This window comes from Aptenodytes patagonicus, chromosome 1, assembly GCF_965638725.1.
Source record: "Aptenodytes patagonicus chromosome 1, bAptPat1.pri.cur, whole genome shotgun sequence".
Taxonomy (NCBI): Eukaryota; Metazoa; Chordata; class Aves; order Sphenisciformes; family Spheniscidae; genus Aptenodytes; species Aptenodytes patagonicus.
Genome location: NC_134949.1, coordinates 219,428,088 through 219,689,957, shown reverse-complemented (window position 1 = coordinate 219,689,957; position 261,870 = coordinate 219,428,088). Strand labels below are relative to the sequence as shown.

The 261,870-nt window shown below is 44.9% G+C and overlaps 3 protein-coding genes across 3 annotated transcripts; 2 read left to right on the top strand and 1 right to left on the bottom strand.

Annotated features, from left to right (window-relative positions):
* Positions 1-33,883: 33,883 nt before the first annotated feature.
* On the top strand, positions 33,884-35,914 carry FAM181B (family with sequence similarity 181 member B). The gene has a single exon (XM_076328347.1). It carries the CDS (start codon positions 33,904-33,906, stop codon positions 35,008-35,010), a length of 1,107 nt encoding a protein of 368 aa, XP_076184462.1. The 5' UTR covers positions 33,884-33,903; the 3' UTR covers positions 35,011-35,914.
* A 21,346-nt stretch (positions 35,915-57,260) lies between these two features.
* Positions 57,261-189,738, bottom strand: ME3 (malic enzyme 3). Its single transcript, XM_076328346.1, has 14 exons — positions 189,510-189,738; positions 118,895-119,028; positions 117,160-117,309; positions 99,824-99,899; positions 94,505-94,666; positions 91,427-91,530; positions 75,558-75,667; positions 62,846-62,943; positions 61,530-61,643; positions 60,748-60,853; positions 60,008-60,150; positions 58,908-59,081; positions 58,374-58,472; positions 57,261-57,544 (listed from the first exon to the last, which is right to left on the bottom strand). The coding sequence occupies exons 1-14, from the start codon at positions 189,696-189,698 to the stop codon at positions 57,383-57,385; spliced, it is 1,821 nt and encodes a 606-aa protein (XP_076184461.1). The 5' UTR covers positions 189,699-189,738; the 3' UTR covers positions 57,261-57,382.
* Positions 189,739-247,679: 57,941 nt separating this feature from the next.
* PRSS23 (serine protease 23) lies at positions 247,680-256,161 on the top strand. Its single transcript, XM_076328345.1, has 2 exons — positions 247,680-247,827; positions 252,968-256,161. The coding sequence occupies exon 2, from the start codon at positions 252,983-252,985 to the stop codon at positions 254,099-254,101; it is 1,119 nt and encodes a 372-aa protein (XP_076184460.1). The 5' UTR covers positions 247,680-247,827; positions 252,968-252,982; the 3' UTR covers positions 254,102-256,161.
* The last annotated feature ends 5,709 nt before the right edge of the window (positions 256,162-261,870 follow it).

Below are 261,870 nucleotides of genomic sequence, written 5' to 3'. Positions count from 1 at the left end.
AGAAGGACGTCAGGATATCCATGCAATGGGCTGTGAATGGTCCAAATTAACAGCCACTGTATATAGTAATATATAGTAATCAGCTTGTCTCCTTCTCTCTCTCCCCTGCTAGCTAACTTACTCTCAGGAAACAGCTGCTTCTTTGTTGTTTGGATAACATTTTGTGGTTTAGAAACTTTCATTCCTCTTTTTTTTTTTTTTTTCCCCCTCCCTCCTTTCATAAGCAGGAAAAAAATTGCCTTTAATGAAACTTAAAAAAAACCCAAACCCTGCCATTTTTGATTTTGAGAAATTGCATTTAAAAACAAATCATTCAGTGGTTTGGGGTTTGTTGGGGTGTTTTTGTTTGGTGTGTTTTTGTTTTGGTTTTGTTGGTGTTTGGGTTTTTTTTTTTTAATTTTACTATTCCGTTCAGTTTCTGTCTGTGAGACTGATTCTAGTGCACTTTGGATCAGGTTCTTACTGCTTGGACCAGCTTATGAATTAGGTGGTTGCCTTTCCGTTATTTTTAATTGTTCTTCCTTTTTCCTTTTTTCCCCCTCAAGTTGAGTAGTTGAAAATTCAGTTCTTATTTACCTTAAGCATTCAGACTTCATCTTAAAATCGACGTACACATCTCTGTACGCTACCGAGGGACTGTCTGTGGTGTTTGGCTACCTCATCTAAATGGTACCTCTCCTGCTTGTTTCATGCAAGTGAGAACAAAATGGGCCATGGGAAATGGCTGATTTCTCTTTCCAGGTACATGATGATGGGCCATGCTTCATCTAAGGCTTATGTATGTCCTTGGCATGTGTCATGAATAATTGGAATTTAAAAATGTATGTTTCCTACTCATTGGGGAAAATGCAGAAGGAAAAAGAATGAATGATTTGCCCAAAGCATGAATCTTACTGGTGAAACTGCAGTTTGTATCAATAAAAATGCATTAAAATAATGAGATGTGAGTTTGTGGAACTGGATTTTGTTTTGCAAGGACGTGGGTTTTTATCCCTTGTAGGGATACCTATCCCTTGGTAGATTTGGACTTTTGCAAATAACATTGTCTTGTTTGTGCTCAACTCTGGTGGAGTGGGAGGAAAACTAGTTAAGATAATCCTCAAGTTCCACACACAGCAGTCAAGATGTCAGATGATGAGTCTGCACGCACTTGGTAGTTTCTCGTTTCATAGGTTTAGCTGCCTGGTGAGCAGGTGTATGAACTGGTTGTTCTCCACAGGTGATCACGTTGAATGCAATCAAGCTAGCTATAATGGGAAAAAATCCATTTTGCTTTTGAAAGCTTATTCCAGTCCCAAGCAAACACGCACTTCCTGCATGTCAGTGATGATGAAGGTTGCGTGGACGGATCCGTAACGCTCCCCGACCTGGCAAGTGGGTGTTTTAGCAGGGCTGTGTAGCCCAAAGAGTTAATTGGGCAGGGCTAAGGCTGCAGAGTCTTGGGAGGGAGCTAAATAGCTTCTGCAACTTGTGTTTGTAAGTAATTTTAACTTTGACGATCATCAAATATTGTATCATCAAATGAGACTATAGAAAGGAAAGCCCCTCCAGGAACATGGGACATGGTTTCTAAATCACAGGAGGAGTGTATGCAAAGTGAGAATCAAGTTTTGTCTCTCATACTGTCTGCCCACCAAATAAGTTGCAGACAAATGTCAGTAGGCTTTCAATAAAGGGATTCTTTTTTTTTTCTACCTCTGCTATTAAAAAGGGTATTTAGCTGTTGTGAATCTATTGTCTAAGGAGTGGGAAAGAATCATGAATGACCTAAAGAGCTTTCTGTACGTTAAAGACTTTGCACATTGACACTGATATTTTAGCTCCCTCCAGGACTAATGGTGGAATCACTGCGTCTTTCTGACAGTCAGGAGGATGCTATGAAACCCAGAGACTTGGGTTTGAAAGAACCCAAGAGATCGTATACTCCAAGCTCACATTTTTTGCTCTCCTCTGTTGATTCAGGAGAACATCACTGCCGTGCTGTAACTGGGGGTGTGCGTTCATGAAACCATGTGTTAGAGGGAAAAAATGAAAGATTTTTATGGTAGTTTGAGTTAAAAATAACATGTCTTAAACTGCTTAGACTTGTCACCCAATGATACTTGCACTCACAGCCTTGAGCAGCCTGAAGGAATTACCTGTACTAAAAGACCACCATGGGGACAGACTTGTGCTTGTGTTGGAACAATAAAATAGGTCCTCGCAGAGCTGGGTGAGTAACACATTCGTCTCATCCTTCTGAAATATGCTGCTGCTCCTTAAAATAGAAATCTTTCTGAAGTTGAAACCATGTATGTGATTTTTACTCCCTAGGAACAATTTATAAATGATCACTTGGAGGGGTTGGTTTGAATCCCATTACACTTCTGTCTCTGTCATTTGCCGTGATAGCGTCATCGGTGTTATAGAATTATAGAATCATTAAGGTTGGAAAAGACCTCTAAGATCATCAAGTCCAACCGTCAACCCAACACCACCATGCCCACTAAACCATGTCCCTAAGCGCCTCATCTACACGTCTTTTAAATACCTCCAGGGATGGGGACTCCACCACTTCCCTGGGAAGCCTGGTCCAATGTTTAACCACTCTTTCAGTAAAGAAATTTTTCCTCATGTCCAATCTAAACCTCCCCTGGTGCAACTTGAGGCCATTTCCTCTCATCCTATCGCTTGTTACTTGGGAGAAGAGACCGACACCCACCTCGCTACAACCTCCTTTCAGGTAGACGATAAGGTCTCCCCTGAGCCTCCTTTTCTCCAGGCCAAACAACCCCAGTTCCCTCAGCTGCTCCTCATCAGACTTGTTCTCCAGACCCCTCACCAGCCTCGTTGCCCTTCTCTGGACATGCCCCAGCACCTCGACGTCCTTCTTGTAGTGAGGGGCCCAAAACTGAACACAGTATTCAAGGTGCGGCCTCACCAGGGCCGAGTACAGGGGCACGATCACTTCCCTACTCCTGCTGGCCACACTATTTCTGATCCAGGCCAGGATGCCATTGGCCTTCTTGGCCGCCTGGGCACACTGCCGGCTCATGTTCAGCCGGCTGTCGACCAGCACCCCCAGGTCCTTCTCTGCTGGGCAGCTTTCCAGCCACTCTTCCCCAAGCCTGTAGCGCTGCATGGGGTTGTTGTGGCCGAAGTGCAGGACCCGGCACTTGGCCTTGTTGAACCTCATACAATTGGTCTCGGCCCATCGATCCAGCCTGTCCAGGTCCCTCTGCAGAGCCTTCCTACCCTCGAGCAGATCAACACTCCTGCCCAACTTGGTGTCGTCTGCAAACTGACTGAGGGTGCACTCGATCCCCTCATCCAGATCATCGATAAAGATATTGAACAAGACCGGCCCCAAAACTGAGCCCTGGGCAACACCGCTTGTGACCGGCCACCAGCTGGATTGAACTCCATTCACCACAACTCTCTGGGCCTGGCCGTCCAGCCAGTTTTTGACCCAGCGCAGAGTCCACCTGTCTAAGCCGTGAGCCGCCAGCTTCTCTAGGAGAATGCTGTGGGAGACGGTGTCAAAGGCCTTACTGAAGTCCAGGTAGACCACATCCACAGCCTTTCCCTCATCCACTAGGCGGGTCACCTGGTCATAGAAGGAGATCAGCTTGGTCAAGCAGGACCTGCCTCTCACGAATCCGTGCTGGCTGGGCCTGATCCCCTGGTTGTCCTGCTCATGCCTTGTGGGCGCCCTCAAGATGAACCGCTCCATCATCTTCCCCGGCACCAAGGTCAGGCTGACAGGCCTGTAGTTCCCTGGATTCTCCTTCTGGCCCTTCTTGTAGATGGGCATCACATTGGCAAGCCTCCAGTCGTCCGGGACCTCCCTCGTTAACCAGGACTGCTGATAAATGATGGAGAGTGGCTTGGCGAGCTCCTCCGCCAGCTCCCTCAGCACTCTCGGGTGGATCCCATCCGGCCCCATAGACTTGTGAGCGTCCAGGTGGCGTAGCAGGTCGTTAGCTGCTTCCTCTTGGATTATGGGGGGGTTCATCCTGCTCGCCGTCCCTGTCTTCCAGCTCAGGGGGCTGAGTACCCTGAGGATAACTGGTCTGCAATGTTGATGTTTAGCGCGTTACTAGGTGTTACTACTGTAGCCCTTACATTTTTTATAGTCTAGCCTCTTTGTGTGTTTTTAAACCAAAGCCTTGGTCTTACAAAAACGACTTCACAAATCCAGCTGCTTTAAGACTGTCCATGTTAAGAAACTAAAATGGTCTGTTTTGGCAGTACAGGTTAGTAGAAAATGTATGTTACCGTGTGTTACCCTGAGCAGTGAAGTAATGGCAAAAGATCTGAACTGAGGATGATATCTGGGATAAATTCACAGTACTTAAGTGCTTTTCAAAATTCCCTTTCTATTGTTAAAAAACCCCTTATTTTATCATTTTAAAGATGCTGGGCTTCTGATTGCAGCTTCCACTGACATCAGTAGACGTTCTCCTATATTATTTTGATTCCTTGATTTCACAGTGCTGCCTCCAGGTGCTGAGACATGAGCATTGAAGCCCCAAGTCAGCCTTTCATTTTTTTCCCCCCAGCCCAACTCATTTTCACCAGCAAATCTGAAACTATTTGATCCATGTGCTTTAGGGCAGTTTGCTTCTCTGTGTCCTTTCAATAATACAAGCCCAACGAAGGAATTGTTTTAGTTATAATGCTAACAGCTAATTGTATTGCTATTCTGAGCCTCGCCAGGGTGGGACCTGCTCTGTCCCCTCTGCAGCCCCACGCTGGAGGTTCCTCCGCTCCTGGAGCACGATGCAGAGACAGCAAATGCCCACAGCAGCGCAGAGCGAGAACGTGCCCCTTTAGCATGGAGCACCCCGTATTTGTGCTCTCCAAGGCAGTAATAAACTACGCCAGCCGTTGCTTATCTTGCAGTTGGGTTTTGGGTGCCAGATGTGAACATTTGGGTGCTAGCTGGCTGTTGGGGTGCTTTAGGTGTAACATGTGCGCATCTCCATACTGGAAAATGTATTTTCCGTAGTCCTCAGTGCTATATCCAAGTGTTTCCTCAGTGGGGAGCAAGGGCTCCTCGGGGTGGGCGGGGGCGGCTGCTGCCCAGCTCTCCGGGGCTTTCCCCTCTGCTGGTGATTTGCAAAATCTTTTAGTTCAATCCCCCAGTTTAGAAAGTAGGGGCAGCGAAACACTGAGACCGGGAATAGCAAATCCCTTCCGTTTGTCTTGTTGTTTTCTAATGTATGCGACCTCTCTGGGTGGTTTAAGCGGTTTAGATACTTTCTATAAAAGGGATCTTTTAATGACAAAACTAATGTGATTATCTTACCGAGTGTGAGAGGCGTATTCAAGGTTTAAAGAAAATCTGTTAGAATAGCTGAATGTATCTGCTTAATCCTTTCTCTAATGTGGGTGGACAATGCTCTGGGAAGCAATTGGTCTTTCTTTCTTAGAGTAAATGCCTGGTCTCCAGAGGTAGGAACTTGTTTGCAGCTTTTTATACCCTTACGCTTCACCTTCTAGAGAATACAAAGGCGCAGGAGAGAGGCAGAGAGCTTTGAGAGGCCAAGTTTTTCCTCAAATAGCTGGGGGTGTAACCAATACGGGGCCAATTCCGGCAGGCGGCCGAGCACCCTCCGCTCCCTTTGACTGCAACCTGAATAGAGGGTCCTCCTTTTGCCCTCCTGCAAAACCACATCCCCCGCAAAATGAAATACAGAAACGCTTTTTCTTTTCTGAGTGTGCGGGGAAGCTGCTCGCGCTTGCTTGGATGACAGGACCCTGCCTGGTTTTGTGCGTTGGGTGAGCAGCCCTTCCCATGCGGATCCACAGCTTTGGGAAATTCTCCAAAGGTCACGTTTTCCATATCAACCCTTTGGAAAGGTTTAGACCTGCTGACAAGTTATTGCAGGGCGACGCCTGAGCAGGGGTGAACATGGCCGTGCTTGGACAGGGAGGACAACACCAAGGGGTGACGCTGTGGGATGCAGCCATAGCTGGACGTCGGCTGGTACCAGCCTGGCATTGCTCAGCTCCTCCACTGTTCATAGGTCTCTGCTTCTGAATCTTTGATTTCCCCGTGTCCATCTGGATACACAGATCTTAGAAACATTAGGAAATCCTATTGTCCACAACAGTTAGCAAGATGGGTAGAACCCCCCACCTTGCCGAAGTATTTAACAAAGCAAGTAGCGGCTCTGGGACTCTTTAGCACGTGGATTTGCCTTTATAGCAGAGGCAAACAGGTTGCATTTTATAATTTGTTATCCAAACATCCTCAAAACAGCACATAAGGAAGACAAGGATATTGAGGTGCTGCCTTTCCCAGTTTGAGTGAAACGCACTGTCTCCTCTCACCACCCAGTAGAGTAACACAGGGAAAAGAGGTACCTCAATATCAGTGTACCCTCTTCATGGAGACAGGCACTGAGCTATAGCCCTACATGCTCGTGTGGCTACCCCGGCCGTGGGGTTGGGTTCTCTGTTGTGGAGAGACAGTATTCAAGGACTTCGTGCACAACCTAAAAACCAGTCCCAGATTGTATCAGACTGAATTTTCTGAAGGAGGGGAAAGCAATTTGTACAGATGAGGCCTTGGCACCTCCCCAGCTGGCTGCTGTATGGTCAGTAATTGTAGGATGATTTGGGTTGAAGGGACCTCAGGACGTCTCTGGTTCAACCTCCTACTCACAGCAGGGTCAGCTACGGGGTCAGACCAGGATGCTCAGTGATGTATCCAGTTGGGTCCTGAGAACCTCCAAGGACGGAGCCTGCACAGCCTCTCTGGCATCGTGCTTGACTGCATGGTGGAAAAGTTTCATATCTAGTCTGAACCTCTTGTTTCAGTTTATGTGTGTTTTATTTTATCCTCCCACCATCCACCACCATGAAGAGCCCTGCTCTATCTTCTTGATGACACCCACAGGCACTGGGGACTGATGTTAGGTGCTCCCAAAGCTGTTCCTTTTCCAGGCTGAACAAGTCCAGCTCCCCCATCCTCTCCTCACAGGCCAAGTGCTCCAGCCCCAACCATCCTAGTGGTCCTCCCCTGAACTTGCTCCAGATGATCAATGCCTTCCACTGGGAGGCCCCAAGCTAGATGTAGCATTTGATTTGTGGCCACCAAGCACCAACTAGAGGAGGATGATCCCTTCTCTGGATCTCCTGGCTCTGTTCCTGTTCATAAGGCCCAGGAGGCTGTTGGTCTCTTTGCTGCCAGGACACACAGCTGGCTCATGCCTAGCTTGATGTCCACCAGGACCCCCAGGACCTTTTCTGTAGAGCTGCTCCCCAGGCTGTCAATGCCCAGACTGCACCACTACAATGAGTCCTTCCTTCCCAAAGGGGCAGGACTTTGTGCTTGCCTTTTGTTGAATTTCATGACGTTCTTGTTGTCTCCTTCCTTCAGCATGTCTGTCCGAATGGCCACCCTTCCTTGAGTGTATTAACTCTTCCCTCCAACTTGGTGTCATCTGCAAGGGTAAGAAATGCCAAAGAACTTGAAACCTGAGAACAACATGACTTCGTTTTTATCTCTGAGTAGAAGATACGCTTGGACTAGTCTTGAAAGCACTTGTTCTCTAAAGTATTTGCAGCATTGAAAGGATGACTTCATTCCTGACCACCTTCTTGCTGTCTGCATCCCTACATCACTTCTGCCGTGGATTCTGCAGAGATCTGACCAGCTGCCAGGACAGGGGAGGAAAGCCCCACGCCGCTCTGCCCTCAGAGCCCTGACGTACAGCAGGGCTTTTAGATGTGCCTTGCTGCAATGTCTGATGTCATACGAATGAGCTTTAGAAGTGACATTCAGTCATCACAGCCTCCATGCTGCAATGAAAACAGAACCCAGTCATTTCTGCGAGGGACTGTGGAACAGCTTTAACAGTTAAGCACTGTCCAAAAAAATGGGATGGGGGAAGAAGAGCTGCCTGAGCTACCTCCTTGTAAGCAGCAAAGGATTTCTTTTGGAGGGTGGTTCATATGATCAAACGAGTCTGAGAGGACTATGCATTGGATCACCATTATTAAATCATAGGTATTTTGTCACCATTTCATAAGTGAGGAGTTTGGACCTGAATAAGACCAGAGAGGTCTTGACTGTTTTTCTTCAGGATGAATTATAAAACTTTTTATGTCATATCACTGCCCAAATCTTGAGCGGTGCTCCAGGACTGGCCACCACTCCCAGGGAAGTTATCCAGTACGTCTGGGCAGATGCTGGGGGGCGTTCAGGAATGACGGCAGGCACAGTCCAATGGGTCACTATTTCCAACACTGGGCTTCCATGAGCATCCAGAGCTCTGCTTCCACACCTGCACATGCATCAGTTTGATAGGAAGCAACTCAACACCTTGCTGTGTTTAACACCTGTTGGTGTTTCTCCAAACATCCCACAGATCCACTGCCTGCCTTTAGCTTCCTGGCTGAGGCAGGCTCTGGTGATGTGGAGCCCCATTCCTTTGGTTCAAGCGGAGAACGGTGGTCCCCTCTCCATGAAATGTGTACATACGTGTGAGCATGCATGGGGAAAAAATAGTGTTCCTCTGCCAGAAAGAAAGGAAAGACCTTCTCCTCCCTGCTTGCAGCCTGCTGATGCGTCCAACCATGCAAACTGGCCTCTTCAGCTGCTCCTTAACATTTCACCATGTGCCAGAGAGGATGGCAGAGGAAGCGAAGGATGTTATTTCCTTGCAAAGACCAGTCCCCCATTCTCGATCACCATGAACGGGGCCACTGAAAGAGGCCAGGCCCTCCCAGGTCACACTGGAGGAGTGCGGAGGCTCCCACCTTTCCTCCCAACAGATGAAGTCAGTACTTGCTACGCAAACTAGACTAATAAATGTCGGGACAGCGGGAGGTGAGTGCAATCAAGTGGAGAGCCTGAGTTATAGCCGTAACCTGCTGAATTCCTGGGTCACAAAGTAATTTACAGAACAACCCGAATGTCATTCAATAATTATTCAGACAGCCCGGGCCCTGGGGGGCACAGCCTCCTGCTGGGTGTATTATTAATACTATCAACAAGCAGCAGGATGTTGGTGTGAAGAAAAGAATCACAACACAAACGTGTGAACCTAAGGAACAAATGGAAAATGGTATTAATAGGATATTTTACTGGTCTCTAACGAGTAAAAAAATCTGTCTATCTTGTCCTAGCAAGTCGTTCAGCAAAATATGAATGTGTCCCCTTCGACAGTGAAAATTGCTCATGACGGTTTGCAGCAGAAGGGGAGGAAGATCGGTGTGTCAGTGGCTGCCCATTGATACCTCACAGCCTCTGCGATAGTCCCCATGGAGACTGAATGGGGGGGGAGATGGTTTCCAAGCGCCCCAGAATAATTTAAATTAATATCCAGTGAACAATGTAAACCTTCTCTTTGACGTGGCGTGGGAATAGGCAGTCACAGTGCTCGAACTGGGTCAGCTGAAAAGGAAGGTAATGCCACAGCCCAGGATTTGATCAGTGGAGTAAGCCAGGGGCTCGACCTCTGCTATCTCAGTCCCTCCTTTCTCCTCCCAACCCCCACCCTCCAAAACATCTAGAAATGGCAGCAAATTCCCTTTGGAAGCTTCTTTTTGTGAATGGAGACTTCCTGGATGAAGACGACGTATATAAAACCTGAGAGTGGGTGTAGAAGGCAACGTTTTCTGCAATGTGTATGGACCCCGGCACATGGGTGCCAGGAGATGCAAGTGTCGACAGGGTAGTGTTGCCACAGCTGCAATTTTAAATCATTTTACATCACCACTTTGGGTTTTGTGACCCTTCCTCACCCAGCTGAAGCTCTACATGGCCTAAGGGTTGCTGCAAAGGTGCAATAAGGAATTACGTGGGCAAAGCCTGAAGTCCATCACGCCTGAAGTAACGCGTGAGTTGTTTCTCAGCTGGGAAATGACAGCGGAGGGCTACTGACTACGTTGCTTTGATCTGGTACACACCGCTAACAAACAGACAGGCAAAACCTCCCTGGTTTTGACCCTTCCTGATGCAGAGGATCACATCATTTATTTAAACATGGGAGTAAATGTTTCTCAAGGGCATTTAAAGGATCAGAGAAGGCTTCCTGGCCATTATCTCAGGGATAAATAGCAGATGTTGGTTTATAGCAGAAGAGATTTTGCCTCAGGGCTGTTCCTGTAACGCGGTAATAGAGCCAGGCGGTTGCCTCAGGCACTACCTGAGGTGGTAGACCTATGTCCTCATTTGATCCACGACATGCGTGGGAGATAGGTCACCACCAGTGACCGGGAAGTGACTGTTGCACCTGGAGTGCCCTGCTCTGCATCGAACCCTCCTGTAGCATCACTGGCCAGAGGCTGAGGTTGTTACAGGAGTAGTAGCATCAACAATTTGACTTGGGGCATGAGATGAACTCAATGGTTCTCTTTGGTCCTTAAAAGTGCAAAATGAGTATATGTCCACAAAATTGTGCAGCAAAAAGAAGCTGGCCATGTGGAGCTGCCCAGTGGTGGGCAATGTCCTAGACCAGTGCCCTGGTGGACCAGGTCATGCTCCACTGGGAGTGCCTGGCATGCGAGGAGTGAACACGGGTGTATCTGCAGAGCTGTCTGGGTGCACGATCCAGCAAAGCACTTACAGGTGTAACAAGACTGGCTGGCTCCAGTGTCGAATAAATTATAACTGTGTTACTGGATCGGGAGCTGCCAGAGCACAGTCTGGAAGGCTGTCACCTCCCCAGTGGAGACAGAGCGGAGCAACGCCTGTGACCGGTCTTCACATTTCCTATCAAAAAACAAAGCGTGCAGGGTGGCTCCCCTTTCCCATCTGTCACAACTTTGGCCAGTTCACTGCTTTTTCACAGCTTAGGTAGAATTCAGATGGCTGCTTAACTAAAGCGGAATTAGAGCAGAGGTCCAGCAGCTAATAGATGTCCATCTGCCCAGGAGAGGTGCCCCTGAACTGCAAAGTCACCAGAGCAGAGACCCCCAGAAGTCCAGTGGGAAGGCATTTAATGTGTTTAGGGGATACAGGGATAGACAGTTCTGAGACTGGATGGATAACCCATCACTGGAAGTGTTCAAGGTCAGGTTGGAGAGCATTTTGCACAATCTCATCTAGTGAAAGATGTCCCTGTCCGTGGCAGGGGGGTTGGACTAGATGATCTTTAAGGGTCCCTTCCAACCCAAACCATTCTATGGTTCTGTGAAACACATGCAGATGGGCTCTCCAGCTGGCAACCAGGGGGATCTAGGATTGATGAGTGTATCTTACACCCACACTGAGCAGCCACAGCCTGAGGTTTGAGAAGAAGAAAATGTTTCAGTGGCCACAAATGACTCCTCTTTCCGTGGTGTTTTTCAATGTTTGGCTAGTGCTCTTTTTCAATTTTTGGTTTTGCTTTGCTTTTACACTACCAGTGCCCAGCAGGCGGACAGGAGGGCCACAGAGCACCACGAGCATCAGTGGCAGGAGGTACGGAGGGCTCTGATGATAGTTTTAGACTCCCGGCCCTTCCTCTTGCTAACAGTTTAGCAATAAATTGCTAGGGACATCCACTGCCATCTAATCCCCCTCCTTGACTTCTCCAACACGCACCACCGCCAGAAGTAACTGTAATGTTGTGCCTGTGCTGCTTTTCTTGGCAGGACCCATGAAAAAGGGGTGAGAGATGCGTTATTCTGATGTTATCACTGTCGCTGCCTAAGAACAGGATCACCAAAATACTTCTATTTTCCCTTTTGTGCTTATGCACAGATGTTGCTGCTGATATTCCCTGAATTCCCCTGAAAAATAAAGAATGTTTTATCCGTATTCCCCAAGTGCCTAATACAAATGCAAATCAGCTCTGGGCAGTAAATGTTGGTTTGGTGTTTTTTCCTGGCTGCCCAACGTCACTTGGCGGGTCTTTTCTCACTTGTTTCTTTTCCTCCCTTTCCTTTAGCCGGTGTGTCCGAAGCGAGGTCCCCAGGAGGGTCAGAGACCTGCTCCATTCCCACACCTCTGCCCTCCTCCTCCTCTTCCTGTTGCCCGACTTGTTTAAAGCCTGTTTGTTTATTAACCCCTTGAGCAGAAAGAGCTGAAGGGCTAAAAATAAACCAGGACTCACTCAAATTCCCTAAAATAATGGTTGGGTGGGCCACACCGGTCCTGGATGAGAACATTTGGGCACTTTATGTTCCTGCTTTGCTGCTGCAGAGTTCATCTCTTGGATAACATCAAGTAGAAGACCACGGCTGCAGGGAATCCAGATCAGAGGGAGGAAGGTGACTCTGAACTTTCCCATCACTTTGAATAGGTCAGTGCTTTTTAGGTAATAAAATACCTAAATGAGGGACTCCTAAATCCCCCACGAGTGGGATTTGAACAAGTGGGATTTTAACCAGCAAGGCTGGTATGAGTAACTGGTGCTCTAAACCCTTAGGCCAAAGCAGGTGTCTATTCACTTAGAAAATTCATGTACTACTTTTTAAAAAGTACAAATAGTCAGTAGACTAGGCTGCCAGGTCAAAGCCATGCCTGCCATTTCTTCTTCTGGAGTTGGCACATTTTCTTCCGTGCCCAGATTTCAGACTGATGCAGACTCTTTGCGCCCTCAGGGTCTCTTGACTTTTTTAAAATAAATGATTTTTAATTGTATTTACAGCTACAGCCGAACAGATCTGCAGGTTATGTCAAATGCACACAGGATTACTGCAAGGAGAAGTTAGAAATGAGACACAAACATCAAAATTCAGCTCCAGTGATCCAGTAAAAGGCAGCCTGCAGGTCCTGCAAGCCCAGGCTGAGCATTGCTGCCAGGCACAGCTGCCGGCTCGGTCAGGATCCATTTCTTCCTCCCATGGGTTTCAGATCAATCAGGCACTTAAATATACACTTAACTTCAAGTGCATGAGCAGCTCCCACTTACTGAAATGTTCTTGCGATGGGCTTAGCGTTTAGGATGTCCTTAAATCCAAGCGAAGGGCTGGCGAAGCCCGCGTGGGGCCGAGGGATGCCGCTTCCTTCCCTGCTTGGGTCCACCAAGGTGCTCGAGGTCCCGTGAATCTGCTGAGCCCGTGGGCCTGGCTGCATATTGCGGTGTTTGGGCCCACGAGGTGGCCTGAGCTGTCCGCTGGGAGTGACCGAATTTGGGTGGGAGACACATGGCGCCCGATCCACCACCCGCATTGCTTCATTGCCATCTCCCATCTGCCCGGCACTGATACTGAGCAGCTTGTTCTGCCCTGAATGCTGCAGCTGAGCTGGTTTCTAAAAAAAGACCTCAGAGTTAAAAAAATCATTTGTATGGGTTTCCTCCCCCCCCCCCCCTTTCATCTTCTTTCCTGCTGCTATTCATTTAGCATGAAATAACCTTCCAGATCAATCCGGAATAGATCATTTGAAACTGTTGCTGTTTTCCCATTGCTAATTGCTGGGTTGAAATCCCATTCTAATCGCCCTGAATACACAGTCTGATGTTCCTAAGCTAAGTGTCTACCAGGTATTTTCCCCGACGGGCTTTTATTTCCCTGCAAAAAACCCTCAGTCCTGGCTCGCTGGTTAGCTTTTAATGGGACAATAACGTCTCCATAGTACGTCTTGTTTCCGAAGCAGAGCCGTGTTTTGGCAGGAACCTGCTGCTGCTGAGTTTCACAGGGCTGGCGGGGTGGTTTGGTACTTGTGGACCCAGAACTGAAGCAGTTAATTGCCCTACTGGGAAGGAGGAAATTTCTTGTAAAAATCCAGAATCTGGTTGAACAATGTGGCCTTTTATTTTTCAGCCTTGGAATCAAGCCTGGCTGCCCTTGTAAACAAAGAAAGGAAAGAATCACTGAACCAACCCAACACATAAAAACCGACCATGTCTGTCTTTGAAGTTCCCTTTATGTTGTTTGGAAAACTTGGGATTATAGAGGTTTCTTTTTTTTTTTCTTTTTTTTTTTTTTTAAGAAAAAGAGGGATGGGAGTTAAGGGAAACTTTTTCTTAAACAGAGCAGAAGTCATTAATTAAGTATCCCATTCATCCCTGAGGCACCGGCTCATCAATCAGATTTCTTATTAGCATTCTGATGACCCGCCTGACCTCCCGTCTCTGTACTGTCTGCATGACGACATGGAAAACCAGACCACACACCGAACGGAGGAGGATTATTCGATGCTCTTCCTTACTCCAGGGGGGCACCAAGCCGGGAAGAGGAATGATGACTGACGTTGTTGTTTTGGGTTGAGGCAAGTCAATAAGTGGCTCCTGGAGAAACAGCCCTGAGAGCTTGGGAGGGTGACATAAGTGATGTCGTGGTGGGTTTGCTGATGCATGCACAGGGCTGCTCCGGGGCTGGGACCTACGGCTTGGTGCCATCACAGGGTCTCTCTGCTCCCGTCGTGGTCATGGTAGGCTCAAATCGAGAGCAAAGAACAGGATTTTAGTGCAGTGACCACCGTGCTCTTACCCTTGGGTAGCCCTAGTCAGGAAAAGATTGGCTCCTGAAAAGGTGCTGGCAGGTTCGGGCCCCCTAAGTAGGCTGTGTCCTCAAGGCGGGTAAGGATCCCACATTACCAGTCCTCCAGCCTTTCTCCTTCCAGGTTATTCCAGTTACAAGTAATTAGCTGATTACATCTTTACACAACTGCTTCTGGGCAAGTTTTTGCATTGAAAAAAAAGAGGACAGTGACAGCAGCAAGCTACGAGGTGTGCACATCTTTTGAGAGAAAGTCAGACTACAGCAGCCGCTTGCTTAGCATGGGAATTTGCACATGCACACACACGTGCACGTGCACACACATGCACAGAGCACGCAGCCAAGGGTGACCCTGACCGACACCAGGGAAAGCGGTGGCCAGCGGAGGGAGGCAGCAGTGGGAGATCACGAGCTGCTCTCCTTACGTTTGCGTGATGTTATGTGAAGCCGCGTGTCAGGGAGGAAGAAAGGCAGTGTGAATGATGTGCCTGTGCGACTGCCATGGTGATGGACGCAGGAATATAGCGCTGCTCTCAGGGCAGCTTGTTACCAAGAGCTGGCTGAGATTTCTAAATCAGATTGTTTTCACCAAAAGCGTTCTCAAAATAAAAACTTCTGACTTTTTTTTAAACTGGGGAGGCTGTTTCCTGATGAAATAGAAAATTATTTGTTTTACTGTTTCCTACTTCTTCATTTTCCTTTCTCTCCTTTTCTCTCTCTGTCTTTTTTAAAAGCAGAAGTATAATAATGTGTGTGGCAGATGGAAAAAGGAAAACTGGAAAATGTGGATAAAATTGTAAAAAGTTTCTAAAGTATTTGGTCTGTTTGTTTGGTTTTAATGATTTATTTCTTCTTTTTTATTTGCTTTAGTTGGAAGGGTTTGCCCCCGAATAAGTGTGACGTTCTCCTTTAAGTCTCACAGCCCTGGATACTGTTACCAACACGGCTCATCTCTGAATTTAGGCACTATTCCTCAAGTCACACAAGAAACTGGTAGGGATTAGGCACCTTCAGGGGTGTGAGCCTCAAAGTTTGGCTGAACATTAAAGAAGAAACATCCTCTCGGCAAGGAATTATATATGATCTCCAGCTAAAACCCCAATGGATAAAATGTCCTTGTCTTTGGGGCTCATCCTCAAGGCAGAGGGTTGCTGTCACAACTGGAGGGGACACCAGGGAACGTCCTGGGGATGCAAGGATGTCCATCAGGCATTGCTGATGGAGAAGGAGATGGGGAGGATGGAAGTGAGGGGGGGCAGCTTGGTCTTTCATGTTAAATATGAAAGCAGCACCGGGAGCAGATATCTGAACCCAGGGCTTTCCCATGCAGGTGCCTTTGGCACGAAGCTGCAGGAACACTTTTGCTCTCTGTCCCAATGGATCCTGAATTATTGGACATCAGTGTGAGGGGTGCAAGTCAACTGCTGCTGCACTGTGTTCTTAAATTAGCATTTTATTTTCCTTCTGCTGTAGAGTGAAGCTTGGGGCACTTCATAGCATCATCTGAGATTTTACTCTCTGAATTCCCTGCTATTGTAGAAGCCCAGACACCAACATTGCAGGTCTCCCCTCCTCTCTTCCTGAGGCACATTACAGTTCCTGATTTGGTCTTTTGCTGGCGTTTATTTCCTATGGCCCAGGGTGCATAGTGGCAAGCAGAATGGGTACTCTATAGATCCTTCTGAACTGCATGTCTGCTACAGCAGCTTCATGTCCTCTCCCTGACAGAGGCGAGAGGAGACCCTTGGGAAGAGCTCTAAGAATGGGGATGAGCACAGAGCAACACTCCCCCTAGACTGTCCCCATCCTCCTCCCATTTGTGGCTTGGGGACCTCTGCATAACTGTCTGGGCTCCATGACCCAGATGGTGTCTTCTGGTCCTGTATAAGCCTAAACACATACCACCCAGGCTGCCCCTGTGGCCCCAGGTGCCCACATTTGACTAATGTCGTAGGGGCATAACCAACCCCTCCTTGGCCAACAACTATGGACTAGGGCCAGCAGGATCAGCGGGGGCAAGCATTAGGGCAAGCCAGAAATCAGACTATTAGTCAAAGTGGCTGGAAACCAGCTGCCTGGGCTACCAGCACAGACACGTCCTCCACATCCTCAGAAAGGGATCTGTGTATCCCACGCACTTTAAAAAGGTCATATTTTTGCTTGGTGATGGGAAGAGCTGGGGTACTCAGACAGGCAGCCCTTAATGTCATGCTGAGGATGCCTGGCCCAAGGCATCCTCACAAAGTCACCTCTGGTCTCAGCTCCCTTCTCCCCATAATCCTGAGGAGTCCTAAGGAAGTGTTACCCTTTGGGTTATTGCTGGACCTTTCTACACGGCCCTTCATGTCAGTCCTGGTTTCGGCTGGGATAGAGTTAATTTTCCTCCTAGTAGCTGGTACTGCTGTGCCAGACATGCTAGAACTTCAATACGAACTGGGGTCAAAGGCAGCCAAGTGGCATGCCACAGTTGATATTGCTAATGCATTTTTCTCAATCCCTTTGGCAGCAGAGTGCAGGCCACAGTTTGCTTTCACTTGGAGGGGCGTTCAGTACACCTGGAACCGACTGCCCCAGGGGTGGAAACACAGCCCCACCATTTTCCATGGACTGATCCAGACTGCACTGGAGCAGGGTGAGGCTCCGGAACACCTGCAACACATTGATGACATCATCGTGTGGGGCAACACAGCAGGAGAAGCTTTTGAGAAAGGGAAGAAAATCCTTCCAAATCCTTCTGAAGGCCGGCTTTGCCATAACACAAAGTAAGGTCAAGGGACCTGCACAGGAGATCCAGTTTTTAGGAATAAAATGGCAAGATGGACGTTGTCAGATCCCAATGGATGTGATCAACAAAATAACAGCCATGTCTCCACCAACTAGCAAAAGGAAACACAAGCTTTCTTAGGCGTCGTGGGTTTTTGGAGAATGCACAGTCCAAATTACAGTCTGATTGTAAACCCTCTCTATCAAGTGACCCAAAAGAAGAACGATTTCAAATGGGGCCCTGAGCAACGACAAGCCTTTGAACAAATTAAAGAGGAGACAGTTCACGCAGTAGCCCTGGGGCCAGTCCGGGCAGGACAAGATGTAAAAAATGTGCCCTACACCGCAGCCGGGGGGAACGGCCCTACCTGGAGCCTCTGGCAGAAAGCACCAGGGGAGACTCGAGGTCGACCCCTAGGGTTTTGGAGTCGGGGATACAGAGGATCCGAGGCCCGCTATACTCCAACTGAAAAAGAGATATTGGCAGCATATGAAGGGGTTCGAGCCGCTTCGGAATTGATCGGCACTGAAGCACAGCTCCTCCTGGCACCCCGACTGCCGGTGCTGGGCTGGATGTTCAGAGGGAGGGTCCCCTGTACACATCATGCAACTGATGCTACATGGAGTAAGTGGGTCGCACTGATCACACAACGGGCTCGAATAGGAAACCCCAGTCGCCCAGGAATCCTGGAAGTGATCATGGACTGGCCAGAAGGCAAAGATTTCGGGATATGGCCAGAGGAGGAGGTGACACGTGCTGAGGAGGCCCCAGTGTATAATGAACTACCAGAAAATGAGAAGCAATATGCCCTGTTCACTGATGGGTCCTGTCGTCTTGTGGGAAAGCATCAGAGGTGGAAGGCTGCTGTGTGGAGTCCTGCACGACAAGTCGCAGAAACTGCTGAAGGAGAAGGTGAATCGAGTCAGTTTGCAGCGGTGAAAGCCATCCAGCTGGCTTTGGTTATTGCTGAACGAGAAAAGTGGCCAGTGCTCTATCTCTATACTGACTCATGGATGGTGGCAAATGCCCTGTGGGGGTGGTTGCAGCAATGGAAGCAGAGCAACTGGCAGCACAGAGGCAAACCCATCCGGGCTGCCGCACTGTGGCAAGACATTGCTGCCTGGGTAGAGAACCTGGCTGTAAAAGTCCGTCACGTAGATGCTCACGTACCCAAGAGTCGGGCCACTGAAGAACATCAAAACAACCAGCAGGTGGATCAGGCTGCTAAGATTGAAGTGGCTCAGGTGGATCTGGACTGGCAACATAAGGGTGAATTATTTATAGCTCGGTGGGCCCATGACACCTCAGGTCACCAAGGAAGAGATGCAACATACAGATGGGCTCGTGATCGAGGGGTGGACTTGACCATGGACACTATTGCACAGGTTATCCATGAATGCGAAACATGCGCTGCAATCAAGCAAGCCAAGCGGTTAAAGCCTCTCTGGTATGGAGGACGATGGCTGAAATATAAATATGGGGAGGCCTGGCAGATTGATCATATCACACTCCCACAAACCCGCCAAGGCAAACGCCACGTGCTGACAATGGTGGAGGCAACCACCGGATGGCTGGAAACATGTCCCGTGCCCCATGCCACCGCCCAGAACACTATCCTGGGCCTTGAAAAGCAAGTCCTATGGCGACATGGCACCCCAGAAAGAATTGAGTCAGACAATGGGACTCATTTCCGAAACAACCTCATAGACACCTGGGCCAAAGAGCACGGCATTGAGTGGGTGTATCACATCCCCTGTCATGCACCAGCCTCTGGGAAAATTGAACGATACAATGGACTGTTAAAGACTGCACTGAGAGCAATGGGTGGCGGGACGTTCAAACATTGGGACACACATTTAGCAAAGGCCACCTGGTTAGTCAACACTCGGGGATCTGCCAATCGAGCAGGCCCTGCCCAGTCAAAACTTTTACGTACTGTAGAAGGGGATAAAGTTCCTGTAGTGCACATAAAAAATATGCTGGGGAAGACAGTCTGGGTTATTCCTGCCTCGGGCAGAGGCAAATCCATCCGTGGGATTGCTTTTGCTCAAGGACCTGGGTACACTTGGTGGGTGATGCGGGAGGATGGGCAAGTCCAATGTGTACCTCAAGGGGATTTGATTTTGCGTGAGAATAGCCAATAAATTACATTGTATGATGTTAATTGCTATGTAACATTGTATATCATCACTTCTGTGGTGGCTATATGCCATATCAATGGTATCACAGTAAGAATCACCCAGATTAATGAAGAATGAATTTTGATGAAAACCGAGCAAAGTGCAGCGATGATAGAACCAGACAAGTGCAGCGGTCATGGGACCAAAACTGGCTTCAGCATGCAACAATCCAACACCACGCACCATCTCTCCTGCCCTGAAGGACTGTTATGACAGATGGAGCCCAAAGTCGTGGACTAAATGAACTCAACGGACATTTTAGAGGGATGGCCCATAGACTAAGGGAATGATACCTGTGTGTGTATATATCAAAAGGCAGGAAAAGTGGTGGTGATTAATTGGAATGTATTGGAAAGTGTGGGACCTGGGCATGACGTAGACGGTAGAGAATAAGGGGTGGATACTGTCCTGGTGTCAGCTGGGATAGAGTTAATTTTCCTCCTAGTAGCTGGTACAGTGCTGCGGTTTGGATTTAGGATGAGAATAATGTTGATAACGCACCGATGTTTTAGTTGTTGCTAAGCAGTGCTTATACTAAGTCATGGACTTTTCAGCTTCCCATGCTCTGCCGACTGAGAAGGCTGGAGGGGCACAAGAAGCTGGGAGGGGGCACAGCCAGGACAGCTGACCCCAACTGGCCCAAGGGACATTCCATACCATGGGACATCATGCTCAGTACAGAAACTGGGGGGAGTTGGCCAGGGAGCAGCGACCATTGCTCAGGGACTGGCCGGGCATCTGTTGGCGGGTGGTGAGCAGTTCCATCACTTGTTTTTCCTGGGTTTTGTTTCTCTCTCTCTTTTTTTGTTGTTTTCCTTTTCATTACAATTTATTATTATCATTTATTTTACTTTATTTTATTGTATTTCAATCATTAAACTGTTCTTATCTCAACCCACAAGTTTTCTTACTTTTGCCCTTCCGATTCTCTACCCCATCCCACTTGGGGGCAGAGGATGAACGACCGGCTGTGTGGTGCTTGGTTGCCGTGGGGTTAAACCACGACAATGTCATGGGGCAAATCATGGACCGTGGATAGCAGACTGCAAGGCGCACCTCCACGCCTCCATCACAGCAGATTACCGGTGTGTATTTTGCATCTGGGAAACACAGAAAGGAATGAAACCTATTACATATTGAAAAGATAAGGGTGTGGTTTAGGTATCGACAATTAAGTCTAGTTTTCATGGTCCTTGTGAACCAAAGTAGCACTTGATCTAGTTCCTCCCTGAGGTATCTGTTATGGCCTGTGACTGTCAGTGGTCTTTGTGTGCTGTGCCATGCTATTCAATACTCAGTGTATTTTGAATTTAGATCAGCTGAAATGTCAGATATTTCTCTGATGATGTCATTTCTTCCAACAGAGTGGCCTGGGAAGCAGCAAGTCAAAAAAAAAACAGGGAGGGAAGAATGTGTATTGGGTAGATACTGTCACAAAAGAGATCAGATGGGGAGAGACTTGCTATGTGGAAGACCTAAAAAATGCACAAAGGGTTGTGAGGAGGCTCAAACCCCTTCCATCTCTCTCCAGTGCAGCAAATGAGGAGGTGACTTCAATTGGGTACAAGTTCGGTGGCTGCTGATCTGGTGCTGGACCATCTGACAGAGTGATCAGATGTTGTTTGCAAAGCCTGCATAAATTAAATTCCATGTACACGGAAAAAATTTAAACAGGATCCCTGGTGCCAGCAGCTCCTCTTATCGCTTTGTAGCCTGTTCACATTCCCTGGCAGATAATCACCATGACTAACATTTATCCGACACAGCCAATTTTGCTACCAGAATCTGTTTTCCGACCTTAACCGACTATTCACAGAAATACCCACCCACCCCCCCCCCCCCAATAGTATAAATGCTAACAAAGCTCTCCTAGGAAATAGATGAGTTTTGGGGACACTTTATAAAGTCAAAATAAGATGCAATGAGTGTTCCAGAGAGCTGGATTGAGGGGCTGAGTGCTTTTTATTTCTCCATCTTCGTATTTGTGTTGCATCTTCAAAAATAGAAAGACTGTGCAGTTGGATGGCCACGCTGGAGAAAGAGCTACCTGCCACGCCCTCCATGCCAACTTGACTTCTGCTTTTTCTTTCTGTGCTGTATTTTCAAGAGGTCTGTAAGGTAGGAAAAGCTAGTACAAGTGTTTGGTGGTGCAGTGAAGGGCACTGGGGAATTGATCAGGTTCGGATGAATCTGGCAAGATCAAAAAAGGAGAGGTTTAACTTTGAGCAGCTCCTCAGGCTGTTCACCATGGAGCTGGGGCTGAGACAGGAGAAGAAGGAAGGACCAGGGCAGATGCACACAGGTCTGCCTGTGGCTCGTTAGGAGATTTCAAATCTAACAGGGCTCTGCTGCCCAAACCAATACCCTTTACTGACCCATGTTTCCACAGATCTCCACTCAAGTCCTGTGCACTATGAATCCCCAGTTTATCCTCTTAGGACACAGACTGGGCAGGAGGGCAAGAAACACTTGCTGGCTAGATAGAGGAACCTTCATCCACCACGAATTTTTTAAGCACTTGAAAGTTAACATATCTTTCTCAAGAACTGAATTCTTCAAGTGGATCTGCCCATCCTTTCTAAAAGTCTGTTGTTTGTTTTCTTCTTTGAGTATTTCTGCCCTCTTTCTCCTTCTGATTCTTCCTCCATGAAGCCCATACCATCCCATGAACCCATACCACTCTTCTAAGGAAAATCCACCTTTAAATAGTACATCTGGGCCGTGTGTTCACTCTGCAGCAGTCCAGACCTAGTGGTCCTCGCCTGAAGATGAGAGCTGAAGGTGCCAGACTGCAGAAGGATGGCTTAAAGATGGTCCCTTGCAAAAAAAAATCACCAGATTTCCTCCATGCAGGGCTAAATAAACTGCCTCTGGGCAAAATTGAGTGCACAAAGTTTGAATTTCCACATCTTGCATGTCTGGCTGTTTGTGAGGGGTACCAGACTCAGAACTGGCTCAAGCCTTTGACAAAAGTGCCCATCCAGCCTGTGTCTGAGGATGTAGCCTGAATCCCCTCATCCCAGTGGTTTCTCTTCTTCCTCCTTGTGCTGCCACCACAAGGCTGAATTTTGCCTATATTGATGACTCCCCACTCAAATTGAATTAGTTCTCCATATTGCTATTCAGATCCTTCTTAAAAGTCCCTTCAGTAGGCCCAAAAGAAATAATTCAAAGCCCTACCCCAGAGAAGATACTGCCCTTCCTTACCTTCATTTTTCTAGAGCATCCAGCCGTACGGACAGGGCTTACCACATCTGGCAACTATTTGCTGCAGCGTCTGTACATTCTTGGCTAATTATGGATATTTTAACATCTTATTAAGCTTGTTAAGCTTAATAGGAGGGATTAGATGACTTGGAGAATTTGTAGAGAGATGCTCTGCATTTTCTCTTTCCAATTTTGGTCCCAGTCTGGTCTAAATCTGTAATGAGCAGAAACAGTTACTGGCTGGGAGTTTTCCCCCTCAAGAAGGAGGGTGGTGACCTCCGAGTGGCTAAAAAGCATTTTCAGGACATTTTGGGCAATTGTCCTGCACTGGTTTGACACCTGTAGCTCCAAAGGACATTGGGCCAAGTTGGCAGGTGCCCTGAGTTTTTAAGATCTGGTGGGATTAGTTTGATTAGGTTGATCATGGGGGCAAGGCAGGATCACTAAAATAGGGCAGAAAAGTTACTCTGGAGCTGCCCATTTCTCTCCACCAAGAAGAAGAGAGTTGAGGGTGAGAAGGTCATGTGGGGTCCTCTTTGACAATTACAATCAGTGGCTTTTGGGGGTTTTTTAATTGCTTGTCAGTGTCTGTATTTGGCAATGTGGTGGGCAGCATGTCACGGTCCTTACTGACGTCCTTATTGAGGTGAATTATGGCTGTGGGGATGGCTGTGCCCGGGTGCAGGCTGCAATAGCCGGGCTCCTCCTGCGGCTCCCCACGGAGGGAGCACCGAGACCCTCGTACGGGTCGCCCGAGGGAGGGTGGGCAGTGTAGAAACCCTCCATCCTCCAGCTGGGAACCCCCTGGGAGCACCAAAAGGAAGACAAGAGGGTTAACACACAAAAAGGGCAAAGTTTGAATGTCTTGACCAAAATCCAAGCCCCCAAGAAGGGCGCTACCAAAATTCACCTCGCACGAACTCAGCAGCCCCCAACACGTGTGGCAGTTCGGACACGCTAAGCAGGAGCGGCCGCGTTCCCACCGCCGGGCGCGCAGCGATATGACGGCGTGCCAAAGGATCTTTAGGGGCTGAAGAGGGGGGGGAAAAATCCTGGCATAGAATTTAAAATGTGCTCTAACCTTTTCTGCAAACTGAAAGCAAGAAAAATGCTCATAAAACTACTCTTTGTGCACAGAAAGAAGTCCGTTTTTATACTGTTGCTAAGTTCCTTATTGTTTTCTGGCTGTTTTTTGTGTTTCTGTGGCAGCCTTTTCTGTGGGCCTCTTTCAGTGACTTAGCTATATTGGCCTGCAGATAATTAGATCAGTGCTATCATTTTCACTGTCCTTTTTCCTCTGGGGCTATTTGCATGATAATGGCAGTTTGTGAGACTCTCTCCCTCCGTCTCCCTCTCTCTTTTAACAAGACACCATTTCTAAACATGAAATAATTGAGGGAACAATCTGCGAGTGGCTCTGTTAAGAAAAGACTGAAAACATCTGGTTAAAAAAAAATTCTGGTAACCAAAAATCCAACATTTTTGTTAGCTATAGCTTTCAAAAAAAAATTTCTTTTTTTTTTTTTACAGTATTTTTAGTCTATATGTATTTGCTGTATGCAAAGCTCCTAATCACAGTGTGCTCCCACTCCGCGTATATATGTGTATATAATGATTTATTACGTGTTTATCTAGATAATTTATAGACAAGTAAGATATTAGGATTTAAACTCTTAATGAACCCTATGAACATTTAAAAGGTAGCTGTGCGTCACAGAATGGTTTTGAACCCCTCTTGCTGCGAACAAAGTCTTCCGTTCAGCAAGATATGCCCAAATCTAAGCATGAGAGTAACCCCATTGAAATCCAGGGGCTGACTTGGGTGGCTGACGCTTGTATTGTGCTGATTTAGGGTCTGGGGCTTTCCACGTGAGAAGGCATCGGGGCCAAGGGTGGGCCAAAGAAGCGCTTTGTGTGGGAGCAGGGACTCCTGCCGTCCCCAAGTCCTGCAGACCGGTGGCCGTCTCAGCCTGCAGACTGTGCTGCACCAACGAGAAGGTTATTTTTGCTGTATGAAAGGGGTCTTGGGACCCATTCCTGCTCCTGATGAGATTAAACTCCCTGCAGACACACCTCAGCAGGGGAGAAAATAAATGGTGAAAAAGTAAAGCGAGTTAATAAAATTGGTGCTGGTATCAGGAAATCATGATATTCTTATTTGAGATAAGACCTGGGTTTGCCTCCCAGAAAGGACATCTGCGGAGAGGATCCAGGAGGGAATTAATGCGGAGCCTGGATTTCCCCAAGGCAGCCGGGCAAGGGGCATTGGTTGTCCAGCTCCCAGCATTTTTTGACATGGATCAGTCAGATCTTCATGTCACCCTGTCAAAAACATATTCCTGGTCCAGAACTCAGAGGCCTCCTCGGAGCAGCCCAGCCCTGCAGTGGATGGGCGAGACTGGGAATAGAAAATCGTATTTGCCTGTTTAGTTAAGCTGTTAAAAAGTGTTTGGATGAGGGTGTTTTGCTGAAGGAAATTACCTTTCTAATGGGCCATTTTCAACAAGCAAAACTGGTCACAGTTTTGATAGCATTTTCAATTAAAAATAGAGCAATTAAAAATTCCACAATTGTCCTTTTTTAGGGGAAAAAAAAATCTTGGAAAGAAACAGTTTAACCATTTAAATACTGGGACACAGTGTTGACCAACATTTAAAGACCGTCCTGTGATGCAAATATCTCCCAACAATTGTAACACACCAGAAAAAAAAATTTCCTTTAGGTAAGTACCTGGGCTCTGTTGTTGTCTGCCATGGGGTCATACAGCTCCCACCATTTCAGCACCTGAGTCCCAGCTCTCTCCCTGGAGCTGACGCAGACGAGGCAGCGCCAGAGCAGCTCCATAGGCAGAGGCCACCTTTTTGCCAGTGTCGTCACGTTACAGATCCATCAGCTGAGCTGCACCAGGTTTATTTAAGAGACATAAAGGAATAAGAAGAGTTACGACAGCATTGCTGTAGTTGTAGGTGAAGTCACCACCTGAAGCCACCTCCATGTCAGGGGCTCTCCAGCATGGTTGAAGCATCATTTGAGAGCTGCCTGGAGTGAGAGAGAGGGCTGAGCCCAGGCCATGGGAGGGCTGGAAGGAAAAGCTGAGTTTAGCTCATAGGTACACAGAGGGAAGATGCCACATGTCATATGAAGATTTTGGCATGGGGTTTCCCGGCTCAAGAAAATTGGTTATTCCTAAATGGAGGGCAAAGATACAGGGACTGGCTCACCAGAGTCATGGGAGTCACTGGTGCTCAGCAATTCCGAAAGTTAGGTCCATTTATTGGGGTTATTCATCACCCAGTAAAAGTCAGTGGAAATGGCTTCACTGGAGGTCGAACACAGTCCTTATTTCAGAGTATAAATAATGAATGAGAAGACTTCTTTCTGAAACACTGGTGCCAGGCTGTGTATGACCATGGACCACACACCAAGCAGCACCCAGCCCTCCTATGCTCTCCCCATGATGTGGCTGGCACATGGCCGGACCTCTGAGAAACACCTCAGTGCCTTCGGTTTCAGTGACTAGTTTGAGATAGATGAAGACTATTTTGCACCATTTGCTAAACCCTCACTGTTTGCATCAAGTAAGATTTGAGGAGCTCCTGTCCTCCCCAAAACCATGCAGCACCTCCTGTCAAAGTCTGTCAGGAACCATGAGATCAAATAAACCGGTTCCTGCCAAGCAAACAGAGATTAGTGGACGGATAGTGTGCGGCAAACAAGACGGTGCTTGACGCTAGTTGCTATTTGTTTGCATTTCACATTTTATTTCCACCCAACAAAGCATTTCCAAGCAGCACCCTGCATGACTAGCGAAAATAAAGGAATGAGTTTGATCTCAAAACCCACGTTTATCTGCAGAAATGTCTCCGAGTGAAGATAAAACCCTCCAAATTTCAAGGAATACACAAGGACTAAGGAAAAAAAATTATGAAAAAGTATTTCTCAATAATATGAAAAGTAATTCCCTTTCCTATTCTTTTCAAGTATCTGTAAATGCTTCCTCAATGCATATTTCTGCCAGTAGCCAAGTACCGGACTATAAGCGGGATTTAAAGAAATGAAATTACAATTTCAACCCCCAAAACTCTTTTCTGAAGAGGCAAGTGGTGGTTTTGCACAGCTCTTGTAGTGGTGACAGAGAGCCACCACCAATACACCCAAGTTCTGCATTCAGGAAAGCAACCCACAAAAGTTATCAAAAGCATTATTTTTGCAGCAAGGTTCATGGTTTTGCAGCTTTTGTGGGATTTTGATCTATACCAGGACACTTTTAATCAAGTCATAAATAATTATGCAAAATTTAGGTGGAAGACTGATATATTACAGCTAATAATCTTCCTGAATGCTCATGTTTTCAGAGAGTATGAAAAAATATTTAACCTACTAAAGGCAACTTCAGTGAAGGGCTGAAAGCCTGCTGCCATCACCTTTAAAATTGTACAGAAGATTTGAACAAAAGTTGCAATACTATGAAGAAGATGAGTGTTTCTCCAACCGTGAAGTTTATATAATGAAAAACCAACTACAATCTGAAACAGTGAAAGCAACACAAAGGTTTTTAAAGCTGGTGCTGAGGTTTGTTTTCAGATGATCTGCCCCAGAATTAGATTTGGACATGGTCCCTTCCCCATTGCATGCTTCTTCTTGTCCTTAAACTTCCAGTCTACGTTTGCATAGATAGATTTCCTTCACAATATATCATATATAAAGTGCATAACACAGCTGTGGAACAGTATTTACGACTGCTCAGATGAAGGAGAACAAGATGGCTATGATGGAAGAACTGATTCACCGCTATGCAACCCCAGTTTTATGCTGAAGTAACCGCACTGAAATAAGGAATTCCACTCATAAAACCATGAGGTGGGTCAGGCTCAGCTGAACGATGGATGTTCCTATTCATCCAGAAGATTAAATATAGTCCCCCCATGTGTGGGCCATGTTTCAGCTGAGTCCTGCACTCCTCACGTGGGTGAAACAACCATTGCCTTATGAGCAACATGATCCCAGACCAGGGCGCTACAGGACTGGGCTGCATAAATCCCCAAGATTTCACAAAATACTGGCAAACGGAAAATAAAGTCCCTCCCTGATGAATTTGTGAACTTGGTTCCAGTGGAAACTTTGGATATATGAAGTTGATTGGATGAGGGCCTGAAGTGACCCACTATTTCTTTTCTAGTTCTAAACCATATCTGTTTTTTTTCCCTGCTTTCTTAAAATAAGTGTATAAAAAAATCTCAGGTTAAATGTCTAAAGTCCACCTCAGACTCCTGTGCGTAGCTCAGCAATACTTTGCTGAAATCATAGAATCATAGAATCATTGAGGTTGGAAAAGACCTCTAAGATCATCAAGTCCAACCGTCAACCCAACACCACCATGCCCACTAAACCATGTCCCTAAGCGCCTCATCTACACGTCTTTTAAATACCTCCAGGGATGGGGACTCCACCACTTCCCTGGGCAGCCTGTTCCAATGTTTCACCACTCTTTCAGTAAAGAAATTTTTCCTTACATCCAATCTAAACCTCCCCTGGTGCAACTTGAGGCCGTTTCCTCTCGTCCTATCGCTTGTTACTTGGGAGAAGAGACCGACCCCCACCTCGCTACAACCTCCTTTCAGGGAGATGGAGAGAGCGATGAGGTCTCCCCTCAGCCTCCTTTTCTCCAGGCTAAACAACCCCAGTTCCCTCAGCCGCTCCTCAGCAGACTTGTTCTCCAGACCCCTCACCAGCCTCGTTGCCCTTCTCTGGACACGCTCCAGCACCTCAATGTCCTTCTTGGAGTGAGGGGCCCAAAACTGAACACAGTATTCGAGGTGCGGCCTCACCAGTGCCGAGTACAGGGGCACGATCACTTCCCTACTCCTGCTGGCCACACTATTGCTGATCCAGGCCAGGATGCCATTGGCCTTCTTGGCCACCTGGGCACACTGCCGGCTCATGTTCAGCCGGCTGTCGACCAACACCCCCAGGTCCTTTTCTGACAGGCAGCTTTCCAGCCACTCTTCCCCAAGCCTGTAGCGCTGCATGGAGCTGTTGTGGCCCAAGTGCAGGACCCGGCACTTGTCCTTGTTGAACCTCATACAGTTGGCCTTGGCCCATCGATCCAGCCTGTCCAGGTCCCTCTGCAGAGCCTTCCTACCCTCGAGCAGATCAACACTCCCGCCCAACTTGGTGTCGTCTGCTAACTGACTGAGGGTGCACTCTATCCCCTCATCCAGATCATCAATAAAGATATTAAACAAGACCGGCCCCAGTACTGAGCCCTGGGGAACACCGCTCGTGACCGGCCGCCAACTGGATGTAACTCCATTCACCACAACTCTCTGGGCCCGGCCGTCCAGCCAGTTTTTGACCCAGCGCAGAGTCCACCTGTCTAAGCCGTGAGCCGCCAGCTTCTCGAGGAGAATGCTGTGGGAGATGGTGTCAAAGGCCTTCCTGAAGTCCAGGTAGACCACATCCACAGCCTTTCCCTCATCCACTAGGCGGGTCACCTGGTCATAGAAGGAGATCAGGTTGGTCAAGCAGGACCTGCCTCTCATGAAACCCAGAAGTCTCCAGTGGCATCTCAGAGCTCAGCCCAGCCCAGCCTGGGCAAGGACCAGGAGAGCCTTTATGGGATGTCCTGAGAGAGTGATGATCCCCTAAACACAGACAACACAGCTTTGTGCTTTATCTTTGCACAGCTCTTTCCAGTGTGATGCAGTTCTTACAAACACACGTCACCCACTCACCGGTGCCAGCAGAGCCACCAAAACCTGTTTTGCCCTTTCTTCTGGGGGGAATATATCCCAGGAGAACATGAAATGCACACCGAGATTGAAAGAGGGGAAGGGAAACTGAGACAACGGCATCCAGAGGCTGCAAGAGGAAAACTGGGCTTCGTTTGCAGGGTGCCAGCTCTGCAGTCCCGTGTCCGCTAACAATTTCATTCGAGAAAAATAGCATCTCTGAGAAGCTAGGACTGTAAAGGAAGAAACTGTGCATATGCACATGTATCAACATGCATCATTTGAACTGGTCTATAGTGATTTAAGGCAGGCGAGGACTGGATCTACATAAGCCACACAATCTTATATCTACACACATATACTAAATTTAGGTTAACTGGCTTAAATTTGGCTTAAGTGGAATATGCCTTTCATCCCTCCTTCTGATTTTACTGAATATTTTATTGTCAATTTTTCTTTCTTTATTAGTGGGGAAGTAGACCGGTATGTTTTAAAATTCTTCCCACTGTTGCGAGTATAAACTTCCTGACGATTTTAGCCTGTTTGCAAGAGATTCAGTAAAATGAAGATTTTTTTTTTAGGTCAACATTTTCTTCTGGCAGACTGAGCCTGAAGTGCACTTTATTTCCCTTTAATTTAACAGCTCCAGCAGCTTTTCCAGTTAAATCGACTGTTCATTATTGAGCCCATTTATGAAGGGCTGTGCAGTGCAGTTTAATGAATCCCTGGCACAAAGCTCCCTTTCAGCGTAGGGAAAGAATAGCAGCCTATTTAGGTCCTGTAGGGCTGTATGTCAAAGGCTGCCTATAATACTTGTCAGGGAAGGGCAGAAATTCCCACTGATATAAGAATGTGCAAGAAATCAACTTTCACAACCAACTCGCCGATTAAGACGCGATCAGGAAATGAGACTGTAGGTTGCGAGCGGTGACACCTGTTTGGGCAGCCAGATTTTCCCATAACTCGATAACCATATGGGCCATACAACTGGCCAGGGGAAAAAAAAGTCGTCCCTCCCCTGTCGTAGAGATTTTCTTACTTTCACGCTGCCTTCCCAATGCTGCGGTGAAAGGAAAACGGGTGTTGTGAATTGTGAGGGCTGGGCTCAGTGCTGGATTTGGTTTGCCTTCCCCAAGGGAAGGTTTTGCTAGTAATCATAGAATCATGGAATGGTTTGGGTTGGAGGGGACCTCTAAAGGTCATCTAGTCCAACCCCCCTGCAACGAGCAGGGACATCTTCAACTAGAGCAGGTTGCTCAGAGCCCCGTCCAACCTCACCTGGAATGTTTCCAGGGACGGGACATCTACAGCCTCTCTGGGCAACCTGGGCCAGCGTTTCACCACCCCCATTGTAAAAAATGTCTTCTTTATATCTCGTCTGAATCTACCCTCTTTTAGTGATGGGGCACAGCATGAGATGTTTCCTTCAGGCTGGATCCCACTACCTGTCCCTGCATTGCAGAGGATTTACCCCGGTGTTGGACACTGAGACGGGCGGTCCCGCAAGCATCAGGAGGGCAGATTCAGCTTCTGCAGCCACCTCCGGTGAGGAGCTGCTCCACAAAAGTGGAGCACGGTACCACGTCATGGTCCTCAGCTGTGCAAGGCTTTCTTGTTTGTGTAAGGCGCTCTCTCCTTTCTGGGCCACTCCATCCGTAACGATAACAAATTGATCTTCTTGCAAAGGGCTTGATCGTGTGGCTATGAGCTCAATTTGTGGCCGGTGCAAAGCATTAGCGAGCACGGTGTGTCCCTGCTCCCTTCGTTTCACAGGGTGACCGTGCTGCGGTTCCCTCTAAAACAGCCAAACTTGACACCAAGGGCATCATTCTGGAGAGCCTTGGTTTAATCCCCAGAGCTGGTCGAGATGCTGCTGCCTGCAATGAGCAAGAAAATAAACAAAACCAGATATATTTCCTACACAAAAGTGGGCAAGAAAATAGCAGCAGAGCCCCTGGAGCCCCTTAGTGAGCACTGAACGCTATCCTGCGGGATGGAGGTTTGGGTTGGGGGAAGCGCTTCTGCAGCTACTTCACTCACCTGGGTCTGATGGGGGGAGAGAGTGGAGGGACCAGGACATCTGGTCCAAGCATTTGCCTGGGCTGGGGGTTATTTTGTAGGCCTAACCCCAGCACTTCCCGGACATTAGACCTTGCCAGCGAGCCGAGGTGGATCGCTGGTGGGGCATGAGAGCCACCCTGCGCGGGCTGAGCATCATCATCCTGAAAGAACACAGGCAGAAGACAAGTGTTGGCTCGTAGAGCTGCTGGGAGAGAGAGACGTTTTGCAGGAATATCCAAACCGCTATTTCCTTGGAAAAAAATAAGTTTCTTTGCAAGTTGTTGACATCATATGGCTTAGCAAATTTCCCTCCAGGCATTGCGCAGGGTACCCCAACTTGGGGTAATCAGCTCTACTTGAGAGAACACAGAGAATAAGCATGTTTAATGCAATTATGAAGGCTTTCTAAATCTCCAAATCTGGTTGAGAATATGTAAATTTGGCTGCTTAGCACAACCGAATGCAAACTTTCCTTTGCACGCCTGACAATTGTTTTAATACTCTCCAATTTTTAGGAGGTAATAGTCTCCCGCTAAACCATAGCTGAGCTCTCAGAGCTGTTTAATTGAATGAATTCAGCCTTACAGAAGAGAAGCCAGGGCTTTCAGCTTTTTTTTCTCTAAGCCACCGGATATTTAGCCACTCTGCATATAATACCACCCAGACTCATTAACAACCCCCTTTCGACAGGCTATGAAATATTGCTGCTATAACGCTGAAGCAGATACTAACTTGAGGACAACTTAGTTGCTGCCCTATTACAGAGTCATTTCACGTTGCTCAGATAAGAAATGGTCCCAAACAGGCTGCACATCCAGCGACAGATAGTCGTCCCCATTTTCTAAACCCGTGTGCAGTTTGAAGTGGCCTCAAAGGATGCAAATCTAGTGGAGCACACAGGGGATATATATGTTGTTCTTCACATTTCCCCATCGATAAGGGAGCTTGGAGCAGGCTGCAAAGCTTGACAGGGCTTGACAGGACCTCAGGGTAAAAGCTCGGGTAGCTAATCATTGTCAGTTGTACTTGAGCTAAGTAGTTTAAACCCACCTCCTATGTATACATACTCATTCTGATACGGAGAGATATATACATTTCCCGTAGCCCTCTGCCTACCGGTATTTTTTGCTTCAATTACACAGTCGCACTCAGAGGAACTCCCCAGATAAGAGACTCTGGGAGGCTCCAGCAGAGCAGGTTTTGCAAGGAGACCCAGTCCAGATGTGCCGGCACCAGAGCCAAGGCTGTGCCTGGGACCGCGAGGCTCTGCCTGCCGATGGGACCCTGCTGAGCCCTGCTGAGATGCAGGTGAGAAACCAAGAAAATCAGCATTTTTGTTTTGTAGAGGATTTTGAGCCTTTTTTGCCTCTCATGAAATACGTGCTTTCTCCTCTTTTCTCCTTGCAATACTTGTTTTGCATTCAACAAGTGTTTGAAACCACAGTGAGGTGAATTTGGCTGATTTTTCCTTGTTTTACCACTAAGTACAGTCTTAGGAGCCTGTTTCCCTTTTCTTCTGCAGAGTTTTGTTTTCTGTTTTTTCCTTCCAATACGGAACTGCTGCATTTCTAATGAATCGATGCAGACCAAGAAAACTCACTTTATTTCAGTCAAAATCAGATATGCATCTTTATTCATATTTAGACATATAGAATCACTGAAAATAAATCTGGAGCTCAAAGGGTTGGGGTTGTTCTGCATCAGAGTGGAAGTTTTCTAAGGGAAAATCAATCAAATACCTTTTCCCCCCAGAAAAGACATGATAGTTCCTTCAGGAGCTGTTATCAATACTTTCAGTAGCCGCTTCACAAATTTTTCTGCCTTCCGTATGGAAGATTTATACTGCTGCTTCACTAAACCCATGCAAGTAAAAATCTTCGGTTTTAACTGAATGCAACCCGGTCATTTCAGATCTCTACTGGATCACAGCGCTGGATTTTCTCAGGACTTGACCTGACTAGGAAAATACAGTATGCTGGGTAATGTGCATAGCAACGAGCTTGGAAAAAAAACCAAACACCTTTGCAAATTAATTTAGGCTTTTTCATCCTGGCGGGTGTCAGAGCAAGAGCGCGTCTCCGTGCCCTCGCACTTAGAGCCGTGCAGGTGATCCAGCACCACCGGCTCTGGCCTCGGGGAGAGGAACACATTTTGTGCCAGCTGAGCAGCTGCAGGCGGGGGGCGGGGGGGGCAGCGCTGGGGGTGGCTGCACGCTAGTGATGGGGATCACACTGATGGGGGCCGGGGGATGCTGTGTACCTGGTCCAGAGCGGGGGCGTGTATCTGGTCGGGGGATGTCTGTGTATCTGGCTCCGGGGGGGGCTGTCCACCGGTCCCGGGGGGTGTGTGTACCTGTCCCGGTGGCGATGCTCGTCCCGCCCCTCCGCCGCTGCCGGTGTCCCCGGCCGGGGGGGCTGGGTGCGGCCGGCCCGGCCCGGCCCCCGGGCGCCCGGCGGGGAGGCGGGGAGGGCCGGGGCCAGCCCCGCTCCTGAGCCCTCCTCCTCCCCCGCCCGCCGCCTTTTCCCCGCCGCCGCCGCCGCCCGCCCGCCCCGCGCAGCCCTGCGGAGCTCGGGGCGGCGGCGCCCCGCCGCCGGCCATGGCCGTGCCAGCCGCGCTGCTCAGCCCCCACCACCTCCTCTCCTTCTGCTTCCCCGCCGCCGCCGGCGGCCTCCTGGGCTATGCTGACCTGGAGAAGGGCTACGAGGGCGGCGGCGGGGGCGACGCGGGGGACTTTAAAGAAGCCACCAGGGACCTGCTGAGCTTCATCGACTCGGCCTCCAGCAACATCAAGCTGGCGCTGGACAAGCCGGTGAAGTCCAAGCGGAAGGTGAACCATAGGAAGTACCTGCAGAAGCAGATCAAGCGCTGCACCGGCATCATCGCCGCCGCCCCGCCGCCGCCGCCCGCTCCGCCACCGCCCGCCGCCGCCTCCTCCCCGCCCGCCGCCTGCCCCGCCAAGCCCCCGCCGCGCCGGGAGGCCTCGCAGGCGGCCAGCAGCCTCCAGAGCAAGAGCCTGGCGGCCCTCTTCGGCTCCCTGCAGCAGGGCCGGGGGGCGGCGGGCGGCGGCGGCGGAGAGGCGGCGGGCGGCGGCGGGGCGGCGGGCGGCGGCGGGGCGGCGGGCGGCCCGCGGAAGGTACCGCTGCGGGACCGCAACCTGCCGCCCTCCTTCTTCACGGAGCCGGCGCTGCCCGCCGCCGCCGCCCGCGGGCCGCCGCCGGGCGCCAAGGAGCTGGAGAAGGGCGGCGGTGGAGGCGGCGCGGAGGCGGCCGAGTTCTTCGAGCTGCTGGGCCCCGAGTACGGCGCGCTGCTGCCCGAGCACGCCGCCCCGCCGGACGCCTTCCCCGGCGGCGGCGCCGCCGCCCGCCTGCCCGCCGAGCTGGGCCTGGAGCACGGCCTCTACGAAGCGCCGCTAACGCTGCCCGCCGCCCACCACCCGCTGCTGGGCGGGCTGCTCTACCCCGAGCCGCCCTGGAGCCCGGCCGGGCCCTGCAGCCCGCCCAAGAAGGCGCCGTCCGAGGCGCTGCGCCCGCTCTACCCCGGCGGCGGGGAGCCGGCCCCCGCCGGCGGCGGCGGCAGCGAGGAGCCCGGCGGGCACCTCTCGGCGGGGTTCGCCCCCTTCTTCCCCGAGTGCCCGCTGCCCCCGCCGCAGGTGCCCTACGACTACAGCGCCGGCTACCACCGCGCCGCCTACTCCGGCCTGTAGGGCAGCGCCGGAGGGCTCGGCCCCCCGCCCCGAACCGCTCCGCCCGGGCCGGTGCCGGGGGGGGGGGGAAGAGGGGAGCGGCCGAGCCCACCCGCGGGGACCTGACGGACGCTCGGGGGAGAGTGGGGGCCTCCCGCCGCTGGCGCGTGGGGCTGGGGGCTCCGCTCGCCCCGCCACCTGCGTGTCCCCCCCACCCGAAAGCACGGCCGCGGCTCCCGCAGGAGTCAGCCTTGTGCTCTGCGAGTCGCCTCCTCCAGCGGCTTGGGAGGCGCTGCAAATAAAATGTGAAATACTGGGTTCCTTCAGGTGTTTTTCTAGCGGGCGGTGACTACCTTTCCTTAGCCTTCCTTAGGGGTCAGGTTTTGTCTTGCTGTAGGCAGACGCGGCGTGGTGTACCTGTCTCATGCGACGTTGCGACGGGGGCTGCTCTTCCCGAAGGCAGCCATGGCCACTTGTAAATGATTTCAGTCTAAAAGTAAAACTCGGACAACTCTTGCGGTGCATTTAAAATCGTTCCCAGGCTCGCGAGCATCGCAAGGGCTGGTGGATGTTCAGCTGAGGACACAAAGGCGAGAAAAAAAATTTCAAGTGAAGCAAAATTAAAAATGCTGCTACCAAAACTTAGTACCCTGAAATTTAACAATGTCTTGCAGGATCTTGCAAACAGCAATTTACAGCGATACGTAAGTTAATTGATGGCGTAAGCTCGGGACAAAAATGTACTGTAGCCACTGTGGCGATGTGATTCCTACAGACCGTTGGATTTCTTCCAGGAATGTGTCAAAGCTCGGAAAGCAATGCGGCTCAGTCTCATTGTGTACAGGAGATTATTTGATAATCATTTAAGTTATGTAAAAGAGTCTATGATAGGTCCTATAAAAATAAAGCTACACAATAGATCTAAGATCTGTGGTTGTTACTGCCGTTGAAATGCAGCGTTCAAGGGGCTTTCACTGCGCCTCCATCCTCTGTAATGGTTTCTTGGCAGGAGTTAAGACAGGCAGTGGTTTTTGTCTTTCCTAAATCTTTTGAAATGCCGTATTTTATCCACAGCGACCCGTGCTTGTTTTGCCTTCATTTGTACCGGCTGTTTCTTTAACTTAGTAGAAAGAAGGGAACGATAATACACTACAAAGCCAAGGGATGAAAATTGTTACAGTTATGAAAACAGATCAAAATACTCGGAGGTTTCCTATTGAGATGCGAGTCCTAAAAGGCAATCCCGCAGCCTGGCTCCCCGCCAGTCCCAAGTGGATTGTTTGTTTTTGAAACGGGATCCACATACGGATCAGCCTGAGGTTTTACCCTCGGTGGTGACAAATCCTTGTGCCTTCTATCTTTTAAAAGATAATATGAAAGGTAAAACAGTTTTCTTCATTCATCAACCCAGATTTAACTTTTCAGAGACTTGGGATCACGATGCTGGGATGTGTGGAGAGGTGAAGCAAGATCTTTTGGAAGCAAACCATGAGATAGTTTGTTTCGGAAATTGGCTTAATTTTACTTTTAAACAGCAAGAGCTGTAACTCACGCTGCCTCTTTCCTCCCCAAAAGCTGCCCAAGGTCTCCCCAAGCTGCATGGAAAGGAACCACCGGGGATGAATGGCCACAGCACTCCAGTGTCTAATAGCTGAGCCCTGCTAAGGAGATGCACTTTTCAAGTATAATTTTGCGGTAGTTTATTTAACTAAGCTTCACGAGAGCGTGTATGAGGAACAATGGGCGGCCGGTCCAGCCGAGGTAGCTACAAATTAGGTTAATCCTGCCCCACTGCTGGTTTCGATGGCGGGACAATGTCCTACTCTGTGAACTCAGTCCTGCCCTCTTCACTTTGGCAAACCTCCCAGTGAAGAGAGCGCGCCTTTGCATTCGCAAGCAGCGCGCTGCCAGGTCCAAGCCCTGCTTGCGTAAAACTACATTTTAGATTAGCTAGACAAGACCAACTCGGGGGTTATTTCGGTTGGAGAGGTGTTTCCTCTGTTTAGCAACTGCTTCAGGCATGTGAATTTGTAGCATATATCGGCAGCTGCTTGGAGTATTTCAGCTTCATGGCGCTGCGCTAATATGTATCTCACTGCCCAGCTTTCTCACCCAAACCGTGCGCCCGAGATCTGTGCTTTTGGCAGGCCAAGCAAATGAAGGGGAAGCTGATAATGCAATGGTCTCTGCTAAGGAAAGATAACACCTTTTTTCACTGAGGATTTCACTGAGCAATTTATTTATTTCACAAGCTCGATATGCAAATGTGTATTAACCAGGGATCTAACCCTGAAGACCTTACAGCCATCCTATTTGTCAGCTGTCTCGCAGACTTCAGTGAGATTTTGCTTGAAAAGAGTCTAGAAGAGGTCTTCAGGGATAGGCTCTGGGATATGCTGTGTAGACACTGCAAACCTGAATTGTTTGGTTGCCCACAGGCCTCACCCTTTTATGCCAAGTAGCTGTGAAGTGCCACAAATCTGACCTGCCGGTGGCTTTCACTCATTTGGTGCTCTGCTCCCTTGTAGATGGTGACCTGTGGTGCTCAGAAGCAGAGCATCATCAGCCTTTCTGGGTTAGATGTTGTCCCAAACCAGTGGGAGAAGCGGCTCTGTGGGTGTCAGCAGAGCTGGGCTGGTATAAAACTGCCGTGGCAGCCCGCTCCAGATGCTGCCAGGTTGGGGGAGTTCTTCGTGGGCTTGCGAGAAGTTGGGGGCAGGCTCCAGGAGCCAGCCTGACTGAGCAGCAGCTGCAGATGTTGCTTCAGCTTAGCCTCTATTCTGCAATAGTTCCTTAAAGGGGGATTTTCAGTTTATAGGGGCTTACACTGGAAAAAAAAAAAAAAGAAAAAAAAAATTTGGCATCGGTATTCTTCGAAGTACCGCTGCATTTCTGCCAGAGGATGTATTTGAGGAGTACCTGGTATGGGAAGTCTGATAAGGCTGGAAAGGAGCTAACAATAGCTGGGTTGATCCCGGCAGCTTTCCCCACAACACAGGCCAGACAAAGGACGTCTGTGCAACTCCTGAGAAAGGCTGGAGCTCCGCTCCGTGCTGCGGAGGAGGCGAGGGCACTGCTACCAGACCAAGGGTTGCCATCTAGCGGAGCTGCATCTTTTATTTTCTTTGTGCATGTGTGGGCTCTTTTTGTTGTGGTTGTTTCCCCCAGCTTGAATAGTGCAGGCACTGAAAATGTCACATAAGAGTCTTGCTTAGAAACACCCTTGGGAAACTGCTTTCTCTGCTGAAACACTGAAGAGCAGCATCTTAAGCATCTGTAAGAATAAAACCTTTTGTAATCGAGCAAGATATTTTGGTTTAGCTGGTGCACTTTTACAAGGAGTCTGTCCCTAAGAACTAAAGCTGATCCTTTTTAGCTTTTCTGTCTTAAAAGAGGTGTGTCCCTTTGAATGGAAGCGGGTTCTGTTTGGTTGGATCAAGGTCAGACTATCAAACTATTTCATTTTACAAAGTCTGCACTGAGTTCCTCAGATATACTAAATTCCATTTTGTTGCTGGTGTATTTTACACCTATTATCTGATTTTACTGGAGATTTTGGTGGAAAACCATACACATCTTAGTAATTTTTTATATGCAGTCAAAGATGATAAAGGGGAATAACAAGAACCCTTCGTTATCTGTTTAAGTGAGGGAATCTTACCTTTCCTTAATGGTGATTTACTGAAGAATAACAAAGGGTTCACCATGAATAGTTATTACTGCGTCTCAGTATTTTGTGACTTAAATGGCCTGGGTCTTTTCCAAAGCCACTTCAAGAAAGCAGAAAGATTCCTTTACTTTCTTGGCCGGGCTTTTGAAACAGGCTCTCTAACTATGTAATGACCTGAGCTTGGGATTGCTCTAATACAGCCTGACCATCAATGATGAGTCATCTTTGATGAGCTTACATAGTTGTTCAAACAATGTTAGGAAAAAAGATACAGAAGTTTATTGTAAACTCTTTTTGTTTTCTGACTTTTTGAATAAACTGCTTTTGGCAACAGTGCAAAAACTGAAGGTCATTCTGCAGTTATTGGCAAAAGGAGGAAAAAAGGTGGTGGAGCAACTCTGTAGTGACGTGCAAGCAATTAAGATGGAAATGTGAGAGTTCAAGTCTACAAACCTGACTGTATGAGAGGAGAGTTGGGAATGCTTTTAGGATAGCTTTATGTCAACCAGAGAGACTGCAGCCTGCCTTCTCTGCAATAAACTCATCTCTCATTTTTAAGATTGGTAAACACTTGTTTGAAATCCAATGTTTTTTGTAACACACCCACATAAGAGAGTGAAAAAAGAGTGTATTATAGTGACCCCCCTCTCCCAAAATCTGTGTGGGTAAAGATTGACAGATGATTGCTGAAAGGTGATGTTATGACAGGTGAGGGGAGAATTTCTATTTTCTGTGTTTTATAATATTTTTCGATACCTCACTGTAACCTCGATTATCCTTGGTGACTCCCCTCCCTCACTGGCAGAGAGCTACTTCACTAGACTGGAGGTTTTTAGTCTTTTATGCTTTTTGGACCCCCTCCATATCAAATGTAAATGTACTGTCAAAACCTTATTTTTCGTGGTTATTTTGGTTGTAGTCCACAGACCCACAGTTGTCCAGAGATCACAGACTCAACATCACTGCATTGCTGTCCACAGAAAATATTTTTAATTGCTTGAATTGGCCAGTGTAGGATTTGGGGAATATGCAGCATTTCTCAAATGATGCTTCATCTCTCCTTCTCTGAGATGGGGGCATCGTGTCTTACTCACGAAATCTCTGTGACCCTCCCAGAGGCAGCTAAAACTGCATGCTTTACCCTGTGCTCCCTCCAGGTATTCCCTGACAATGTTGGACATGTAAGAAAATGTGGATTTGTCCATAATAAGGGAGGGAGGGAGGACAGGATTCAAGCTTTGAAGTAATGGGCTCTGGTGCTCCTGTTTGTGCATGTTTTGTGTGCTAGGATGTCTCCTGTTGGGCATTTTGGACTGCCTCAGTCTTAGCAGCTAATTGTTATTCAGTCTGCAGGCTCTGCTGAACAAATTCTGGCAAATGCTGCTGTGCCAGATGAAGAGATGACTGTCCCCATTTGCTACCCTGCCTCTTTACCATAGATGCCATCCCTTAGTGGTGTGGACTGCAGGGAACTGTACCTGTGCCTCCGTTACTCCAGCCTGTGATCAGTGCCCAAGACCATCTTCAGGGATGGTTTGAAGTAAACTGGGGGTCGTACAGATTAGCCTGGGAATGGCTGGAGTTCAGCTCAGTCATTTCAGCCACAGCTCAGCTAAGCAAATCTGCTTGCAGACTGGGAATGAGTTAAACCTGAGATACTGGGTGACAACAGTATTACTTTACTAGTAGCTGTAGATAGGGAATACAGACTGCTTTCTGTTTCTTGAGTAGAAGCTGGGCATAATAGTTACTGAGGTTTTTTTTGTTCAGCTTTATAAAAGATACAGGCCCACTGCTTAAACCTCTGTGTGCCTCCACAGTGGTGAAAACTCAGTGAATGATTTTTAATTCGATGTTGCCAAGACACTATTCAAATGTAAAGAATCCTGCCTGAGACAGGCTGCTGGACCAGGGATGGTGGCACAGGAGCGGCAGTGGCCCAGATTCTGTCTCTTCTCATTTTCTTAATTGCAGACTGTGATACAGGCTCTTCTACACTACAAGGTAAAGAACGAGTTTATAGGGACTGATCCCCATGACCTGTTTCAATGACATGTAGCGGACATGGCCCTTTCTGCAGGCAGTCATCTAAACCTCACAGCGAAGAGCTCGAGCCTGTGCCATGTGTGCTCAGGTCTCTACTGTGGGTTCAGGCTGAGACAATGCTCCGGGGTGGCCTTGAGAGCTATCCTGGACCCTCCCTTAGTACGACATACATATTTCCTGCTCCTCCCATGTCTCTCTGATGCATTCAGCCCCTAAGCTAGCTGGAGTGCTTCTTTGGGTATTGAGGCTGAGCACCCTGAAAGGTGCTCTTTCCTTCCAACAGTTAAAAATGAGGTTCACAGTGAATTTGTGAGATCTCTGGAAATCTCAGCCATTTTCTGAACCAGCCTGCAGGAGTTACAGATTAAAATACCATTTATTGTTCTGACTGCTGACTATATGAATACAGCCAGGGTGACTGTGAGTTGAGCTGGACTCTGACAGATCTCTTGTTTGAATAATACCAGTCAGTGTTACAATTCTGTGATCAAATCCCCTCCCAGTTCCAGCAGTCTCTTCCCTGTCAGTGGTTTGTCAGCTAGATTCATTAGGTCTGGAATAAACAGCCCTGTTGTTCTCAATATACAAAAAAGAGATCAGATGATAGGTAAAATTGGGTGTGAATTCTAAATAAAAGTGAAATTCCATCCTCCTACCACCATCTTTCATCAGCGGGTAACTAATAAGGAATCATTTTTTGCATAGTAACGCTCCACAGTAGAACTGGGCTTTAAAGATTAGCTATAATTGCTTCTGTGCACTCAAATAATTGAATATAAATCAATTACCACCGTTTTAGCTATTTGAACAGCCAAGCTCGCTCTATGAAGAAAACCCTTTCTTTCCTGTTTAATAGCCAGACCTTTAGCTTCTTTGTTTATCCACATATCTGGGACAAATGATTCAAACTCAGTCATTAATTAGTGATTTTTATCAAGATTTTCCTTTCAGGACTGAAAGGTCAGCACACCCTTGAAGCGCTAGCAAAACAAATGTCTCCGATTTGCACATGAAGTCAAGGCTTGTGAGGAAGAAGCCGCAGAAAATGACTTAAAGGGTAGAGTTTTAATTCGGGGTGGCTGCTTGTAAGAGCACGCCCGGTCTGCTAAGCACAAATGTGATGACCAGGTAGCCTGAATTTTATCCAAAAGTCTGTGATTAATATTTTTTATGGATTAGATGACCCTTCAGGCCTAGAGCCAGCTGACAGAAACAGCAGGCACAAGGGCTGAAGTAAAAGTCGGGCCAGAGGAGCATGGCCCTGACCTCGATATAATTTATTTTGATCGTATTGTTCAGAGACCCTTTGGTTGTCAGAGCCACACGCTGGCTCCTGGATGCTGGGGATGAGCCAGTGCTGCAGCCTGCGGCAGAGCGCTCCGAGCAAGCGCTGCCTTGGCAGATAGATGGGCCCTGCCGGGGAAGGAAGAACACACTTTACTATGGGACAAACGCTACCTGACTAATCCAGACCAGCTGGGATTATAAATAGGATGCAATTTTGTTAAACAAGAGGAGACACATGAGTGACTAAGCAAAGAGAAGTGAAGGGTTTTTTTCTGGCAGAGGTAATTCAGGTATCAGTCAATTGCTAGGCTTAGCATCATGTTAGGATGCCACAGTGATCCATTCTGGGCTTGAAATAGGTATCAGTATTGCCACATTATTATCTGTATTGATATCTTTTTCTTGTACGTATGCTATTTTTATCACTGGTTCCAAATCACCTCATTTTTCAAAGGAAGAGAAGAACAACAACTTAGGAATAAAGGACTTGTTCTGCTGCTGAGAGAAAAAGTGGGAACAAACAGAGAAATCAAAATTGATCTGCTATAAACATCCTTGCTTTCAATTAGAAAACAAAACACAAACAGGCAGCAGCTAAAAGTCCCACAATATTCAACTTGTGTTTTTCCTACGCTGATTCAATCTCCTTTACTAGTTAATGTGTCTTGTAGGGCAGCCACACAGCAATTTCTGATTTCAGTAGAGTCCCTCAACAGGAGGTTTTTTTTCTTGTACAAGATTGGACACGAAAAAAAATATTGTCACTGCTTAAGTCTCTGATAAAATGTGATGTACCACTGACAGGACCTTTTCAGCCAGGCAAAAGCTACGGATAGAAGTCCTCTACAGCCCTCAAGTGGTTCGCTTCGAATCCTACACGTTGGGAACACAACACCCCAGCCTTGGCAAGGAAGCTCCCAGGGCGGGCATGGTCTTCCCTCCCAGAAAAGGCACTTGCCGAACTCGCTGTGCCCTCGCCAGCCTTCCCCTTCCTTTCCAGCTCCACGGGCCGCAGGGAGGATGCGCTGCCTTCCAGCAGCTTCAGCTGCATTTTCAGCTACGGGGCAAGCAAAAGCACAGAACACGTTTTAGGTGGAGGTGCCCAGCCAGGAGATGCCACTCGACGGCGTGGCAGGTCTCCCAGCGGGGATTGCCCAAGCTCAGGACAGTTTCCCCTGCAGCTTGCTGTCTCCAAGAAAGTCAGCAGGAAAGGCTTCAAACCTCCCCTGGCGCAACTTGAGGCCGTTTCCTCTCGTCCTATCGTTTGTTACTTGGGAGAAGAGACCGACACCCACCTCGCTACAACCTCCTTTCAGGGAGTTGTAGAGAGCGATGAGGTCTCCCCTCAGCCTCCTTTTCTCCAGGCTAAACAACCCCAGTTCCCTCAGCCGCTCCTCATCAGACTTGTTCTCCAGACCCCTCACCAGCCTCGCTGCCCTTCTCTGGACACGCTCCAGCACCTCAACGTCCTTCTTGTAGTGAGGGGCCCAAAACTGAACACAGGATTCGAGGTGCAGCCTCACCAGTGCCGAGTACAGGGGCATGATCACTTCCCTGCTCCTGCTGGCCACACTATTTCTGATCCAGGCCAGGATGCCATTGGCCTTCTTGGCCACCTGGGCACACTGCCGGCTCATGTTCAGCCGGCTGTCGACCAGCACCCCCAGGTCCTTTTCCGACAGGCAGCTTTCCAGCCCCTCTTCCCCAAGCCTGTAGCGCTGCATGGGGTTGTTGTGGCCGAAGTGCAGGACCTGGCACTTGGCCTTGTTGAACCTCATACAGTTGGCCTGGGCCCATCGATCCAGCCTGTCCAGGTCCCTCTGCAGAGCCTTCCTACCCTCGAGCAGATCAACACTCCTGCCCAACTTGGTGTCATCTGCAAAGTCACTGAAGGTGCACTCGATCCCCTCATCCAGATCATTGATAAAGATATTAAACAGAACTGGCCCCAGTACTGAGCCCTGGGGAACACCACTTGTGACCGGCCACCAACTGGATGTAACTCCATTCACCACAACTCTCTGGGCCCGGCCATCCAGCCAGTTTTTTACCCAGCGAAGAGTACGCCCATCCAAGCCATGAGCAGCCAGTTTCTCCAGGAGAATGCTGTGGGAAATGGTGACAAAGACTTTACTAAAATCTAGGTAGACAACATCCACAGCCTTTCCCTCATCCACTAAGCGGGTCACCTTGTCATAGAAGGGGATCAGGTTAGTCATGCAGGACCTGCCTTTCATAAACCCCTTCTGCAGTTGGGCCTTCTTGCCCTCCGTGCCAGATCATTCCTCGGTCACAGATTATCACTGCTGAGCAGTTACAATTTGAATTTCCCCTTCACTGAGTACGAGACCTCCTTTCCGTGGCTTCTGGAAAAAAATGCCTGTCACAGAGTCACAAAATCACAGAATGGTTGAGGTTGGAAGGGACCTCTGCAGGTCATCTGCTCCAACCCTCTGCTCAAGCAGGGCCACCTAGAGCTGGCTCCAATTTCTTTGCTGCAAAAGCTTGCCTATGCAGTGAATAAATTTCATGGGCCGTGCTATCTCTGTTACCTTACCCCTCAGTCCATGGGGTTATTTTAATTCCAGTCCAAGCAGCCTCTCCATCAGTGGTTACACATGCACAGTTTTTCCGTGAAACATTCTTTTTATTAAAGAAGTCATTTACTGTTGAGAATATACCTTCTCTGGTACATCTGTCCTTTAGTAGCTCACAAAAAAGTTGTTCTTTGTGTATTTTATTATTGAAACAGCATCTAACAAATACCATAAGCTGAGACATGCCAGAAACACCCGGACTTTCATCCAACTGCACAGCAACCCTCCCACACGGCATAAATTCTTTTAATACTTGTGTCTTCAAATCTTCAGTGATGTTTGCTGCGTCATCCAACAGTATTTGCTGACAAGGGAATGCATGTTAGTTTGTTGCCATACTGTTTCCATGTATTATTTCAGCCATTTTTACCAGGGCAAGAAGAACAAAAGCTTCACTCAACAGTATGTGGCTTTTTGTCTTTTGCTGTTAAGTAAGAAACCTCAGAGGGGGCTTCTCTATGTTTATCATTAAGTTTAGTGAAATTTTGTAACTGGATTGACTATTGCCTGAGTTTAAGCCTCACTGAAAAATTGTAGAGGTTTGTCTTCATGCTCTGGATGCTTAGTTATTAACTGTCATGCTAATGGTGATGGCTTTATCCTACCAATTGCTAATATCTCAGGTCACAACGTATGCTTAGGGTGAGGTTCATGGTTAACGACAGTGGATGTAAATGCTTATTTGAAAGAGTCAAATAGAGCGAGTGAATGAGGGAGGGTGCCACCATGAACCCTTCTGGGATGTGGAGCACCCACTCTTCCCTCAGGACACTTCGCGGACCATGCGTGACATGACCATCTGACATAGGGACCAACTGAGTGAGGGTACCAGTGTCAAGCCGTATATTGAGACCCCACCTGCAGTACTGTGTCCAGCTCTGGAGCCCTCAGCAGAAGAAAGACACGGACCTGTTGGAGCGGGTCCAGAGGAGGGCCACGAAAATGATCAGGGGGACGGAACACCTCTCCTGTGAAGAAAGGCTGAGAGAGTTGGGGTTGTTCAGCCTAGAGAAGAGAAGGCTTTGGGGAGACCTTATTGCAGCCTCTCAGTACTCAAAGGGGGCTTATAAAAAAGATGGCGGCAAACTTTTTAGCAGGGCCTGTAGCGACAGGACAAGGGGGAATGGCTTTAAACTAAAGGGGGGTAGATTTAGACTAGATATAAGGAAGATATTTTTTATGCTGAGGGTGGTGAAGCACTGGAACAGGTTGCCCAGAGAGGTGGTGGATGCCCCATCCCTGGAAACATTCCAGGTCGTGTTGGACGGGGCTCTGAGCAACCTGCTCGAGTTGAAGATGTCCCTGCCCATGGCAGGGGGTTGGACTAGATGACCTTTAAAGGTCCCTTCCAACCCAAACTATTCTATGATTCTATGATTAAATATGAGTGAATCATTCTTTCTTTCTTATTTTTTTAGATAAAAATAAATATAGATAGGAGTTCTAGTACTTTCTTCCCACACCTCCATGGATCATCTTGCTCACCCCCCGGCATGTGCATGAGGGTTGTAAGGCATAGAAATGAGATAGTTTCATTCTCAATCCCAGGCTGTTCAGATTATTTGTAGCAACAGAAAAGCTTTTTTATTTCTGTAAAAGTGGCTCAGAGCACTCCCAGCAGAAGGGCTGAAATCCAGGCCCAGCAGAAAGGGTGTGGTGGTGGGAAACCAGGAATACAAAGTAATGAAAATGAAGAAATCCCCTCCAAAGACAGGTGAGACTCATACTGTCTGTCTGTAAGACTCATGTGGTACGTTCTTGCCATTCTCAGGCCCCACAGCAAATATGCTCCCTCTGTATACAGAGAAACAGAGGACAGCTCTTGGAAGCAAGGTCATCTCAAGACTCCTTTGACAGCCCTGGTGGCCATTTTCCAGGTCTGGTTCCCACCCATGCCTCAAGCTTGGGAAGGCCTTCGCCTGTCCCTGAGAGAGCTGTCGGTGACAGCAGGCGGCATCTAAATTCCTGAATGGCCATTCTTTTCCTTCGTCCTGAAGGAAACCTTTCCACGGCTCAGCAGGAGAGGACCTGAGCCTGCGCAGAGGTGCAGCAGGACAGCGCTGCGGTCTGGCAGGCGCAGACCTTGGCCGTCCCTGCCTTGGCGCTGGGGAGTCACCGTGCTCCTCTCTGGCTGTTTCTTGGTGCTCTGCAAGTCGTTCTGCTGAGCTGGGCCCCGCTGTCAGTCCCTCGTGAACGGACGGGGTGTTGGTTTCCTGTTCAAGGACACCGGCCTTCTGCTTGTTTGTGAAAAGCGAGGCAGCAAGCACTTCTTCAGAGTTGGTTCACACCCTGGGTAGCACCAGCCACCTGGTGAAGGTGTGTACCCTTGCGCCAGAGTCGGCAAGGTTCGACTAACCCAGAGACCCTGGGGTTTGGACGAGCGCTGCTGTAGAGAGGGCTTGCTCTGGCTGTCACAGCCTTGGGATGAGAGCCGTCGTACCAAAGGTGTCGGTGGAGCTCCTGCAGCGTTCCAGGGAGTGGGCCCCAGCTGGAGATCTTTCCAAGGAGTCACTTTGCCTCCTGTTCAGGGCCACCACTCTGACAAAAGGTCATCTGGTCCAACGCCCCCTGCTCAAGCTGGGTCACCTAGAGCTGGCTGCCCAGGACCATGTCCAGGTGGCTTTTGAGTATCTCCAAGGATAGAGACTACACAAGCTCCCTGGGCAACCTGTGCCAGTGCTCAGTGACCCTCACAGGAAAAAAAGGTGTTTCCTGATGTTCAATAGCACTTCCCCTGGCTGAACTTCATGAGGTTCCTCTCAACCCATTTCTCCAGCCTGTCGAGTCCCTCTGGATAGCAGCACAGCTCTCTGGTTTATCAGCCACTCCTCCCAAATTTGTGTCATCAGCAAACTTGTGGAGGGTATACTCTGCCCCATCATCCAGACCATTAATGAAGATGCTGAACTGGGCTGGAGCCTTGGGATACACTGCTGGTTACTGGCCTCCAAGATGACTTTGTCTGGCTGATCACCACCTTCTGGGCCCAGCTGTTCACCCAGTTTTCAATCTGTCTGCTCATCCAGCCAATACTTCCTCAACTTCTCTAGGAGGATCATAGGGGAGACTGTTGAAGGCTTTACTGAAGTCGCAGTAGACAATACCCACTGCTCTCCCCCTGGGCTTAGAGCCAGTGATCCTGGAATATTAACTAGCTTTCCCAGCCCCCTCTTCCCTCCAGGGCCTTACCCCATGCTACTTTTCCAAGCAGACCTTTGAAGAGGCCACGGTATGCTGTCCTGAAGTCCAGGGTTGTGAGCTTGCTTTTTGCAGTCCACCACGCCATTCCACAAGTACTTGTATGGAATGAAGCCAATTGTGGGAAGCACCATGGCATAAATATTTGCTTGAATGGCCTCTCCTTGTCTAAAGGAAGCCCAGGCGTAACAAGGGCTGGGGCTTCTTTTTGTGTGCAAGGACGGCACTGGGGGTGTCATTCCCACCCTGCCCTCGCCCAACACTCCTCTTGGCCAAGCTACACTGACAGCCTCAAGGGAAAAGGTGAGTGTGGTGGGTTAACCGTGGCTAGCTGCCAGGTGCCCACCAAGCCGCTCTATCACTCCCCCTCCTCAACAGGACAGGGGAGAGAAAAATACGACGAAAGGCTTGTGAGTTGAGATAAGGACAGGGAGATCACTCAGCAATTACCATCACGGGAAAAACAGACTTGACTTGGGGAAATTGATTTAATTTATTACCAGTTAATAAGAGAGTAAGATAATAAGAAATAAGAACAACTCTAAAAGCACCTTCCCCCCCAACCCTCCCTTCATCCCTGGCTCAACTTCACTCCCAACTTCTCTACCTTCTCTACCCCGAGTGGCGCAGGGGGATGGGGAATGGGGATTGCGATCAGTTCGTAACACTTCATCTCTGCCGCTCCTCCCTCCTCACACTCTTCCCTTGCTGCAGCGTGGGGTCCCTCCCATGGGAAACAATCTTTCACAAACTTCTCCAACGTGGGTCCTTCCCACAGGCTGCAGTTCTTCACGAACTGCTCCAGCGTGGGTCCTTTCCACAGGTGCAGTCCTTCAGAAATGGACTGCTCCAGCGTGGGTCCCCTGTGGGGCCACAGGTCCTGACAGAAAATGTGCTCTTGCATGGGCTCCTCTCCGCAGGCCACAGGTCCTGTCAGGAGCCTGCTTCAGCGCAGGCGCTCCACAGGGTCACAGCTTCCTTCAGGGCACATCCACCTGCTCCGGTGGGGTCCTCCATGGGCTGCAGGGGGATATCTGCTCCACTATGGACCTCCATGGGCTGCAGGGGGGCAGCCTGCCTCACCATGGTCTTCACCAGGGGCTGCAGGGGAATCTCTGCTCTGGCACCTGGAGCACCTCCTCCCCCTCCTTCTTCGCTGACCTTGGTGTCTGCAGAGTTGTTTCTCTCACATATTCTCATTCCTCTCTCCCAGCTGCTGTAGCGCAGCCGTTTTTACCCCTTCTTAAATATGTTATCCCAGAGGCGCTACCACTGTCACTGACTGGCTCAGCCTTGGTCAGTGGCGGGTCCATCTTGGAGCCAGCTAGAACTGTCTCCGCCTGACGTGGGGGTAGCTTCTGGCATCTTCTCATAGAAGCCGCCCCTGCAGCTCCCCCGCTACCAAAATCTTGCCACATAAACCCAATACAGTGAGTGTGGAGGTTTCTACCTCTTCCCCACTCTGTCCTGCACCAAGCACCTCTTTGTCCGGGCTTGCCAGGCGCTCTTCTTCCTAAACTAATCATTGACTCCCCCCTGCAGCTTGGCATTGCTCCCCCAGTTGGTTCTCTTGCCCAAGGCCAGGGAGATCTTGGGGCTTTTAGGGAAAGAGCGTTTGTTTTCGAGGAAAAGATGTCTTTGTGGCATGCACAAGAGAAGCACCAATGGCAAGACCGCTTCCCACACTAGATCGCTTTCTCTCTTACCCTCTCTCTTAACAAGAATCCCCCTCAGGAACCCACGCCAGCATTTTGGACACCCAGCGGTGTCTCATGGAAGTGGCAGGACAGGAGGGATGGCCACACCCCCGGGTGTCTGTCCTGTGGAGTGTCAATACGGGCCTCTCTGTCCCGAGGGGAAGGCCTGCATCTGAGCACCCCGGCATGAGGCCACAGCTGAGCAGCACAGCTCGGGGCTACTGCTCTGTGCCATGCACCGTTCTTTGGCAGCTGTGCCTTCTGCTGCGCATGTGGGTAACCTTGTGGTGAGCACAAGCTGAGGAGCACACTCTTCCTGTTACGTGTCTGCAGACTGCTGCCAGCATGGGAGGGCAGCTCCTGCGGGACACCAGGAGAAGGACAGCAAGAGCCGGAGCCTGGATGGAGACCTTTGTCTGAGACGGACATAAGGGAGCCAGAAAGGCACTTTCCACGTGTCTGTCATTAGTGTTCATATTTCATGAACACTTGTCCTGGTTTTGGCTGGGTTAGTTAATTTCCTTCCTAGTAGCTGGTACAGTGCTGTGTTTTGGATTTAGGGTGAGAACAATGTTGATAACACACCGATGTTTTAGTTGTTGCTAGGTAATGCTTACACTAGCCAAGGACTTTTCAGCTTCCCATGCTCTACCGACTGAGAAGGCTGGAGGTGCACAAGAAGCTGGGAGGGGGCACAGCCAGGACAGCTGACCCCAACTGGCCAAAGGGACATTCCATACCATGGGACGTCATGCTCAGTACATAAACTGGGGAAAGCTGGCCGGGGGGGCCGCTGCTCGGGGACTGGCTGGGCATCGGTCGGCGGGTGGTGAGCAATTGCATCGTGCATCACTTGCTTTGTGTATTCTTTCATCATTATTATTCTTATTTTCCCTTCCTTTTCTGTCCTATTAAACTGTCTTTATCTCAACCCACAGATACTTTTTTTTTCCCCCGATTCTCTCCCTCGTCCCACTGTGGGGGGGAGTGAGCAAACGGCTGTGTGGTGTTTAGCTGCCTGCCAGGTTAAACCACAACAGTCCTTTTGGTGCCCAACGTGGGGCACGAAGGGTTGAGATAACAACGGATCTGACCAGCGTGTTAAGGCAAATTTGTTATAGGCATTCATTATATTGGTTTAACAGTTGCAGGTCACAATGTTGATTAATTTACTCAAAGTTGTCGTGCTTGCTCTCAAAGTTGTGTTACGTAACACCTTACTTGCTGTGTATGTTCCCTGTTGTGCTGTCTATCACCTCTGGGAGCTGGGTCAAGGTTATCATTTTGCTGCACTGTGTAGCACTGGTCTATGATATGATAAAATTATTGGTTGTGAGACTAATCTGGTATTTGTATTCGGCATTGCTGTCATCTCCGTACCTCGGGAGCCACCTCTCAGAAACTATTAATAATTACACTCTCTACCTTTTCTCCTCAGAGAACCAATCTACAGGGGAGACAAGGGGGGACACTTCCCTCTGCTCCTTCACCTTCCCTTTCTCCTTCAGGCTAGTTACAACAGCTCTTGAGAATTTGGAATATCCTTGGGATGTTCAAACCAGCATGTTCCTATTGCTCTGTCTCCTGAATGTGGTTCAGGTCTTGTTTAGGGTTAAACAACTGTTTAAGAATACCATCCAGAGATCTATCTCCGTGACAGGCACTGCGGTTACTCAAACTCTGGCGACAGGCACTGTGGCTGACCCAGACAACCAACCCATGCTGGTATCAGTCGCCCCTATACACAAGAAGAAATACACGAGAAAATCAGCTCATTTAGTAAGGGATGAAGATGAACCAGAGCAATCACAAGAACAGAAGGAGGAAGAGGCAGAACCCATAAATGAGATGGTAACCACCCGATCCCTACCCCTGAGTGAGCTGTGAGATATGCAAAAAGATTTCAGCTGTCATCCAGGTGAGCATGTTGTCACCTGGCTGCTCCGATGCTGGGATAACAGGGCCAGTAGCCTGGAATTAGAGGGTAGGGAAGCCAAGCAGCTGGGATCCCTTTCCAGGGAAGGGGGCATTGACAAAGCAATTGGAGGCATAAGCCCTCAGCCTTTGGAGGCGACTCCTGTCAGGCGTGAAGGAAAGGTATCCCTTCAAGGAAGATGTTATATGTCACGCAGGCAAGTGGACCACCATGGAGAGAGGTTTCCAGTACCCAAGGGAATGAGCCGTGCTGGAGGTGATTTATGGTGACCTGGACAACGAGCAGTTATTCAAAGATCCAGATGAAGTCAGGTGCACATGACCCATGTGGCAGAAGTTTGTATGGAGCACACCATTGTTGTATGCCAAATCATTGGCAGTAATGACCTGGAAAGATGGAGAGGGACCAACTGTGGATGAATTGGCTGGCCAACTCCGGCAATATGAAGTATCTCTTCCTCCCTTGTCTTGGCTATGGAGAAACTGTCCCGGGAGGTCCAGCAACTCAAAGAGGATAGGTCCTACTCCCCACCTGTACGGACCAGTATCTTGGCTATTAGGAGTCAGCATTCCTCTGCTCAAGAGAGAGGATATAGTGCGTACACACCACGGGCCACCCTGTGGTTTTACCTGCATGACCACGGAGAGGACATGAGGAAGTGGGATGGAAAATCTACCTCAACCCTAGAGGCACGGGTATGTGAGTTGCAAGGAAAAACAATCACAAAAGGGGGTTCTTCCAGGAAAACTGCTGCTCCAGTTTCCAGTGAGCAGTTCCCCAGACAGAATAGAAGGGCTGATCCTACTTCCGATCTTAATAAAGGGACTTCTGACTCATATCTACAAGAAGTGAGTAACAGATACTATGACCAGGACTAGAGGGGCCCTGCCTCCAGCCAGGTGGAGGAAAGGGACAACCAGGTTTACTGGACTGTGTGGATTCGGTGGCCTGGCACATTGGACCCACAGGAGTATAAGGCTTTAGTGGACACCGGTGCACAGTGTACCCTAATGCCGTCAAGCTACAAAGGGGCAGAACCCATCTGTATTTCTGGAGTGACGGGGGGATCCCAACAGCTAACTGTATTGGAAGCTGAAGTAAGTCCAACTGGGAATGGGTGGCAGAAGCACCCCACTATGACTGGCCCAGATGCTCCGTGCATCCTTGGCATAGACTACCTCAGGAGAGGGTATTTCAAGGACCCAAAAGGGTACCGGTGGGCTTTTGGTATAGCTGCCTTGGAGATGGAAGAAATTAAACAGCTGTCCACCTTGCCTGGTCTCTCGGAGGACCCTTCTGTTGTGGGGCTGCTGAAGGTCGAAGACCAACAGGTGCCAATCGCCACCACAACGGTGCACCAGCGGCAATATCGCACCAACCGAGACTCCCTGATTCCCATTCATGAGCTGATTCGTCGACTGGAGAGCCAAGGAGTGATCAGCAAGACCCGCTCACCCTTTAACAGTCCCATATGGCCAGTGTGAAAGTCTAATGGAGAGTGGAGACTAACAGTAGACTATCACGGCCTGAACGAAGTCACGCTGCCACTGAGTGCTGCCGTGCTGGACATGCTAGAACTTCAATACGAACTGGAGTCAAAGGCAGCCAAGTGGCATGCCACAGCTGATATTGCTAATGCGTTTTTCTCAATCCCTTTGGCAGCAGAGTGCAGGCCACAGTTTGCTTTCACTTGGAGGGGCGTCCAGTACACCTGGAACCGACTGCCCCAGGGGTGGAAACACAGCCCCACCATTTTCCATGGACTGATCCAGACTGCACTGGAGCAGGGTGAGGCTCCGGAACACCTGCAACACATTGATGACATCATCGTGTGGGGCAACACAGCAGGAGAAGCTTTTGAGAAAGGGAAGAAAATCCTTCCAAATCCTTCTGAAGGCCGGCTTTGCCATAAAACAAAGTAAGGTCAAGGGACCTGCACAGGAGATCCAATTTTTAGGAATAAAATGGCAAGATGGACGTTGTCAGATCCCAATGGATGTGATCAACAAAATAACAGCCATGTCTCCACCAACTAGCAAAAAGGAAACACAAGCTTTCTTAGGCGTCGTGGGTTTTTGGAGAATGCACAGTCCAAATTACAGTCTGATTGTAAACCCTCTCTATCAAGTGACCCGAAAGAAGAACGATTTCAAATGGGGCCCTGAGCAACGACAAGCTTTTGAACAAATTAAAGAGGAGACAGTTCACGCAGTAGCCCTGGGGCCAGTCCGGGCAGGGCAAGAGGTAAAAAATGTGCTCTATACCGCAGCCAGGGGGAACGGCCCTACCTGGAGCCTCTGGCAGAAAGCACCAGGGGAGACTCGAGGTCGACCCCTAGGGTTTTGGAGTCGGGGATACAGAGGATCCGAGGCCCACTATACTCCAACTGAAAAAGAGATATTGGCAGCGTATGAAGGGATTCAAGTCGCTACGGAACTGATCGGCACTGAAGCACAGCTCCTCCTGGCACCCTGACTGCTGGTGCTGGGCTGGATGTTCAGAGGGAGGGTCCCCTGTACACATCATGCAACTGATGCTACGTGGAGTAAGTGGGTCGCACTGATCACACAATGGGCTCGAATAGGAAACCCCAGTCGCCCAGGAATCTTGGAAGTGATCATGGACTGGCCAGAGGGCAAAGATTTTGGGATATCACCAGAGGAGGTGACACGTGCTGAGGAGGCCCCAATGTATAATGAACTACCAGAAAATGAGAAGCAATATGCCCTGTTCACTGATGGGTCCTGTTGTCTTGTGGGAAAGCATCGGAGGTGGAAGGCTGCTGTGTGGAGTCCTGCACGACAAGTCGCAGAAACTGCTGAAGGAGAAGGTGAATCGAGTCAGTTTGCAGAGGTGAAAGCCATCCAGCTGGCTTTGGATATTGCTGAACGAGAAAAGTGGCCAGTGCTCTGTCTCTGTACTGACTCATGGATGGTGGCAAATGCCCTGTGGGGGTGGTTGCAGCAATGGAAGCAGAACTGGCTTCAGCATGCAACAATCCAACACCACGCACCATCTCTCCTGCCCTGAAGGACTGTTATGACAGATGGAGCCCAAAGTCGTGGACTAAATGAACTCAACGAATATTTTAGAGAGATGGCCCATAGACTAAGGGAATGATACCTGTGTGTATATATCAAAAGGCAGGAAAAGTGGTGGTGATTAATTGGAATGTATTGGAAAGTGTGGGACCTGGGCATGACGTAGATGGTAGAGAATAAGGGGTGGATACTGTCCTGGTTTCAGCTGGGATAGAGTTAATTTTCCTTCTAGTAGTATAGGTACTGGTACAGTGCTGTGGTTTGGATTTAGGATGAGAACAATGTTGATAACACACCGATGTTTTAGTTGTTGCTAGGTAATGCTTACACTAGCCAAGGACTTTTCAGCTCCCCATGCTCTACCGACTGAGAAGGCTGGAGGGGCACAAGAAGCTGGGAGGGGGCACAGCCAGGACAGCTGACCCCAACTGGCCAAAGGGACATTCCATGCCATGGGACGTCATGCTCAGTACATAAACTGGGGAAAGCTGGCCGGGGGGGCCGCTGCTCGGGGACTGGCTGGGCATTGGTCGGCGGGTAGTGAGCAATTGCATTGTGCATCACTTGCTTTGTATATTCTTTTTATTATTATTATTATTATTATTATTATTATTATTTTATTATTATTATAATTTTCCGTTCCTTTTCTGTCCTATTAAACTGTGTTTATCACAACCTATGAATTTTACTCTTTTTTTCCCGATTCTTTCCCCCATCCCACTGCGGGGGGGGGTGGAACTGAGTGAATGGCTGTGTGGTGTTTAGCTGGCTGCTGGGATAAACCACACCACCACTGAGGAACACCAGCAGAGAGCAGAAGAGGAGCAGTGTCTCTAGGCTGATTTCCAGGCCCACAGGGAACAGTTTTACCAGGAGAGGGCCCAGGCATGGGAGGCACTTTTAGGCATCTCCCAAAACAGCCGTTGCCTCTGCCATGGGAGCAGGGGGCTGAAGGTACCCAGGTCCCAGGGGTTTCGTTGTCCTCAGAGAGCCAGGCAGGGGTCACTGTCTCTCTGGCGGGCCTCGTCCCTACACGGCATGACAGATACCAGACAAACCCAGAGGATAAAAAGAGGCCCCTGCTGTGGCAAGGGCACGGCTTGACCCTCCCTCGCCTGGACTCGCTGTTTGGCTGGCTGAGACGAGCTAGACCAGAAACAGTATTCTGAAGAATAAACCATGTTTCTGGAAGTCTCATTTCTGGAATAGTGAAGAATTAAGACTTTCAAGCCGCATGTCAAAAAAGATCTTGTCTTTGTCTTCACTGGCAGAAGCACGAAGCCCATCTTGCTGGCAGTGGTTGAAGAGGAGGACTGTCAGGTGACTGTCATGAGACCGACTGAGCACTCCCTGATGCTCCCAGGCTATTCAGGAAAATTTCCTCTCTTCGTGGCTCCACCTATGAGGCATTCTCTTTTTTTTTTTCTTTTTTTTTTTCATTCTTGCCTAATATTTGAGAAGTCAGGCCCAGAACCTGAACACACAGAAAGGTCAAGCCTTTAACTGAGCAGTGGGGAGGTGCACAGGAAGGAGAAGAGGGAAGAAACTAAAAGAAGCTGTGTAGGCACCTTTCTGAAACAAAAAAAGTAATTGCCACCCTGCTACCTCCCTTCTCAAAAGCAGACAGTTTTTCCCAGAAGCCATGGAAAAGGCAAGAAAACTTCAGTTTCAGGGTCTATTGCTCAGGAAATTAGAGTATTTCTCAGTGTCTCTCCCTGAAACTGAAACTTGACAGCTTTCTCTTTCCTTCCTTAGCCTAGGTGAGAAGACCTACCTGTGCGAGGACCATGAAAGGTGCTGGCATTACAAGCACACGGACACCGAAGAGACTGTGGCTCATCAGCAAAGGGATGAGATGCTTTTCCTGGTGCTAAAAGCCACTTAAAGATACTAAATAAAGACTGTGGTAACCAGCCTCAGCCTTGCTGTGTGTGAGTGGCAAGAACTGGGAAGGGAAGAGCTGCCAGCAAGCCCCTCTGTGCTTTCCCAGTTACGGTCAGGAACAGTGTCATCCCACTGGGATTGTATTTGGCGGGGCGTGACAATTTTGCAGGGCTAGGGGAGGCCTCCCTGGGACTCTGTGACACAGAGAGACCCCCAGGAGGGCCTTTGGCTGGTGGCAGTGTTTCCTTAGCAGTGCCCAGCAGAAGATGCAGTGATGCAGTGGGGTGGCCGTGTGTGGGTTCGGGGGTGCCCTGGTCTCCAGCTCGTCTCCCTGTGCATCCCTTGGCTCCTGTGCCCTTGGAGAGCAGCCTGGACTGCAGAGGGGAGGGAGTCTGTTGTCCCCATGGGGCTGAGGGAGGTTTTGGGGTTTGTTTCCAAGGGGATGGGGCACAGGACAGTGCCAGGCTGTGTGGCCCATACACCAGCTTGGGTTGGATGAGACTCCTGAAACATTGGGGACTTTTGAAGCAGGAAAGGGTAGCGCTGCCCAAGTGTGCACTTCTCCCAGGGCAATGCACACACTTCCCATCACATCCAGAGAGCCACAGGCAAAGTGTGGCTGTTGTGTGTGAGGGATGATCACACATACAGCTGCCACCATGGAAGTGGGGCTCCGAGCTTCCCACAGGCACTCCCACTAGGAACGAGACTCTTTGCTTCCGAGGTGGCCCAGGTTGCTTCTCCCGAGGCAGCTGAGCTGAGAGCCAGGCAGTACCTTAAGCAAGCAGCAATATGCAGTGCTGATTGGGACGGGCTGCAGCCACAGTCTGTCTCTCCCCTTGGAGTACTGACTGCCCAGCTTGGACTCTTTTATCCCCTACTGATATGCTCCCACAGAGAAAAAGCAGCGGCAAATAAAGAACTACTTGGATTCATTTACTTTTATCATTCTGCAAGCCTGGAGGTGCATTTATATCAGCAATGATATGAACCATGGGAACTGATGGAAAAAATGAGAAAACAGTTCTCACAAAAACTTATACATCTTGCGTTTGCATGGCTGCGGGGGGCCACCTGTAATCATCAATAACAAATGAATCGTAATCAGGACTGTAAACGAGCCGTTTCACAAAGGCTTCCTTGTCTGCTGGCTCGGGGTACCAAGAAGCAAGACCGTGCTTGTAGGCCCAGTCAACAATCTGCAAACAGATAAGGAAAATGAGCTGATGAAATAAAGTTGGCACGTTATGAAGTTGAAACCAACTGCAGTTTGGCCCTGGCTGTATTTTCTCTCTTTCCTCCCTCTTCCCCCTCAAAATTGTATCCTTTTTTGCTTTTTCCTTTGTGCAATTCCCTGAGTCAGCTGCACTTCATCCCTTGGGTGAGGGAATGCAAGCTGCCTGCAATTACTGGCTGCTTAGAAATGCACACTCCTGCCCTGGCAAAATGGTTGGAGTGTGCAACTGAAGGAGAGCAGCCCTTTAACCACCTCCGCTCACGCCCTTAAGCACCTCAGCTACACTGTTCATCCATCAGTAACTTCTAGCAGGCCAGTGTGATTCTCAGTGGGTGTCCCCTGAATGGGAATTACAAATTTGATGTATACAGGGCACCAATCCCACAATTAGACAACAAGCCCAGATCTGGAATAGTATTTAGGTACTTAGGCCCCTATTAAATACAGGAGGAGAGGTTCCAAAATAGCAATTCGGAACCTAAAACCTTTTGGCAACTTGCATTGTTTGAATTTGACCCTAAACCTGATTTTTTGAAGTGCTGAGCACTCACAGCTCCAAGCAATAAAGCAGAGCTTTATGAGCTGCGAGGCACCCAGAATCAGGAGTTATTTTTCACATTTGGGCTTTAATGATGGGAGAAATCAAAGCAGCAATTCTGGCTGGAAGGATTCCTGAGAATCATTGCTTTAGGCTGTAGAAAAAGTTGAATTAAAGAGCCACAAAGCAAGAATGATGCCAAAGCAATTCCTGCCCTCCCTACCATGGAAAGTGGAAATAAATGAACACTCACTTTCACAGCAATTTTGAGAGACACCTCTCTGATGCTGTCCAAGGGGGGATAGAGTCTTCCTTCTGCAAGATTCTGCTCTGTCACCTCGGCAGCAATAGACTAGAAAGAAGAAAAAGGTAGTTTATAGAGATAGGCTCAAGCACGTACCACATTCACCAGCATTACATGACACATGGCTGAAACCTCAGCAGCGGCAGAGCTGGGACTAGTTCTCAATGGGAACTGCTGAACTATTCAAAATACATGTGTGTATATGGTTCATTACAGACTTAAAACTGGAGCCAGACTGATGGAGTGCTGTGCCAGGGCATCAGTTGTGGAGAATGAGGAGAACCCGGTCATGGCTCCTGCACCTTTGTGGGCGCAATGGAAGCTTGAGCTGTCCCTGAGACTGGGAAAGGCTGCGGCTTTTTGCTGAGGCCGTGCCATTTCCACTCAATGCATTGCCCCAGGCCAGGTTCTTGGAAATACCTGAAGTAGGTGCATGTGCCTCTTATCATCTTTTTAAAAACAAGTTAAATGCCAGTTGGAAACCTCTGCTGTGATGAGGAAGATATCGTCAGAGATGTGCCGGACTCCGCAGGCGATGACTCCCAGTGCCACTCCTGGGAAGACGTAGGCGTTGTTTCCTTGGCCAGGGAAGAAGGTCTGTCCATTGGGCAGGGTTACCTTTGAGAATGGACTCCCACTTGCAAATATTCCCCGTCCCTGACAAGAGAGAGAGAGGCATCCAAATTCAGAAGAGACATCTTACATTGCTGCTGCTTGCCATGATCTGCGCTCAGGGGACTCTGGTGACCAAGTGGATGAATCTCCAGCCAGTCAGTGAGAGGCACCTCCACCAGAGCCCTCTCCAGTTGATACTTCTGGAGGGCCTGGTCCCCAGAGCCCCAGAACAGGGCCATGGACAGGGCCATGGACAGGGCCACTGAGCACTGAGTGGGTGTTTGCACTGCCCAACTGCAAGTGCTCTGAACTTGCTGAGAAGGAGTCTCTCTTCCTCTCTACCAACCATCTATTGAGTGTGAAGAGGGACCCATGTGGGATAAAGGTCTGAGGGCTGTCTGATTGCCCTAGCCAGAAGAAGGTGGGGAGGGGGGCAAAGGGGAGAGTGAGACAAGGCCTCTTCTCTCACCCCAAGTCAATCCACATGACAATAATTCTTCAGTGTCATTGAGCCCAAGTTGGGCGATGAAACTGTTACACAAACAACTAGGGTGGCAAAACACAGGGGACAGTAACCTGGGAGGATGGGACACCTCAGACAGCTGTGGGTAAAGGAGACAAGTGCTTTCTTTAGAGGATCACAAAGTAATTCAGGCTGGTAGGGACCCAAACTCCTGCTCACAGCAAGGTCAGCTATGAAATCAGACCAGGTTGCTCAGGGCTTTATCCAGCTTGGTCTTGAAAACCTGCAAGGACAGAGACTGCATGAGCAGTCTGGGCCCCTGTTCCACCTCCTGACTCTCCTCACAGCATGCAAGTTTTTCTTTATGATCAGCTTGAACCTCTTTTGTTTCAACTTATGCCCACTGTCACTTGTCCGCCCACCATGCACCACTGTGGTTTCCTTGGTACAGTCATGGCCACAGCGTACCCGGAGCACCCAGCTTCCCTACGCTGAGCTCCAGTACCTCAGTGAGGCGGTAGCACTGCTCCGCTGTGCACTCTGCTTTACTTGTGGGGTTGCTCAGGGCAAACACGATGGGCCTCTCATTGAAGGCTGCCATGTCCTTCAAAATCTTCTCAGTGAAAGCTCCTGCAATGGCTGCGACACCTAAAACAACAACAGCAGAGTGAGATGGTGCTTTCCAACTGTCTGACTTCAGTGCTTTGGGCTGATCCCTCTTGAATGCCTCTATTGGTAAACGAACTGTGGAAGGGAACAGGATCCATCTTTGGAGATGCAGGTGGGAATGTTTCTTTTTCATATTATGGCGAGATTAAAAGCCTGGCTCAAAATAAAGCCCTCTGCTCCTCTGCGCAGCGTGGGGATCAGTGTTTAGGCCAGTCTGGCTGCGGCACTTTGCCTCCCAAAGGCTCAGCACTTCTTCTCCCAAAGACCTGCCTGAGCTGCCTGTTGTCATCCTTGCCCTGCCCAGCCTTCCATGTTTGCTGCTGCGAACCCCAGATCCTGCCTCCCGCAGCACCTCCCTCTGCAGCCCTGTCTGGGAGCGCTCCTTCAGCTCCAAAGGAGAGGAAGCCTGTGCCCCACGGTCGAAGGGGAAAGGATGTGGAGAACTCAACTGACAAAATGGGGGTAAAAAAACTCATTTCATTTTGACTGGGAGAACAAAAGGAGCCCCTGGAAGAAAGACGGAAACTCTCCTAAGAACTGAATTGACGTGAAAAGGTCGTGCTAAGGGAACTCCACCTATAATTGCTGTAGGCTTCACTTTCTGCACAACCTCTTCCAGCGTGTTCACACTGGGGTGGTCCTGGGCAAACATTTCTTTCTCATGGTTCAAGTGGCTCCTGCCCTGTGAGGAAAAAGAAGGACTCAAACTTTGGCCTGTTGGCAAAAGGTGGAGACATAACGTAGTAACTCATCAGTTCATTTCATCTCTTGGCCCTCTACTTAAACCAGATTCCTCAGAGCAGGTCCTCAGCATCAGCCAGTCAGGCATTGAGCTGTTGGTGTAATGTCACATGGGGCTGGTCTCTGCTCCTCTCACCCTCCAAAATACACTGATTGTGTGGAGGAAGGATCTGGCTGACAGGGCAGAGAAATTGTACACGTAGCACAAGCCTCCTCAAGTCTGAGGAGGGACAAGGGCAGAGGTCTTGAGGACCCAGGGAGTGCAGAGTAGAGCTGGGCCAGGCTGGATCACCAAGCAGGGCACAATGTTGCTGTTGTAATAGCCCATATGACATGCAAGACTTCCAGCACTGCTTGAGACCATGGCCAGCAGTGTATCCTACCACTTTAGAGGCCCAGCCCAGAGCGTTGCCTTTAGGGCAGTCAGTGCTGCTGGTACACTGTTGTCACCATGAGACCTAGTCCTCTGAAAGCAGGAACAGCTCTGCTGACACCAATAAAACTGCAGCCCTTACTCCAGGGTTGAGCAGGGGTCCAAGGTATCTGCCTGCTCTGGCCTCTCTCTAGCCTGCAGGAGGTAGTGGGGGAGTGGAGCTCAGCTCTGGAGATAAATTTACCTTCACAATCAGTCCCTTGGAGTCCACCATCCAAATTTTTTTGATGGCATCCTCTCGTGAAATTCCTTCCTTTTCCATGGCCATGAGGATGAGATGAGCTATGCCCATTGCAGCCTGGAACACATTACATAAACACTTCATTGGGATATCAACATCTGTTGGGGGGGAAGATTTTAAATGAGAGATGTGTTGGGTCACCCCCAGCACTGCACAAAGCCGGGAGGCTTTCTGCTCCGTGGCTGTACAGTGTCATGGCATGGGGCTGATTTTAACATTGTTGGTGCTGCCACGAATAAAAAAAACCCAATCGTCCAGCAGAGCAGGCTGCCCATGAGGCTGGAGCAGTGGAGGTGGTACCTTGACACACAGAGGCTGTCTCCATCATTTAAACCAGCTGCTGCAGGGGAGGAAAAGGGGCAGACACTGAACAAATGTTGGTGACGATGCCAGTACAGAGGAACTCAAAGGAAAGTGGGATTGCTGCATCTGAAGTACTGCCAAGAGGAAAGTCCTCTTCTCCCACTCCTGCCTGAGGAAGCAGCCCTGGACATGCTGTGTGTGTTAGCGGTCCTACAGCTGTGCCCAGCCCTCCTGCCCAGACGGGGACTAACAAGGCAGGATGGTCTCTGTGCCACAGCACAGACATGTCTGTCAGGAGGGGTGGAGAAAGAGAAGAAGCAATCTTTGCTTCACAGAGGGTCAGACAAACAGTGAGTAACAGGCCTTGCCCAAAGTCCCACAGGTGGGCGAAAGCTGAGCCAAGACCTGGACCAACGCCTTTAGTCCACAGTTCAGGCTTTAGAAACTTTTTCTTCCTGCTCTCTCTTTGAGCAAGGCACCTTACAGGCTACCTGACTTCTGCCATGGGGGCAATATGACTGACTCCAAAAAGTGAGGTTATGTTCTTACAGTTCTTTGAGTCTGAGTCCTTTTGACTCTATTGCTAAAGAGGCTCTGGTTTACCCTAACTACCAACACTGAGGACTCAAACCAGCCTCCTTAATGTTCCTGCAGCACCCTGCCTCATAAGGGACTTCCCTCAAGGTACTTAAAGCCCCACTGACACATGGGCAGCCTCGTAGCATCCAGGAAGTCTGCCCAGGACTCATGGGCCAACAGGTCACCGAAAGACTGTTGGCAACTTCTACGCAGCAGCAAGATCCACCTGTGGGGCCCACTCCTGCCCAGTGACAAGGAACCTGCTTCTGTGCTTTCTTTTCATGAAGCCAAGCCTTGCAGGAAGTTTCATGGTTACTTTTCTCTCTCTACATTTGAATTTACATCACATTTAGGAACAAACTCAAGAACATTCCTACCTCTCCAGCTCCCTGGAAAACAAACTTATGGTCAGAGAGCTTGTTCTTTGTGATCCGTAAGGCTGCAAAGATGCCAGCGACTGCAACAGACGCAGTGCCTGAAAAGAGAGAAACACCATGAGATGGGCATCCTGGCAAATGGATTGTCTATCCTACTGATACGCTGTTAGAAACCCTTGTGGTAGGAACCATTCTCTTAGATCCTGTCACTAAAGGATCAGAGTGCCTTCCCTACTCTGAAATATTAATCCTCAGAAGATTCCTGCAAGGCAGGAGAACACCAATTTCCCTCCATATAGACTCAAAGGGACACTGAGTCCCAGAATGCCAGAAGAAGTTAAAACCTAACTCCCAAGGGTTTAAGATGCATGTGATTTGTCTAAGGTCACATAAGACATCTGTAGCAGAGCGGTGGTCTGAACTTGGGCACCCTTGTCACAAAATCCTCTATGATCATGGAATTACCATCCTCTTCTCCTCATTTACCTTCACAGCCCAGCACCACCTTCTCTTTTTTTACTTCCCTGATACTCTGATACCCTGACTCAGAGCCATCATGCCTCACTGCCAAGCTGTGCTGGTTGTGGCTGGGATAGAGTTAATTTTCTTCACAGTAGCTGGTATGTGGCTGTGTTTTGGATTTGTGCTGGAAACAGTGTTGATAACACCGGGATGTTTTCGTTATTGCTGAGCAGTGCTTACACAGAGTCAAGGCCTTTGCTGCTTCTCACCCCACCCCACGAGCAAGGAGGCTGGGGGTGCACAAGAAGCTGGGAGGGGACACAGCCGGGACAGCTGACCCCAACGGACCAAAGGGATATTCCACACCATATGGCGTCATGCTCAGCATATAGAGCTGGGGGAAGAAGAAGGAAGGGGGGGACATTCGGAGCGATGGCGTTTGTCTTCCCAAGTAACTGTTACGCGTGATGGAGCCCTGCTTTCCTGGAGATGGCTGAACACCTGCCTGCTGATGGGGACTTGTGAATGAATTCTTTGTCTTGCTTTGCTTGCATGTGGGGCTTTTGCTTTCCTTATTAAACTGTCTTTATCTCAACCCATGAGTTTTCTCACTTTTACTCTTCCAATTCTCTCCCTCATCCCACCAGGGGGGGAGTGAGTGAGCGGCTGTGTGGTGCTGAGTTGCCGGCTGGGGTTAAACCATGACACAAGTATTAAGGAGTCACTGAGAACATGAGTTGGTCCCAGATTAGTGAGAAAGAATCCAGTATATGGAGAGCAGAGTCCTGCTGTTACAGCCACCACAATATGTACAGCTTTCCATCCATCAACGGAGGCAGACGCCTAGACTGAATAAACCTGCCTTCACCCCACATCAATCACATATAGTATTCACCTAATGTCCTATCCCAGGTGAAGGAACATGGTGGGAAGAAATCAAGTAAGGTACAGACTAATGAGGGTTCAGGCACTGGTGGTATCTCAGGTCACCTGGGCAAGCTGGATACAAGTGTTAAAGGTGAGCTAGGAATGAAGGAGGCAGTTTTATCATAGAATATCTGAAGTTGGAAGGGACCCATAAAGATCACCAAGTCCATTAGTTTTATTCTGCAGCCTTATAAAGGATGCCAGTTTGGATGTGCTCCCAGCTCTGATGCTGTCCCCAGCTCTAATGCTGGTCTCTCCATTCTCATCCTCAGAAGCTTTGTGAGAAATCAGGGAGTCCACAAGTAACAAGTCTTGTGTGGGTGGTTATGGGTGGGGCGGACAACGAACCCTTTTAGGCTAATAAACTTGATTTCACCAAATTTCCAGCATCTCCTATTTTCCTGCCCTTTTAATCAGCCAGTGCATCAGGGTTTCAATCAGCCAGTGCTTCAGTGAGACCCTTTGCAGGGTCCTTAGGGCCCGGGGTGCTGCCAGGCATCAGCGAACAGCCCGGTTGGGAAACGAGAGCAGTTCATGAGCAAAGCAAGACCATGAGCAGTGAAACCAGCAGATGGTGCTGCCTCATCTGTCAAGGACCGAGAAAATAAATTCAGCTTTACCTGCTCCTTTTCTTTAGTGCAAAAGCCACAGCTAAACTAAAAATCTACTGGTATATCATGGCATCGGGGAATGATTTACTCTCTCATTATTTCCATGCAAGCAGAAATCCTAGTGGGAGCAGAGTTACTCTGGCAGATAAGTAACTTTTATTGATATGGCTTATCTTGCTTAGAGAACCTATATAAGCTACTCTGACAAAGAAAATCTTTATTGGCCAGATCAGAAGTGTTTATCAGTACCACTAGCTCACCAACATTTTGCTTTTATAACTCAGATGAGTTTAGTTCTCCAAAAATGAATAATTAGTGCCACTTAAGAATGATTCTGGTTTAGCAGAGGTGGCAGCGGCCACATTTCTGCAGCAAATGTTAATGCCATGGTGTCCATGCACAGGCACACCAGTACAGAATGGCAGCAGCATCATTTCTTACTCATGAGGACACTGCAAGCATCCGTGTCTTAAACACAAAGTGGACTAGACTAACGGTTGGTGGCTTCTTAAGCTTCTTTCTTTCAAAGAATGACTTGAGACACTCGCTTCAGCACCAAGGATGAATTCCCTTCATTAGCTCAGAAAACAGTCTGTACCAGTTTATTTCCAGACCCAGACCATCTGAGTTGTCAGTTTAAAAGGGAATTGATGGGGAGGGAACCAGCTACTGAGTGCTCTGCTGCTTCAGTATTAACATGTCAACTCAGACAACTGAAGGATGTATATGAAGGATTTCCTCTTGCTTCTCCTGCACTAAATCTCTGCCTTTTTAAGCTGTATTTAGAGTAATGTATTTACCTGATGAAATGCCATGCCGTTGGACTAGAAAAATTATAGAGGAAGATAATGAACATCCAAGGAATTTAAAGGAACACCAGATAATTGCCTAGTTTTCGGATTTTGCTTTTTATGGGTGTCACTTAGCTAACCCATGCTCATTCTCCATGTTTCAGTAAGTCTGTAATCAGCAGGACTGCTTGGCTCGCTGCCATGCCAGATGCTAAGGATGGGACTCTTCTAAACAAACATGTATGATCCTGCGCATGCTAAAGCAGACACCTGAACTGTATCAAGTGAAATGCACCCTAAAAGTGTCACTACCACCACAGTTTTTTAAGAGAGACAAGATAACTGGAATACATGTAGACACTTCTATTGCAGACATCTAAAGTTTGGAGGAAGGGATCCCACCCTGGCAGTCTGAACTGCAAAGAAGTGGGCAGAGACCAGGGTCCCATAATTGTCAGCAATGCCAAGCTTGTGACATGCAGTAGAATATGAACACCTAATATGCCCACACGCTATCTCCCAGGCTTACTTTGCACAGAAATCCCCAAATCCCCATGTGGGTGGGAGTGGGGAACTGATCAGAGGAAAAAATCCAAAAGTGGAACAATTACAGTGTGACAGTCTAAGTGTCAGGTCACAGCATTAGCAGCAATAGATGCCTGGAAAGTATTTAAAAGAAAGAAATGTAACTGGAGAAATATCTTGTTTCTCTTGGTCCTGACCCAGGCAAAATTGCTTTATACCCTGTGATTGTGAAGAAGTCTGATGGGACAAATGCTGGTATCTGCAAACCCATTTAAATGGAAAATGCTCGTGGGACATTCAGCAGAGGGACTCGAGGTCTTTTTAAAGATATTACTAGCAAGAATTTGAGAAGTGGGGCATATGGAAAGAAAGGGTGCATGGATTCAGTCTGCAGAGCAGCATGCATTTTGCAGAGCGGAGACCTGTGGGACTGGGTGTGCCGTTACTCATCCCCCTGCACTTGCACTGCAGCTCTGACTAACAACAGGACTCTGTTCAGCTCTGCCATTCCTAATCCTCCTCCTTTCTCTCCAATGTGTTTCTAATCCCTCCACGTCTCCCAAACTGCATCTCACCCCCATTACTCAAGTAACAAAGTTACTGTACCTTGGCCTCAGCTCAATATTTTTCTTTGATAATTACAATTTCTGAGCATGGAACAATAGAGCATCTCTATGGATGACAGTTCACAGCTGGTTCCTATAAGGAATTGGCTAATCATTGTGCTTCAATTTCCAAAAAGACCACAAAATGAGATGGCGGGGGGAACCCCTCACCATGAGTTGTGGCAAGAAAAAAAACACCCTTCGACATGTTGATCTATCTGTTTTCCAAAGAGATTGAATGCTGCTATCGCAGATTACTACTTCCTTAAGTAATTAGCAAGAGCCAGCTTGGCTGGTCTGTATCTGAGGTGAGATACGGAGGAGCACAGAGAGAAGAAAGCAAAATGCTTGCAAATCATCTGGTCTGTGCAAGACTCAAAGTGAATGCTTAACATAATATCACAAAATAGCAAGCAGACCTCAGGAGCCTCTCTGGCGAGTCCTGAGCAACAGGACCAGCAAAGAAAAGAGACATTTAAAACTAAGGTACTCTCAGGCCATCCCTGTAGGAATTATCTCTGACACTCAGGCACATTCAGAATACTGTAAAACATTAAGGAAACCCCGTCGGAGGTTGATTTTTCCACTGGCATTAGTGTAAGTCAGAACGAGCCCCAGTAGGTGTCAGTGGAGCTACACTGGAGCAGAACCAGGGGAAAAGGATCTGCTCCACAGCTTCAAGACACTGCACAGATGGAAAAGGCTGCAGCCCAGAGGCACCCACGCCCGGGGGCCTTATCCTTCCTTCAGAGTGGGGAGAACAGAGAGGCAAACAGCTTCGCATATGGAGTTACGGGCAGCGCTGGCATGACTGCAACAGGGAAAGTGCTGCCCAGTGCTGATGTCAAGGCTGTACCGTGTGTGACAGCACCCAGTGGCTAAGCAGGGGACATGGACGAAAGTGGGGACCCTGCGGATGCTTGGGGGCAGGAGTCCCCCCATGCTGAGGGCTGGCGCTGTCCTGTCACCTGGCCCAGGCGCCGGCTGAGCAGAGCAGAGCAGAGCATCACCACCATGCCAAATGCTTCCAACAGCAGCAGCGATGGGAGAACACAGCCACACCACTGCCCGTTTCTTCATACAGTGCCCGTGTGGGTGATTCCACCTTCTCCACAGCACTGGTGGAAGAAATGGCCAAATTTCTACCCTTGCCCCACCTGCTTACGCTTACGATTTGCCCCATCAAAACCATGCCAAGATGAGGGCTCGGAGAACAGCAAACAACAGTTTAACAGCTCCAGCAAAGGGCAGCCAAGAAAATATAGCTGAATTTATGGATGCAGAGGAAGCACAGGGCTTTTCCAAATTCTGGTTCACATTAACTCCCTGAAGCAGTCCGCCTGTTACTGGAAAGCAGAGTGGAGTCTGTCCAGATCCATTCCAAATACATAATCAAAAGTCAAACACAACAAAGCTGAAGCAAAAAGCTGCCGAAGCGATTGCAGCTCAAGGTCTTCACCTCCATGGCTGTGAGCTATTGTTATCCTTCCCCCAAAGGGCCTCTGTAAGACATTAAGAAAATAAACCTAGAAATGGTGTGGAGCAAGTCATTGAGAACAGCAGTAAAATGCAAAGCATTGATGCTCAGGGAAGGAACTAACAGATTTAGGGACACTGGTGACCCAGAGGAAGCGGTGATATGGTGAAGAGCTGTCTGACAGTGGAGATGCAGAGCTCATCTTAAAGTAGATGCCTCATGTAGGTCATCTCTAGGTGCCTATTTTTAATCCTTTCACTGCAAAGTGCTTGGACTATACAGTGCAGTGCCTTAAAAATGCGTCGCAGTGCTGGCCTGCAGCATTGCCCTCACTCCTGCCTGCGCAGAGTGCCAGCCAGCACACAGGCTGTGCCAACGGGCAGACCGAACCCCCCTCGTCCACAAAGGCAGAGGCTACCAGGCAGCTGCCAGCACTTTGCAAGAAAGCATCCCCATTGCAGCAGTGGAGACCCTGTGGATGCTGTTTTATACCAAGGAGCTAAACCAGTTCAGAGCACAGCCCTGTTCTTCTGTTCGTTTTGCCTCCTTAGCCTGGACTTCACTTAAAGATCACAGGCAGCTTAATACTGAGGTGATGTATGCTGTTCTTTACTGCAAAGGAGGAGATTGCAATGGCATCCAGTGAACAAGAGAAAGAGTGAACAAGAAAAGCAGGAGAGGAAAGGGGACCAAATGTTACAATCCCAAAAATGACAGAAGATACAGGCCAGATCTTTAGGGCCCTGCACCACTAAGCCCAAGACACGGAGGCCCATTTACACCCAGGAGTCCATACTGTTCTGACCTGGCTTGTTTAGCAGTCAATGTGTGATTCAGACGCAAGTCTAGGAGCGGGCCCTTAAATAGTTAATGTAGTAGCATCAAGAGAAAATGCAGGAGCCTCTTCTGCTGCAGGGCACAGCAGATCCAAAAGGGCCTGGTAATGGCGAACCCCTACAGGATTGAGAACATCTCCAGATCTATCTTCAGGCCGGGTAAATCCCCACAGGGAAAGTGTGCTGCTCAGGAGCTGCCTGGCAGGACACAGCCTGCTTTGTTCTGCAGCAGGGTATCGTCCAGCGCTCCCTTCCTATTGTGCTTCCCCCCCTCCTTAGTTTCCTGTGGTAATTACTGATGCATTTTCCACGCCAGCTGAAACAACAAAGTAAGATACTGTACCATTTTAATCCGCTGAAATTAGTTAATACCAAGCCAAAAACTAGCTTCGCCTGCTTCACACAGCACATGGAAACGTGCCTGCAAATTAGGCCATGTTTGCACATGATTGATTTCTACCTTGCCCAAATGTTTGAAGCCGCTCAGATTTGTGGCACTGGAGTCAGCCTGTTCCCAACATCAGCTGCGACCTGGGAGCAGATCTCCTCCAGGCTGAGACACTGCTTCCTGAAGTGTCCTGGAAAGGTTATGGAAAGGTTATCTGCTAGGATAATGAGAAAAGGTGGTTGGTGGGTCAAGAGATATTTTGAGGCTCATCAGCAGTCACACATCCAACAACAAAGGGGAATCACTGCTCTAACGAGTGGGAAAAGACCCAGAGAGGTTCTGCGAAAGTGATCTAGACTACTTCAGTTGTGGAGGGACTATGAAAATACAAAAGGCTGAGTGTTTTTAAAGTGGCTAGCGATCCGGGGTTTCCCATCTTGAAATGCCTTGAAGAAGTCTCATTTGCACGGTGTAGGTGTTCAGCCTATTTTAGAAATCCTATCTGTTCACAGTGTCTCAAACTGGATATGGATATATCTGAAACACTCAGATTGGTGGTTCTCTGAGAAGCTATCAATGTTACACTTACATCAGGTCTAGTCTTAAAAGACTGCTAAAGATGCCCAGAGTCAGGAGATAGTAGGCTTTATGCTTCTGTGCACTATTCTCTCTGCCCTGCCCATATGTGTGAAAGGCTTTTGAATTACATGATCAGATACAATCAATTAAGTAACACGTTAGAGATTTCTCTAACTCTGACTAAACTTGCAGAACAACTTCTGCTGTTCAGTACTGAGTAAGCAATCTAAGCCTGAAGAATTCATGTTTGATATGTGAACATGGAGGGTAACACGCTTATCAACCAGGAGAATGAACTTTTCATAGAAAAAATAAGGTTGGAAGAGATGCCTGGAGGTCACCTAGCCCAGTATCTGCTTAAAGCAGGGCTAGCTTCCAAATTAGATTAGGTTGCTTAGGGCCTTCTCAAAGGATAAAAGTCCCAAAGCCTCTCTGCACAACTTGTCCCAGTGTTCAACCACTCTCATGGTGAATAATGTTTTTGTTTTGTCTGATCAGATAACTGAATAACGACACTGAAGGATCTCTGTTGGAGCATAAAGATTTCAGTTCAGCAAGCCCAATAGCCTAACTCAATTCTCAGGTTGATGGGTCTGATCCCATTTCTGCTTAGCCCAGGCACAAACTCCTGCTGATTCTTGTGGGTATTCAGTGCACCTCTTTGAAGGCTGTGTTGGAATTAGACAGGCTCTTTACCACAAAGATAGTGAGGCACGCGCACACAGAGCCCTAGTCCCACGCTGAGAACCTTAGGTGTGCAAATTTACAGGGTTTCTATGGACTCCTGCCTATTTAGCAGGGATCATTCAACAGACCATTCAAAGTCCATGAGACCTGATGAGATGCATCTGAGGACGCTGAGGTATGTGGCCAATGGCACTACAAAATAATTCTTTGAAAGGTTTTGGTAATCGGGGAGGTTCCCAATGCCTGAAAAAAGACAAATGCCACACCCATCTTCAAGAAGCGCCAGAAGAAGTATCCAGGGAATTTTAGCTCAGTCAACCTAACCTCAGTACCTGGGGATTACAAAGCAAATTTTCCTGGAAGGCATGTCTACGAACATGAAGGTGATGGAGAACAGCATGGGTTTCCCAAGGCAAATCATGCCTGACCAACCTGGCTGCCTTCTATGATGAGATAACTGGCTATGTGGACAAGGAGAGGGAAGTGGGTGTTGCTTTCTCTGACCTGCATGAGGCCGTTGAAACAATCTCCCAAAGCATCCTTGTAGCCAAACTGAAGAGATAGAGACTGAACAAGTGGACTATCAGGTGGGTGAAAAAGTGGCTGGGCTGCTGGGCTCAAAGGCTTGTGGTCAGCGGTACAAAGTGGTACAAAGAGGCCAGTACTATTTAGGTTCTGTTAACAACCTGGATGATAAGGCAGAGTACACGCGCAGCAAGTTCATGGATGATTACAAACTGGGGATAGTGATCGATGACTGTCACTCACAGGGATCTCAGCAGGCTGGAGAAATGGGCTCAGGGAAACCTCATGAAGGTCAGCCAAGGCAAATGCAAAGTCCTGCACCTCAGAAGAAGGAATAACCTCATGCAACAGCCCATGGTAGGGGCTGATGGCTGAAAAGCAGCTTTGCAGAAGAGTACTTGGGGGTAATGGTGGACAACAAGTTGAAGATGAGCCAGCAATATGCCCCTGTGGCACAAAGGCCAACAGCCTGTTAGACTGTGTCAACAGAAGTCTAGGCAGCAGGTCAAGGAAAGTGATCATTTCTTTCTATTTCAGCACTTTTGAGGTCATATCTAGACCAGCATCTCCAGTATGGGGTTCTCAGCACAAGGAATATATTGACGAACTGGAGCAAGTCCAGAGGAGAGCCATCAACATGACCAGGGTATACAAGGAGGACTGAAGAACCTGGGTTTGGTTAGGTTGGAGAAAGCTAAGAGGGCATCTAATTTCTGTCTACAACTACTTACGGAGTGTTTGTAAAGGAGCCAGATTCTTCTCAGAGGTGCACAGCAAAGGGTGAGGGGCAACGAACACAACTTGCATCTAGGGAAATTAGATGTTAGGGGAAAAAAAAGACAAGGAAGATGAAAAAACTTTGGAACAGGTAACATAAAGAGGTTGTGAATATCCATCCTTGTAGATATGGAAAAATATTTGGCTGGACAAGGCTCTGAGGAACCTATTCTAATGTCAGAATTGGATCTATCTTTGAAATCATCTTTTAATTGAGTGAGGGGTTGGACTGGGTGATGTCCAGAGGTCCCTTCCAAACTAACCTCTTCAATGATTTTATATATTTTCTTGTATGAAGCACGAAGCCAGAGAAGCCAGTCTTAGGGATTTACAAGACTTGACACCTTTGTAGGACTTTTCAGTTGTCTACTTTCTGTTTATGCACAATTAAGTGGAGCAAAGTTACAGTAGGAAGAGAAAGAGCAGTATCTAAAGCATTCTCATGTCCCTCCAATTTCATATGTGCTTCATCGCCTGCCCTGGTACTTTACTGGGAAAAAGGAAGAAGTGACAATCAATTTTCTCCCGTAGAGCTGAAATTGAAGCTGTTGCCCCTTGCATGAACCCAGACAGAGCTGGGAAAGGACTGATGTCATCACCCCACAGAGGAAGGAGAAGCACTCCCTAAATGGGGAGCTCCCACGCGCGGGCACTGTGAGCCAGCTCCTGCTAGCTCCCAGGCTAATGGCTTTCAGAATAAGAGCAATCACCTTGTCCCAGTTTGTGGTACCTGGCAGGCATCCCACTCAGCATCAGCAGGCTGGCTCAAACTGGAAGGGGTCTGAGTAATTTTAATTCTGTGGGGTTAGGATGGATTTGGCAATACAGTAATTTGTGTAACAAAAAAACCCTAGGCGTTAATATTTTCAGCTGCTTTCTGTTTGTGTAGGCCCTGGGGCAGCAAGAGGGAGGCCCAAGGAAGATTAAGTGGAGCAATTTATACTTTCTTCCCACACCTCATCTGTGTGTATGTGTCTGTGTGTGTGTAGGCATACTGCATTCAGAGTCCCACTAACCAGTGGGCAATGAGTTTAAATTAGTAAAGCTCAGGCCTGATCTGACTTGTGCTGTTTGTGCCTAATGTGTGTTTTTAAATCAATATACTTAAAACAATGCTGGCTCGGAAGCCGGGATAATTCTGGCTTCAGGAGGTCTGCTCCTGCCTGACTTGAGTAAAATGAGTCAGGACTGCTTAAACAAGGCTTTGTATAATTCTCATTAATGATTTAAAACACAATTTGCATTGAACTCTCCCACTTTTTTAAGTAGGCAAGTGGTGAAACAGCAGCATGTTAGAAAAGAGAGAGCCTGAGGCAAAAACAAAGAACAGGAGGGTGTAAGTGAGAAAATGGCACTTCCTACCTTTCTCATATCATATGGGGATACAGAGGGGTATGTTAGGGTGGGTAAATCAGACTACTCATCCCAGCTTCAGCTCCATTAATCTCTGACATGACTCCAAGACAGAGTTAACTGAGCAGATGCAAGTTACTTCAGCTTCCCAAAGGTCCCGAAAACTCATTCCTGACTATGACCCTGGCTTGGAATCCCTTTTTCTTTCTGACAACTATATGAAAAAGCCTGAAACAGTGGCTTGCTTCCCTTGATTCATCACTTGTCTGCACAAAAGATCAGCAGGATTTCTTTCCTTATCTACTACTGTGAAATCAGTGCCAGCTAGATGCTTTATTTGAGAATATAAGGGAGTTTTACCAGTAAGAGGTAAAATCCTGCGGTTTTAACAGGTGGGACTCCAGAGAGTTTTCAAGGGACTAGACATCTCCCATGCACCGTGACACACATCTAACTGGGGAGAAGCAGATGAGATCCATTTTATGGCAATGCCGTTTTACAGCATCCTCCTGGATGTGGTTTGCCCCTCCGGGGTAGTCATTTCCAGGAACTGTCTGAGGCATTCAGCTATGACCTACGGCCAAAAAGAAACTATAAAAAATACAGTCTCCTCCCTCCCACTCAGAATCTTCAGTTTTGCTTTAATATCCTCTTTCTCTTCTCTCTGTCAATTGAAGAAACTATTCCAATTCACCAAGAAACCTTTCCAATTCACTCTAGTTCCCCCAAGAACACCTAGATCCAGGCCCATGGACCTGCCACATCGCCTGGTCTCTTTTCCTTTCAACTGCTGAGTCCCCTTCCACTTGCAGAGAGAGCAACTAATCCAAAATAAATCTTTACATCATCGGCTTCTTATTATGGGCTTCGTCTGTCCATCTCCAGAAAAGTTTTGAGTTCTTGGTTCCTCCATTCAAGACTTCCATTCAAAAATGTATCATCTCCTGTGTTCTCTTCTTCTGTGCTCCGCTCTCCACTGAGAGCTTTTCTGGGTGGCAAGAACACCTAACGAGTCTTCTTGTACGGGAATATCTATCTCACCTTGTCTGAAATGCCTTTAAGCTCCTCTGCTTCTAAACCCTCTTCGTGAAAGTGTCTTTGAGCAGGACCAGGCATCCCATCACACCAACCATATTCCCACAAGCCAGGGTCTTACTCCCTCTTGTGCCGTGACAGATATGAACAAGCTGTTAGACACACTGCCAAATATTGCTAGACGGGTAGCAGATGCAGAAATAGCTCACAAGTCTGCTCACAAAAGAACCAGCATTGTGTGAAAAATGACACTGGCATTTCTTTCAGTCTCTTTCAAGTACAAGTGAGGATAAGCCCAACTGACTTCAAATAATTAAATCAACAAACCTTGGAAATTTGTTGCAAGCAGGACTAGATAAAAGAAGAAAAGATGAAGGGACCCACAGGAGAAGAACTGGTTATTTGTAATCACTTGGGAAGATCCTGTCCCTGTTGGATGGGCAAACAGCCCTTCTGACGGTTTAAAGCAAAGGCAGCACCAGATCAGGATGCCATCAATATGTAGCTTGCATCCCTCTGTGCATTTGAGCAATCCTGCTGACCGCTGAGCCTCACAGGGCCCAGGAGATGTGCTGGTTATTAGCTCCAGGTTTGCTGCTCTCATTTCTCTCTGGCACTGGAAGAGTTATGTTAACCACTCTAGGGGAGACCACATCTGTTCTCAGATTCCCCTGGAGTTAGCATCCATGGAGAGGAAAGAAGCTGGTTTACCTTTTCATTTGTGCATGTAATAAGAAGGATAACAATAGAGGGACAATGCCAGGATCAGCTAATGACCACCTGGCTCATGGAAACCGAAAGCCTTGCGTAACTGTTAAAACATCATCATTGTTTTAGCTAAATTATAGAAAATTAATGGAACTCTCAAAATTACCTTAATAATCTAAAGCACATGATCCATTTTCTCCCTTGAACAACATTGCTGCAGTGAACGACTAAATTACTAAAAACAATGGGAACTCCCTTTTCTACTTAGACTGCTGTGCTTTTGTTTATATTTTTAAATGCTTATGTGTAAACTCTAAAATTTATCTCACATCTGAGTATTGTATCTGAGTAACAGTCTTGTGATCTTAATCGCCTTTCCTCATGGGAAGGTGAAGGTTAAATTTGCATTTTCCTAACTGTACTTACCCTGAATATCATCATTGAATGTACAGTATCTGTTGCGGTATTTATTGAGGAGACGAAAAGCGTTAGCATTGGCAAAATCTTCAAACTGGATCAGACAATTCATGCCATACCTGCAAGTTAAAGGGTAATTAAAAATGGATAGAAATATTTCCACAACATAGGACGACATATACATCTTTTACCAGGACAACGCAGCTACAGTCTCTAGCACAGAGATAAAAGTATCATAAGAGAAATGCATCACAGTAACAGCCAACAGGATCACACCCTTCCCAAGGTCCTTACACTCAGAAATGTGGAGTCTCTAAGAATAAACTGTATTCATAAAATGTCTATTGCAGAGGTACAAGGGGCTTCTTAATATGCATACCTATATACCTATATATACATATATGCATCTTCGGACGATGGGTACAACAAATTTTCAGTGGCGTATTTACCAAGGAGCTTCTCAAAGTGAAGGAGATGCTCTTTTGCAATGGGTATTGCAACTGCCACGTTGCAACACAGCAAATCTGACTGCAAAGGGAACGTCAGTTAAAGGGACACCACCAAGTGCCCACTTCAACTGTAGGTGACCAAGAGATGAGAAAAAACTTGCGTGTAGGATCACATGGACCTGAGTGCTTCACGGTGTGATTTCATAGCCACGTTTTTGTGCTTTGGAAACATGTTTCTCTCCCCTGAGTTGCTTTGCAGGAAACCAGCACGCAATGACAGCTAGTGACCCGTAGAGTCAAAAGGCAGGAAATAATTGCAAACTTTCCCTAATTATCCAGTAATATCAGGGCAAGTGTGCAATTTCTAAAAATTGGGTAATATTCAGACTGTTCCATATCTGTACACTTTCAGCACTCTGTATGACACCAGGCTGCATTAAAGCTTTGCTAACAAAATCTAAAAGGGCCATAAGTACTCTTGTCTCTCACTTAAATGTGATGGGGCAGTGGGAGAAGCTCAGAGAATAAGTAATGCAACTATCGGCAACCTCTGGGCTGCAGGCAGGTGAAAGGGCTCTAAATAGCTGCACTGTGTTAGAGACCTGAACTCCTCTGGGACTATAAGCAGTGCAGAGGCAGCGTCACCTTACATACCTCCCATTCAGACGTTCCTCCTTTGCCACTGAAATCTGAGGTAGGGGACACCCCTGCTTTAAACTAGAAATTGATATTGGATAAAACATGCTCCATTTGAGAACCGTGGCTCCTGTCGTGAAAAGCTCTTTTCACGGCACTCGCAGTGCGGGGAGTCAGGCTCTCCTGGGAGAGCCTCGAATTTTTTATTATTTTCCATTTGAAGTATGTCTGTCAGCAAGGAGACAGTGATAAGCACATGCATTGTGCTCCTTTATTTGTCTGTCATGAGAAACTCTCGCTTCATAAGCCTTCTGGTCCCGAAAAGGGAAAAGGGTTGACTCTTACACTTGCTTCACATTGTGCTTGCTTTTAGAAAAGGACCACAATGATTTTAGAGCTGTGTATGACTCTTTCAGATACAAAAAGCTCAGTTTCAACTCAATGCTTCGCTCTAGTTAATATCCTACTAAGCTTAATATTTGCAAAATAGTATTAATATTTGCAAAATTTCAATGAAAAATTAAGTGCTTGGAGTCTTTGTTGAATCAGGGACACAGAAGCTGTGGAAACTTTTCTATGGGGTCTGCAATGCAGTGTCATCCCCCGAGGGAAGTGTCATTGCTCCTGTCACCAAAGAATGGGCATGTCCACATTACAGAGCTGAGTGTGCAGAGATCCCTGACTGAGTACAGCACAGCTCCGTGCCAGAACGTGGTGCTGTTTCCTTGCTCCTGGGCACCTTTCAGCTTCTCCTTTGGTGATGTTGGGAAAGGATACGGCACACCTGCAAGGGAGGACGTGCCACGGTGGGTGGTTTTCTTCCTTGCTAATGTGGAATCCAATGACTGAGGGCATCTTCAATTTATCTCATGTGCAGTCTGGGTACTTTCTACCACCTGGGTACCATCAGAGACGGACTACCATGCCCAGTCCCCACTGTATGTGTTCTCCGTATCTCTCCTGAAAGAGAATGCAGCGCAGAGGGATTAAAAATTGCTTTCAAAATTAGTCCGTATTTATTGTGTGCCATCTGATAGCTCCTACTTTATAAAGTATACTTACTCCCCACTCTGCAATGCCAGAGGCCAGTGAGCCCTCTCTAGGTAGGCAGATGCAAGCATGAGTGGTCATACTGGCCAGAATGGCAGCAACTTCTTGTCTTGTTTACTGTGCTGAAAGGAGCAACAAAAGAGCCCTGTGCAATATCCCTGTCGTAGCTGCACCACAACTCTCACCCTGGATATGGAGGTTTAGGCATGGATTTCCCAGGGGACCAACAGGCTTTGAAATTCCACAGGATCTAGATGCTCAGGTGGGGAAATTCCAGCTTGCCATACTTCAAGGGGAAAAAAGCCCTACAAAAGGGACTGGACAACTGCTCCCATTGGTTTTGTGACTTCGAACAGGACAAATTCTTTCCTGCACCCTGTATGACAGGCCATGTTCCCTGGCTCAACAGCAACTGGAGCCTATTGAAATTTTGCATTTCTTTTTATAAGATACTCTTAAATTGTCCCCAGTGTGCTGCTAACTACAAGTTACACCCAGTGTTTGAGGGACAGACTGCTTATGCAGTCTCCCCACTGCAGATTCTGGCAGCTATCAAGGAGACATCCGGTATCAGAATATCTTCTGAAATGCTGAGCAACACTCTGAAGAGCAATAGATGAAGATTCCCAAGTCTCTTGCTCTCTGTAAAGTCTTGGAAGTCAACACGAACATTGTGGATATCCAAGGAATTTGTGCAAATAAACAATACAAAAAGTGCCTGCGAAAATCAGTTTTCTAATGGACGATCCTCTTATCCATCGTTTGAATGCGTAAGGAAAACATGGCTAAGAGGGAGATGACACACCATCCAGAACATCTGCTAACATCTCACAGCAAAGAATTAGCAAATCTTTGAGCAACTTTGGTTGCTATGGAAACTATTTTTCTAACACCAGTCTTATTATTTATTTGTATCACTGAGGAAGTAACATTACTGGCTTGCTTAATAACATCAGTGATCTCAGCCAGCATTAATGTATGGGTGGCCAGCTCCCCAAAGAGCATAAGGGTACGTGGGTGGGTTTCCCTAACTACAGAGTCAAATTTGCAAGAGTATTAACCTGGACATTTTTTTTTCTCTTTTGAGCACAGAATTCTTTCCTCACTTCACATTCCTGGTCTGCAGCATGAGACAGTGCACAGTTACTTCTATTTTCGTCTGTGATCATTTTTTATTAAGCAGAGCACAAGGAAGGTATGGTGGCCCATAAACACTTCATTTCTCTTCCTGCCCCTCAGTATGACAGGACAGTGCTGGAATGCAAACTCTTTTCACTGAGCTATTGTTTTGAAGATTGCTTTGTTTTTCTCTGCAATGTGTCCACTGAGCATTTTAAAGTATAAACCACATTTCTGAGCCTATGTGAGCCTTTGCATAATGTGAGAACTAAAGTTTTCATTAATAAAGACCACAAATTGGTCATGGCAAGACCCTAAGACCGGATGCTTTAAATGAAAGAACCAAATATTTCAGTCTCACAGTTAAAGATGGGAATCTCGGGATGATGATCCTAGTCCTCAAGGACTACCCACCTTACTAGGGTTTTGAGAGGACTTTAAAAAACTTGTGCTGCTCAAAGTCACTGAAATTAAACACAGATTAGGCAGCTGACTTACTGAGCCATCTTAGAAATCCACCAGTTAATGCTTACTGCTCTTTCCCAATGGTACTTTGGTGGCTGTGTGCAATGCTCCATCTTAGGATGACCTGATCAACCTAAGGATGAACTTAGCAAGGGGTATGAACAAAACAACGGCTGGGGCCACTTGCAGTAACATCCTTGTGAGTATCAACATGATGAGTCAATTCTGCTGTCTTTCCTCCACAGCACAGTAACTCAAGATTTGTGTAAACTGTTTCATCCCAAAGGAATTCAGAGCTCTCTACAAAGTATTTGGGTAGCATCCAAAAGCAAAACGTAGCCAACGTGGGACTGGAGCACAGAAGTGCTTTAATATGCAACAATGCGAAAAAAAATCCAGTTTAGGAGAGAAGGTGGAGAATATCTGTTATTGCAAAGGGAAACGGTGGTCAAAGAGCTGCTACTTGTACTGGAATTCAGCCAACAAAATGCAGCACAAACTAGGATTTCTTCCACTACCTTTACATATCTAAAAGTTGGCTGTGTAATGCTGAGCTAGAAAACTCTGGCTGCTTTCTCAGACAACGAAGAGAAAGAGGCATGTCCAATAGCAACTTCTGTGAACTAGTCTAAATGGAAAATGGAAATAGGTAACATCTCTGGAGATGCTTCTTTCTCCACAGTCTCTGTGAAGACAGTCTAAGATGACCAACTTAAATTTAGATGTCTAACTTCAGACACCTAAATTAGGAGAGATAATCTAATGCTATCTAATTATCACAGCTGGTTAGGAAGATCTTAAATATATGTCATGCACCCTAGGCCACTGGCTTATCACCCTTTTAACTGCAATGCTCTGCTGTCCTTCAAAGCCTGTAATTTCTTTGTTGGTCTTCTCTATAGAAATTGCCCTGCTCCATCCCTTGTGTATGGTATCCACATAAATACCATAGGTTATATGGAAATACTTCAGGATGAAATGAAATATACTGGCCAGTCTCCCCCCATCATAACATTTTTTAAATGAAAACTGGATTTTGACAAAACTGATTTTGCAAAATTGTTCTGCTTCATTGGAAACATTGTAGTTTCCATCGAGAAACCAAAATTAACGATTTCTTGTTGGAGGAATCATTTTTAGTGAGGTATGCTTTTGTCTAACCAGATAAGAAATTCTGCTCTGTTTAACTTGTGACATCTGATACGAATGCAGTTCTGAGTTAGTACACACCGAAGCACTTAGAACATGCTTGCTGTCTACAGGTGCAGGATCCCTCTTACAGAGTAAGTGATTGTAAAGTGAGCATTTGAATAAGGATTTCTGAAGACCCCCTCCAAGACATTTAAATACCCTTAAATTTGTTGCTAGAATTTAGGGTCGCCCTACAGAGAGATCTTGCAAACTGCGGTGGTAGGAAGAGGCTCCTGAGGTCAGTCTGCTTGGCTTGTTGCCAGTTCTCATAGATTCTTCCATGCTTCTACCGATCCATGGGACTCATCTCCTAACTTTCAGCTCAGAGCCTGAAGGAGAGTTTGAAGCCAAGAGCAGCAGGTCACATCAGGACTGAATGTTTCCCAGTCCAGGAAAGGCATGGCCAGCTAGGGTTGGCTCCCTCCAGTAATCTCATCCTGACTGTGACTCATCTTCTCTACAGCATTCTATCATCTTCTTGGCATCTGGGACGTTAGTAGTTAAACACCCAGCATCTAATTGCCTTTATCTAAAAGGAAAGCTCAAATGTAGACTATCAGGATTTCAGACTGACAAGGTACACTGAAACAGAGCAAGTGCCAACCTCCAGTTTGGTTTCTTCCATCCCCCAGTTCTTTCCCCCCCTTTCAAAAAAGGAAGGCTTTGGGTTTTGACCTGATTTTGGATTCAAAGCTGTTCCCATTCCTCTTGGGCACACTGAAGTGTGCATTTCTTGGGATCTCTGCAGTTTTATGTCTCCTTGTGGAACTGGACCTTTCCCCTTATCGTGAGTAATTCTTACATTTGCAGGCTGTGGAGAAGGATGCTTGGACAGTTCATTTCTGTACCTTTCTGACAGGTGGTTTTGAAAGAAGTCAGACATGCTGGATAGAAATGGAGAGAGACTATAACAACAAAGTCTTTTATGGTCACTAAATATTATCCATGTTGATGTCTTAACACCAATGCCCCCTCAACCACCACAACACATACACACTTTTCAGCAAAAATGAGACCTTTTGGAGTTACAAACCAAACTCTGCTATACTGGTTTGTTGTATGGTGGGTTAATGTCAGGTGCAAACTCTGATATCCTTTGCTGAAGGCTCTGTGTGTTTTTTTCAGATAAAACACTGAATCTAATTTTTCTCTAAAAACAGTTCTTCACTTCTGTCTTTGTCCTGGTTTCGGCAGGGATAGAGTTAATTTCCTTCCTAGTAGCTGGTACAGTGCTGTGTTTTGGATTTAGGGTGAGAACAATGTTGATAACGCACCAATGTTTTAGTTGTTGCTAGGTAGTGCTTACACCAGCCAAGGACTTTTCAGCTTCCCGTGCTCTACCGACTGAGAAGGCTGGAGGTGCACAAGAAGCTGGGAGGGGGCACAGCCAGGACAGCTGACCCCAACTGGCCAAAGGGACATTCCATACCATGGGACGTCATGCTCAGTATATAAAGCTGGGGGAAGAAGAAGGAAGGGGGAGACGTTTGAAGTGACGGCATTTGTCTTCCCAAGTAACCGTTACCCGTGATGGAGCCCTGCTGTCCTGGAGATGGCTGAACACCTGCCTGCCGATGGGAAGGAGTGAATGAATCCCTTGTTTTGCTTTGCTTGCGTGTGCAGCTTTTGCTTTACCTATTAAACCGTCTTTATCTCATCCCACGAGTTTTCTCACTTTTACCCTTCCGATTCTCTCCCCCATCCCACTGCGGGGGGAGTGAGCGAGCGGCTGGGTGGTGCTTAGTTGCCGGCTGAGGTTAAACCATGACAGTCTTTTAACTGGTGACACTACAAGAGTCATTATTTAATACCATCACCATGTCTCCCGGTTCACTGTTGGCTGCCAGACCACTATCTGGGCACCCTGTTCTTTACCATCTCTAGAATGAATTTAGCCATTTCATAGAGTTAGAAACAAAAAGATGTACTTTGTCAGTGCTTCCTCATCAAAAAAATCACTTGGCTTTCATGGCAAAGATTATATTGCTGTCTCAGTCTGCATATTTGGCAGTTTTGTGCCATAACTATGACCCAAAGTCTGGCTTTCTCTCCCATACCTTGCAAAAGTCTTCCTGTAAAAATAGCCTCACTGAGAAAAGCTTTACAGAATGGTCCCATACACTCATTTGGGTCCAATCTCCAGACCTTGCCTAGCAAATCTTGCACAAACAGGGTTTTTAATGAAATAATATACTATTGATCAAAATAGTATATCAAAATATATCAATAAATGTCGCCCTAATGAAGGATGACTCTAGGAGCTAAACACATACAATAGTACAATGCTGTTGTAAAAATTACCACCCAAAAATCTTTATTAAGAAATGATTCTGTTTCCTGGAAAACAAACAAGTGTAGGATTCATGCTTTGTTTATCACTGTACTGTTATTCTGGTGCTGTTACTATCAACCTAGAGCTACACTGAATCTCTGGGCTATGTTAACAGGAAAGATGCTGTTAGTAAAGTCTGTATCCCCTGTAGAGGATGATACACATCTCTCTTGGATGAGCACTAAGTGTGGAACAACAGAGCGTGAATCCCAGAAGAGAGAGGCAGATGTTTTCCTGATGACATTGCTTTTAGCTTCTTTATTCAAGACACTTCTCAATTGCCTGAACAATCTCATTATGCAACTTGGTTCTTTCATCCTCATTTGTATGTACCTCTTCAAGTTCATCCAGCCTCATTATAAGCCACGAGGTCAGAGAGGAAAAAATTCATGAGGCAGCAGTTACTATTTGAGAAGCATCTGAACAAAACTGCACAAGTCAGAACTTCAAAGGTGGCCCGAGGACCTGTGCAGTGCCTTTGCTGACCAGTATCAAAAGGACGTTTTTGTTCACCATGAGCAGGGAGTATAAAACATTCCTACATGTATGAAAAAAAAAAATATTTATAAGAAGGTCCAGTTCCTTTATGGAAAGAATCACAGGCAGCAGGTTCCAATCCTTGTCTGAATTTAGCATTTTATAGTACTGCTCAGTCATTCATGACGTAAGGGGTCTGCTTTGATGCACTGCAACTCCTACTCATAGTCTTAGATAAAACCAGGCAGAGAAGAGCCAAATTGTCCTTGCCCTTGTCCTTGAGACTTTCTTACTGCTGCTTGATACACCAGTAACCAAAGTTCTGATTTCCAAGAAAAATGAAATTTTCAGTAAAGGAGCCCGTCATTAGAAAAAAATCATGCTTGGCAAGCGATCAGCATTCAGGATTGGAAAACCAAAGTCCACGCTAGCAAGTTAAACAACACTAGCACCTAACCCTGGCCAGTGTCCTGAGGCCATTCTTACGGTTAAATTGTTAACATGATCCTTGGCAGGCTTTTGGTCAGACCAGCAGTACTCTGCCACACAATTCCTGGCCACAGTTTAGGGGTCAGTTTGGTCAGGCACCACCTCAAGAGATCGTTTGCCTGTGGCTTTATAGCGGTAAGAGAGCTAAGCAGTATGGATAAGGCTAAGCAGCATGGATGTGAGCAGCAACCACAATGCCATTTGGCCTTAGGACCAGAAAATGGGCTCTGGCATCTCTTGTTTACTAGTACAGATGTAGCTAGAAAAGAAGTAGCTTAGAAATGGGCAAAATACTTCCCTCATTCCGCTGCAGCCAGGATCTCACTTTGCCCCTGGAGAGGATGAGGGGCAGTGACTTAAGAATCTGCATTTTCCTTGTCTGTGAAGGGGAAGCAGCCCTGTGCCTCTGCAGTGTTACGGGGTCCTGCCTGAGTGTGCCTCAGGTGGGTCCAGGGCCAGCTGGGGCATTCAGAGAGAGGAAAGGCAAGTTGTTCCTACAAGGTCTTTGCAAACTAAGTTTTCACAAACGAGTGGAAGAAAACTAGACTGTTCTCCCATCTGACACCAAGGTTGACTCAAGGCACAGAACAAGATACGCTTTCATCTACATTAGAAATAGAGACAGAACCAGCAATCTTAAATAAGCAAACACTGGTACCAAGCTAAGAAGAGGCCTAGAGGGAAGAAGTACCTTTGTTCATCCCATGTAAAAAGGGCATGAGGCCCAAGCTCATTCTTGTTATTGGGGACCCAGTTCCTTCACACCTCTGAGTCTGCTGATAGCCCCTTAATGGCAGCTCTGGTGTGGCTGTTGGGCTCTTTGCAATAGGCAGGTTACACAAAAGCATGAGCATGTCCCAGAAGGCTAAGGCTTTTCTACTGTCATTCATGTTTGGGAAATCTCACATCAGGATTGCACTGTTTGCATATTTGTATATGTTTCTGGCCAAGAAGAGGAAACCCGGATAGGTAAAGAGACAACAGCGAGATGGGTTTACTACTAGGAGGCATGGGGCAAGTGCACTATTGTTTGCAGGGAGAGCTTGCAACATATGTTTGCTTACAGGGTGCAAACAGATTTTACACTTACTTAACATCAGAAAAAGCCTTTACTTTTTAATACTTCCACACAGCTAAGAGGAAGGCAAGTTTTCCCTTAAAAAACTGACAATGAAAACTAAAATTTTGGTAAATTAAAATAAAAGTTGACCTTCCAGTGCTGAAACCACTGAAAAAACCCTTCAAAGCCTCACTCAGTACTGTGATGTGATTTAATAGCACTATGTATATCACTCATTAAATAGTTCTACTAGTGTTAAAAGGAGAGATGAAGAGATAAGTTAGAAGACATGATCATATCTGTTACTTTGTTTTGAAATGGAAATGTCATGGGTAAGGTTCATTGATTGTCAGATAATGATAGCACGATGAAAGCTGGACCCAAGGAGCCACAATAGAAGTCATGACTGTTACAGCAGATGTAGCAGTTATGATGGTTGCCATGAGTGAGACAAAACCACAATTGCTTTTATGCTAGAACGTTCGGTTTCGAGCCAACAGATGGGAGTTTTGCAAAAACTTGTCGCCTTTTATATTATAGCTAATACAAAATATAGAGCTCTAGGTCCTGGGTTTAGAAATCCCATGCCAGGGAGCTGCATCATGAACCCAGCAGGAACTGCTGCCTGCCTCACCATCTTCTTAGACTGCACACTATTTCTAACGTTGGGTAGGAGTCTCACTAGGTTTCTGCCAACATAAACACAGCCACCACGCTCTGAGGCATAGAGCCTGCTGCGAATTCAGTGAGTACTAAATGAAAGTGATCCTTGAAGCACAAAGATAGCAGGAAATCCCTGAATCTCGGATTACTGGAAGCTGGGGGTATGCCAAGGATTGTTTGCTGCTTGTTCCTAGTCATATGCCAGGGCATCTGCTATGAGCTACTGTTAGAGACAGGATACAGGGCAAGATCAAGCCAAGATCAATCACAAAGCTCTAGGGAAAAAAAATCTTGAAAAATCATAGTCAACCTTCATTATAGTCCTTACAGCAGCAACCCCCCCCCCCCCCCCCGCCCCAAAACACAGCATGTCTCATGACTTCCAAGCACTACGACCAGCACTAATGGCTGCTATGGCCATTCTTGTGGTTTTATGCAAAATGACATCATCCTCCTTGCAGTGGGTCTGAGGAACAACTGCAGCTGGAGGTACAAGGCTTCTTGGGAGCCGGGCATAAGCAGGAGATGCAACTGTGCTAGTGCTGACCCTCAAATGTAGCCTTGAGCTACCCTCTGATAGACAACAAGGAATGGAGCCTCACCACCTTCCATCCAAACAGATCTTCTCCAGCTACATCTTTCTAAACCAGCTGTGGTAAATGTGGCTTAGGTGGAAAGCACAGACAGAAAGCCTCGGGCAGAAGGCTTTTTGACATCTGTAAATGTCTTATCCCAAAGGATTTGATGGCAAGGTAATAAAAGTCCATTACCACAAAGATCCTGTAGCAGCACATCTGGAGCTCAATCATTCCTCAGTAGCAGAAAATCAAGCTAATAAAACCTAAATATTGTTCTTTGACTTTAAATTTCATCCAGTGGCTAAAAGCAGATCATAGGAGCTGGCTTATGAGCTCATTCCACATCAAGCCAGGATAATGGACAGCCGGGGTGGCTCTTCCCATTACCATCACTTCTCCCTTCTGGGTGGTGTCAGAGTCCCTCTGGCCATGGTAACTGGGGTAGATGGGCAAGGAGAATATCCACCTTGTATTCCCATGAAGGCTGGAGTCGGTCTATACCATCAGCCCTGCCAGGGCACTGGTGATGGTGTGCAGGTCTCCTAACAGACACATAGAAGCTGAGGAGGGACTTTAGGTGTTAGCAGTATTACGCGAGGGCTTTGTGGAGGCCAGTGGTGCCTAGAGACTTAAGTCTAGTCTTTCAGGATCAATCAGCCAAGTTAGCTAGAGCATCTGAAGAAATAACATGGGGGCACCTGTATTGGTAATTTTGTTTCTGAAAGGGGCTGGTGAATTTGTGATCCACAGCCCTGGAGAACTGCTGAAACAGAAGCAGCTTGTTTTCGAGCAGGCTCTGCTTGTTGGAGAGCTCATGGGACCTGACTTGGTATGTTTGTGGGTAAAAGTACTGGGATGGGATTAGGCAAAGAGAAATCACGTATAAAACAGGCACAAGGAAAAACAAACTCAGCAGAGCTACTTTCCTCCTTCTCCCATTTTGAGAAACTGAGTGCTTGATCTCCTTGATGTCTTCTGGACATCGTCCATCGTCCTTTAGGATGAGAGGAAATGGCCTCAAGTTGCGCCAGGGGAGGTTTAGATTGGATGTAAGGAAAAATTTCGTTACTGAAAGAGTGGTGAAACATTGGAACAGGCTGCCCAGGGAAGTGGTTGAGTCCCCATCCCTGGAGGTATTTAAAAGACGAGTAGATGAGGCACTTAGGGACATGGTTTAGTGGGTGGTGGTGCTGGGTCGACGGTTGGACTCGATGATCTTAGAGGTCTTTTCCAACCTCAATGATTCTATGATTCTATGATTCTATAATTCTGTGCTCTGCCATATGGCACAGGCTGATAGAAAGCTTATGTTTCCCTGGTCACCCTGTTAACAAGCACTGATGGGAAAGGAAAGGGGAGTGAAGTTATAACAGCTTAATGAGGCTTCTGCGACATGGTTTGCTGGCGTGTGGAACTGCATCTTGTAGAGTCCCAGGCTGAATGCTCAGCACGTGCCGGCAAACGACTGAGGCCAGCATTCAAAATGGAGGCTGGAGCTTGGGGACAGGCCATCCGTCAACACCTCTGGCCACTTGGAGCCACGAAGCTGCACTGTTACTGTATGATGAAACTGCAGAAGGAGCGAACGGAATAGGACAGATAAGGAACTGGTCTCCAGTTTCTACACCAGTTTAGGAGAAAAGGAGAAGGAGGAAAAAAATTTCCAGTGGCAGTTTGCTTTAAGAGAGAGTCTGAGGGTTAACACGTATTGTTACTGTAGAGCCCAGAGAACATGCCCCAGCACAACACAGCTCCCGTGGCGTTTTGATTTCAACCTTAATTTGCTCATATAGGCAAGCCCCAGACATTCTGTGGGTTACTGCGATTATGATCCTTGGACACTTTAGGTGAATATTTATTCCAGCCTACAAAAATGTACCAGTTCAAGAATAAGACTGACTTGCCCTTTGCCATGGTAACCGAGGAGAGGGAAAACTGAAGCAGTGTATTTTCCCATACAAAGCACATTACTCATTGTGAGAAAACAGCAATTTGTCAGGCTGCTTCATTCAGTCATAGGCTAGGCTCAATGGGCCAAATTTTGCACGTAGTTGCCTCCCAAGAGGAGCAAAATGCTCCAAATGGTTTGGAGCTCTTGTTAAAGAGCTCAGTCATTTCATGTGTTTTAGGTGAGAGAGTAATGAATGGAGGTTTAGGCAGCAGAAAAACGCAGAAATTTATCCAGCTGTTCCAGAAAGGGCTTTTCTTTCTGAAATTGCCCAGAAGTCACACTTTATTTCAAAATACTGTAAGTGCTAACTCTGAAGCCTCTGACACACTTCCTCGTTTCATTACTAGGTGGCTATTATGAGACCAGGAGCCCTTTCTGCCGACTGTAGGGGTCTCCAGCTATAGAAATTTGACATCTGTTTGATATTATTATTCCATTAGAGGAGTAAATCTTCACTCCCCTGGCTTTCTTGTGGGCTCTGACACATTCCACTTCAGTGACAAATGTCTCTTGAGCCAGCAGAGATTTGACAGGGTGGCAGGTACTCCTGCAGAGGAACTGACAAATGGTTTCCATGAGAAGATGAAGTACCCTCAGGAAGTAGCCAGAATTTCTGCATGAACATCAAGCTGAAAAGGAAACCCCCAAATTGCAAGAGATTTGTGGCAACCCAAAAAGTTCCTCACCGCATAACTGAATTTGTATGTGACATTATAGACTTGCGTAAGAACTTACAGCAGACTGAAGATCACAGCAGTTTGTACTCACAGGTTTCCTCACACGTGGAAGCAGGCTACAATAAAGCAGCATATTCTTGACCTTCTGAACAATTTCTGCTTCCTTTCGTTACAGAAGTGAGAGCTCCTACTGGGTTGCATCCAGTCATTCCAGTGGAAACTTGAGACCAAATGAATCTATTTCATATAAGTTTGCCAAACCCAGGCTGATAGCAGGATTATTCAGCAGCCCAGAGCTCACAGAGGATCTCACTCCAACAACGCTTTAAAGTACGCTGGTGGTCAGGATGATAATATAGGGTAATAGCTCCTTTCACTCAAGGATCTCCAAATACTTTACAGATGTGAATGGAGAAGTGCAAAGTGGAATTTCCCAGCCCCACTTTGCAGAGAACTTTTTAGGGGCTTACTGTGTACAAGCAATTCATCCTGGCTAAGAGAAATAGAAAAGCTGGGACAGGGGCCCCAGGAACTTGATTCCCACTACTTGGATGAAAGCATTAAACATGACATCACCTCCTGACAAGATAAGAGTTCATTGTTTTGTGGCTGAGTGTCTTCGCCCTTCAATGTGGAGATTAGCTCATGTAAACTAAACGCAGGAAAATAACAGCCAATCCTTCCTCTCCAGCAGCAAGCACAGAAAAGGCAAATCATCTTTCTGGCCCTGTCACTGACATCGTGGGAGTAGTGGGTACAACAAGCTTTGCATTTAATACCACAAGCGTAAATTTCAGAGCCAAATTTATGATGGCTGAGACCATCATCTGGCTTCTCATTCCATTGTTCCCATTCTATCATCAACACCAACACTGCAATACCCCTGTGGTCTCTTGGCCAGAAGGAAGTGGGATAGTTTCCTTGAAGGATTAATTAATGACTACAATCAAAACAAACAAAAATCCCACAAGTCAACCCTGACAACTCTTAAATCTTTTCTACTTGCAGAGCCTCTTGTGATTTCCTAGTTGTGTTTTACCAGTTTTCTAGCCTCCACGAATTTCTTCTCCCTAGATAACCCACAAGTTTCTAACATAATATACACCGCAATCAACTGACATTTCAGTCAAGTTTCTCATCAAATATGAAGAAGGACAAACCAGAGCACAAACACAAAATTCTCTTTTCTGCAGTCACCCTTAGGTATTTTTAATCCAACAGGCAGGGCAGTGTTATTGTGTTCATATTCACAGATATAGGAGCTATAGCACTGACTGATAGCAAGTATCTTGCACTTGTGTGCTTTACACAGCAAGTGGGCAACTGCAGCTGGGCGAGTTGATGTACTGCCCGGCCATCATATGGGACATGTCTACACCATGCTGCTGAACAGCAAAGGAGGGACTCCTGTCCTAACAGCAGCATTGCACATGCACAGGGTGCAGCACAATGCTGCACACAGCCACGTCAACAGATGCTGAAATTCTGCATGATGCACTCATCCCTCTCAAAACTTGGTTCGTCAGCTGTGACTGAATGGTCCTCAGCATTCCAGCCCCTATTTCCTACATCCCTCCACCCTCAGCCAGCTGGGCAGTCAGACCTTACGTAAAGATATGCTTCTCAGTGGACGGGTAGGTGTTGTCGTTAGACACTGGACATGATGCCTCCTACCTCAAGGGAGACAAGATGAACTGAGAGCTGGTGACACACGTACCACCCACTCCCTTCCATTTAGGCAGGAACACACACACACACAGAGCTGCCTGGAGACACAGAAAGAGGGAAGATCAAACCTAGCTCCTTCAGCTGTGAAGAAAAGACCCTACAACATAGAATCATAGACATACAGACAGGCAGCAGCCTATTAATCAGGCACAGGCTGCAGCTCTCTGCCACTTCTTATCAATATCATTTGCTGCTTTAGGAAAGGCAGAAAAAGCTGCTTAGGAGCTTGGGGCTTTCCAAATATTATTTTTTTCCTTAACAGTTGTTCTCACTTATGGTAACCTCTCCAGATAGTGATGGAGATTTTAATATATTTTCTTTTTTCAGAAAGAGGAACTCAATGCAGTGCAAGAGGTGCACATACAGTGCTGAGGTGTGGTTCTGCTCTTCCCATATCAAACTCCCTGGTACATCAGAGACCCTGTATCCCAGCTAGTCAGTAAGAACGGAAATATGCACTCGGTCTGTCCCACCACTAAAAGGACAGTGCTTATAATCCTGACCTTCTCACTCCGCAGACTTAAATGCCAGCAGGGACGCTCCTGTTTTTAACAAAGCGATAGACAGGCAGTCTGCAGACTCACACAGACATCACCATGTGGAGTAACGTGCCATTTCCAGTTAGATGATTTCCTTCACAACGGTGAAAGCTAGAAACTTCCTTTACAAAATGTAAACAAACCAAAGTTTAGATTCTGCCTATGCTGAAAGAGGCTCATAAATGCATGATGGAGGCCAGATACAGCCCACAGGGCATATGTTTGACACCTCTGGCCTATATGGACAGGAAATGGTTATAAATAGTCAGTCCCATTTCAGTTCTCTGAAGACAAATATTTTTGACACAGAGTGCTCAAGCACAAAGAGTCATTTGTAGACCACCCAGGAGACTTGCATTTAAATGACCTTTCTTTGCTTGGACGATCAATTATACCAATGTTTATTTCACAAGTTGCAACATTTGTTCTTAAATGGAAGCAGCCCAGAGGAGCCATGTATATAATCCCACTTACTTGTTGGTAACTGCCTGCATAAACTCATCAATCAGTTCGTCGTACTGTTTCCCACGAACCCTCTTGTGTTTCAGTCCAATATAGAGTGGATCACTCAGGAGAGCCTAGGACACAAAGCAATTCTGTTGACATCTTCTCTTCCATGGATGAACGGAGATTTATGTCCCAGCCTACCCAAAAAGTTTGTCTGTTGTGGTCATATTAATTTTACTTACTACACAGTGAAGGCCAGCTGACACAGCTCTTCCTGAGCAGAAAGTGTTCCATAAGGAGCTACGGACTATTTTTTTGTGTAAATAAAGTCGAAGGGATGTAACGCTTCTTGACTGCCATAGGAAATGGAGCTCTGCATCCCCAGAACAGCTCTACCACGGCTCCCTACCAAGGTGCCTCACTCCTAGTGAATAAAACTGACCTTGTGTGGGGAGTGCTTACTGTTCAATCAGTTCTTAATTTTGCACTGAGGTTATCAGGAAAGCTGTTGACCATAAACAGTGCTTTGAGCAATGAAGATGACCTGAAGTAACCTGAAAAGATGTGTCATATAGGCCTTTAGGTGCCAGCCCTGAGCTAACCAGCACCAGTGATGAGATGCCAAAATGTTCCCGAGCCCTGCACCTACCTAGCACTCACCTCCAGTTATCTGCAGGTGTCAAGGCAAGGTATTTTCATACAACAGATTAGTTTATTATTTGGCTCCCGTTGGGAATAAAAAACCAGGCCATTCCTCCAACGAATCCAGCAGGCGTTAAGTCAGGACCCCTAAGCCACCTAAAAAGGACTGGGTCAGCATGGAAACAGCACATATTTTGGGAAAAATCACAGGACAAACAGTGGCAGGAGACAGGTGGGCCAACACTTCCGTGAGTCACTGCAAAGCAACTCTACTTCCCTTCCAATTTCAGTAACTGAATCATACACATGAGAAGGGGATGAGCCATCATAAACCTATTGTCTTGCAGCCACATGGGCCCTAAATATTGGCAGGTATGCTAAAATTAGATCTGTTTTTACAGCCACAGCTGTTTTCCCTTAGAAAGAAAGATGAAAGAGGTTTTCCTCTGAGTTTGACACATTAACTCTTCAGGGCCATGAAACAGAAAGCAGACCCATTTGCATTACTTCACTGATTGCTCCTATAGCGCCATGTGCTCTGGGGCCTTTTCATGGAGTATAAAATTCTCCCATAGGCAAGCCGAGAAACGCCAAGCTCTGAAAAAAGACCGATTTGCCGAAAGTGTATACAAAGTATTATGGACTGTCAGAAAGACAAGCTGGGAATTGATGCTAAAAATATAATACAACTGCTATATTTACTCCATTCTACCTGAGGTGCCTGTGTAAGCAACACAGTCACCCTAGGCTCAACATACATTAATAGGCAGAGATGAACAGGATGAATGCCTACAGGAGGTGTCTTATTTCTGCATTGATAAGAGTTTAGCCGTGGGGCAGGATGCTCGTAGGATGTGCTTAGGGTTGGGTTAAGCTGGGTTTATGCACATGAGAAAGCCATTAAATAAATAAACAAATTATTTATATTGTGAGGAAATATATTGTTTATATTGCTGGAAAACAGCAAGTTCTGTATCTTAACCCCAGCTGTGGAAACTGGCTTCACAGGGTTGTTCCTGGACACATAAGCTACACTTGGTCTTGGGCAGAATGAAAGTCCCCAAGATTGACTCTGGGAGTCCCTTTCTCTGACACCATCTGACCCTTGGAGATGCCTAAAAATCATTGGTGCCCTTTGGATTTTAGTGTCCCCCCTGGATGCTGAGACAGAAACAGACGGTCATGCATGGTCAGAAGCTTCCCATGGGAAGGGAAGCGCTTACACCCAGGTCCCTCTGGAGGGGAGCTCCAGCTGGGGGGCTCAGAGCATGCTGACACTTGGTGGTGTGCAGACCAGCATGGAGGAGAAGGAAGAGATGAAGGAGCCAAAGTCAAGTACAATGCTCTATTGACTGGAAACTCCAAGAAGTGAGAGACTGAGACTTAATTCCTGCTTTAGCCTCAGAGGGTCTGAACTCAGAGATCCCACTTTTCAGGGAAGACTGTGGATCAGGCTGAGATGAGCACACCCTATATTTCACAAATCCATGACAGGCCACTATGCTAAAGGAATACAATAATCCTGGGATGAGAGACCAAAGAAGTAATTGGGAATCTCATCCCAGATGTCATCTGTGGCCACTGATTTTGCTTTCTTTCATTCTTTTCAAGTGTCCAGTGTGAGATACGTGGGTCCGAGGTGAAAGAGGTGCAGAAAATCTAGCTTTCCAGTGAGCATAGGCATGCCTGAAAATGTTGGCACTCATTTGTCTTCATACACAAACTCAAAGCTCTTATACCCCAGATTTGTTGTTTCTCTCAAGAAACATGTGTTTGGTTTACGTGGGGTCAAGTGAGGCACAAGTACATTTTACAAAAATGGACAAACCCGGGCCATCACAAATAACTATAGGATATTCATTTTAAAAAAGACATCCTCACAGATGTCCATTCTGGCATTGCTAAAATGTTGCACTTCAGTCTTTCTGAGCCAGAGTCATAAGGCAAAAATTTGCAAACAGATGGAGTCCTCTTGTCTGGTTATCATGTGCAGTAAAGTGTGCAATCTGACAAAACACTGAAATTAATCATTCCCAATCCACCCACCAGGGATTCTCCATTTTCTGGAATACAGTCACCTCTGTGCAGACACGAGTATCCGCCTGTTTTCTCACAATTACCAGAGGAAGAATAAATCTGGGACTTCCTGTACAAAATATTTCAATTCACCTTGCCATGCTGAAAGGTGGAGCTGACCCTTCAGCTCCAACAGGCAACACTGAGTCTTCTCACCAGGGGGTGACCATGAGGCTATTTAGTGTTTATTTCAGTTCCCTGTAAGAGCAAAAGTTTCTTGAGCATCGAACAGGAATGGAACCTGCCCAATTCCCTGCAGTGCTGGTCTAGCCATCGTCTCATCTTGGATGTCTCTGGCTTTGCCTCCACCTTTAGGGAACTGGCCTCAGTTAAGTATTAATCTCAATTCTTTCCCCCCCCCGTCAGATTTATGAAAAACTGTCTTACCTCATTGTCTGTGCCAACATCCAGCAGGACAGGGAGACACTGTTGTGGGTGAACTCCACCACAAGCTGTGTACAAAGCAAGCTTCCCCACTGGGATACCCATGCCGTAACTTCCTAGATCTCCTAAACCGAGAATCCTCTCTCCATCTGTCACCACGATAGCCTAGGAGGATCAAGAGAGACTGTTGTATGGTATTGCCAAGGCTTTAGAAGCAAAACCAGCTCCACTGTCTTCACGCCGATGCCATTTTGCAGTTGCATTGTGCAATGGATATTTGCCTCTTCTACACGACACCATGTTAATTAGCTGTTAGTGATAGAGGGCTGCTCATTTTTGGGGGTAGAGATAATGTGGTTGATGAGTAGTGGCTCGCAGCATGGGAGAGCAGCAGCTCTGCTTGCCAACACTTCAATTCACTTGTAGCAGAGCCCAACCAGCATGGCTTTTTGTGCATCCTCAGCTGTATAACAAGAAGCATACAAAAGAGATCTGGCCTTGATTTTTCTTCTCTTTTTCTGGAAAAAGAGCTCTGTACGTAAGTGTTTGTGCTTATGAACTGCATCTGTGGAAGTAACAATCTCATGTCTTCACGCTGTTGTAGAGTAGCTGTGGAGTAGCCAAGATCAGATAATCAAACCAAAACTCATTATAAGTGGGACCCTTTGCCTCTGGTCCCCCTGACTGCAAGGTAGGTAGACAGAAGCCATCAGCATGGGCACCAGCATGGACTGCGGAGGGGTTCCCACACTATGTATTTAATACTAGACCTTTTTTCCCACCCAGCTGGGAGTTAAACAATTGCCATTTAACTCTGTGCAGTTGGCCTTTTGCATTTCAGCAATACTGTAATGTGACACCTCACCAAAATCTCTGATCCATAATTTTAGGTTTTTCTTGTTATTGTGTCATTTCTTTGTGACAAGAAGGGAAATAAAAGCCTGCTTAATGTTGTCCAAATTAGAAGCCTAAAGTTGAGCTGTTCAACCCACACTGTACCTCATTGAGACCTTAGGAGGCAAATGACCAAGCAGATCTGACTAAACTTCCCAATTTTTAGGTTAACTACTCTGTTTGTTGGTTTTGTCCCCAGGGTCAGGCACTCTTTGGGGCAGTTCTGAAATCCAGTAAGAACAGGAATATACTGGAGTCCAGTCCCACTGTGGGAGAAAAGCTGTAAATACAATAATAAACTTTAACTTTCAGCACTGTCCCAGCACTTCAGAGAACAGAGCGCTCACATCAAATGGTTTATAAGACTGCGGGAAACTCAAGTGCACAGTCTAGCTTGGATTTCAAAGGACAAGACTGCAGAGAAGTTCTTTATTTGCTGATCTGCGAAGTTAAGGCTAAACTTAGGACATAGGACATTCACATGTGTGTGCTTCAGTGAGAAATCAGAGAATGGGAGATTAGAAGCTATCTCAATAGATGTACTTCCTTGGGGAGGGGGGGATAATAAAGATGCATTGGTTTATTGCTGCGATGGAGAAGCATTTTGTTGTTTAGGAATGGAATAAACCTCTTGCTGCACTTTCCTTTTTCAGGAAGAATCGTACACATCTGTTTCAGTGTCCTTTCTTATTCAACATAAACTATATACACATTCCAAGGCTATCTTCTCCCTCAAACTAAACCACTGTTTGTAATGGCAGAGCAGAATTACATTACATTGCATAGTTCAGGGATAAGCCCGAAGAGAAACTACAGATACAGAGGACACATGCATCTATTCTGGCTTTTACATCTATTTTGCCCTTTAGCAAAAAAACCCCTCTGGTAGTTTGAGGCATGATACGTTCCAGGGTTGTAATGCACGTAATAATAGTGACAACCAATATGTAATAGGGATTATTTTGAAATGATCCTCCTATATGTAGAATATTTGTTGTGCTGTTGCCACTTTCTTGTCACTAGGAGTTAGAATTCCTAAAAGTGATCCTTCAGTGAAAAATCTATTAAAACTAAAAGGACTATACACCTATCCTTAGGCTAGAGGTTGGACAATCCCCGACATGGGCAATTCCGTCATGGCAGCGATACACTTATCCACCTCCATTTTTGAACATTTACTGATTTGTTTTTCCTTCTGAGTCAATGTGAAGTGTTAGCGATGGGAAAGTCTCTTTTTGGGTGGGCTCCATCTGTTTCTGGGTGTGCACTCACTTCTTTACCACACCCAGAGGATGCAATTGGGACTGGAAGGCAGTAAAGGGAATAGAGAAAGCAGCAAGCACATGCACTGCTACAGGTTTACCCTGAAACTGATGCAAATTATATGAAAAGGAGTTAAAAACCTAACTATGCAGAGAATTTTTTTTTTTTAAATAATTAAGTTCTAATGAATCAAAATATTTCTCTGGATCATAGATCCCCTTTCATCCAAACAAATAAGCGTTCTCAGGCAAGCCTAAAAAATTCTCGATAGCACTTAGACATGCATCAGAGAGAAAATTTCTTCATCCTTAGATGTGCTGCGCTCTATAGGTACCAAAGCTCCTCAGGGTAACACTGAAAAATACAGGGGAACAGAAAATAAAGCACGGGAGACATTCATTGCTGTCTGTATCAGAGAGGGGAAACTGAATTTGTGACTCTTTGGATTTGAAAAACACTGAAAAAAGGTGCACAAAGTTTCAGTGGTTACCTGATATACAAGCACATTAAAGTAATGTTTTTAATCGCTCACGTTCATGTGATCAGACCTCAACAAACAAGACATTAATCTCTGGCTGAGCAGGACAGACGCTTCTAACTGAACCACTGGTTTAACAATTAGGAACCTGATTTCTACTTCCAGCTGTGCTATGAATTTTCTTGATGACTCTGGTCAAGTCTCTGGCTAAAGGTTAGGTGTGCAGTTTAAGCCAGTCATCTAACTGGTTTCTAAACTTCTTTGAGAGCTGATGGGGAGAGACGGAAACCTCCAGAGTGCATCTCCTCCCTCCAGCAGCTGTTTTGGGAAGGGATGAAAGGGGTATTTCTCTTTGAAGATGCTCATCTCCCTCTTCATTGATCACTGCAGAAGTACTCACAAACTGAGATTAGGCACTGAGTCTTCAGGCAGCTGATGTTAACCGAGATGACTCTGGACCGTAGGCTGTATCCAGTCAGCTGCTGTGGGTAGCTAGCCCAGTTTTGCAATGCCTAAGTAGGAGACATCTGGCCCAGCAGAGTGATCCAGAGCACTACGCTGATCTCCAAGCTGCTGAGGCAATGCAGAGAGAGGCAAGCGCCGCTATTGGCATTCCCGCTTCTCTGTATTGATTGCACGAGGTCAACCTTTCTAGGATGAACTGATACCTTGGGTGCACCAACAGAAAACACTACATGGAAGGATGAGTCTGAACAGCCCTGTATAGCAGTAATCCTGACGGGGATTCAAGACGCTGAGTGCACTTCTCAGGGTGAGCATCCTATGGAAGGAGGGAGGAAAGTAAGGTAGGAGGGCCAGTCCAGTAGCTTGCAGGGCAGCACATTTGTCTAGGAATAGGAGATACGGTTTCTACATTACCCTCACTTTGAGGTGGTTTGAACTCATACCTGTCATTCCTCAGGATGACACCCTACCACAACACTATCCTGTATGATTCTCTGCATTCCTCCTGCTCTATTTGGGCCATCATACAGAAAAGAGTACAAGATTAAGGAACCAGAGAGAAAATTAGCAAGGGGAAGCACTGATGAGGGCTATCGACATTTTATCCGATGTTTCTTCATGGCAGGATTCATTAGCAACCCTGGAAGAGACACAAAAAACCCACACTCCCACATGTGTGTGCTCAGAAATGGTTTCTTCTCACTCATTCTGCTTCCAGCACTCTGATTCTTTCAGAGCAGCCCAGCTTCAACAGGAGGGGTGGAGGTGGGGCACATCAGAGCTTGGCTGAGGCTTTGCTAAGCTAAGCAGAGCACCCCTCCAGCCCTTCTAGGCAGAGGATGCAGGCCTACGACCCAGATTTCCACGGTAAATGCTGTTGCCATGAAGCTCTAAGGAGCCCCAAAGCAAAAGGTGGGGCAGCATGTCCAGGTATTTCTTCACTGTCTTTAATGGGACTTACTCTTGTTGGTGTTCAGTGTGGTCCAAGCCTTTTCAAAAAACTGGGTCCCTCCAGGGACTTAGGTGCAGTCCAGGTGCCTCCCTACTTATCTCAAAATCTCAAGTGTTCCAGTGCCTACCAGTTCAGGCATGGAGAAGTCTGTGTACAAACACACAGGGAACCCTGCGGTCCAAAACAGCGATACTGATGAAATTATCTGCCTTTGTAGTCTGGCAAACCTGGAAGGTAGATAGTCTGAATCTCTTCCATGGACCACTGCCCTTCCTATGGTCTGTTTTGGGTGCCAGAGGGGGCTGTTTCAACAACAGTCTCTAATCTTTCTGTGCCAGTTTCCCCACCTGCAAAAACATCTCTATCAGACATAATGAGTTCTGCTCACGCTCCTGAGTCAGAAACAAATGGAAATACTGAGATCTTTGGACAGAGCAAGGACAAAATATCTAGTCTGCATCTGTTCTCCATGGTTCCAAAGACAAGGTTATAGGAATATGATTACTTTTTCTGGAAACATGTTAAATTCTTTTTTTTTTTCCCTTAGAAATGGAAAATGCTTGCAAGATTTTCTCAGCTGCCAAACCTTTGCTCCTGGAAGAAACAGCTAACTGATAGGGGACCGAAGCTCTGTCAATAGCCAGGGAAATTCCCAGGCACATGTGCTTTCAGACTGATGGAAGGAGGTGACTAGCAAGACCTGTCTTAAGTGTTGACTTTATTTCATGCCAGGGACTTGCCCAGCCCCAAGCTCTAGAGAAAAACACTTCACAAGATAATTTTTTGGGTGGAGTGTCAGTAATATTTTCAACTGCTGGATATCAAACATTATTTGCAGAGTTGCCAGTGTTCTGGATGCTCCATGACTCATTGGATTTGGGAAGGAGTCCTACGAGCGAGTCGGTTACAGAGATATCTTGAAAAGCTTTGGTACATCTAACAAGTTGCGAGTTAGCCACAGAATTCTTCAACACACATATCTTACTTCTTCGCTAGGGCCTCTGTTCTGTACAAATTTATTATCATGCATGCTCTTTTTATTGCCCAAGGTCCTGCTACCTTTAATAAAGATGTTCCTCACCACATACACACATGACAGAGTCTCTGAAGTCCAACCACTAGACTGGACACTCTCTGAGGAAGGGAATATTTCTTAGCTTGTCCTTTTAAATAGACAATTCTGTAAATAATGCCACGCAGTTCCATTTAATATCTCATTTTCCACCCAACTCCCTGTAATTTCCCAGTCCACAGATGACATGCCACATACCTTAATATTTTCTTCAGGCCAAGAGTTCAGCATTGTTGCAATATGGCCTTTGTCATGGATGGTGATAAACAACCCCCTAAGAATAGAAAAAAAAATGAAGAAAAAGAAGCCTTGTCATAAAATTAATAACTTCAAGATAAAATAAAACAGGTGAAACTTGAAAATGCAGGGAAATGAGCTACTGAGCACAAAGCCAGGCTATTCATTGCCATGGAAATGAGACCTCAAGGGACTGCTAATAACAAGTTTAGTTCTCATTTCAAAACCCCAAGGCTCAAGATCTTTAATGGCAACTTCAGTCAGCAGCCACTGGTGTTGCACATTTCACCCTTGTGAAACATCTTTGCTCCAGGGAGCAAATTCTGCTTTAGTGCAGAAGAGCTTTCTAGTTAAAATAATTCTGATAAATGCAGGGGAGGCTGATGGTTTTACCTTAAACGTTGTTACACATTCTTTCCCAGGGAGCTTATTGCTGGCAGTTCAAACAGTGAAAGCATGATCCTTCTCACCCAGCTACCAATGTCAACGATGCGGATGGCTATTGCAGAGCTAGACATTTCAGGTCCCCTCTCTAGTCAACAGAGCTCTAACTGGATGCGATTAGATCAATATTTGCCACGGCATTTGCTTTGACCAAGCCAAACCTGCCCTTGCAACACCGATTTTTCCCCTGAATATCTGACCCTAGTTTTTGACACTTGCATTCACCAAATGAAAAACACCAAAAATTATGAGAAGTGAAACAGAAAATTAAATGTTTGGATGAAACCTCAGTATGAAGTATTTGCACGGACAATAGCATACCTGATTGTACTAAGGCTAATCACTTCTGAACACAAAGGTCTTCAAGGTTTAAACGAAAATGCCTTCTTTTTAATAAAATTAGGAACTGGAAGACAGCATTATTGAAACATGTTTTAGACCTGTGGCTTATTTTTCTCCTCTTTGCTGTTATTACCAAAAATAGTATCCTTAGCAGGGATTCTTCCAATACCCAGGATAGTTATTATTCCCATTGACTGATCTCTGCTCAGATATTTTGGGATTTTTTGAAGCTCCTTTTAGCACTAACCCCAAAGAAACAACCTCCTCCATATCTGTCTCAGGGGAAATTGCTTATGTTGCTCACAGTGCTCTCTAATCAGCACAAATCAAAGGCTCTAACCCCATGATTCCTCTTGGCAGGTGGAGACACCCATTTTCTTTGCCTTGTTACCTTCTCACAAAAGCAGGAGTTGTACTGGTGATTAGTATCATCCGGAACACTGGAGAAATGCATGTTTGCTGCTTACATCTCTCTACTACTGCTCAGCCCCAGTAAGTTCAGATCAGCTCACTGTTTGGGGTTCTAATGTGAAATATTAGCTAGAAAAAGTCTCATTTTTAGAGGAGGCTGAAAACAACTTCCATTGTAAGTCCATATGAGTGATGAATAATCAGACATAATTGGGCTACTCTCTACAGCAAGGACTTCTCTCACGAGACTCTTCTAGGGGGACAGATATCTTCCCACAGTTAACTGTGGGAATCCTAATGAAAAAGCCCTTTACTTTGAAAAGAAGAAAAATAAAAGTGCTGACTTCAACACTGATCAAATCACAATCACACAGAAAGATCAGAAATGCAAAAAAAAAAAAAGGAAAGTAATGGTTCATTTATTCACCATAATTCTTTAAAACTGTGCCCAGTAACCAACAAACTAATCACATACACATGGCCTATCTCAAAGGCAGTATTCACAGATGTTAATCTTCATAAAAAAGGGGTACTGTACTGCTGCCATCTACGTTTAGAAAATAGTTATTAACCAGGAATTAAAAGCACAAATTAGTAACATCATTGCAGATACTTCAAGTTATGACATGCTTTTAAAAAGAATGCTATTGTTTTAATGTAACATTTTCCATGCATAATAAAGACACCTATTACTTAAGTGTCTAGCTGCGTGTCTCATACATTCACATCTCTTCAGTGCTGAAGGGAGTGCACCAGCTATTTAACCTTTGAAAGACATCCAGTGCTCACAGGAGAAGCTGAAACCCAACTGTCTACCCATGGCCGGCCTTGCGGCTTGATGAATTTCCAGTTGTTTCATACAAAGTGGAGAGGGCAGATACCCTTCTGCCCTCAGGAGCTTCTGAAGAGCTCCTGACTCCGACCGTTATCCGGGAGGGCAGTGGGCTGGTTTCCAATCCCTGCTCCGGATCTGGCAGTAGAGAGAGTTCAGCCTGGGTCTTCCAAAATCTGGTGACTGCTCTCACCATGTTACTTGGGAGAAGGGCTCTCACAGCTATCACCATGGCACGTTTTGCCTGAGGAAGGACTGGCTTGGCTTAGATAGCCAGGTCGGAGACTGAGAGCCAAGCACGGAGAGGCACCCCGCTCAGAATTTGTGTTCCCTTCCTTAATATTATATTTATTTGATGTTAAGCAGGCCCTCCCATCGAGTATGCTGACTTCCGTGGATTCTCTTCTGAAAACAAAATGGCTACAACACACATTCATTCTCCCTTCAGGCTATGCCATTGACCAGATCCCTAGTCCTAGTTGCTTATCTCCGCTGTCTCGTGCATGGAGCAATTCAGGTGAAAAATTGCTCTTTACTTTACTCCAGGCAAAATCAGATGGCTTAATTTAGACTAACAATTAACACACTAATGGCACTACCAGCTTTGGAAGAGAAACCTTCAGGAGCAGAAATGGCGATCCACCTGGGGAAAGTGACCTCTCTCACTGACACAACCACATCGGGAAGTGGGCACATATCTAAGCAAGCCTCGTATTTCCCTAATGCTGAATCCGAGAGCCAAGGGCCCAGTTTCAAGAAAACACAAAAGTTTCCAATGCTTTTAGGCACCCAGCTGGAGCACATTCCTGAACTTGGTCCGTGAACTGTGGATTCCATCAGGTGTTCAGGCATTCAGAAGGGGATCCTGGCAGTGGTGAGCTGGAAGACCCTTTGTAGGCCAGGTATGAAACAACCAACTCTGACAGGCAGTTCAGCGAATTCACTGTGTTTTTAAGAAGATGCAAAGGGAAACAGACGTCAGACTTTAGATTCAGGGGTCACAGGTAAGTCCTCATTTTGTGTGGTCCCCAGGAGAGTCGTGCTTTCCCCCCCGATGACAACAGTTACCCACAGAGATGAGCTGGCCAACTTGTTGAAATAAGATGCCCAAAATTGGCAGAGGGTTAATCTTTCCTAAAATCCCTTCTGCAAGGCAGGCAGAAGGAACAGACAAGCTCCACAAACTGAACTCAGGAAAAGGTTGGCTGATGACTGAAGAGGGAAGAGCAGCAGCCAGGTTTCTCTCAAGGGTACACAGCTTATAGGAGAGGTAACAGGAGCAAAAGCTTATTTGTGCCTTTGAGGACAGCAAGTTAGAGCTCTGAATACTGAGAATGACAGGCTGGTCTATGTGGACCAGTAGTAAATCAGAAACATTCAAGCGGCAAGAAAACCAATTAACTTGATTTTTCTGAGGAAAAGATGCAGCCTAGGCATTCTGAAGAGGGAATGCAACAGATGCTGCCTTTATCATCATGCCTTCTCCATCTCTCTTGGGATTACATTTGATAAATTGCTTCAGAGAAACAAAAAGACAATGAGGCAGTTCTTCTCTAATCCCCCTTGGGACTTAATAAAATGATTCGATTAAAATAAAACGCTAAAAAAATAAGTCATTTTGATCAAGTCGCATAACATGGGCACTGTGTGGGGTAAACACACATCCTGGTTTACCAGACCAGATCTTTATCCCCCACAGAGAAGAAGCTATGCACACAGTTAGCTGGAAGCCAAACACGCATGCATGGGGGTAAAAATATAAGAAATAGAGCTTAGTAAAAATTAACTGCCCCAGCAATGTCAAGCCAGAATGTATACACTGTACCACTACTTCTGGCTAAACAGTAACCTTCAGAGAGCTGTTACCTTTGTGGGGGTAATTCAGAGCGGGGAGTGCTCCAACCTGCATTCATTAGGGTTTCAGAGCTCCAGTCTCCTATTCAGTCCATTAACATCACAGGTTTCACTACAGCTGCCTTTAGTTAAGGTGGAAGTCAGACTAGATTTTATTGTGCCGCTGAGCACGTCTGTAAGGTTCCAGGAAACTTCGAGGAGTGTTACAACTTCTTAATTTGTCACTGACACAGTATTTCTATCTGGACTTCAGCAAGTCAAGTCAAGCTGCCTGAACTGGAATGCAGGATCCAGCAGATCGCAGATGATCATTGCAGAATCTGTCAAAGGGGTGGGATATGTTCACCTACACCATACAAGACCTTTTCTCATCCCTAAGCCAGGGACATTTTCTTTTCCTTTCCGATTTTGTTCTGGCTGAGTTCATGGAACTGCTCCAGGAATTATAGAGCTACACAGCTTACCATGTGAGCCATGGGAAGGATTCTGCTGTGGTGCTCAGTACTGGTTAGATCTTGGCCATCCTGATGGCATTTTGAAAGACCCACAATGAAGACAATCCCAGAACTGCAAGACTCACGTTAGAAAGAGTTTAGGGACAAGGGAGACAGGACACATTTGATGCCCAGAGGAAGCAATGCCAGACACTGGTGATGGCTTTTTAGCATAGCATTCATTTCTTTTAGACATTTGGGAAGGAACAAGTTTTAACATGTCTCAGGTATTAGGAAACCAAAATATTCTTTAACGCTTTCATTCAATGAGTGGTTACTTCTTCAAAAAGGCAAAGTAGTGTTCCCATTTCTGATCTTCGTGGTTAGCAATGCGGCCTTGTGAGCTATTTCCCCTTAGAAGAAATAGTGTACGATGGAGCCAGGAGTGCTATCTCTAAAGCACTGTTGTTTATTTACAGAGAATGTGCAAAGCTTCATTTCCCGAAACTCAGAGGGGAGTGAAAAAGATTATGCAACTCCTTTCCTCACAGCTCCAAATGTCTCCTCGCCTCCCTTCTACCCAAAAGTCTCCCTCCCTTTCCCTAATAGCTTTTCCTTGGCAATTACCAATGCTTCTGTGGCTGTGTTTGCAACCTTCCCGGTGTTGTCTCGCCCCACTTTTCTAGCCTACTGCTGCCTCTGAATGCAATCAAGCAGAAATCCAATGTAATCAATGCCTTTGCTTTATCAGGTTCCATGTAAAACCTCTTTGGCCAGTGCTGTGCTCCTCTTGCAGTCTTGTCCTGTGCTGTGGTTTTGGGTAGCACTGCTACGAACTTCAGTTGACTGTACATCTATACAATTAATGGCCTCTTTACACTTATCATATATGAATAACAGTCAGCAATTATATCAACCGACTTCACCATCCTGGTCAAAAGCCACAGAAGAGCAGAACAGATGATGGCAGGCATCATGATTCAATGTTTTCATCTGGATAGGAAAGGCTTATTCTCAGAACAAAAATGCTCAGGACAAAGGTTAAGCATCTCCACTCACAACCTGAAGGTGATAAAATCCTGCCCCCATAAAAGTCATTGAGTGTTTTGACTTAGTAGGGCCTGGACTTCCCTCAGAATGGGTAGGAAGTCCATGGGAAGCCATTGCTTAAAAAATTAACGAACAAAATAGATGAGTCAGATCTTTGCCAACATCCAAGCCTGCACGAGGCTGCCATTGAACAGTGATGAAAAAGTTGTGAGACAGCGGTCAGAAAGCTACACTGAGATACGAGGTTGCACAGGAAAGGGCTCTGACAGGCACGGCACAAGGTGACCTTCTGCAGTGATCACAGCCATAGCCTTACATAAAGGGATGAAGCTCTTGGAAAGCTTTGAGCAAGACTGTATCAGAGTAACACTGAGGTTCACCTGGAAAAATTATCTTCACACTCAGGAAAGAAAAAGAGAAGTTGGCTTGTCACTGTGGAAGGATGCTGACTGCTGCTGCACGCCGCTCTGTGCTCTTTGGAGTTTGCTTGAATTATGCCCCAAGCCCAGATGGACCGGTAGGTATTTTGTCTGTGCAAGGCTGCAAAGGGGACACACACAAGGGAGGGATCAGCTGATGGCCTTGGCTTTTGTTGCATGCTAACCACAGAAAACTGTCACTGCTGTGCCCAAAGAACAGGCTGGAGGACCCGCTCTGGATTAAAGGCCAGTCTGTGCTAGAGATGCAGTAAAATGTGGTTACAGTAAAGCCCTACATTTGGTTTTATTTATTTACACTTTCAAGCCTCATACAAAATTGACAGGTTGAGCAATATGAGCCTCTAGAGACATTTCCACCAGCTGCACCCCTATTGTTGATTTTTTTGGTTCAGGTCTCTGCCAGAACAGGATAAGAGGCTTCAGAATAACAAAATAAACTTTGAAATTGCTTGGCTCTTTTAGGGAGCTTGAGATTATAAATGCCTGTGGGCTGCAGGCTTTGGAGAGAAAGTATGTGCTAGCATGCACTGATTTGTCTAAATACAGTACCATTAATCATCAAATTGGACAAAATCTCTGTGGTGATTCATCAGTTATTTTTGCAGATTTGTTTATAATAAAAGCCAAGAACTTTTTGTTGTTTTAGATAATTTTCTTCGTAAATTGTAGGATGCTGCACAGTACCCTGAGGTACTGATGAAAAAATAATAGAAACCAAGCACAATCAACTATTAATGAAATCTATACAGAGATTTATAAGGCAATATCCTATAACTTAAGAGATTTAATTACAAATAATCTGCAAGGTGAATGATTACATTAATATTATAAATATCCTTAAAATTGTCACCATACATTTTGGGCAGGAAAACTAAAATTCGGTGTGGGAGCCAGAAGATGCAGGCTCCAAGGTACAGCAATGAAAGCTTCATCATCCACACCAACCCCCCAAACCCACGCAGGGAAATCTCCGTGATCCTAAGGGATGGCAAGCAGCTAAGCTGTAGGAAACTGCCAAAGATCAGGAACAGAGAGAATTCAATGAGCACATACAAGTGATTGCTCTTAAATGCGGACAGCAACGCACACAGGCTTCAGTGGAAGCTGCAGCCCTCCCAGTTCTTTGGCATAGTCCAAATCCTGCCACAGCAGGAAGGTCCAGATCAGAGCCCAAAGCAAAGTTTTCAGATCCATCTCCTAGTCTGCCAAGTTATTAACACCCAGCACTATTTTTAGCAGGTTTTTTTCCCAGGAAAAGGGAGCTTATACAATCACTCTGTGTCCTCTCTTACCTGCTAGTTCATTTCAAGAAAATTTATCAGAAGGGCAAAGGTCTCTAAGATGTTTGTTCCTACACCCTTTTATGGAAATCACTGTTGAGATAAAGGGAAATGATAATGGGGTTGATGTCCCCACCACTCTGGGGAGGGGAGCATAGACCTTTCTCTGACAATTACTCTGACAGTTGGCGAAAAAGATAGCTTGCAGCTAGACACAACATGTGCTGCTTCACACCTAGTTCCTACTGAGCCCTCACTAGCCCAGCCCTAGCAAAGCCTCAGAGCCTTCCTGGGCTGCAGGACTAAGCAGAAAGCAGAGAAAAGGAGGAAAAAGCTGACTGTAGAGGAAACCAAATGGAAAAAGGGAATGGTTACGGGGCAGGATCAAAAACGCACAGGTAAGAAACCAGAGGGGACAGCAAGCAGAGCACCCAAAGCTGTGCCCGCTGCTCCCTAAAGAGGTGAGGGAAGGAGAGAAGCACAAGCTGGTGTGGGTGGCTATGGTGGAGCACAGGTGGATATGGAGAAGGGATGAAAGGGATGTGGAAGGGAACAGAAGGTCTTGCAAAGGGGATGTGTTAGGGGACAGTGGACAGACATCAGGAGGAATCCTGGATTCATTGGTTCTGCTAGTCAGGAAACAGCCTAAAGAATAAATAGCTGTCTCTTCCTTCCCAGGGAGGGTCAATCGACAAAGACCAGCACAGTAACTACTGATATTGGTCATTATGCAGCAATGTGAAAATGCAGAGGGGTGGCATCAGGTCCCCAGTGAATCTCTGCTATCCATAGTGAAGTATTAAGGGAGGCCAACAGACTCATATTGCTTTTGGCTGGTTGTATGCCTCTTGTCCCTACTGGATTCTCAGGACAGAAGGGTTTAACCAGAGAATTGTCATGTCATAGCATAATTCAGTGGTTAAATCCTGTCTGTATTTCAAAACTTCAGAAACAATTTTTTTCTGGTGTCCTTTTCAGTAGTGGTGTTTCAACAGTGGTGGTTAAGAAGAGCTCAGAGACGATCCACATAAGGATTGAGCCCCTGGAGCCAAGACCTGGGTAAGAGCCAAGCAGGTCTGCAGTATGGGATCTGACTCTTGCTTACCCTCAGCACCCAGAGCTCCCTCCTTGCTGATGTGCAGGAGGGAGAGGGAGAAACCAGGCTGTTCATAACTACTCTGCCACCCATGCGTAAATCTACAGATGCACATGGGTAAACACCAGGCTTTGAGGTGACACGTAAGATCCCACCAGTCAGGGATCCCACCAACCAGCAAGTGTGGGCATTTCCCTAATTCAGTATCCTTTGCTGCATTTAAGCTCATCATGTTCAAGGGGCTTGAAGCCCTCCATTCAAAAACAACTTTAAGTGTAGGAAAATCTGACTCAGCTCTGATTTTTCTCTGCCTTTTTGAAGGCTTAGGCCTAAACCTGCCTATGTGTTGGATGCTGGCAGTATCTCAGTAATTGGAAGATTACAGGGTTGCAAAGAGAAACGTGTTGAGATGGGCAATCAGTGCTGTTGCTCAGTGATGTTGATCAAGGAGCTCTTATCTGTTTTCACTGCTAAGCATGTAATGTATTCTGTTTTACTTGATAGTACAGAGGTTAAGGTGGGATGAAAAATCCCCAGGAAGTTAAATTAAGTCCTACCCTGATTATATTTCCTTCCTGAGCTGTGCAAATTCTTCCAAGACCCACACCTTCACTTTTAAAGTGCACCGCAGGGAGCCCCAAGAATGAACACAGAATTAGGACAAAGCTTGACAAAGAAAAGAAATATTATTTTGACAGTACCAGAGCAATCAGCTTTCAGATAAATTAAATCTAACTCGGCATATTCTGTCTTAGTGAATCCATCTAATAAAAATTTTTAACTTTTGCCATAAACTGCAGCAAACACTGAAAATATCAGCAGCTTTTACAGCAGGTCTTCCACAATCATGTACAGAACATGTGTGTGGCTTGCCTTGTCAAAATGTTTGAACGGTCAGTGTATCTGCACACAGAGTTCTCCAGAAAAAAAACCAAAACAAACACAGGAAAACCCAAGGAAGGTAAGAATTACAGTATCAAAGCACAGAAGCCCTCACTCTGCGCAGACCTGTTGGGGAAGTCTTTGGCAAATGCAAACCAGCTCTCTATGCTGCCTATTGATTTCTCTTCTCTTTCAGAAATGGATGCCCTGTTATTAGAGGGTAAGGGTGCTAGCTTGCTAGCTCTGACACAGCCGTTATACAGCAACATGAGACAGCATCTCACAGTTACCTTGCAGTAGCATATAAAAGTCAATATAAATTATATCATAAAAATGTATCATTTATTAATATAAATATTCCATAAACTAAACAGTTAAAAAGGAGGATTGCTCCTCATAAAAAATGTCCCCAAGTCATGATGCATAGTCCATGAGAGGCTGTCCCACAGCCCAATAGATACTGCTGTCCAAGGTTTTCATGATAGCTGGTGTTATTTCCCCTCCAATTTACATCCTGGTATTCATTATTCTAAATAATTCTCCTCTCTCCTCTCTGTCTTTGGCATTTTTTGTTTAAGGTGGGGTTGTTCCTTGTGGCAGCAGCATAGATTTATGCCAGATTAAATGCAAACACATCCTCTTGAATTTCCTTCACCAGGTCAACCTCTTTCTTTTGGCCAACTCCACCTCTTCCTTTGAGCTTCTCCTGGTAAATCAGGGAATTTCAACAGACTTAAACCTAAATCACCTCTGACAGCAGGGGAAAGCTTGACCTTCATAAATTAATGTCAGACTTTGCTGTTAACTTCAGTGGGCCTGAGATTTTACCTCATGCCCATGGAAGTTTCTCTTGAGTGTTAGAGCCATTGCATGTACATTTTGCTCAGGAAAAGTAAGAGAGAGAGAGAGAAGACTGGAGATATGGAAGGAGGAGCACTGACTGTTTTTCTAATGAGAAAAGGGATCTAGGTCCTTTTTCACTCCCACCCCAATTTAATAACCCTGGTACAGCCTCAAAGGCCCAACAGTGTCCATCCTATTCCCCCAGTCTTCACGGTACCTCAGATCACGGCTGATACACCAGCTCTTCTCTCAGTACACCCAGGAGCCAATCTGTGCTCCTCTCCTCGTTTTGAGAACCACTTAACTGAAGGGGGAACAGAGAAGGGACAAGGATGGGGGTACAGCATGCTGAAATGACTTGCCTGGAAAAAGTGGGGTCAGCACAGAGGGAGCAGCGGGAACCCTTGAACCACTCTGCTACCTCTCAGCAGAGGTTTCCAGACAGGCTGAGCCGTTCTCAGCAGCCCTGGGCTCCCTCTGTGCTAACTGCTTCCTTCTCACCTACTCTAGCCATGGTCTTCTCCTCCTCATTCCATAATTCCTGGCCCCATAACTAGAACTAGATATAAGGAAGAAATTTTTTACGCTGAGGGTGGTGAAACACTGGCACAGGTTGCCCAGAGAGATGGTAGATGCTCCATCCCTGGAAACATTCAAGGTAAGGTTGGACGGGGCTCTGAGCAACCTGATCTAGTTGAAGATATCCCTGCTCGTTGCAGGAGGGATTGGACTAGATGACCTTTAAGGGTTCCTTCCAACCCAAACCATTCTATGTCTATCTCCCACCTATATCCCCTACCAACGTGTTCCTGACTACATACTATGCCCATGATACTTTCCACAGATCCCCCCCTTCAGTTTGTTACAAGACCAGTCTGCTCGTAGTGATCTTATCTAAATGCAGATCATGAAACACATTCATCTTCTCTTACACTGACTTCAGCTGCTTCTGGAAGAAGGATGAACCAGGCTGGTGGCAACAAGAGAAGTTATGACAGTGTTTTTGCAAGAAGTAGAGATTGCCTAAAGGGGTTTCCAAGTACAATTTTCAGGACAATAATCCAAACTCCAGTCTTCCCACTCACTTTTGGTCTCCACTGTTTTACAGAAGAGGGAGTGCAGACAGTTTTGTGGTTAGGGACAAATCTATGGGATTTAGATCTTTGTTCTAATTTCCATTTCGTTTAGGTTTAAAGTGTCTAGAAATGGCAGGTAACTTTCTCTCCTGCTGCTCAGACTGCGCAACACCATTAAAAAAAAAAGCCTCAGCAGAGCCAGATCTGTTGACAAGACAATTCTGTAGATTGACTGATGTTCCACTTGCTCATTTTTCATCAGACACACAGATCATTATTCTGTCAGACTTGATTTTCGCACCATCTGCATCCTGTTAGCTTTCATTCTCCAGGTTCAGCTTCACCCCAAAATGTTTCACATTGTTCTGCAATCAGTCCTCAAGGATATTTATGTCTACAGAAAAGGAGAGTGAACTTAAGCAAGTTTTGTCTGTCCCCGTAGCTCTCCTCCGATGGTGACGCACCAACTGGTTCCAGTCCTGCTCTCAGAGGATGCCAAAAGCTTTTGCAGAGCAGCTGACAACTTTATGTTTTCAAATACCAGTATGCTCATGAATTACCCAGTGTCTCAAGAGACTGTGGTCTTATGCCACTGTAATAAACTATCCCTCACTATCACAGAAGAAATAAAACCCTGATTCCATGCCCCGAGGTAAGTTCCCTCTCTGCTTTCTCTTTGTGAAAAAGTATAAGGTCTCTTTCCAAGGATACTGTTGCAATTAAAAGAGAACCTCCAGCTTAAAAAATACCTTTTAAATATCATTGCACATGTTCTGTCTTGCGCTGCATAAGGACCCCCATGATATTAATTAAGTACATTTTACATTGGAAAAAAAAAGAAAAAAGCAAAAAAGGAAAAAGGATCACAATACTACTATGCACTTTTCTTCGTAGAGGACTTTGTATCTTCACTCTAAAGCAAAAAGGACTCTCAATCACAGTTTCAAAGCTTTTAGGGCTGGTGGAAGCATTTCCTAAGATAACGGTGACTCTATTAATGAGATCAAAGAATGAAAGTTCCTCCTTCCCTCTTTTAGTGTCTCAGAAAGTTGCAAACCCTGCTCTGTTACACTTCATTCCTTCCCCCTACCAAATTTCTGATGAGGATGAAGAATCCCCAGGCTTTGAAAAGCAAACACTTCCAAGGCCCGTGTTCCTTAATACCTAGGGTAACCTGGCCTTTGCTTGAAGCTACAATTATGTCATCACTGCTGCTGAACATAAGCAAACCTGTCCTCCCCGTGCCTTCAGCAGCTTGCTCCTGCTTCTGCACATCCCTTTCACCATGTCAGCACAACTCCTGTTGCAGCTGGCGGTGAACTGGCTATCTGGATTACCACTAGTCTGGCCCAAAAAAGACTTGGATCTACCCACATTTATTCCTGAACCAGATCATTATACAGATGCATGGACATCTGTGCAGGCACAAGGGTGGTGGAAAGGAGGAGTGAATAACCAGGGATGGATCGCAGGAGAGAGACTGCAAAGCTGTGTATTTCAGCCATAGGATCTGAACCTGTAAAACTCTGCAAGAAATCTCCCTTAAGTCTGGGCCACCCTTGAGCATCAGGAATTACACCTATACATGATTCAAACCTTGTCACCTTGGGACACTGTTTCCAGCAATATACTTTGGCCTTGACAACGTGAATACATCTGGGTCCCCTCACAATTGTTCCAGAACTTGTGAAGACAAATGTGGCAGCAGATTTTTTGTAACAAAACTACAACCACAAGACCCTGAGACACAAACTGTGGAGGAGCATAACCTGAGAAGCCCCCCAAGAAATGAGCATATTTGCCTACCCTAGTCTTAGTCTCCTCCTGAAGTACCTGGTCCTGGCAACTGCTGCAGACAGGATCTGTGGCTAGGAAGACTTCTCTTTGGACACAGTTGCTCTTCTCTTGTGATTATTTAATGTAGTCTGATCGCGGAAGACAGAGATTTTGACAAGGTCCTTAGCATAAGCGTGACAGAGGTGAAATTGCTTGGTATTTCAACCTGTACTTATGGATTATACAATAATTTCTATTTTTAAAATTTAAAAATACAAAATATAAAATGACACTGTCCTTTGGCCCGAAGATTTTAATGCTTATTGCATGACTTCGAATAAACAAATATTGGTAACTCAGCAGGGAGCTGTCTGGAAAACAAGATAGGAAAAATGTTATTCAACATAGACACCTTCCAGTAAAAACTTCAGAGATCTTAGGGGACAGTGCCAGAATGTAATTTTTAATAGTTTGATGGTTCCACCTCTCTTCCAGTTGTTCTAAAAACCTGAGTTTTCAGCACATAGGAAAAAGTCTGAGGTCACAGAAAAAGAAAAGCCTGCTTGGAGAATTTAAAGTGACTCCTGAAGAGAAAGGCAGTAGGATTTTGGGGAAGAGACAGGAACCTGTTGGGGTACAGGAGCTCTGCCTGGCCCACCAGCGGAAGGGGGAGACTATGGGCATTACAGATGAGTGTGCCAAGAGCTGCATGTTTGCAAGTCTTTTTTTCCCAGTAGCTCTTTTCTACTGGTAAACAGAGAAAACCTGTGTTTTAAGACTGCTGGTTGTGTAGCTTTTCGAAAGGAAAGAACAGCAGATGTCTGATCCCATTTGGAGCAGATAAATCTGCTGGCAGAGAGGATGCCGCAGCCCTGACCTGGGAGGAGAACTCTGGACACCAGCCCCACAGAAGTGCAGGTAAAAAGTCCACCCTTAAGAATTTGTACATAGAGACCAGGAAAGGTAAAAAAGGCATTGAGCCCTGCAATTATGACAGTAGTATCTGGCAAACAAAATCTGCAGCCATGCGAACACTGATAAATGCATTCTGATGAGAGAAGCCCTGCCGGACCTCATAGGACTATTTTCAGATGCTCTTGTACAAGAATTGCTTTGTAAGCAAGTTACTTGTGCTTTAATCTTTCCAGGCTCAACCTTCAAATATAAAGCCAAGTACTAATGGGGCTGAGAAAGAGCTCAACACAGGGAAGAAGTTTATTGTGTCCACAGGTCACTAACTGCTGTTGCTGTGGCTGCAGAAAGACTGCATAATATTCTGTAGACTTCCCTCCTCACCATAAGCTGTACTATATGTGCACATCCATCCATGTTGGAGCACCATGTGGTGTTTTAAAACTGAGGTATCTCATCTTCCCTGCCTGATCAACAGCATTAAATGTGACAGTTTGGATGAAAAGGTAATTGCTGCAGCAAACATTCAAACCAGTTCCCCGTTGCCCAAAGAGTTGGGCTGAGAGGCGCGGCACTCCGGAGGACAGGTTTAGAAAGACTTTGAATCACTGGAGAGATGACCCAAAACCAACAGGACAGAGTTCACAGCAGGACACGTGGCGAGGAGAAATGCTAAGCACAATTATGGAGTGGCACATATCTGGTGGGGTAATCGTGTTAAAGAAAAGATTCAGAGGGAGAAGATGACAAAACGAATTACAGCAACCAGACCACTCAAAGGCGAGGGCACGCTGGGACGTGTTAGCAAAAGCTAAAAGCTAACTGCTCTGGTCCCCTCGGCACTGCCAGTCCTCCATGGCAAAGCAGTGCTCACTGCTCACCCTTCTGTGGTTCATTTCAGGAGAAATGTAGCCAAACAGGAGACTCCAGAGTGGGACAACCTGGACAGAACAGCAAGAACTACAGGCAAGAAAACCACCAGGCTGAGCATGATCCCAGTTTTCTACCCTGAAAAGACTACTGTAGAGAGGATGACATTGGCAAAGAACATTTATGTTATATACTAGGGGAAAACCACTTTCTACTTATATGAGAGTTAAGTACTGGAAAGGGCTACGTAGGGCAGCTTTATTGCAGATTTAAAATAAAATATAATCAGTTAATGAACAGGATTATATGATAAGGCTTCCTGTGACAACAGAGCTAAACTGAATGGCTTGGACATCCTCTCCAGTTCTAGGTGCTATGTTCTCCCTAAAACAACAGTGAAATATATTTACATGGGTGTCATTTTGTTTGAAAAACCTTCTGATAGAAATACAATTAGGTTAGAAGAATCACCTTTTCAGACTGTCAGTGCAGCTTAGGATAACAAACATGGGAAGAGCTAGAAATATAAACTTAGATCTTAATTCCTGAGCTCCCCAAATCTGCAGGTCCCAATGATTTTAGTAGAAAGTGTTGGCATCCTACCCTGAACAAGTGTCTTACAGGCTGGCTCCTGATGTACACAGAATCATAGAATCGTTTAGGTTGGAAAAGACCCTTAAGATCAAGTCCAACCATTAACCTAGCACTGCCAAGTCCGCCACTAAACCATGTCCCTAAGCGCTATGTCTACACGTCTTTTAAATACCTCCAGGGATGGTGACTCAACCACTTCCCTGGGCAGCCTGTTCCAATGCTTGACAACCCTTATATACATAATATGCTCCAGGAGAGAAAATATATACTGCAAGACAATACAAGTCAGATCTACAAAAAAAGCATGTATGAATACTTCTCATTTTAATCTCATCACTTTACATCATATAATAGCTCTTTTCTTTATGGAACAAACCCACTCTTTTGCTAAAACAACCTTGATTAAAACCAAATCTGAGGTAGGCTGAAATTCGCTCTACATCTTCAGAGAAACAAACTCCCTGTCATAGGAAATTCAGTGTACTAAGGGCATGATAATTTACCCTTTCCTGCGGAAGCCACGGGCTGGAATCCAGAACAGCTCCAAGCCCAAGTTCAACAGCAAAACTGTCAGACTACGAGAACAGATGTTCTTACCACATTGGTAAAATACTGTGTGTTTAAAACATGAGAAAGAAGTGAGTTACAGGAAGGGGAATTCTCCAAAAGCAACAACTGCAGAAAGAGTCCGGTATATGGAAAGACACCCCTGCATTCCTGAGGATAACAGGGATGAAAAATAAAAGAGGCGAAGCTCCCAAATATTGTTTGAACTTCTTGCAAGGTAAAGGGAGACTGAAGGCAGAGACACAGTGGCTGTGCAGCAGGAATTGCCTGCTGTGAATCTTGATTAGCCGAGAACCAGCAGTGTGCTCTTCCCTGCTTGACAGTGCTCGCAGCTCAACACCCAGGGACAGAGTCTGGGCTCTCTTATCTCTGCTACCTTTTCCCCTGCCCAGAAGAACTAAGTGTCCTCCCCCTGTACAAAGAACAATTCCTTCTCTGGTTTCCTCATACACACTGAGGAGGAAGAGGGGGTATGATCAAGGCTTGACTGGATGAATGACTTCACCATAGCCCAGCAGATCTAGAAGTTGGGTATCAGGGAACAGAACACAATTACCTGGGGTAGACACAAGCCAAAAAGCAATCTTGAGGAGCAGCTCATGTGAAAGAATACAGTGGCTTTAACAGAAATTTTGATGACAAGCAGGATGCAAGCGTGTTTGCCAAGATAATCTTATCCATAATATGTTAATCATTATCTGTCTACACAGCCCTTACATCTTCGAGGTCTGCCTCAGGGTCCCCCTGTGACCTTGAGTCAGTCAGTAGAACTTGCTTCAGTTTCCCCACCTATCACACTACTCTCAGCTGAAACTGCAATTAAACCTCATGCTTGTGCAATGCTTTTAAAATGGTATTATTCCATTCCTTTACTTTGCCTATTTCTATAGCAAAAACTAAAATGTTTATCTGCTTACTGGTACATTTCAAGGACAAAAAAATAAAAAGCTTGCAAAGAAAACTGAACCTTACCATTGAATTTTCAGGCTAGGGCTAAAATGTATTTCAGAATGCTAATGAGGATTTTATCAAAACATTAATCATTAAAAAGAATTATGCAGAACAGGGCCTTCCAACACGGTACACAGTGTTTAATGTTGCATGAATTTACACAGTAACTGTTCTGAGCAGCGAGGAAGGCACTGATGCAGAGCATCATCTCCTCAGAAAATGATTCTTGCGGGGTGGTTTGTGGAAGTCCATACAAAAGTTCAGTATCAGCACAACGTATCCAAAATCCAACAATTACTCAAACACCAGCACTGTAGAAGGCACTCAGTGCTCCTGAGACAGCAGATGGGGAGGGGTGCAGCCATAAGTTCAGAGAGCCATTTGGAGCTAAGTTGCACAGACTGTACAGTACTGTTTGAGAACAAAACCACTCTGTTTGCTGTTCATAGGAAGAAGGAAGAGCTATTCTCGACTCCCCAGCTCATCATCAAATGTACACACATGAAGCTGCTTGCTGGTCCATCTTTTGATGAGGGATCAAGTTTTAGATGCTTCGGGCCACCCACATAAAGATGGACTGTCGATACAAAAGAAACATTCACGTGAAATTAAAAAAAGGGGCAAGAACAGTCTCTTCACTCACCGTGGTCTCCTGAAAGCCAAACCATACTGCTGACAAGCGAGGCCAACCGTTGGGGTGTAAACGATGGGCATGAATCTCTCGATGTCGGAGGTCAGCACTCGATAAAAAAGCTTCTCGTTCCTGTCTTGTAATGTCATAAGAACAATATACCTTAAAAGTAAAATAAAATAGATACGTATCAGTATTTACGGATGTTGGCAGTTTCATAAAAAGCAGTAGCTGGCTCACTCAGTACGTACTTAGTTCGCCCAAGCCCTGACACTCCTCAATGCTGCATCGTGAGCAGAAGCTTGGAGCAAAATTTCCCAGAGGACCTGACCGGCTCCACCATCCTCACCGACAGCTCACAAAGACTCAGTAGAGCTGGAAGTCAGACCCATGCATGCCCTCAGAATTTTGGAATTTGCATTAAAAACAAATGCAATGGAAAAAGTAAAAAGTAGTCTTCAGGGCTACCTGGGACAGAGCCGGACATCATCTTTATTATCAAAATCTATTATGCAATCTATAAGTTGAAATATGCATATGTGCAAATATTAATTTGCAAATTTCAAAGCATTCTTTCCTAAAATATTTCCACAAAACCTCTCTCTCCACTATCCCGCATCCTCAATTACTTAATCACCAAACACAGAAGGATAGTTAAATCCCATATTTGGAAAAAAAAAAGACAAAAATATTCATTCAGAAAATGAAAATGTTAAGTCAACTTTGTATTCTTAGTGTTGTCCAGACTTACACGTGCATCACCGGGTTTATATGACCACTTAGTGACTTAGAATATGTTACATTTGTCCAAAGATTTTCCTTTCCTGAAAATGCTTCATTGGCTAAGATTGAATTTGTCAATTTGAAGCCAGAAAAATGAAAAACTCAAAAATTAAAGAGAGATTGCAAATGATTTTCTGTCTGAGAAACTTGTATGAACATAATGATGAACTCCCTTTTGTGTTCAGCGCCCAATCTTGCAGCGTGGCTTCAAAAAGGCATCACATGCTGCCCACAATATGCAATCTGCAAGATCGACACATGCATTTGTGACACAGAAAAGCCAATGCAACGGAGTTGCTCTACAGGGGAAGAGTCCTGCTGCCTCAGTCCCCAGATCAATAACAACTGAGACAGATGGAGATGCAAACCCTACCATCCGTCATGACAGAAGTCAAACACCATCTTCCATCAATAACCCAGATGAACAATACTGGACACAATGCAAGCTCAGGGACAGAAAGATTAGTCATTACACATCATTGCTTCTGTTTTGTTGGGTTTTTTTCCTACCAGTTGGCAGGTTCTTTCTGTTCTTCCAGCCAGTATTTTAGTGAATGTATTGATGAGCACACAGACAGGTACATGCACTACATGTGTTCACTCTATCTCCAGTGCTCTGGGCAGGGACTGCCTTTTCATCATGTACTTGTACCCAAAGTATAGTGAATTGCCAGGCTAATACCAGAGGTCTCCAGCAATGTGGCGGTAGAAAAAAGCAGTACCAGTGCTATTTTGGGACTGGGATGGCATGTAACTGAGCTGACAGCACACAGGCCAGAATAAACGCTCCTGGTGCTGGAGAGTATGGACAGGGGGAAAAAAGTGACTCTGAAGAAAACCTGTGTGCCTTGAAGCAGGATCCTCAAGCCTTCCCAGGGGCTTTAAAGAACTGAAAATTACAGGGGCTTTAAAGAACTGAAAATTAAAGGGGGAGGGAGGAATAAATAAGATGTTTTTTACATACTTGTCTAGATCATTAGATTTGTTCTCGTAGTTTTTCATAACACGGAGGACTTGAACATCTTGGCTCAAGAAGCAAGGAGGAAGGAGGCCGTGAATTCCCAGCTGCAGCCTCTCTTCAAGTGTAAAAGCCATTCCCTAGGAAGAAAAGAGGAAGGCACGTTCAAACAGCACGATATGCACTACCGGATAGGATATCCAAGAGGAAAGCAAGCAACAGCAGGCAGCCCCCGAGGCCCTGGAGGCAGTCCTTGGCTGCAGGGAGTGCAGGGCTTGGACCACCCCGACCCTACAGCTTCTGGATTAGCAGTCCCTTGCGCTAGCAGGGCTTTGATGATTCACACTCTTCTGCCATTTGAATTTGGTTGGTCTCTGTAGTGTATAAATCTTATAGTGTATACATCCTTAGGGTTTCTTTCACTTTATGCTCTGACATTACTTAATTAGCTCTCGCCTACAAGTTTCAATGGCCTTCCTGAAAGCCCAGCTCTCACAATCCTTTACAAATCACATGAGAGGTTTAGATTTGGATACTGAATAGTGTACCCAACTCATCAACTCATCAACTCATCATAGCATACCCAACTCACCAACTTCAGTTACCTTCTAGTTTTCCACCAGACACAATGTGTATTAATGGCATATTAGCAGCACAGAAGACAGACTTGACATGTAGGATGCTTTCTCAGTGCCAAACCTTTTTTTTTTTTAATTCAAGGAGCACACAGAGTGGCACAAGTCTTATTAAGTAGCTGACACTGGCCCACAGCTGAAGCTCAAATGTTAGCTTGCGTGGGATATCCCTGCTCTTACAGGACAATTTCATCCTTCCTAGGCAGAAGCCTGAGCGTGTCCTGCTCCCGTGCATGAAGGGGCTGATGCTCCAGACGGCCAGCAGCACCCTGCACTGGACTCAGCCTGATGAACAGCAACGGTAAATGCATTCTGCAGTCTGGGAAGAAGATTATAAAAGGTCTTAGTCCTTAATTAATGGGATTTCTGCTATGCTGATAGCAGATTAGACAGCAGGATAGAAGAAAACATTTTTAGAAGCATCTAAGGAGCTTAGATCCTAATGAAAACTTCACCCATAACTAACCAACTGATTCATATCTTGTTGAACAGCTGGCAGTAAATATTCAAAACCAGTAATTATTGGACTACTTCTACTCAAGCACACAGACCAATGCTTGAAAAAATCCTAATGAGCAGCTTTATGACTACATAGCTGCTAAACTGCTATTTTATTCCATGGATTTAGTGTTTTTCTATGACAAATAACTGTTATTAATGTTGCACAAGAAAAAACTGAGGACACATCTCGATGAACTTGGTTTTGGCAGCCTTCCCTCACCTCCTGTTGCTTGTTCCTGTCCCCGTGCCATCCCAACGGTTGTGCCAGCACAAGCATGTGTGCAGTCACATGGTTAATCAGCGAGAAGAAGTACCTGGATTAAAAATAACCAGGTCATTTGAGCTTGGAGCAGCTCCCCTGGCTGATGATACACCATAGATGGCTCTACAGACACTGGCAAACCTGGGCACAGCCACTGGGGACATACAGCCGTGGGAATGGACCACTGGAAGAGCCACTCACTTGTCAGTGGTGCGGCTGCTGGTGAAAATGTTTGTCAAACTATCAGCAATACCAAGTAACCTGTGACAGGATAGAGGAAAGGACTGAAACTGATTCTCCTGTTTGCCAGATCCATGCTCTGTACATAGTGTGACACCTCTTTTATTACTAAATTGTGCACTAGCGCAAATTTAAAAAAAAGAAAGTCTTCATGTATTTCAGAGAAGATATTCAGGACATCTGAGAAGAAAACAATCTTTATCCCACAAGCATTTTCATAGTTTTTTTCTGCTCTGTATCAGGATAGAGCCAAGTATTTTCTAAATCTTTGATGCAAGAACATGGCAGAGAGAAATCATTCCTCTTCTAGCCAGCAGACAAGGAATCAGCAGTTGCCTGGGAGGCAGGAGGTCAAGCTTTTGCTGTCAAACCCAGAAATGGCATCAAGGTCTCTGCGGTCATTGGTGAATGTTGTACCCAGGACATGGCTGGTTCTGCTGAAGTGCCTGACATTTCTGACCCAAATTTCCTTCCTGGACCTGGCCTGAGAAGCCTTCCCCCAAATGAGTTTCATAGCAGAACTGGTACGTTCCCACAAGATAAAGTTTGAGTTTTTGTGAGTCATCATTTCTGAATTTAAAAATAAAAACCAACACATTCTCATCAGAAAACTTGCAACCATCTGTATTCTCCAGATTGGAAACTTCTGAAATAGCAGACTAAGATCAACACTGGACATCAGCTCTACATCAGTAATTGGCTTTACACTGACAATATTGTATCACAGCAGGGAAAATACAGCTACTGCGAATGTCAAAGTTTATCTGCAATGAATGGAAAAGAAAAGATACAATTTCAAACCATTTACTTCCTGCGACCTTTGAACATGGAGGATAGATAATGGGAGACAGAAGTATTTGGCACTAAATACTCCACTTGCTTGTCTAGAGAGAGTCACATCACAGGTTGGCTGATCAGGGTCACAGACCTGAGCCCCGCTCATCCCCTGGAACAGAAATGAAGCTCAGCAAAAAAAGTAAACCAGTGGCAGTTACTCTTCTAAAAGAGAAAGGGATAGAAAAGGCAGAAATGCAGTATCCTAGGCATTGCTGCCCCCAACCACTAAAAATCTTCTTCGGGTACTTTTTCAATAGGAAAAAAAGGCCTTTCAGTTATTTTCCACCCACTAAAATAGTGAAAAGTTTCAATATTTCATCAAATGATCACACATCCAATACAAGCAAAAATTTCTATATTTCAACTCATTTCTATTCAAAATAATACCATGACGCCTTACAGCAACAGCAGTCTGCATGCCCACTAGTAACCCCCATTTTTTTTTTTTCCAGTGGGTTGGGCTCTGCCTGAATGACATCTCCTACAACCCAGCATGGCCAGGAGCATCCAGCTTCCCTTTACCCAGGGGCAGTGTGAGAGCTGTGATGGAGTTACAGCTGCCAGGAAGGTGAAGCACTTGTATTCGGGCACTTGCCCTCCAGTCCTGCTGGGCTTTTTTTCTCCCTTTGTGGGAGGAACTCACCAGGCTGAAAAGCATTCAAGCAGTGTGCTGGGAAGCCTCTTGAAGTGGTATTGGGAATTAATGTAATAATTAATAAGATTGAATAGGGTCAAAAGGGAGCATGGGGTTGTAGAGCGGTTTGTCTGTGTAACTTGGGCTGGGAGGGACATTTGTGCATGCCTTGGGCACAACTCTGCTTGGTGCTTAAATTCTGGCTAGTTTTTAGGTCTGCGTAGTGCCAGGAGTCCACTCTCCAGTGTAAACCCACTATTTCAAGACACGGCAAACTCAAGACTCTGAACTTGAATCTGAAGCATTCTGGAGATCTGTGCACATGGATGCATGTTTTTGGATTGCAAGAGCAGATTAAACTATTTAAACACAACCACAGTTATGCTGTTAAAGGTCCAAGGGTAAGCATGGTTGTAATAATATATGGCATCTCTAGCTCACTGCACTTTTGCGCTTACTGCATGCGAATGAGCTATACCAGTGTAAGCATCTTCATACTGGAGCGACTGCAACTACATGCGATGAGGAACTTGCTGCCTTCACAACCAGTTAAATCTCCAAAACACTTTTAAGTACAGAGCTGGTCCATCATACAGTGGCTCTGTGGCAGGGCTGGGAGCAGAGCAGAAATTGCCTGGCCTAACTTTGAAGGCTGCTTTCTGAAGTTTCTTGGAAGGTCTAGGAGTAGGACCCCTGGGTGAAGTGGTTATATTCACTGAAACAGCCCAGCGTGAAATGAATTTGGAAACACATTCTGCCCCAGATCAAAAGCTGGAATTTCCTGAGGTATTGCTATGTTTAAGATTAAAGCTTTTAGGGTTGGATTTTTTTTTAAAGACTGCCTGAAAGCCATATTGTACCACTCTTTTTCTGGTCTTGAAAGGTCTAATGATTAGATGGTGAGCCACAGCCCTGCAGAGCTAAAGCCAGGTGCTCCGATTCATTTTTAAATGTGTGGGAAATGAGTTGTCATGGAGAGGGCAGATGCTATGTCACTACCCAAAAACAAAGGCAAAAATATCAGCTGCCCACAAGGCTTCACGCTACATAGGGGCTAAACGAGGGTTTTGTGCTGAAAAAGGCTTGTTGCAAAGAACCTCACACGCTTCTGTTTTCTTATCGCTGACAGAACCAAGTCTGTTATGTGGCAGCTCCCTCTTTGCAGCTCAAGCCCATAAAAGCCACTTATTTTAGAAACTAAAGGGCAAAGCCAATTCACAGATAATGATTAGTTTTATCACTGCCTGAACTCTCCAGCAGTGAGAAGCGGGTGTTTCACTCAGGGATGAATACAAGCAGGAGGGATGCAAGCATGGCTTAGCCTTATAATTTACTCATTATAGATCTTACTTCTGTAGGTGGGAACAAAGACACAAAATGGTAGTTCCTAGGGTATCATGAAACTGTCGTTAAGACAGTGGAGGCTTAATCAAGGGCTGAATGAGGCCTTAGCTAGTGCAGAACATGCAGAGTCCACTGCAGCTCAAACCACCTCCAGCTGCTCAGCGTCTTTTTGGAGCAAAGTGCTTACTGCATCTTTCCACACCCCTGTGCTCAAGTGCAACTAGCAGCCACAGCACAGGGAGGGCTGTGGGGTGGCTTGCATGACCAGACCAAGGGGTTCATGCAGTTTGTACAGCCCCAGGCCGTTGACTCCCATGACGCCGGGACTCAAACCGCAGTTCTCGGGCAGCCTTTGGGACTACAGTCCGTAATCCACACAATTGAAACCTGGCCTGGCAGTCTCTGAGCTGAGTAAACAAGGATCAGTGACCATCTCCCAAGCCTTTGGAAACAGTCCCTGGAAGAGGGAACTTCCTAGTCTGAAAACAGCAGAGTGCTGGAAGGGGACACGGGGGAAATACAGACACACAGGGATCACCACTGCAGGCTGCAAGAGCAGGCACAGCTAATCCGCTTCTCCTTTATAATTAGTATGTTAATAGCCATGCTAGGGAATTCCTAATAGTCAGGGAACTTAATAAGCTTATTCCGTACAGATTTTTCCTGTAATGTGTTTTCCATAGATATTTGCACCTGTCCAATTTTACAGCCGGGATGTACTAGACTATCTGCAAGCAAAAGTTCCTCCCATAAGGGGTCAGCGCCAGAAGCTAAAGTAATCCCCACAGAGACTGCACGCAGGGGCTGGGGAGCAGAGAGCAACAGCAGAAAACATCAATTTTCTACACTGTGAAAGATTTTTCTACAAAGGTCAGATCCTACTGTGGCCTCCTCAGCTCCAGCTGACTTGATAACCCTCTTCACAGTGCTCCTTCTCAGCTACTCAAGCTTCTCTTGTGGCGTGGATGGACTGCCACAGGCCCTGTCCTGCACTGCACCCCACCCTGGAAAAGCTGTATTGAAAATATTATTTGCATAAAAAGAAGGAAGGAGGCACATAGGAAGGGTAATCCTTTATTTTCTCATTTTAAATGTCTCGTAGCTTCTTATTACCTTTAATTTGTATGTGTTTGTGCTCTTAAGCTTGGAAAAAACCCAAACCCGTGATGCTTTGGGGTATGGAGAAGACATCGTTCAGCGTGTCTTCTCTGAAACCTGGAAGGATTCCCCACTGTGCCTTCTCAGCAGTTATTGCCAGGCAAACCTTTTGTTGACTGTGATTTACAAACTCTCCTCACAGTGTCTATGCCTCTTTCTGGGTTCAAAGTCACTAGCTGAAAAATCCCACACTCTTGGCCATCCCCTTTGTTACAAAGTGATATAATTGTAGATTTCTAATCCTTTCATATCGTTGTTTCTTCCTCTCCCACAGAGCCTGGAAATGCTAAAAAAACCTCCAAGACAAAGATAGTTAAGCAACTCGACTTCATGTTTGTTTCAGTTTCTGGGGAACCATCTTTAATGAGGTCCACTAATTCAATTACAACATGAGTTGTCCCTACTATTAATGAGGTTTTACCAGTAACTCTTTTGCTTTGTGCAAGTAACTTCCTTTCACTGGATTAAAGGGACATATTTCCATTATTATTCTCATTTTTACCTTGTCTTACAACTTTTGATTTACACCAATGTAAGAGTGAGCAGAACTGGAACATGACAAAGTCCCTGTGCCAGAATACTTACTGACCAGGGACCTGACCCTGCACAGTTTATCTCACAGAAGTAAACATCCTGATGAGGACATCCCTGATGGGCATGTGACGGGCAAGATGTGACAGGGTCACAGGCAAGAAGAAGCAAAGCCATGCTGTTCCCACATGTTACAGGAGGTTTACCTCAATAAATAAAACTCATAAGCCAAATGTCTTCAGGGTTTTATTCCTTAATCCATAGGAATAACTTCAGTGCAAAACTCCTCAAGCCCTGCACTGTGATTTCAGAGTGCAGGGGTACAGCTCTACACCGAATTTAGCAGAGAACTCATTACTATTATTTCCCACAGTTCACCAGCCTCCAGGGCAGCAATTTTTCCTCCACAGAAGAAAAAAAAAAAAAAAGAAATCCATATGCTAGAAATTATACGTGTTTTGTCTGCAAACAAGTTCCTGGTGCATTGAGAAAAACAGATTTTTAAAACTGAGCTAGACAAACCTCCCCAAAGAACAGCGGGTTTGGCAGGCTGGTTTTGTGAAGGATCTATGGACTTCGCAGATGGTCAAAAATAGCATCATTGCTCTATTGATAGGAAAGGTGGAGATAGACAATTAATGCCAAGTAAGAGGTGACAAGATACAGCTGTTTTTTTAAGAAACTCAAATTCTGGGCCAAATTCAATGCCTTCCTTCTTCCCACAAAAGCAGTATTAAGATCCCCATGGAGTTCTAGCCAAGCTAATGGGACGACTACTTTGGCTTTAGTGAGGCTGACATTTCTTTTGGTTTTGACTAGATTCACAAATATCTTTATATACATGAAGTGTCTAAATACAAGCTTCAGTGTCTTTCAGTAAAAGAGAAGAGTAAAATCACAGCATGGAGAATAGGACTGCCATGCTACAGAAAAACCTGGTGTAATGGGGAAAAAAACGGAGAAATCCTGAGAAATTATTAGGAGCAATAGAGCAGCACAGAGTCCCAAACGGGGTGGGACACATGGTGCATGCATACACGCATGCAGCAGAGTAAAAGACTGTGCCTGCCTGGATGAACTTAAAACACAAAGCACTCACTGTTTGCCTCTTCATGTATAGCAAAATACTTGGTAGAGAAGGGAGGCCTGATGAAGCAAGCAGTAATGAGGACATCAGGTGTTGTGCTACAGCCAAGCGCATGGGCAGATTCGCGAGGCGAACCCCAAATTCTCAGCCCCCTATCAAAAATACCCCACGTGATCTTGGCACACAGATCCCAGTGGATTGGCCCTCCTGACTCCCAAGAAAATGAAGACACCCTGGTGTCTCCTCTACATGATTCCCAGCTTCCCTGTGTAATTCCACATCTGTTTTACACCTACCACTATCACACCTTTTTATGCCAATTAGAGAGTGAAAGAAGCTAGTCCAGTATAGAAATGAGAAGCTCATAGTCCACATAGCTATCTGTCTCAGCTGTGGGGGATGCTGTTCTTTCACCTCATGGGGAGACGGAGGTGGGTAAAATCAGTTTCTGCAGGAGGTTTGCCAAGCACAGACCTCAGTATTTCTGTCAGAGCATGGCAGTTTCTGTGATGCTGCAGACACACATTTCTCCCAAATATGATGTTTTTCCTAGACAGGAAGAATTCAGCATAAATTACAACGCTTGCATTCCTAAGTCTATGAAAACCAGCCCTCATCCTCAATTTGGACAAGCAAGTATGTCTGAGAAGAAAGATCAAGGCAATTTTAAGGTTTAAATGTGATCCAAAACATTAAGAGAATACAGTTTTAAAAGCGAGTTTTACAATGTCTGGAAACTTCTCCCATTGTGCAGGCAGCTGGTCATGTGAATCGTGGTTGCATATAATTTGGGTTCGGTGCTATAGAGAGCACTAACTTCCTTTTGAGGTTCCAGCAAATTACATAAAATGAGGCTCGTGCACTTACTGCTCGCACACAAACTGCATCATGCTGTGGGTTTGGAGGATGGGAGTCTCCCCGCAATTTGTATCTCATTTGCTATTGCCACTCCAGCAAATGAGGTTGCTCCAAATGTAGGTTGGAGCTGGATTACAGTTCATGGATGATTGCTGATGGCTGTATTTGGTTGAACACCACTGAAAAGCACTGCCTAAGCCATAGAACCAGCTGTTTCACAAGAAGATCGCTTGGATGGAAGCTTAATCTGAATGAAACTCAGTTTTGGGGCCGGTCTTGTTCAAGATCTTTATCAATGATCTGGATGAGGGGATCGAGTGCACCCTCAGTAAGTTTGCAGACGACACCAAGTTGGGTGGGAGTGTTGATCTGCTCGAGGGTAGGAAGGCTCTGCAGAGGGACCTGGACAGGCTGGATGGATGGGCCCAGGCCAACTGTATGAGGTTCAACAAGGCCAAGTGCCGGGTCCTGCACTTGGGCCACAACAACCCCATGCAGCGCTACAGGCTTGGGGAAGAGTGGCTGGAAAGCTGCCTGGCGGAAAAGGACCTGGGGGTGTTGGTCGACAGCCGGCTGAACATGAGCCGGCAGTGTGCCCAGGCGGCCAAGAAGGCCAATGGCATCCTGGCCTGTATCAGAAATAGTGTGGCCAGTAGGAGTAGGGAAGTGATTGTGCCCCTGTACTCGGCCCTGGTGAGGCCGCACCTCGAATACTGTGTTCAGTTTTGGGCCCCTCACTACAAGAAGGACGTTGAGGTGCTGGAGCGTGTCCAGAGAAGGGCAACGAGGCTGGTGAGGGGTCTGGAGCACAAGTCTTATGAGGAGCGGCTGAGGGAACTGGGGTTGTTCAGCCTGGAGAAAAGGAGGCTGAGGGGAGACCTCATTGCTCTCTACAACTACCTGAAAGGAGGTTGTAGCGAGGTGGGTGTTGGTCTTTTCTCCGAAGTAACAAGCGATAGGACGAGAGGAAATGGCCTCAAGTTGCGGCAGGGGAGGTTTAGATTGGATGTAAGGAAAAATTTCTTTACTGAAAGAGTGGTGAAACATTGGAACAGGCTGCCCAGGGAAGTGGTTGAGTCCCCATCCCTGGAGGTATTTAAAAGACGTGTAGATGAGGCGCTTAGGGACATGGTTTAGTGGGCCTGGTGGTGTTGGTTGACGGTTGGACTCGATGATCTTAGAGGTCTTTTCCAACCTCAATGATTCTATGATTCTATGAAACCAAGAGTAGTTTTGTTACTGACTTTACCAGAGAAGATTTCTCCACTGTACCATTCATATGTCCTTGTATGCTTCTTCCACCAAAGCTCTGTAGAAAGGAACCATCAGCAGCAGCTTCTTGAGCAGTACCAGATGCTCTCTGCTCATTCCCATCTAATCCAGGACAAGCAGGCTTGGCTTCTGAACCACAATTTTGATAGCTGTTTAATGAGATGAAACATATGCCTGCTTCAGAGCATTACAGGCCATTTGAGATGCTGACAAAACACTCAGATACCCCCTCAGATAAAAGATTCTAGAGAAAGGCCATGTTTTCCTTTAAAAATTAGGAATATGAGAAATAAAGAAGGCTCTAAATAAGAAATCTGTCACCTCAGTAAAACAAACACAAAAGAAAAAACACCACTAAGTTCTCCTCCAATTATACAAGCACCACTTGAAGACAACTAAACATGCAGGTAAACACAGAGCATCCCACAGGAAATCTGTGTGAGCCTCCATTTCCCGTTTGAGTAATTCGCACTGCTTTTGTTCTTCCCTTACCACTTCTGCAGTCCATCGGCACTGCGAGGTCATTGATGGACTTCAACCCAGGCAGCTTATGCTGGGTCTCAACAGAGAAACTGTAGCTATCGTGATGTGCACGGGGCCAAGGTACAGTCACCCATTGTGGTGCCCATTGGCATTGCAACACACCAGCTGAGATGTACAGCACTCTTGACGGTGTCCAGCTTCCCTTTGGAAGGCAAGAGGAGATCTTTGTGCTGTCCTCACTTGGCAGCTCACCTTAGAGTTTAGCTGTGCTTTGCACCATGTTGATATTTTTCTTCTCAATTCTCAGCCTTCCACAGACTCAGCTCTCCAATGGTCTTTTATTTTGTCTTGCAAGGCATTAAGCATCCTGCTTCCCTCTCTTTACTCCAGCATTTCTACAGTTGTATTTCACAAAACCCCTTTTTAACACTGACAGATAGCTAAAGCTGTATGTATGCACATATATATATATGTAGCACAAATGCACGTCCTTTTCCAATCCAGATTCCAGCCAGCCCTAAGATGATCTCCGTGCTGACCTCAGGGGCTGTTGTTTTGCCAAGCACATATTTTGCTTAAATGCTGAGATCAGTCATCCAACTGTCCAAACTACTTTTGGCATCACCAGGAGAGTAGCTAGCCTACCGTGACTACCCTCTGACCGGCCCCTCATCCTCCTCCTCGGCTGAATATTTTACTTCAAACTTTTTCTTCCTTTTTAATGCAGAGAGGAAAAAGGAAGATGCATGAAGTGCTCACATACGTGCGATCTGACCTTTTGTGTCTACAGCTCTCATCACCTTTGTGTGCACTCTCCCTGCTATCTTGGTCAATTATCAACTTGATTTGAGCTGTCTCTAAATTATATGCAGTTGAATGCACAGCACTCAGCATGCTTGGCCCCGATACCGGAGCATCTGGACTGCAATTTGTACAATAACACAAATACAAAATGATACATCCTTTCTATCAAACTTCCCCCCCCAGGACCTCTAAATATTCTTCCGATGATACAGTCTTTTTATTTTCCACTTTCTTTGCTCCTCAAAATTTCAGCTCTATTTTTTCCATACGGTGTGAGTAGAACTATGTCCAAATATTCCAGGTGACAAAATACCACTAATTTCATACAAGTGCTTTAATTTTTATCATTTTCTCAAGATTGAGCTTAACCACTTCCAGTTTCAAAAGCACGCGCTGCACTAGAAAGATATTTAAACTAGACTATAAATCAAATAACTAATAAAGTTCCTGAGATTTTTCCAAAAAAGTTCAAAAATTAAAACTCCCATCCTCCTCTTCCAACTGTTTTTAATCAAGGGCAGTATGAAACAAGTTATCCAAGTTCAGAATGCAAAAAAAAAAAAAGTAGAATTACTCTGAGATGAAATTTAAAGTTTAAAACCCTTTTGATTCCCTGAGCTGTTTGATAAACATTTCTGTGGAACAGGAACTGCAGCAAGATGTTATAAAATATTTATGTCAGTTTGCAACATGCGTGACCACATGTTGGTCAAGACAGCTGAACTGTTCATTATTACTAGGAAGCTGTAAATCGTCCCTTTGGCAAACCTTCAAATGAGTTTAGGAAAAAAATGGTTCTGTTCTTGATTCCATTAGATGCTATAACTTAAAATGCAAATAATATTGTTCTTGGCATGGCTGCTGCCTGTCCACCTCGGCACAATTACTCCAGCCTCTCCAAGCTTAGACGAGTTTCGTTCGAGGCCAACGCAGCAGCTTCCTTCCTCCAACAGAACATCTATTCTTCTGTAACCGAAACAATTTGGCTAAATGACGCAAAGATGAAGCGTGACTGCAGTAAGGGTAGCAAACAGAGCCCAGGCTCCTTGAATACACAAGTGTTATCCCAAAATAATTTGCTCTATGGATGATCAGGAGAAGGCAATGGCTAAAGCATTGATTTCACCCATGCACCTCTGTTTGTTAGGAGACACCAGCTGATGCATCAAACCTTCAAACCTGCCATTCAAAGCTGGGTTTCAACTTAATAATACCTGCCTTGCTGAAAGAGCATGGTGCAGTGTGGGGAGCACTGGAGGCAGAGCCAGCCAGAGTCTGAAAAGACTGGGAAGGTTGAAGTGATTTTCACTTATGACCTGCTGTGAAAGACCTGCATGCGGGACAACAGGATGGCCACTGATTTTGTTTTCTTCAAAACCAGCTGATGACATTGGGCACATCTTTGGGAATAGACCCCTCAAACTCAGGTTTCAGTTCAGGGTTTTGATTCTCCTCTGCCTGGCACCACAGTCATGCAGCGACATCAGAGTAAAGGAAATGTAAAATGATCTTGAACTTGCTCAGTGTTTGAAATAACTGAAGCCCTGGATATTCAGAGCTGAAAAGCTAGATGGAGACCTTATTGCGACCTTTCAAAATATAAAGGGCGCTTATAAGAAAGATGGGGACAGACTTCTTAGTAGGGCCTGTTGCAATAGGACAAGGGGTAATGGTTTTAAACTGAAAGAGGGTAGGTTTAGATTGGACGTAAAGAAGACATTTTTTAAGATGAGGGTGGTGAAGCACTGGAAGAGGTTGCCCAGAGAAGTTGTGGATGCCCCATCATTGGAAGTGTTCAAGGTCAGGTTGGGTGGGGCTCTGAGCAACCTGGTCTAGTGGAAGATGTCCCTGCCCACGGCAGGGGGGTTGGACCAGATGGCCTTTAGAGGTCCCTTCCAACCCAAACCATTCCATGAGTTTATATTCTGGGGAAACCAAGGCTACACTTTGGCGTCAGTATGATTTTGTCAGTTCTCAAAGGCTATATGATGTTTTATCAGACACAACTGCCTTCCTCCTGGGGCTGAAACTCAGATATAAGAAGTTATCGCAATATCCATAAAATCTGAGTGAGGAAGCACTCACCCCTGAAGTTGTTGTGTTATCATTATGTTTGGTATTGAACAAAACCTAAAAAGTCACACTCTGCTTTATTATCCTTTACAATAAAAGCATGGTTGTCAGAGTACGTGTCCGTATGGCATGTCTTGTGTGTGCTTAAAAAAGCTTTGTCTTCTGTTCCGTCAGTACATAGAAGTGCTGACTTTATCAGGTCAGTTGTTAACCAACATAATTTACTTTCTGGTTGTGTCTCTGCCTTGCTGCGACTCGCCAGCATCCTTTTCCAACCCAGAAGAAGAGGTCAGCAGTTTTGACTGACTGATCCATTATTGATGTTGATGAACTAAAGGATGTTCTCAGAGGGAAGGTGTGAAGCTGAATGGCACCCCAGGGAGTTATTTAATAGTTATTTAAGGATGCACATACAACTGCATCAACAGCCTCTTCAATAAAACCCATGCGCTGGACAAAGGTCCAGGATCCCTAAAGATGGGATCGCAGTCATGACACCTGTGTAAGCAACCTGGCTTTTTTTGTTGGCTTAAAGAACCTAACAGCAACTTAAGAGCAGCATAGTGTTTTGCTTGTGCCTTCATACCTCTGTAATTGTTACAGTAGTACGTGCTTGATACTATATCCTTGTGTCTGAAAACTTGCCTAAGAGCAATAGAGTAGCTGGCAAAGCCCGGGTGATCTCTACTCGAGGAAGTGGCAATCTCTACATGAGGGTGCTAGTCCAGTCCCTCTGGACCTAGAACTCAGTACGAAGGGTCAGTGAAAGGCAGCAGGCTTTTCCTTCACTGAGCTGCACAGATTGGTTTGCAAGCTGATAACGTTGGAGTCTGTTTGAGGAAAACGTTTTCTGCTGGGAGGCCCTAATCAGGGCAGCAAGAGCAGTACCTGAGCGTCAGGTCTCCTGCAGTTGTTAATGCCACCATGTCTTACACTCAGTAATTCAAGAGGATCATATCCTGCAGCTCTGAAAGGCTGTAATGACAACAGAAGTATCATACTAACTGAGTGCCAAGTGAGTCCAGCCAGCTGGTTAAGAAACTAGCTTCACACACTTCCTAGAGCTTTCCGTCAAAAATGATGCGACCAAAAAAAGTAGAATGGGATGGGCAAGGGGAAAATGAGCAGCTAATGGGTTACGAACTGTGCAGCTCTCTAATACCACGCAATGGTCAGGAGGATGCCCGTGGGATATTCCAGCCCCCAGGGCAGAGCCCTGCACTGCCCCAAGAGCTGACTTTGTTCCTCCAGGTCACAAGGGGAGCTCCCAGGGAAAGTCACTTGGGCACCGACATTTCCAACCTCAACTGCATTTTCATTCCTAATGGAATTTCTACTGCTTTATTACAACACAGATGTAGCTTGCTCATTCAGTCCCATCTCTCTCTCCTGATTTTCTTTCACGGAAAATGCAAAGAAGTTAAGTGGCAGAGCTGCTTATTAATGCCAGATTATCTTGTTGAAGTTGCTATTTCCAGGATGTATCATTCGGAGCTTCCAAGAATGTCAGTGAACACTGTGTATGGGCTGCAGTAGTTACACACGGTCATCGTATTTCCCCTGATGATTTCCTGAAGCAAGGTTTTTGTTTATTCTAGCTGGTATGAGATGTGTGCATGTCAGAAACTAAGGAAACAAATACTATTAGTGCCAAATCTGCAGGATGAACCTTACTGCTACTTCACGACACAATAAAGAAAACTTGCCACTAACATTTGGTTATTTTCACAGTTATAAGTAACTCGGGTTACTTTCATGAAAATGTTCCATGTACAAATAATGTCAGCGATAAATACAGAGGATCCTTCAAACGTACCTAGCGACAGTCCCCACGTGTTTGTTGCTCTAGGCTGTGTTAGGCAACTCGGTGCACACCAATTTGAAGATCACAAAATAACTCCAGTTGACACAGAATGGCTATCTGCTCCCTTTGGGACAGCGGCTGTTGTGAGCCCATCAGCCTTATGTTCAAGTGTATACACTGGTTTCCAGTCAGCAATGTTAAACGTTGGGTCTTGCTTTTTTAAAGAAATCAATGGACTGAGCCCTTGGTTACACAGATTGAATTCTGATATGGAGCTTGATCTCTGAACCACCGCAGTGTCTGGTCTTCTGAGACAGGGCAGATACCACGTCCCAGGGCAAGTTGTGTGCAAGCTGCATACAAGCTGTCAAGGATATCTAGCTCTGGAAGAAGCTTTCAGACAAAGTCGAGTAGATCCAGGGTGTGACCTTCTGGAAACAACCAAAAGCCTTTCCCTTCAGCAACTATACCCCTCACAATTCAAAACAACCTTTTATTCCTAAAGCTCTGTCAACTCAACCCTTCAAAAACACAAAGCACAACAAAGGAGAGCCTAACCACAAACAGAGTCTGGACTCCCCAAAGGAATGAGGCAGCGTCCCGTGGCTGAGTCCCAGGATGACAGTCAGCGATAAAAAGTCTAAAGATGAGCAACTAGGAGGATCTAAAGCTAAAAGTGCTGAGTTAATCCTTCTGCTAGAATAAATTTCAATCATGAAAACTTTAACGCCAACTTCAGAAGTTTGTCTGAAAGCCATCTCTTCTGCCCAAGGCTTGCAGTTTGTTCTGAGCTTAATGCAGGCCTTTGTTCAGAAGCAGGCTAGGGTGGAAATTATGAAGCTGGCATTCAGGCCGTGTATGTACTGAAAGAGAAAGCAAAGTGGACTAAGCTTTCTTTGTTCCTTAGCCGGAGGGTTTGGCTTAGCGCTCAGCCTAGCCCTTCTTTCCAGCTTAAGACAAATTGGATTCCAGTGGTAAAACCCTGGCTCCAGCAAATTACACAGCAAAAGTCACGTTGATTCCAGAGCACATCAGATATGATAAGTCTTTGGGATTTGTTTGCTAGACAAAACCATAAATATAAATAATGACAATTATTCCATTATTATTCAAAAATAAAACCGCCTTTAAGTGAAAGTTGAAGCGATGGCAAGACATACCAAGGTTTAATCATATTAAACCTGCGAGGTCCTGTGAGGAGCAGGGAGTTGGACTCGATGATCCTTATGGGTCCCTTCCAACTTGAGTTATTCTATGATATTATAGACTTAAGGTTTTTAAAATAAATATAACTTCTGTAACAAAATAAATGTTACATTATTAAGCTATATTTCTTGGAAGGAAAACTGATGCTTTTTAATTTACATAGAATCAACAGAGTCGAAGGCTGGTATCAGGTATCGTATGTAACAAATGCCAATGAGGTACAGTCTTCCAAACATAAATCCTTTCATTTCTGTTACTCTGAAATGCCTCATCTTAAGGTCTTTGGATTTGAGTTTCGCTAGCAGGTACAGTATTTTTTCTCCATTTGGGCTAGCCACAAAGTTGGAAAACCAACTCATATTTGACAAAGGAGAACTTGTTTTCCTTCTCCATTCTTTTACCAAAACGGAATCAAGAATCAAATCTATTTAGTCAAAATGAAAATGAAATTTTCATTTACTTAATGAAAACAGAGCTATATTTTCCAGGGGTATTTAGGTACTTGTAGATGCAGAAAGATATCTACTGGGATTATCAAAGATATATTAATAGGATAGGTCTCTAATTTGCATTGTGTTCAGATCCCAGTGATTTACTATAGCACTGCCTAAATACCTCCACAACTCTGATAAGAAAGGTAACAAGAAACTACAGATTCTCTAGTGGCTGTTAGTATTTATTTTATACATTTGGTTTTGTGAATAAAATAAAATTATCCTAAGGGGGCCTGGCTACACAAAAAAACCCCCAAATATTTAAAATTGCTTTCAAAGGGAGATCTACTTTCTAGCCAAATAGCCCTAATATAAAATCAGAGTAAAAGCATCTGGAAAAGGAAAAAAGAAAAACATGTACGAATGGATCTAGACAAGCTACCTGACTGCTTAAGTAAAAACAAAGTTGTGGGGCTGCCTTCTGATAACAAGAACTTGCTTACAGACAAACACATGCATAAGGATTGCCAGCCAAGGAGAAAGAACCTTTAGGAAAACAAAGAAAAAATACACAATCAGGTTTCCTGCTTATTATAGGTCAGCCCATCTCACCTCAGTGAGCCAGCACTTCCCTCCAGGTAATTTACTCCAGCTGGATGCTGTTTCTACACCATGGTGTTGTAACCAGTGAGTTGCCTCCACTACAGGGTTTCACTTCATTCAGAGGGCTACGCGAGTTTTCTAGATGTACAGTTTGTTGGACAACCAAGTTCCTCACCTTCTAATTTTGAGACCTCCTCTGCAATTTCCAAGGCTCAAAGCATCCCAACATATTAAGAGGATGTGCATGTGCTTGGCATTTATTGTTTTGTTAATGAGAGAGTCCAGAATCACTAATTAGGAGGTTAGTGTCCCTAACAGAAGTTCTTAAGCTAAAATGGCATTTCAGGAAAGCCTCTACCAGTTGATCTCTTCTATTTAACCATGAACAAAGAAAAAAAGAAAAAAAAATATTAAAAATAAATATGCAACACACCTTTCACATGGAGCCATGTAAATGTATTTTTCCTGTTGATTTTTTTGGGGGGTTTAGAGGAAAAGGAAATAATGATGCTCAGGTATTAAACTGTACCGTGGAGACAGACACATTCTGTTCGCATGGTTTTGTCAGCAACTGTCTGATTACTTGGAGCTTTCTTTAGAGCCTGGAGCAGAGCCAGGTGGTGCCTACTGATGGCACTGAAAGAAGAGAAATGCGGTGGAGGTCAGTCACCAGAAGAGACCTTTCTGCTTCCACTTTGCCAAGTTGCTTGACGAGGTGGCTGATGGAAACAGCTTCTTTTCATCAGTTACAATGTGATTCTTTCAGGCTCTTTCTCATCTCAGCCTTATTGTCAGCACCGTACACAGGCCAGTGCTGAGTTCTGCAATGAAGTCACCATAGAAATGACATGGCGAGCATTTACTGACCTCCCAACTGCATTTCCTTGTCCCGAAATAAATTTGAGCTCAGTTATTATGGTGTCTCTGATTTAATAATTGGCTTTTGGGAGACACTCAAATGCTTCAGATGGAATCTTTTCTTACGGTCAAATCCTGTCCCTATTGTAGCTTACGGGAATTTTGCCATCAGACTTTAATGAGACAACAATTTGGCCATTAATCCATGAAACTTTGCTACTGTAGTTCACATTGCACTCCCATTTAGGACCCTGTTTTTCAATTCACTCTGAACCAGCTTGTTTTCACTTTCAAGAGAATTGCACAGACTAGAGAGTAATTCAAACAACAAATTCAGCAATAGCAGGCATTAGCTGCATTAACTATATGACTGCTGGGTGGACACTGCCAAACCCAACTGCAGAATCTCCCCCAACCTGCTAACAGTCACTAAGTCAATGAAAACATTGAAGAAGTATCTTCCCCCTCCTTTCAACGAAAAGACAACAAAAGCCCCATAAACAAGGAGTTTCTATGGTGCACAGCCTGGGACTATTAATGTCTTTCACTTCCAAGAGACAGAGCTGATTCTGTAGATCAGGGAACACCAAGGATCAAATTCTGCTCTAGATGTACGTCAGGGCTCACATTAATGGGAGCGTACCTTAGGGCAGGCCTTCCAAATTGCCACTTGCACATCCTGGCTGACTTCTACAAGCTTCTACCTATCATAACATATTGCATTTTTGTAGTCTCTTTTGAGTTGTAGGTCACTGAAAATCTTCTGGAGATGCAAATCTTGGTTTAGAAATGTCCGTACATTGTTTGCTGTTTAGCAGACGTTCACTTGCGTTCCTAACCACCCTTCATAGACATGCTTAGAAGCAATTCACAGACTCCTGAGGTTCACAGGTTAAACACCAGTGGTATAGAAAATACAGCAGATTTTCAGAGGTGACCAAGGTCAGAGTAACTCCCACTAATTTTAAGTCTGTTAGCTGACTTTTCCTACCTTGGCAATTGCTCATTGCTCTCGTTCACAGCTAATTCTAAGTTATACTCCTGGACTTCATTCCTACAACATTTTGCAGCACCTGGAGAAATACCTTTATAAATGCAATGGTAGATTTCTCTGTGTGGAAGGGGGATAAATAAGATAATATCCAGGTTTCTGTGTCTCTGGTTAATAAAACGTAAAATTTCTCTCCTGTTGCCTCTCATCGACCCTGTTTAAGTGATCTGGCACGCTCTGAAAATGCACAACAAGGGCTTTATTATGTACATGCACTAGGTACAGCAGGTTTCACTGGACTGTAACTGATTTGTTTCAGATGAAGGGATGCTGTTAACCACCACTGTGAATATAATTGCTTAGTTGATTTCCACATTCTTGTCATTGTTGGCCTGGCTACTGCAAGAACAAGCTGGTGAGGAATTCCCTAATGCTGGTTAAAAAAAGAAAAAAAAAAAAGAAAGGAAGTCTTCAGGTCAAACCAGAAGTTCATCCACATGGCCACACCAGAGGCAATATGAATACCCCTTTTCACCACTTCACTGCTTGTCCTTTGCTCCTTCTTTAGACCAGGACCAACTCCAGGAGGAGAAACCCTCCCAGAGAAGAGGCAAAGGGACCTTCACAGATGGTCAAAATACCGAGCTGCCACCTCCAAGCGAGCTCCGGGAGGCACAATATCCAGTTCCTTTTGTCACACGTGGCAGGGGGCTCAGAATGCTTTAGCAGACTCACTACAGGCTGTCGCTCGCAGCCTGTCCTTGCACAAAGCACGGCTCTGCTCCTGACGCATTGCCTCTGTAGCATGTCCTGTGCTATTAAGTCTGTGGAAAAGCCCCCACATTCCAACTGAGATCAGAGCTGGGTGCTCCCACCACAGCAGAAAGAAAAGCCATAGCTAATTCATCACACGGTGACTTGCCAGTTCTGGATTCGGTTCCCTCCCCTCTCACAGGCTCAGAGCAGAGTGTTCCCACCTTGGAGTCTGGTGGCACCTGCAGCCTCCAACAAAGACTGATGCCCACCTGTGCCAGACACTATATATACACGGGGTACATATATTCTGTTGAGTTTGTTGAGCAGTGTAGCACTAAGAATGGAAATGTTACTGGAGAAGTCTGGTAGTGCATGGGAACTGGGTATCCAGGTGACCTTAATGTCTCTCTACTGCCATTTCACACTACATTTCTAATCCAGATTCTTTGGGGTCTTTTACTAGAATGAGGAGAAAGGTTTTCTTTATTGTTTTCATCACTGCAGGTTTGAGTCTTCTCCTTTGTGGTCATTTTTTCTCTCTCATGTGGAAAATTCCCCTGCACATCCTTCCTCCTCTGACTTCATTCTTTTCCAAACACCAGAAATGAAGGCCTCCTGATTTTACAAAGGCTTTTGGACATGCTTTTTTTCTTCATTTGACATATAATGTCAAGTGTACACATAATTCTTTAGAGAATGGGAGTCCTAGGCTTTCTTTCTTACCTTTTAACTTATCTCCTTTGTCATTATTATCTAAATCTAGGGTATACTGTGTTATTAATTTCTCAGTAAAACCCTCCTTTGAAAATAAGGAGGAGACACTATCATTTATAGCATTTTGAACATTTTACTTGTTTTAAGTAATTAATCAACATAAATTCTCCTTATGAAAAAAATCAGTGGTGAGACATAGCCCTTTATAGAAACAGCCTGGCAGCATTTAGTATAGACGACTACACTTAAGAGCATCGCTTAACAGCAGCACAGAACAAATAAGCTCGATGCACCTCAGGTACTAGGAGAGGACTGTGAGTTGCAGACAAACTGAAAGAATGGGTGCATATTTCTTTTCAACAAATGCTGAAGTTTTGTTCCGGACTATGAACAAACCCTCAAAAATATTCGTATTAGAATAGCTCTTGTCACGCATCACAGCCTTAGGGTCCAAAGCACACTGTAAAGAAAGAAAAAGGAGATCAAAACAAAGCAATGAAAAAAAGATAGGCTCTGTCCCAAAGAGACAACTGGTAAAGAGAGGCAGGAGACAACAGAGGAGCAATACTGATTAGCACGACGAGCTTCGTCCTCAGCACAAGTCTCACAGTACTCTCAGCATGCCCACAGCCAAGTCGGTAAGTCAGCTCAAAAATATTTGTTATGTTAAAGTAATCCTTCTGTGCAAGTCATTTTGCTCTATGATGACATTCATCTCAGAGGTAAAACACAGAGGATCTTTGGCTGAATTCTTATGGTGAGTGACACGGAGAAAAAAACCCTCACCATAGGACACGGATTTATTGCCTATGGCTCCATTGAAATGTCTGCATAGAAAATCAGGCTACTCCCAACGAGCTGCATGACACCCAGCTGAGCATGCCGTGCAAATTAGGAGCTCACAGTGCCAGCTTTGGCAATAACCGGGCCTGTTGGGGAAAGATGTGGCTAAGCAGGAAAATCATGCTATAGCATAATAGACAGCCAAGGAATGCTTCCTCAGAGGGCCTATACATCCATTGAACAGGCACTATGGATCTATACAGTAGAGGGGAAAAGAGAGCACGTAGTTCTTTGTAAGAGCAAGAAACACCAAGCAAGAGACGCTCCAAATTTCTGCCTTGCTTCACGTAATTGGGATGCATTACCAGCCACAGGAGGTACATAATCAGCATAAATTACTCAATCATTAGCTACCTCATATGCAACAGTTGCCCTCAGAATTAATCGGGTTAGCCAGGAAGAGCAGAATAAAAGTAGCAGTGACACTGTATGAGGTTTTTCCTGCTAATGCCACTCAGTAGCAGCAATAGACCAGCCCTAAGTGTTTCTCCCAAAATTTTAACCAAAATTTTCCTAGGAATGTTGAAAAGGAAAAAGGCAAGGAAAGCGTAATGGTGTGATGCCCATAATGGTGTGACGCCCACAACGATGTGATGCCAATGATTCTCCACACTAAGAACCCCAAAAGTAGAATTACACAATTGGTGTAAACAGGGGAAGACCCTAAGGGGGAAACTGTGGGGCTAAAAAGAGTTTGTGTTTCTTTGGTGGAGACATGATCATGTGCCTAGAAAGTAATTTCACGGCATTTATGTAGAACAGGCATATTTCCACAGAACATTGCTATATATGTTTTTGCTGACCAGACTGAGCTAGTTATAGCACTACATATGTTATAGATCATCTATCTATTTATACTAGCGAAAAACAAAAATAAAGACAAATACTAAAATCCAGCAATCTAAACAAATGTAAAAATATAGTTAATGTTCCAAGCAGGGTACATTTGAATGCTCAGAAATCTGATATTTTACTCCCTAAAGACATTATTTTTATCACTCATTCATTTCTAAAGTTAAAAAAAAAATAATTAGCAACACGTGGATTGTTATGTGATGACTCTTCTTAGGAGATCTCAAAGAAACCCAAACTACTCCTGTCCTGTATAATCTGTGTAAAGTTTTATATATATAAAAAGCGACTTTCCATAAGAGAGAGTCCTTCCCCATGTTCTCTTGCCTGGTGGCTCGGGCTCAGCCTGGATTAACGCCACTCACCCCTCACACCAGGAATGTCTCATCAGTGTTAATGCTGGTGGTCTCCTGTCTCACCAGAGAGCTCCTAGCAGGGCACAGGTATCTAAGCAAAGCTAAGGTTTGGGTAAAGCAACACCATTTCTCACAGCTGAAAAAAAAGCCTAACAGAGGCAATACTGCTGTATCTCGTCTGCAGGCAGATTTCTCAGCTCGGGTGTTAGTACCCTATAAGTGCTTATTTCTTCCCACTATTTATAAGGGAAGACCAGGGAACTACTGCTGGTGTAGATGTCTACACCCTGTGTGTGTCAAAGGTAGACCAAGGAGAACGCGGGTCAGGAGGCTGTAAGGAGAAGTTCTGGGATGGCACTACACCAAAGGGTATAGATGGCTCCTAGTAATATTCCATCGCCAGGGACATTGTACTTCAGTCCTATTACATTCTTTCACAAATTTTGTGAATACATCATTGATCCTATGAATCTGACATGTAGTAAATAATAAGTTAAATATGATCTCAACTCCCCCAATAGCTCACTTTCCATATACATTTTACTGTGAACACAAAGACACTTCAGCTTTCCAACACTGCTGCCATGCAAAGTTCATAAGTTGAATTTCGTGGTCTGCGGCTGAAACGCGCAAAATGAGTTTTCAGTTTTACTGCACCAAAGGGAAGTTTTTCCAGACTGCAGAAGAACTGCAGCCAAACATGGATGTTTAGTTTCAGCCTTGCAGGAAGGGCTGAGAAGCACAGGCAAAGCACACTCCTGCCAGCCCAGCTCTTCAGGGAGGTCACAGGCTAAAGGTTTACAGCACTTTCCCTAAAACGAGAAAGGAATTAATTCATTGTTTCCATACTGGACAAAAGGTTAAAGAAAGACTCTCAAAGGCCAGGCCTCAGAGGTAAGCAGATAGAGCCTACCAAATATTCTGGAAACTTCCTTCTCTTCTTGAATTACCACGGCACCTTAGGGGGGTCTCAGCTAGTGAGACCCAGAGCAGTTGTCCTGGAGGTGGTACTAACAGAGCAGAAACCTGCCCCCAATAGATTATAAAGCATAGGAAGGTCCAGCTGGTACAGGCACGCAGCAGAGCACAAATATATACCTGCAAGGTAAGCAATGATTTTGATATATCAGTAGTCTAACTTGGTAAGGTAGTTGTTTTTTGAAAAGTTGATAGTGTAGCAGCTTTGGTGGCACTCAAAGGAAGATCCTTCTGATGTGGGGGGGAAATGAGAGAAAGCAGAAAATATAACAAGGGAACAATAGCGGCTCATGTTGCAGGCTGCTTTGAATTGGGAGTCAACATCTTGACAATAAATAAAAGAAGCCATGCAGTGAGAATCACCTGTGAACCGCTCTTACCACAAAGACTGGTTTGATTCACTACAGAAAAGTGGAGAAAGAATAGCAGCATGCAGAAAGGCTAGGAACAAAGCAAAAATGCTTCAGAATTCTAAAAGCTTGGATGAAATTATAGCTGTGTGACATTTTTGCATAAGAAGGGCCTTATATTAGAGATGTTATGCAAAAAACCAATTGATAACATGCAGACATACTGAGTACAACCTTTAGAGGGACACAGGGTACGGGTTAAGCATCAGGATGGAGGTTGCTGCTGCTTACAGTGATCTGAAAAGAAGGTAGGGAATGAAATATCAGGTTCTCCATCCTAGGTACACAGAGGCGAGCTAATAGCTAGATACCCCTTAGGAAAGGTCAGATAAGATTGTATCTGAATTAGGCTAAAATTGTAGCTCAGAGAGAAAGGACTGTAGTTTGGAAAGAGATTTGCATGTGGAGAAATATAACCGTAAGATACACACGTAGTGATAGTAGTTGCATTTGTAGTTATGGTTAAGGTCTCTCAAAGATCAAGGAAAGAGAAGGGGACAAACGGCAGAAGATCTTCCCCCAAGAAGTCCACCAGTGAAAAGAAAAGAAAAATGTGATGAGAGAAGGATGAGTAGAGGAAAATAGCCACAGATGGCAAAGGATGTCATGACTTCAAGAACAGAGGTATCATGGACTTTGTTGAAGGTGGCCGACAGTGGGATAGAAGGAAGGGTATAAAATACTGTCTTTGAGTTTTTCCTAAGACAAGGTCACTAGAAATGTTGCTCCCAGCAGGAGTATGCAGCATGTATCACACAGTTATTTAGAGTACAGAGAAATGCTGCATTTGAACTTTTATTAAAGAAGGAGAAACTCCCATATCACCAGGATCTGGTCCACTAACTCCCAATTCCTGGTGTCACAGCTGTTCCCTCTGAAAAAAAATCCCCAAAACTGCGACGCAAAGGATTTATGACTTACTTAAGGCACAGCTCAGCTGCAAATAGGAGAAAGGGAAAAACATGTGAATGAAAAACACAGCAAAACCTCAGAAAGGGTGAAGTAGAGCCAATGGAATGACAATAATCTGGGAGAGCACAACTCCTGTCCCATGGAAATAGGTTGAACATTTTGATGTGAAAAGCTTGTATCAGCCTTAAAACAGCCACAAGGCACGAAGTCCTGCTTACTCTCTTTTTCTCTGAAATTCTTCTATTCCTTAAAAATAAATTCCTAGCCTTCAAAAACCCTGCTGAGGAATCTGCTCTGTCCAAAAGCTCCAGGTCTCTGCATCAACCTCTACACAGAGCCTACAAACGAGGCAGCACCACTACCAGCCGCAGTACTGGGCTACCCCAGCAGGATCTGGAGCAAGGTCTTAAGCTGAGCCAGCAACCTCCAGCAGCTAACGTCACGGCAGAACGCAGCTGTCAAGAGAGGAGATTCCCCGCAGTTCGGGGTCCCTCTCTCTTTTTTTCTCTTTCGATTCCTTCTGAATCCTGACCAGCTCATCACTGCAATTCTTAGATCCAGGGCCAAACCAATCTGAACGCTCATAACATGCAAGTTATTGAACACTTCTTCCAATAGCTGCATCTTTGTCTATAGTCCCCTTGACTAGTGTAGGCCCTTCCCAATTCAGAACCTATAGGACCGCATATTTCAAAAGGGTATTCATCCTGTATTAAAAAAGCACGCCTTAACTGTAGCCAGATGTCCACTGAACTCTGCAAAACGCTTTTTCTACCAGTGCCACTCGGTTTACTCTTACATCTGTTGTGTAGCTCAGGAATTAGTAGAATGTAAAACGTTTTATGAATTCCCTCCGCTCTCATTCAGTGTTAATATATTCAACATGTTTTCCTAAACCCACATGCAGGCACACACATGCACACTCTTCCCCATTTCTTTTAATTTATTTGCATAACTTAACTCCCAAAGCTAACCTGGAAAATTCACAGAAATTGGAGACAAACCCCATCCACCTATATAAAAGCTCAGTCTATTTCTCGTTCTAGGGAGGATCATTTCCAAAGGGTAAAATCTGACCTTACTGAAGTTAGTGGCAAAACTTTGAGGGGCTTCATTAAAAGCAAATTTGACCCCAAACTACCCCCAAGACTCTTCTCTCATCCCTTTTGTTTATGGTTAAGGCACACTATCCACTTTATATGAACATGTTTGAATTAGTATTCAGGAGTTTAAAGCTCCTTGGACTGTGCTTAAGCCTATACACAGCATAACGGCATCACGTTGGAATTATTAGCATCGTGGTGGTTTTTTTTCTAGACATTTCTTTTTTGTTTGAGACTGAACTTTCCAACTTGCTTTCTCCCCTTCAATCCCAGGAAGTAAGCACAGGTGTCAAATCTGCCAAATAAATCCCAAATCATCTGAGTCTTTTATTTTTTGGAAATGAGTGAGGGAAAAATGACAAACTGTAATTACCACCTTAATCAAAGCCCAAATTGCTTCATATTCTGCATAAATAGTAATTCTGTTCGCTAAAGTAAACTCTGACCTGATTCCAATTTTCTCCTTGGTTAAAAAGGTGGTTAGTTGTTGCATGGAAGGAGAGAGAAAGCAAGTGCTCAGAGCTGCTTATGCAGTACAGACTTAACAAGAAGGTTATGAAAATCAATGAACAAGAGTTTGCTGTTCTGCATGCTGCATTTCCATCATTCTGATCTCAGACTGTGCTCGCAGTGTCAACATAAATCTACAGATAGCAGCAGCCTCTGCAAATCGTGTGCTTCCAGTTGAACTTGCTACTTTAACGAAAGTGAATTCCCTTTGCACACTGTTACACCAGCTGAATGCTTCAAGGGGATAACCCAGCTCCTCTCTCCTTGCCACTGCCCTGCTAGCATAGCCCACATAATGTCATGGCATGTTAGCACATGGTAGGAAATACATCTGGAGGGAGATCTATGCACAATTTTGCAGCCATGAGCCAATTTTGTTTGCCTAATGCTGCTTGTCCCTATTAGTTCTCCTGGGGTGGGGAGAGGGAAACGCATGATTATTGATCTACCTGGAGAGATCACATTCCCCATCAAGTGGCCTTGGGAGAGGATTAATTTCCTTCCCACTCAGTCAAGCCTCCATGGAAATATCCCACAGCCAACATACCCTTTGGGTCTAAGGTCCACTCAGCTGCAAAGTTACTGTCCTTCGGTCCCAGGATCACAGAAAAAAAGGGGGTTGGAAGGGGCATGAAAGGGTCATCCAGCTCATTCTTCCACCATAAGGCAAGATGAGCTACACCTGCATCTCTCTGGACAGACCTTTGCTTTAGTCCTAACAATCTCCCATGTTACAAATTCCAAATTGCCCATTCAGTTCACTACAGAAAGACCTTCTTGTTGTCCAACCCTCGCTGCAATGAAGCTCACTACTTCCCATCATATCTCCCACAGCTACAAAAGACAATTTATCCCTCTGTGTTACTGCTCCACTTTATACATTTGAAGACCACAGTCGTGTCACCCTCACTCCTTTATTGAATGGCCACCCTCTGGCCAAGCGGGCCACATCTTTTTGGAAGCACAGTGCCCCAGATGGGGCACAGCACCCAGCTCAACTACACAGGCCAAAGAGAGGAGAAGGTTTACTAAACACGTCTTGCAAAGGACACTCCAGTCTATACACCCTAGTACAAAGACTGCTTTTTTTCACAGTAGTATGACACTGTTGTCTTGTCTTTGGTTTGAGAGCCATCACAACCCCCCCAGATCCTTTCCTGCAGAACTGCTCTCTGGCTGGGTTTCTCCCCTCATCCTCTGTTTGCACTGTGGATTATTGCAAACCAACCTCGCATGTATGCTTTTTCACATCATTTCTGCAGTTTGTGCAAATAATTTTGAATTCTCGTTCTGCCCTCAGATGTGCTCGCAGGCCCTCCACAGCTCGTTGTCATCAGCAAATGTAATGAGCAAATACAATAATTGCATTACGTATTAATTAAATTTCCTTCAAAATCACTGCTAACTCAGAGCTTACAATATTCAGAAAACAGTAAAAAGCACAGAAAAAAGAGACCTTTTTTGTATCACTGCTGGCATTTGAATTTCTAACAGCCAGCTTGGAGTGATTTCTCAATTTCTGTCTTCTACCATGGCAAAGTGCATGGGAGCATGATGGGAGGTTCTTCTGGTTTCAGTAAACTCAGGAAGGGGGAACCATTGCTCTCAGTGCCAACAGCATTCACACGATCTCAAGCAGCAGCAACCATCAGCATCTGATAAACACAGATTGCTTAAACCTCCCCAGTCCATGAGGACTTAGAGGGAGCAGTGAGTAGAGTGAACGGGGAGGCAACACACCAATGGAGTCATTTTACTGTATCTTTTCTATGTATTGCATCCAAAATATGCAAAGCACAAGCTGTTCAGGTGAACAAAAAGTAAGTACCGCAGCTGCCACTACCAGAAATGTTGGCTACACCTCACATTTCAGGAGAAAACATCCTAGAATGGATGTTTCAAAAAGCAGCAGGTTTCCATCAGAATGAGTTACTCAACAGCTATTGCCAGAGGACCTCTGCACTGCGCTTCTCAGGAGAACAATGCAGGACTGGAAAAGGCAAAATGGAACAAGTGATTTGTTTTACTTTGTGGGCCACGGTTGTTACAGAAGTATAAAAATTAGGTGGAAAAATGTCTCTGAAATCATGAAACAAAGCAAAAATGAGTCAAGGGAACACAGTCAATGTACACCTTTCTCTGTCTTGTACATCTTCTCTGACTTCTTGACGCTTTTTCTCTCCCTCTCATTCCTTTAAGCTTAGGCATAGCTCTTACTACATTGTAGTAAAGAGCACTCTTGAATTATCAGTTCTTCACACTACCATGGTCTACATCACAGCCTTGTGTACAGCATCCAGGCAGTTCACTGCTGTCAGGCATTACCTTCCACCTCTAGACGTACATTTCAGCTGTAGCGGCAATCAGCCAGTACAGCTCAGGTCTGCAGGCAGAACTAGCTGCCAGCTCACGTTTGGAGCCAGCTGATGGCTGCTTCAGTCAGCCAAAGGACTTGTTTCTCTTTGCAAAGTCCCAGCCACGCCACCCATAGTACATGAGTTTTACAGTTCCCCTGCAAACCCCCTGTGCTGAAATGGAAAGGGAAAGATGCACGGAGCCTGGGTACCAGCTCCTCTCCCCACTAAGAAAAACCTTTTATATCAGCTTTACCTGCCTGGTTCACAGGCATTTTACGACCCTGCATCAGCCAACCTACAAACCAAGTATTGAGCCCAGTTATCACTGCATTCGTGATTTGCTCTGGGGGAGTGAAAACAAAAATTTGCCCATTCCCTAACCTACAGCCAGGGAGGATAAACACCGTAATTCATGCTCCAGAGGGTGTCCTCTTCTGGACCTGGACAACAACCTAGTGGTAGACAAGGAAAAATAGGCATAACCAAGAAGGTGTCTCCTGCTTCCCTATGAGACCTGAATAAGTAACAATGTTAAGCTACGTTGTCCTGTTTCTCCTAGCCTCTCAAAGGCCAAATTGAAAAGGGAATAAGAAGCAGACAACCTGGAGAAGTGATCCTGCTGCATTACATCTGTCCATGCCACAGACTACTTTTCACAAGCTTCAGTCAGCAAGATATGGAGATTGGAGCATGCTGGCTTGAAAGGACTTTACCCACAGGGAAGGGTCCAGAAGCAGCAGCAGCAGCAGCGCACCTCGGCAAGCTCCCCTCCATGCCCCAGCACCTTCAAGGGCAGCAAGCGTGCTGCCATAGCAAAGCTGGGTGTCTATGTTTCTGAAGAGCTGGGAATTGCGGTGCGGGAGCAGATGGGATGTCTCCTATTAGAGCTGGAGAAAAGGCAGGAGGTGCGGGCAGGACGCAGAGCAGCCAGCAGCCAGATAGGTGCAGAGGCACAGCTGGAACAGCAACGGCGTCAGGTCAGCGACCCAAGCAACCTGCTCTCCTGGCTCGGACAACAGCCAGCACCAGCCGTTTGAAAACATGGGAAACGATTCGCAGGGATGGCAAATGGGCATTCGCTTTGCATCCAGAGGGTTTCCTTTTGAAGGTCTGGGGTTTATGCCTAAACAGTCTATCTGCACCTACTTATGTACCAGCTGAGGCATTCATGCACTCAGCTTAAGAGCCTTTGGAGGTAGAAAATAAGGATCTGTATTTTTATTGTGATTCGGCAATGCTCCGAACCTTCAGGTTCATTCAGTAAATAACAGGAAAATCCAGGGAACTCTCTCAGGTCTTTTAAATCTCAATCTGTCTGTAACTGAATCTCACTTGAGAAAACGGGTGATGTTCCTTCCTTCCTTCACTGCTTCTTTCCAGCTCTCCCACTATCTCAGGGCTGCTACTGCTGCCTCTTCAGTATCTGGCTCGAACACAGCACAGACCCGTCAGCTCCGTCCCTCCAACATGCGAGCAAAGCTCTGTGCTAGGCTATGACTCAAGCGGAGTATTGTACTACTTCTTGGAGTCAAGGTTTGCAACCCAGTACCTTTCCAATCTCATCTCAGGGAACTGTAAATACTGGCTTTAATCATTGTATTAAATGTTAGCTTCAACAATGTCCAGAGTTTCATGGGGTTTATAAGCAATTTTTTTTTTTGTAGCTGCACTTCTGAAACTGGGGCATGCTGGAAAAAAATAAAAAAGAAGGGGCAGCAACAAAAATGTTTAAAAATCTCATATTATGATGAGGCACAAAATTATTTTTATTTCACCAAAGCAAGAGATACGGGCTAAAACATTTTAATACTTCAGATTTCTGTACACAGTAGAGTAGGAAGAAATTTGCAAACAACTCAGGTTCCTTACTGAACAAAGCACAGAAATGGGTCAGGGCAGGTCAAATAGCTAAACCCAGCTTTTCAGGCCAAACTGATCTGAATTCAAACCAATGATGTCCAATTCTGTAATTTACAGCTTAGTAGCATCTCCCTCTGGAATGTCAAAATAGCAACTCAATGCATAGTCCAGTGCTTTCACATTTCCCTAATGGAGCTATTCACATGCCGAACAAAGCCTGAAAGGGAGGCAGGCTAGGGGGGAAAAAAGTATGAATCTCACTAAATATTCAGTATTTAAAATGCAGGTCAGAGAACACAATTGAGTTTAATTAGAAAACTAAAATGGGATCCTGCATGTTAATGCACTTGCTCACTGCTTGGGTTCATTTCAAAGTGTTCCCATTTGATTGTCCTTGGAGACACTTGTGTTTGTGTCTAACAAAGGAGATAAAAAATGACAGGAAATGTTTGTTCTGGGTGTATCTGTGTAAATCTGCTTGCAGTAAAGATGTTATTGAAGCCCTCCACTACAGCACTGAGTTCATGAGACAGGAATGGTTGGACGCTCAGTGCTGCATGAACCCTCTCCCCTGGAAAAGCCCTTACTAACCTGCATCCGTAGCAAAACACAGTTTCCAGTACACTGGCTTTTGACTTTTACAACTTCGGAAAATTGTGGCAACAATTAGAGCACTGACATAGACCTGTGTCACAACCTGCCTGGAAATGATCGGGTTTTCAGTGCCTGGGGGCCAATTCCCAGCTGTAGTGCACAGGGATGCTGATGAAATGCACAGATGCAATGATGGTGAATTTTAAAAATAAAACTTTACATGCTTTTTTATGGTTATATATAATATTGCTTCTTGAAATCACTCAGTGTAATACTGAAGGTAGAAAACCCCAAGTGTGTGAAGCACAGTCCCCACTGAAGCTCATCAGCTACTCCTGTTGATGCTACTCGAATATGATTATAGTGAAACAAGTTGGATAGCATTCTTATAAATAAATTTTTCAAAGAGCTTTCTAGAGCTCTTCACTATCTGTTTTTCAAAAGTTATCATATAATAGAAAACAGCAATTTTTATAGCTGGGTTTAATAAATTTTATGTAATCAAAAATAAGGACGTGTTATGCTTATATTTCCTTCAATTTATGGCTTTTGTGGAAAAACAAATGGGGCAGAAATCACAGCTGAATTAAACACTACAAAATGTATTCAAGAAACAGTTTAGGCTATTTCAGGCCAGGACTGACCTGAAGGGAAGATACTAGGGGCTTATTCCCAGTACCCATACGAAAGGCTGTCCTCCTTCCTTGACCACAAAGACATTATGTAAAGTACATACATAGGTGCAAGGGAAAATTATGAAATATTGACTGGAGTCACACAACATCTGTCTGTGTTTGCAACTGACCTGAAAAAATAGCCCAACAGGAATGGTCTGAAAAGTGTTTTCAGACTACTCCTACTTTCCTGTTGTATGTGCAGTTCAAAAGTTTCAATGCTAAACTAGTGCACTGATTCTCAAATTTTGCACACAGAGATCTCCTTTCCTTCACAAAGACCTCTCCTGGCTAGAAAATACCTCTTCCACTTCACGGTGCAGGAAGGGATGGAGGGCTGGAGTCCCAGTGCTGGGGCACGGAAGGAATTTAACTGGAATCAAAACAGATTATAAACAGAAAATCGATCATGTAGATGCTTGTTATTTCAGCTGAGAGAAACACAACTATAGCAAGTGGCAGCAAACACACACACACACACACACAAAATAAGCTCGTTAGCACCAAATGTAAGATGTAAATCATACTTCTGAAGAAACATTCGAACCCATTTTAAAGCATTATCCACAGATATAGACATAAAAAAATAAACAAATAAATCACAGTAACATAATGGGGTGAAGATCAGGAGGAAGATCCTCTTCTGTTCTTCGTGACTATCTCAGCTTCAAGAGCAAATGCAAGACTGGGACATGGATGTAAGATTGTCCTGTTCTGGGTAACAGCCACTTGTAAGATGACCAGTGCACGGACCGTGAAAGTCTTATTTTGTGTTGCTTCAGCCTGGAAAATGCTAGACTTAAGTGGTTGCTTATTGAAATAACTGAATCAGTTCAATGCAGATGGTCAACAGTGGTGGGTGGCTCATTCCCCTCAGTGTGACCCAGACCCATGGGACAGTCCCAAGGAGTCCATCCACAGCCCATTGCTCGCCAGTGTCCTTCCCATGATTGGTACCTTGTGGAACCAGCCACAGGGACCTTTCTGAGTTTTATCTCAGAGGACAACTTGTCCTAGACAAGGTCTGCTGCAGCTTAAGGCTTTCCCATGAAGAACATTCCCTCCCCACACGGACTGAGCACGCTCAAGACAAGTCTCAATATAACACCCACCTCCAGCAGCTGGAGGTGGGACGTGACGAAGACACAACTCTCCTTCTCATCTTCTTCCCCTCATTCTCTCTTGTGGTCATCAACAAATCCCATGCCCACTTCAGGAGCCAGCTGGGACACTACAAGGGAAATCCCAAGCAGATTGGCCTAGCTTCTTCCTAGGATGGACTAGCAGAGCTGAGGCATCTCTCCAGGCACCCTCATCTGAAGAGCACAGACTGCTCTTCAGAGAAGCAGACCGAAACCTGGGAGAAATGTTAACCACCTCATTTGAGTCAAACCTTATCTAAAGGTACTGGCCCAAACAAAACCAGAATCTGCTTTTAAATCCCTCCCCTCCTCATTTATGATGAAGGATTTTATTTGGCTTGCAGACGCCTGCATGCTTATATTCATTCTGTCTAGATGAGAGCCGTTCCCCTGGCTGCAGTTCAGGACAGATTTCACTCACCAGCAGCGCAGCAGGAATTTGAGGGCTGCATTTTTCTTTCCCAAAGGGGAGACAAAAGCTACCAAGCATTTCTGCTCCTTTGAACCTTGCAGACAAACTGACAAAAAAAATCTCATTACTTGGGACATATTTTACCTCCTGCAAAGGGTGAAACAGGCCAAGTGCAGAGATAGTTAAAAAAAACAAACCCGGCCACCCCCCCATCCCTGCAAACTCACTCAAGCCTAAAGCATTACCAGAGATCTCCCACTGTGGGGAGCTACAGACCACAGTGCCCTGGACTCACCCAGAGAGAAATAAAATTAAGGGGCTTTAATACAGAAGGTAGGAACTGGATGTCAGGGTTTCCTCCTGGAGGATGTATAACAAATGCTGTGGTGAACAGCAAGTCAAAGAGATGGGTACCCACATGCCAGAACCAAGCTGGTCCCCTGAGCAAAGGGAGGTCCACTGTTGCATGTTCCCCTGGAAGCCGCAGGTAGCTGATGCCCTGGAGGAATGTGAGTTTTTCCTTTCTTCAGAAATGCTTCTGGCTCTTTGTGTGCTGCTCCTGATAGAGGAATTCCCTTCCCGACCCCCAGCAGGAGATCAGTTTAGGCATGTGCACAGACGGACAGCCTGCTATGCCAGCCAAAACAGGCTTTCTTAAATCCTTCACATTGACATCAGGTTGTAAGCTGATGTCTAAGAAAAAAATCTGTTTGTTTTAAACTACTGCCTTAGTGGAAAAGCTCATAGCTGTATGAAACAGATGACCCTGTTTCACCTAGTAGAGAGCAATGGGAAAAATTAAATAACTGTTAGATGAACACTTGAATGAAGTGAGGCGAAGTTGCACAAGGATTTCAACATGAGCTGAATGCATAACAGAGAGCTGAAATCAGACATGTGCTTTTGGGTCCCAACAAAAAGCCTTCGCAGAAATGAGTGACAGCGGAATACAGAAAGCCACGGAGGAGTGGCAGCAAGTCAGCCATAAGCAGAAGAGAAGATATTGCTCCTTAAGATAGCTCTGGGGCTGACTTGTATTTGAAGATTTAGCCCAAATACCCACTCACCTACACAACTCTAGGGTGTACCAAGACACTGACCTCTCAAAAGGTCAAATTCTTAATAAGCAGCAGAGTGAAGAAAGCACAAGAAACAGCCTGTTTCTCAAATTCCAGGCAGGACAAATCCAGCCCCATCAGCGGTGGAGCAGTGTCTGACGGTGCCAAATTCAGCCCTGCTTGGAGTCGGACTTCTGGTGCTGGGCTGAATCTGATCCAAGCAGTTCAAAGACAGCTGTTTCGGTTCTTCCCACACACACACACACAAACTGCTACTATTTTTCCACCTTTTAGTCTATTCAGAAAAAAATAAAGACCTGGTACAAAGAACATAAGCCAGACAAACGAAAGTTGCTCCATCTGAAATCACTAATGAGAGACGCCTCACTTTCTGGCAGGGAGGTTGAATCGAGTTCACTCACAGGGCTGTTTAAGTTTAAGTTGGTTTGTTTAGATTCAGAGTAGAGGCCACGCAGTATACAAAAAGCATTCACAGATACAGCAGCAAAGGCATTATGATCCCCATAGCTTACCAGGTTGAATAAGCAGGTACTTTTCTGCAGCAGGTTATATAAGTATAAAATCCTTCTTTCCTGTATTTTCACTGTATCTGCTGTATTTTCACACACATAACCAGCGGGTAATTTGTTAAAAACACAAGACCTGATGATCCAGCAGAAGCATTGGTGATATGCAACACACATAAAATGAGGCTAAATTTATATCAGTTCCTCCCTTCCATCTGCCCTATGGCCTCTCGTGTCTATCGCCTACTCCCTCTGCTTTAAAACCTATCCTATCCCTCTGCATCTGATTTTGGTAGATTATCTGGAGGCGTCGACTTTTTGTACTTTTAGCAGGTTCAGTTTATACGAGTGAGAGAAAAATGACCAAACAGCAAAGCTACATTTAAATGTTTGCTCGTTACTTCAGAGAGGGTGAGCACCTTAGAGCAAAGAGGTTTATTTTAATACCTGCAGAGTTTGGTGGACCACAGCACTGCAGCATCACAACACCAGCTCCAAGCCTCTCTCACCCACTGTGGGAACGGCTTAGAGCTTATTGAGTACATATAGCCTAAAATAGGATAACTGCATTCCTGGCAATAGCTGAGGAGCTCTTAAGTAAACAGTCTTAGGGAAAAGTTGATGAAAGGAGAAAACAAGCACACATTTTAAATCTCTGGGCAGTGCTGTCCGTGTTTATGACATGCCGCAGCAATTCCTTTTTTGCTCTCTTCCTATTACTTCTTCCACAGCTCTGTGTGGAGTTTCCCTGGCTATATTAGGATCACAGAAGATGCAATAGGTATTTATCTGTAGGGTGACCCCAAAGTCAGAAAATGCTTGTGTAAAAGCCTGCACTATCTTCCCATTAACTTCAGTAGAACTGAAATCATGCTGACATGAGGCCACATTTTATGTCTCGCTCTGGTTCTAACTAGTGCAAGTAGTTTCTTCCATAATTGTATACAGGCACACACACAGCTGCTGAAGTGGATGTAGGCAGAAAACACATTAACTGTGAAACTCAAAGAGTTAGAAAAAATGGTTGGCTAATAGTAATTTTTCTCTCAATGGCAATAGACATTTTAGCAAGATACATACCTAGGCTTTAAATTAAAACCAGAATTAGAAGAATTAGAATTAGAAATACACCACCTTTAGATCTTTTGTTGTTAAAGGAATTAAACTTTGTGTCCTATACATTAGAAAACCCCTGTATTTTCATACCAAATGTACATAGCCAGAGTGGATGAAAAGTAAAGTGACAACAAATCACAGGTGAGATATAGTACAGGCAGTAGAGTGACACTGTGAATCTTTAAGGTCCCTGCAGGAACTGCCTTTCTGGAGATTTTGAATGCAGCTCTAATACAAATGTAACATTCGCAGTGCCTGTTGAGCGTCTGTACTTTCACCTTCAAAAGGAAACAAACTGTGGAACTGGCAGAACATAATCTTCTTATGCCTTAAGGAGAGCACACTCAGATGCAACAAAGCAATCCATGGATGCTGTGATAGCAAAATCCCCAAACTAACATGAAGGGAGGGTAGGCAGGTGAGGGGAGTAATTTTAGGACAGGACTCAATGCCAAATCTGGCATATACATTACTATACTGCGCGTGAAGTATGAAATGCTTGCAGCAAGCTCCACATGGCAAATCCAATGAGGTACGTGTGCATTTAAACATCCTGGGTTTTCTGAAGGCTGCAAACAGGAAAAATCAGCTTAAAGCCAGAAAAGATACTGTGACTGAGGAGGGTAGTCTTAGTTACACAAGGTCAGGAAAGCCAAGAGAAGTCCAGTCTAGAAGCAGCATGGGGAATCAGTGTCCTCCTAGAGCCCAGATGCAAAGGGAGGAAAAGGTAGACATTTTCAACATGTATTTAATATAAGTCCTAAAGCAGAATTCCTATTGAAAAAGCCTGAAACAAGAAGCCTAAAAGGACTGAGAAAGGAGGAAACATCGTCCCATCTACAGAAGGCCAAGTCTCAGCCTGAGTGACCCAAGGGTACCACAAAGAAGAGAATCACCTCTTTGGCAAACCAGCCTAGGATGGCTGGAAGAGAAGTCAGCTGCAGTGAGCCAAGACACTGCCACTGAAAAGGAAGGGTATTTGCCTAATACTCTCTAGCAATAAATTTTCTTATGATTTTCTTTTGTAGATGTTCAAAGTAGTACAATCATAACTTATGATTATCTTTATTCTATTAAGATAATGGCCAAACCTAATTCTTACCTTTAAATTTTGCCTGGTAATAAAACAACTTCCCAGTGATCTGACAGTTGCAGGGAACCTTTGGGAGTAGCAATTCATTAAACAGAGTGAAGTGAATACTCTCAGATATAAACTAACTAGGTCTCTAAAGTTGGAGATGCGCTTTACGCCCTCCTGAAAGCAGCTGATTTAGGGACTGGTGGGACAACTGACAAACTTCTTCAGGTCTCTTTAGTGGGTGAGAAACCATTGCCCGAAGGCAAACAGCAGGAGTGTGAAATCAGCTACTGACCCTGAAAACACTGTCTCATTCCATCATTCAGAAATTAATACGGTTAAACTAAATGTCCTGGGAAGAAATAAGTCATTTGAAGGTGTGGTGGTTGTGGCTGGGATAGAGTTAATTTTCTTCACGGTAGCTGGTATGGGGCTGTGTTTTGGATTTGTGCTGGAAACAGTGTTGATAACACAGGGATGTTTTTGTTATTGCTGAGCAGTGCTTACACACAGTCAAGGCCTTTGCTGCTTCTCACCCCACCCCACCAGCGAGTAGGCTGGGGGGGCACAAGAAGTTGGGAGGGGGCACAGCCGGGACAGCTGACCCCAACGGACCAAAGGGATATTCCACACCATATGACGTCATGCTCAGCATATAGAGCTGGGGGAAGAAGGAAGGGTGGGACGTTCAGAGCGATGGCATTTGTCTTCCCAAGTAACCGTTACATGTGATGGAGCCCTGCTTTCCTGGAGATGGCTGAACACCTGCCTGTGGACGGGCAGTAGTGAATGAATTCCTTGTCTTGCTTTGCTTGCACAAGCAGCTTTTTGCTTTACCTATTAAACTGTCTTTATCTCAACCCACGAGTTTTCTCACTTTTGCTCTTCCAATTCTCTCCCCCATCCCACCAGAGGGGAGTGAGCGAGTGGCTGTGTGGTGCTGAGTTGCCGGCTGGGGTTAAACCATGACAGAAGGACACAGTATAAAAAGGATAGTTTGGGCATTCAGGTCTTTGGGTTGGTTTTTGAAATTATTTGCGGGGCATCTTGTAAAAATATCCATCTCTGGGACTACACATACAACAGAGGTAGTGCATTATTGAGTCTAAAAGCTGGTATGTGCTTCAGAGACCTAAGTCTACTCAAGAGTCTTTACTTGCATCTTAATTACTAATGCATTGCCCTGGGACAAGACAAACACTTCTTTGCCAAACGTGACCAACCTTCACATTCTGGTGATTGCAAAATTTCATTTTTTAGCATTTTTCATGGTCTTCAAACACAAGCATTTGTAATTACTGCATTATCTAGATCAACACTTTAATACATAAATTAAAATTAATTAGTTAAGCTTAGAATCTTGCCTAGCAGCATTTCCTGTTCAGTGATTCGGATCAGCATGGGCTGATCCTTATTGGAATGCCTGAAACCTTTAATTGCATTGCACGTGAACACAACAGGATTTTATGTTCATGACAGTGATTTAATGTCCACTCCCCTTTAATGAAGTAAGTCTTTTAAGTGATCCACAGAGAAAAAGTTATCAGCTTTAATACTTTGGCCCATACGGCTTACGGGAGTCCCTTTATTGATCAGTATAAACCCCAACACTTCTGCAACAACTCTCATAGCAAATAAACATCAGCAACAGTTGGGCTGGTTTGGAAATGAGTGCTGCTCTCCTTCTGGCAACAGTTAAGGGAACCGTTTTCCCTCGAAATAGTGAGCCTATTCTCATTAAAAGTCTAGTTTTGATATCACTTATCAGCAATACCTGCAGCAACTCCACTGATGTTAGTAACATAACAACGAGGTAAAATCAGGCTAAGTGAAAATAAGGACTCAGAACCACAGGGAATAAAACTTTTGTGTCTATTTATATCAGATCCAAGCTTGGCCTGGCTGATTTAACTCTCGTGTATTCATGAAAAACAAGTATATACAATGCAGGAGGGCTACAAAGTAAACTTGAGAGAGTGCGCACTGAAATATTTTTGGCTGCTTCTAATCTCAACATCCCTTATTTACCCAGTGAATGCAAATTGCTTTAAATACTATTTCTCCCCCCATACAGATAAACTTGAAAATGCCTTTCCTCACCTTCCTTGAATTCTGGCAGGTCTGTAACATCCTTCAGAAGACTACGAATGGTCTTGGGGGCTGTACCGTACACCTACATGAAGGAGCACAAATTTACTATTCTCACATTCCAATCTAAACAAACCCAATCCTGCTCCACTTTCGAAACTAAGCAGTGGGCCACTTCATCAGTGACTAACATGGCCACAGGCTTCTGAAGCGGAGCTACATTATTTTTGGCCAGTTTTCGTACACAAGCAGGTAAACTCAAGTCTCTAGACCCATTCGCTTAGACACAATGTATGTCTTAACAAAAAAACCCCCAAGGAATACTCAGAGTCACTTAGAACAATTTGAAAATTGTCACCAATTTTGAGTGCTTGTTTTGAAGCACTTTGTGTCCAATTTTTAGATATCTAAGAAGACATGACTTCAGCAAGTGCTGGTGATGGTCAGGACTTCAAAAACAAAATGAAAACAAAGTTTGAAACCAAACAAATAAACTCACATCTCAATTTAGGGTCTGAAAAGTTAAGGAAAGTACTAAGAAATTCAGAAGGAACTTGTGACATTTTCATCTTCTTGTTTTAATTCCGGGGGACTTTTCTTCCAAGAGATAACGCATGAAAACAATATTCTACATTTCATACATGCTGGGAAAACTGAAGTAGTCTTTGTCCATCCTTCCTGTGCCACTCACGATTTTGGAAACCAGATAGTCCCAATCTGGTCAACTGTTCCTTATATGGAAGCCCTTTGACATCTTTGATCATCCTTGCTGCCCTTCTCTGGACCTTTGTTAGGGCATCTCTTTGTGCAGGGCATTTATGAATAAGCTGAGCAGAATAGATCTCAGCACAGATTCCTCCGGGACTTCACTGGTAACCTCCCTCCACTCACCCGAAGCCTTTGTTTCTTATCTTTTAATTACTGATATAACCATGCCAAGATCTTCCCTCCTCTATCACAGCTGCTTTGTCTCCTAAAAAGCCTTTGGCAAGGGCTGCATCAAAAACTTATCAAAATCCATACAGACAATATCAACCAAACCACGTTACCCATGTATTTGTTGATCCCTTCAGAGATTTACAAATCAAGAGGTTTACAGAAGCCTTTAGAGAAGCCATATGGATTCTTCCTCAGCAGATTCTATTTGTCTAAGCATCTACTCATTCTACCCTTTATTAGAGAGTCTATGCTAATTTGCTGATGTTGCAAGCCTGTAGCTCCCCACATTCCCCTGGAATCTTTTTAACGTGGACATCCATCGTCCATCTTGTAGTCTTCAGATACTGAGAAAGTTTTAAGTGACGATACATTTTACTGTAAGCAATGCAGCTACTTAAAGTTTGAGCTTCCCTAGAACTCCTAGGTGAACACCATCATGTTTGTAGTATCTACTGTATTGTAACTTCTTCCACAGTAGCCTCAATATTGGACATATTCTCTCCTGAGTTTACCCCAAAACACTCTATGGCTGTCTCACCTGTTTCTTCCATAGTGAATACCAATGCAAATAATTAATTTGGCTTCTCTGCAATAGGGTATCCATCATCTCCAACTGCTCCTTTTTAAACTGTGATCATAAAGTGACCCTGCAGACTCTCTGGTCAGCTTTTTGCTCTTGATACGTTTGAAGAATTTAGTACTAGTTTTGAGTCCTTTAGCTAGTTGTTCCTTCTTTTTGTTTTATATTGTTATATCTCATCTGCCAGAGATTAGTATCCTTTCCATTTTCATCCTTCGGATATGCTTTCAGCTTTTCGAAGACTGCCTTCCCATGTTTTCATAACCTAATTTACTTTGATGTTTAGCCCGTACCTGCTCTCTTTGACCATTTTCTAAGCCCTCATTAAAAGGCGATACATACTAGTGATTCTGGTGTGGTATTGTTCAACATCTCCATACCTCCTGTAAGTCTTCAATTCTCTTAAAAGCCTTTTTTAACATCCTTTTATCAATATTCCTCATACACACATAATCTTACAGAAGCTGAGCACAACTGTGGTGGACGTTTGGCCTTTTTATCTCTGTAGGGACACCGAATCTAAAATACCTTGTAGTCACTGGTATGAGCAGCACTTAAAACTGCAAAATTTTCGGCCAGATCTGGCACCTTACCTAATGCTAAGTCAAGGGTTGTATTTTCTTTTGTGGTGCACCTTGATCAGCTGCTGCAGGAAACAATCACTGACAGTATCTCCCCATTTCACCTCTGGGCAAATATTAGACAAGACATGAAGCAACAGATATGGTGGTAACCGTTTTTTCCAGATACAAGAGTGTTTTCTGCCCCTGTGATCTCTATACATGCAGTTAGAGTCACGGTCCTGGTAGAAGAGCCAATAATAAGGATCCAATGTTATATTCTTCCTATTTAGACATGAAATTTCAATCCAGGTTGCACAGAATCCCTCACAATCCTGCTACCTAACCTGACCTTTAAACTGTTGTGTGGGATTTCTTTAAGTGAGCTTAAGCACTACAAACTCATGTCCAGACTCGCATCTTACTATGAATTAAGCCTTTGCAGATGGCAGGCAATATCTAAACATTGGAAGTACAGTTGTTCTGCTCTCTCCTATCTCTAAAATAAGCCACTGACAGGTCTTCCTGATGGCCTTTAAAGAAACAAAGAAATCACCTATGTACAAACCCTTTTAGAATAATAATAAAAGCCTGAAAAATTGTTGCAAAACATGGATTAATCTTTGTGTGGAACTGCTATTTGTAAGGTTTTTAACTCAGTGTCTGTGAGAGATGAAATGGCAGCAGCTATCTGTCTGCCTGGCTTTCACATAAACAAAGCACTGTCAGGAGATGCTATTCTCAGAATTAATTTTTCACATCCCTATAGCACTATACCGAGCACACGGACTCTCATCTCGAGTGATGGCCCAAATATTTCTAGTGGAAAACAGGTCAAGCCCTGGCTTCAAGTTTTAAATGAACCAGACTTTTGTGCATGAAAACAAGTTGTCAAAGTACTTCTTGCCATCCAAGAGCAGGTTTAAGTTATCTGTGAAGACCTAGTCAGCAAGAGCAATGCCCTTGCTCCTCACTGCTTCAGAGATGCTGTATGGATGTGCAGATTTTTTTAATTTTTGAGGAACAGGAAAGGAGAAATGAAACAACAGTTCTCCTTGGCACAGATTAAAAAAAAAATACGCCTTCTGCCAGAAGTTGTAGTTTAATGTTTATTTTTAAAGTGAGACCAAAATTAGAGAACATTAAAATCCTACATTTTCTATCCCTTAAGCAGCAAAGTATCAATTAATGGCAAGCTAAAAAAAAAAAAGAAACAAACCAAATTTTTTTTTAATAGCTAGAAATGAGAGTCTTCAACCCCTTAAGCTCCTGGCTTCAACCACAAGGACAGAGCTGCTCTTCTAGCTGTTCAGGGCAGCAGTGGACGCAAAACCCCAAACACTGTAATACAACTCACTGAAGTAGAATCTCCCTTGGTTACATGAGTACGTCACACAGTCACAAATTAATTTAGATAGAAAGGGACCTCCAGAGGTCATCTAGTCCTACCCCTGCTCAGAGCAGGTCAGCTTGCTCAGGATCATGCCTCCTTAGTAGTTTGCAAAAACCAGGCGGATTTGACAGAGCAAAGAGAATAATGTGACTGGAGCACAACACTGATCTCATCATTTAGAGTCACTTTTCAGAATAAAAGGGATGAAAACAGTAGAAAAATGAACATGTTTTTGGATACCTATAGTAAACCAAGTTTTGCTCTGTTTTTTTAATAACAAAATGACCAGGAACAGAGACAAGGAAAATATTTATTGTTGCCGAGACCTGGGACGCTGTGCAAGGTGACCTGAACCAGTCATGCCAGACTTTCTCATCCTGCTGAAGTTCTGCACTGACACTCACTGACCGAGGGAATGCATCTTTGTTCATCTGCCTGAAGGAACCAAAGCCAAGTGCCTCTTGATCTTTAATCGCTCCCTCTCCCATTCCCTGCTTCTCTCGTGTGGCAGAAAACAGCAGAACGGTGTCTCTCACTATTTGAATTAACCATAATTAGCACAATGAGACCCCAGGTCACATATGCTGTACAGCTCTACACAATATAGTTACAGGAATACTTTTATTTTAAGAATTTTTCCATTTGCATATTCCCCTTTTGCCTCATTTTTCTTCAGATGGATTACTAAAAACCTCAGCTGGTTGTGTTCAGTGAGTTTATCTCTGCTTGTAGGACCCTTGGAGGAGGTTGGATTTTGTTATTTAAACTTTATTTCCTCCTCTCCTGTTCTGTCTTTCTAGGTATATATCAGTTCCCTCCTCCTTCCACATTTTAAACTCCCTTTTCATTATTCTAGCTTCTTAAGTTTGAGCTATTAAAATAAAAAACCCTGCAACGTGGTAACAGGAAGAACAGCAAAAACCAGCAAGTAGCTATTGTACTTAGTAACAAAAAGTAAAACTTTCTTAAAAAGGGCAAATGAAAAAACAGAGTTTTAATATTTCATTTTAATCAAAAGCTGGGAAACTTCGAACAAAAGTTTTCCACTGAAAAATTTTGAAAGATACTTTTGTAAAGGAAAAAGTTTTAAACAGCAAATAAATGAACCCCCAAAGTATGTTCGCACCTTAGAACCTTGGGGACAGACTTTTTAGTAGGGCCTATATATAAGACAAAGGGTAATGGTTTTAAACTAAAAGAGGGTAAATTCAGATTAGATATAAGGAAGAAATTTTTTATTATGAGGGTGGTGAAACACTGGCACAGGTTGCCCAGAGAGGTGGTGGATGCCCCATCCCTGGAAACATTCCAGGTCAGGTTGGACGGGGCTCTGAGCAACCTGATCTAGCTGAAGACGTCCCTGCCCACGGCAGGGGCGTTGGACTAGATGACCTCTAGAGGTCCCTTCCAACCCAAACTATTCTATGATTCTATGAACTGAAGGGCTGTTTCTAGCTGTTCCTATTCGCAAAGGCATTGGGTTGACCACTTGTCCAGCACTACCACCCCTACTGGAAAGGTTAACTAATAATTTTCAGCTGATTCCCAACTTCTAAGTAGGCTTCAGGACAAAACAGCTCACTTCCTTGCACTCTACCACAAATCAACAGAGACCTGCAAAAAGAATTCCAGGTCAAATTCCCTGGATGCAAGTGAGGTGAATTATGACAACCATAACACAGGCCCCAATTACAGTCTGAAAGAAGAAAAAAAAAAAAGGCAGCCCCCCCCAAAAAAAAAAAAAACCAAACAAACCCACAACACCCAAAACAAAAAACCCACCCATGGAGATGACAAACAGCCAAGACAGATGAAACTGCACAGACCCATAAGGCTTCCTGCAGAAGAAGCTTGGAAGCACTTGCCAGGAGGGCTGCTTAGGCACCTGGGGTGCAAAGTTACAAATGATGCAGTCAGAAAAGAAATGTATTTTAGAGCCAAAGCTGAAGAATGCTTTACCAGAGCTGCACCTTTCCAGACAGCAGATGAGCACTACTGGTCATACTGGTCCTCACAGGCATCTTTATGGGCACACTGTCACTCTGAGGACAATATTAAAGGCTAAGTCCATAGTTGCCCCAACTCCCCTCCTGCCCTCAGGTCATCCTCATGTGTCAACTCCAGCACTGTAGTGGCAGAAACCTCCCCACAATTTTGAATGAAGGGACAGGGCTTTCCATCTCCCTATTTCCCCAATCAGCAAAATTTCTTCCTTAGTTCTAGGTTTCAGTTTTATTTTCTTTCACATTCTCTGCAGAACCAAAGTCCAGTGTGAGATACTCAGCCCAGCTCAGAGATACTCCTCAGTGAAGCTGATGAATGCCCAGTAAGATAAAGAAGATGGACTGGGAGCATAAATGAGCTTTAGGGTCTGCTCCTGCAGCTTCACAGGACATCCTAGGGAGTTTCTGCTGAGGCTGCAAGGATGAACCTGCTGGTTTTGCATTCACTCCCTTACCAGCTAATAATGAATCCTCAGAGCCTGCTGTGCCAGCGGATGACTTCAAAATATGTGGAAACTTCAAGCCCAGCCTGTGGCATTACAGCTATTTGTTTTAAATTAAAGCTCGGCTCAGAGTAGATTATTATATAAAACAGACAAGAACTGTCTCCTTAAGAAAAAATGTATTTTACAGTTTGTTTTCTTTTAAAAATCCAACATAAAAACTGCTGTAAAGACCCTTAAGGCTTATCTCTACAGCTTTACCACCACAGTGGTGTTTACTCTTTCACAGAGCTATTTGTATTGAAATTCTATGATATCAATTTATTTAATATGTTTTGAGGCTGTGGAATATGTACTTATGTGATGCACTTGAAGTTACAGCTTCAGTTTATGGAAGTAATTTCCATTGCAGAGCTGTATTCTAGACATTGCTTTAGAATTCTTGTTTTCTTAAGAAATGAGAAAATTGACTTCATATAACTGCACATTTCAAATTCATTTTCTAGTTCTACTCCATCACACTAGGACTTTTCACTGTCAAGTCTCCGTTCTATTTTCAAATTTTCCACTCATTTCCCATGGGAATTTAAGCAACTGGCTGAGAACCAATTACTTTTAAAAAATTCATTGATTTTAGATGAGCTAATTTTTGGTGATCATCTTGTGTGGGGTTGGGGGGGTATTGTTTGTTTGTTACCTTGGTGTGACTCAAAACTAATCTGCTTCAAAGGGAATACACATTTCCTGACTCTTAGTGTTATTCTCTTCCCCGCACACACTGGAAAAAATGGTATTGAGATTCAGGGGGTCATGAACATCTGAGCATTACTAATGTATTACATAAAGCAGAAAATTTGATTATAAAGAAGAGATATCCACCCTACCTAGTTAGCCCTAGTAATTGGTCCCTAAATCTGAGCAATTGAATCAAGCTAGTACATGTTGTCCTACTGCAGAGCCTTCATCCCACCGCCACAAGGCCTTCATCAATAATGCCTTCATCCCATCACCACTTCAGGCACTGAGATTCTCTAGAAGTCTCTCTTAAGTTGCTGGAAATCATAATTTTCCTGGAGGGACAGAGAAACCTGTGGTTATTCACAGTCTCTTCTAATAGAAGAGCAAGAAGGCATCAAACAATACCACCAAACTGCAGGTTCAAAATAAAATGAGATATTTCTTTATACAACACTCAGTCATCTTAAAGAACTCTTTGCCTTGTATGTTACTTCTTTGAATATGGAGTTTAAAAGCATTTAACAAACGGGGGGGGGAAATATTTTATTAAATGCATTATTAAATTATTATTAAATGCAATGATTTAAGCTATTAGGTCCCTGAGCCACACATTGCTGGTGGCAAGAAGCACTGTCACTGCTTGCTTGCCTATCCCCATTTTTCCCTAAGCATCTGCTGTTAGCCACTGTGAGAACAGGATACTAGAATAGATTGTCTGGTCTAATTAAAGCCACGCAGACATATCCAAGCAGTAAAGTTATCAACATACCTGAGAAACAAGAGAAGGTAGGATACGAAGAGCCATTTGGTTGGCAGAATACAAAGAAACCCCAAATTAGTTCAAGTTTCTCATGTTTTTTCATACTGTTTCTTGCCTGGGGTTCTCCACAGCCAGCTTTAGCATCAATGCTCCAAGGCCAATTCATCGCAGAGTCAAGATGTGTGCCAGGGGATCTTACCACACAGTTTGTGCAGAAACCGAAATTCTGCAACTACCACGTAGTGGCTTGTAACAAGATCCCCTAAAAAGGCAAAAGTATGTTCTAATAGTTTATAAAGCACTGAAACAGCATCAGAAACGACTCGAGTAGCTGCACATCATGGAATTGATTCTTAACACCATCACAAGATTGCACTTTCTCTACAGTAAGCTTTGCACTGAGGTGGTTATTATTCATGGGGGAGGTGGATTTCCTAACAGCAGAGGACTGGGAATGAAGTAGTGGAATCTCTGAGATTTCTTCACTTTCAGATTTTTCCTTTCCAATCTGTGCAACAGGGGAAAACAAATCAGAGGGTGGGTGCAGGGAGGACAGAACAGAGTCAGCTTGACCAGCCAAACCCCGCTGACAGAGCCAAATAACATCTAGCATCAGTTATTGGCCCAAAAGCCCTACACTGACTCGAGTGTGTTCTGTAATTGAGATACATGTAGTTCCAGCCACAACAGCTAGGCAAAAATGCTGAAATAAGCTCAAACATGGTATCGGTAGTGCTGTGGAAATAGCACCCCTGACACAGTGAAACATGTATGAATGGCTTTAGATGAACAGGCTGTAAAGTAATAGATGAAAGAGTGCTTTTGCAATTTGACACTGTTTGGATGTAACACTGCTGTTAATGCAAAACTATCCATAAGGAAATTTAAAGCAAGATTAAAAAGCAGCTACATCTTCCAGAGTTTTTTTTCCTATATATACACACATAAAGAACTCCTAAATACACCAGGGTGTCTCTCAAACTTCTGCTTGCGGGGGAACTCTCTGGCCCTGAAAGGTCTTTACAGAAAAGAGGCTGACTACGTAAACTGTCACTGAAAAGACTAGCAAGGCACAAACATACTTTGGAACAACAGCATAAAACCCATCACACACTCTCTACTACTAACATGTTTTCACATAGCCAGCTAACAGCACTTAAAGGATTTATGCATGTTTCCCTCAGATAAACAGTCAAGACAAAACTGATGTCTCGCAAGTTTGTGAAGCTAGAAACTAAGACGCAGTGCTTCTTGAAAGATGCTTAATACATTTAAGAACTGAATGCCTTTCTGAAGTGCTGAAGCATAGCACAGAAAAAGCGTGCGTCATTCAGTTAGATCCCCATCCCTGTGCCAGATCTGTCTGAAACCCTACGCTAACACCTGACGCTTCTGCACTGAGTCTTACTAAGCATAAAGACAGCAGGCGTTTCTTGGTGTTTAATGAACATTGAGATCTGTCTGCAAAAATACCCCAAAACATCTTTTCCCTCTTTATACAGAAACACATCCTTTGTTTGTAGAAAGGAGACTTTCCAACACTCTACAAATGAGCGGAGCCCCTTCAGGGCTCACAGATGCAGCAAACCCTTTCAAAATCCAAACACGCACATAGAAGGACTTGTACCACAACACAGATGAGGGTCCTTTTAGGGTCTGTGAACTGCTCTGGTGGTAAAGCTTTATGTTCAAGCATGCAACATTTGCTTTAGGGTAGAATGTGTGTCACAAGGCACTGAAGATAATTGCTGGAGCAGTTTAAGATCTTACAGGCTCTGATGGTCCAATTTGATTGTCTGGCCTTGCTGAAGTTGATTGCCTCTGTAGTAAGGTGAGCAAGAGTCTACCATGTCCACATAAAGCATGAAGCAACGAGCTTAAACCACTGATGAAGGAACAACTGTGAAGCAAGATAGACCTAACTTTTCAAACTCCCTCTGAACTTGGCTCATTAACTCCAGAACACCAATTACCTGATTACTGAACACCATCCAAGACACTCCCCTTGCCAAGCACCTTTTTTGGAAGAATGATGAACTACTATTTGAAACACAAGTCATCACTTATTCTGGGGTTGATGAAGTACTACTTTTTGGAGGTTCATCAGACTACTTGCCTCATATTACGGACCTCTTCCACCCAGATATCTCTATGGAAACCTTTTCTATGTACCTTCCAATCACACAAACCTTATAGGTGTTGCAGGTAGGAGGGCATTTCCATCAACTGGCCAAAAGAAACCAAGAGTACCGGCGATCACCAGAAGCCGCGGAGTTCTAAGCAGCCCTGTCCCAGAAAACAGACCTCATAAGTGGGCTCTAGTTCTTCATTCCTCTCTGAAAGAGCTGCCCACTTCAGATGAGAGGCAGCAAGCAACACACCATAAACTATAACTAGTTAGTGTAAACCAATTAAGAACCCAAGATTTAAAAGACATTATTACGGAATTAAATATTTTAAATAATAAAGTTTGAAAACTGAAAAGATCGATGTAATTATATAAAGTTATCTGCAATTACCTTCTCAGCTTTCATACTAATCATCATCGTGGAAGACTAGTCCATGAGAAAAGTACCGTCCTGCGGCAACGAACAACCTTCCACTTGGAAATGCTCAGCAAATGCATTAACCATTTCTGGATTAACCATATGCGTTGCCATTCTCAGCATCAGAATTATGAGCTCCTGGCATATGTCAGTCATTCCCATTGAGCTTGGCTATGCCAATCAACACAACCAGGAGAAAAACAAAAAATAGACAAGCTTTCAGGGTCACAAATTCTTCTTCAAGTACTGGAAATTTGTTTACTCTATATCACTTAACCAAGCTATAATTTGTGGGCTTAGTGCCACATGATTCACCAACGTTGAGGTAGCCCACAAGAAATATAATTTTCAAAGAATTCCTTAAAAATGTGGGTGGGAAATCCCTGTTTGTTGCACAAGAGGTCTTCAACTCTTTGACTCTGCTGTGGACTAGTGTAAAAATCAGCAAGCAGCTGATACATACAGACCACACTGGATTTACACTGAAAAGGTGCAGGCACAGAGGTCTGGGGAAGCAGAGTTGTACTGACGCTCAAAGGGGTCAGTGTACTTTTTCATATTCTAAGCTTTTAGTAAGACTTTGTAAGTCTTACTAAAGCAAGATGCTGTCACACAAAAAAGAAAAAAAAAAAAAGAGAAGAGTAATTCAAATTTGCACCTTCTATTCCAAAGCAACAGAAATGGGCATAACAGCACAACTGAGGTACTGAGGTCATCAAGAACAGTAAGGCAATGTGAAGTGCATTTGCATATTTTGTATTTTAAGAATAGAATTAGATATAGATTCTGCTCCAAAAGAAATTCTACTTCTATCCAGAAGTGGTTTGTACGGGAATTCATACACCAGTCCCTAAGTTGTAACAAAAGAAATGAAACCCTAGGGTCATCACTGATGGGGGAAAAAAAACAACCAACCAATCAAAAAAACCACAACACCACCCCCCAAAAAAAAACCCCAAACAGTATGAAAAGTCTCCCTAGCTGAAAAAATGGAAATAGGAAGGTGAAATGAAAGACTACAGGCAAGCTGTAAATCAGCTGCAGAACTAAAACTAAAACCCTACTCTGTATTTTGAGATTTAAGGAAGACTTTGCTAACAAAAGCTAAATTGTACTTTTGTTAATATTGAAAGCAGAATTGCAGTTTCATACCAAATGATATTAAAAACAACTGTAGGGCAATAATTAAATAAATAAACAACAGCTGCTGATTATCAAAAGCTATAACTACTAATACTGTATTTCAACTGAAAAACCACGATGTCTCCCAATAACAGTTAGAATCAAAACTTCTGCAGCAGTCAGTCCTATTTATAGGATTCGTGATTCCTGGATTGGCCATTTGGGAGTTACAATGGGTCCCAGACCATACCCAGCAAGTAGACCCACTGTTTGGAAGGGTAAGAGTTTAGTGGTGCGCATGCAGACCTTGCAGCTGGCCTCAGTGGCAAAGAATGGTCTTAGGTATGTTTAATTTGTTAGTACAGATACTGCCTAAGTCTGATGTATGTGACTTGAGGTTTCTTGAGTTTTTACATCAGCAGAAATCCAGTACAACACAACATTCAAAGTAGCCCCATTCACAGAAAGCGTTGACTGAAGTGTTCCCATGAGACAGGAATGAACTCGAGCTATAAAGCCTGTATTAAGAGACCATAACCAGATTATGAATGCAAACATTTAATTATGTCATTGAGACTAGCTCACATGGCAAAGCAGCTCATCAGCTGTGGTTTTAAATGAGCATCAGAACGTACTTGTCAATGAAGAGTCCAAGGAAGGCTGCTAGTGATCACAAAACAGTTGAGATCTGGCAGATTACCTGGATGTTGAGATGGGTAACACGTCATATTTGATTTTGATTGTAGAGGTTGAGCTACAACCTTCCTGGATATCACACACACAGAAACCTCTAACCACTTTCAAAAAGCTTATGGCCACCATTTCCCCAAGAGCTTATAAGTTATTACCTACAATAGCTACCCTTTAAAATTGTTAAACACCTCTTAACACCATCATACTACCAAAACCTGATGTCTGATGATGTCACAGTGAAGACAAGCAGGTATGTCTAATGGAAAATCTTCAATTCAAATCAAATGTTTTCCTGAAGTCTCTCTAGATGTATCAGAAAGCTCAGTAAACTGTGGGCAGTTAAAGTAGTTACATGCTCACATTCAATGAATGAATTTATTCGTGGCAAAAAGCATCTGGATTAAAAAGTGGTTTCTCTCTTCTTCCCTTCGTAGCTGAACAGGTCACCAGATGAACAGAAAATGTCACAAATCTTAAACTTGACTGTAAATTCTCACCGCTTTTTAAGTCCTCAAAGGCCAAGAGAGAGGCATATGTATTCATTCTGCCTTTGCTTTCCTGAGATATATTAGTAAAGTTTAAAAGAATGATCCTCTCCTTGACTTCAGGATGGCACAAGACACCTGTATCTGTACTAATGTGCTGCAAACTCAAAGAGCTACTGACACAGAATGGAGAGGTAAAGTACACTGCGCTGCAGCTATAGGGTATTTTATACCTGTAAACTGCATTATGCAGACTTCACTCCCTTCCCCACTGTACAGGATCAGTTTTTCTTTTATTCATTTTAAGAGGTTTATTTTTGCTTAAAGATGTAGAACAGTAAACTAACTGGAAACAAAAATATTTTATACAAGATTTCAGAAATAGAAATACCACCTACTTCTACAATATCTTCTAAAAAGCCAGGTTCCAGGCCTGTTTCACCGCTTGCCCACCCTGTTTACCCTCAAAAGCCCTCTAGCGAGCATTACCAGGATGATCAGGCTGCTAAGACTAAGGAAAGGTCCAAAGTACAGTCTGTGCTTTACAGTACACTCAAGCATATGTCTATCTGCTGTGGGGCAGCAGATCACTGTGAGGTTCAGATGTCTCTCTCATCTTTTTTTTTTCCAGTGATCTGATGCCAACAGACAAGACCACACATGTTTCTTCCTGAAAGGGTCTGCACAAGGGTCCTTCAATTTCACAAACAAGCTGAAGTTGGGCTGCTTATCAGGATAAATGGACGGACGGAATCAGGACCTGGGTTCCTCCAAGCCAGCCTAAGTACAGCGTAGATACAGGCAACACACCAAATTGCTTTTGCTATCACTCTTCATTTTATTATAGGACAGAGATTTTGGTTCTCCTCATCTCCTTACCTTGTACCCCCGATGGTAAAAAAAACAACCTCCCACTGTTATATTAAAATCCCTTTTTGACATGTATGTCATATTCAAAATAAGGTTATATTAATAGCATGAAATGTTTCACGCTTTTCTCAAAAGTGTTACAGATTATCCACAGAAAGCAGCTTTAGGCTTGAAGCTATGAATGCATTTCCTAAGCATTTCCACTCATGATCTACATCCAATATTCATAAAAGGAGAGCTCTAAAAGAGATGACTTGTGCAAGTACATCCAGAACATTCTATTCAAAGCTCAGCACTTGAAAGCTGTTATTGCTTCACATAAATGTTAATTGTAAAAACAGAAGTGCGCAAAATAATGGGTTAATACAGAGTAGATAAATATATCATTTTTCCCATCAGCAGAATACAAGAACTGAAGCATAGATTAATGGCTGACAAGAAATACCATAAGTTAACTGATGCCCACCTTAACAAATTGGTTACATGACAAGACATATTCAGTCTCTTCACTTCAGTGTTTAACAGAAGATAACGATATGCCTTTGAACATTCTTTAAGTCATCATATGCCGAGAGGTCAGAGAAATTTTAGCATGATGTAGAAGATGGTGATGTTTTGCAGATGGCAGTAGTAATACCTCTTCCTGCAGAAGAATCAGAAGGTTTTCATTTCAGAGAACAGCAGGGGTGAATTAGGACTTAGAATAAAGAGGCCAGATCCTGCCAAAAATCATGGTCTAGGCACATGCACGTGCTTGCTTATGGCGGGGGGGAAGCGGTTTCAGACAAATTTCATGTAAAGTTCTACTCTGATGAGTATCCAAATTATACTAAAGTTGCTCAAATCCTATGCTGTTGGAGATGTATATTTTCTACCTGTCAAAATCTTACTTCAGATTAAAGTGCTGTGATAAGTGCAGAGGGGTGCCCCTGCAGTTGCACATTTTTAAATTAGCTTCCTATTACATGTAAGTTTACAGAATCAGGTACCTCCCTACTCCATTATGCTGGCCTCAGTCAAAACTTCTGCATAAAAGTTGCCCTGATGCTTCTCCAAGCCTTTTTCTCCTCAGACAAAAGAAAGTTCTGCAAATCTTGAGGTTACCTGAATAACTTAGAGACATCAAAAAAAAAGTTGTTTTTTTTTTTTCCCAAAAGCCACCAACTTCTAAACTACGTTTATCTTGGAATGGCATTGCTAAGACTCAGCATGAAGCGAACGTTCTGGGTTTGTTTTTGTCCTCCCTGAAAATCCATGCCTTGGAGTATTTTTTACACAGATCTGGTCATTCACATTCATACTATTCACAAATCTTTCTACCACTGAATTTTCCCACCAGATCTCAGAATTTGTGCATCATCCTGAACCTGCTATCAGGTGTAAGTCTTTCTATAGGGATCAAGGAGAAAGGATTCCACTTCCTGACTGTAAGCACTGCATCTAAGGACCTGCAGGATCAAAACCCAAACGTTTACACAATGTTGCTGATCTGTTTTCTTTTCAAGAAATAGATAGACTTTCTGCTTGTAAAGGACCTGGTATGTAGCAGAGAGACCAAGTTTGCCACGGCTGTGGGGTTTTATTCCTTTTGCCATACCTTACAGCAAATCCTCACTATGTTCTTTGTTACTGCTACACTTTCCTTGTTTTCCTTAACTTCCCAAACCTAGGAACTAGGGAGTTGAGACAAGGGAACTGTCAACCAGAACAGCAAATGTATTGGAATACATACTTTTGCACCAAGACAAAGTGAACCAAAATTTAAGATCTATTTGGGGAGGAGAAGAGGTTTGTGCTCCATGGCTTGGGGGCAGACCCTGGCTCCAAACACCCTTAATGTGTCTATTTAATCAATCATACTTTAATCAAATTGCCCATTACTGCATAGTACGTGGGAAGGACAGGTCAAACTCCTACACTAGCATTAAAGAATGTAGGATCTAAGACCACTACTAATATAAGGGTCCATCATACTGCTTCAGGACTTGCTTCTTTCTTTTCATCCACTACTCTTCTGTTCCTCCTTTCTTAAATTAAAAGAAGAAAGTGAATCAATGAAAAAATTTCATGTTACCTCAACAGTATGAAGCTGAGAGCAAATTTATAGCACTCAGAAGTTTTAACACCTGAAGTGACTGTGTCACTTTGTAGGGTATTTATTACCTGTTTTTCTTCTGATTTATTTAATAAAGTAAACACCAACTGGAGACATTATAAGCTGTCTGAACCTCATTCTGCAAGTTCATTTTGGTTTTGCAGTTGATTTTCTTCTGTCTGGTACTCAATAATACAGATATATTATTGTTTTTTATTTTTGCTTCTCTTCCCTCTGAATGCAGAGCAGAAGTGCATCACCATTTGTTTACAACCCAGCTGTGCTCCTATAAAGCCACTCCTCAGACAGCCTTTGGCCAGAAGACACTCGTAGTCTTACAGCAGTGCGATACTAAATCAAAAACTTATGCCCCAGTTCAGCAAAGCACTTTCTTAAACAACATGAAGCCAATAAGGCTATAACTCTGAATATTATACTGCAAAGGGCTGTAATTACTCCTTTGTTTCCCATCAAACTCAATCTGCTAGGCATTTGCTGGAAGGTGTCATTAAATAAAATGAGAGGAAAGTCAAGCCAATAATCTCTCGATTTCTAAGAAATCACTGCAGCATCTGCCCAATCAGATACCTAAGCAACAGCCACAGGAGGACCACACATCACACCCAGATCTCTGGCCCACTAGCTTTAAGCACAAGTATTTACCCTACTTTGGTTCTCTCTTTGAATTATTACTTTAATAATGTAGACAAGGTAATTACCTCAAGTTACAGATGCCAACATCTGTAAACTTATACACAGTGAGACTGGAAGTTTTGAACTGTTACATAATAAAGACAGAAATTTTAAGTGATTAACTAAGCATATTAATGGAAAAAATGAAGCGAGTTCTGGTAAACAGAATAAAAAAACCTTCCTAGAACAGCTGCTTGTCAGTGCTTGCTTCCTTTGCACACAACTTTTGGGAAATATTTCACAAAATGCTTTTCATTTTATAAAACTACGCATATTTGATGGCATGTATGGGGTATAGCTGTTGATATATCACGTGTTTCTAACAGGCTGTGGTTGAGATCATTGTTGGTAGAGATAAAAGACGCTATGATAAGACAACTGAGCAGACAGGTATGCTGGCTGAATTGGTAAGAAGTTAATTTGGAGAGACTCATGCTCACTTACTTGGTCTGCCACAAACATCCCATATTACCTTGGGCAAGCTAAATTCAGTTCCCCACTGAAGTGAGAGTAACTCCATTTCCCTGTCTCAGAAGAGTGCTCCAAAACTAAATGTGAAATATACTACACTAATATGATGCTCATGACTGCTCAAACCTTTCTCGAATGCATACCAGATTGATTCAGAAACTGCCCTCCATAACCATTTGATAAGAAACACAACAGAGCTCAAAGGTGTTAGATGTAATGCAGTGAGCGTGTTCAGACTCCAATAGCTTGAACTTCAATGCCTAAATGAATCTCATTAAAGAAAAGCAGAAGCTGAATGATACATGCCTTGAAAGTCATATTATGTGCTGAATGCCTCCAAGAATTAGGAATAAGAAATAATAAACCACAAGTATTTCTCCCAGTCACATTGTTTTCTTTTCTTTTTTTCCCCACCTCTCTATGTTCAAACTCAGTAGTTCCTATATCTTGCCACAATCTGGCAACCACAGCCAGGGATGATGTGTCTAACCACAGTCTCACTGGAGTGAAAAAGTAATCTGTGTCTCCACTTCAGGCTCAAGTTGGAGAAAATTCTAAACCTAACTGGTGCACTCTAGATAACGAAGATGTTTCTTAATTTGTGGAGCAATAAATAAGTATCTTTACAACTTCTAGTATCTTTTTTCTTTACTTCATATGTCAGGTGAATTACCAAACATGTATATAGATCTCCTCTCCAAAGAATGAACTTTGACATCTACTCTCTCAAGTACCAGTATCTCAAGGCATGTTTTCTATTTCCACCTAGACCTTTTATTGGGGAAAAGTGTCAGGACTTTGGCCATTGCCCCAGGATTTCTGGACATCCAGAAGCCAGCTCAGAGCTACAGTCTACAGTCTTACATGCAAAGTTATTCTGTAAATGGGCAGTAAATCCAATGCACCCAAAAGCTGATCAGCCTCTCTGCATATGTACAGACTATATGCAAAGCAGATGCAGGATGCCTAGGAATCCCACACATATGGCCATAGTGCCTGTGTGAATCAACCCCATAGTTCCCAGATGCAAGTTAGTCCCATCATCCGGACATGTCAGACCTCTGCAAATGCACTATCCAGAAGCAGCGTAAGTGTGCTGCAGAAATATGCGAAGGCACAGTAAATCCAGCACACCCTTGGCACATCAGTCTCACTGTGGAGGTACTTCGTATTTCTTCTCAGGGAAATCCTGGCTACAAACACAAGAACCCTGGAAATAAACACAAACTCTTGATAGGAGAATGTAAGCTCTTGGTATACATAGTATTTTACATATTGCTTTCCAGGTGATATTTTTAATTCTTAAATTACGCATTTAACAGTAACGTTAGAAGTATCCCAGGAAGGTGTCCACTGTCTCCCTTTTGTGCTCGCACAGTATCTATTACCAGGATGCACACGCAGCACTGAGAAATTAATGCCATGCAAAACGGAGACATTTTCAATCCGCGATATTTTAAAGAATGACAGTGAGAGGGACTTTGGTGGTAACCTCCGACAATAGATAGTTTGGTCTTACAAACAGCTTAGATGAAATATTCACCATCTGCTGGACCAAACCTCAGGAGATACCGAGCACGGGTAATAGCAAGTGTGAAGACTCAGTACCTGAACTAGACGCAGGATCTCCTGCACTGAGTTACAAACTGCCAGGGTGTTCTGCACACTCATGCTCTGCACAGGAGCAGCAACCCTTGATGTCTCTGCCTGCTTTATACAACATACAGGGCAGGAAAGATTCCTCAACCTCAGAGATAACTTGATTATCTTTAATATTAAAGTATGTGCAGAATTCAGACTGGATAAAGCCTCCTTCTCATCTCACAGGAGAGAGCTCCTGTACTTGCCCCGCTATTCCCTGTTTTCATCTTTCCTCTCTGCCCCTCTCTCCATCTCTTTTGAGCAGAGATGATCTCCAGCCACATGCAGTAAGCAAAAGCAGGGAGTACAAAGAAACTGATTCAAAAGAACTGGTTGCTCATTCTGTTGCACCATTTGTCCTTTGATATCCTTTTGCCTACAAGGTTCAACAAACAGGTGGATGAAGTCAGTCTTCAAAGACCACTGTGTAAAGGAGGTCTGTGTAGCAATGCTCTGAGCAGGCGACGGGCACCCTAAAGCACAGAGGGGAAATTATTTGCTAGAGGACCTGAAACATCAGTGACAAAGAGAGTAGCAACTCCTGCACAAGCCATCCAGTACGTGCCCATTTACAGCATGAATGTATCTCAGCTACTTTAGACATTTACAGCGCAGGTGTCTGTGGGTGAACGGGTCACCCTGGGATCTCCTCAGACTCAAGGGACAGGAGTGCCTCATGTCATCCAGAATGGAAATGGGGAATATCTGCAATGCACAGAATAACGTGTACCCAGATGGTCCCACCGCCATGGTCACACGCATGCGCGCACACTGCAGATCTGGAAACTCTCACATACTAGAGGCTCCTCAGCCCAAGTGCCTCACCTCTCATCGCAACACTCTTCTGCCTGGATAGGAAAAAGCAACGTTGTCTCAAAACTAAGTTTCAAGCCTCTCTAAGAGACATAAAGCATGACCCATAGTATGAAATTACTACAAACCTGAAAGCGAAGAGGCTCACAAGACTTCAAGGAAATTTGGGCTGGGCCCCAAATCAGGGTTCATTGCAATCAGCTCAGACTTTTAGAGCAATTTTGTAACACTAGGAAAATTAAACCCAGCAGTGTACTGACTAAGTGACTATTTTATCAACAAGACCGAGGTTTATGCCTCCCACAAACACACTTGATACAGTACTACAGTTCAGAGATTAAATAATGATGATGCCAAGTAAAGACATTGAGAAAGACACAATAGTTCCAGCTCTTCATTGCTTCCTCATAGATCTGTAACCTCATTCACTGTTCTTCTTCCCTACTCCAACACTGAAACATTTAAGGTCCTGTGAGCTGCTTTACTTATTCTCTGGCAAAAAAGTAAAAAGTTAAAAGCATTCACTTCACTGAATTTGCTATTCCTCGGGAAATACTAATTGAAAACTTCCTGCTCTGTGTTACAAATTGCAGTGCAAATATTATGATTCCGTAAGTCAAACAAGGTTGATATCCCTCTTTCCCTGCAGGAAATCCTAATAAATGCTACAAGGGTTTTCAGCTTTGCAGGAAGTGAAACTGCTGGACTCTCATACACTTTTATATTTGGCTTCAGTAGGAAACTCATTTTGCAACTTCACCAAATACCAGTTACGTTCCTACAAGCAAAGCAGTCCCGCTGCCAGTCAATAGGACATTTGACCTTGCAGAGAAACCTGAAAGACACTTGTACAAAACAACAAGATCTGGTTACAGTTGCACTCGCGCTGCCAAATCCATTAAAGCTTATCTTTAAAATGCAATTAACTTTTAAAAAGTGGCCAACACCAAAGCTGTTTTCCAGCAGCAGCCAGAGTCTTGCTGCTGCTTTCCAGCACCTTCGCATCACTACTTTCTATTGCTATGAGAAATGACTTCGTTACCTTATAACTTCAAATACAGTTAACATGTTAAATCCAAAACAATTACTTGCCCTTAGGGATAGCGGCCCAGTTTCAGCAAGCATTAGTCATGCATTCATTCTGGTTTCATAATCCCACTTGCCCTTGACCAGTGGACATTTGGAAGGTCACAATCCAAAGGCACTTTTGTAAGTTTTATTAAGCTACTACAAGAACTCTCCAGGGCAGCTTCAACCTCTCCATGGTATCTTGTGTAGTACCCTAGTTTTTCCTCCAGCAGCTCTTGTGAAGAAGTCAGGCTCTTCTTGCCTGCGTGCCAGAGGACAGCTTTTGGCATTGGAAAGGCATCACTGAGTCAGTTGCTCCAAAGCTCATAAGGAAGATGAATGATCTTGGACAGACAATGCTAAAATAAAGAGTACTAAAAAACCCTTTTGATTTTTAGGACATACAACTATGGAAGCAGCTGGAGCCTTCATGTGATTCTGTATCAGTAGAAATTGATGATAATGGCGAATTCCACTTTTGTGTTGAGATTTTGTAAGCACAAATTTTCACATATGCTTCCATTTTAATTACTATCTATTAACAGAGCAAGATGGTAAAATTTCACACTATACTATCTTTAATCTTATCCTTTTGGGATCAAATAATCTCACATCTTGAACGGTCCAGTTGCTTGTTCCTGTATTCAAAAAAGGCTTGAGGCAAAGTTCATTGGAAAGCCTCGCAATGGTTTAAGCCTATGCTGCCTCTTAGAAACCAAAGAGCAATGCTCAGGGAGACCTGTGTGCTGTTGCAAGCATGTTTTTTACTCCCCCAGACATAAGCTAGTAAAAGCTGCTGGCATCAGCACATGGAGGGAAAGGCATGTCACACGTCTCCTTCTAATAAATACCGCTGCACATCACAACCTGGGCAATTTACCAAACCTAAGAGGAATCTGTTGCATGTGTGCAATGAGAAACAAGTCCCAGTGGTACGTGCACTGAAAATCCTCTAAACTTGAGAGGGAAAAAAATTCTTTTATTACTTTTGAGCAACTGAGTTTGTGTTTGAATGTGATTTACTTGACAAGCTTGTAAGATGCCAATGTAAGCAAATTCACTAGTGAGTATAAAGTAGCAGACACCACAGAACGCAAGCCATTCTGCATTAGGATCGGCATTAACTTATGCTTGGAAAGTTTTCTGCAGATGCATCTACCTGGAGAACACAGTCACATTTATCATTGCTTTCCATCACTTTCACCCATCAAGCCAAACTATCTGCTAGGCACTGGGGGAAGAGAGAAGAGCTTTCAACTCTTCTTGCCAATGTCCAGATCACTTCAAACACTTTCACATCCTCTTGCGCCAACTGCATCTCTCACCCAGAAAGCACCTAAACTGCTAAACTATTCTAGTACAGCTATGAGTGTCTTTCATGCACCTGCAACCATTGTACAACCCTTTTCTCTTCCCTACTAGAGTGTCTGCTGGAATTCAGACTTTGTGCACATCGCACTAGCACAAATGGTTTTCTCCCCCAGCTGTTTTTTGCTTTTAAAGAGGGTCTGTTAAAAAAAAAAAAAATCCAAATCAATGGGAGATACAATACATTTTTAGATTATATTTAGTGTTTTCCACAGTATTCAGACTTAGCACTTCAGCAAGTATTTTTTTTTTTTTTTTTTTTTTTTTTTTTTATTTGACTCATTTTATGGCTAGATTTAGAAAACTTCATACAATATTAGGGGAGAGAAGGGCCTTGCCTTGTCCCTCCAATAATTGTGATCAAGGGATCAGATTTACAGAAGCAGTTGTTTTATCCCAGCAATAAGCTATAGACACAAATAGCAACATCTAATTCCCTGTGGAGTAGGAAAAGGCTCACAGGGAGAGGTTTTGGGTTTGGGGTTTTTTTTGTTTCTATTGTTTGGTTTTTTTATTGGACCAAGTGATCTAGTTGGGGAAAAAAAAATTGAGTTGCTAGAAGAAGGGCTATGAACATGAAAATCCCTAGTTTTACTTCTTTTTCCCCTCCACCTGAATCAGTTGGCCTAATAAAACACGTTATCTCTCCCTCCAGCCCCTGTCCTGCTTACATGCTTAGACCTTCCTGACAACAGAAAGTCTTAATAATCTGGACATTTCCAAAAATTACACGATTTGGCACATATGATACATTCTCTTATTTGCAAATAATCACAGCTAAAATTACCTGCAGGTTTAACATCAAACCCTTCAAATGAAGATTAAACAGATTTTAACAGTTTCCATAATGAATTTAACCACTAGGGGAAGTGACAAATCCATTAGCCAAGCCAAAGAGTTAAAGTTCAAGATGCCTTGTCCAGGAGAACATAACACTGCTGTATTTGAAATAACTAATTCCTTCCTATGTTGAGAAACACGGTAAAGCCTTACTACATGTTTCACGAGGCTGATCAGAGCTAATCCATATGGACATACTACAAAACAGACTATCACTTTATAAGCTAGACACACAGAGAAAAAAAAAATTGCTCTGAGATGTGGAGCTAATCTTTTTTTATATACAACATAGAAATTTACTGAAAATCTGTTGTGGTTCCATGGTTCCATGTGTTGAAAAAGGATATATGCACAACAGAGAGCTGCAAAGTGAAGTGAAGCAGAAAACGTTGATATGCAGAAAACTTTTGCATTGGCATTATTTTCTTTGTCAGAACCACAGGCTGCTCAGTTTATGTCTGAGTTTCGTGTTTGGCAGCTGCAGAACTATAAAAAGCTTTGCCATTTAAAACATTTTTAAAAGAAAGATATTGTATTAGGCTGACAATACGTAAGTCATTTATCAAAATGTCATGTTGTTTGGGGAGACAGATAGCAAGTGTCACCCCTGGGCCTCAAAGAGGAGGTTGAAAATTAAAAACGTGCTCATCACCTCTACTAGAGCACATTATAAGCTGAAAGTAGTCAAGTTTGCTGTTGTGCTAAGCCTTCTATTGAAAGAGAGGGAATTATAGCACAGTGTTTATTGTCCCCCAAGCATCAAGGGCTGTCTGACCTGCTCACAACAGCTCTAAAGCTAAGCCTGTCCCAAAAGAATTTATTTGGGTGAAAGCTACAATAGGCTGTTCAAGGTTTGATAGCAGGTCTTATAAGTCAGTGAGAAAAAGACAGAAAAATAAGTAACAGTCAGAGGAAGAGCAAGAGACAAAGCAAAAACTTTGTTTTTTCAGCCTGACTTGTCTCCTAGGTTTTGCCAGTCCAAGAATATTTCTGGATCCAGAACCCCAAGGATAATTTAAATAACCATTTGCCTCTTAGCTCCCTGCTCCCTTGGTGGGGGGGAAAAAAAAAAACCAAACGCACAACAACAAAACAGGACAATCTGTACTCCCACATGGCATTTAATCAGAGATAGGTATAGGCAAGGCTTCTCCCGTGCAGGGCAGCATCCAGCTTTCAGATACAGCAGGCACATGCATTGGCAGCTCCAATATCAAACTCCAGGTCCTGACCCTGCAAGGGGCTCGATGCTAGAAATGCCTGGGTGCTGTCTGCACCGGGGCACATGCTGGTAGTGGTACTCTTTGAAGTGAAGAATGAGTAAAACACTGAAACCACAGGAGAGCTGCCAAAAGCAGATGTTTGCACAGTACCTCCCATCAGCGAGGCAAGCTGGGGGGGGGGGGGGGGCAGGAAGGTAAATCATCATCACTTATAGCAAGTCAGAGAAAGAAAACTATCCCAAAGTCCTGGAGGAGCCTAAATATTATAAACACTCATAACTTCCCCCTTGAGCAAGGGGTATCAATAGAGTGCAGTTGTCTGTTAACAGTTCATGGATTAAATCCTGGTTCTCCCCAACTCACAGGAACTAGCCATCGCTTACAGTATGATCAAACTGGGCTCTCAGATAAATCTATGGAGCCCGATTCTTTCTGAGCAGAAGGCACATCTCTGTCCATCATATTCATAACTGTGGTATAGAGCTGGAGCACAAGCCCCTCAGCAAAACATGTCTAGTGAATAGAAAGATGACTATGTGCGCTTTGTTCCAGTATGCTTTCTTATTAAAGAAAAAAAAAAAAGATTATATGTAGGGTTCTGCAAATGCCATGAAAACTAAGAATTATTTGTGGGGATGGGAAAGGGAGCATGAAGGGACAAATAGACTACAGCCAGAAGATTATTACTGTGTATTAAACTGAAAAACTCTCTCTTACTGTGTTGAATCCAATTTATTGTGCTCCAAATAAAAAAAAAAATACAGTACCATTTGTAATTATTGCATTCTGTTCCCACAGCATATGCAAACTATGGAGTTTTGCTGATTTTAAGAAATTGCATACTGCACTTGATTGTGTAAGCACATGAAAAACAGAACAGAAACTAGATATATGGTGACTAGAGATACAAGGTTAGGGGTCAAACTATACAGCTGAGGTCATCCTGTAAGTTTATAAGATGATCTTGCATATCTATGTCCGCTGTAAGCCTAACAAAACCCATTTTTGCCACTCACCAATTTCAATATATTGCACTGATAAAACTGGGGCAAAGCAGCATTTTTTTATATATAAGACACTGTTTATAGAAAACACTCTCACCTTTTAATAGAAGAATTAAAAATCCACATGCTGCTCCTACTAAAGTAAAACTCTTTTAGAGAGTTGGTGTTGGTCTATGAGTCTTTTGGGTATACAGATCACATGGTCCGATCAGCTGGGGGGCTTTTCCCCCTAGAAGGAGGGACATTGTGCATTGAGACCCAAACCTCAGGATCCCGAGCACTCAGTTTCTCTTACCATCAGGTTTCAAATCAGAGCAGCGGAGTCACTGAATAGTTTCTATCTCTTGTTCCTAAGAAATTGCTGGGTTGGTTTGTCTCTTCATTGAAGACCCACCTTTCCTTTCTCAGCTCTGAAGGAATGCCACTAACAGCAGCTAGAGTGTTCCTCTGGACGTGGCTGCTAGAGAAGCTAAAGAGGAATTCAGTTTACATTCTTCTTATCCAAAATCAAGTCAAATGGAATTTGCTCTAGGTCCAGTTTTGTTCAGCGAGTGCCAGATCTATGACACACAAAAAATAAAAACTCTGCCACACAGCACTACAAAGCTACAGGACCGATCTCTAGTAGATACCATACTGCATGGCAAATCCATCTGAAATCAAAACCAAGCTACAAAACGTTGCTCTTCGCTTCATCTTGTGAATTAGCACTGCCTTTCAGCAGCTTCAGTTAAATCATCACTAATTCTGACAAGCGCCAATGACTCATCTCAACATACAGCAGCACACAGTTTCTAACATCAGTGACATTATATGTCATGCTACTTACGTGGGGCAAGGCTTGAAGCCTACTGACATCAGTGGAGTGAAGACTGTTTACAGGACCAGCCCCACATACAATATGCTCAGCCTTCCCGGCAACATCCACAGTGCTTCTGAAGTAATCAACTGTTTGTTTGCCACACATCTCACTAGATGCAATGAATAGGAATGCTGAACAAGCTGAAACATTCAGCCCTAGATCCGTGGTAACTGCAACAATACCAATTTTCATACTATTTATCAAAGTTTGTGTTACCTAAGTGCAATTTTTATTCAAGCACCAAAAAATTTACTCTACCCTATGAAACAAGAGCTACATTCCGTCTTGGCTCTACTGTACCAAAACATGCCTGGTGTAAGGATTAAGGCCTCTCTAACAGAAAGGGCATGATAAAAAGAAAGCAACATAGGCAGCTGCCAAGCTGATCAATTTCCACAACTTAAAAATACTTTTAAAATTGCCTTTGTAACATAAACATCTCAGAAAACAGACACCAGTATTTTGGTCCAAACACAATTTATTTTTATTACTATCTTATAGTGACTGCAAGCATAAACGCAGCACTTACAAAAGCTGCCCAACCAATACTTCCAAGACCTCTCAATGCATTTACAAGGGCTAAAGGCAAAACAAGGACCAACATATTACAGGGTTAGTACAAGACAGACAGAGGCAGGGTCTGCATCACCACCCCTCTCACCTTGGCAGCAACAGACTTCCTCTGCACTTCCAAGCTTTTCCACAAGAGCTCTACTCCCAAAGCATTAATGGTGTCCCAAAGGGGAGAGTGATGGTGCTGGCAAGAGATTATGCAGAGGGACAGGAAGGCAGATGGCCTCCTGGTCTGGCTATGATAAGGGAGAGGGACTGGAATCCCAGCTGGGGAAGCAAAGGGACTTTTGCAGGCTGCTGCCAATAGCAGAAGCACCGACAGATTTAGTTTGGGCTTAGTTTGCTGACCACGCCATAATGACAAGTTCTTTGGTACCAAAACATTAGGAAATGCCATTGCCAAAAGAGACTTTGGACTCAAAAAAAAAAAAAAAAAAAAAAAAAAAAAAAAAAAAAAAAAAAAAAAAAAAAAAAAGATATGCTTGACATTAACACCAAACAAACAAAAATGAAACTCCACACACCAGGATGAAGGCCAAAACAAATCTAACTGAGCAATCATACATCCAGAACACCACCACACTTGCCAAAATACTGGGCCAAAGCTCATCTCCTTGGAGTTTGCTTCCACCAAAGTCAATGGTGATACACCTAAGCTTGATCGATGAAATAAAGAACAAGTAAAAATATGAAGACAGCCTCTCTGCCCTGGACACCATCAAAGGCTCATCACACTGCATGGTGCTCCAGCTCATGCACGTTTCAACTCCAGACGAGTTAGAGCACGATTTGATAAAGAGCTCTCTCAGCTATGGTTTGGCTTGGGTCTGAAGTGGCCCATGTGCTGCAGGGTTTGGCCATGAAAGTGTCTGGTTTGATATCCCTAGAAACATGAGAGTCCTATCAGGTCAGTTCATCTGCATGAGCATCCTGTCTCCAGCAGCAGCCATAAACCTTAAGAAGAGTAAATAGCACAGGTAAATAGGATGCTCTTCCCCTGCACACTCCCATCCTTTCATCATTTTCAGTTTGGGGACTTTCTAAGCCAGGTGTGGTTTTAGTGTATTTAATAACCCTCAGTGGATTTTTTTTTTTTTTTTTTTTTAAATGAACTTGTCCAGTCTAAAACTTGTCCCCTAAAACCTGCTCAAATAGCTATGGGCTCCTGAAAAATAAGAGGGGAACCTCCAAACTCTGCCCACCTCACATTCTTACTTTGCAAAACATGAACAGATGGTAAGTTAACAAATGCTGGGAGTCACACAGGCACTTAAAGCCCTGTGCCTACCTCAGTAGTTACACGTCTATCCAGCCCTAAAGCTAGCCAACCGGAAACTCCAGTTGTAATAAAACCTTGTGGATTTAGAGAGGAGATTTACTAATTTGAAAACAGAATCCTGCCTCAATTTGATCTTGCCAACTGCCATTTCAGACACACTGTCCTTGTGCTCATTATTAATTTTGTTTAAACGCAATCATTTTACAAATCCAGCTAATTTTAGGCCTGTTTCACCACAGTTGCAGAGTACAGCCCTGTGCAAGACTGTATCATCCTTTCTCAGCTGCAGTGGCAAATTACTGACACTATGTTCAAAGAACCCTCAGTTAGCTCAATTCTGATCCCTCAAAGCTGAAGGACAAACAAGCTTTCTGCATTTTAATGATGCGTACAGCAGTACATTCCAAAAACGCTGCAGAAACCTACAGCAATTCTTTAAAGTTTCATTCTTACAGATACAGACTGGTAATTTTCTTTTGTTGGGGTTTTTTTTGATAATTCGTTATGACACGTTCCATGAAAAGAAATGGAGAGCATGCATACACATCAAAAGAGTACAGAGTGTTATCCAGATGTACACAGAAGACCCCAAATTCTGATCTCTACATTGCATCTTGCAGAAAAGTTCAGTGTATTATCTGTTACACATCTCAGCCCTTCAAATACAGCAATATCCTGCCAATCTGGAAACAAACTGTGACCTCCAGCTCCGCATCTGTTTGTCATGGCAGGTCTCCAAAGAGGCACAGTTTATCTCAAAATTAGGACTTCCAGCAAAATGCATGAAGTGCCGTCAACCTTCCAATTGAACAGTGCAGAACTAGAGGCAGTCTGATGTCATGCACAAAATTACAGTTGATTTTGGACAAGACAAGCTTTTTGAGTCCCTACAGGTGTGTGGTCAAACTGTGGTTCAACTCAGTCTGTGTTTGTTAAAACACAGAGAGGGCACATGGATTTGACGGAGTCCCTGGAAGAACTGGGGAATCATGAACAGCACATCTGAGATGAGCAGAATTGACAGCAGTGTCAGAGAAAGGACACAACATGGCCTTGACCACACCAAACACAAGGATACTTTGATAAATAAGGTAGTGGGTAAGAGGTGCCCCATCTTTCCTCCTGGGATCCGAGTGCTGAATTAGCTTTTCACAAGGCTGAGGCCCCACAGTAGAACAGACTTGTCTCTCAGCAAGTCCAGCACTGTTGCTGTCCCGTCAGCAAGTCACTTACACATGGCCAAAGCTTCTAACAAACCCTCCTGGAATCCAGCTTGCACTTGGATCGCCACAGAACGCTCTTACCGGTTCTCTGTGGTTATCTGACACTGTTAACATTTTTAGATTTTCCAATTTTGCAGCATTCAAAGGCAGGAAAAGAACTACTTCATGAGGCACTTCATGAAAACATGCGACAAGCTCTTCCTCACCCTCCTATTATTTCTGAGACTGTTCTGTCAACTGAGAACAACTGCTATTGCCTTTTGAGACAGCATGTAACCCTCAGAAGAATGCTGACATTTTCCCCGAGTCCTGCTCTTAGATCAGACAGGGGCTGTAATACTTGCAAACAGAAGGAAGAACCGTATCTGAATAGTACAGAAAAAATACAGTGCACTTAAAGCCTCATCAGCATAGATGAAGCATAACCAGTTCTGTCTTCAAAGTTCCTCCTACTGTCCAAGGATTTAAGCTACAAGATTTCCTTGCACGTGACTTCCCCAATGTCACACAGAAAGTCCAAGACATAATCAAACCCAGTCTCAGAGATGGAGCCCAGTCTTGCCTTAACTGCAAGACATTTTTTTTCCCTCTAAATTTTCCCCAAAATGCCTAGTCAAGCGAGCTCTTATACACAATGCATTGACTGGTCAAATAATTTAATAACTGGAGATAACTCATTTACAACCTACACTTAATACAGTGTTGGCACCCTTGGTCAATATTTAGAAATTTAATTCCTTTACATCAGAAAAAACAGCCAACTTCACATAGTAAGGACGAAAGGAAAGAAATAACTGCAAATTTCTTACATCTGTTACCTGCTTTTACTGATATTTAGGGTATTACAGAGGACCTGGCAGCAGTGACTTCTAAGTCACTTCCACAAAGCAGCTTTGACCTAGTAAGCAAGCAAAGACTTGGATCAATAGCCTCAGACTGTAAATCTGTCTGTGATTCTGCTGGAGGGACATAGTCTTCATTGAATAAATACCACACACTTCATAGCTTTAGACTGACGCTTTAAACTTCACCCAAAGGCTATAAAACAGCCAGGGCTTTGAATAAAGCAGCAAAACACTTGCTGCCCAAACTCACACTTCAGAAAAACTTTTTCAAAGGTTCTTGGAGAGATGTAAGGACTATACCCCGCAGAGCGGCCTTCGATCAGACGAAAGCTTAGATTAAAGTAAGATCCACTGTAGAAAACCAGCAATGATCCCATGCCCGCACTTAACCTACCAAACAAGTAAACAGTAATTGCTCCGTGAAAACCTATTGAGATCCCTAATTTTGACCTACACCACTGCAGCATAGCAGACCAAAGGGCCATCAAGCATACGCTGACAACATATCAACTATCTGAAATATCCCATTTCAGTTGAACACAGTTAATTCCTTAGATACTACAATGAACTATTAACAGCAACAGAGAAATAGAAGCCTGTTTAGAAAAGTTTGGAAAGAGGGCCGGAGTGTTTACTAATGCACCTCGTTACCTAGGTGCATAAACAGGCAGTCCTTATCTCTTACCACGTATGTCAGCCATTTCTGTCCTCGCTTAGATGTTGTGTAGATGACTATATCAACGATTGTAAGGTTTGTACTGACAGAGGAACATAACATAAAGAGCAAACATCCAGGCTAGAGACCAGCTGGGAGATTTCTCATGGCTGATTAAACATAGCACACTAGAATATATTTTACCTCTAACAGAAGCAATTTTCTTCCCTTCTCTCCACATGGACTAAAATTTCATTTAGACTCAAAGAGAAATACTTTCTTTCGCTGAAAGGGGAGAAAGTTTAGAAAAGCCTCAGTTCTGAAAAATCACCAAATGGGACATTCAAAAAAAATCTACTTCTGTGGTAGTCAGATCAATTTAAAACATGGGATAGATTCAACCATTTGTGTGTTATTATCGCATTACACTGAGCAAAGGTCAAAGTATTAATTTTTCAGTTTGAATTGATTTTATGTAAGACTACTAGAAACATTAGCTATGTCACTCTTTATAACTATCATCGAACACCCAAGAGAACCAGCCAGATGCTGAAGAAGAACTCATCAAAACCACTTAACGCTGGTGAATTACTGTTGCTTATGAGATAGTTGGCAATTCCTCTTTTCACTCTTACAGACATTCACTGTATAACGATTCAAACCAGATTGCCTACAAAGTTGTTGCATATCCAGTAACACCCCGTGTCATCATGTGCTTTGGTCCCTAGGGGTGCACCTCTATGGATGCTGAAACGGTGCCAGGAGATGCAAGCCCAGCGCACCGCGTACTACACAAAGTAAAAGTTGTGATCCAAAGAGCCTCCAGTCCAGAAGATGACACAGGGGGCTCATATACAGGATAACTACATAGCAAGCAGATGATAAGTAGTCACAGCCCCAAAAACTATCAATATCATGTTTAATATCTGCTTATTTTTAAGGTAACTAACATATTTGTAGTTATTTTTAGCAATATTAATACAAGAAGCTGAAACCCAGTGTTCTTGAATCTGACGTATTTGATCCCAAAATTTGCATCCAGATTTTACTCTTTTTTTTTTTCCCTTCAAATTATGGAGAGGGATGGAAAAGTAGTGTGGGGCTAAATTATGGGGTCTCATTTTACACACCTTGAAGACTTCGTTGAAAGCCTTTCTCCTAAAGCTTTTCTTTCTTTTTTTTTTTTTTCAATGTTGAGGTTTGCTCAGTATTGAGAACGAATACATCTTCATCTTGGCAAAACACGCTGTTTAGGTACCAGAACGCACATTGCTATGGATATACCATGAAAGTAAGCTTTGCAACAAGAACAACCACGCATGCTTGTTTTAACAGGAAGGCATAAATGATCACTTCCACTGCTACACGCGTAATACAATGTATATCAAAATACCCCAGCTTTTGGTACTGGATTTTTAGGAGAGACCGTTATTTCTCCTGCCCCATTCATTTGTGATTTCAGGCAAACGGCTTCAGGTTCTTGCCAAAGGCACTTCTGCCCTACACAGGCTCTTCCAGTGCCACCACCATGGCAGCCGCAGCGGATGGAGGGAAGCCAGGCGACTGGCTCCGCAGGAGGCCACCCATGCCGAACCAGCAGGTGGTCACTTACAAAACTCACCCCGTGCTCTGTTCAGGTCAACGCGCGACCGCTCCCCCACCTCCCCCCAGCACATCACCCCCCTTTCGGAGTGGGGCTGCACGCTGGGGACAGACACAGGCAACGCTGCCAAGGTACTTACAAACTGGGACACCTGCGATCCACGTCGAGCACCTTCCCCCACCTCCCATCCACCCCACCAGCCGCCACCAAGCCCCTCTCCCCTCCCTCTCGCCCAGGCCGCTCACGCCCCTGGAAAACAAATCGCCAGCGGCACCGACCTTGTTGAGGTGGGGGTTCCTGGTGATGTCGTAGCCTCGCTTTTTGACGGCCAGGGCCCTGCCGTGGTTGGCCGGGGTCCCCCCCACCTGGCAGCTGCGGCCCCGGGTGACGCTGAGGAGAAGCGGCCTCCGGCCGGCCCCCGCCACCCGCAGCAGGCGGCCGCCCGCCCCGCCGCACACCGGCACCATCGCCCTGCCGCGGCTCCTGCGGACGAGGACGGAGACGGCGTTAGCGGACACGAGCGCCCGGCGGGGCGGGAAGGGCGCGGCGAGAGGGCAGGGCGGGGCGGGGCGGGGCGGGCCCGGCCCGGCCCGGCCCGGCCCAGGTGTGCCCGGCCCGGCCCCTCACGGCGCGGCGGTCCCCGCCGAAGCGAAAGGAAACCCAGGAAGCAGATCCCGCCTCGACCCCGCGGCGGTCGCGCCTCCTCCGTTACCTGTTAAGGCTCAGCCGGCGGCTGAGGGGAGGGGGTGCCTGCCGGGGCCCCGCCTCCGCCGGGGACAGCGGGCCCGCCCGCCCCGCCGCCGCCCGGGGACCCTGCGGCGGCACCTCCGCAGCGCGGCCGGCCCCGGCGGCCTAAGGGGAGGGGGTCTGCCCAGCCGGGGCTTCGCCGTCCCGCCGTCGCGGGGCCCGACGGAGCCCCTCGCCCCGCCGCCGCGTCGCGGTCGTCTCTCTCCGTTAGCCTTAATAAAGAGCATCATGAGAGAAGAGCCTGGGCCTGTGCTGTGGAGAGCGGGGGGCAACCCCGGCCCTGACGCTGGGGTAGGTGCCGCAGCGCCTGGTTTTGGTGCCGTGGCCCCTGGGCAAAGTACGGGACCCCCAGCAGGAGGTGGAGGGGGGAGTAAAGCTGCTCGGAGGAGCTGCTAGTCGTTGGGAAGCACTTCGGAAGGACTGGTCAGCCATCCCTCCTCCTGGAGTGTGAGCAGCTGTGGGTAGTCAGGCACTTCAATCTACCTGTAACCCATACGTTCTACATATAAAATCTATATACACGCTATGCTGTATATATAATGTATATACTCTACACTATGTATGTAGTATATATTATGTATATTACATATATTTTTTATATATTGTAATCTATATATTCTATTCACAGAAGAAGGCAGGTCCCTGCATCCATTTTTTCAAAGAAATGAGCTCTTTTATACTTTAAAATGGTGACATCATCATCACTGCTACCACTTCTCATAAAAAAACCCAGTGGCCGGATTGCTCCCCAAAAGAGTGGAAGATTCAAGTTCACTTCCATCTTCAGATCAACAGTGCTCCCACACCTGTGCCCCCATCATGAAGTTCAGGCCTGCTTTGGGTGAAGGACGCTCTCCAGCTTCTCCTTTCATTTGTGTTGCTGTCTGCAGACGTATTTTTTAATATGCTTTAATATTTTGGGGGGATAAATGACACAGTCTGTGCAGAAAAGAAGGGACTGCAGAGTGAAAGATGTTGACTAGATGGATATGGTTGTCCTTTCTTGCTTTGGCATTTTATAGGCACTCCACAGAATAGAATAGAATAGAATAGACTATTGCAGTTCGATTCCATGACCTTATGATTTCTCCCTAAAGAGTATATGACTTCATGCACTGCCCTCAGTGTGCCCAGATATTTATGCCTCTGCTGTAAGACAATGATTATATTCAAACCTCATACTTGAGGACTGTGGCCACTTAATAACTACTAGGACCATGGGGAAAAAACTTCCCCACCCACACCAGTCGGATACATTCTGAGAGTGAGGTTGTTTGTCTGGTCTTTGGTGTTTTCCCGCTTTCCTTTCAAATACCAGAAATTGGCCATAAATGGAGACGCACTACTGGGGAGACCCAGACAGCGGAGATAAGGAATATGTGCATCACTGAGGCCAGTTTATGACCAGGGAGATTCTTAGTGCATGGAAGACACGAGAAGGAATTTGCCACTATTATTGCTTTTTTGCGTAGCTATAAATTGGAAAAATCTTGAGACTTTACATTTTGGCAGCTCACGGCTTAGACAGGTGTACTCTGCGCTGGGTAAAAATCTGGCTGGACGGCCGGGCCCAGAGAGTTGTGGTGAATGGAGTTACATCCAGTTGGCGGCCGGTCACGAGCGGTGTTCCCCAGGGCTCAGTACTGGGGCCGGTCTTGTTCAATATCTTTATCAATGATCTGGATGAGGGGATCGAGTGCACCCTCAGTCAGTTTGCAGATGACAGCAAGTTGGGCAGGAGTGTTGATCTGCTCGAGGGTAGGAAGGCTCTGCAGAGGGACCTGGACAGGCTGGATCGATGGGCCCAGGCCAACTGTATGAGGTTCAACAAGGCCAAGTGCCGGGTCCTGCACTTCGGCCACAACAACCCCATGCAGCGCTACAGGCTTGGGGAAGAGGGGCTGGAAAGCTGCCTGTCGGAAAAGGACCTGGGGGTGTTGGTCGACAGCCGGCTGAACATGAGCTGGCAGTGTGCCCAGGCGGCCAAGAAGGCCAATGGCATCCTGGCCTGTATCAGAACTAGTGTGGCCAGCAGGAGCAGGGAAGTGATCGTGCCCCTGTACTCGGTACTGGTGAGGCCGCACCTCGAATACTGTGTTCAGTTTTGGGCCCCTCACTACAAGAAGGACGTTGAGGTGCTGGAGCGTGTCCAGAGAAGGGCAACGAGGCTGGTGAGGGGTCTGGAGAACAAGTCTGATGAGGAGCGGCTGAGGGAACTGGGGTTGTTTAGCCTGGAGAAAAGGAGGCTGAGGGGAGACCTCATCGCTCTCTCCAACTCCCTGAAAGGAGGTTGTAGCGAGGTGGGGGTCGGTCTCTTCTCCCAAGTAACAAGCGATAGGACGAGAGGAAACGGCCTCAAGTTGCGCCAGGGGAGGTTTAGATTGGACGTGAGGAAAAATGTCTTTACTGAAAGAGTGGTGAAACATTGGAACAGGCTGCCCAGGGAAGTGGTTGAGTCCCCATCCCTGGAGGTATTTAAAAGACGTGTAGATGAGGCACTTAGGGACGTGGTTTAGTGGGTGGTGGTGTTGGGTTGCTGGTTGGACTCGATGATCTTAGAGGTCTTTTCCAACCTCAATGATTCTATGATTCTATGATCACCTTCCTTGAGAATTTGGAATTGTGAGGATCACTTTGAATAAAAACAAAGTCAATATGTCACCAGCTCTTCAAAGCTTTTCTACTCCCACCAGCCACATTGGTCTTAGCCAGCCTCAGTTTGAATGTGTTATTCTCCATGCCTCTACAGACTCACTGTAAATTTTGCAGTGTCTTTGTGGTGGTTGTGGCCCTGTGTGTAGCAAACAGGACATTTGACACTGCTGTTTGTAGGAGAGTCCTTAACACTAGATCTCTGGATTCTTGAGCCACTCCTAGTGAGCAACGATAAAAAAAGAGGAGAAACTTCCCTGACTGCTTTGCAAAAGTGTACCATTAAGTTGTTTGAGTTGTGATAGAGGAAAAAGTGCCAAGCCGAGAGCCTGCCCGATGAGGCTGCTTTGCACAGCTGAGAAGTGTCTCAGGCAGTAGCATTGGCTCTCCTAGCAATAGGTGTCCATCTTCAGGCTCAGAGCAAATGCATTTACTGTGCCTTGGAGAATCCAGACAAGCTCTTCGTACTCACGGGACCTAATTCCACCATCTAGTGCTTTCTAGGGGAAAGATCCACCACTTACAAAACTCAAAATAAATCCCTTCACTTTGCCTGTTTTGTAAAATACTGCGTGCCTCTTCTTGGAAAAAGCAGCCTGCAATTTCGTGTTGAAAATGCCCTAAGAGACGGACAGAACTTCAGTATAATTTGACTGTGTATGTCTAAGGGGTAACTTAAACTCTTTTAGGCTACATGCAGAAGGTCTGTTTGGGGTCCACGTGCTTGTCATCGCTGCTATGAACAGCAGAAAGAGTGCCAGTTAGTTTTGTTTGAACTGGTTCACTAACTAGTAGCTTTAGCATCTTGAATTGTCAGGAGTCAAAACTATTACGCACTACAGTGTTATGAAAATACCTGGGAGGTGATGCACGGGCTTCATCACTGCCTCTTTCATAAAGGAAAGACTCCATTCTGAATGATACAGAGACAGTATTTCCAAAAAATCTACACTGCAACCTGAAACGTATTCAATGCAAATTTTTCACAAAGTATTTTGATGTTTTTAACCCAATAGCTGTAGGCAGAGGAGGTTTCCTTGCATGTTGAATATTGTATCTTCTATGCGTAGTGGCAGCTGGACACATACACAAGACCCGCGAGAATGAAGAGAGAGGGAAAGACAATTTTGGGGCTGGACAGTGTTATGTCACTGTAAGTAGGTGGAACAAATAGTTCGGGAGGATTTCAGACCTGCAATGCACTAAATTGCCAACTTTTTGGAAATACAGAAAGGCCTATAAAAGTGTAAAATATTAAGTATGAATATGATCTAGTGAAAATGACTTCTTTTTTACAGTAATGATGTTTTACTAATGAAAATGAGTGTTATCACAGAATGTTTTAATTTCTACAGAAGTGTTGCAGTTTTTCAGTGAAGCTGAAACCCTAACTAGCCTCAATTTTGAATTAAAAAATCAATTATAAGAAAATAATTTACTGAGAAGAGATTTTTTAAAGAATTTTTTATTGTGTGAATTTACTTTTGAGTTTGATTTACTAAATATAATGCGTTTAACAACAAAAGTTCCAAAATTTCATCTGAAATAGATTGGAACCTTTAGATCAACCCAAGCAAGAATAACTTTTATTGGGTCTTTTGCGGAACTGATTGCTTAAATTTACTCATCGGTAGCAAATACTGAAGATATAATATTTCCCTGCCTGAGAAGAGGGCTAGACATTGCTGGCTTCTGTATCTACAAACCATGTAGTCTGCAGCCTCCTATTCCTCTAAACCTTCTGGTAGACCTTACTTAATTTTGCATCAGAGGAGAAGTAGACGACTGAGTTCTATTAAAGACAAGATGCAAAAGCACAGACATCGGCACAGCTGCTATGGAAGGCAGGCAGCAATAACGAAAAACAAATTTATGGTCCATGCTTGCTTGATAAAAGACAGGGAAGCTGTAGGAGGGGGAAATAAGACATTAAAAGGCCTTTCCCACACCATGGTACTGCTGGCCAGGCTGACAGCTTTGGTCCGTTCCTGAACGGTGCAGGGAATTTATTTCTTGACATCGGACCTGAGTGAGTGAAGGTAACTGTGACACCTCTTTGGGCTGGGCTCCAATTTTCTAAACAGTATGGGAATTTTGTTCTGCTTCTTAATGTTCTTTCAGGTGCCTTCTCAGAACTCGTGAATCACGGCCTCTTTTTGTATGAACGTGAACAGAACACCTTTTTTTTACTGGGAATGCCCATAAACTAGCAGACAGTGAGCTAACCAAATTAACTCATTGTCATCAAAAGGATTTCACAGAGTTTTCTCAAAAGTAAATCAGCTTCCCCTGCCTAATACTGTTCCAAAGCACAACAAAATAAAGGGGCTTCGTAGCTTGCTTTGGAGCTTGTCAGACAATGTTCTCACAAAACAGCAATCTGAAATCGAGAAAGCTCCCTGAGTTATTGGTTCAGCCCCTGGCTGGGCACACAACTTCCACTATATCCCTGGGAGAGAGTTGCCATATAAATCTTTGTACATCTATCTTCTACCCGTCAGTGCTGGATCGAGGGTCATGACAAAACCATAAAGCTGCGTGTGAACTGTCAGAAGTCTGTGTTCTTTTCCTGGCCCTGAATTGATAGAATTATTATGTCTGTTTCAAGAGTGCCTGGAGATACGTCAGTGGCCTTGCACGGTAACTCCTCAGAAGAAGTTTATGGTCTATATGTGTGAGAGGGACAAATCCAGGCAGGGAAACGGAGACATCGCTTGCCTGGGGCTACACAACAGGTCAAATGGCAAAGGCGGGAATTCCTGCACACCCCTTCCACAACAGACTGGCAAAAAGCACGAGATGGGGAGCGAGGGAAGTGCTGTATCTGTAGTATCTAATTTCTAAACGGGCTGCAGAAATGGCTGCATATAGGATCTCCCACTATTGACCGCTGAGGATATAGGACAAGGTTTTAAGAGGGTTATTTTTAACAAGCTCACAGCATTTTGAGCATTTTTGGCTCATGCACACACTGCCACAGGAAGACAGAGAGAGAGAGATATACACACACGTGTGCTTTTGACTTTATTGTTACTGTATGGACTCTTTCACATACTTTATTTCCTTCATTTTAAAATCCTAGCTTATATGCTTCTTGGAGCATGTATTGTACATTTATAAAAGTAAAAATAAGGTTTTCTCTGCAGCCATGAATTGCCTCCCTACCGTTGTGCAGACACTGAATAGTGCCTTGCCAGGGGACTTCTCGTCTTTCACCTCCTATTGGATGATGATAGCCATCAAACTGATTTTTTGCAACCTAGCAAGAAACAAATTACAAATGCTGGGTTTCTAAAATTTACCTGGCACTGCTAAATAAAGCTTGAATCTGATTTAGATTCTTTATCGCCAGGATGCAGAGTGCTTGCTGTCAGATGCACATGAATGCACTTGGTCTAACACGCAAGCTTCTCTTGAATGCAAATTTGATTGAAGCAACGGTTAAATTCTTGATTAAAAAACTAGAAAGAGTGTTACAAAAAAAGCTATAAAAGCAATGAAATGCACACTTATATTCAGCATTGAGCTCTTAGGATTTTATTTAAGGTATTTTTCAGCAGCAGGAAGGAAACAATGGTTTGTGGAATGGGATTCTATATACACTTGGGGATTTGCGGGTTGCTACAGAATGCAATTGAAGTTTCAAAGCGTGTTAAAAGAGCTAATTTATTCCTCCAGTAATTTAAGAAACCTCTTTGTGCTGTGGCCTTGCATTTAACAGTTTGGCATCTAAGAGAATGCCAGTGAAATACTCTTTAAACTTACTAGAGAATGAATCTCTGACATATAAAGAGGGACCTTATAGTGTCTATTCTTCTATGGCATTATCTTTCCTCTCAGGAAATGAATTGAGCTGCAGTTACAAACTTACATTGTAGTGGTTTTCAAACCATATACCTTGAGAATTCTTGGTATTGTGCAGCCGTGTGTCTCCTGGTTTATTAGCTTTTGCAGAGAGCATATACTATCCATTCATGCAGACTGTTAAGTTGATCAAGTTCATCATGACACAAGAAGCCTAACACGACAGGGGCCGTGAGTTTTGATCTGGACCCCTCTGTACAACAAACAGTGGCAAGAAAAACTGGAAGTGCTATAGAAGAGTCTGGAGCCAGCCGGATCACAGATAGGGATGGTGAGCTCCTCGTGTAGAAGGTGATACAACATTTTCATCTGCTGTAGCATTTAGACTGCATTTCTTGGTCATATTGCTATATAGAAAGTGTATATATATGCATACATATATGGAGAGAGGATATCTGTAGAGTAATGTGTATATAGTAAAATGTATACGTTATAGAGGTGTGCTTTAGCTCAGTTAGAAGTTATGGGCTCAATTTATATGGCATATACAGGGTCAGACCATGGGATTTGAAGGCACCACAGGGATCATCATGCCAGCCTTTCGCAACTGCAGGCAATTATATACTTGATGCTTAATCCACAAGGATTCACAAAAGTCTGCTCCAGATGCAGCAGCCCCAGAACTCTTCTGTTCACCTCTAACAAATACAAGACCAAAGGTTACAGACAAAACGCCACAGATGATCGCATGCCACCGTAAAATAGCAGATCCCTGCAATGGGATCCTCTCTGGTCTTAAAAATCTTTATTACTGCAGCCTGTCCCATGCAGCAAAGTTCGAAGTCTCTTTTTTTTCATATAAGCATGGTTAATGCCACTGTGCTAACTCCGTATTTTCTCATACGCGTTACAGATGGACGGATAGGTACATGGTTCTTGTTCACAGTCACATACTTAGACAGTGGTGGAGCTGGGAACAGGATCCATACATCCTGGCTGTCAGTCCCTTGCTTACTTTGTCATCTATCACTAGGCTCCCTTTGTCACAGTTTACTTTCTTGACATACGCTCTCACGATGTTATTCTTCAGCAGCGAGACTTCACTGTTGTCCAGACAAAAACCATCTGCAGTTACGCAATTAAGGTCTTAATCAGACCTTTGGACCTCTTTCCTGGCTTTGGCTAGTTTTAGGTGATAATGATGATGGTTTATACTTACACCTCTTAAAATGAAAAATGAGCATGGAGATAAACACACTTCAGTCAATAAATTCTCCTGTCCTCTCTAACATAAATGTTGGCTTTTTTTTTGGTTTTCCTCCCATCTTACCGCAGATGTCCTAAGCAGTACATTAACCCTGTAGCGCACATGCATGATCCTCAGCGTCCAAATTCTTGAAGAGAAATGGGCAGAACAGCAAAGGCAATGCACTATTTAACATCTTAATTTCTACTAAACAGAATCAATTTATAGTGATACACAAGCATTTAATGTTGATTTATTTTAAAACTGATTTTTTTTCATATGCATAGGCTTTGAGCTTCCTCCCATAGAAGGTGGCATAGGTTTTATAGTTGGCTTCAATAGGACTTGAATACTGCTATAGTCCAGCTATAAATTTTAGTCATATTTTAAATTCAAAAATAGTTCTCTATACAGTGCAAGAGTACATTTTTACATCTAGCACGATGATACTATTTTTGATTAACAGCATACATGTCTAAAGAGAAGGTTTTGAAGACAAAAAGGAGGTGGATAATCTTTTTCCTTAGAAGTCCGTTTGGTATTTGAAGGAGCACAACTGACCTTCCAGCTAGTGATGTGCCACAAGTCTGACCTGGACCGTTATTTCTGCTAGAAAACTTTGTGCAATTGGAAGATTGCATTAACAATATGGATTCGTTAAAATAATGCTGAGTGAGACTTTGCAGCTCACAAAAAAAGATAAGATGTCCTGATAATGCCTTGTGATATAAAAGAAGTCAAGGAAGCGATCAAAGACTCAGACACCTGAACGAGAGCTGTTATGCAAGTTACTGAGGGGTAAAATTACTATGTCAGCTGCTCCACCCATGCGCATCCTCACTCACTGCTGCTGTGAAGGCAGTTTGAGGTGGCTTAATTACAAGTGAAAGTACACTACGGTGATCTGATTACCTTCAGCCTGAGTGGGGTAAGCATACAGACGGCTGGGTTAACCTGCTTCTTAATGTCTCACATCTGTCATGGCATGGGAACATGTACATGTACAGCCGATATGCAGCAAGTTTAACAATTCGTGGTAACCAAAGTTTTAACAGTCCTCTCTGGCTTTAAAGCAATACAATATTTATCATCATACCAGAGTTTGGTCAAAGGAGGTTGTAATAATGACTTGCTGCCACAAAGTAAGCATAATATGTTTCTGAACAGTCTTTTTTGATTGTGCAAAATTGCAATTAGCACTTGACTTTATCAGTTCAATAGTTTCAGACTAGATACAAGGAAGAAATTTTTTACACTGAGGGTGGTGAAACGCTGGCACAGGTTGCCCAGAGAGGCTGTAGATGCCCCATCCCTGGAAACGTTCCAGGTCAGGTTGGACGGGGCTCTGAGCAACCTGATCCAGTTGAAGATGTCCCTGCCCATGGCAGGAGGGTTGGACTAGATGACCTTTAAAGGTCCCTTCCAACCCAAACCGTTCTATGATTCTAATTATTTTAGGTCATGTTCTGACATTCCTAAGTCTTCTAGGGCAGTATAAGTCTATATGATGAAAGGACAAAACAGTGTGAGAAGCTTTTAATGAGAGATGATAATTTATCCTTCATAAACGTTGTATTCATTGGCTTCTCTGCCAATGTGATTTTTAAATGTTTTATTTATGTGTGTGAAAAGGTGAGTTTTAAAAATAGCTATTTCTGAATACTGCAAAATGAGAAAATAATACCAGGTTGCACATCAGTGAACATTATGAAAATGCCTGCAGAGCCAAGTAAACCTGGATATCATGAAAGAGAAAATACCATGAAGAAACGTGCATGCCTGCGTGCAAAGCATTTCTTCACCCTTCTCTCTACAAGCAGGCAGTTGTCATCCCTTCATTTTTTGAACCTCATTCCTAGAAGACAAACCTTTTTAATGTTAGGTGGAGCATTTTCCAACTGCTATATTTACGTATTACTCTTTATACTCACCCCTATCCCAAAGGATATCTTCCTCAGCGGGCAAGTCTCCAGTATGAACTGTAGTAAGAGTAAGCACTGGAAGAATTCATCTGTTGAAGATTTCTCAGGCTCCTAGAGAAACTGGTGCCAGTATGGTACAAGGCCCTTTTAGAAATCCACTTTAATTCAACTGGCCTCTGTATAATTATATTAGCTCTGCAATTAACAATCAGTAGCTATCAAGTGAAATTGCAACCATAGCCTCCTAGTAAAATCATCTCGTTAGCACTGTATCCGAAAGCGTGCTTTCTTTAAACTCTTTGGCAAGGGGAAAACGCCGGCACGAAATTTCCGAGTGATAACCAGTTCACAGGGGGCAGCAGCCTCCTACTGAACTTTGCTGTGCATCCAGTTACGCATGACAGAGCTCTTCAGAGGTATGTTGATGAGATACAGGACTGATAAGGAAAGTAAACAACCAAAAGTGAGAAGTAGCTTGAAAGGTCAGCTGGCCGTCGAATAGGTGCAGATGTACTGAGCCGCTGGCACGCTCTCGTACCTGGAGCAGAGCTCTCAATCTTGCTGCCGTTCAAAAAACCTGTGTGTAATGTCAGCATGAATGTTTTGCAGAGTCCTATGCAATGATAAAAGAAAAAAAAAGTGACAGGCTTCTTAAATCATGTAGCATAAAAGCATGCTATTTACATAAGTAAAGCGAAAATGTTTGCTGGTTTTCTCATTAAGCGCTCTTTTTTTTGGCAATACAAAGGTTTGCAAAAATTTTATCTGTTCATCAAGTCTTCAGTCAATTCTATAACCTCCAAGATAATCTCCCAAAAAGCCTTTGGGTCTGATTTTAGGAGACTTTGAGTCTCTTATGCCTCTTAAAATAAATCAGGACAAACATTTTTGAAGTCAATGGGCCTATATTTTTGACTCATATAAATAATTGTAGCGTTTTTTTGACATCGGTATTCCTCTTATTTACACTAGCAGAAGTTTAGCAGACTTGTATCACTGACTTGGTCACTTCATTCCAAAGACACAGCATTTTTCCTGAGTGCTTGTAGTTATAAATACATATTTATAACTTATTACAGAGACAAGAAAACCAGAAAATATGAAATTAACACTTTAAAAGGCCTTTTAATAGAAGTACAGGAAAGCTTGCACTGCTAAAAGTCAATTAACCTAGATAGTCTGCTGAGAAATCTCTCAGATATTCTGCTGAGAGGATATAACACAGTTTAAGTAATATACTTTCTGTCATGGAGTCTGCATGCATGAGCCAACTGTAGGAAGGAATTTTAATCAATGTGTTCATTTTCTAATCAGAACTGCTGCCCATCATTAAAAATCGTGGCCTGCCAAGCTCCAGCTGAAGCTAGACTTTGCACTGAAGCTGCTGGGGACTGGGCGGATCTTCGCTTCTGATTACTCTGCTCTGAGAAATTAACTTCTGGCAAAGGGGGTGGACAGCTGGCTCTGCTGATGTTGTGCAGCACAAGTGGCCAGACCTAGTGTGTCAGAGAGAGATTTTTTTAAAGGAGGGAGAGAAGACAGCAATCATAACACTGTACCAGGCAGGAATGAATTTGGGTTTTGGCGGGCATTTTTTTGCAAATAGACATTCTTTAGGTCTCAGTGGGGTATTTTGACATTGCAAAGGGGATGAATGAATTAGTAGGCAAAATAAGAACAGCCTCTACTTGTAGCTGTGATGTGCAGAGGCTGCCAGCACACCCCTACAGGCTCTTGGGTCCATGCAGAAGTCTAGGAAGCTTCCAAAAGCCTTTTTAACCCATGGAAAATGCCGCATGTGAAAGTTAATGTTTTATGAATTGCCATCTACTGCTTGGGGAAAACATAGATCATTGTAATGGTGAACTGTGCAAAATGGCTAATTTATGCCATACTGAATCTTAAACGATGAACTAATTTGTGTTACTTCTAGAATAGAAGGAACGGATACAGCAAGCCAAAGATCCATCCCTAGGGAGCTCAGACTAACACCATTAACACCTATTGCCATGTGCAATGCTGATGAATAAGCTCATTCTCCAGGGCTGAGTGGAGGCAATTCATCACCGATACAGAGAGGTCTGCAATCAGCAAAGATTGCAGTGAGCCATTCTTAAATGAGGAGACACTCCCCTAGAATCTTAAAAAGCAATTTGATATCAAAACATTTTCATGTCCAGAACTCCTACCAAAATCGATGTAAAACCGTATGTCTGTATCCCAACATCACTACGGCCAGCAATGGAAGGAATAGCGGGGGAGAAAGGTGGAGAGATGCTAAGGTCAAAGCACGTGCACAAATTACAGATCGTCTCTAAAATCTGAAGACCTGCTAAGATCAAAATATTTCCACAGGATAAACCATGCATCTAGCAGCAGTACGTGGGTGGAGTATTTGTTCAAATTACGCAGTAGTAGATAGTTCACTGAAACACAGCTGTGAATGTCAACATGGCCATGAACAACTAAGCACCCTCCTCTCCTTTGACATTTGATTAGCAAAGTATACAAGGGTTCAGAGCAGTGAGCAACCGAGTGTTATTGGAACAAATTTTCAAAACCAAACCGCCTGAGCAAAAAAAGAGGAAAGTGATACCATCTCTTTATCACAAGACAAACTAGCACCTGCTCAAGTGTCAAATTGCCAATGTGGTATAATAAAGCTTTGTGTAACAGAAGAAAATGAATGAAGGATCTTTTGAAGCCCAAAACCATATAAAATGCTCCTAAAACATTAGATGTTGCTAAACCACTGAAAACAGGATGGCTAGTCTGAACAGAGTCTAATCTTGAGTGAACAAAGGAAGATGTCTCCAGAGGGCACTGCCTCCCCCCAAGCTAAGAGTTTAACAGACGGTGAATCACCAGCTGGGAAGTGCCTGACTCCTCTCATCCTAAAGCATAGAGGCGTATCTTTGAGCTGCTGTCTAATATTTAAACAGGCAAACTTGATTAGGATTAATCCTTAGAGACCACTTGCGAAAAGCCTGGTTTGTGTGCCTTGTTCACTACAGTTTAGAAACTGAGTTACAGCAAAGATTATTTTCCTCTCGCTGAAGCTGGCTGCCTCCCTCACTGCGTATTCACATCAGTGTTCACTGGGAAAAGCTAAGCTTTTCCTGCAGCGAGAGAAGGGTTTCAGCTGACAGCTAACTCCTGGTTAGACCTTGTATCCCTAGAAGTGAAATCTTGGAAACTGAAGGATTAAATCTGGTCTGTGTGTGTACTGGAAGGAGGGTGGAAGAGAAGACAAAATACAGAAGCAAAATTCCTGTGGAGTACTGAATGTGCTGGGAACCTCTGGTATGATAGTCTGCGTACCAACAGCTGGAACTGAAGTGCACAAGTACCCTTACAGCGTGCCAGGCTTCTCCCCTGTTCAAAAACAGGCAGATACAAGAAATCTTCCCCCTCCCACTCACATTTTCTAAAACCTGGATGCTTACTGGCAGGCGCTCAGCTGCATTTCGGAGCCTGTGTGAGTCACTGAGCGAGGGTTTATTACTCACTGCTGAGCAATAGCTAAGGAATTAGGAGCTCTGGGGCTCCTGTGTCGGTGGTCACTGTATACACGATGTTAAATATGGCAGGTTTGCCTGGGAACTCTCCGAGTCATCCCTCTTTTTCTTTTTTTTATTTATTTAGTTTTCAACAGGGTTCAGGGACAGGGTGTTCCTGCTTTCTGGGTTATTTTGTTACCCTTGGGTGAACAAGCAGATAAACTGTGCAAGAAAATGGATTTTATTCATTGTGGGAAAGTGAGTGTATACGGGGGAAAAAAATGTGTTCCACATTCTCTCCCCATGATGAATTTAAGATTCATGTGGAGATAAACCAAAAATACCCATGAAAGGGCTTTGGTTTTTGCATTTCATTTCCACAGGAGATTCCCAGAGTTGTTTGTTTGAAATAAACAACATAAAAGGAGACCCTCTGCCCACTCTCTGATGTGAAGTAATTAATGGCTGGATCAGCATTTCCACTCCTAGTTCTGCTTTTCATATGGTTTGTTTTAAAAATTTGCTCCAGACATGAACTTAACATATAATAATACTTTGCATTTAGAAAAGTCTTTCATCTGAGCAGCACAAAGTCCTTTGAAAATATTAGTCAATTAAGTTTCACAACATCATGAGAGATACAGGCTTTTTTTCAAAGAGAAACTGAGGCATTCAGGGTCGAACACCCTGGTGACATTTCGCCTAGTGATATGACAGAGTATCAGAAACTCAGATTTCTGTTCATTATTTCTGATAATCATTTGAACCCATCACTGTTTCCATGTCCTACTTAAAGATTTTTTTTTATTTTTCATACTGTGAAGAAATTTGAAACAATTATTTAACTAAAATTTTTTTGTAGCTAGATGCAGCTTTATGATATGAGATAATAATAAATAATAGATAATAATAAAGATCTCGTGGTGTGTGTAATCATCTTAAATTATTGTAAGAGACCTCATTAATGAAATGGTGGGAGTCACCTGCTGCTGATCTGCAGGCATCGTACGGATGTCGAGCATCAAATATTAACAGCACACTACATCTGCACTGCAGCAGAGTTTAGAACAGATAATGCAGATGGGAGGAGGAACTGTAAATTGTACTTACCTGGGGCAGAATTGGCCCTCGGTCTCATGATTATTGAGAGTCTAGATGGGGTTTAGTCTGGGTAATTTAGGCAACTGACTTACACCCTAAATTTCCAAAACCTAGTACAACAATTCTTGTCCATTATAGGCTGGGTTTCCTGTAGAGTCACTGGAGAGCTAGGTGCTGTTGAAGGCCTCCAGCGGGAAAGCCTGTCTAAGTTTAGGTACCCGATTTAGGTGCCTCTGGAGGTTTCCAAAGGCATTTACCTCTTTCCATTGACCGCACAGACCATATTGGTTCTGACTTTTAAAAGGCTGCTTTGTAGATGGATAAAATTCAGGGTACAGCTTAGGTGCTTCCATTAGACAGGTTGGATGCATGGCTCCTCCTGACGTTCTGCAAAAATTGCAGTGGAGTCTACAACACCCAAGTGTCTCCCCCTTGCTGCAGCATTTAGGGCTTGCTCAAGGACCTCTCAGCCCACTGTTTGGAGCTGGCCTCCTCCATGAGAATGTGCAAGTTCGTGACATGATACAACCAAACTGCAGGTGAAAATCTTATTTTTATGGGACAAAGAAATGAGTGCAAAAGTCGCAGTATTTTTTGTTCTTGCTCATTCTGCTCAGGTAGCACAGCTGCTAAGATGCTTTGCACTGTGGCAGGGAAGATTGCTCTGCGTGGTGGGACATTTGGCCTAAGCCTGTGGGTGCTCTGTGTATTATAGGAATGACCTATAAAGGACCAAGTCAGAAATTATCCCTGTCCCCTTCCAACCTTGCCACCTGATTTATGGAAGATTGCAGAAGGTGGTTGTAACAAGCAATCAGAAGGAACTGAAGGAGGAAAAGAGATTTTATAGGAAACCACAGGATTACGTAGCTTTAATGAATGCACAATCAAGCAGTTTCAAGTCAAGTAATTACAGAAGAGTAAATTATATGAAGTAGGCATAAAATCAATGAAAGCGAGATGAGATGCCTCTCCTGACCATGTGCCCAGCTGCAAGCAGTTAGCATTTCCAGGTAAGCATCATGGAACAGCATGACACAAAAAGTAGTGGCAGGTGTGGGAAAAGCTAACAGACACACTAGAGGAGCTGAAGCTGGGCTCTTAAGGTCCTAATCATCTCCTGAGTCCCAGAATTCACAAAATTAAGCCAATGTGGACAGCAGTGCTCTGATAGCCTACTCGATTTGTGTCATTCATTTTGTGACCAATATCCCATTTTGGAACACGACAATCCAATAACTTAGTTGAGAAACAAGAGCCCTGGAAAGAAGACTACGGTAGGCTCCATTTGTGGTACTGCAGAGAGAAACATGGAGGGAGGGGGTAAGTCCTCATCGGTCCTGTTCATCTCTATTTCTCTTTCTGAACGTGTTTTTTTCCAGCAATTATGATGATCGATCAAATTTCAGTAGTCAAGGACCACCGCATCTGCTCCTCTCATGGTCTGATCTCCAATGCAGAGATTAATTACCAGTGTTTTACACTTAATGACATAACTAAGACCAAAAAGTATTAGTATTTCAGTAAGTTTGCCTCCAAACAAATAAGTTTAAACTTCGTATTACATGCTGTTCAAATCGCCCAAAGACCACAATGTCAAAGTTTGCATATAAGCCGGTTCCCTGACCTTTTATCAGGAGAAAACGTATTTCAGCTTTAACTCTGGAGAGGCAAGAGTAAGGAATATGCGTGATGATTGCTAATAAGCTATGCAGCACACAATGTGCTGGAAAGATTGCAGAGCCATGCATTACTCCAACGACTTTGAGGGGGAGTGACAGTCCTCCTCTACAGTATATTGATCACCAAAGCAGCTGCCAAAAAGACCAGCAGTGAAATATTAAGTATACATTGAACTTGGCCCTTTTTCACAGTCTCTTTTTCCAGGATTTGTAGTTGAACAACTTGAGGCATGCAATGGCCCTGTTTGCATTAGCTATGTATTCCTCCCAAGGAGCCCTCTGTAACTATGGTGTCAAAACGCTTGCCGTCTTCAACCTGCTAATTCTTGCTCCAGTCTCCCGTGATTCCCATTTTTCAGTAGGGGACCTGCACCATAACTAAACAGTGACTTTTTTAGGATCACGTGGGAAGTCTGTGTCAAAACAGAGGAGTTGCACCTGTCCAGCCTAGTGCCCTAAGACCAAGGCCATCTTTCCCATTCGGATTTTCAGTAGGTTCTTGGGTGTAATCATCTTTTCCGTTGAACTGTTACAACACCGAGCGCCATAGGTCTTCCGACTGCACGTGCAGTAGATACAAATAGAAATAATCCTCGTGGCACTGTACAAGAAGTTGGGGAAGCTGCACACAGTAACAGGAGGTGACTCTAAACTGATGTATAGCACAGAAAGCGACAGCAGCAAAGGGACTGATGTAGGGATTGTAGCAAGAAGGTATGTCCCTGCTGCGTACAGACTTTAGACTTTGGTTTGTGCAGAAGCTTGTGATGTTGCATCTTCTTTTTTTTTGTTTGGATTAATCTAGGGCTGTTGGTGGTGGTATAAAATCCTTTTAACAGATCGCTTAGGGCACGGCCCACTGTGATCAAGGGCAGCACATGCAGTCCCTGTCGTTAAATAGCGCTGCCTTTAATCCCCGGAGGTGAATGACGTTCTGTATTTTACCATGTGGCAAATGCATCTGGCAATGTTCAGATATGGGTTATGAGAAAGCGTTTTTTTACAGGCACGCATGCAAACGTGTAAAGCTGTTCTGAGCAAGGTCAGAATAATTCATAATGCATATTTTGGCTCAGCTTGAAGATGATCTGCAAAACCTACATATAGAAAATTGCAGGAAAGACTAATAAAAAATTTAATGAGCCTTGACCAGCAGGAATAGTTTATTATGATTTAGTTTAATAGTCCTTTCAGCTACTCTTTCCTCATGCCAATAAATATCGGCCATTACCTGCCCATGAATTTTTTAGCCCGCCATGAATCACACCTCAGAAAAGACACTATATGGGAAGTGTGTTTGTGTAGACACTCAATGGGTTGGAAGGACCAAAGCCAGATCTGGTATTTTACGTCCACACCCAGAACAATTACATTGGAGTCACTTCTCTGTGTCAAAAGTTAGTTTCAAAATACAGTCTTGTTTATAATGAACTATTCCTTTTTAAAGCTAATGCCAGAAGATTAGGTGCCTTTGGGTTGTTTTACCTATTATTCGAGGTTATTTTGTTTGTCTGATAAAAGTCCTACTTGAATATTTGAGATTTATGCTGGGGAGCACAATAACAGGAGACGGTCACATCAGTAACTGACTGGGAGGTTCACTAGTGGTGAACTTTTAACGCTTCAGCTATTTTGTGGTAACAGCCCTTTGCATGCTTCATCCCCAGTTGCCAGGGAACAAGCTCCCTGCAATCAGGCCACGTTTCCCATGGAGTATGCTCCAGCAGTTACTAGGATGCGACCGATGCTCTGTGAACCCATGTCCCAACTAACCCCTCAACAACATGTTCATGGGCCTAAGCCCAAGACATTTACAGCTGCAACATACAATAACTGGGACTCTTTAGCATCAGATAGAGAATGCTTTTGTCATGCGGAAGATTTTGGATGTTAACAGAGGGTGGGAGCAACAGCTTTGCCAGTGAGTAGGTTTTGAGACGAGCTTTGAAGGAAGAGAAGGGAGGATTCTTGGAGTGCAGAAAGCCTGAAGTGCTAGATTTTTTTTTTTCCCCTCTGAATAACAAACAAAGCTGTGACCACAGGGTCCGCTCATCCTGAGTCCCTGGGATACCGGAGGGAGACGATGAGTGATTAGAAACAGCTGAAATATTGCTTTAACTCTCCATTAATTAATCCTGTAGCAATTCCACTGTCTTCATAACTTCCTTTAACAGGAAATTTTCCTTCCACTGTCTGAATGCTGAAGACAATTTTTTTCCTACTATTATATGTCAAAAACTTGTTTTGAAATGAGTTTGTCAGATTGCCCTGAGTGATGCTGCACCTACCAAATTAACCTGCAAATGTGAAGAGCCACCACAAAGCATTAAACAAATCACTCCACCTATAGGAAACAGTTTGTAGTGCATAAGCATCCCCCTGGGCACGATCACATCTCCGTTCCCAGTGCCAGGTATCCAACTTGGCAGGACACCACCGTTCAGCTTCTGAGAACAAACCTGCGACCGCAGCAGGAGGGTGTCACGGGCTCTCTCCCATGACCAGCTTTAGCAGTCTTCCAAAGCTGGAGCTGGGAAGCAGCCTTTGAAGAGGTGCCAACAAGGAGAATTGTGCTAACTATCCTAAAGGGCAAGTCTGCACCTCTGAATGTATGTGTATGGATCCTATCAGTACTAATGCACAGGTAAGACAGCGTGTAGGACACCTAGGAATCTACGTGCTGAAAGCCCCAACAATTCAAAACCCTCATCTGCAAGATAAGCAGGCAGGAAGACACATGAAATAGGTGTTAATCGTGTTGTTCTTGCTCTGCACAACACTGACTCATTCCTTCCATTTTGACAGGCTATATCCGGAAAAACAACGCTGGATGGTGGCTGTGTGTTGCCTACCATCCTGGCAGAGATACAGCAAGATAGATCACACATCTTTTTATAGATGTAAAAAGGTCAATGGTGAGAAACAATCAAGATGGAAGAAGGCATTTTTGTTTACTCCACGAAGCTGTTTGAGAAGTAGGTAGGTACGTACTGTCCTCTCCACCCTTTTGTCTGGGTTACTTTGTCACTGGGACAGGTTCTCATCTCGCCTACCTGGAGGTAAAAATGTGGGGTCGGTGAAGGTAACCTGGCCTTGCATCTGTGAGCTCAGCTTGCACTCAGCTTGCTTTGCTCCCGAGTGTTAGATGAGTGCGTGTCATCTGGGAGAGCCGGAGGATTTCTTTGAGACTCTGACACAAAATTCACATGGGAATAATTCCTTAAAGCAGAGCCACATCCTCTTAATGAAGCTCTACGCGGAGTGGGAAGAAGTGCTGTGGATCAGGAGCAGTAACTGAAGGATGTGGCTGCTGACAGGAGAAGGGAGGAAGGTCCCAAGTAGCTTGAAAGAGTCAACCTCAGCTACCAAAAGGTCTTGCTGCTGTCCTGTTTTGAGGATAACCTAGCTCAAATGCCTGAGCTTAGACTGGCACTTAAGCTTGGTGCTGTAAAAATATGCTGCAAGGTTCTCTGAAAGCTTATGGGGTATAAAGTGAGACAGGTGGCATGTGGGAGAAGGATGCTGTTCCTTCCCATTACACCATGATTTGCCCATGACCATATAGGAAGCTGTGGCAGAGCTGGAGTTTGCTCATGGGTCTGTGGAGGCCCAGCACCTCTCGAACCCCCAACCAACCTTGTTTGCTGATTGCAGATGATATGCTTTTCTCATTAACTGGACAAAGCCTGAATGCCACAAATGTCTGAAAGGCAGGTACACTAAACTGGTATTATCTCACGTATGAAACAAAAAGAAGCACAAATACTTCTCATACAAATCTACAGGATTATGAACATTTATAAGAAAATAAAACTAACCCCAAAACCTGAACACATTCAGTCCCAACTCCCCCTGGAGTGTGCTGCAGTGTCTTTGTCTCTACCCGCAGGGAAGGGATGGGAGAACAAATACCAAATGCCAGATGTTGTATACATTGCATAATGTATTACTGGAAAATAGTATAGAATCATAGAATGAATCATAGAATCATAAAATCATAGAATGGTTTGAGTTGGAAGGGACCTTAAAGATCATCTAGTTCCAACTCCCCTGCCATGGGCAGGGACACCTTCCAGTAGATCAGGTTGCGCAAAGCCCCATCCAACCTGACCTTGAATGTTTCCAGAGAGGCGGCATCCACAAGTTCTCTGGCCAACCTGTTCTAATGTCTCTCCACCCTCACAGTAAAGCATTTCTTCCTAATATCTAATCTAAATCTACGCTCTTTCAGTTTAAAACCATTACCCCTCATCCTATCACTACACTCCCTGATAAAGAGTCCCTCCCCATCTTTCCTGTAGGCCCCCTTGAAGTACTCATAGGCTGCAATAAGGTCTCCCCAGAGCCTTCTCTTCTCCAGGCTGAACAACCCCAACTCTCTCAGCCTTTCTTCACAGGAGAGGTGTTCCATCCCCCTGATCATTTTCGTGGCCCTCCTCTGGACCCGCTCCAACAGGTCTGTGTCTTTCTTCTGCTGAGGGCTCCAGAGCTGGACGCAGTACTGCAGGGGGGGTCTCCCCAGAGCAGAGGAGAGGGGCAGAATCCCCTCCCTCGACCTGCTGGCCACGCTGCTTTGGATGCAGCCCAGGATACGCTTGGCCTTCTGGGCTGCGAGCGCACATTGCTGGCTCATGTCCAGCTTTTCATCCACCAGTATCCCCAAGTCCTTCTCGGCAGGGCTGCTTTCAACCCACTCATCCCCCAGCCTGTATCCATGTTTGGGATTGCCCCGACCCAGGTGCAGGACCTTGCACTTGAAACTTGTTGAACCTCATGAGGTTCACAGGGGCCCACCTCTCTAGCCTGTCAAGGTCCCTCTGGATGGCATCCTGTCCCTCTAGAGTATCAACCACACCACTCACTGCTTGGTGTCATCCGCAAATTTGCTGAGGGTGCACTCAATCCCACTGTCCACGTCCCTGACAAAGATGTTAAATAATACTGGTCCCAATACAGGCCCCTGAGGGACACCACTCATCACTGGGTGAGTATAGGGATGAATGAATAGATTAATGGTGAATAATACAAAATAAATAATAATAAAATGCACAAATACAAAACAGAACAAACAACTCTTACGCAAGAAGCACTACTAGGCTGGGATACTGTTACCTATAGGAACCGGAGGAAACTCCATCCCTTGTTAGAGTTTCAGCTAGACTGGACAGAGCACTAATATACACCCATCAGGAATACTCCTAGGAGACTGATAAATCATATTATCTGGATCACTTTCCCATCTCTAGATAAACATCAGACTACAGAAAAGTCTGTTAAAATACATTTGATTCACATACAAATGGTCTGTTTTTTGACTTGGTAAGATAACTTGTCAGAAGCAGGCTTCCGTATTTATTCCCTTGAAGATTTTCCTAATGTTAGATAAGAATTAAGAACAGATCTTTTTTATCTCACTGAAGAAAAAAATCTTTAGTAGTGATTCTATTACTATTCACTGCTTCCAAACACTGGAACTCATTGTAAATTAAGCCTACAATTAATCTCTTGGTGTGTATCTACACACATTTGCCTGGGCTACCGACTCCTACCAGATGGAACCTGAACTCTGAGTAACACAGTCCCACGATACCAACAGCTCTCAGTGATTCTCCTTTAGTTCAGTGTCTGCTTTCTCTGGGGGTAGAGCTCTGATCCACATGTTTGTTCATGCAGTGAAATTTTAAGTAACTATAGCTTGAAGGCAACATCTGTTCCAAGAGGTGAACCTTAAGAGACTACAGGGTAAAGGAACCAGCAGGTACTGAGATGGCATTTTAACAGATGGTTTCCTGGGCTGGTATGCCACTTACTTATAAGGAGCAAGGTCCGTCGCATCGTTTAAACCCCAAGATGTGATTTACACAGGGGCAAACAGCTTGATGCAGCATAGACTATCTTTTGGCACAACCATTGCAAGTCATCGGTTGTTTTCCTCGCCTCTACTTTTCCCCATGCCTTGCTCCTTCCTACTGTTTCCTGGCTCCAATGTGACTATCTGAATACACCATGAAACAACAAGCACACCGAATCTGAGCCTATTTCCTAGAGAAATGCTTGTGATACATCTTGAGAAAGGGTACAGCAACAAGAGGAAGGTGACAGATGGCAGGAAGAAGACATGGAGAGGGAAAGGAGAAAGGTAAAGGTACAGAAAGTAAGTTTCTATACATCCAATAGAAGCACCTATAAGAGGAGTAGGGCATGGAAAGTGCTGATACAGAGAGCCAGTGTAAGCGAGCGTACAAATCAATTGAGATATATCAAGCAGCTTCATCCTAATGCTAGGGAAAGAGCAGGGAAAGGGAAGGATAGATGAAGATGGTATTACTAAGGCCTCTGTCATATGGGTGTCCTAGCACAGAGGCCAAAGCACGTGGTTTCATGTAGAACAGAACTGAGGCTTTGAGCTTCGGGGTTCGGGGGGGAACACAGGGGCCGCCATTTCAGGCATCCGACTGAGGGCGCAGGAATGCAACAAATGGGCTGCGTTACTACAGCTTAATGAATCACTGTCCATCAGCTGAGCTGCTGTACACAGCCACATAAAACAACTTCACCTGTCCTATCTGCCAAACAAAATGTGTTACCTGGCCCTAACGTGAAGGTGGATCCTTTCCAAAGCACTGTGAGAGGAGTTTCAGCAAATGCATGTTGATTTGCTATTCAGACAGGCTTAAAACAAACCTGAGGTGCATCTTAGCTGACAGATGGCAAAGTCACAGTAACCATATTGGTTTTGGCACTGATAGTCTACGGTCAGTTATTTCCCCATATATTCCATGGGCTTTCCTTATAACACACACTGAGCAACTTCCCAAAGCCATTTTTCCTTCCTTCTTCTTTGGACCCTGTATTTATAAGAAATATGAATATTATAAAACTGCCTTGGGAACAAGAGAGAGGACTGAGTTTCATACCTATAGCTACACTTTTTTTTTTGTTTAATCCAAGCCCAGATCACAAAGTATCCCTTGTGGATTATAAAATATGCCATGTAAATAAATCATAAACCCCTTAAATGGAGGAGGAGTTAGGGATTGTAAACCTTTCCCTTTATGGTCTGTGCTCTAAGTAGTTTAGAAACCTCCCGTTTTTTTGTGCTCCAGGCAGATATTTGAGTTCAGTTAAGCCATTCCAGCAGACGTTTCCTAGCATTCATGTACCCTGTGTGACACCCTCCATGCCAGCATAACCAAGCAAGCAGTCATTGGCATTGCTGGTGTACTGCAAGATCGCTCACCCACTCTGTTAGGAAGGGACTAGTAAAAGTGTGTGGGACCCTACTGAGCCAGGAACACCTGTTATGAGATTATCTTTATATTACCTGTGACTGTATGAGGTTGTCCAAAACGCACCCCTTGTTTTTTTAGCTACTGAGGGAGACTTTGGCCATGAACACAGAAGGTTTCAAACCTTTGCAACACTCTCTTGGAAAAACTGTTAGACTCAGAGGCCCACCCTGGTTTAAGCAAACTACCTTCTACTCCCTGTGATAATTTTCTGCCACATTCCCCCATTGCTCTAGCATTTGAGAATCACAGAGCCTGTTTTCAACACCAGCTGAAATTGTCCAGAGGTCACACATTTTTTATAAAACCATTTCAACACCAAGTCTTTTCCCATAAAAGCAGCTAAGTGTCACTAGGCCTTTTTTTAACATGTTCATTCAGATTATGATGCAGAGGTAATTTGAAAAATAATCGTTGCATAGTCCCTGAATTTAGGGAAGCACCAAAGGTGCAGGATACCCAGTTGCCCAGTACTCATTCTTCTCATGGCTGAGTCGAGCCTTGTGTTTACACAGCATCATCTGGTGTGAAAAAGGTTCTATCATTCTGTTTTCTGTTTTTAAGAAGTTTGATCCTTACCTATTCAAAAACCAGTGGGTCCCAGTTCAGACTGGGCTGTTGGATACAAAAGTAAATGTGGCCAAATCCAAGAGAAGACATGTAAACTTTACACACACAAACACCCACACAGATGTTTGGCATATGTACATGTAAATAGTGCATCTGAGGCATATGTATGCTTAAATAGTGATTTTATGTGCCCTGAATACTGTACCCCTGAATGAACTTTCCCTCAGAGCAAAAGTGTAGGTTTTTTTATTTGTTCTCGTAATTTTTTTTCCCATAAAAATATTTAAATGCTTTAAGTCCCATAAGCCCAAGAGCTCCAGATGCATATTTTAGTTGTTTGTCATAAGAACTATCCAACATAAAAAATGACCATCCTTTCAGCCAGAATGAGTTTGCACAATGCTTAATGTTAAAGTGAAGTAGAAGAGTTTTTCATTATAGTGAAATAAGTCCTTATAAAAGTGTCATTTGTGAAGCTTTAAAACCAGCAGTGGTAAATTAAGATTTTTGCCATATGAAATGCTTTAAAAGGAACTAGGTCTCTAGAAGGTGAACTCCAGTTCCTATTAAAGGCAGCAATAATCTTTCAATTGATTTCAGTGGTGCTTAAGATTTTACACAGAGATACAGCTTTTAGCTTTTTCACCTTTTGGCTTTCTGGAGTCTTGAATTATTACCATCCTACCGGTAACTCTTTTGGGATGAACTGTTTACCTACCATACATTGATCAAACTCTCCTGCAAGGATAAATTAATAAAAGTCAGACATGTTTTTCCTAATTCGTCCTAATAGCTTAATGAAACTAAGCACTGATTTTTTCCAGAGGGCATTGCTCACTCGCCTGTGACTGTTGCTAGATCAAGACAAGACATGGACCTACCTCTCTGGCTTCATACTTCTTCTACTGGGAGCATTCAGCTACTTTGTCAGGGCCGGGATGTGGATGCAACAGAGGAACCCAATGGAATTGCATGTATATATGGAAATATATGCATGTACTTCGGAACAAACTGGAATTGCACTGATTTCAGGAGGCAAAATTCACTGTAATCTCCCTAGGAACAGGATTCGGATGCATCTTTTATGGCCCTTTCTTCCAAATGTACCTATCTCTGTGTGGAGAGTGCGTGCAGAGGGATCTGCCAGAGGGAGCAGAGTGTTTCAAGTCAGATGTGGTTAACAGAACATTCACTTACCTATATATAAGACAGTGTCATCAGTTATCCAATTCTTTTTCAAACTGCTTATCTTTCACTCTTTGTTAATGATTTTCCCATAAGGAACACTGTTTGCTTCTGGAATTACTTGGGTGATGCCCACTTAATTGCCTTTTGTCCTTTTCACCTTGGGATGAACTCAGATATGAAGAGTGATTTACCTAAAAGGGAAAGTTCTTGCAATCTTCAGTTAAATATTTACTTATGCCTTTTTTGGTTTGCCTTGTCCTTGGTATTCCTATGTCCTTTGAGACATCAATATCAATTCCCACTGACTCTATAGACACTTCTCTCCTCAAGCAGGGTTACTCAATACTGTTTTGGACATGTTTTCTGCTCCTTAACTTGACTGCAAATGTTTTCATATTTGTGTTACAAAGGCCAACAGAGACCTTGTGGACAATTTCTTCCTGTTCTTAGATAAGTACAAGCAAGAGTGGTTAGGACACAGACATTTCAAACTGGGTCCACATTGGACTGCGGGACCAGGCTGGGAGTATTAACCTATATAACTCAGAGTCATTAAGAAATTACTGAATGAAGGACCTAGGTCACCCTTTGCTCATCAAAGCACATTTACTGAATATCAGTAAAATGAAGACCAGTGCTGAGGTACCTTGAAACCTCTTGGCTTTTCATAAGAGGAAGCAACAGAGAAGGAAGGGAAACTAGGGGAACACCATGGGCCTGAAATACAAGAAAAGTGAGATCAGATTCAAGATAATGTATGGATGTGTCTCAGCATTGAAGAAGCTACCCCTCATAAGCTCTGTAGCAGCACGTTAGTTACCTAGACTGCCCATTTTCTGAACAGGGAGCATTTTGAGGCTGTGAAAAGGAAGAAGGTAGTATGCTGAATGGGGAATTTCCGCAGCCTTGTGGTTAGGGGACTCCCTTGACACCCACGATGTCTCTACTCAAAGGTCTTCTCACAGCAGGGACTTGCTCTCCAGCTGCTGTTACCTTTGGCAATTGCTCCAAGTACCATCTGATTTGTTATTATGAATCTGGTCTTTCTTCAGCTCTCTTACATCTCACATATTAAATAAATAAATATTTTTAAGGTCAGACAGAATTATTTGAGCCAGCGTTGAGTATAATAGGTTGTACAAAGCGGGAGTAGTTACAAAAGGCTGGAGTGACTGAAGGCAGCCCCTGACGAGGACCCCACTCACCTGGAATGTGGATGAATTCAGACAGAGAAAGAGTTTAAACAGGAGCTTCCCTCCTGCCCCAGCTGAGTGATGCTAAGGTGTTTCATGTAAGGGGCAGCACATGAAACAGAGGCACTTCCCAGACGTCCTGTCCTGGCTGGTTTTTGTACCAGACCAAGCAGGTAGATATGCTCTGAGACCTGGGAAGAAGAGAGGAATGCCCATCCTGAGGGTCCCACCAGAACTTCGTCTTTAATGAAGGCCTCTAGCGATGAGGTGGTGGCAGGATGCAGGAGGCTTTATTCGTACATCAAAATATTTCTTCTTAAGCATTAATGAGGACTTTTCCTGTGGTGTTAGGCAGCAGCTGACATGGCTCCAAGGCACTCCAGTATTGGACTTCTGTACCTAAATAATTATTTTGATGTTTGAAGTCCACTGTGAACCTAGACTTTAATGTCTGCAGTCCAGAAAACCATTTGTTATGTACTCCTAGCCTGTACATGTTGCTGAACAGAGAAGTTTTTCTATGTATGTTTCCCACTCTTTCCCAGCAAGGATCCCTCCCTCTCCATTCAGTTGTAGCTAGACACTCAGGATCTCTGCATGGGCTGGAATTCAGTAGGAACTGATGGCTCAGCCAACTTCCTGCCAGAGTCTTCACCTCTCCAAATGATTTAGCGTTACCAGAATTGCTCATAGCAAAAGGTAATGTCCATGCTTTCTGAAATGCAATGTGTATCATTTCTGCTTGTCCCTTGTCTAAAACTGACATTTATATGGCAAACATACGATACCAAAACAAAACAGAAATACTACAGAATTGTCTCTAAGATGTTTATGAACTTCCTCCTGAGTATTAAGTATGACATTTCCACCACACTCAGCCATGCATGTTTTTATCTCAATATTTGGGTTGAAGGGTTGGGAGCACAGGTAGTGTTTTCCTGTATCCCTACAGTGGCAGGGAAGGATACTGAAAGGAGCAGGAAAACACACCTGATCAACACGTGGCTCAGGCGCTGGTGCCATCGGCAGAATTTTGGCTTTTTTGATCATGGGGAGGTTTACATGGCACCGGGCCTGCTGGTGACAGATGGAGTTCAGCTGTCTCACAGGGGGAAAAGGATCATGGCTCATGAATTGGCAGGGCTCATTGAGAGGGCTTTAAACTAGGTTCGAAGGGGGAAGGGGATAAAACCAGGCTCACTAGAGATGAGCCTAGGGGTGGCGTGCCAATGCCAGGGGCGAAATCAATAGCCCAGCTCAAGTGCATCTACACCAATGCACGCAGCATGGGCAGCAAACAGGAGGAGCTGGAAGCCATTGTGCAGCGGGAGAGATACGACTTAGTCGCCATCACAGAAACATGGTGGGGTGACTCTCATGACTGGAGTGCTGCAATGGATGGCTATAGACTCTTCAGAAGGGACAGGCGAGGAAGGAGAGGCGGTGGGGTGGCTCTGTATGTTAGGGAGTGTTTCGATTGTATAGAGCTCAACGATTGTGATGATGATACAGTCGAGTGTTTATGGGTAAGAATGAGGGGGAAGGCCAACGAGGCAGATATCCTGCTGGGAGTCTGTTATAGACCACCCAACCAGGATGAAGGGGTGGATGAAGCGTTCTACAAACAGCTGGCAGAAGTCTCACAATCGCTAGCCCTTGTTCTCGTGGGGGACTTCAACTTCCCGGACGTCTGCTGGAAATACAACACGGCAGAGAGGAAGCAGTCTAGGAGGTTCCTGGAGTGTGTGGAAGACAGCTTCCTGACACAGCTGGTAAGTGAGCCTACCAGGGGAGGTGCCTCGCTCGACCTGCTGTTTACTAACAGAGAAGGACTGGTGGGAGATGTGGTGGTCAGAGGCCGTCTTGGGCTTAGCGACCATGAAATGATAGAATTCTCGCTTCTTGGTGAAGTAAGGAGGGGGGGCAGCAAAACCACAACCATGGACTTCCAGAGGGCGGACTTTGGCCTGTTCAGGACGCTGGTTGAGAGAGTCCCGTGGGAGATGATCCTGAAGGGCAAAGGGGTCCAGGAAGGCTGGACGTTCTTCAAGAAGGAAGTCTTAAAGGCGCAGGAGAAGGCTGTCCCCGTACGCTGTAAGAAGAACGGGCGGGGAAGACGACCGGCCTGGCTGAACGGGGAGCTCTTGCTGGGACTCAGGAAAAAAAGGAGAGTTTACCGCTTGTGGAAGAAGGGGCAGGCGACTCAAGAAGAGTACAGGGATCTCGTTAGGTCGTGCAGAGAGGAAATGAGAAAGGCAAAAGCCCAGCTAGAACGCAATCTGGCCGCTGTCGTTAAAGACAACAAAAAAAGTTTTTACAAATACATTAATGACAAGAAGAGAGCCAAGGAGAATCTCCATCCCTTATTGGATGCGGGGGGGAACATTGTCACCGAGGATGAGGAAAAGGCTGAGGTACTCAATGCCTTCTTTGCCTCAGTCTTTAACAGGCAGACCAGTTATCCTCAGGGTACTCGGCCCCCTGAGCTGGAAGACAGGGACGGCGAGCAGGATGAACCCCCCGTAATCCAAGAGGAAGCAGTCAATGACCTGCTACGCCACCTGGACGCTCACAAGTCTATGGGGCCGGATGGGATCCACCCGAGAGTGCTGAGGGAGCTGGCGGAGGTGCTCGCCAAGCCGCTCTCCATCATTTATCAGCAGTCCTGGTTAACGAGGGAGGTCCCGGACGACTGGAGGCTTGCCAATGTGACGCCCATCCACAAGAAGGGCCGGAAGGAGGATCCGGGGAACTACAGGCCTGTCAGCCTGACCTCGGTGCCGGGGAAGATTATGGAGCGGTTCATCTTGAGGGCGCCCACAAGGCATGAGCGGGACAACCAGGGGATCAGGCCCAGCCAGCACGGATTCGTGAGAGGCAGGTCCTGCTTAACCAACCTGATCTCCTTCTATGACCAGGTGACCCGCCTCGTGGATGAGGGAAAGGCTGTGGATGTGGTCTACCTGGACTTCAGCAAGGCCTTTGACACTGTCTCCCACAGCATTCTCCTCGAGAAGCTGGCGGCTCACGGCTTAGACAGGTGGACTCTGCGCTGGGTCAAAAACTGGCTGGACGGCCGGGCCCAGAGAGTTGTGGTGAACGGAGTTCAATGCAGTTGGCGGCCGGTCACGAGCGGTGTTCCCCAGGGCTCAGTACTGGGGCCGGTCTTGTTCAATATCTTTATCGATGATCTGGACGAGTGCACCCTCAGTCAGTTTGCAGACGACACCAAGTTGGGCGGGAGTGTTGATCTGCTCGAGGGTAGGAAGGCTCTGCAGAGGGACCTGGACAGGCTGGATCGATGGGCCGAGGCCAACTGTATGAGGTTCAACAAGGACAAGTGCCGGGTCCTGCACTTGGGCCACAACAACCCCATGCAGCGCTACAGGCCTGGGGAAGAGTGGCTGGAAAGCTGCCTGGCAGAGAAGGACCTGGGGGTGTTGGTCGACAGCCGGCTGAACATGAGCCGGCAGTGTGCCCAGGCGGCCAAGAAGGCCAATGGCATCTTGGCCTGTATCAGAACTAGTGTGGCCAGCAGGAGTAGGGAAGTGATCGTGCCCCTGTACTCGGTACTGGTGAGGCCGCACCTCGAATACTGTGTTCAGTTTTGGGCCCCTCACTACAAGAAGGACGTTGAGGTGCTGGAGCGTGTCCAGAGAAGGGCAACGAGGCTGGTGAAGGGTCTGGAGAACAAGTCTGATGAGGAGCGGCTGAGGGAACTGGGGTTGTTTAGCCTGGAGAAAAGGAGGCTGAGGGGAGACCTCATCGCTCTCTACAACTCCCTGAAAGGAGGTTGTAGCGAGGTGGGTGTCGGTCTCTTCTCCCAAGTAACTAGCGATAGGACAAGAGGAAACGGCCTCAAGTTGCGCCAGGGGAGATTTAGATTGGATGTAAGGAAAAATTTCTTTACTGAAAGAGTGGTTAAACATTGGAACAGGCTGCCCAGGGAAGTGGTGGAGTCCCCATCCCTGGAGGTATTTAAAAGACGTGTAGATGAGGCACTTAGGGACATGGTTTAGTGGGTGGTGGTGTTGGGTTGCTGGTTGGACTCGATGATCTTAGAGGTCTTTTCCAACCTTAATGATTCTATGATTCTATGATTTGATTTTACAATCCACAGTGATGCTGGTTTGCCTTTTACTGACTGACCAGTCAATCCACTGACCCTTAGGTATCCTTCTGCCCAGTCTGTACCCATAGATTTCTGGGCTCAGTGGCCTTCAACAGCTGAAAAAAGAGGGAATAAAGAGCGCTGGCAAGCAGAGTCCTCAAGTTGATCCTTTCCAGCATCCAAATTCTCTACACACGTGGCACACAGGAACAAAGAGGTATTCTTTGCCTCTGCGAAAATATCTGCGTGCTGTCAATCTGAAGACCTATTTAGGGTGGTGGCTGGCCTAGGCAATCCAAACCCTCCCATTTGGTTACTCATGTAAAAGCACCTCAGGTTAGAAGGTATTTGTGTTTACCTTGAAGATAACGGATCAGATTCAAGCCAAGCTGTCTTGAACAAGCCTTTAACATGCCCATAGGCATGGAAAGGTATTTGGGAGGGACAGTGCTAAGCCTTTTTTGCATGTGTTTAATCTTAGGTTGCTGATAAAGTTTGGGAAGTGTGGCGAAAACCTCATGACACAGTCTATGCTTTGACACAGCACCAAGCCCTTCGTGGAAATGTTGTGTTCTTCCCCTGAAGGGGATCAGGCTACTCTTTACATATTATGGGCTTTCTTCAAAAGGTACCCAGTGATGCTTTTCACAGTTTGCTTAATTGGTCTATGGAGCTTGTTATTAAAAAGTTCCACTAGCTACATCTGTACTACTAAATGCAACAGACCAGTGACTGTTGCCTGGCATGAAGCCAAAGGGCATGTTATGATTCATATCCACATGACTAAACCCTTTTCCCCCTAAAAGCAGGGTGGCCACACCCAGGCTGCCTATTGGGAATGGTCCCAAGAATGTGCTGTTCTCTACACTGTGCTCACGTATTGTCTGTTAGATGACGCTAATCCATGTCAAGGGACGATGAAACAATATAGACAAGCATGCGCAGTGTTAGAGCTAGTGTTGTGGCCCTGTTTCATTTACTAGTCTAGACATAGCCATTAATATCAAGAGTTTAGCAGGATTCTTGAAAGGGCCAATGCATTTAGATGGCTAATAATATCCAGAGGAATGGGAAAAATATCTTGAAAGCAAAAACCAAAACCAAATCAGGTGTTTTGGAAGTGATAAAGTACTAAGTTCCTCTGGGAACAGATTACACAGAAATGTTTCTTACAGGGTTTCTGATATCCTCCCCAGCAACATCTGGTGCTGCAGGTTCTTGGGAAGAGGATGCTGGACATGATGGCCCTCTGCCTGCCCTGCTATGGCAGTGCTGCTGCTAACTGCCATGCAATTTTACATTTTTGGTGAAAGGTATGGAAAGACTGTGAAAATACCCCTCAGGACCTCTGATTTCCTTGACTTGTTCCTTGATCGCAATAGGGCAAAGCTTGGACTTGGAAGCTGACATCTAGCTTTTGCCCAGTGCCGCATCCAGATTAGCAGGTCTGAGTGCACTGGACACAGAGCTGCTGAGTGAAGCTGTACTGCTTCACATGTGGGCTGGTACATTGACACAAATGTGGATTTGGTTTGTGAGGCAGTTTTACTGCCTGGTATCTTTATACTTGTGGGAAATATACTGCTAAGTTGTGTCTGTCATGATTTTTGAACTGAATTCTTCAACTGATCCCCAGCTTAAGCTTTTTCTTATGTTTTCTTATTTAAAGCTAAATAAACAAACACATTTAGTCTCTCCCATGCACACATACCATGACTTGCCTCCTGGGTCCCTTCTCTTCCCTCCAGGATGCAACTCAGGGTCTTGTTCCAAACATGCCTGTGGTATGATGAGTTGGAGAGTTTTAACAACTTCCACTTGAGCTTCCTTTTGCGAAAGTCCGTGAGAAGCAGCAGCCGATGAAGAAAGGGCTGAAGCAGCTGTGTAGAAATGGCACCATGGGCAGACCCAGCCAGCAGAGGCACTGATTCTTCATAGCAGCCAACCCACATGATTGCCCTGGCTGGAAATATCAATAGATTACGGGAAGTTCAGAATAACCACAAACGACATCTGCACCCTCTTTCCTGAGGGCAGAATCTGGGATACGAACGTAGCCATTATATGAAAAAATACAGTGATGCCTGATTGAAGAATCAGTCTTAGCAACCCATGTGGAGTCCCACGTGGAATCTGTAGCAGGATCCCAGGGGACAGCATGCATACGTCTGTTTGCATGGTTAGGCCCCCAGCTTGCGTACCAACACAATGCCTCTTACTGTGGGAATGAAGGCACGGATTGTGAAATCCCTATGGGAGACCCCGAGCCAAAATGACTCACGTCACACTGTTTCCTTCAGATGAGTGGCACTACCTTTGATCGGTGGTAATCGGTCTGCAGATGTTTTATGTGCAGTGTCCATTTACATAGAAGAAATATTATCATGGATAATATATCTGTATGCCCCTTTCATTACAAAGGCAGGTTTCAGGTATGAAGTGAAATGTGAAGCCGCATCCTTTATCTCCTGCTGACTCCAAATTCCCACCAAAAAAGGGCTGTGGAGATACAGAATCAGACTCAGGCAAAATCTAAATGCAGTTTGTCCCTGTTCTTTCTTGTGGGTGATATTCAGTCCTTTACTGAGGCTTAGCACAAAGCCTAGCCAACACTTAAGCCCCTCAGCAGGATGTTTAAGTGGCGTCTAGGCTTTGTGCTGGGACTCTGCACTAGCGTGAATTTTTACCAGTGGGGAGAAGGGTTGCTTTGTCCATATTGAAAAGTACACAGCCAGCCTTCTCTGTAGTATGTCTCTTAATTTAGTTTTGATTTAATCCTTTGCATTGAGGGGATGCTGGTTGCTCTAAAGGAATAAAAGCCACCACTCTGAGGCATGTGCCTTTTATTATCCATGCAATCCAAATAGTTACATTCAAATCAAATCAAAGCACTTCAAGAGCCAAATCTAGAGCAGTTTTTCTTAATTGGCATGTAAAGTTTTAGTTCCTTTTGTTAATATTTTAAGGCAAGGTAAAAGAACTATTTTAAATGCTGAGGATTAAGCACAGTAGGCTCAGACGTGCGAATACTCCCACATCTCTTACTTCATATGATCCACCTGAGCTCTAATTGTAACCACAAGCCTTTGAAGACAGCACCTAATCTTTATGAGCTGCAATAGCTGTATTAGGTATGGTTCATCATAGAAATATTAAAATGTTTAAATAGATGTCCACTTACAATGCTAAATGTATCTCCACTTTGGACTGTATACATAAGTTTCCCTTTGTTTCTAGTTTGCTGCCACTAGCAGCTGCTTTTTGGATGCTAGGACATCAGATGCTGGCCATGTTGCCTTTGCATAGTGGGTTTCTAGTGACAGACTCAAGGATTTGGGCTGTAAGATGGCTGTCACGTAAAAAGAGGAGCTGAAAAGCTCTGAAAAACTGTCAGCTAGAATATAAAAACAAAGTTTTGGTTCAGTGGCTTGGTAAATATTCCAGGAACTACTCTTCTCTCTGTGGCATTAGGGGGGCAATCCTCCCTCATTTGCCCTGACTCCCTGTGGAGGTGGATGTATCTGGTACTCATTAGGGGGTGGTTACAGCCGTGGGATCAGAAGAGCTCAGATTATAGTCGTGAGGCACTGTGGTCTCCTGGTTCAGGCAGGGGGCTGCGACTCAGACATCCTGACCTGCACTCCCGGGTTTGTCACGCTGACTCACGGTCAGGCTAAGGGCAAGTCCCGGGTGCCCAGATTCCTTTTACCTGTATATTTGGTACACACAGCGCTCTCCAGCAGCGTGCAGAGGCTGGGAGATGCTTCAGTGAGAAGCGCTATAAGATGCCAGCATATGGGTGATGAGGGAGAAGTATTTTACTGGGCAGAACTATCATGATCGGGAAGGGGACGGTGGAAACTACAGTCAGTAACTGGCAACACTGGACAGAAGAGCATGATGACCGGTGACCCAGGTGACCGGTAATAGCTGAGAACATGATCCCTTGCTTGGCTCTGTCAGGTCCCAAGTACAAGGCTGTAAGCACAGCATGGGCTTAATCACTGAGCTTAAATCCATAAATAAACAGCTGCTTTCCAAGAGCACTGAGCACCAAAAAGAGGTTCTCTTGAGTTCCTTTGAAGTATTTAGCTTATATAGACTTACCCTGTCAACTTAGATGTTGGGCTGTCCCTCCTTTCTGATGAGTAGGATCGTCACATGACTACAGGACAGAAAGAGTTAACCCTGTCCCTCACATAGCTGTGTTGTCCTAGCAGCTAACTTCAGACACTTATCTCATACATCTAAGGCTACGCCTCCACCAATAAATTAAACAGGCCAAGGAATGTTACAGGGCACGGGTACTTGAACTGCTGCTATACTGTCAGAAAGGCCCCTGACATTGGTGTAGCGGAGGGTACTAGCCCTGTCCCAACAGTCTCTGGTCATGACCTGGGAGCCCCCCAGGCTGGGACCGCTCCCATCTGGTGGTCCCTACAGAGACACCTTGATTAGGAGAGCAGGAAAATTTACTCACCTGGATGGCGGCTGCACGGTGCCAACTGGCCTCAGGGCTAGAGCTTGGACGCATTTAACTTACTAATACAGACCAAGCCTAAGATCTGGAAAGATAAAGACACTTCCAGAGTCTGAGTCAGCCCACCCAGGATCTGAATTACTCCTGGAGGTGTCTGCCTGTCTCTCTGCATTGGGAGACTTAGGTGTTACCTTCCTGGGCAGCTGCCTCAGCTGCAGGCATACAGTCAGGGCAGAGGAATCTGGGCAAGTAAGGGTAGCCAAGGTGTATGAGATTAGACCAGAGGAATGTATTTTCCCTTGTACTCTGCTGGATGATAAATTAATTAAATGATTGATACTGTTTTTAATACTCCTATCCTGGTTCTCCAATCACTGTAATAACAACATTTAGTGCTTTGACAGCTAATCTGGATGTTTTTGGAATAAGAATTTAATAGTTTGCATCCACCCAGGGTCACAGAATGCTTTATAAATTGTAATTCATTTCCATAATGTTCTCAAGAGAACTCTGAGTAGTAGTGTCCCTGCTTGATGAATGTGTAAACTGAGGTACAGAGAGCTGAAAGGACTTTTTGTCCTTTTTTTCCCCATATAGCTAGTCAGAGATTAAGCTGGAAGTGCAAACCTGGGGCTCGGTTCTTACGCTTCCAAACCTGCCAGCCGAGAAAGTGTCTCACTTTGTTTTAATGAAGTTCTGTTTGCCATTTCATTTTACAGACTGTTAGCCCAGAATAATGGGAAGTGGGTACCCTGATGGACTACAGGAAGCCTTTATAATTTGTCAAAGTACAATTAATAGCTGGCAAGGTCAAGACCAGCTCTCTGTCAGTAAATACAGTTTGGGCCAGAGCCACTTAAAAGTTTCTGTCCTTGTGTCTCACTTGGCAGGGTCAGCTGCAGCTCAGTCTGGAAGTTGAATCCCCAAGTGCAGAAGCAATCCTGATCCTGCAGAGCCTTCTTAGAAAAGATATCCCAGGCCTCCAAGACCATGAGTCTTTTACATCTGGTCAGAATAAAAGCAGAGAGACAGTCAGCAAAGGGCGAGGTCTGATTTGTGTTTTTCAATGGAGTTTTGTTGTCCTCAAGCTCTTCTCTGAGGTGAATTTTCTTGCCAGACATTATCAGCTTCAGTGGTTTGGCTCAGATTTTTGCTCCAGATTCTTTTGTCCTGTTGACTTTTGGATCAACTCTGCACTGGCTCTGTTTTGAAAGTTGCTTTACCCATATTAATGTTTAACTTAAACAAGTATTAAATCATAAGTCTAACATGGAAATGTTTTAGTCTCTGGACATTACCTTTCCTTGCTGCTTTCAAGCTGTACATGAGTACAGCTTCACTTGGCAGGATTTCTTCTGTTTGGTGCTGGTCTCATGACACTCTGTTATTACTGCTGCTTTAATGCAATGGAAAGCAAAAAAAACCCACTATGGTATTGTAGGCAGTACTGTGGGCTCCTGTGACTCGGAGTGGCCCAAGGTGGGGGGACAGAAGCCTGAAACTCATTTATTTCACGTCATCTCCATCCAGTCTCCACAGTGAGTGTTTTGGGGCTGGGGACTTGGTGGTAGATCTGGAGGCTCTATGAGGAAGGAAAATGTCTCTTACTGTTGTCATATACCTCTTTACAACTCATCAGTCACGGTCTGGCCATTAAATGCCAACACCAATAGGAATGGAGGACAAAAACAGATATTAGGTGTATCAGGACGGTTATCCGGCTTCACAGGACAGTGGCAGGACAGTGGAAATAGGAGCTAAGGCCTCTCCAAACGGCTACAGACCTCATTCCATCCATATGTGCCTGTGGAAAAGGCTTTTAGAGAAAGAATGACTTAATTTAATCTTTATTTCCAGCACACCCATCAACAAACAAATCTGGTTTAGGGCAAATGACATCTAATGATGATGGTCGTCTTCTGCCTGGTAGTTTTAGGTCCCATGTTAGAGCTCTTCTACTCACACCATGTGTAAAGTCCTTGCAGAAGAAGAGGACTAAGAACATGGAGCAGTTGTTGAGCCTGACCGACCCCTGCCTTTGCTCCTGCAGGTGAGGGTGCCATCAACTTGCATTGCTTCAACTCACTCTCCTGCTGTGTCTCCACTGGGACACGTTTTGAAGGAAATGCTGTCATGCTTAGTGAGGGAAAGGCAAAGCAGTCTGGGAGTGAGGAGAGGAGCTCCACACATTAGTCTCAGGCTATTATCTTGCTTTTCTGTCTCCCTCCACAGCCCCAGCAGAAAGCTCTGCCCTTGCAGACAGCCATCCTTCCCAGCATCTGAGTGAGCTCTCTAGACCTTTCTACTCGGCCCTGTACAGCTTTCCCTACCTGCCCATTCACATCCATGGCAGAGTCTTAGATACTGCACATAAAGCACATCAAGCCCTTTAAGTCGTAGGTAACTGAGGCTGCTGACCACCTTCTGGGGCAGAAACGCAGTGCAGGTGCCTAATGTCTGCCTTGTTCAGCTGAACTGGGGGACAATCAAAGGGCTCAGAGCTGCGCTTCACTCTCCAGAGCAGTGAGCGTGCTGCTCGTTGCCTGGTGATGCTGGGGCTATCTGGGTGCACCAAGCCCTCTTCCTCACCATTCAGGGTCTGGGTGGATATGCTCATAGTTTTCAATAAGCTTGCAGTTTATAGTGTGACATTCTCAAGGCATTTTGTAAAACTAACGCTTAAAGCACACTCTGCTTAGCACTGAAGTACTCTCATCTAGGTTGATGCACAGCAGAGCAACTATTCAAACAGCACTGGTAGAGCTGTTAAGGTCAGACACTGACGGATAAGTATCCAACTGCTACTGTCAAAGCAATGCAGGTAAGTACATTGTACTTAGATTGGAATTTGTCTAAGACTCAGAACTGAACAGCTTTGTCTTATAAAAAGCTTTCATTGTCTTCAGGGAGCATGGGTGGTTTGGTCTTCAGATTTATATCCCCTGCTCTTCTGGCAGTACATGTGCCGTAATAGACAATGGGATGTTTGCCTGCTGTTTAGTCAAATAAAAGTTCCTTTCTATGATAGAATCATTGAATATTTGGGTTGGAAGGGACCTCTAAAGGTCACCTAGTCCAACCCCCCTGCCGTGGGCAGGGACATCTTCAACTCGATCAGGTTGCTCACAGCCCCGTCCAACACGACCTGGAATGTTTCCAGGGATGGGGCATCCACCACCTCTCTGGGCAACCTGTGCCAGTGTTTCACCACTCCCATTGAAAAAATTTCTTCCTTATATCTAGTCTAAATCTACCCCCCTTTAGTTTAAAGCCATTCCCCCTTGTCCTGTCACAACAGGCCCTGCTAAAAAGTCTGCCGCCATCTTTTTTATAAGCCCCTTTAAGTACTGAGAGGCTGCAATAAGGTCTCCCCAAAGCCTTCTCTTCTCCAGGCTGAACAACCCCAACTCTCTCAGCCTTTCCTCATAGGAGAGGTGTTCCATCCCCCTGATCATTTTCGTGGCCCTCCTCTGGACCCGCTCCAACAGGTCCGTGTCTTTCTTCTGCTGAGGGCTCCAGAGCTGGACGCAGTACTGCAGGTGGGGTCTCCCCAGAGCAGAGCAGAGGGGCAGAATCCCCTCCCTCGACCTGCTGGCCACGCTGCTTTGGATGCAGCCCAGGATACGCTTGGCCTTCTGGGCTGCGAGCGCACATTGCTGGCTCATGTCCAGCTTTTCATCCACCAGTAGCCCCAAGTCCTTCTCGGCAGGGCTGCTCTCAATCCCTTCATCCCCCAGCCTGTATTGATACCGGGGGTTGCCCCGACCCAGGTGCAGGACCTTGCCCTTGGCCTTGTTAAACCTCATGAGGTTCACACAGGCCCACTTCTCCAGCTTGTCCAGGTCCCTCTGGATGGCATCCCGTCCCTCTGGCGTGTCGACCGCACCGCTCAGCTTGGTGTCATCTGCAAACTTGCTGAGGGTGCACTCGATCCCACTGTCTATGTCACTGATGAAGATATTAAACTTCATGATGACTGGGAGGGTCTTTTGGGGCCAGTCTACTCCCTCCTGACTTCTGCTGCTGCTGCTTACAAAAGAGATCTCAGCCTGAGGGTAACTCTGGCATCTCTGCCGTTTCATAAAACGGAGCCAAATCCAGCAGTATGAGTAAGGCAGGATCCCGTGTGACTGTGTAACCACTGCTTTCCATGGGAAGATATTTCTCACATTAGAAAGTCCAGCGACTGGGAGGGGGGAAATCTATAGCAGTGGTTTGGCTTGGGACAGTGGAAAAGATATGTGATGCAAGCTAAACTACTGGCCTCTCTCACCTTTACTTGGCGTGGAAAAACTCTCGCCTCTTTCCAGCTCACAACTGGCAAAGACTGTGCAAATGGTTATCTACTAAAAGGTGCTGTAGTTCCGGGTTCCTCATTGTGATTTGTATTTTAATAGATGTAAAAACTCAGAAACTTTGGCTTTGTCATGGCTATAAATAAAAAGACTGGGCAGACTCATTCCTCCAACACAGTCCTCCAGAAAATGGGGAGGAAGTTCACTCAGTGAAGCAAAGGGGTGGTAAGTGGAGTTGAGCACATCGTTCCTGGCTCCATCCAGCTTACTGACATAGCTTGCCAACCTTGCTTATCAATGATAATGTATTCCATTTTCCTCCCCATGACATGTGAAGTTTAAATTAATCAGAGCAGCAAACAGAGACAGAATCTCTATTGACTAATTTTGGCTGGAAGTACATTTTCCGATTTCCATCCAAATTTTTCATGGAGGTTAAGATCGTTTTATGACACAACCATGTCTCCCTGCTTTTATGAGAATACAGCTGGATTCTACAAAACAGGTGTGAGTCCCCGCTCTTAAAGTTCTACTCTATATTAAAATAATAAGGGGAATAAATATAAGGGAAACATTTCTCCCTTTCTGTGAAACAGATGCTATTCGATCTAGCTGAAACCTCAAGTTTCCATTCCACAAGAAATGCCAACATTTTAATTCCAGTTCTATTATGGTAAGAACAAAGAATGCTATTCTGACTTTAGCTTTGTGGAGTATTAATATAATGTAATATAGAACAAAATATGTTTGAAGACAACAAGTTGTTATGAAATGAAAAATTAGTCAAAGGAGTCAGACCAAAATATCATCAAAGTCAGCACTGTTATAGAGGAAGTTTTCAGTGTCGATGAAACAGGAAAAATATGCGGTCAGAATATTTTCAGGCAGTTGTACACGCTTTGATTATAGTTGCATTATCATATAGGTAGACAAAGATGAAATAAATGTATGTCTCTTTTTCTGGCGAAATCCAGATACTAAGTCAAAATGTCCTTTGGTTTGCTCTTATACAGCGTCAACGCAGTTTAGTGAGAGATGCAGCTAATATACATATACATGTGTGTGCTTGGTACAATCCAGCAAATAGGTGGATAGAAACTTTCCACAGTGATACACTTCCAGGAACAGTGCGAGAAGACTTCCAGAAAGAAAGTCTCCAGCTTTGAGGAGAAGATGATGGAGGAATAAGCTGTCTTCTGCCAGCGAGTATTTACCTAGGGGTGACTGTAGAGGCAGCTGCTCTCCTTATTAGCACTGCCCACAGCTCCTCCTCATCTCTGGATGAGACAAGCTGTGTATCTGTTTCCCCACTTGCTATTAGCCCTGCAGATACCTCCACCCTTGCCTTCTGTTGTAGCGGGTTCGCAGGGGTATATACACAGGGCATGGAACCAGCTGAGCTGCCAAGTTTTGAATCACCTGTTTTCACCAGAGGGATATTTTTGGGCTGCCTGACCCAGAAAAGATAATGTATCCCTGAGCCATGGAGCAAGAGAAATGCTGACATTTTAGAACGGTTGGCACGAACCTCTGCCTGGCCACTGGCTCCTTGTCCTTGAGACGTTCAAGTTCACCTGTGATTTTGATTTGATTGCTGTATCCCAGCAAGTCCTTTTTGCATCCCAGAGTGCCGGCTGCTCCCTGCACTGCACCCCTACGGACTCTGTCAATTTGCATCTCTCAGCTGCAGGTAACTTGGTCCTAATTCCCTTATGGCAGCGTTGTGCATCCCTCCTAGTTTGCACGGCCTCTTTTCTCCATACAAAAGTCTGGATCTATGGTGGGAAGCCCAGAGAGGGCAGAAATAAAGGATCAGCACAGTTATCTACACATATCTCATTTAATCATTTGCTTATTGCTGTTCCCTTTCTTCTGCTGGAGACAGGAGCAGTGCCTGATTCCATTGAGTATTTGAAGTTGGCTGCATTCAGCTTTTTGGAAAAATATCTTTGTTTTTTTGGACAAAACTACTATCCTCTTGGCCACTGAGGGACCTCTAAGTGAAAAAGACTTTGCCAACTTGCAGTCATTCCCAGTTGAGTGCCAAAGGACCTCTTCCTTGGAAATCACTGGAAAACATGACTGCAGAATTAAGGTGGCAACTACTTCCCACCCCAGTCTTTTGCTTCAAACTCCGGAAGGCTTTTCTGACAGGGTCTAGCAGGACTGGCATCCATATAACGAGGAGGCGGTAGGAACTACCCAAAGCAGTTAAGCATGGAACTATGAACTTCCTATCCATTGCATTTAAACCACAGTCTAACAAAACAATTAGCTGCTTCTATCACTGGACATTAGTTTTCACCTGCTGTAAATTAATATAATTGAATAGGCAAAGTGGTTGATCAGAATAATTTCTGACAGATTTTAAGAAAAAGCTTAAATATAAGCTTTCAAAATTGCACTTGGCATTTCTTTGTGTTATGGCTCTGATAGTAGTATCCCTTCAAATAATGGTTTGCAAAGCAGCTTTCAAAGTGAATTTTTATTCCAGGTTACTATTTGCTGTAAGGACGGAGAATGATACTGCCTGCAGCTGGGCATGGAAATGCGTAAGGGCTTCTGGGCAGCACCGGCAAAAGTTCCCTCTTCTGATGGCTCCAGGGGGGAAGGCCAGAGGGAGACATGGAGGGTTGGGGGAGACAAAATGTCATCAGGCATTCCAGGGAAGGTCCAATTAAGGGTAAGGTGACTTGGAGACGTCAGTGCAGGTTTAACTCCCTCCGTTTAGTGTACCCCTCTGTCTTAGGATCCTCTATCCCAGCCCATCCCTTCATGAGACCCACAGCTTTAATTTTTTGCTGTGACTGCTCCTTAACAGGCTTTTGGGCTTCTAATATTTCACAGTAGCAAAATGCCTACTTCCAGTGCAGAAAACCTGCCCTGTTTCTACTCTTATCGTTTCACCAATCACAGTTTCTTAGGTTGCCCTGTTTTCCTCTATAAATGCAATGCTTGCAAGAAGCAACTGAATGTGAGTCTACCAAAACAAGAACTAAATACTGACTGACATTCCCAGACACAAGTAATTTTTCAGCAGAGGATGTCAGGAACTTGTCTTCTTGGCAGTGTCTTTGTAATTCCAGTTTTATCATTAATTTCGGCAAATGACCAGGAGGGAAAAAAAGAGTTATCTAGCAGAATGCAGAGGGAATAAACTGTGAAAAGGGAAAATGGACAATGTAGGCTGGCTTCCTGATGAGAGATCTGTGAGGCAGAAGAATAATCCTCCATGGCAAATGTCTCATGGAGAATTGTAGAGAAATTCAGTTTGTAAGAGACCTCTGGAGATACCTAGTCCCACATCCTGCACGCTGGAGCTCTCCTCTGCATGGAGCACAGCCTTCTTCCCATCTTCTCTATACCTCCGAAGAAGTGAGTATGCATGTATTACAGCTCCATCTGAGTGCTTCTATGCACTCCAGCCATGCAAACATCCCACCACATCTCTGTAATTGCAGTGATGGCGTAGCTCTGCAGCCGCACAGACCTCCAGTTCCTCCTATTTGTTTCCCAGATGGTGTATTAGTGTGCAGGAGCTTCCCAGGATGTCCTCTACCTCCGGGGACCGTAAGGGCCTCCCCCAGTGCCCTGTCTCCTGGGTGATTTCATCTCCACCCACAGAAGAACCTACTTTAAAGTCTTCCTCAGTGGGTTTGAAAAGACAGCCAGAGGAGCATTTTCTCCGGGCCAGACAATGACACATGGAGCTTTTCCTTTTTGTCAGGCATTTGAATCAGGTCCAAGGCAGCAGCAAGCAGAGTTACTGTCAGCTGGCAGTTTGGAGACATGGGCTTGTAATCTAAATCCAGTCTTGCAACAGCACCACTTTTTGACATATTTATCAGTTGTCTCAGCAGAAAGGCCGGAGACTGAGTGAGTGAGGAAGACCAGAGGGTCCCCTAACCCTAGCACGGAGACTGCCACCACGTGCTAAGGGAGCAGGCTGCTGGTGCACAAGAGAGACCTCTGATGCTACAGCACACCACCGATCCCAGAGGGAATTCACAGTTTGTTACCTAAAGTGAGAGTCTCTTTTTAATTTCCACGCTGGATGATCTCTGTCAAACTATGAAATTAATTAACCACCATGAGGAAACAAACAGCTCCTCAGATAACTTTTGGAAAGAGAATCAGTTTAACCTCAAGAGCTGCTGTTTTCCAGCTCCGCATTTCATTTGCTTTCTGTCCCTCAAACAAAGAAAGAAAATCAGCTCCACAAATTTATTTCTATCTCCTCAAGCACATTAGAGACAAATTAAAAGTTCTGTCCTTCACCAAATGTCACATGGGGTTGTGTTATAGGATCTGTCAGTCTCCTGAAACTACTATAGGAATATGAAAGAATATGAAATTCAAAGGTGAGTTAAGTACTAAGGTTAAGGATGTAGCTGAGAAACCTAATTAAATTAGAGTAATATTGCCTACTGGACGGGGATTCAAGGGACCTTGGCTTTATTCCAGGTTGTGTCAGCAATATGGTGTGCAAACATAGGCAGGTAGACTGTGTTTTTTCTATCTTGATTGCAAAATAGGGCAAGAAAGTATCTTTTATTGTTCTTTTTTATAATGTATAGCACAGTGCAGTTCCAAACTGAGTTAGGACTTTTGGATTCTGGAGAAATACAAATAATACATGTAGCAATGTAATACAATACTGTTCTTAATCAGACAGAGCTCCCATTTATTTCAACGAGAATATTGCCTGCCGGATCAGGTTGTCAGGTCCTAATTAAGGCTCAGTCAGCTGTCAGCTTTCCCTGCCGAGTACAGTACAGGGGACTCAACTTCATCCCACCCTCCTTCTGCGACTCGCCTACCCTCACAACAGAAACTCCATATTCACATTCAGAACAAGAGCATTCACGACACACTGATTTAATTCTGACCAGGCCTGGCATTCCCCTGGCTTTGTTAACGTCTCCGCTTGCTTCGGTGCCATCCTTTATTGTAAGCCTAATAAGTACATAAAGGCTGAGGAACGGGGATCCGGGCAGACTCACAGCAATGAGCTTCAAGGAGCTTGTTTGCCCGGGCAGACAGACTGAGTAAACAGTTAGCTCCAGCTCAAACGTTCAGGTCCTGTAGAAGAATTGGATGCTTGGCACTGGCCACTCTCCATGACATTCAAAATTTGGCTTTTCTCCAATCAAATATTTAAACATTTTTGATCGTTTGTCCAGCCCCACGGGCTCAGTTAGGAATTTCTGCTCCATTCTATTTTTGTAAATGGAGATACGGCGATTATTTACTAAGAACTTTGAAAAAATGTGCTTAGCTTTACAGCAAGGGTAAAAGAGAGTTTGTTTGAAAGCCATATAATGGAACAGGTCAGCAGCTACCAGCATAATACTATAAGCAACGTACACTTAGACAAAGTATAACTTGGAGCATTGCTGTCACAGACCCTTCTGTGTTCATTGCTGGTAGCAAACAGCTGGCTTTTAATGAAACGTAATAGAGAATTTGTTATTTCAAAACTGCCTTTCCATTTATAATCATTCCTGTTGCAGTACAATGGAGAATTGTATCCTTATTCCTTCATGCTGGCAATCCAGGAAATATTTAGCAAGTGCTTGTTAAGTATTTGTTTTAAAATATGTTAATGGTGTGTCTCCAAATCAGTAAAGTTAGTATACTTTGAGTCATGCGTACATGTTGTACCTTTTGTATCTGGACATCATGTTTATGATAATCCATGCCTTTCACAGTTTCAGATTGATACAGTAAAAGATGCACAGTGTTATCTAAGTCGATCTCCTGTATATCACAAACTCTTACGTCTCACCCTATTTCACTTTATCCAACCCACCTCTTCGGTTAGTGTAAGGAACTTGGGTAAGTTCTCAGGAAATTAACCTGCTGTATGCCACAGGTCTGCCAACCCAGCTTCCACACAGTAAATAAATAAATAAATAAAACCTCGTAAACAACATATGAAAAATTGCAGGAAAATAATTTTTGTAAGACATTTGAAGAAAATGAGTAAAAAAGGGTTGCTTGTTTTCATTGTTTTTCACTTGTCTTTGAGAACAGAATCAAGCCACTCTTGCAGATAACCTCTAAACTTGCTATTAATTGTTTTCTTCAGCCATAAACACACAAGACGTTCAGAAAAGAACAGAGGGTATGGGTTAGATCACTGTGGAAGTCTCAACCTGTGAGGCTGTACATGTCCCCGTAAAGAACCTGGAACCTGTTCAAAGGCAGCGGATGGTCCTTGATGGATATTCTGCAGGAGAGGGGCTTTATTGGACTTAAGAGGTGAACCTAAGGCTCAGCTTTGGACTTGGTCCTTCTCTGAGCAGGAGTTTGGACTAGAAGACTGCCAGAGGCAACCTAAATTATTGTATGGTTCTCTAAATAGATTTAATGACTACTGATGGTCTAAATGAATACTAATGACAGGTCATCCCATGTACTACTGTCCTGGTTTCAGTTGGGATAGAGTTAATGTTCTTCCTAGTAGCTGATACAGTGCTGTGTTTTGGATTTAGGGTGAGAACAAAGTTGATAACACACCGATGTTTTAGTTGTTGCTAGGTAGTGCTTACACCAGTCAAGGACTTTTCAGCTTCCCATGCTCTACCGACTGGGAAGGCTGGAGGTGCACAAGAAGCTGGGAGGGGGCACAGCCAGGACAGCTGACCCCAACTGGCCAAAGGGACATTCCATACCATGGGACGTCATGCTCAGTACATAAACTGGGGAAAGCTGGCCGGGGGGGCCGCTGCTCGGGGACTGGCTGGGCATCGGTTGGCGGGTGGTGAGCAATTGCATTGTGCATCACTTACTTTATATACTCTCCTCTTCTTCTTCTTCTTCTTCTTCTTCTTCTTCTTCTTCTTCTTCTTCTTCTTCTTCTTCTTCTTTTTATTTCAATTATTAAACTGTTCTTATCTGAACCCATGGGTTTTCTCACTTTTACTCTTCCGATTCTCTCCCCCATCCCATGCTAGGCAGAAGCTAGGTAGGAGCAAGGTAAATAGCATTTCTCAAAAAAGCTTTGAGAAATGTTGGCCTACTTTTCTTAGGGAAATGGGACAGTTTAGATGGCCTCCAAATCAACGGAAAGGCATATAGACTTCTCTGGAATTGGGCTGGGGGCATTAAGCTGATAGAAAAAGAGCAGAGTGAAAAGGTAGAACAAAAGCACACTCATTAGCACGAATTTAAAACGTAGAATCATAGAATCATTGAGGTTGGAAAAGACCTCTAAGATCATTGAGTCCAACCGTCAACCCAACACCACCATGCCCACTAAACCATGTCCCTAAGTGCCTCATCTACACGTCTTTTAAATACCTCCAGGGATGGGGACTCAACCACTTCCCTGGGCAGCCTGTTCCAATGTTTAACCACTCTTTCAGTAAAGAAATTTTTCCTTACATCCAATCTAAACCTCCCCTGGCACAACCTGAGGCCGTTTCCTCTCGTCCTATCACTTGTTACTTGGGAGAAGAGACCGACACCCACCTCGCTACAACCTCCTTTCAGGGAGTTGTAGAGAGCGATGAGGTCTCCCCTCAGCCTCCTTTTCTCCAGGCTAAACAACCCCAGTTCCCTCAGCCGCTCCTCATCAGACTTGTTCTCCAGACCCCTCACCAGCCTCATTGCCCTTCTCTGGACACGCTCCAGCACCTCAACGTCCTTCTTGTAGTGAGGGGCCCAAAACCGAACACAGTATTCGAGGTGCGGCCTCACCAGTGCCGAGTACAGGGTAACGATCACTTCCCTACTCCTGCTGGCCACACTATTTCTGATCCAGACCAGGACACCATTGGCCTTCTTGGCCGCCTGGGCACACTGCCGGCTCATGCTCAGCCGGCTGTCGACCAACACCCCCAGGTCCTTTTCCGACAGGCAGCTTTCCAGCCCCTCTTCCCCAAGCCTGTAGCGCTGCATGGGGTTGTTGTGGCCCAAGTGCAGGACCCGGCACTTGGCCTTGTTGAACCTCATACAGTTGGCCTGGGCCCATCGATCCAGCCTGTCCAGGCCCCTCTGCAGAGCCTTCCTACCCTCGAGCAGATCAACACTCCTGCCCAACTTGGTGTCATCTGCAAAGTCACTGAGAGTGCACTCGATCCCCTCATCCAGATCATTGATAAAGATATTGAACAAGACCGGCCCCAGTACTGAGCCCTGGGGAACACCGCTCGTGACCGGCCGCCAACTGGATGTAACTCCATTCACCACAACTCTCTGGGCCCGGCCGTCCAGCCAGTTTTTGACCCAGCGCAGAGTACACCTGTCTAAGCCGTGAGCCGCCAGCTTCTCTAGGAGAATGCTGTGGGAGACGGTGTCAAAGGCCTTGCTGAAGTCCAGGTAGACCACATCCACAGCCTTTCCCTCATCCACTAGGCGGGTCACCTGGTCATAGAAGGAGATCAGGTTGGTCAAGCAGAACCTGCCTTTCATGAACCCGTGCTGGCTGGGCCTGATCCCCTGGTTGTCCCGCTCATGCCTTGTGGGCGCCCTCAAGATGAACCGCTCCATAATCTTCCCCGGCACCGAGGTCAGGCTGACAGGCCTGTAGTTCCCCGGATCCTCCTTCTGGCCCTTCTTGTAGATGGGCGTCACATTGGCAAGCCTCCAGTCGTCCGGGACCTCCCCCATTAACCAGGACTGCTGATAAATGATGGAGAGCGGCTTGGCGAGCACCTCCGCCAACTCCCTCAGCACTCTCGGGTGGATCCCATCCGGCCCCATAGACTTGTGAGTGTCCAGGTGGCGTAGCAGGTCATTGACTGCTTCCTCTTGGATTACGGGGGGTTCATCCTGCTCGCCATCCCTGCCTTTCTGCTCGGGGAGCCGAGTACCCTGAGGATAACTGGTCTGCCTGTTAAAGTCTGAGGCAAAGAAGGCATTGAGTACCTCAGCCTTTTCCTCATCCTCAGTGACAATGTTCCCCCTCGCATCCAATAAAGGATGGAGATTCTCCTTGGCTCTCTTCTTGTCATTAATGTATTTGTAAAAACTTTTTTTGTTGTCTTTAACGACAGCGGCCAGATTGCGTTCTAGCTGGGCTTTTGCCTTTCTCATTTCTTCTCTGCATGACCTAACGAGATCCCTGTACTCTTCTTGAGTTGCCTGCCCCTTCTTCCACAAGCGGTAAACTCTCCTTTTTTTCCTGAGTCCCAGCAAGAGCTCCCCGTTCAGCCAGGCCGGTCGTCTTCCCCGCCCGTTCTTCTTATGGCGTACAGGGACAGCCTTCTCCTGCGCCTTTAAGACTTCCTTCTTGAAGAACGTCCAGCCTTCCTGGATCCCTTTGCCCTTCAGGACCGTCTCCCACGGGACTCTCTCAACCAACGTCCTGAACAGGCCAAAGTCCGCCCTCTGGAAGTCCATGGTTGTGGTTTTGCTGGCCCCCCTCCTTACTTCACCAAGAAGCGAGAATTCTACCATTTCATGGTCGCTAAGCCCAAGACGGCCTCCGACCACCACATCTCCCACCAGTCCTTCTCTGTTAGTAAACAGCAGGTCGAGCGAGGCACCTCCCCTGGTAGGCTCACTTACCAGCTGTGTCAGGAAGTTGTCTTCCACACACTCCAGGAACCTCCTAGACTGCTTCCTCTCTGCCGTGTTGTATTTCCAGCAGACGTCCGGGAAGTTGAAGTCCCCCACAACATACATCATGAAAGAAATCAGCAAAGCAACCAAGAGACTTGCAAAGAAGAAAATATCTATTTTTTCTTAAGCTAATACTCAGTCTGGAAAATGAGCAAGGGGAATTTGCCTGCTCATTAATAAACGTCAGTTTGACCTAACTGATATTACTGAATTTAGTGGCAGGATTTCTGTGATCAGACAGTTTAAATCACTTGTTATAACTAAGCCAGCAAGTAGTGATCTCAAAATAGCAGAAATTGTATGTCAAAAATGGCATCGCCTCTTTCTGTCACTGATAAGGGAAAAAATTGATCTTAAATGTTTTTGAACCACAGGATAAATATCTACTTAAAACATCTCTTTGCAATGTATAGAGAAAGTGACTTAGTCTGAATGAAGTATTCTGGATTTTCTGCAGTGACAGTGGGACTTTCTAAAAATTCCATACAACAGTATCGTAGACTGAAAATCAACACGGAAAATATATATTAGCCTTGCCAGCTAACAGAGGTATCATTCCAAGAGTTAAATATTATTGCTTACAGCTGTAACTAAAATTAGACATGTTAAAATCAGGAGTTTTCAAAAACTTGTCAAGAAGCTCTCTTGACCGTTACTGTCAATTTTCAATTAGTCCTAAAGCAGAAAGAAAACTGTAAAGGTCTGGAAGAAAGTGGCGGTGATATGAGTATTTGAATAGGATCTATTTGAATAGGATCTATGGAATTACCCAGATAACTGTGGGCTTTTCTACTTGATTCCAATCTCAGATCACATAATCCGATTGATGATATATTTCAGAAAGGATTGAAGTAATATAATTAAGATTTATGGAAACAGATTTTGCCAAAGAATAATACCGCTTTTGATGAAATTGCAAGTGTTAGAATAACAGTAATTGTACTGATACAGAATACTTAGACTTTTAAGACCTTTGACCATAACATATCTTGATAAATAGCTGAAGTATAAATAGAAATAACTAGACAATGATGAACCAAAGGCTGTAATGTACACCTACACTGTGAAATTTTTAGCTCAAGACTGCCTGTTCTTTAAAATGTCTTTCTAGCTCAAACAAGACTAATGACCAGGGGCAGAGAAGTCCACCGGGTAGTCAGGCTAGATCACAGTGCTTCCTTCCAGCTATAAACCCCTCTTCGTGTGGGTAACTTGACTATCAAGGGAAGACAGACCAAAGTGTTTTGCAGCACCTAAGGTACAGCAAAATCTGGTACTTCTGGCTGGGGTCTTTCCTCATGGCCCAGGTCCGCTACTCCAATCAGCAGTTATATGGGATCCTCCTACTCATACACTAGGACGAGGGCAGTGTCAGGACCTTTACTTCTCCTGAGCGTGGCTGAACTACCATTGAGGGAGTATCTGTGTGGATGTCTGGGTCGAGTGCACTGCTCGCTCCTTTCCTGTCCTAGGAAGTCTTCTGCCAAGGTGGCCACGGAATGATGCCATGGAGTTATGTGGGATGCCTCTCAGACTTACTGTCTTAGGCTGTTGCTAAATGTAGGCAGATACTTATATCCCACTTGTCTTAGGTCATATTTTCGATGAGGATGAGGATGAGAAAGTTATGTTAAATTCTAAATGATATTTACAGGTTTGATGCATCACTCAGCTCCTGGTGCGGACCTGGTCCTAGACTCAGGTCCGTAGTATCTTTATCTTTATCTGTTTTGGCTTGTGTGAGGCTGTATACATGTCATTAAAAATTAAATTTTTCCACTTAAATCTCTCTCCTTGGTACAGAAAGGAACCCAACTTCACTGAAAGAGTGTAGACCGAGTGCATAGATTTGACATTTTGGAAATAGACTTTTTTGCTGAGTACATTTGAGAGAGGAAATATTTACAGGCCACCAGTAAGTACCTGGTACATAGTATGGAGCAGCACAGGGCTATTTTTAGACATTCGTCTCTGAGTTTTGAAATGCACTCAAAGGCACACTGTGTCGGAAATAAGCTATAGGAAATCCAGACTTGCTATAAATATTCCTTATTGGATGTGTCTCTGCAAGACATATAATCAAATGGTTTTCTTATCTTCTAGGCTTTGAACTGTAGATTGTAGTAATTAGTGCTGGGAAAGACCTATTGGATTACCTAAACTGCTACATGATATTCAGCATTGTTCCCTTTCCTAATGTTTTGCCTCACACAGTTTATATATCCTTGGGGGTGGGGGACGGAAATCCCCTGGGATACTATTTCACAACCAGTTCACACAGTCAGAAATTTTTCTGGTGACATTTAGCCCAAATATGTCTTTTCTTATCTCATCACATTATACTCTTGTCATTATACTCTTTAGTGGCACGTGAAATAATTCCTCCTTAGGGTCCTATACACGGTACACTGCAAGTAGACTGTTAGATTCATCCTACGATAAACTATACAAGTTTTCTTTATTTACCTTTAATCATTTTTTGTTTATTTTTTTTTCTTAACCACCTCCAATTTGTCTACGTCTCACATGGAACTAGGTAGCCAGAACTAAATACAGTACTGCAGCTGCAGTACAGCTGAGAAGCATAAAATCACAATTATTACCTTGCAAATGAAAGATGTCATCTGCCACAAGGGAAGGAAAAGAATCATAGGTTAGTGAAACACGTTGCCTATCTGGGAGAAAAATCATCACTCTTTTCATAGCTGGATATGCTAGACTTAGAAAACAATCCAAGCTCATTTTGACAAGATGTGAACAAGAGCTGCCCAAGAGAAATTCTCTGATGAGGAGCACTTAACTCTGAATAGTGTATTGCCATCTAACTTTAAAAGCCAAATGTCCTCTCCACATGAGCTGTCTGGGCTGCCTCTATTGGTGCCCAAGAGAAAATAATTCCAGACTGCAGTTCATTCCCTAATAACTGCAGCACCTAACATGGGTGGGATGGATTGCCCTATGGAGATGCCTCCTCTCCTGACTTAAAGATGGCCTTCCTTAGGCTACTGGCATAATTTTTAGGTGGCTAAAATTAGCTGAGGTTAATCTTGTTTACTTGTTCCCAAGGTAATCATAACTGACCTCTCCAGGTTCTAATATGACTCCTGTTCACGTTTCAGACCAGAGGCCCCTATCAGACAGTCCCATGTGCTGGCTGTGATGGCTGAACAGCCCTCCTGTATGCCCCAGACCCCTATGTTCGTTCCCCTTAGGAGCGCTGAATCACAGGGGTTATGTGGACTCACAGAAATTCTACCAGCAAAGGCTTATTTGACAGAGAAATTAAGGCAGAACTGCTCATTAAAATAGTCCCAATCCCTGCCTGGTTTTCCTTTTTCTCTGTCTCCCTAAGCTGGGGAGATACACCTGCTTTAGGTGTCCCCCCACGGCCTGCATCCACTGCAGAATGATCTTGCCAAGAACACCACCTTCAACCCTTCCTCTCCCTGAGGGAAGTTTTAACTGCATAGGCTCTGTCTGCGCTGCCAGACGGACCGTAGCTAGAACATAGTCTGAAATATGATGTGGTCCCTCACGTATGAGTCACACTGCTAACTTCAGGGTGCCTTCACGCTGGGTGAGCTCAAGTCTGAGCTCAAGCATCTTATTAGAAATCCCACCAATTCTTGCTGCACAACAGGACTAGGAAAGGCCCTTCCCAGCATCAGCCAAGCAACATCATTGCAAAGGCTGACGGGCAGATGGTGAAAGGTCTGACCAAACACTGTGCCCAGCTCATCTGCTCTGCAGGTGTGGGCTCTCGCTGCGGCGAGAACCTTCTCCTTTGCTGTGTGCATTGAACATGGGCTTCTCTTTAAACAAGCTGGGCACGAGGCAAGTATGATCTCCAACGGGAGCTGAAAAGCAGTCTATTAATACCCAGCAACCTTCTAACTATACAGTAACTTCATGGTCATATACAGCACTTGTAAAATGTTATAGCTCACTATTCTTAGATGAGTACATGGTGGCTTCAAAACCACCAGACGGAGCAGTGAAACCTACAGCCGAATCTAAACCAGCACATAGATGCAGGTTAGCATGAAAACAAAAACAGTAGTGATGAATATGATCCAGTTTTGCATAACACTGAAGATTCCCTTTTTCAGGAAATTCCTGAAGTTCTCAGGGAGTGCAGTTGCAGTGGATGTTTTATTTTTAAGGTGTTATTTTGGGATTACTTCACTGTATTGATGTGCAGTTTATCCAAATGGTGAAGATGCAGTGTCTTACAAGAATCTCAATCTTGTTAGAGCAAATCCAGACGCCTGTTTTATTTCAACAAGTTTTCACTATCATGAAATTAAAGGGGCACTGTTAGTTTAAATATCACTTGTCAGAAATGTTTTCAGTAATACGAATAGCAGTAATTCCCAAGATCTGTATAGTTAAGAGCATATATAATATATATAGCTGTGAATTTTGAACCAAGCTGAATACAAAATGTTCTTCCTCATTTTCTTCTTTCTATGCATCTCGTAGTTTGATCAAAACTTTCTACATAATATACTCTATTTCAAGCAGATATTTAGAGAATCCCATGTCCTGTCTGACAGATATAGATAATCCCAATAAGCCTTTCAATTGAGAATTCTGGGGGGAAAGAAAAAAAAACCTACAAAATTATTCCTAAACATACTGTATTTTCAGTCCAATGTTACCTCTTGTGTTTCCTATATAATAGTAGATTACTTTTCCAGTAATTTTAGAAACTTTCTGTACAGCTTGAGTTGTCTCAGGTGAAGCTCTTTATTTGCACAGTTATGTCTGCAGGTGGAACTGTGCAGTAGAAACCCTCCCGTTTGGATAATTGCAACTAGATGCTCAAATATCCCTATTCACCCAGGAAGAAGATGGACACACTGAGTGGGATTCCCTTCATGTAACTGTAGGCATCAAAAAGTTAGATTTAGCCTCTCCTAATAGACAATGGAAGGAAATGAGTGCTTTTAAGGAATGATTGTCTGGCCTATCTTATATCCTATTTTAGGATGTAATAAATCGCCCTCTGAGGTAGCCCCTAAAGGCCTGCAAAAGGAACCTAGAGTGGTCACGCCTAGCTTTTAGTTGTCTTTATTTGGGCAGAGGAATCCTCTCCAAGGCTAGAGTCCTCCACCCTGCTCCACTGTGTCACACTCGCTGATGACAAGATTTTTACCAACACAGGAAGGACATTGTATACATTCAGCTGTCAGTTTTCCCACTTGGCAATCTTTTTCATAAACCAAACAACTCAGATTCTCAGTCCTCACATGCTTCCTTTAAGAGCTGACAGTAAAAGCAATTTGCTTCTGGGAACTAGGAGTAAGTTCCTCCCCTACCACCCTTGCATCCACAGTCTTGAAAAACCTGAGAAAAAGAGTTCATTCTCTCTGGGTAGTATCATCTTATGGTGCAATGTATCTGAGGCAAATGTCTGGCCTTCCCCTTCCCGTCATCACAGCACCCAGTCATGGAACAGTCACCCCTGTATTTATCATCATAACACTGCGTTCAGATAGAACATGCTCTCACACTCATTGCACAGATTGGGAGCCGAGGCAGCAGAGCCTTCCTGCAGTCCTGCAACGAAGTAGGGGCAGAGATGGGGACAGGACTTGCTTCTCCAAAGTCCCAGTCTGCATCATCCTTGCCTTCCAAATAGACTGTTTTCAAAAGGATAGAGAGTGTCTTCACCTTTAACTTCTTCCTCCCACAGTTAGAAAGTGCTTTAGGAAACAGAGCATCTGTGAGCAGGGGTCTCTGTCCCAGGGAAGGAAGAGGGAGCCTGCTGCATAGCTGCCATTGCGGTGGGGAACTCCAAGGCCTTTTCTGCCGCATTACATCAGCAGTGAGCAACGGGAGGACTCATTTGAGCCAATTGTGGGTCGTCATTCTTCCTTCCAGACTCAGTGGCCTCTGAAATCACTCCATTGTCTGCAGCGGAATCTGGCGCAGGCCCATAATGCCAGGTTACTTCACTTCCCTGCAGAATAAAAGATTTCTTCAACCATGAGAAATTATCTCCTGACAGTGCCATTCATTAGGGCTCCCACCTGTAGACTGTTTCATTTTCAGCTTACTCGCAAGGTGCTGAAAAGTCAGCGTGTGTGTTATCACTTGACAATATAGTACAGCTAATACCTCTTCACCCTTAGTATGTTGTCACTTATTGCTCTTTGCCTCAACAATGGGTCACAGTAACACTCAGATCTTGGACTTCACTCTTTTTTTAAAAAAAGGTTGTGCAGCCCAATTTCACCAGAGTTCTTGTTTCTCAAGAATTATACACAGAGGGAAAAAAATCTATAATTGGTATTTTTTTCCTCTTTTGAATTAGAAAGTTAAAATGTTAGATTTTGTTTATAGCTGCTGGAGAGAACTGGGCAGTGGTTCATTTTTTCTTAAGGCAGGCATTAAGATAGGCCAGGTGAACTGTCTTTTCTGAGCTTATGGTTCAATGTATGCCCTAAAAATAATAAAAATCTAGAAGTTTTTATGACAACCAAATGTCTTGTAACCAAATTTCAAACTAAACATTCTTCTCCACTCCTTTTGACATGAAAGAAGTTTTGCCCAACACTTTCTTTAAGGCTTCATTCTCGGGAGCAGTCCTGTGGGCACCAAGCCTTGTGGCTCCTATTCACCTGTGTTGTACGTAGAGGCACATAACGTCTTATAAACTGTATAACTGAAATACCGTGGACTGGTAGCTATGGACCAGCTCCCCATGGTGGCAGGTGCTGTACAAACGTACCACAAAAAGAAGATGATCCTTTCCCCTAACCAGAAGTAGAGAGACAGCAGTCAGTCACAGGAAGACAGAGACACACCAGGAAACCATGAGAAGTGTGGTGGGATGTCTCTGACTATGGACATTTACAAAGACACTTTTTTTGGATGGGGTGCCTTCATCTTTTCCAGCACTGACTTTCAGCTGCTGCTCCAGACAGGGAAGGTCTGTAGTCCTGTGTATGTACCATGGATAGCCCAGGGTATCCCAGACCCCCACAGTTAAGTGAGGTGAATCCCACCATGTGTATCTTAGCAGTGTCTTCTATGTCTGCCCCCGTCTGCTGTAAACATTTCTGTCAGCGTCATATCTTCTAGGATTGCATCTATTTGAATTTGTGTCTGGAGATCAAACAGTCCTTCTTTAGTCAGTCAGAATTTATTCACAGTCACTGTAAATAAAAAATTAGGGAAAACATACAACGAAGGAAACAATTATGCTAATAGTTATTCCTTCTTTGCACTGAGACTCTTGAAAACAGCGGTGTGGTACGGGAAGACTGATACATTTGAGATAAAGCAGGAAAGGGCCATAGACAGAGTTGTTCAGCGGAGGGTTTGCGGTCATCTAGAAGGGACTGCTGGGCAATCTGTACTTTGTCAGAGGAGTAAAAGTGATCAAGAGGCCTCGTTTGGTGTGGTGACCTACTACAGTCAGGAAGACCTGTGAGAGGAAAGCTGGGAAGGCTCTGGAGCACACATGGCAGTTGTGACAGAAGAGGCTGTATGGAAAGCAGACATAGAAGAGGCTGCCCATGGAAAGCAAGAGCCCACCTGGACCACTGCTGCAGCCCTGACTCCCACTACATAACCAAACCTCACAACGTGAAAGTTTCACCCCCTACAAGATGTGGACCGACTCCTCCATCCATGCAAAACAGCAGAGGTGTACAGGGCAAAGCTTCCTAAGTGGTGGGCCTGCATATCTAATCAGGAGGTGAGTAGATGCAGAGTCCAGGTAAGGAAGGGATCTGTGATTAGTATGGTATTGCTGATGGAGTCTTACTTGTTAGCTGCCTGCTGATACTCCGGGTATCTTCCTCGCTGTTGCATGATCATTTCCTGGTGGCCCAAGAGCAGCTGGACCGGTGTCACCAGCCCTAGCTTCCCCCTGACGCCAGTTGTATTCTCTAGCTGTGTTTCTGCTGGAGATGTTTGCCCTCTACCCCTGGGGACCTCTCCCTCACGTTGTAATTCTCCTCTAATCATTCATAGTTGAGAACTACTTGTCTGAGTAGTTATGATTTTTGTAGCACTTGCTTTTTCCAACTATCTGTTAAAACCTTTCCACAGACCCAAATGGGGTTGGTGCTAGGCCCAAGTAAATGCAAATTAGAAAAATCATGTGTAAGAACGTAAGATCCTGTAACATCTCAGCTCCTCACGTAGGGTCTGTGGGTGGGGCAGAGCTTTTGCCGTGCTTCAAGCTCTGCTGGTCCTTTGTAAGGGTAACAGCAGGGTGAACAGGTCAGCAGAAGGCAGCAAATAAATTTTGATTCCTGTGGAATTTATATTTCCTTTCTGGGGTAATGGCGATCAGCTGGGAATTTTGGCAAAACCTTTTGTGAATTGTTCTCGCGGAGCTAAAACACATTGCAGGATTTTTACCTTCTTGGCTCCGGTTTCCTCTTTTCTTGCCAGATAGAAGGATTCAAGAAGGATGAGTAATTAAAACCCATGCAAAAAATGTGTCTGACAATGAAACTCAAATATCTGCCTGATGAGGCAACATAGGTGACAGACTGCAGAGCTCCTGGAGCATTCACTTATGCCCTGCGATGGTAGGAGGGACCCCGGGGGTTCACCCCATGCCTGGGGACCCTCCAAGAAGGGACCTGCCACGCTGGGGACCCAGACATTGGGGACAAAGAGCCTGGTGCCCTCGAGGCTGCGGAGACGCCACCAATGCACCCTGAAACCTCCCGCCCCAGCCCTGGGGCGGCCTGGGGTGAGGGGTTGGTGGCCTCCGAGCTGCCCGCAGTACCAGGACACCGTGAATAAAAACAAAGATGAGTTAAAAAATACAGTTTTCCTCGGGAAATAAATGAAAATAGCAGTATAAGAGGAAAGAAAAGGGGTGACGCCTCACGGGGTGCACTGGGGCGGCGGCCCGCAGGGGTAGGCCTGCGCGGAGGGGCGGCCTCGGCCCCGGCCCCTGCCTCCCCCCCGGCCTCGCCCGGCGCGGGGCGGCGCGGCCCCCCGCAGCCGCGGGCGGACGGTGGGACGGGCAGAGGGCGCCTGCGCCGCCGGGAGCGCTGCGGAGCGGAGCGGGCTCGGCGGCGGCGGGAGCCACCTGCGGGAGGCGCCGCTCCGCCCCGCGCACTCCGCCCCGCTCGGAGCGCGCCTCTGAGGGAAGGCGCCCGGCGGGAGGGAGCGGGGAGGCGCCCCCGAGCCCCGCGGAGGCGGCGGGAGTGATGGGACCGGCCCCGCCACCTGCCTGACGGCTCCCGGAGAAGCCGCCGCCGCGGGGAGCTGGTAGGTAGCGGGTCCCGCCGGCCGGGAGGGTGCCGCGGGCTGCGGGTCACCCCGGGGGACAAAGGGGCGGCGGGCAGGACGGCGAGGGCCGTTCTCGCCCCTCGGTGCACCGGGGCCAGCGCCTCACCTGCCGGCGGGCGCGGAGCCGAGGGGAGCCCGGCGCTGCGGGGCACCGGCCGTCCCCGCCGGGCGCTGCCGCCAGCCGGGCTGCGGGAGCCGCTGTCCCGGCTCGGGGCGAGCCCTCCTCGCAGAGCTTAATTTTTAACCCCACTCCCATCCACGGGAGCGCACCCGGCGCCGCCTCTCCGGCGGCGGGCAAACAAAAGGGATAACGCGGCTTCTCCCCGCCGGTCCCCGCGTCGGGTCCCCGCCGCTGGGGCGGCCGGAGCGGCAAGCGCCGCTGCTCGCTGATGTCGGTGACTAACTTTGAAGGGGCGTCTGGTGAGGAAACAGCTGATAAAAAATTCGTCTTTACTGCGTTTCACACTTGGGAGGCGTCAGAAGTAGCTCTCCGGTTGAGCCGCTGTGGTCCTATAGTTTGATTCATCACCGTGACTGAGAACATCAGTATTTTGGGTTTATAAGACATATATTACACGATCTCTTCAGTGAAGCGGTTGCTGGAGCCTGCGGCAGTTGTTCGCCTCCTGCCCCGAGCGAAGTCGGGTTGGACTTGATGATCTTAGAGGTCTTTTCTAACCTTAATGATTCTATGATTAATGATTCTATAAGTCCGAGGGGTCGGTAAGGTCCCGTCGGAGACCCCGCTTGCGCGGCTGCCCCGGTGCTGCGCATTGCCCAGGTGGTTTGATAGCCCTGGGGATGCGTGTCCTTGCTTACAGCTTGCCCTTTCAGTTAAGTTGACCATCACTGTCCGCCTGTAACACAGCTTGCTCTTGTACAGTGAAATCGAAGCTGCTTTACATGCAGGGAGAGAGAAAGAGGAAAGGAAAGAGGGTGAAAGGAGGCAATAAAATTATTCTATAGGAATTGGACTAAGTGGTGAAGACATAATATGATCCCTTCCTCTGTATGTGTGTGTCGCTGACACACGTGTCAAAATACCCACTGCGCCCGTTGTATATGTTAACAGACACCCTTGGCCTGCCAGTATCAAAGTTCGTTTCAGGTTTTCTGAGACATCGCTTCTTACAGCCCTCAGTCTAGCGGGTAAGGCAGTGTGACTCTCACACCACCCTCAGCATCGCTGGCAGGCTAATAGAGATGTTAGATTTTAATGGCAGTAAAGCTTCTGTAATTCTTAAAGCGCAACTCAATTATTTTTGCTGCGTTTTAACAAGTTCTGTGACTAAGAAAAGCAGCCGAGGTATTTTGGCACGGCAGTGACGGTGATTTAGTTCACCTTTATAATTTGGTTTGAGGCAGATTCTTCTGTCTTACTCTCTTGGTTTTCTTTCTTCTTTTTTTTTTTTTTTGCCACATTTTTCTTGTCATTCTGGCTTCCAGCTCTGTGGAAAAACTTTCTTCATTTCAAAGTGTAATGGAGACTGTTCACTTCACGGGCTTCCATACTGTATGTTCCAAGATTTATTGTTATTTAACCATCTATTACAAGAACCACCCCGAAGTAGTGAACTCTTCCAGAAAAATTACTTGCTTATTAGAAAATGATTCATGTCCGTCCTGAACAAGGCAGTTCTCTTTCACCAACATCTATCTTAAGGCGTGAATGCCCATAGCAGGCAGGGAAATGTGTCTGTAAAGTGTTTTAGCGGCGTGGGGAGCCCCGGGGTAGCTGTCACTGTTTCCATTCTCTAAATTTTAATGCCATTAGCAAGTGTGATTATGTACAAACCGCGTTCTAGGGGGTTCCTAGGCTGGATATCAGAGCAGGGCTTTGTACTGAGTCAAAGGGTGGATTGAGTTTATGACACAGTTTAAATAGAAACAGAAGAGCAGTACTACAGTAGAGCAGCACGTCGTAATTCATTCAGTATCGTTTTGTGATAGCCGTGATACTTCCCCAAGTACTCGCTTCTTACCAGTTTGTTCTGTTTGAGAACATCTTTCAGGTCACCCACAAGTAAGTAGCTGAACATAGAGAGCGTTAACCCTGGGTTTTTTTAGTTTTTTGGGTTTGTTTTAAACAAAAAGGAAAAGAGAAAGGAAAAAGAAAGAAGAGGCTAACTAGTCGGTCTCTCTTTAAATTTAGACTACTTTTTAAATTCCTTCATTTTTCTGCTTAGCCATTTTATTTTTTAAAGAGGAAGGATCTACACAGAAAGAGGTATTATGCACTAATCCGGCATCTTGTTACAAATAAGAAATATTTATTCCATTTATTGCAGCCCAGAACTGATTTAGTACCAGTTATGTCTCCAGATAAGACATAATTACAAAGACTTCAGTAAATGCCTTGGTTTGTGAGCACTGTTTAGCTTCTATGGTCACATATAAACTCACAACTGTATTTTATTGTTTTAATAACATTTTAAATAATAGATTCTGTAACTGATGAAAAAGCTTTTTTATCCCATATAGCTGCAATGTGATCATAGCACAGAGGCAGCAGGGGAGGGGTGTGAAAAGGCTTGCTCAGAGACATGAAGTGGAGTCAGTACTGCTTTACAGAGCACAGCAGAGACAGATATGATCTTCTGAAACCTTTTTTGGGGACCAACTTGAGTCCCAGCTCCTGTCTTGTTCTGTTCATTGGGCGGCTGCCCTCTGCTGTCTAAAACTGCCTTGGAAAGTGTTGGCGTTGCTGCAGTGGTGATGGCAGGGAGATGAGGCAGGGCAGGTTGCAGGGAGAGGTAATTTCTCTTCTCAGCTCCGATGATGCTCTCGAAGGAAGCAGAGAAGCTGTTGGGCATGCAGTCCCTTCATCAGGTCGCTGCGCTGACGGGCACAAATCTTGCTGTTTGTGCAAATAACAACTGACAAGACACTTCTAATTTTCCCCTGCCAGCTAAATAAACCAGCCAAAGACCAGCATTGGCTCAGTTAGCATGAGTGATTTTTAGATCCAAGAAGTGGCATGAGTGGTGCAATTTAGACAGAGATTCCATCTATCAGGAAAGCTTCAAATGTAATTTGTGGGAATAACTTTGGTGTGAAGCAGATGAGAGCAGACTGCTTATAAATACGTGCTCTTAATATTGGTATCTGCTACCTGATGCACAGCATAACTCTGCTTTCGTCTGTTCTTGGTTTCTAACTGGGAGACCAGTAAACATTTCTGCATACAGCCTTCACTGTCACAAGTAGGACAGTTAACAGCTGACATGCTAATGTATATTGTCTTTGTGGGGATGGAGTGGTATCATTTGTCCCTTTTACCTTCTTTTTCTGTTTTCCTAATCACCGTTACACAACAAGTATATTTGATGTACAGCACGTGTTCCCTGGGCCATCCTTGTACCAATGTGAGACTATCTCATTTGATAGCTTGCAAAACCCAGCCACATCAAATATTAATCTCTGCCGTGGAAGGAGCCAGAGGAGCCGATGGTTTTCATTGAATATATAAGCAAGTATTTTCCAATTCTGGGACATCCAAGATTATGCAATTCTGCTTCACGTTTAAATTGACCTGTATTTTCCAGCATGACTTGCCCGTTAGGTATAAAACAACACATTCTATAGAGCTTAGCCCTTCTAGAAAAAAATACATCCCTTTAAAGATGTCCTGTTTGTTGATGAAAAAATTACCAACAGAATGTCTGGTCACTTCTGGAAGAGTCAGTACCTGCCTCTGTGGGCATCAGTAGCATCAGCTCTGTTCATCTACATCTGTTTTTTGGAATGAAAATGTTATGATATCCTGCGTGAGTCAATAGATGTTTTGAACATTGTGTGCTTTAATTATAGCCTCCATCCCCAAAGAGGATGCTACCAACAATGGAAGAATCCAGGCCCAATATTTGAGTAGGACACCTTCAGACTTTAGCAGTCTGTAGCTTCCGAAGTCTTTTTTGGTGCAGCTTAGGGATGGAGTATTCCTACAAAAAGCGTTGGAGAGAAGGATTTTTCTTTTTTATTCTTAGATAGCTGTGGTCATCTCCTGCGTGATTTGCTTTGGTTTACTCGTTTGAGGTATTTCAGGAATGGTCCTGCAGTTGTGATCAGTGTAACCTCAGCAGGGTTTTAAATATGTGTAAGCTCAACATAATTGTGAAGTTTTGTTTGAATAATCTTTGTATGAGGGAGATCCTGCCTGCCTTCCTGCCCAGGGTGCAATGCCTCCTGCAGCGATTCAGCTGTATGGCTAATTTTCAAATAAGCTAAAGTTACACATTTTCTTGACACAGTACTAGTGCATGCTGTTCTCTGCAGTCTGAGGCACTCTGCCTGTGGTTCATAAACACATTTACAGTCCCATTTGCCTCCCTGTGCTCAGAGGGGGTTGGTTTGCATTTCTAATTAATTGAGTTTATAAAGGAATAAGCCAGTATGTTAACTGAAAATTCCCTCAAGAATTGTAAACTTACTTCATTAGCTGCCCTCATGTAATCACATCACCCTTTCTCATGTAAGCCTAGGGGACAGTGAATGCTACGTGGAGCAGAAGCCTTCCTCTGGTATGAGTTGCAAGGGGAGGCAAGTCTCCCATGCGGTCATGTTCTGCAACCCTGCTCCTGTTCAGGTTACCTTCTTTGTCCACCTGCCTGTTCCTACCATCAGCTTGATGTCTCTGCCTAAGACAGCAAAGGGTGTGAGGTGATTTAAGGACCTCTCTCAGTGGAGTCAGAGAGTAGGTGGGAGGTTTCAGAGAACGCTGTAATGTAGCTGAAGTAAGACACATTTACTCTTTGCAGGAACTATGGTTTATGAATGCAGGGATTTACACAGAGTCTGAATTTTCTTTACGCTGTGTGAAGACAAATACTGTAACTTCCCACTGATGTCAAGTAGGAGTTGGTGGCTCAGCACATCTAAGGGTTAAATGCCCTGTGTTTCAGTGTTAACCTGGGACACTTGATTTAGGATACACATTAAGGTATTAGTTTAATGCTGAGAAGCCTGAAGAACTTAATGATAGTTAGCTCCATTCAAATCGCTTGACCTTTGTTATATTATACTTATTATATTATACTTGGTTAGCAAGCCATTACTTAGCAAGGTAGATTAATCATGCAACATGTTTGGGTGAGTAACTGGACTTTCTTTTGCTTTCCAGAGACTGGCATTCAGAATGGCAGGCTTGTCCACTTTAATCCTCCTTTTGTGTGCTGCTAAAGATGTGGTGCCCTCCAGTTCTCACTGGAAGCCAACTTGGCCATCTTACAGAGTTCCAGTTATCCTGCCACAGTCTACCCTTAACTTGGACAAACCGCAGTTTGATGCTGAAGCCAAACTGGAAGTGGTATCTCCCTGTGGCCCAGCATGCCACAAAAGTTCTCCGCTGCCAACTTATGAAGAAGTAAAGAACTACCTGTCCTATGAAACCTTGTACGCTAATGGTAGCCTCACTGAAACTGAAGTGGGCATATATATTCTGAGCAACAGCGGTGATGGGTCTCGAGGCAAGTCTCGAACTAAGAGGCAGATCTATGGCTATGACAGCAGGTTTAGCATTTTTGGGAAAGACTTCTTGTTGAATTACCCATTCTCCACATCGGTGAAGCTATCTACAGGTTGCACAGGGACGCTAGTGGCTGAAAAGCATGTTCTTACTGCCGCTCATTGTATCCATGATGGCAAGAGTTACGTCAAAGGAGCTCAGAAACTGCGGGTGGGGTTCCTAAAGCCCAAACTGAAAGATGGCAGCAAAGGGGCCAATATCACCAACTCGGCAATGCCTGAGAAAATGAAATTCCAGTGGATTCGAGTGAAACGGACACATGTCCCCAAAGGATGGATCAAAGGCAATGCCAATGACATTGGCATGGATTATGACTATGCCCTGCTGGAGCTCAAGAAGCCTCATAAAAGAAAGTTTATGAAGATAGGTGTGAGCCCACCAGCAAGACACTTGCCTGGAGGGAGGATTCACTTCTCTGGTTACGACAACGATCGTCCGGGAAACCTGGTTTACCGTTTCTGTGATGTCAAAGATGAAACGTATGACCTGTTGTACCAGCAGTGCGATGCCCAGCCGGGTGCGAGTGGATCTGGGGTGTACGTGAGGATGTGGAAGAGGCAGAATCACAAATGGGAGCGTAAAATTATTGGAATATTTTCAGGCCATCAGTGGGTGGACATGAATGGCACCCCACAGGATTTCAATGTAGCTGTTCGCATCACACCCCTCAAATATGCACAGATCTGTTACTGGATCAAAGGCAACTACCTTGACTGCAGGGAAGGATAAAGACAATGAAACTCATTGAAAGCACTTAATGACTGGTTTTAATTACTCACCTGAGGAAAGGCTAGCCTTCTGCTGCAAATGTGTGTGATACGATCTGGTAACATTGGGATGTGATATATAGCTTTTCAAGCATGCCACCATGTTCTCAGGACAGGGGCTGTGTGGTGCTGTCATTACAGCTCGAAACTGGGGAGAAAGGAACGTCTGCTGGGTGGGGAAGGAGCAGGTGGACTTGCTGAATTTGCAGCTGAGCAACTGAAGATTAATTAGGGGCGGATCAGTAAACAGTATGAAATCAGAACCGTCTCCAAAGAATCTTATAAAAGGGACGCTGTTGACTATCTCATGCCTACAATGTTTGTTTTAATAAATCCTAGGATTAGTAGAAATGCTTTGATCTGAACTTTTAAAAGAAAATATTTCTATGCTGTTGGGGGCTGAAGAGGGGCATTTAATGGTGTTTGCAACCCAAACATTACAGCTTTGTGTTCCTGCATGAGAAAGGGAGTGTGAAAAGGGCAAGGCATGCGCTGTGGGAGACGAATGCCACACAAATAGCGTGAAGGGTAAATAACTGCATAACACTTCCAACCTTCTTTTCAGCCTGAGTGATTTGAGACTTTATTAGTAACATAGTTAAGAAAAATGCTTTTTGAGCAAACAGACCTTGATGTTGCAAGGACTTGACTGTGAAGATGATGTTGGTCATATGAGCAGTGCCACTGCATCCTGCTTTGGGAAACACAAATCATACACGGGCTTAAATCTTTATAGCAGCTGGGGCATCGCCTTACACCTGACAGGATCCCTATGAATATGCTATTATAGAAAGCGTATGGGGACAGAGGCTTGTTTTCTGTTACGACCTACTTGGATCTTTTAAGGAAAATCTCATGTCAACAACTCAGATTTTCAGAGGGGAAGCCTGTCTTTGGTCTTGCTGGCCAGCTGAATTGCTGCCTGCAAAGCAGGGGAAGGGGAGAGCAGGGCAAGGGTTCTACTGCGTTTTCCCCCTTTTTGTGAACATCCATGCTGTTCTACCTAAAAATACACCGGGTGGAGGGACCTTAGATTTATAAGTGTCTCTCTATTGTATCCCTTTGACAGTGTAATTTGTACGGCATCTTGACTTCCGTTTCTTGTGTTGTTTGGGACAGGAATCCTCCTCCCCATCAAATTGTTGAGTTACAAATAATTTTTGGCAAATGCACAGTTCAGTAATTCTGCAGCAGGAATAGAGCCACATTCTAGGATGTAATCTGAGTTTGCAATGAAGTGATGCTCTGCTGTCTCTTATAGATAACAGTGACTTACGTTTTTACTATAGCAGAATTGGAGTTCAAAACAAGAACTGTCTTTTATAGGTAAAATCAGCGCAGCCAGATACTTGTAGCTCAGCAAACAGTGTTGGGAAGTCAATATGGTCTGTTCAGTGTTTCTCAGGTGGATTGTGCCACTGTATTGCAGTAACATGGTTAAGTACATGCTGCCATGCCAATATTATTTTTTTAAATAGGAGGATAGACACTGGCTCTGTTTCCAGTTTCTCTTCCATCCATCTCTCACTGTCTCCTAAAGCTTACCAAGTTGCCCGTGGCGCTTGATGTTGTGGGGCAAATGCAAAAGTCCCTGGTGTGAAATGGCAGAGCTGGGAAGGAATGAATCTAAGCAGAGCTTCCCTGTGCTATACAAGAGAAATGTTAATTCAGCTAAGCCTTTCTTACACTCTACTAATTACTATGGCATTTGTAAACATATGCCTGATGGTGCTTTATCTTTGTGATGGCTTTGGCTCTAGTTCCGAAAAACATTTTTTGCTAGAGCTGCCTATGATTATTATTTTTATAGGTGCAGCGTACAAAAACATGGACCCTCATGTGGGCTTTTGGTGCACTCAGATACAAGCAGTTACTAATGCTTTGATGTATGAATATTCACCATATGTATCTGATGGTCTTTTTCTGCCTTTTTATTTTAATTTCCTTTACTTTATGGCTGTTATCTGGAGCACTTTTGTTTGAATGTATCACAGTGAATAAAGAAAAGTTATGGAATTTCAATGCAGACATTCTTGTATTTGTCCTATACTTGTGTTGCACTTTCAATCTCGTTTCAGTTACTTATTTGGAAGGACATTCAGATACAGAACATCCTCAATGCTGTTTATTTTCCTTCAGTTTTCTTCTGTCCCCACCTGTTATAGAAGTAATTTTTTTTTTTTTCAGTAGGCTTAATTACTCTGTGTCTTTGGACAGTAACAATCAATCTTAGCTTTCATATAATTCTTGCAGTTCCAAAGCCAGTCATGAGCTCAGATTAGTTAAAGCTGAAAATAACCTATTGGACTAAAGAGTCACATTGTTTTTATTAACTTTAGGGTCAATAAACTATGGAGGTTTTTGAACCAGTCAGTATAAGGTCATAAATCAGGTCCATCTTCTTTTTCTTTTAGTTGATGCAGTAAGAAAAAAGTTCCTTTGAAGCCAACAGTGAGACCCACCATTTTTTGAGGAACAGCGGAGTGCAGAAATGTTCTACTTTTTGATTTGGGAATTGCTGCCCATACACCTTTCCTGATTTCTGGATGTGCACGCTATGTCATGTGGGCTTGAGAACATCAGTCCTGGCTTATGGGACATATTTCCCATTCAATGGCCCTATGTTCTCAACTGCTTTGTTGGACTGTAGACTGAGATCTTTGATTCTCTCGAGGTGACTGGCAGGGTGGGTTTATTTTTTTTTTTAAAAAAGTATGCAGCAAGTTTAGTGTAATCAGGGAGGGGGGGAGAGTCTCCTTCTACTGTACACCCTATGCAAACATTCCAGATTATTTTTTGAAAGAAAAGGAAATCTCAGATAACGTGGGCAGAATTGTTGTGCTAAAGCTCCACATTGTTTCACCTGCACCCACCGGAGTTGGTGATTTTGCCAGCGTATTTGTTCAGAGTGGGGTTGAGCCATTGCTAGGCAGGTTTGGAATTTGCATTCTGAGTATATTTGCTTTGATGCTGTAATCAGGGCTGTTTTAAAACCAGACCTTTAAACCATGAAAAAGATAGTCATGCAGCCAACGTAGTTCCTCAAGGAAACACAAGTAACAGCTATATACAGGCATGACACTAGAAATGTCATTGTCCAGCTGATCATGACTGCCGATAATCTGCAGAACTGAATCGAGTGCCTCATTGTTCTCATATCTGAAGGCAGAACAGCAGATGGGTATAGAGAAGCTGTTTTGGTTGTGAATGGAAAAGATTACAGTCTTCTGCTCCTGCATCTTTAAGAGACTGACGTAAGAAAAATTCTAGTTAATATGATATAACTCCCTCGGAGAACAGTGCTGGAGATGGAAACTGAGGTCTCGAGAGAGCACAGACCATGCAGAGCTCTTCCAGAGCACACAGTGAACTTAGCCTGCTGAAGACTGCAGAATATCACCAAGTTTCTTTCTCAGATGAAAGGTATTTTCCTTGCAACTGTAATTAATTGTTTTGCAACTGAATTCCCAGGCCTGCCTGTTTAGAGGGCAGCCCTTGTCTTAAAAGTTGCACGCTGAACTCCAAGCAAGTATAATACATGCTTGAAATTCTTTTCCGTGTTTCCACTTAATCTGCCATTTGTTAGCGGGTTTTGGTAGCGTGCCAACGCAATATGCACAGGCCTTGAGAAGAGAAGCTTTCAAAGAGTGGATAAAGCATGATGGGTGGGTAAAAACTTCTTTGCTTTCCTGGAGTAAAAAGGAAGCGTGGACAGAGAAGAGCAGCGAAGAGTGAAAGGGCAATATGATTTGTGTCACAGGAGCAAGATTCCTAGTGAGTCGGTTGCTGTGTATATATGCACTTGTATGGATGTGCATGTGTGTAGGATTTTTGAGAGTAATACTGTTCGTTTCCATTCCCTGTTCTACCAGGTATAGAAGAAAAACCAATGAGCTGAGGAAAATTAAGCCTCTTAAAATGACCACACAAATGCCACACCTGAAGCCGGTGTGCAGCACATATGAGAAGTTTAGGCTGTGACTTGTCTATAGGTACACAGGAAAAGCATACATAGGTGACATTAGAATTACGAACTTGATCTTTTCCACCCAGAAGATGTTTTTTCCTGTCTCACATGGTGACTATTAGGTTGCACGTGCATTGTGCCTGCTGTTAAAGGTAGTGTGGGCTTTTATAGGTAAATGATTAAACAAGAGAAGAGAAGAGAAACACCTTGGCATGCCCCAAACACTATTATCAACACTGATTATACCCAGGATAAAATTATCAGTGGTGCTTTGTGTGTGGGTGTGGATTGATTTTGAACTAAATGGGAATAGGTTGAGTCATGAAGCAGGCTCATACTGTTTTTTATCTAAAGATCTCTGACAGTAACTAAGTGATTGTGGCTCAAGGGGAGACAATGAATGTTCATCTGCAAACATTTTATGGACAATGTTTATTTTTTTTAAAATAAATTCCCTTTAAAAGACAAGTATGCATCAGCAGAGATCTACAAGAAGTTAAACACTTCTATTTCTTCACCAAGCAAATGATCATGATATAAAATACTCCATTTAAATAGCACGTATAATGAAAATATCTGGTACATGTTAACTGACATTTGCTGGTTTGCACTCGTTTCAGTTTTGGAAATTGCTGTTTGTGCCAATTTGGTGAGGAGAGAGAGTTTTTCTGGCAAGCCTGGCCAACTCAATACAAAGAGCGTGTTCATGAAATATTGACGTGATGGCAGAATGAAGGTTGTTAGCTCTTATTGGAGTGACAGCAGTAATAACATATAATAAATTTTTCCAGCTTATCCTAAACAATTTCCTATAACTATTTTATGCCACATTATCATAGATTTGGTGATTTTCCACAGGTTGCATACATGAAGAAGTTAATTTAATGATGATTTAGATTTTTTTTTTTGCATCCCCTTACCTGTGAAGCCAGATGTATTTACTGCTATGGGCAGGTCAGAAGAGGACAAAAATGTTCACATTTGCAGAAGTTCATTAAAGGCTTGTCTAACATAAAGTCCCACTTCTGAGCTTAAGTTGAACTGTATTTGCCATCATACAGAAGGGGGTAGGTTTAAATGGGGTAGTTTAGATGAGTTTAAACCTGAGCTAGCTAGAAAACAGTTCCTTTTTGGTATTTTCCCACTGTCTCCATCCTTCTTTTTCTGTTCCTGCCCATCCTTGGAAAAGAAAACTTCCTGTGATGAAAAAGAATGGAGAACCTTAAAAGTGAGGGGATAAGGTGCACTTCAGAAAACCTATTCAACTGGTATGTTTGTGCTTTCCTGCTGCAAAGAGGGTGCCTACCCAACGGCTTGGCTGTTCTGATCATTCTGGGACAGGCAGGTGGCACTTGGCTTTGACCAAAAATTTCCACCTGGGTCAAAGAACCCTTTCTGATAAAAATTTGTTTGAAATCAGGAAGTTTCAACAAAGCTTCGGTTTCTGTGAATTGCTATAAAAGGCTATTTTTCTAATGAATTTCCAATCAGACCCTGCTTCAGTTAACTTTTCCTGTGGTGGTGTTCTGGTCCCCATGGGAAGGAGGATGGTGTCCCTGCTTGGAAGATGATATTCCAGCTTATCAACAGCATTCAACAAAATTCTCTTGTCCAAAAGTCATGTTTTACCTGAATTTATTGCAGTCTTGTTCATTCTGAATGGAGCACACGGGCTTGTTTTGTTCTTGGCAGGGAAAGGAGCATGTGAGGAGGTATGCACCACTGCAGCGCAGGGTCAACCCATTGTGGGACCAGAGGCTACAGAAACAGGTAGAACGATAGGGGCTTTCTGGCCTCCGCCGTCTCACAAAAGCTTCACTCAGCAAAGAAGCGTGGGGTGAAAGAAAATGTCACGCTGGGCTTCATCCTGCACCCACCAAAGTCTGCTGTTGTGTTGGGTGGGAGCAGGATCCGTGCGCAAAGGGATCTGCCACACAGCTTAAATGTCACCAGTCGTGTGGGAGCACTTCTCTCCAGCCAGCCCTTCTGAGGGATTATTGTGGGCAATGAAAGGGCAGGGAAGACTTCCCAGAGCGTGTGGGTGGGGGAAAAGCAACCCTTCGTGCTGGGAATGCATCAGATGATGTGCGGATAACTCTGGCATGTGTTTTCCCTGAAATAAAGGGTTAGGCTGAGTGAGCTCTGCAGGTGGAAGTGGTTGAGCTCTGAGCTCTGCCCAGGGAAGTGGCAGAAGAAGAGTCCCCATCCCTGGAGGTATTTAAAAGACGTTTAGATGAGGCACTTAGGGACATGGTTTAGTAGGCATGGTGGTGTTGGGTCGACGGTTGGACTCGATGATCTTAGAGGTCTTTTCCAACCTCAATGATTCTATGATTCTATGATTCTAAGGGGAGCAGCTTTGCTCAGTAGGACTCCTCCCCATGCTCAGAAATGTCTCTGGCTACAGCCAAGCAGGACGGGGATTGCCACGCTCCCACCATTATGGATGAACCACTCAATCCCTGCCACCTGCCTCCTGCGAGAAGTGATTATTTAACAAGAAGAAGAATAAAAAATGAGAGAATAACCTGAAAGAAGCTGTGAGATGTGTTCAGTTCACAGTACCAATGAAATAACTGTTTACAAATGGGTACCCAGAAATACTCTTATTTTTCCTAAGTACCTGTGGCCACTGCTGTTGTTGCCAGTGCTAAAAACCTTAACTGCCTGGGCTGGACCCAAGCTTGTAGGTACTGTGGAGACATCCGCATTAGAAATTCACATTTCCCAGGCTTCACCATAAAAACAGACTTTCTGTCTCCTTGTTTCCACCAGACCTCATTCAGGAAACACAATCCCCTTTTAAGTGCATGATCTTAAGCTTTGTATAATGAAATATCTTTAGGGTATTTCTCAGTAATCTTCTCCCTGAGTTCTGACTGTGAGACATTCTGCTGCTCTTCCCAGCTTTGTGGCATCAGCAAATTTCATTAATGTGCTCCTTCTTCTTGTGCAAATGTTGCTGGTGAATATATTCAGTTAAGACTGGCTAAGAGTGATGCTTGAGAAACTGTGCTTGTAACCTCCCGCTACCCTGATGGTTCCCCTTTCAGCACCTTTTGTCTCTGCTTCAGCCAGACCCATTCCCTACATGGCACCGTTTCGATTGCTTTGCTGATATCAAGTTAGATGAGGTCCACCAAAACCGATTATTATGAATTAAATCATTGCTTGAGCAATGCTAAGAGTCTGCAATAAATTATGTGCAAAAAAGACGGCCTATTTCATCACGCTCACTTTAATCTTTATTTTAATGTTCACCAGAAAGAAATACTTCCATTCAGATTACAGTTTGGGGGTATAGCTTTTAGTGTAATATTATCAAAATAATTGGGGGTCTTACGGGACAAAATCTCAAAATTATCTAGGTTTTGAGCTTAGGAAAAAGTTGTATACATTCATTTTTATTAAGCTCTAATCTGGAACATAAACACTGTATTGGTTCTCTTTCTTCATATAGCTGATTGTTTAGAAGCTGATAAACCACAGATAAAGCCTAAGGATACAACCGTGATTTTTTGTTCTCCTTAATTCAATTGTTGCTAATCTGAGCAGATGCAAGATCTTTAGCATCATCATGGTGATAAAAGAGCTTATTCTTCTGATGTCAGATAAAACACGATTTTGATGTGATTCTGAAGCCAAGAATCATAAAATCTGCTGTCATAATATCTTCCTCTACACTTGAAAGGGCTGTGAGACATCTGGAAATAGAAGAATCTTTTCTTTTGCCCCATAAAAAATAGTGTTGCCCTCTTTTTCCT

What these genes read in the sequence shown, in the direction of transcription:
- PRSS23 (XM_076328345.1), top strand. Translation starts at nt 252,983, where the DNA reads ATGGCAGGCTTGTCCACTTTAATCCTCCTTTTGTGTGCTGCTAAAGAT.
- ME3 (XM_076328346.1), bottom strand. Translation starts at nt 189,698, where the DNA reads ATGGTGCCGGTGTGCGGCGGGGCGGGCGGCCGCCTGCTGCGGGTGGCG. An exon ending in TTTTCCAGGGAGCTGGAGAG is followed by an intron (nt 61,644 to 62,845) that starts GTAGGAATGTTC and finishes AATGTGTTCCAG; the next exon opens with GCTGCAATGGGCATAGCTCA. An exon ending in CCAAGGGACTGATTGTGAAG is followed by an intron (nt 60,854 to 61,529) that starts GTAAATTTATCT and finishes TTTTCCTCACAG; the next exon opens with GGCAGGAGCCACTTGAACCA.
- FAM181B (XM_076328347.1), top strand. Translation starts at nt 33,904, where the DNA reads ATGGCCGTGCCAGCCGCGCTGCTCAGCCCCCACCACCTCCTCTCCTTC.